This window comes from Pangasianodon hypophthalmus, chromosome 3 (genome assembly GCF_027358585.1).
Source record: "Pangasianodon hypophthalmus isolate fPanHyp1 chromosome 3, fPanHyp1.pri, whole genome shotgun sequence".
In the NCBI taxonomy this organism is placed as follows: Eukaryota; Metazoa; Chordata; class Actinopteri; order Siluriformes; family Pangasiidae; genus Pangasianodon; species Pangasianodon hypophthalmus.
The window spans coordinates 11,362,610-11,637,903 of record NC_069712.1 but is presented as its reverse complement, the minus strand read 5'-3'; the positions used below and the strand labels follow the sequence as shown (position 1 = coordinate 11,637,903).

The 275,294-nt window shown below is 38.0% G+C and overlaps 5 protein-coding genes across 10 annotated transcripts; 2 read left to right on the top strand and 3 right to left on the bottom strand.

Annotated features, from left to right (window-relative positions):
• Positions 1 to 18,163: 18,163 nt before the first annotated feature.
• Positions 18,164 to 58,621, bottom strand: hs3st1l1 (heparan sulfate (glucosamine) 3-O-sulfotransferase 1-like1). The gene is made up of 2 exons (XM_053232923.1): positions 57,399 to 58,621; positions 18,164 to 19,653 (listed from the first exon to the last, which is right to left on the bottom strand). Exon 2 carries the CDS (start codon positions 19,446 to 19,448, stop codon positions 18,519 to 18,521), a length of 930 nt encoding a protein of 309 aa, XP_053088898.1. The 5' UTR covers positions 19,449 to 19,653; positions 57,399 to 58,621; the 3' UTR covers positions 18,164 to 18,518.
• A 45,373-nt stretch (positions 58,622 to 103,994) lies between these two features.
• dntt (deoxynucleotidyltransferase, terminal) lies at positions 103,995 to 213,038 on the bottom strand. Of its 2 annotated transcripts, XM_026934595.3 has the most exons (12): positions 212,584 to 213,038; positions 206,927 to 207,101; positions 198,857 to 198,973; positions 188,134 to 188,304; positions 185,918 to 185,989; positions 185,351 to 185,474; positions 182,051 to 182,183; positions 157,438 to 157,540; positions 144,350 to 144,595; positions 142,058 to 142,141; positions 106,187 to 106,294; positions 103,995 to 105,907 (listed from the first exon to the last, which is right to left on the bottom strand). In XM_026934595.3, exons 1-11 carry the CDS (start codon positions 212,775 to 212,777, stop codon positions 106,208 to 106,210), a joined length of 1,506 nt encoding a protein of 501 aa, XP_026790396.1. In that variant the 5' UTR covers positions 212,778 to 213,038; the 3' UTR covers positions 103,995 to 105,907; positions 106,187 to 106,207. The 2 variants fall into 2 exon arrangements, with proteins under 2 accessions (XP_026790396.1, XP_026790388.1); XM_026934587.3 differs by having other exon boundaries at positions 103,995 to 106,294; positions 212,584 to 213,037.
• A 4,528-nt stretch (positions 213,039 to 217,566) lies between these two features.
• Positions 217,567 to 258,490, top strand: blnk (B cell linker). 5 transcript variants are annotated; one of them, XM_026943236.3, is made up of 25 exons: positions 217,567 to 217,760; positions 218,102 to 218,164; positions 226,603 to 226,649; positions 238,659 to 238,724; positions 239,135 to 239,191; positions 243,017 to 243,063; positions 243,238 to 243,278; positions 243,349 to 243,460; positions 244,189 to 244,289; positions 244,471 to 244,531; positions 244,943 to 244,981; positions 246,853 to 246,875; positions 247,003 to 247,025; positions 247,340 to 247,396; positions 251,965 to 251,995; positions 252,133 to 252,178; positions 252,525 to 252,600; positions 252,698 to 252,725; positions 252,832 to 252,862; positions 253,660 to 253,717; positions 253,818 to 253,846; positions 254,032 to 254,093; positions 254,386 to 254,469; positions 256,298 to 256,453; positions 256,696 to 258,489. In XM_026943236.3, exons 1-25 carry the CDS (start codon positions 217,692 to 217,694, stop codon positions 256,810 to 256,812), a joined length of 1,524 nt encoding a protein of 507 aa, XP_026799037.3. In that variant the 5' UTR covers positions 217,567 to 217,691; the 3' UTR covers positions 256,813 to 258,489. The 5 variants fall into 5 exon arrangements, with proteins under 5 accessions (XP_026799037.3, XP_026799045.3, XP_026799029.3 ...); XM_026943228.3 differs by having other exon boundaries at positions 217,568 to 217,760; positions 253,815 to 253,846; positions 256,696 to 258,488; XM_026943244.3 differs by lacking the exon at positions 239,135 to 239,191 and having other exon boundaries at positions 253,815 to 253,846; positions 256,696 to 258,490.
• Positions 258,491 to 258,971: 481 nt separating this feature from the next.
• Positions 258,972 to 267,683, bottom strand: LOC113537959 (zinc finger protein 518A). Its single transcript, XM_026932719.3, has 3 exons — positions 267,206 to 267,683; positions 261,557 to 263,923; positions 258,972 to 260,711 (listed from the first exon to the last, which is right to left on the bottom strand). Exons 2-3 carry the CDS (start codon positions 263,910 to 263,912, stop codon positions 259,900 to 259,902), a joined length of 3,168 nt encoding a protein of 1,055 aa, XP_026788520.3. The 5' UTR covers positions 263,913 to 263,923; positions 267,206 to 267,683; the 3' UTR covers positions 258,972 to 259,899.
• A 3,539-nt stretch (positions 267,684 to 271,222) lies between these two features.
• ccnj (cyclin J) lies at positions 271,223 to 274,880 on the top strand. Its single transcript, XM_026942945.3, has 6 exons — positions 271,223 to 271,887; positions 272,445 to 272,534; positions 272,631 to 272,841; positions 273,039 to 273,338; positions 273,509 to 273,668; positions 273,842 to 274,880. Exons 1-6 carry the CDS (start codon positions 271,870 to 271,872, stop codon positions 274,200 to 274,202), a joined length of 1,140 nt encoding a protein of 379 aa, XP_026798746.3. The 5' UTR covers positions 271,223 to 271,869; the 3' UTR covers positions 274,203 to 274,880.
• Positions 274,881 to 275,294: the final 414 nt, after the last annotated feature.

Below are 275,294 nucleotides of genomic sequence, written 5' to 3'. Positions count from 1 at the left end.
TGCAAACTGACAAAGAAAATGCTCAGAATGTCTGGATGTCCACAAGCTTTTGTTAAGCAGTGTGTCTTTGACCTATAATGTCATTTTTTAAATGTCGAGCTTATAATGTGACTGAGAATAGAGCAAGTTTTCTCATTACTCTCCAAACACTCCGTCTCTCAGCTGACTGGCTCTGTGAGAGCGCTGTAATGAAATTCCCAGTCTAATCAGAGTTTGGGGGCTCAGTGGGGACTTTAATTGGGGCAAAATTTTAACATGCAGCATTTCTGGCATAGCTTTTTTCAGAGTTTCAGGCCGAGAAACTTGCAGAGTAAAGCAGAAAACACTTCAAAGTCTGCCTACTTGTCTAGAAGAACTGAAAACACACACTCACACACATCCTGAAAAACTACCTAGGTTAATATCATAGAAACAAATGCGTGAATGTGCTAAAATATTAAAAAAGATTTAAAATATCAGACCAGACACTTTTATGGTAGGAAATATTAGGGTAAATGAAATTAGGGCAAAGCATTAAGACATTCAACACACATATAAATGATGTAAGTAAACATAACCCTCTTTAATAACCTTTAACACCAGTGGCACTAATGAAAAGCTGTATTTCTTTTCACTAAAGTTATTTATCAGCATTACTGCTGTAGCAGATTTGAAACATGATTCAGCCTTGAGGCATAATTGACCCTGAGGGCCATTACTGTGTTGTGTCTAGTGCAGTTTACTGCAGCTTTTGAGAGAGGAAATTGCTCTATGTTCCTGTGCATGAGCTTGTGTCTATCAAGCTACTTCAGTGATTTTGGAGAAGGAAAAACAAGATCCATAAAGCTTATCTACCATGGCCGTAACACCATAACTATACACATTCTGACAAAACCGGATCCTTAAGCCATAACAAGAGTGTCTCAGAGATAATGGGCATGGAAGTCAATAATATAAATAGTTCTACAGTATAGAGTGGTGTACTTTTAATGCTGATGTAGGCCTATTTTCTGGAACATAATAAGGATCCTGGCTACTGGCAAAAATGCTGACCAATCAATGATTAAACAGAATGTTTTGCTCGAAATACCCATTTTAGAGCTGTCAAATGAGTCCATACTCAAAGGCACACTCAGAGATAAATCCTAGCAAATGCACTGAGATTGCACAAGTGCCTTGTGATGGGCGTGAACATGAGTATAGAGCTGAAACCGGGCTCTTGCCCTCTGACAGTGCCACAGTATATGATATTGGTAAGGCACAATTTGCTCAGCTTCATCTCAGAAGTATATGAAATGGATTAGCTTGACTTAGATTGATCATTCTATGGTCATTCCTTCAGGTTTATTGCTGCAACGTATGGTTATTTCCTCAGTCAACTCACAAATCTATGCATCACCACATTATCATTAAGGATTACATTTCTTGTTTGTGCTAATTTAATTACAAAAAATCACTTAAAACAGCATTTAAGTTACTATCAAGTTTTTAATAGAAGTATCAGTTTCAGTTAATCAGACTAAGTCAGACTTTACGTCTGGTTGTTTTAGTTAGTTGGTAATAAGATGTTTTTCCAATAACTGTGGAAGTAGCGCTTTCTCTTATTTTTACCTGCAACTGAAGTCTAAAGGCATTTTTGACATGTATTGTTTTGGGCATTTGAAATAACAAGACAATATAAACACTATTATAATATGCAAATCCACCTCAATGAAAGGCAAAATAACTGGGAAGATAGGCTACGCCTCATCTCACTAGATTAGTTCTGCAGCCATGTGCACAGATGTAACAAATTTAGCATTTTTGTCACAGAAAGAGGAGTACAGAACACAACACATTGTCACCAACAGATTGTGACAGCATGTTATGTTATTTTATTCCTCTTCCTGGAATAAAGATCTATGTGATATCCGTGTGAAGTAAAAGTGATACAATCTGTAGAGTATGAACCATAAGGTAGTGAATATACTTGACAAGATATGATCAATAATCACCACTATATCATTACATTGAACATTGTTCTTTTTTCTTTGAGATCCTGATCCCCAAAATGTCTGTGCACAGGCCTGGGTATTAGTAATCAGTGTTATAGCTGTCACTGCTATACAACTGTTTTGAGTGACATGTCATGAGCAACACTTTATTTTGTAATAAGATGAACCTTTCTCAAACTCTGACAAATAAAACTGGCATAATAAATAATGGTATAACAATAATTTCAGTATGAGTTTCTATATTCTAGCATGGTAGACTCATACAGATATGTAAATGAAATGTTCCATTATGGGATGCATTATATTTATACCAGAGTACTGTTGAATACTCAAATCTGATAGGTCAGCAGCTCTGAGAGTAGTTTTGGCTGCAAAGCAAAGTACATGTTTATATTAATGTGCACATCCAAAACGAGTTATCATTTCTATAGTAACAACTTACACAGGAACTTGTATGTACACACATTAAAAATGTGTGTAATTGTTGATATGGTGAGGTTTTCTGTGAGGAGAGAGAAGAGAGTTTCTCTGCAGCATGACACTTTTTGTCTTATTAACTTCAAAATAGAAAATAACAAAAGATAAAGAAACATACCCAACAATAGGAACCTGTTTTGTGGATGTTCCACATCATTATGCATAACTATAAATGGATAAGTACTACATGTTGTTCTTTAATAAATAAAAATTGTAATTGTTGTCAAGTTGCTGTAGTATAAGGGGAATTAAACACTCAGGACATGCTGTTATTGGAAAATAATAAACTTTTGAATGTTAATTGTAGCTTCACTTTGCATCACGCCACATCACACCACCCGGTCGTTGATTACTTTCCCATAACAGCATGCTCCATCATGTTTTATTACTTACATATTGCAGAAGTACAACTTTGTCTAAAAACACTGTCCATGTCCTGATCTAAGAGCTGATGTATTACACTCATGTTGCTTCAGCACAGGTCTAGCTGCCTCATACGCTTTTCTTTTTGACCCAGCTAGTGTGTGGTGGTGACATCATATATCTCTGGTGCGTGCAGAAGTCAGACAGATGGAGGTGAGGGATCCCTTTTCCCTTTTCCACTCATGACAGCCAACCGACATTAGCCATGGGGGGTCTGACAGAATGGGGCCAAAGGGATGGTTGGGATGTGTGTGTGTGTAGTGATATACAGGGCAAGTAGTTGGAGTGACACAGGTCTGACAAAAATTGACAACAAGGGCAAGAAATACCTTGCCACACTACAGATAAATGATCAAGAAATAGATTTTGGCATATTGCAGTAAATCCTCAGCCCAATTAGAATATTCTAAGTGTCAATCACTGTCAAGATTTATGGTGTTTCCAATCCCAAAACAAGGGAGACATACTGTAGGTTTGGGAAACCTGTGAACTGCTATTGCTCTTAGTCTACAGTTACATACAGAAATAGTATGAAAGTATGAAAAAAAGAGCCAAAATGACTATATGATATGAACAACCATGCAGGTGGGCAGACTGGCTAAGCAAATTTGCCCGAAGGTGTGAATGAGTGTGTGAATGTGTGTGTGTGCTTTGTGCCCAGAGTTCCCAGGATAGGCTCCGGATCCACATCGACTCTGATCAGGATAACGCTTCTACTGAAGATGAATGAATGAATTTCATCTCTTTTTGGTGGACATGTTAAAAGCCCATCGTAATCTTATTTTTATGATATCTTTTCAAGCAAAAAAAAAAATGCATTGTCAACATCAATCCAGCAGCTTGCAAAAAGCTATCAACACTGGTTCATTCGTTTGTTCGTTCGTTCATTCACTCATTCATTCATTCATTCACCCACTCAGGCACTGATATTCAGCAACCACGTTATCCCTGTTAGAGTCTTTGTGCTTTAGATTACTTTTTACTAATGCCCACTTCTACAACTAGTGGTTGTAGAAGTGGGCAGGAGTGGGATTAAAAAAATTCCCACACAGACATCACTCCTTTATGCACGTTTCAAGGTCCTTTACTTTCCTATGTATGCCCATATGGCTGTTGTCTTCAATTCACCACAAGTTTTAAAAATATATCAAATCCTGAGACTCACCAATTGCAAAACATTTATTTTATGCTCTCACGAAAAATCTGCGCAAAGCTGACTATTTGGTTAGTGTCATGACCTTTTTGAATTATCTAACTATGGCCAAATCTTAACCTTCTGGTAAAGACAAGCCATCTCCCAGTATTTATGAATTGCCATTTATGCCATTTATGAAGGTAAAGCACACAAATAGTGACTCAAATAGTGACAGCAAATTCCAGAAATGAATTCACAAAATGCATGAATGTACATTCAGTCACAAACGGTCACAACACATTCCACAAATAAATGCAAAGTAATTCGTATCTGTAGCAAAACTCCTTCAGGCTATGTGCCTCAGTTGTACCGCATATTATAACACAGTATTAATGTATTTGTGTATTCCATTATATTTGGAAAATGTGTTTATGTTTTATTTTATGCATTTTCAAATATTTTTGCTAAAGATACAAATTACTTTGCATTTATTTGTGGAATGAGTCGTGACTATTTGTGACTGTATGTATATTTGTGCATTTTACTGTACATTTCTTTGTGGAACTTGCTGCAACTACTTGAGTTTGTAGGTGTATTTGTGCATTTATGCTTTTGTTTGTGAAAGACTTGGACACACTCAATCTTCACAAGACTCCCTGGACCAGTAGGCACAAAACCACCCAAAATATTCAACGATCCACCAACATATTTCACAGTGAGTACTGTGGCTTCACTTTTTATGCAGCCTCCTTTTTCCTTAAACATGCTGCTAAACAAAACATTTGGTTTTAGCCTCATCTGCTCACAACACGAGTCCAATTGTAGTTTTAATTAGGGTTAGCAAAGTTCAGGTGCTGCATTTTGTGGCTTGCTGTCAGGCTTCTTTCATGCAAACAGCTAGGTGATTAAGGATGCAGCATCCAATAGTAGATTTTTAAAAGTTCCCAACCCTTTCTGGAGATTGTGAGTCCGAATCCTGACGATGCCACAGCCATCCATTGCAGGAAGCCAAGGGAGCAAAACTGACTGTGCTCTCTGGGTGGGAAGGATAACATATTCTCTCACCCCTGTCAATCAGGACAAGACTAACCAGTCATGGGCATCTGTGACCTCAAGTATGTGGAAGAGGGTAGATAGATAGCACATTCCTCTGAATATGTCACACTGCCCTGTGATGCAGCATAAACAGCATTTCTTAAAAAAATGTGGTTGGCTTGCTTCACTTGTCTTGGAGGAAGAATGGACTAACCTTCACCCTTCCTTGCTGGTAGCTGTCGTATAATAAGGGAGAGCTGACTGGTGGGTGGCAACTGGCAGGTGACCAAATTGGGGGGAAATAGGGAAAAAATGTGAAACAGAACCTAAAAAGGTTGTTTTTTGTGTCCCTTGGTAGTGAGGGAGGCAGTATGTACATGCGTCCAGCTTCTGGAATTTTTTTTGTCCTAATTGTACCTAAGAGTATTTTAAAATAGTTATGTATTTTTCTCTAATTGTTTGAAGGAATCACTGTGTATAGTGTTTATTTCATACAATCATTTTCCCCCAATAATTCTGTAATATAATATAATATAATATAATATAATATAATATATAATGTTAGCATCCCATTTATCTTCAGAAACAATAGGAAATGCCTCTGGCAGAGTTTGAAAAATCTGAAAAAAAGGAGGTATGAAAGTAGAAGTCAAGCTTCATGAGCCTGTATGATGACTTACTTCTGAAGTGTTTTATATCCCCAATCTAGAAACCGTTTTGGGGCATACTACGATAAGGCAGAGCGCTGAGGTTAAGGCTATAACGGGCCAATTGAAACATCAGTCCTACTGAGTATCCGTCCCATCAGGCAGTAACATTTCAGAAAAGCTCTTATATTTCTATACATTTATCTTATGTACAGCCAAGGCTCTTTAAGCACTCAATAACTGAAGTGTTTTATTGAAGTCCGTTGGGTGGATAGGTGCTTTTCAATCCTTTTTCATTTATTCGACATCATCTGCCCTACTCATATGAAATTGCCTTGTCTGCTCTGGAAATAACAGCATTATGACCTTGTCCAATCTTCTTACCTAAAGACACATTTCTGTCATTGCGTTTTCATTTTGTCTGAAATAACATTGTCGTTGCTTCTCAAGCACCCTTCTTGTTGGAAATTCTCTCCTTTGCTATCCTGGTGTAATGGCATTAGCCAGTGTTATCTGTTACAATCAAGCACTGCCATTTTGATTTTTATGTGTTAATTTTGGAGATGCCAATAATGTGATTTTAAAACAGTTTTTTTTTTTTCTTTTTCTTCATTCGTGTAATTCACCCCACCTATCGAGATAAGATCAGCCCTATAGCCATAACTCTCTCTTACTCGTACAACACAATGACTAGACTCGTCAGGCCCTGTCAAAGATGTTTCAATTTGGGCCTCTTCCCTCTAGGGCCCAGCTGAATTAACACTTCAGAGGCAGAAGGATTCAATTCAGGCGTCCCCCAGAGCCCAAGCCTAAGGACTCCCTCTACACATGCTATCATAATGCACACTTCTATTTCTCTCTCTCTATCTTTGTCTCCCACACACACATCCTCAATCTCAATTTCTGTCCCGCTCTCCTCATCACCACACAATAAACCTGCCAATGAGTTGCATATTTAGCATAACAATTATGGTGTTATTGTTGTATTACAGGTTTGGTGTCAGAATGCAGAGAGTAGGATTTCTCATGTGTGGGTTGATAGACGGAGACATGAATGTACTCAGAATTTAGAAAAGAGGATATGCCACTGTGTGGATGACTGAAGGAACAATGAAGTAGTGTGTATCCTTGTATCTGATAAATCTTACAAGATATTTGACAATTAGAGTTGTATGGACACCTACTGCTAGTGGTATTATAGAGACTCTGCTGGATAATGCATATGTAAAGCATGAAAAATGCCTTCTACTGGGTCTTGTGGGGGAAAAAATGGGGATTCGTTTGAGCTAATGGGACCTCACAGGGTTAGTACAAAGACCATGCACTTTAAAAATACTAAGCCAATTTGAATCACTTCTGTAACACAGTGCATGGTGAATATATAACACGTTGGGCTCATTTAACCACACAATGTTGGGTTATTGTGTAGAATCCAACATTCATGTTACCAAAAACTGGTTTATGACCCAGCCACAGGTCATCTGTATTCGTGTATCCGGGCTGTTCCGCCTATTCATAGAAAAATTTCCATACCTGGAATGTATTTAGTTTAGTATGTATTTTTGCAAAGCTTACAGTTTAGTTTGTGACAAGGCCCGTGGTAAATAATTCATTTAATTTTAAACACTAAAACTAATCACAACATTTAATTCACATTTTTAAAAAAAAAAAATACATGCTTAAATAATTAAATACTTTTGTATATTGCAGCACTTAATAAATAAATATTTAATTATCATATAAACACTGCAAAATTAAAGCAGTGATAATGACAAACTTCTAAGCAAAATTTTTCTCAGTACAGAGTCTTGGTGACTGACTTCGACACTGTTGATCACATTCATCACCTCTACCTGATGAAAAATTCCCACCATTTGATCACTGTGTGTGACTCACATCTATAGGGTGAACATCATTGGAGGATGACATTGCGGGTAGGTGATATGTGCTGCTGCAAACCTTCCCCTCTCTTCAGAGATTGTTAGACTTTTCAGAATACACTATATAGCCAAAAGTTTGTGGACACCTGACAATCACACCCATATACAGGTCTTCTCCAAACTGTTGCCACAAAGTTTGAAGCACACAGTTGTCTAGAATGTCTTTGCATGCTGTAGGATTTCCCCTTTACTAAAACTAAGTGGCCCAAACCTTTTCCAGCATGATAGTGCCCATGTGCACCAAGCAATGTCCATGAAGACATGCTTTACCAGGTTAGTGTGGAAGAACTCAGGTGGCTTGCACAGAACCCTGACATCAACCCCACTGAACACCTTTGGGATGAACTGGAACGCTGACTGCACCCCAGGCCTCCTCGCCAGACATCAGTGCTTGACCTCACTAATGCTCTTGTGGCCGAATGAGCACAAATCCCCACAGGACACTCCAAAATCTAGTGGAAAGCCTTCCAAGAAGAGTGAAGGTTATTATAACAGCAAAGTGGGACTAAATCTGGAATATGACATTCAACAAGCACATTAGACATTAGAAAGTTTAAAGAGTTTATATTGTCAATTTAGACATACAAGTATATTTTAGAATGAAAGTGTTCTTCAAGACCTTGGTGTGACATTACAAAAGGCACAGACAGCAGTGAATGCAACTGACAACATGTAGTGCAAAAATTGAGGGAGACAAAGTGGCAGTGCACAATAGACAATACACAATACATACAACAAAGAGGACAGCACAATAAATACATGCAATGTGACAATACCATTAACAACACAAGACATTAAATACAACACACAACAATATGTTATAGTGGGTAGTGTGTTTTGACTAGAACTTAATCACCACTAGCAGCATAGAAGTCCCTGAGTTATAGAAATAAAGTGACAGTGCTGTAACTGAGAAGTAATATTCATTCCTATGCAGTAATGAGAGGAAACATGTTAAGGAGACAGGGTGGATGATGGATAAAGCGGCTAGTGCGTGATGGGGTTAGGTCCGTTAATTCTGGGGTAGGTTATTGGGAGGCATATATGGATTTGATTGATCAGGTGTCCACTGTCCTCCCTTGTTCTTTACTTGTAGATCGACAACAAGTAGTTCATTACTTGTAGATCGCATTTGACAGCTAACATTAGCTACATTTATCTTCTCAAACTCCTTAACAGCCTTATCAATGAGCTTTATGACGCTTGATCAGCGAGCTTGCATTTTAATTCCTAAAATTAGCCTGCTGTAGATACCTTTGGTAGTGAAAGACAAGGTTATCTAAAGTCTGATGCTAGTTAGCTAAGAATGAATACCAAACAAGTAAATTCAGATGAAGTTGCTAGCTAACAATGCATGACATAATCAACACACTTTGGCATAAGGAGTCAGAAAACAAGTATACTGACTAGCTAACCAGACTAATGTTAGCTAGCTGATGGTGTTAGCTCAATTTACCCTACATCGTATTTTCATTTCACCTCATGCTAGCTATCCACATATACAACTAATGCCACATGTTAAATCCATATACACAAAGGATCAAGTGAGAAATAATGTACTTAGCAGATTTTCCCTCCACCATGTGCTTTGCTCCTCGCTTGTCAGTTGAGAAATCTCAACGGTGTTGTGTGATGTTGCGGCAGCAAAACTGACCCAAATGCTAAATTAAACCAAATGCTGGGTTCTAATGGCAACCCAGATGTTATGTTGTGTTAACATCCCTAAATTTGGGTTAACATAATATGAATGATCTGCTCAAACAGGGTGTAAGTATCATGCAGTAAGTGAAGTGGGAGAATTGCTGATGATTGAAACATTTAAGAGGTGCAACAAAATAGAGTGATAATGTGTTATCATCACGAATCATCACAAATCTTGTCACAAAGCTTCTGTTAAGCATGATCTAATTTGCATTGTCTTGATCCATGCATGAGCATTAGGTCTGTAGTGTGCTTACATTTTTGGGTGAAGTGTATCTTTAATGGAAGTACAGAGAGAACTACACCTCTAGACCCTCTACTGCACCTCTGTGTGCATCTGCACCTCAAATCCCACACAACGCATAGCTCATCTTGCATTTAATACAACAACATGCAGCCTTGATCTCAGCTAATAGCACATAATTCAGCAATTAGAGATCAAACGCTAATGACTGAAATATTTAAGAATCCTACAGATAGGGCTTGTTTCCCCACAGATACAGAATAACCTGCTTCTTTTGTTTGTTTGCAACTGCAAAGTTTGTGAATTAAGCACAGATCTGAAGTTTTTTGACTGTTTTTTTTTTCAGCTCACTTCTGGGTTGAAATGAGATTTTCCTCCTTACACAACAAATGCACATGTTCTTTCATTGGCTTTTTCCCCCCCTTTGTTTTCCCAGTATATTAACATCTTATTTATAGCCAGTATGTTGGTATAAGGGCTACAGTAATATACAAATATAGCGTGTCTGAGAATTATCTTTACAACTTTGATACTAAATGAAAAATTTATTAACATAGAATTACCAATCAAGTAATTTAAAACATACAAAACCCCGAAACGTTAAAAAAAAACCCAAAACAAAGTTACAAACATTCAATAAGAGCACCATTAGCGATGCGCAACATATCCACATCAATTCTTTCAGTATCAGCTGTGATTCAATAAACCAATCAACACACTTTGCATTATCCTGTGGATTTGAGGAATGAAGGCGAGGTAAGGAATGAAAATCTTACAAAAATTAAGATGAGAAGACTTGGTATTCAGAAAAACGTAATGTGTTTCTCTGAAAAATGGGACAATCCCAGGATTTCTACACCTCGTGGTTGACTTTTTAAATTGGATAAAAGTTACAAAGATCCATTCGGAACACCCTGTATTTGTGTTTGTAAATGACTAAAAATCTTAAGAACTCAATTTATTAACTCAATTCCTTGAGTTTCAAGATCACTTGTTTAGAGTTGGCATTCCCATTTTGGATGCATTAAATATGGCATTCTCTTTTCACCTTAAAGCCCTTTCTTGCTTCTAAATTACTTGTAGAAAATAGAGACTTTAAAACACTTCTCTTTTGACACAATCACTTTCTGCCTACACTTCACACTTCTTTTTAATTATTTATATATCTAATTTCTGTCTGATATTTTCTCCATATGTTTTATTTGCGTTTAGTTATATAAAACACTTTGAATTGCCTTTGTGTATGAAATGTGCTATGCAAATACATAAACTTTATTGTGTAATTCACTAGTTCCTTGGTCATGTGCACACAAGAGCTATGATATATACGATATACTCAACTTTTCTTTATATCCTCCACTCAATCTCTGTTGTTCTCACTCTTTCTCTCAACGGAGTAAGACAGAGAGTCCCATTCTCCTCTCCCACCCATTGCACCCTGCTCCCTACCTCCCTCGCTGATAACAGCTTTAATCAAAGTGCTTCTCTTAGTGCTGGGAAAAGCCTGGGGGAGTGAGAGAGAGGAGAAAGAGAGAGAGAGAGAGATTTGGCTTGGCCTTCTACAGAGAACAGAGAGACCTGAGATATTCAAGTGAAGAGAGAATGAAGGTCAGAGAGGTTGGTGCTATGCAAAAGGGAATGAAAAGATGGATGAGGAGAGGTCTTGGACTGCTCATGTTTTCGAGTCATTTGTTTTAGAATTAGTTGGTGTTGGTTTGTTTCATTAACACAGCTGTAAAGTAACAGAAGCAGTGCATCATGGTCCACACTATAAGTAAAAAAACAAAACAAACAAAAAACTAATTGCATTTGAATAAACTGACACATTTCTGTCAAAGCAAATGACCATTAATTACAGCTATACAGTTCCATTACTGCACATTTCATTTCTATGAAAAATGACATGCAAATCATTCAAGCATCTGATATCTGTGAATAAATAAACAGATTCAAATGAGCTCCAACATCTGCTCAAAGACAACAATATCATCTCAGAATATTCGTGGGCTGGGCTATAAACATGGAGCACAGTGACCCAGCCCTAACACAAGGTCTTACTCTGTGTGTGTGCATGTGTGTGTGATAAGCGGGGTGTGGGGGCAATGTTACAGCTTCTATGCTAAGTTTGGATGCTTAATTCATAGTACAAACCTTAATTATGTCCACTGTGATACCCACGCACGCACACACACACACACACACACACCTCCAAGGTATCAAAGTATCATAACCTTGTTCTAACTCTAGTCAAAAATGTGAGGACTTTCAAGGTCGTTATCTACATTAAAGTGACGGTAATGAACTGTCACTCAAATGTCTTTGCATTGACGTGGCATGCTCACCTAGGGGCCGGTGGCTATCCTGCTTTAGAAACACTGAACAGGGACGACAGATAAGAGAAGCACAAAGACAACTGGGATGATGTATCCTGACTTACAAGCTGGTAATGGATGCACTGATATTACTATGGCATTAGAAAATAGTAATAAATTGAAATAAAAAGCTCTGAATACTGTAAGTATGAACAGGACAAGAAAGACCTGCAGCTATAGCATCCCATCACATTGGATTTCAATTAAAAAAATTTTCATTGTGTATCTCTACAGGGCTTTTTCCTTATCTGAAGTTTCAGCAAATCTTTGTGGGGAACAAAAGCCTCCTGTTTCAAACCCTTTTGTTTTGTCTTTCATTAAATATTACTTTGATGTTCAGTGACTGCATGAGACTTTACTGAAAGTTATTTTTCACAATCAGTGTGCAATTTGTGACTTAGGCCCTACCCATTTAGTCTTGCTCCACTCCACTAAGCAAGCAGTGAAAGGAACAATATTCATGCAGTCTTTGTTTCCTTTTAACTGACTTTTTAACAAGGTATTGTTGCCACAGCCCAGATAGCAGATGGAAAGCTGGGGAGGCTTTCAGTGTTTTATCACTGTGTTTGTGGGAAAAGCAGCAGACCACAGAGAGCAGTTCATTAAACCTGCTACTGTGTTCAGTGTATGTGGGGATAAGCCGAGAGAAAGAAACTGAGGCTGAGAGAGAGAGAGAGAGAGAGAGAGAGAGAGAGGAGTGTTTACGTGGGAGGGGGAGAGAAGAAAAGACAGGGAGAGAGACTCAGAGAACAGACACACACTGAAACAAAGGGAGTACAGGATGTACAGGAAGCTTGTGGGGGGATAAATATAATCAGAGCCCTAGAACAGATTTTACAGAGGGCTCATCGATTCTCTGCAAGAGGAATCACATACATTTCAGCCCCAAGTGTAGACAAATATTCCAGGCTGCCAGTGCACAAACAGAGAGAGGGGTGGGGTGCGGGGTGACAGGTTTCAGGATGAATCGAAGGCTTAACCCATGCCAGGGACAAGACATACACCACAAACAGCCTTTTGTTCTATAGTAGCTTAAATATTATACTCAAATCAACATTGCTAACTTTATATAAAGTTGGCTTTTGCCTCTTGATTAAAAAAAAACAACAACAATAAAACAAAACACTGAAGCACAGATCCAGTGACAAAAACAAAAACAATGAAACATTGTCAAACCCTGAGTCATAAGAAATGAAACATTTCATGATGTTCGCAAATGTTCTTTAATATTAAAAGTATGTTAACACTTTTGGAATTTGTGTAAGAAAATAATCCATGTTGGGTTGGTGGTAACAGTAACACTGCTGAGAGTCGGGCCACTTACTTGTCATTGCTCACATGCATGTCACGTGCAAATTATTTGCTAGGAATACTATAGTCAGTATGTTCTCTGACGTGCCTTATAATAGACATTATGACATGTACTTCATGATAACTGTAATAATGCTTGACAAAATAAGTGTTACATTATGAAACACTATGCTCATGCCTCATGAAAAGAAACATCCTAAAAATGACAGAAAATAGAATATATTGGGCTAATAAGAGGAAAAAGGCATTCAAGTATTTTCTGATAATGACACTGTAGGGGTCCAGATATAAGAATATAATGGACATTTGTAAGCCCATTAGAAAGAAATAGCTTCTGTGGCCATGATATAAAATATGACAGCTTCCGTAAAGTACACATCATGACATCTGTCACAAAACATATGCTAACTAGACACGTAGCAAAAATTAGCATGTGACAAGCTGTCATTACAATTACCAGGAACGGTAAATTATTGAACGCAAATTGTCAGGGAAACTCGTATGACTAGATGGGTTTAAAACATGGTTATGCCAATCCATGTTAGGGTCAAGTAATAGTCCTGAAATAATTTGACAAGTCTTACATTCTTTCAGATTATCAGAAATCAGACTGTATGACTTGTGTACAAAGCAAGCATACTTTGATTTATAGTTTTCAGTAATCACCAGAGGCAAAAATTAGCTACAATGCATGTAATAATATTTATGTGAGACGCTGTTGCTGTAACACTTCAGAAAATAGACCTGAAGCTGAACATAGAGCCAATCTCTGCTTTGCATCTGTCTCTGGTATGGAGTGGGATATTTATTAGAACAGACTTGGATTGATGATGAAAATCGCCACTGAAGCGAAGCATTTTAGATTCTGCTGTGGGTGGCAAGTAGCACTCCATCCATCATTCTGTTATGATTTTTTTCCCCAGTTTTGTTTTCTTTTTAACATAATGATTAAACTCATAGACTCATAGCTGAGAGTATACTTTTTATCCCTCGCTCTGATGGTTTTGCTACTTGGTCTATGCCACCTGATGTATTATCTGTCAGTGACAGTAGCAGGCAGTAAGTTGCTTATAGAAATCTAATAAAGCCAAAGCATATTTTGTATGCACACACATGTAATATGGTCATCTTTGAAGCAATAACGGCTGCGTCAACATCTTTCAGCACATGGGTACAATATTGTGATAGGTGATCATTCTTTGCATCTTTTCTTGTGAGTCATATGATATAGCTGACAAAACAGTGCTATTATATAAAAAGTTAAGTGTCTGGGTGTATTTCAGTGCATATGGTTTTTCCTTTAACTGGCCTAAATGGGCGTGCCCCACCCCAGCACTCACACATACACATCTCCCAGATCAAAAGCCTGGCCTCTGAGATACACACGGTTAAAAATAAATCAACAAATGAATAATTTATCTATACCAGTTTCACAGGCCCCTGAGTGGTCAGGATTGGGGCTACAAATAGTAAAAGAACTGTTTTGCTTGATCAAATCCTTCTTTCATAGTTTTGCACCAAGAACACTGCATGTCAAACAGTCTGTCCAACAGTGAACTAAATGCTATTCATTTATGAACAAATCATAAAATTGAAATACGCTACAGTTGGATGTGTGTAAATATTTGCTTTAGTTAGACATGTGTATGAGACTCTTGGAATTCTGACCAATCCCGCCCGCTCCTGAAGGAATTCTGACCAATCCCGCCCGCTCCTGAAGGAATTCTGACCAATCCCGTCCGCTCCTGAAGGAATTCTGACCAATTCCGCCTGTGCCTTAAGGAATCCTGAGCAATCCCAAGCACTCCTGAAGGAATTCTGACCAATCCCGCCTGCTCCTGAAGGAATTCTGACCAATCCCACCTACTACTGAAGGAATTCTGACCAACTCCACCTGTGCCTTAAGGAATTTTGACCAATCCCAAGCACTCCTGAAGGAATACTGACCAATCCAGCCCACTCCTGAAGGAATTCTGTCCAATCCTATCTTCTCTTGAAGGAATTCTGACCAATCCTGCCCACTCCTGAAGGAATTCTGACCAATCTCACCCACTCATGATTGAATTCTGGGGATGAGGGGGAACCAAAACAAAGAGACATGGCAAAACAAACAAGCACAGGTAATCGTCACTATGGGACCTGTGATATGAAGAGGCAATTCATGAGAGATTTTCTAGTTAACTTAGCTTTTCCCAAAATATAAACACATTATAAATTTATACCACATTATAAATTTATTCCACAGCAACCCAGACCAAAATAAGCTATTTACTAAAGATTAATGAGTGCAGTAAATGTGTCACACAGTGTCCAATATGCTCATGTGTTAATCGATGTGGTCTTTCTTTGTCCCAGAAGCTTGATATGTGACCTAGCCTGTGATGTTTTTTGGGTCCTGCGTGATCTTAGTCCCAACTCTGCTTCAAATGAAGCAGTTCACCATGTCAGGCAAGTAATTTTTTTCTTGTCCAGGGTGGTTATTTCTGCCTGTTACACTGAATAATCAAATGCCAAATCTACTATGTGTCACACTCAGCACAAGAAACCACTAAAGGCACATTAATAAGAGTGTGTGTGTATGCCTAAGAGTAGAGAGAGGAAAAACAAGATGGCAGTGTGACGACCAACCAAAGACTATATAAGGGTGGACGTCTAACAGCAATTCAGAAGTGAAGCCAACATGTCTCTGAGGCCCTCTAGTCGCTGGCTGCAGTACAATTTTAACCCCACCCATTCCCATGTTAGTGATAGAGGGCAATCTTTCATTTTAAGTTACAGCTCCACAAATTATTTTCAGAAATAGTGTTCTGGCATTTTTACAAGTTCAGTAACCCTGATAACTACCCCAATATTCTTCCTTATGATAAATGTGTTTTATAGGAGTTATTTGATGATAAATAAAAGGCCATGGTTAATGAGGTGACACTTTTGGACATGACAGTCAAGCCTCATGAACGAAACACACCTGAAGCTCTCGTTAGTTCTGTAATAAAGCCATGTCCTGTTCTGCTGTAAACAGTTCTAACAGACCCTCACTGGGGATTTCTTTGCAGTTTTTCTGGTATGTAGCTCATTTCGATGTCTTAGCTAGCTCGTTGTACTGGTAACTTGCAAACCAATGTGAGTGAACAAAGTGATGGCATAAACCAAGGCTTTGAGTGTGGAGGTCACCCTAAGGTTACACACTAACACTATCTAAATTTCATAATTTATTGACTGTATGACCTTAGATAACACCTGAAATATCTTGGTATGGTTAGCCAGTCACTACATTTTTTAAACAAACTGCATTGACAGAACGAGTGGAGCATAAAAAAGCACTTTTCCATTGAAACAATTGCTGCTCTCCAGATGAAAATCATGGACAGCAGGAATTGTTATCTCAAAAAATAGGTTGTGTTGAGTGCAAATGCTGACTGCTGTTTACCAGTATATTTTCAGTTAGTACCTTACATTAGCTATTTATACTTACATTACTTTGATTAAAATGGTGGATAATGTCAGCTACCTAACAAATGGTAGCTCAGTTAGTCATTACTCAAAGCTCTAAAATCTTCCTGACAATGCTAAAATCTATATAGCTGTGAAAATTGTACAACTACAATTTAGCATTTACATATTAATTAATAACGCTGTACTTGCCACTTGGAGTTAGCCAATGAACCACCTTTAGTTGCAATTCAGATAACAGCATGCATGCTCATGTACAAGTGTCGATCACTAATATGGATGGGTAAGAGGCAAACCCACTGCCTGTCTGGCCGTATCTACTGCACATGCTTTGGATTCAAGGTCTCTACTGCACAGTCACTGGCTCCAATTTCAACCCAAGTTGAATGGTGCCACATTGTCCACACATATACAGTCACTGGGCCAACACAGACCCTCTGTGTCCTTGCTAGAAATGTGTGTTATTTTCTAGGTGAGTGCTGACCACTGCAGAGGTCAAGAGATCACCATCACAGTATACATGGCCACCAGTGGATAAAGGCCTCTATAAAAGACAATGCACATGGTGAAGTACATAGTAGGGTAGAACTTTGCACTCAATTAAATGATGCATACTATAACAATTTAGTCCCATATAGCATAATGCTGGTAAATAATATATACATAAATATAACATAGTGATTAAATCTTCCTAGGATCCGAGACGTGAGACATAAGCTGCTGCAGCAAATGTCTTTCATGTGACAGCCTGCTCTCACAAGTTCACAAGCCCACAGAGCTAGAAATAGCTTGCACCATTTGTCGTATTTTTATTCACACCCTTTAATCATGATAGTTACATTTCATTAAAAGCCTTTTTCATTTATGACAGCAAGATATTTTTTAACCCATTCAGCATGACTGAAGAGCTGAAACTCACAGCAATTTCAAATCCTCAAGTATCAAAGTTTCTCTGATTTTGAGACAAAAAAATGACTGTTTCAGTGTGTCAGTCCTTCACATGTAAGGATGAACTTGGTGTTGTTAGTATATCATTTTTACTTACTGGTGCTCAGAAAGAACTGTTTGATATAGCAACAAGCTATCTTTGTTGCTTATCATGTGTGCAGCATGCACAGCTGTGCTGACTCTCATGATTCATATTTTGAGGCTGCAGGCGCTGACTTCCACGTCTCAGCCTATTAAGGGTTCCTCTTTCTCTAAAGCATTGCTCCAGGCTACCTGCTTTGCAGAATAATTTTCATCTCCTACCCCTGACACTTCTCAAAGCATACCATGTTTCTGTCTCTGTCTTACACCCACCAACCCCCCCACCCCACACACACACGAACACACACACACACACACACACACACACACACACACAAACACACTCATACCTACCTGCGGGTAAAGTAGGTAACTAAAGAAGCAAAATGAGAGAACACTGGATATCAGATTTCCAATTTTGGAAACAGAACCATTTATTATCAAGTACAAGAATATCAAATGAAGGAAAAAAAAAAAGGCCCATGAGTTCACAAAAATGTTTGCTTCAGTCTCCCTTCAGTAACTTGCTTATAGTATAGAGGATCAAAGCTCTGGGGTGCTCCCACTGTATATATTCATTTATAAATTATTTGTTCAATTATTTTATTAATGATTACAATTTTCTCATTGCAAAGTTATTCTGCAGTCACAATATGAGTTCAAAGGCATCCATCTGCACCCTTGCTCAACATTACTGATAATCAGCCAATAACTTTATTAGTTGGCAAGGAACCTTTACTACTGGCAAAGAACCTAGGACAGGCTCAGCTATTCCCCTGCACTAGCCCCAGTTAAAAGTGCGTCCAACCAGCTGGTAGAAATTGTGGTTGTGCTGGCGGAAGTAGGAGCGGAGCTGCTCCAGAACGGTGCTGTTCACAGGAGGGTGAGGTCGCCCTTTGGACTCATGCAGGCACCTTTCTCTGCCATCGCTGCGGATGCAGTAGAAGCCCTTAGTCTGGTTGAAGTAGAAGTTGGAGGCCACTATCCGTGGCTGCAGCTCCAGGAAATGCTCCACCTTCTGCAGCTCTGACAAGGGGTTATGAATCAGTGCATCCCCATCCACAATGTGGATCTGTTCCAGTGGGAAGTGCAGGAGCCAGTTCCTCATATACATGTCGTAGAGACTACGCTGAATGGCCTTGTACCGTGTGTTAAGAGCCCCGTTCCTGACCAGCATGTCCTCTATTGCATGCACAGGCTTGTGGTTCTCCAGCCGGTTGAAGTACACCTGAGTGTAATCGGAGATGACTCTCTCAACAGGGTCTCTCAAGATGAGCAGGAGCTTCATCGAGGAGTTCATGGCACGGATACGAGCTGGAGCTGAAGGTGAGGTGAAGTAGCCTGGAGTCTTTTCGATGGTGATCTGGTGAGGGTATGAATATGGCATAAGGTCACGGTACCACTCTAGGCCCTTGGCGTAGTTTTCATCCCAGTCAAAGAAGTGAACTTCAGTAGCTGCTGCTGCTACTTCAGGGTGAATGTCCAGCATCTCCAGAAGAGCACGTGTGCCACCTTTACGGACACCAATAATGATGCTGTGAGGAAGGTGCTTGCTGGTGCCAGGCGGGGGCACCAGGGAGGGGGTGACTGTCTCATTAGCCAGATATCCAGGGCCTGAGGTTGGCGCACTGGGCCACATCTGGATAAACTCTGGAGGGGCAGCATATGTCTGTAGGACCAGGAGGAACACAGATCCCAGCAAGGCAGCCATGGACAGGGAGACCAGCAGGGAGAAGGGCAGCCAACAGATGGGAATTGTAATTGGCGGCGTTGTAGCAGTGCACTGGGGAAAAGTCTCAGGGAGATCACAGAGCCAGGGCACAGTTAGACTGGCAGCATGGAGTGGCACTCATGGCAAGCCATCTTGGGTGGGCAGGAGAAAGAGGAGGATGGGTAACCTCTGGTCTGCAAGAAATCTGCCAAAGTAAGAAAAAAATGAAAGGAGACATTAGAGATACATTTTGATCTTGTAGACAAGGCCATCAGACCAGTGTTTTTAAGAGTTATCAGCAAGATAACAGAAGCACAGGTTCCATGGGAAGCATACAAAAGCCTTCCTTCATGCTTGTACTGAAAGAAAATATTTGGCTCAAATTTACTGGAGTAGTTACAATCAGTTCCTGATAGAAAATGCTAGTGACAAAACATGGCGTACTTCCAGAGCAACAAGGCCAAAGCACCCCAGATGATATTACCATGTTGTGATTTTCTCTCTGATCAATACACTTTGAGTATGTCCTGAAATACATCTATAAAACCAGTTTTAAATGAAAAGAAAAAAAAAACATGTAACCCTGTTCTCTAACCAGAGCAAACCATTTTTTTCTTGGTCAGTTAAAGAGGGTTTTTATTCACCACAGTTCAAAACAGGGCAGGATCAAAGCCTGAACTGTGGCCAAAAGAACAAAAAAAGGAAGACAGAAGAGTGGGAGAGAAAGCAAGCTCAAAGAAAATGCCTACTCACCGGTTTAACAATCTAGCATTTGCATGCAAATATATGGATTTACCACATCTGCTTTTTATGCTTCATCAAATCCCGGACTGTGAAAAATGCAACAGTTATTCTGTTTAGACTAAACAGTCAGCACCTCCAAGTCAAAATATTCCCCTAGTTAAAGGTCACTTTCATGGTATTTTTACTCCACACTCAAAGCTGATTAAACCTCATAGCTCCAGTGCACACTAATACCGAGCAGCTTTGTTCTCCCAGAGAAATGCCTTGATTTTGAACTTTGAACAAGAGCAGTAGGCTGCCTCAGCCATAGATGTACCAGATGTTCCGTTCTCACTTTCATCAGTTATTGCAGGCTGGATCATTACACCCCAACACAAATAAACTAACAATTAAGTTAATTATCTGTTCAATGGCACGCATAGCTCTTTTGAAGAGGGTAGACTCTTCACCGCCTTAAGCACGTCTTTCAGTGGTCCACTATAGACAACTGCCTCTGCTTGGGTTACACTTAGCTGTGTCTGAGGAGGAGGATTGGGAGAGATGTGTGAGGAGAAGAAGCCTGTGATGCTGGGGTGACGCACAGTGACATGGCTGCCTGCCTGTCAGTGATACAACAGCAAAGGAACTGCCAGTGCCAATACTAACAGCCAGAAGTGGGGACGAGTTTGCTGTCTAATTTAAAACTGTTCACCATGGCTCTGTACTCTTATCTGTGTCCAGATACTTATTTCAGGCTGCACCATTTGTCACTTTAGTAATGATACGGTAAGGGTGCTTGCAAAGGCACAGGAGCGAGTTGCGAATCAGGAGATTAATTGCAGGGTTAGTTTTGCAGATATCAGTGTGAAGTACAGCAAAACCACCGGTTAATATTCTCTCTTCTGAATCTATATTTATGTCACATCTGCTCCCAGAGAACATAATTAGTTAATCATTCTCTCCATAAAGGGACCAGGCCAGCAAATTAAAGATATTAAGCTTAATAAATCCTGGTATCTGCTACTACAGATGGTCTAACTGGTGTGTAATAGTGAGTAATGAATTAGCAAAGGTGTATGTGTTGAAAGTTCCTACACTGAGAAACGGGGAAAATAGCAGATTTTAATATTCTGTGGTGCCAGTGAAGAAAAAAAAAAGAAAAAAGAAATTTATTCATATGCAGTGGCACTTAGGTTGAGATAGAGATCAGGGATTCTCTTTTAATTTTCTTTCAATTCTTCATCAACGCACAAAAGATCATAATTAGGCTTTTACTTGTGACACTTTACTTTGACTTGTGCACGTCCTTTTAATTTTTTATTTTAAATAAAATGTAAACAGTACCAACATTTGTGATTAAAAATGAATTTTACAGGATAGGGCTGTAAAAACCTTTCAGAAATTGCATTTAATTATTGAAACCCTTAGTATTTAAATGTGTAATTCAAAAATACAAAACAAATATGATGAGGCATACTTGTATAATAAATTTTATTGTTTCATTTTTATTTATTTACCCAGAGCATTGTTTTCTCGTCACTGTTATTTAGCTAGATTTTAACATGTCTTAGGTGAACCAGGACTAATTGTGCAGGACTGTTGGTCCAGTTGGACCAGTTGGACTGTTGGGTCAGTTGGTCCAAATTCCAAAATCGCTTCCTATTCACTGTGTGTGTGTGCTCACTACATGGGGTATAACTTATGGTGTTGTAGAACCAATACAATAAAAGAGTGACTCCCGTAAGTGCCTGTTGGAAATGAATTATTAAGTACATGCAACATCACTTTTATGACACACACATTTATAGATAATTAAAACACTCATACATGATTAAAAATACAGTCCCCTCTGAAAGTATTGGAACAGCAAGGCCAATTCTTTTGTTTTTGCTAGACAGCGAAGACATTTGGGTTTGAGATCAAAAATGAGTATGAGATGATAGATCAGAATTGCAGCTTTTATTTCCTGATATTTACATCTAGGTGTTTTAAACAACATAGAACATGGCATGTTTGGTGGCAGATCACCCAAATTTAGGTGAGCAAAAGTATAGGAACAGATCATCTAAAAGTAAATTAAATAACACTTAATATTTGGTTGCATATCACTTGCTTGCAGTAACAGCATCAATCCAGTGACCCACTGACATCACCAAACTGTTGTCGTTTGTTTTGGGGGTTTATCCCTTCAGTCTCCTCTTCAGGAGGTGAAATGCATGCTCAGTTGGTTTAAGATCTGGTAATTGACTTGGCCAGTCTAAGAACCTTCCACTTTTTCCCCCTGATGAAGTCCTTTGTTGTGTTGGCAGTGTGTTTTGGGTCATTGTCTTGCTGCATGATGAAGTTCCTCCCAATTAGATTGGATGCATTCATAAATTGGCAGACAGAATGTTTCTGTAGACTGCCGAATTCATTCTGCTGCTACCATCATGAGTTACATCATCAATAAAGATTAGTGAACCTGTGCCAGATGACACTACCTCCACCATACTTGCCTGATCAGCTTGTGTGTTTTGGATCATGAGCAAATCCTTTCTTTCTCCACACTTTGCCCTTTCCATTAGTTTGGTAGAGGCTTGGTTTCAGAACGTTTGTGGCTCATCTCTGTATTTCTTTGTGAATTCCAATCTGACCTTCTGATTGTTACTGCTGATGAGTGGTTTGTATCTTGTGATATGGCCATCCCTGTGAAGGTCAAATATTACTGACTGTCATTGTTGTTTTTTTCTTCGTAGCTCTCTCAATGTTTCTGTCATCAGCTGCTGTTGTTATCCTCTCCCGACCAGGTTGATGTCTGGTTATTAGTACACCAGTGGTTTCTTTCTTTTTCAAGACATTCTAAATTGTACTGGCTGTGCCCAATGCTTGTGCAATGGCTGTGATTGATTTTTCCTCTTTCCTCAGCTTCATAATGGCTTGCTTTTCTCCCAAACACAGCTCTCTGGTCTTCATGTTGGTTTATCCTTTTTAACAACAAATACAGTCTTCACAGTCAAAACCCAGGGCTCAAACCAAGAGTAGACATTCAGAGCTTTTAATTGTTTACACAATCAGTCTAACAGAACACACCTGAGCAACAAGAAACACCTGTCAGTCACATGTTCCAATATTTTTGATCACTTGAAAAATGGGTGGGTTCAAACAAAAGGTGCCATCTTCTAAGTTGTTTAACACATCTAGCTGTAAATATCAGGAAATAAAAGCTGAAATTCTGATCTATTGTCTCATATTCATGTTTTGATCTCAAACCCAAATGTCTTCAATTTGCAAAAAAAAAAAAAAAAAAAAAAAAAGAATGGGCCTTGCTGTTCCAATGCTTTCAGAGGGGACTGCATATAAACAAAAATATTAATTCTGACACCCCTAATATACATCATGCCTAGTGTTTTATTTTGAAAGATGAAAATGAAATTTTAATAGTATCAAGCAGTCATATTGTAAATCATAATGTAGGCTACGAAAAAAAGATACAACAAGCATAAAGAAACTGATATTCACACTGTTTGAATTAAATAGCAAGACCCTTAGAGATTCCCACCTCTAGCAGAGAAGAGCCAAATTAGGCCTCATTTACAGACTGTTGGTGTAAAACATTAATTCAGTGAGTATTAATGTGAACTTGCCCTAACAGTCAACTTTAGAACAGAAGACTTTATTAGAATATTAATGTCTGCACTATAGTTTTGGGAACATTATTCAAAATGAACATAGAGGAGATATAATAATGCACCGCTGAACAATGTACAGAAAAGTAAACATGCGATCATAAATATCACACACTATAGAATACAATACAGAAATATCCCAAGCGCAGTCATGTTCTTTTGTTTCAGCCGAGAACTCCAGTAATGACCAACTAAAACAGGCCTCTGGGAGCTCACATCTCCCTGATCCTTCCCTGCTGCTCATCAGTTATGCTTATAACAGTGCACTCTCTCAGCCCTCTTTTCTTTCTGTTTCACCCCCCCCCACCAGTTTTCTCTAAATGATGGCTGTAGTTTATCTCACACTGTATGAAGAGGGAGAGAGGAACTAAAGCATCCTTCCCACCTACCGAGGCTGCTGTAAACTGTATTCTCATGGAGCCATGACCACAGATGGCTGAAAATCTACCGAACTCAACTCAGAACTCCACTCAGTAAACAAACGGTACATTGCGTAGTTAAGCTAGACAGCATGCACATCTTTAATCCTTTCTTCAACCTTACTTCCTCAATCATAACATTTTGTCCTCTGTACTTTCTGACATTTTCTTACATTGTCTCACCTCACCTCACCTCCGTTTTCTTGCTGTGGTTTTTCATTCCCTCTCTCTATACCTCTGTCCACCATTTCTGCTTGACATGTGCCCTTCACTCCAGAGAAATCTCATGCACATTTACTGGTTTGGCTGAATTCACCTTTTAAGTTGATTTTACTGGGGCACTCACAGTGCACTCACATGCTTAATACCATCATTTTCAAAATAACCCCACTCCTTAAGTCCTTATCATTCCTTAGTCCTTCAGCTTTCAGCATCTGCACAAACATCTTTTCTTGTAATACCTTCAGCTTTCACAAGCGTCATGGAAAAAATATCAAACCGTTTTTTTTTTTTCTCCCAATTTGTCTAGTAAACAGCATACTACAATATCTTACATCAGATTAAACATATATACATACACACACAATACATATATATATATATATATATATATATATATATATATATATATTTACTTTGACATCTTTCATTTTCCTACATCTGAGCATGTGCACAAACAGAAAGAAGAGCTGAGCCAAGTCAGTCATTATCACAGGCCTAATTTAACAGTACATCCACAAAATGGTAACAAAGAACAATAGCCCTATCCAGACAGGATTATATTCACTGTGTGACAGCTGTAATAAATTTTTTACACGTCTCCTCCGTGAAATAAAATCCTAGTTCAGACAGCACTAACCTGGATGTTGGTTCACACATGGTCATATGTTGATTTATATGCATTAGCAGGTTGAATATAGAGAATATTACTGGATTATTTACAATATTCATATTTACTTGTCAGCATCTAATGTTACATGATGAAGGTAGGAAATTTGTTCTACCTTTTCTACCTCAGGGGAAGAAGAAAAACACACACATGTGAATGGAATGTGAATGGAAATAAAATAATTACTACAGCTCCCCATTGAAATCTAATCCCCTCCAAATAGGACTCAATAGACTTTTTTTCAAAGCAGTAAAAAAAGACTGTATTTTAAAAATGCAGCAAAGTTTGAATTTTATGTCACATCCTTCTTCTTTTGTGTTTTTGTCACTTACAGCATATTTAAATATCTTGATCAAATTATTCTGATTTTTTTTCTACATGCAAACATACTCACTTGACCCTCACACACATCCGTGTCATGCCCTTCATTTCTGCATACACACACACACACACACACACACACACACACACACACCTTCATGATGCAGTGCACACTTAAACAGAACATGTAAGCCTCACTCCATATCGCTTCACTGCTCCCTCTAGCTGGTCACATCAAGTTCAAGCCCTTGACAAAAGCTTACAATGTGACCAATGAAGCTTCACCACCTACCCATCAGTGACAACACTCTTTCTCTCCCTCACTTTCTTTTTGCAGTTTCCCCACAACCTCCAGTATGCTCCTGAAAATAAAGCTCTTTCTAAAGCACTTGAATATTAATGCAGAGACACCCTTAGCGCTCGTCCTCAGAGTGTGTCTGTATCTAAATGTATTCTCTTTTTTCAAGTTACTTGTTTTCATCACAGTTACTCATTTTACTTCCATATTATTATATTATTATGTATCATTTGCATTTTGGTAGCTTTGTGAATAAAGTGTGTAGCCTCTCATCTCCGTAGTTCTCTGTGCTCTTCCCATCTCGCACTTGTTTCTATATCACCGTCAGCTCATTTAACAGTTTTAGGCTTGTGCAATATTGATTTTTTTCCTGCTCACGATTTACCATTTTAGAAAATCACAATAAACAGTTTAATCATGCAGCCTTAAGACAATTTAGGTTCAAGCAGAGTACAGGATGTCGTAATAATATTACCAGCCGTGTAGTCGGTAACTGCTTGCCGGCAGCACCAATCACTAAAAACTGAGCCGGATGACAGATTTTTAGGTGATTCTGCAGTAATGTGCAGTAAACAGGAAAAAAAAGTACATTTTTTTATGCAATCCTTTTACAAATCCGCTGTCTTATGTCCATGTAGCCAACATTTTTCACTCTTGATCTGCTGCTCAAAACATCCTTAGTGCTAACCGGGTCAAACCATTAAAATAGCATATTCAATCACGTTCTAAATAAAGTGTTTGATCTGACACATTGTTGTAGGTCTAGTTAATGTATTTTACGTTTTAGGTCAAAACTTTCATCTTTTTTTCCCTCTTGACCACTTTCGGATGAAATTTTTTGGTGACATCCCTAATAAATATAGTTAAATTATGCTAATTCTATACATATCCAATGTTAGCTAAGAAAAACATACACTGCTAGATTTTATTTCACAATAAAGAAGATTATATTAATACCTGGAAGTTCAAAGCATTTACACAGCTCATTACTGGGGTGTGATGGCTCAGTGGTTAAGACACTGGCCTTCTGTTTGGAAGGTCATAAGTTCAAATCCAAGTGCTGCCACTGCTGGGCCTTTGAGCACGGCCCTTAACTCTCAACTGCTCAGTTGTGTAAAATGAGATAAATGTAAGTCACCATAAATGTAAAACCAGATTCATATGTTGATTGGCTCATTTACTGTTTTATCAACATATTAGAATACTCTGATGTTAAATTCCAGAGCTCCTACACAAAATGATTAAAGGTTGGCAGTTCTGGTAATATAATCAGAGTAAATTCCACTGGATATCATGGCAATGTAGTATCATGTATAGACATTTAAATCCTTATATCACACAAGCCTAAACAGCTCTAAGCTTAGTTTGTATTGTGAGTCACTTGTATGTTGCCAAATGTAATGTAATGCAAATTAAATTTTATTTCATGCCATATGTAAAACACTTTCTCAGGCATTGCACATATGCTACAAAGTTGCAGAGCTACAGAGAGAAAGTTTCTCCTAATGTAGCAGGCTGAAACAACACTGAGATCCAAACTCAAGATGATTTATGTTTGCTGAGAGTGGCATGGTTAGAAATGGAGGGAAAATATTTCTGGAAGCAACCAAAGAAGTCATAAAGGGAGTCACAAAAATACCACTGTTCCCATACAGACCTGAACATCTGATTACGCTTTGCATGCATCTTCTTTACCTCAGGTAATTACGTTTTCCTACTTTAGGAAAAAGTGCAAGTAGGACTATAAAACACCACTTGAATTATATTCATCAACACTGCCAGAAAAAAGGTGTACATGAGTGTGTTTGATTATGTATAAGGGCTTATGAGGCAGGTGTGAAAACATTCTGTACTTAAACACTAGTTTTAATCACAGCTTATTCTCTTGGGAGGAAGTTTATAGCTGTAGCACCACCTGGTGGGTGTTGGCTTAACCTTTCTCATCCTAAACAGTTCTCCCCTTCTGATCACTGCACTAGGCAAAATCAGCAGCTCATCCATAATCCTCTTCATGCAATACCTCAGGTCCTTAAAGTTCATGTCACTACTGAGTAATCATAATAGAGACAGTGATGGGTTCCTGGAAAAACATGGAACCTGTAGGTGTGTGGAGCGTAGACTGCATTATAATGTTAATTACTGTGTGCTTCTAGTCCTGTGTGTTTGCACACTAATTAATGTTAGCCTTGACAAAAACTGTTAAAAAAACTTTAGACTTGATGCTGAGTGCTGTTTAATGGCTTCTGAACAAAACAGTATAGCTGTGGGAAAAAATGTTGAGCCAGGCAGAAGGCCGGCTCTTTGTTTTGGCTACAAAAAAGCATGGAACAGGTGGTGGCAATGAGAAAAAGATTGAAATTAAGCTATTTCTGGAGTGCGTAAGTAAAGAGATATCCTACACAATACCAAAATGACGTTTTTACAGCATTAGAGAGAGAAAGACACAAAATTATAATACAATTACAATACTGATATGCTTGTTTCTGACTGCTGCTACAGATTATTGAAACATTATGATGACAATTGCTACGGATCATTCTATAACTAAGGGCATACCCTGAAACAAAGTGCAAAAACAACTTCTAAACTAGGATAAATAGTTGTCCCTTAATGGTGGGGGTAATATGATAATTTAGATTATGCACAAGACTTAAAAGCCTAGTACAATCTGCAAATCAGTAAATGATAGAGTTCTGTCTGCACAATATATGATCATCATTATAATCACAACCTAGGAAACAAGCCAATTAGAAATCAGAGGAGTAGTCGGTGCTCCAGCGTGCCCAAGGGAGAAATGTTTAATGAAATATAGAGAACACTGAAACTTTTATCAAATCAATCATTTTAACATTCAAAATAATATCAAAGTATCTGGCACGAAACAAAACCCAATATAAATGTTGCCAGTCTGGGCTGTGGTTACCATGGACACCATCTGAAATGATTTGTTCCTTTCAGTGATTTGGCCAATCCCAAAATCAAAGAGGTTCTAAAAGAAGATTTTGACACTAAATGTTGCACTGCATGTGTGGGAGTAATAAAGCAAGGGAAAAGGTGTTTGGACACCTGTGATTGTATCTGCCCTGATTCACACCCGCTCTGCACGACATATTCATGCACCCTATTGTTCTCAGCAATGTTCAGGATCCAGTGACCCAGATATCAGCAAACAGGCACAACTGGCCACTGCTATTAGTTATTTAGAGGATGCATTAAATAAAAAATGCATGTGTGTGGGAGATTCAAAGCAGTTTCTTTATCTTTCAGAATATGATGCTGAATTTCTCAATGATGGAACACACACGCAACCCCTGTATTTCCCAAAATCATGGTCCACAAACACACATATAGACAGACACAGACAGACACAAACACAGATATATACACATACACAGCCACACATTAGGGCATGCTCATGGACACATGCACAAGGGGACACAAATTTTAGATTGTCATTATATACATATAAGACATTTGGTCTCAATGTAATAACTTGCAAATCAGCAAACACACCTTGTGGATGTGGAGTGACGAGCTGTTTGCAATTCATCACTGTCAGTGCCAATGCTAACTTGGCTAACAGCACCAATAAGAGTATTGAGGTGCTATTGATGTTAGGGAAGTGTGCATCGTAGATAATGAAGATTTCCAATAAGGTGTGTGTCCACTTATAAAATCTGGCTCAAAGATTTTGCAGAGCTCAACTTTATGCAAATGAATCATTCCACTGCACTGTCTGAAAGAACAGTTGCATGGTGATTGAAAAGACTTCTAAATTGCTTATATATACGTTAAACATCAACGCCCACTGTATTATTTGACTGTATTCATTATCTAATTCTCTGAAAAAAGAAACAGTTATGATTAGAAAGCATCCTAAGCACTTTTAATGTGGCTAAGGAGACCGAGTCAGTTGTTGAGGCACATTATGATTAACAGACTTAGACATGTCTACAGTTTATTATGTATTGTTAATGTAAGCTTTGATATAACATTAAATATAAATGCTAAACAGCAAACATCACATTAAATTATTTATCTCCTCACTTGATTTCCATAACAAAGCCCATAGTGATGCAGGGACGGTCTGCCTGGTGGTATGTGGTAAGGGACAAAATCTACATCTGAACATGTACTAACAGTCTATAAACTTCTTCATACCAGTTTTTCCATTTTCCAGAGCAAGTAATGTCATGTTGTACATGCTATTTGACTTTTTTTTTTTTTTTTTTTTTAATTTCATGCTGGAGGATTTATGGGTCGGGTTTATTTTTAACAGTGAAATAATGAAACCTTTTGTGATGTTACTTTTTAAATAAAATTAAATGAACTGTAAATCTCATATTAATGGATGTAATTCTTTGTGAACAGAGGCAGAAGTATAGCAGATACACAACCTAACTCACACCATGTGGCTCTTAAAGAATACGCACAATTAATTAGGAAGTGTTTCTAATTGAGATAAACATCAGGCCAGTTCCACACCTGGCACTGAAATGTGTCTAGCATATGAATTTTACAAGTTTCCTGTGGGATCAGGGTAAAAAAAAAAAAAACGGATGTGAACGGAAACATCTGTGTTTGCTTAGGTTTTACTGTCCTTTCACTTGGTGGACAAGCTGGCAACAGAATTAGATCTCTCTGTAGGATAAACACAGTCCTGATGTATGCAGCAGGCATATCATCCTTTAGAAAGAAATCTCAAAAGAGAATTCGGATGTTGTAGCTGCATTAAAATGAGCACACAAATCTTTTTGATTAGATTGTGTGCCGAGCACAGTAATCAGATCAAAGGGATCAGGCGCTAACGCAATGTTGTAGAAAGGGCTACATGGACCACGTTCAATTGGATCAGAGGCTGTATGATTGACAGTGACTTATAAAGAGCTCTACGTGTAGAAGAGAATAACAATAGTGAAAGCATACGGAAGCCTTGTGTATAGTGCTACAGTATACTAATACATTGATAAGAGCGTTAATGGTCAATGATCTGCTTTTTGGCGACAATGTTAGTCCAGTGTTACAAAGCCTTTTAACACAAACAGAGTTTGGAGAAGTGCTTCAATATCAATGTGGAAAACATGCAAAACCTGAACAAATCATGGTTCATTGCAACCAGATATTTTGCTTAGGCTGTTGTGGCTTCATTTGGAACATGGAGGTTTCCCTCAATGAAAATGCCCTAATTTGTAATGCTGAACTCCACACAGGTAAGTGATGAGATTTATTTTTTTTTTTGCACATCAATAGGCAATTACACAGCAGACTATGGTATTCATCTCTCTATCTATAATTAAAATAGACCTAGCGCATTGCTCCCTCTACCTATCCACCATCTTTCCCCTCTTAGGCACAGGTGCATTCATTATAAATGAATTCTTTCTCAACTGAAAAACAGCTCTTTTTGTGCTGTATGGATAGGGAGACATTAAATGTTTGATGGGATCTATCCGATCGTTTAGTGAGGTACTATAACACTGACTCTTTATTGCTGACTCAAGAACTCTCAGAGCAGCATAAACCACACAAGTGCAGGCTGGATTTGGGGTCTCTGTGCATAGGAAAATGAACTGAATACGAGTTGTGGATAGAAGAGATATATAGTGCACTATGGATTATAATTCATGCCTCATGAATTAAGTCAGCGCTTCATTAATGACATCAATTTATTAGGGTTTTTTTCACGTGTCTAAAAGTAGAAATCAAAATTCAACAAAATATTAGTTGAGGTTCAGCGAGACGTCAAGCTATGGCAGTATAATTTGCTCGAGAATGCAGACAAACAGGCTGCATTTGCATGCAACCATCTGTTAGACATACCGACTGTCAAGCAGTGCAATCGCTCCATTACTACAGCTGGAGACAAATCCCATACATTGCCAAAAACGTACTCCTGACAGAGAAAAAATACTGGACTCTAGCTGCTGTGAGCAGCTGAAAGTACCTTAGAACTAGAGTTGTTAAGCAGCTCATGAAACAAACATGGAAAGAAGTACCCTTTTTATAACGGAGTGTCTATCTGCACCAGGGTGAAAAGCGTACTGGAAACACAGCACTGTTCAGCCTTAAAAACTAAAAAAATAAAACCAGAAGTGTGCATACGTACGTAACAAAACTGACACTAAGCTAGCCAGCTACCTGAACACAGCATTACCCTAAGGAGTTAGCTTTGTTCATCCTTACCAGCAATAGTTAATTTACTAAGCGACTGAAGTCCACTAACTAGCTAGCTAAAGCTGCAGTTAGGCTGTTATATACTACACGGCTGTTACATAGGCTGTAATATATACAAAACATTAGGCTATTATATACTATAATTAAAACCAAGCAAGATAACCAACACTAGCTAGCATTGTGTAAACAAATAGCCAATGCTGCTAGCAAGCCTGAAAATATTAGATTAGTTAATGCATAATAAAATATCTCTTCAATCTAATTTATCTTCATGTCCAGGTACTATGCGAGCCAGGCCAGGACATATGACTGGGCTAAAATAGTTCAGACCATAGACTGCTCACACCCAGTCACACAGACATCCTGATTAATGTCTCTAATGATACAAAAATCTTTAGCAACCGTCTGCCAAAGTTTCTTCATTCAATCATTCATTCATTCATCTTCTGTAACTAAATTATCCTGGTCAGAGTCAAGATCATGATCAGAGCCTATCCCGGGAACACTAGGTGTGAGACAGGAATACATCCTGGGTGGGACATTAGTCTATCACAGCGCACCACATACACACTCATCTGCACTTTTATTCATACCTAGAGGCAATTTATCTTAGCAGTCCGCTAACCAGCATAGGTTTGGAAGGTGAGAGGAAAACAGGCAACCCAGAGAAAACCCATACAGACATGGAGAGAACATGTGAAAGTCCACACAGATAGTAACCCAAGTTCAGGATCAAGCCAGGGATATTTTTGGTTGATTTATTATTTAAACCGCAAGATAATGTTTCACATTTATTTTCATTTCATTACCCACATCAGTGTTTTCTTTTCGCCAAGTTGATCTTACAATTCTTCCTAGTAAATGCCATCTTCCAGGGTAAATCTCAAATGGCTTCCTATTCACCAGGTTTGTGCCTATATAGGCTATAACATAATGGAGCTGAATGCCCCATCTAGTGCCATTGTGTATAGTGTATAAAGACATTTAATATTTAGTCACAGTTTTTTGCACTGCTGTATTTTCATTAGAGTATTGGCAAATAGGCTGGGTTTGGGTATGTGGGCAGCCTTTAAGTGAAAGGTTGCTCATCTGTATGTTAACTAAAGAGTAAAGTGTCATGTTTAGGAGAGCATGAGTTCTGTCTTTTTTTTTCTTTTTTTTAAATTGCTGTTCTTGTGCTTACTTGCACGTTAGCATCGAATGGGAAAATTGTTCTTTTGGATTTCGAGTAGTATTGCACTAAATATACCACCTGATAGAACTTTGAGACTCCTACCTTCAGAGAGTTGTGTGATGGGAAAGTGACACGAGGATTCTGCCAAGATAAGAATAGCCCTGGGTTCAGATTTGTTGCTGAGCAGTGCCAAGTTTGTTAACAGGTGTTAGACCTCACAGTATACAGTTCAGTTTTCACCTGAGTGCAAATAGTTTCCTCTCACAGCTGATACAAGGATTTAATTAAAAGGTAAAATAAGATGATTTTAATCTCACTGAACCTGTCTGTTGTTATTAACACATCTGCTTCAACTGCAGTGAGCTGTAATCTTATAAAGCATGCCATGTGCATCTGTGTCTGTGTAGGACAGAAATATCCAGTGAGAGGTCAGATGCCAGCAGCACCTGTGTGATATCCAAAGCTGTTTACTTTGAAGCATCACACGCCAAGCAGAGAGAGAAATCAGAGCTAAACTTCCTGCACCAGGCCTGTAATCTCACTCCTGAGAGAGAAGCAGATCACACCCACGGCATTTATCTATAATGACGATCTACAACGTTCTAGTTCTCCATCCTGGCTGGAGTTGTGAAAGAGTGGAAGAATGAAGGAAGAGAGACAGAGAGAGGGATGCAAAGGAGAGACAGAAAGAAGAGTCAGAGCCTGAGAGAGAGAGAAAAGAGAGAGGGGGTGGATGGGGAGTCCAAGAGAGAGCGTCAAAGAGAGAGAGAGAGTGGAGAATGACTGGTTGCGTCTGCTTAACAGTCTGTTAGTGCATGTTGCTGCTGTTGCACATTTACATAAATGTCTGGAACGGCACAGTGATGCCAAAGTCACTCAAGACAGCAGCTTTTACACTCCAGATCTTGCCGCCTGCAGGTAAACCGGCTCAATGCCCAGTTTAGTACATCCAGTATTCTATGTAAAAGCTTAATGTCGTCTAGGCTGGGAATTGTGTGCTCTGCTTACATCAGTGTTATCAGACAGAAAATAACGAGGATTCTCAGTCTCAGGCTAATTATCCTCGGTTGCTAAAATTAGCTGAAAAGTTTGTCATATACATTCACCAACCACTTTATTAGGAACATCATACTAATACTGGGTAGGACCTCTAGGCTGCTCTCAGAACAGCCTCAATTCTTTGTTGCATGGATTTCACACAATTTTGAAAACATTCCTTTGAGATTCTGAACCATGTTGACATGATCATCACAAAATTGCTGCAGATTTGTTAGCTGCAGACTCATGCTGTGACTCTTCCATTCTACCACATCCCAAAGGTGTTCTACTGGATTCAGATATGGTGACTGGGGAATCGACTGAAAAACACTGAACTCACGGTCATGTTCATGGAACCAGTTAGAGATGACTTATCATGCTAGAAGTAGCTCTTATATAAGATGGGTAAACTGTTGCCAGAAAGGGGTGCACATGGTCAGCAACAATACTCAGATAGGCTCTGGCATTCAAACAAACAAGCTGGTATTAAGTGACAAAATGTGCTTCAAGAAAACATTCCCCACACTATTACATCACCCCCACCAGTCTGAACTGTCGGCACAATTCAGGCTGGATCCCTGTTGTTGACCAAACCCTACCATCTGCCTGTTGCAAAAGAAGATGGGATTCTTCTTCATTTATTTTTTCCAGTCTTCAACTGTCCAGTTTTGGGTGAGCCTGTGCTCACTGTAGACTCAGATTACTGTTCTCAGAAGGCTAAAAGGAGAGGAAACCTGATGTGATCTGCTGTTTTAAACCATTTGCCTCAAGCCTCGATGTGCTGTGCATTCTGAGATGCTTTTCTGCTCACCATGGTTGTAAAGATTGTTTTCTTGAGTTACTGTAGCTTTCCTGTCAGTCTGTACCAGTCTGAAAATTTTCCTCTGACCTCTCTCTTCAACTAGGTGATTGTTAGCATCAGCAGAACTGGATGGAACTGGCACTCATTGTGTGTGTTTCACACCATTCTGTGTAAACTGTTGTGTGAGAAAATCCCAGGAGATCAATAGTTTCTAAAATATTCAAACCAGGCCATCTGACACTAACAACCATGTCATGGTCGAGGTCACTGAGATCACATTTACTCCCATTCTCATGTCTGATGTGAACATTACCTGAAGCTGTATCTGCATGAGGCTATGCACTGTGCTGCTGCCACATGATTGGCTGACTGGAAATTGCATGAAAGTTCCTAATAAAGTGGCCAGTGAGTGTATGTTTCATTTCAGCAATTCAAACTGACAAATGCAGCTATTCAATTCAATGAAACAGCTTGATTGAGCATACATGAGTACTTCAAAATGTGCTGCACAGTTCTAGACATCATCCACAATCTATACAATATTTGATTTGGGGGATGATATTTTGTTAATGCCATTTGATGGTTCATTGCTTTTTTCTGCTTGTTCCAAGATGTATGTGGTAAATCAATTTTAGGATTCTATTAAATTAATAATACAGCAACAATATACAGTATAAAATTGTCCTCTGATGACAATGATCTGTGAATTAAATTAATTCAGTCTCATTTTGACTCCAGAAAAAAAAAAAAAAACTTAATCCAAGCATCACAGTGCAAGAATTGTAAATCCTATCACAGGTTTTAAAATCAAATCTTCTAGACACAACAAGAGCTTAGCTCCCTGTTCCTTTCATATATCACACTCGTTTCAGTATCTGCATGAATAAGTCATGCCATCTTTACCCCTTCCAGCAGTGCAAACCACATTCATGGCCCTGTAAAAGTGACTGAAGTTTTTATGGGAGATAAGAGCAATAGAGGTTGCCTTCCCAGTATAACACATTTTATTACCCATTGTTCTCCTCTGGACACTTTATGATGAACACACGCTGCAGTCGAATAGCTAATTAGAGAAGCAAAGGAGCCTGCATTGTTTGAATGACAGGCAATCTAAAAACAAAGATATATGCAAGCTTCTGTTTAGCCTATTCTTTAATTCCAGTGTCTAGGGGTCACTTTGGGACATGTTAGGTTTTAACATGCAGCTCTAAACATTGCAGCTGTGTTAAGAATGCTTTGAGTAAAAAGAAGCTGTATTTGATTTCAACTCTCGATCTGAAAATGTGTTCGACAAAGCTGCAGGAGGAGGACGAGGAGACGGAGCGGAAACCTGAGACACCGTATTGATCTGTGAGGGCTTTACCAATCATTTCCTGTCAGTCCAGCAATCGATCCTCTTAGTCTTGGGTTCAATCTTGACCGCTGAACCTCAAACAAAAGATACATAAATCAAACACCACAACCAGTACCTTGTGCTCCGAACACATCAAGATCAATGGTAAGGGGCAGAAGAGATATTATAAAAATAGAAATTTGTCTATTCCCTATGATAAATTCTGGTTCCTGTACTGTTTCTGTAGTTGTTTTAGAACCCGGAGATATTAGTTTTAAATGGTGAGCTTAATCTCGTTTATGCTGACAGATAATGTCACTTTACATTGTGAAAACTAGACATTATTGCTATTTATACTGTATATACCCGCCCCTGCTTTTATTCTCTGCACCCTCTCTCTCCTGCCCACTTCTTTTCCTAACAACCATATCATTATTTTGCATCTTTCCCTGCTCTGTCCTTCCTGTTTCCTCAGTGATGATACACATATAATTAAGCTTTCCTAGTGCATAATGCATCAGACAGCATAATGTAGCTAAACAAATACCACTTTTAACTTAAACCATTCTCAAACTGTTAAATCAGTAGAGTTCAAACTTCTTTTGAAACAAATTGTTTCCCTTAATTTGTTCTTTTCTTTTTCTTATCTTCCCATACGAGAATGGCCCAATCTTGTTTCTTGGTTAAGGCATTATTTCATTACAGCTCCTGCATCAGCCACAATTAGTGGTAGCCGTGCAGGCCAGAATGTTTGCACCTCTGAGAGGAGAGATGAGCCACAGAGGAAGATTACATTTCAAATTATTGTGCCTATATTATATTTTTGCAAGCAAAATTCTTCATTCCAGGCTTTCTAAAGGTCCTCCACATGCACTTCCACTCGTCTCTCCTTCTACCTCTTGGACTGAAAGGTGAGAGTGAAGATGTTTCCTCAGAGATCCATGAAATAGGATCTGCTTCTGGACAGTTAATTGGCTCCAATGTAAGAAGCCAATTCAGTTCAACTTTTAATTAACTATGCCGTTTGTAAAAGCCTCAACGATAATGGGATCCCAACTCTGGACAGTTGGTGTGTGTGTGTGTGTGTGTGTGTGTGTGTGTGTGAGAGAGAGAGAGAGAGAGAGAGAGAGATAGAAAGAGACAAAAAGGCTGACACAATTAATTACTCATTTCGCTTGATTGTATAATTTAGACTTTAAAATTAATTTAAATCCAAATACTGCAATCTTAGTAACTCTACTTTGGTAAATTAGCTGTGGCAATTACTTTAAGAGGCCAGACATCCTTGTGTGATTGTCAGAGAGAAGACAAATGTGGGGAGTGGAGGATTTGAATCAGGCATCTAGAGCATAGTGTACTGTTATACATGCATATACCAGTATCACCAACATGCTAGAACAGGACTTTCAAATTAATACTTATACTATAATCCATAGATCTTGTTCCAGTGATATTCCATATATGTTTGGGAAAAATATATGGTGAACCGTTCTGAATTATTTGGATTTCTGCATTGTTTTTGAAATTTTATCTGTCGTATTTTCTTGGTAATAAGGTGCTCCGGAGTTTAAGGGTGCCATCATGCTATCCTATCAAGGTGCTTCATTTACCTTGAATGTTTTAAGTAAAAAGAAAAATTAACTTTTTTGACAGATGTGAACACTCCACCTGTATACAAACAACTGAATTTTGGTCCTCACACCAAAATGACATGAAAGAGACTAAGCTCTTGTATAAGCACAGAAAGGTTTCAATATAATATAAAGATAATGTCATAAACAAACTAGGTCAATATATACACTGCTTTATTGCACAAGTATAATTAATATGTGACATTTTTATTTCCCATCTTCATATGGATAGCACAGCCTGGCCTCAAGACTCCAGGGTCACCAGCTCGATCCTGAGCTCGGGTTACCATCTGTACGGAGTTTTGCATGTTCTCTCATGTCAACATGGGTTTCCTCCGAGCTCTCTAGAGGAAGAAAAAAATCCTATGCACTGCAGCTTTAAAATATATATGAGCCTAGAAATATGCTCTTTATGTCAGCTTATTTTTCTTTTGCACTCATTCACAAAATGCAGCACTTTTAAACAACTAGTTTAAGGTTCATTATGAAACTCCAGGATTAAGCCCAGGATAAATAAGAGTAGGGAGCTGTGCTCAGTTCAGATCAGATGCTGGCATGCCTACCATATAAAATATTCTCTTAACTGTGACAGAGCCTAAAAAAGTCCACGGGACCTCATAAAAAAGTTGCTGATGTTGTTGAGACTGGAAAGGGAAAAATATTCTGTAAAAATCCTACAGGAAGGCTTTCTTAAGACCCGCATTTCCTTCATTCATAGCCAGATAGACGGTTTAAAAATGGAAAAAATTCCCCACCCTGGCTTGTGTCCGTAGGAGGGGGTGTTGTACAATTATTAGCACAAGGGCAGATGATACAAAGAACCCTAAAGAGACAGCTAAAGCTCTGTCTATACTCGTGAGTTCACTATAAGAATGTTGTCAATTGCAAGTTTTACAATGCATTACTTATGCAACTCTGTGAAACAATACTTGAACCAATGTTTGGAGAAAACACACTATCATCTAGTCTACCTGTATCAAACCTCTCAGCTGTGAAGCATGGTGGAGGGGGTATAATTCAGTGGGACAGTTTGGCTGCCTCAGGATTTGGGCAGCCTGCAATAATTAAGAGAACAAGAAATTTCAAGCTGTATCAGAACGCATCCAAAAATCAGGGGCAACAACAAAGTAACTCAAGAAACTCAACTTTTTCATTGTTTAAATATTTATTTTTGGTAAAATTCTGACTATTCTCAACTAAAACTGATCGGTCTAAAACAGGCAATTTAACTAAGCCGTCCAAGAGAAAGAGTGTAAAATGAAAGCACAAGAGTGATCTGTAGTGACATTTAAATGCAATAAGGGAGCTAACACTAATAATACGAGTACACATATTTCAATTACCTTGATAGTTTAATTCACTGTTTAATGTGTGTGTCTGTGTTTTCTAAACTACCTTCATTAATTATCAAAATAATGTCTTAGATCGCTTTGCATTTTATTGCTTTGCATTTTAATTACTTTTTAATTTAGCTATTAAAAAAAGAAGTACAAATAACATCAAATGATTCCCATCACAAATATTTATTCCCATCACAGATATAAATATTTAACCTAATAGCACATAGTCAAGTACGAAGGACAACTCAAAATGCTAGAACAATTTCATTTGCATACTTTAAAATGCTGACATTTATGCCATTTACTTTTTATCTTCTGGAAAATAGCCTTTTATGCTCTTACTCTCCCCTTCCCTGCTATTCATAGCCATGACCTTTTCATTATACAGCTATTAAATTCAAGCTTTTCCCCTAATCTTGTTTGTTGGTGTGGATGAGTGATTCCGTCTAAGGTGAAAATCAGGTGTACTTTTGAGACAGACCAGTATTTAGAGACCACAACCTCAACCTAATGAATCACATGCAATGACTTACATTTCATTTTTTCCCCATCTACTCTTCAGCTCAGCTTCTTAGTAAATTGGATTCATTTAACTAACTGCAACCCCCCACCCTGCAATGCTAAAGGCAAAGCAGGACTCTAGAAATAGTAAGACCAAAAACAACTCCTATAACAAGTTGTTAGTTATATACAAATGAACAGTTCTTATGTTGCTCTCTCAACAGTTATGAGTTCCAGGTCCATTACCCATTTCAGTTTTTTTTTTTTTTTTGGATCAAGAATCCAAAATGTCAGCAGCCTTTATTTTCTCCATTTCAAAAAATTCTATACACACCAGAGAGAATTCTGAAACACCCAAAATCAATTGTGTTGAAATCAAAGGTTGTGAGAAATTCAAGGTTAAAGGTGTTGATAAAAAAAGAAAACAGATTTCCCCCACTATTCATCATGACTTCCCATACTCCAACCTACATAATTTATTTCTCCCTTGTCTAGCAGAGATGATGTAGGCTGCTGCTGAAGCAAGAATTGCATTTAAGAATACAAAACACTCCAGCAAACTTATTTTTAAATTCTTGACAATCCTTGATAAATTTGGTAATGATAGTAGATTAGTCTTAGTCATGTGCAGGCTTGAGGCAGAAAAACACTGTAGCTCAGATGACTCATGCAGGTCTGCCAGGAGCAGCCTAGCTGTCTACAGCTCTGACCACAAACACACAGAGCCTGGGATTGCCTCAGCTTTGCCTAGTGCTCAGTGTGTTCTCATAGTAAGAGTGAATTGATTTCTGCACACTGATGCCTTTTTTCAACAAAGTGAAAAATCATTTCATATTAATGGGAACAGGAACAAGTGAAAGTCACACTACTGGCATAGTTCCACTAACAGATCTGTGAACAGATAACAGCATTAAATAGTATTAGCATTAGTAGTAATTGTACCAGTAATAGTATTAATACTAATACTACTACTAATAAAAATTAAACATACAGTACACAACCAAAGTGAGTACACCCCTTTGCAATATCACTTAAATGTCAAATGATTCAAAATTGTAATTGCATTACTTCTAAGTTGAACAGTAGGGCATTTGCTCTTATGTAAAATTAAAAAGTAACAGTTTAGATTTACTATATTAAAAATACAGGCCTCGCAGTAGGAATCTTTTTTTTTTTTTCCAATACACTGTACATCCACCTTTATTTTTGATGACAGACTTTATCCTCCTCCGCATGGAGATACCAGTGCTGTACAAATTTCTGGAGAGATGTTCTGCCATTCTTCAGAGACAATTTTTTTGGCTTCTCTTTGCTGGAGGGGTTGCGTTGCTCTACCTTTCTCTTTAAAATACCCCAAAGGTGTTCTGTTGCTTTCAAGTAAGGTGACATACTCAGCCAGGTCACTTTTTTCTTCTTTAGAAACTCCTGCATGATTTTGGCAATGTGCTTTGGATCGTTATCATGCTGGAATATTCCTCTTCTGCCAAGCTTCTGGAGACTGAGAGTCGTGTTGTCAGCCAGTATTTTGGTATATCCACAGGCATTCATGGTGCCATCTATAAATGTCTTCTCCCCAATCATCACACTCCCACCTCCGTGCTTCACTGTCGGGACTATACATTCTCTGTGGTAGTCCTGGCCAGGTTCACACCAAACATGCTGGACCCCAAGTGAGCTAACAAATTTATTTTGGTCCCACCTGACCAAAGAATGTGCTCCCAATATGCATCAGGCTTCTTTTCATGTTCTTTAGCAAAGTTTAATCTTGCAGTTTTGTGCAGAAGAACAAGCAAAGTTTTTTTTCTTAGACGCCATCCATAGAGGCTGACGTTATGCAATGTCCTTCGCGCTGTCTGAGCTGTCAGAGAAACTCCAATTTCCATTGATAACCCCTGTGCCAAGTCTGAAGTACTTGCCTGTCTGTTTTTCAGAGCTAGATTGTGCAAGTAGCGCACTGTCCGTGGCATCATTTTAGGAGGGTGGCCACTGCAGCTCTGATTAGTGGTTCTGTGGCTCTTTCTATACCTCCTGATTACTGCTGCAACTGTGTTTCGACTGATTTTTAGTTGGTCACCAATCTTCCTGTATCCTTTTCCATCTTTGTGAAGTCTCACAATCATATTTTTCAGTTCCTCTGGCAACTCTTTTTCATGTGGAGCCATGATGCAGACATGCTGATAGACACAGCCCAAAGATCCAAAATTGACAATGTTCTGGTGTTCACAGTTCATTTTATAACCATGTCCATGCAATTAGGCTAATTCCAAATCATAGCTGTACTCAATTTTGTTTCAGTGATCACAGGTTTCTAACTTGTGTGTCAGTGATCACAGGTGTATTCACTTTTGCTGCATTGAGTTTCTGCTTTGGGGCCTGTATTTTCAATCTAGTCTTTCTAAAGTATTTGTTTTTGATTGTTCATAAGAGAAAATACTCTACTTGTCAACTTGGAAATAATGCAATTGTTGAGAGGTGATACAATTTTGAATCATTTGACATGTAAGTGATATTGCACAGGGGTTTACTCACTTCTGTTGTATACTGCAAACCTTATGTATTGTATATAGCACCTTTCATATATATTGCAGCTCACAGTGCTTTTGCAAAGTAAAAAATTGAGAAAGAAAAAAAGATAATCAAAAATAAAAGAAGAAAGTAGAAAATGACACTAAATAAAAAAAAAAATATATATATATATATATATATATATATATATATATATATATATATAAATAAAATAAAAGAAGTGTGCAAATATATGGCAAATAACATCTAATGCCACCCCTTATTTCCTTATTTTCTCCTCAGTTCGGTCACTTGCCAATACCCACCCACCAGCCAGCTCTCCTCTATCAAAGGACATTAACCATACAGGTAGAGTGAAGGCTAACACATGCCTCCTATGAATTTTTCCAAACTGCTGCTCATTTGTCACAGAGCAGTGTAACACATAGAGGATAGCACTATGTACCCTCTTCCACATACATGAGCTCCTGACTGGCTAGTGTCGCTAGGATTCAAACTCACAATCTCGTGTCCACAGGACAAATGACATGATTTATTTATTTTTTTAAATCAGTGACCGATCATATGTCTTCATCTGCTTTGTCAATACGAGTTTCTTTTGTTCAACAAGAATTATAAACACTTGCATTTTTTTATGTAACAGTTTTATGCACAGTGAAACATGGATTATAAACACAATCTTTAAACCACGGATTGATAAATAAAGTAAGAAGTAGAAGTTTTTTTAAAGTAGCTCTTCTTAGTTTATCAAAAATGATCCAATATCAACCCCAAGGGAAGCAAACAGATATCTCCATGATATCCCTAGTCTCCTGACTGCAGACCAAAGCACACTGGAATTAAATTGCATTCAAGCCTCATATTTTCCCAGTAACTGTTCTGAAATGAAAAGCATGAGATTGGAAGTGAAACTGAACAGCTGTGTGAAGGACTTACAGTAAGCTACAGAATGAGCCATCTGTGGTCCTGGGTCACAGTGTACTAATGTGAGATGAGGTCAAGCAGTGCAGCATCCAGCCTGTACATCATCGAAGCCACACAAGCAGCTTATTTCACTTTTTCAGTCTCAGTGCAGTAGCTATATTGCTCAATTATGGAAAACATGTAGGTGAGGTTTGCGCAACTGCAAAGCTTAACTTGATTAAAACTCAAGGCAGCCTCTGAAGTTTCAAATAACTTCACATTAGAATCACACACACTTACAAAAGAGGTTCCTCAGATGTTCTATGGATGGTTACTGGTTAATAAAGGCATTCTATGTGGAATGTTTTTTTAAGAGCAGATGCTGAGTCTTGCCAACTTGACCTCTAATGGCATGCTGAAATAGAAAAATATTACCTGCTGTTTAAAGAGAAGCGATATGTGCAATATGGCGCACCAAATGTAAAAAATTAATACTCTTTTCTATGTCTTTAATTAATTAATTAATTAATGTCTTTTCTGACATTTTCTGAACACTTGAGACCATTCTGATACATTTAGACATTGATTCATATAAAATAACAGTTTTAAGTTTCAGTGTACATTTTAATTTTAATCTAAATGCTGAAAATATAAATCTAAATGTTAACTGTAAATATATCATTTAATAGTTTTGTCATTAATATTGCAATACTGGCTTTGGTAATATATATCTTGCAAAATACTGTAATAAGCAAATGAGCACATTGACAAAACATAATTTTTTATATATGATGTTCAGTGGTAATTGCACTGATCTCTGAGGTTCCAGACAAGTTTTGTGGGTGTTTTAACAAATAATGTTATTTGTGTGCTCCAAAAAATGCTATTAATTTTGGTCAAATGACTTCAGGTTAATCTAAACCATGATGTACCACAGGTTCACATATTTCATTATTATAATTGCAATGGATGTGCAGCAATAATAAGGATTTGTGCTCTTTTTAATCCATAACATGCAACCCTAGCTGAAAGCCAGTCAAATAAATTAAAATATTTAAGAGTATGGACTGGAAGAGTATGGATGAAACTTTAGTAGAATATACATATACACAGAGTTCATAAAATAATAAATCTGAAATATCGATTATGGTTACTATCTGAAAATACAGTTAGATGAGTACTTGAAGTACTTGAAGCATGTACAGCATTCAAACACCCCTGAAAAGCAAGCAGTACTGCTGGGAACATGTCACAGTGAGGCTTCTTCTCGAAGTAGAACCACCTCACTGAATGAGACCAGCTGGCAAACATCTGCATCCACTCTTCCTCCATCTCTACAGAACTGGCAAGCAGCTCTTATACCATGAAAACAAGCCTCATCAAACAGTCCAAGAGCTCCGGTTCAGCTGTAGGCTCTCTACACTCTACACTATAGCTAAGGGTTACTGCTAAACATGGCTCTAGCTGCTATTAGCAGGCTGCAATCTATCAGATTACACTAATCAACACCCAGACAGCACATGTCAATGCTTTTCCTTGGTCACACATTATAGAGACAGATGTGAAAGTGCTGTACTGCCATTATAACGAGCTCTGCTATGTATTGGAACATAGAATGTGACAACCTGTGAAACAAAGTGCTAAGATTTTAGTGCCAAGACATCTCCCAGCATAAAACAGGCCATTTTTCATTGCGTTTAATGATTGCCACATGAACTGCAGCTTAAGAAAAGCAAGAATCGTTTGATTTTGTAGGCTGTTTAGGCCTACTGGTTAAAGCTTGGTGCATTGCATTAAACAAAATCTTTTCTGGTTGTACACTGAAAAAAATGGTCATGTCTGAATTATGATACTGAGCTTTCTTTTCATATACATTTATGAAAGATGTAAATATTTTCTTAACTTCAATAGTTCATATCTGAAATATTTTCCACAGTCACAAAATTCATTCACACTAGCATTATTTATTTAACCTGCATCAGGCTAGATGGAAATTAAGGCTGGTGTGTGCAAACTTAAAAACTAGCTGTAAAAATGTTGCTTCAGTGTGAAACCAACTCTTGAGGGTTTTGTGCATTTTCAGCAATTCTGAGCAAAGGAGGAAAGTTGCAGACATCAAACACCTGCCAATCAGCACACTAGCACAAAAATCCAATCCACAGCCAGGCTGTTATACACTTATATCCTGCAAGAGCAGTCAGTGTGGGTCCTTAACTATTTAGCAACAATAAGCCTCAAATTAGTGATTAACCTTTGTAATCCTGTGAGCATTCGGAGAATAGTGTACCCGCCTTCCACGCCTCTGTGAAAGATATGCATTATCATTGCAGGAAAATTGAGGGACTTGCCGGCAAATGAGCAAGCATTATCGGTGCTAAGCAGCTGCTATCATAATGAAGACGCATCTCTGGAATTGAGAGAGCTTTTAAATAATGATTCGGAGAGTGGGACTTTTCCAGAATTGCATGTTTTAATCAAATCCGTCTGCGTCTGGGTACACATGCGTCGCAATCCACCTTTCGCCTATGATTGAACCTGTTATCTCGCAAAACAGAGCAACATCTGGTGATGAGCATAAGCCATTGTTTATGATGTGGCGTTATAGGATAATCGGACATTAAATGAGTCATTTCTGTGCATTTAACTCCGACTGGGGAGCTGATGGTTTAATTTGCTGGGCAATGAATTTTAAGTGTGTGTTGTTTAAAATTCTGCTAGTGCAGTTGAAGTCACCACAAATTAAACAGATAGGAAGGTTCTGTCTCCTTGTCAGTAATAATATAACAAGCCAACAGCCATTTCCAAACATTTTCAAATTCTTAACAAACCAAAGTTTGCTTGAAAACAGCACTATGTATACTAGTATATAGCACTACAGGGAGTGGGTCTTTGAATAAAATGTATGCTGCAGAACATATATCCTGGTCAGGTTCACAGTTGATCCAGAGTGTACTGTGGAAACTCTGAGCATGAGGTAGGAATACACCCTGGTTGGGACACCAGTCCATCTCAGAGCACCATTCACACTCTCACTCCCACCTAGCATCAATTTAGCATAGCCAATTCTCCTACTCCTAAGGTTTTTGGAGGTGGGAGGAAACCAGAGAACATGTGAAACTCCACACAGACAGTAACACAAGCTCAAAAATCAAACTAGGAACCCTGAAGCTGTGAGGGGCCAAGGCTACTTGCTACACAAGCAGTCTCTCTATACAAAACAATTTCACTTCATTTACATGTTTTCCTTGCCTTGCTTGAGCAGTCTACGTCAGATCCACCAGGGATCAGAAAGCATTGAATTGCTAAAACGATTGAAATGCATGACTCCAATTACCCTCTATTCAGGAGATCATTATCCTAGAGGTTCACATCCTCTCTTCCTCAATGACCTTGACTATTCAAAAACACACCATATTTTGCATAAAGCAATGCAAAATACTACGTGCATGTAGATCAATACTGTTTTATGACATTCATAAAGCTCACATTATAGGAGATACACAAGCAACAAATATTTTGCCACAACTTGGCTGTCCAAAAAGTACTGACTCTGGTTCATCACTATGAAGCTGCTTCCATTTAAGAAAGTCAAAATTCCATCGTGCCGACTGAGAATCAGTCCGCAAGTGAAAAACGTAGAGAGATGCCAACTCTTCCTGTGGCTGTACAATACAGAGGTTCGCCCACAACGTCTCCTCATCTCTCTCTGGTATGATAAAATTACAGAAGAAGGCAAATCTCTCAGAGGGCATGTTTGAGTCTGATGAGAATCCTTGACGTAAAAACAACCTGGACAGGCAACGGCACTGATTCAGTAACTTTCATTTCAGAAAATACAAAAACTCTAGTGCAGGTTGGTCTTGTTTTTTTTTTTTATTGTTGTTGTTTGTTTTTATGTGTATATTAATGTATATTGTATTATGTACATTGACACAATGAACTGTAATGTCTTATAATTCGGAGACGTAACTAACAAAGCATAATGAGTTATGTTGTTATAGGAAAATGATGCGGCTTAACACAAAATATAGTGTTAGTATTTTCTTATAACAGCATGTTCTGAGGTGTTTTATTGCCCTTATACCACATCAATTTGCCAATGCTAACATTTTAATTTTTTTAATAGAATGACTTTTTATTCATTTGAAGTTAAATGTTAATTTATGAAACATCTGTAAACAAGTCAGTTCCTGTTATCACTTATGTTATAGCAGTTATGAACAGTCGTTCCCTCACCAGCCTCTATTTCCCCTCTCTTTTGAAGTTAATAAGACAAAAAATAAATTGCAGAAAGCTTAAAGGAACAGCGTTACCTCTGTCTCTTACAAAGTGCTGACACTGGCATGCTAAATAAAGGTGTCCTTAAGCATATACTTCTTCATATGTGAAGCATCTACCATTTAAGTCCCTGTGTAAGTTGTTATTATAGAAAGAACGACATATTCATCCTTGAGCTCATTAATGTAAACCTTGCAGCTGGAACTACTGTCAGAGCTGCTGTTATAGAAAATTAATCAACACCTTCTGACTAATTAGATTCAAAAATTCAACAACACTATAGTATAATACAGTGTAATACAGTTGCATGCTACTTAGTTGCAAAGCTTAAAGGTGAGAAGCTCCTGGGATATTGTAGCTACTTCAACTGACACTACTGCACAACACTGATATCACAACTGTATATCTAGCAAACGTCGAATGTCTCATTCCTCCATGGTTTTCAGATTTTCAGCTGATGAATAGTACATGCGAGTGTCTCAGATTTGGCAATGATGCTCGTGCTCAGCATTGTAATATGTGTGAAGAGAACAAAAACTGTGAAAGACAGAATAGAGCTCTGTTGTGTAACTAGGAAAAAGTGTCCCTATTCAATGTGATCTCAGTTTTAAAATAATAAAAACAGAAAACAAAGACACAGACCTGCTCTGCAGCACTCATGCATTAGATTATATTTGGTATCAAATCTCAATAGGGTGCCTCAGAATATCTTCTCAGTCCTATCAGCTTCTCACAAAACAGTCATCTCAATCTCATGGTTTGACTCTAATTTATAAATTGTTCCAAATTTTGAGCTTGTGAAGTGAAAGCTACCAATCAGCATTTGAGACAGGTTGGTTTTTGCTTTTGCTGCTTTATTAGTATACAAAAGGCTTGATCGGCATTTAATGAAGGCTTTCACCAGTTGCTATGACACCATTTGATATGCACAATGTGTGCGCATAAAAGCAGTCCAGGGCCACTTCCTCATCACCTCGTCAAGGTGCCAGACAAATGACTGCCCTCATTATCTTAATATCTCCTTGGAGTTTAAAAAAAGAGTGTTTGTGAATAGTCTCATTGCAATAGAATACATTTGAATTAAAATAAGTTCATGAATTATTTCACAAAAAAAATCTATTCTGAGGCCCTTAGAACAGAATATGGCATATTACCATAAACATGAAACTAGACATCAGTGATGTTTCAGGGGTAAAAAAAAAAAAAGCAACCAACAGCCTTCAGATGAAAAGCTGGTAAAAAATGAATGACAGAAAGAAGAATACATACACCCAAAATTCTGCCCCAGAGGAATAAAAGACAAAAGAGACACACACGGAAAGGCCTGCATGGAGACACAGAGTGTGAAATAAGACAGCAATCATCCTTGATAGGCTCTTTGGCTGAAACTTAAAGGAAACAAAACCCATGAATAAATAACTTGCCATTCATTAAGCAGAATGATAAATTTGCTTCATAATTTTCTGAAATGATGGCATGTGCTACCTCAGAATCCGTAATTGGGGAGAAAAAAAGCTGCTTTGAAATCTCTCAGATTAAGTGTCAGAAGGCTCCTCATCACTACACCATCACCACTCTTCTCCCTGCTCCTCGCAAACTCCTCAACTATCCCATTATTGCAAAATGACAGCAAACTGAACAGAACAGCCCATCATCCTGTTGCATGCACACACTGAACCTGATCAGAATTTATGGCTTTGTAATGAGTCTTCTTCCTTCTGCCAAGGCAAAGATGGGTACTACAGGTTTACTGCAGGCACTGCACAGAGAGAAAATCAATAGGAACTTTTTTTTTTTAATCTGCTACACAGTTAACCGCATAAGGTCAACTTTACTCTAGGATTAGGGAGACAATGCTTGAATAATGTAGTTGAGCAGGAATGTGCAAAATGTCTTCCCCTGCACTGTAAGTTACAGTGACTTGTCTATTAGATCTAGTAGATTGGCTTGTGTGACAAAAAATGAGGCTCTGGATGCTAACTTTATACACTTCACAGCATTAAAGAAGTTGGGGGGAGGTGGAGTAGCTTCAAAACACTAACGCTGGCGATGCTAATAAATGAGATCTCAGGAGACTTACCGAATTAGCTACGGGTTCTCGGTTAGAGCTCTAAGCTATTAAGGGCGCTGATGTCTACGTCTGGGCGATTTGTGAGATTGACAGAATAGAGGCAAAGCACTGGGGCTAATCTACTTACTCTCCTTAAAGGGCTAATCAGAAATTTGGTCAGTTTGATCCCATCAATCCAAATCTGAATTAATTTAATAGAAAGAGCTCATCAGAAATCTCTACAGGCATGAACAGTTCCAAATCTAGGCCAGTCTTTGGAGAACAAAAAAATCTGCTTAACTTTGTATGTAAGTATACAGTATTCATTCATTTTCAGAGGATACTGGGCCTATCCTGGGAAGACTGGGTCTGAGGTGGGAACATACCTTGAATGTAAGGTCAGTGTATGTAGGTATATTCGGTGATGGCTAGTCACGATAGTGAATGAGAAGGCAAAAAAAGATTCTACTACCCATCAGTAACTTGCCATTACTACTATGAAACCATTCGGGTTGAGCCTTGTAACATACATACACACATACACACAGGCACACACTCACTGAAAGACAGGTAGGCAACACTATTCATTATTGCTATTTTTTCTTAAAATCAATTGTTTCAATTCTGTAATCATGCCATGTCTCTTCTGAATAGTAAGCAGAGTGAACAGAATAAGCTGTCCATGCTGTTAGTCAGCACTTTCGGTCAAACCACACTATTTACAGTTCTGCCATCCCTTTGTGTAATTTGTACTCTGATTGGACAATGTGTGCTTAGTCTATTTACTTCTAGTTTCTCCTCCAAAGCCACTGTGAAAAATCAGTGATTGAGAAAAATCTGCTTTATTCTTGATTATTACACCTGATATTTCGCATATTCTCAGTCACTGCTTATGGCATGTTATGGATTTGTCAGTGAAACAGGCTTAAACATATTACCCCCAATGCACATCAATTTGCTTGTCAATGACCACTGTGTAAATATTCAGTCTGGGCTAAGAAAAAAAAAAAAAAAAAAAAAAAAAAAAAAATCAGCCCCGGCTTCTGTTTCATTCCATTCTGTGTATTTTTACTTAGGATCGTTGGTGGTGCTATTGTTCTTGGTTATGTTTTTTCCCTTGAAACAGAGAGAAGGATTAGCCCTTCTAGCATATATACACCAGGCAGCCCTAGGTATAGTATAACGTAAAGGACTACACCCCTCATGCTGCACATGACCAGTTATTTGCCAGTCTCACTCTTCTGCAGATCTGAAGTTAAAGTGCAAAGATCAAATGAGGGCAACGTGATAATTGTAGCCTCAGGTAGTCTGAGTCACTCACTGTGAGGAAAAATTACTTCAGCTGGTGTAAACGCCTATGACACATGACCACTTTAATCAAAGATTAGATACACAGCATGACTCTTAACCAGAGACTCGGTTCTGTATGTCTATATGTCCTTTCCATATATGTGCATATATACTTTACTAACACAGATGATGTGTTAATATCCAGACCAAATCCCAAATCCAAAATATTAAAATAAATATTAATCAGTGTAGTAGATTATTTTCCCTCAAAGCTCTGCTACAGCTGGGATTATACAGGATGTTCACATATAGTAGCACTCAACACAGTACCTTTTACAAGGAAGTCCTTATAACAAACGTCAGCTCTCCAGCAGGATTTACCATAACTGGCAGCAAATTGTAGTCAAAGAGCACTGAATCCACATTACACATACAGTACCTGTCAAATCTGCCTCAGATAAGCATCTCTCTCAACCTACCAAGCTGACACATCACTGACTTATCAGACTTTAAGATCCCTCAGCACATTCAGTGCAGTTTGAGGTCTATTGCCTAATGAGATTCATTGTTTCAAGTAAGCATTAGTCCAATACCCTGGACTTAATTTACCAAAAGCAGTGATAAGGCAGAGGATAAAACAACATTTATTTGCTCGAACTCTCAAAAGTTTTGTCATTTTCAACAAAATGATCTTTTCAGGCCATACACTGTTTTATGAGCTAGTTTACTCATGCTCATTTTAGAACATTACAATTACAGTACTAATGTGACATTAATGCATTTACATAGGAATACTTTTCATTTTTGGCTCATGCAGAGTTTCAGTTCTTATCGGTCTACTTGCTACAGACGACCCCTAATTCTCATCACCAGCAGGAGAATATTAATTAACTGTAGATATTACGGGCCGGAGATTGAATCTGGCACACATTAGAGCTGAACGTGTCAGAGCTTTCATGATAGTTTCTCAACAGCCTGAGGGGAAAATCGTCTACTACCCCACCAAAACACACACTTAAAAAAAAGAATAAATTTACATGTTTAAAAATTCCTCCATGTTCTTTTTTCTTTCTTTAATAACATAAAATATTAATATAATAGCTTCCCCATGTTTTCTCTAATTGAAGGCTGATTCAAGTTACTTGACAAAAGATTGTGTAATGATGCACTATGAATACAAATCTTTGTCTTCTGCAGTGCAAAACACCCATGAAGGAATGTTTTCCTTCACATAAAGCACTGTCTCTCTAAGCCCAGTGATGATGACGACATCAAGCTGCTGATGTCAGAGCAAGTTTGTAAGGAGAGAAAAATGTTCTCTCATGGCTTTAACATGCACAAAATTATTTACTTTGTAGTTTCATTCCTATATTACAGCACATTGTCTGCCCTTGGAAACAAGTGGTAAACCATAAACTGTGGTTCCCTTCCACCTTTTTCCACAAAAAATTCTGAATTCCTGTACTTTCCCATTTTTGTAAATAGGTGCCTTTAAATTCCATACTTCTCCAGACATGTCAAGAACCCTGGGTATGTAGAAAATATTACACACTGTAGCTTTCCATGCATTTAAAAATGTCTTCCACATAGAATCATAATGTGGACTTGAATTACTTTAAAGTTCAGACTGTACTAAACTTACACAAGTACAACAAGCTCTATTTAGAAGAAACACTCTAAGTGAGTTTTTTTTTTTTCATTAGAAGTTAGATTTTAAAGGGGTTCTACTTAGAAGCTCTTGTGAAAGGGAAATCCTCTGTTTTGGAGTTTTACATCAAACATTTAAGGTATTCCCTGAGAGACAATCTCTCGAATTCTATAATTGTTTCATGCATCATTTTCTAAAATGAACACCCAGTGAAACATTTTGTTGGGGTTTGATTAACTATAATTACATCATCAGTTTCAGTTTGAAGCCAAAATTCTGCCACCATGTGGACCAAATAGTCCACTGGCAATGGATAGAGGGCAAACAGGACATTAGAGTTCATATAAACTCCCTCAGAGACCTGATCATTTTTTGAAATTGGGCACATATGAGACAGTTACACCAAAGACAGTGTTTTGTGGTTCAAAAAGAGTTTTCATACCATTTAGAATGGCCAAAACACACCCAACCATATCTAATGCATGTGCAGGATTTCAATTTTGGGCCAAAACTGTCTAATCAAAATTGAGCTCTGGACACCAGAGGAGTTCATCAAAGTGGTTCCACAGCAGTATGCGAGCCACTACCTGAGCCCAAGCCTAATCACAGGTTAATAAAGTAAAAGAGTGTGTTTCTGCTACAGCATAGTCAGCAGCCAGTCTTGTGATCTTAGAAAACTCCACTTCTTTATTCACCCAAATAATTTACTTCCACAAGGCTACACTGTCTCTCTGTCTGAATCAATTAAACCCTGCATGGGTCGACCAGTGATGTGTGTTTTCACTGCGAATAAAGAATAAACAAACAGAGATGACCAAATTAACATAAAGTAGTCGGCTAGTACCAGCCCAGAATAAACATTAATCAGTACTTCTTTTACTGCAAGACATCAAGACCTGGGCTCTCATTTATCCCACTTATTTAATAGTGTGTTTATACAAATATGTGCAAAATTAAGGTAAAATTTATTGAAAGGGACATTTGCTTAGATTCGTGCTTACATTTACTCACAGCTTTCATACATACCCAAAGCATGTAGCAGTTAAAAATAAAAGCAAGATCTCTTGTTTGTTTTATCATAGATCTGGACTTGAATTATCTATGAAATATATTACTACTTTTCAATGAAATGTAATTAGTGTAAAATACAAACACATTTGTGGTTACACTCAAACAAACAGAGTCGGCATGGAAAGGATTTTGCTTTGATGGAGGATGTTGTGTGTTGTGCCGCTTTTTTTAGGGACCAGACTGAGTTAACCACTCCCATGTACTAATACATTTTTTAATTAATATTTCAGTCATGAGTCACATTTGTGAGCCAGGTTGGAAAGGGAAACAAGGCTCACAAATAAACACCAAGGTCCAAATTCTTCCAACATAGTGTTTTGGCTACAGGCACATTTCTGACAGATACTGAGAATAAGGAGAATATTTTCCAACCATCATCAAGTAGACTGTGCATGCAGTGTTGGATGTCACAATTAGCTTGACCTATCCAATTCCCCTATAACAATGTGCAACAGACAGGACTTTCAAGCAATTGCTAGTTTTCCATACAGTAACAGATTGACTATGTTCTTGTTAAAGTTACCAGAAAAATGAATTCAACTTTATTAATCTCAATTTCATAAACGTTCAGCAAGCGCGCAACATGCATTTGCTAATATTCAATATTTAAAATGAAAAATGCACAAAAAAATAAAAACAGCATTGCTTAATACCTCACCACTTCAAAATCAAAATCAAAATCTATGCTTTAGTATAAATTTCTTTTGTTAGTGCCTTTTTCGTTGGCACTTACACAAATGTACGGGGATGCAGGGTAGCTCCAGGGTTCCAGGTTGGATCCTGAGCTCGGGTTACTGTCTGCGTGGAGTTTAAAATGTTCTCCTTGTGCCTGTGTGGGTTCTTCTGGTTCTCTGGTTTCCTACCACCTCCTAAAGCATTCCAGTAGGTGGACTGGCTATGCTAAATTGTCCCAAAATGTAAATGAGCGTGTGAATGTATGAATGTGTGTGTGTGTGTGTGTGTGTGTGTGTGTGTGTGTGTGTGTGGGCTAGACTCTGGAGCCACTGTGATGCTGACCAGAATAAAGTGCTAAAGCTTAATAACAACAAAACAAAATATTACAGTTCTTTTTTTTTTTAAGCTATCATTTGAAACTATGTCTATATATACAACATATGGTTAATTGTAGGAGTGTGTGTATTTAAATGAGCAGTGACATGCACACACAGGGCAGCTACAAATTTATGCTTCATTACTTATATTTGTGTGTTTATGCACAAGAAGCAAATTAGGTCTATGCAATGGTGATACATGGTTTTCTTTAAAAAAAAACTGACCTTTTTAACCTTTATGATTAATAAATATCACATATGTATAGAATTGATGAGAATTTCAGACTTCTTTTATATCACAACAGTTCTTCTTGTCCTTTATTCCCCATGATAAGCAAACCATAAAGGAAAAGAGAATACACTACCTGGGCTGTATCTCAAACGATGCTTTAGTTAAAACCATTTTTGTTGAAGCCTCAACTGAGAGAACTGAAAATTAATTTCCTGCCATAAAGAACCTTCTGTATGATTTAAACATTTACGGCAGGAAATAATTCTTTAGTTCATTGTGAAACCACCAAAAGTGGTTAAAGAATCATGCACCAAAGGGCTCTTTAAGGAACCCAAAAATAATTCTTCCATCCAATCGCTCTAAAGAACCTTTTCTGGCACCTTTATTTTTAAGAGTATATGAACAAACTCCCCACCAGAGTTATGGCTATAGTCAAGAGGATTTATTAAAACCAGTTTTATTGCTCCTGGTAGTAAAGTCTTAGCATTTCACTGAACACATGAGGTGGTTAGCGATATGTGCTATCACCATGCAAAACAAATTAATTAAAATAAATGACATGCTATAAACACAAAATACTCCTGTTTGGAAAACAGCCGTTAATGTTTTCTTTGATTCACAGCAAAATGAGTAAGTAAAAAATAAAAACACACCACCTACACACATCTTTCTAATTAAATGTGAATCACTAAGCCTATGGCAAAAAAGTTTCAACTCTGAACAGATCAGCTGCTCTGAAGTGGCCAGCTTAACTCGAGCTGGCATCAGGTCCTACACGACTACAGCAGCTCTGCATTGGCAAGCTACACTGAGGAGATGGATATACTGCTTCTTTTTCAAATAGCTAATCTTGAACTCTTTGTCCAAGTTAAATTCTTTTAGCTGATTTACACCTACAGCAAGCTAATCTACTTAGCTAGGACAAAAAGCTCTGACCTCACTGAAAGGAGCTCCAAATGGATATTGACGCGATGACAGATTGGCTTTAGTCACAGTAATGCATTGGCAAGCGCTAAAGGACTGGGTCAGCACAGGTGTGTGGATCCCTCGAGCCTCATGTAATCTGGCCTGCCTGGATCTATTCACCTACAATGCTAGAGACCTCAAGACAACATTGGCCAACTGTGGAGTCCAGGACTGTTTGCTGATTTCGTTTCCCGCCATACCTGATTTAACCATTGAGTTAGTGCCCAGACTGAGATGTGTTTTAACAGGGAAATCACAGATTTACTGGACTCTGGACCTTCAACACTTAAGTAGCTTAGACTCACTGAACCATAAGCCTGGATCCTTCCGTATCACCCACAGCACACAGCGCTGTTTCAATTACACGCTCATTAACTCGTGCACTGCTAATAAGGAGAATCAGGCAGGATGCCCCTCTAACAGAGCTTAACAGGCACTTGAAACCAAGGAAAGTCAAGAGTGTAGCATCAACAGGATGTGGGACCAAGTGCTCCAATCTAGGATTAGTGCTTTTTAGGCACAAGGACTAAAGAAAACATTCAATGATTAGTATTCAGTTCTAAGACATGGGTGTATTCCTACCTAGCAAACACAACACTACAAAAAAGCCAGCTTAAAAAAAGCAAAATAACAACCCTAAAATTACAATAGCCTACCTGTCTATTTACATTCTACTATAGATTGGGGGGGGGGGGGGGGGGGGGGGGAATTGACATCATAACCAGGGGTTAAATTGAGGGGGAGTGCACCTAGGTTTGGTTTTTGTGAACGATAAGCAGACCTGAGCTCCAGTATTTTAAAGATTGAAGTATAAATCAGAGAATGACACAAATGCAGGTCATGCAGATTTGCACTGTTTCATAAAGAGGCAACTGTGTACACACAGTATATCTGATCATTAAAGCAATTATATGTTTATTTTGCTAGTTTAAGGGTTTGGATCGTTGCCAGGAAAGGATCTGAATATCATTTTTGTTGCCAAAACAGACACATAAGGAATGCTGAAAACTGAAAAGCCTGTCTAATTACATGCCATTTTCTTACTATTAGGTTGGAATAGCAATAACAGATAAATAGAAGCACCATAAAATTAAACAGTACTGTTCCCTGTACACTGTGCATTGTTGACACCCATGGAAGCAGAACTTCCCCACCTCCTAAATCCCAGTTTTAGTCCTGATAGGAAGTATTGCAGCCTCTCGCCCATAAACCTATTAATACCAGACTCACTGATAGTGGAAATCCCACGCAATGCACTTTAACTGAAAGAATTTCGATAGCGCCCCGAGCACAGGTTTATTGCCTACAAATCCCTTTGGATTATCCGCGCAATCCCAGGGAAAGTTTGCCAATTCTATTACACGTTTGTCAATTCTAATCCGGAGTGAAACCATGTTGCCATTTAAGACGGACAATATAAACACCACTGACAGTTATACCCTCCAGAAAAAACACTAAAAACAAAATAAGCTGCACCTATTAATAATGCACTGTAATGTGAAGGTGTGATTTACTACATACAGGTTACAAACAAACAAACAAACAAACAAAAAAAGACAAACGCGAAACGCACAAACGCACCTCCTAACACCTCCAGAGACTCACACACGCACACACACTCATTACCTTGCATGCACTCGGCGCTGGGAGCCGGAATCATCGCTGCACCTTCAGCAGAGGCGTGTAGCAGGAGCGCCCTGAGTCCCGCTCTGAGAACCGCAGGAGAACACCGCGCGCGCTCTCAGCTCTGCTTCCCCCGGAATGTGAAGGAGAAGTGCGGCGGCGTCGGCATCTGTTTCTCTCAGTCTCATCACTTATTCAGACTGTGTGAATGAATGCACGCACGGGCGGGAGGAAACGGAGCGCTGTGGGGGTCTCTCTCCCCCTCTCTCTCTCTCTCTCTGTGCACCCCTCAGAGTGCTCGCTTGGACACGCTTCCCGCTGTGCAGTGCGCGGAAGTGTGCGCTGCTGTGCGCGCGCTGAACTGCGCGTCTGGCAGAGGGCGCGCGGAAACGGCGCGAGAGGAGGAGGCACGTCAGGTGATCAGATAACGCGGGAATCGTGCTCGAGGTAGGAGTGAGCATCAGACTGTCAGTGAGGTCCAGACCAAGTGAAAAGAAGGGAAATGGCACTTTTGCACGGTCATCACAAAACGGGTTGTGAAAAGCACTTAAAAAAAAGAAAGAGCCATTTAAACCCTGATTATTAATGGCACCAAATGATGGACAGATTGCTTCCAAGATCTTCTGTGGTATTAGAACTCAGAATGGAAAAAAAATTAGGGCCTGTTTACTACAGCTATAATGGAAGTGTTGGGTAGGCTCGGTTTATGACTCAGTGTAAATGCTATTATGAGCCTAATGTAAGGTAAAAAGAATGGGAAAAAAATTAATTGCAAATAATTTGATAACTTTTCCATTCTGATGTGAGTCACAGACCTAAAGGGCTATTTCTGTTTTGAAATAGTGCATCTCTCAATATTGTTTACATTCATCAGTACATAGATAGTAACTTGTCACTCAGGTTTCTCTAACTAATATTCCTATATTTATATAAGGTATTTATATGAGTCATATATAAAATAAGTCTTTTTCTTACCTTCATAGCTGTGGAAGTATGAAACAGGTATGTTACAGACTGTAAAATACTGGCACTGTGAGTGTAGTGAATGAAAAGGAAACACAGGAGCCGTATGAAGAAGAATGCTGGAGTGTTTCTGCAAGGAGTTCCCTCGGGCAGGGACTAAGAATACCATCGAGCTAAAACCCTATTGGAGGAGGTTATTACAACCTGAAAGAAAACACACAAGAAATGGATTTTTTTTTTTTGTTCGTACAAGTGATAATTTAAGTGCTGGGTGAACAGATAGGTCTTTAGTCTTCATTTGAAGCCAGCCAGTGACTCAGCTGTTTGGACAGCCGGTGGAAGTAGTAGAGCCATTTTTTCATCTTGTTAATCATACTAACACCTAACACCTCTATTCACAAGTGAAAATGTCCAAAAAAAAAAAAAACAGACACGAACATGACCAGCAGAAAACAAATAGGCCGATGTTGAGTTCCTGTCAGACCCCCGGCAAGAGACGACCAGGTTGCTAGTACTACCAGTAAACTGTCCTCCGAAGGACAAATCTGACACTGTACCATTTGTAAAAGCTTGGCTGAGACAGAGACATTATCTATCCACTTCCTGGAAGCTGGGAAGGCAGTTACAGAAGACAGAGGAGACAATTATGGTCAGTACTTTTTTAAAAGGTAAGACTGTCTTTATTTTCATAAACAGTTGCATGTCTTGTTTACCTTCCTTTAGTCTTATTATTTTAAGAAATTCTAATAGTAGAAATGAATTGCAAAAAAACAACCAACAAAAAGTCATACTTCAACATGACTGATACAAATGTAACTATAGTAACTATGCATTAGAAATAAAAGACCATATGCATAAATATATGAAAATAGCATCAGCATTGTATGCAATGGACAAGTATTCACTCATTCATCTTCATTAAGTGCTATCTTGGTCAGGGTTATGGTGGTATACACCCTGGATAGCACCTTTGCAGGGCACCATGCAAACACACATTCACACCTAGTTCACACTAATTCACCAGCAGCATGTCTTTGGTGGGTGAGAAGAAAGCACAGAACCAAGAGAGAACAAACAGTAACCCAAGCTCAGGCTCGACCCAGGGACCCCGGAGCGGTGAGGCAGCAGCGTTACCTGCTGAGCCACTGTGCCTTCCTGTACGAGCATGAAATACAGTAAAAGTTTGAAATACTGCCCCTTATATATGCATAACTGCTTTCTCCTGCACTGCAATACAATTACAGTTTATCTTTTATTTAAAGTTTCGCTTAGCATTGGAAACTGTTGAAAATGGTCTGTGTTTTTGCTAGAAAGTGTTTTCACTCTAAGATGATAACACAGTTTCAGTCGAAAATGGAAAACAGCACCTTTCTTCTTCGCCGCATCTGTGGTAAAATGGATTTGAAAGTGCAATCCAAGCCTATTTCGTTTTCACAGCCTTTCACCTGCTAGTCAGGGAATCAGGGTGGTGCGATGGCATTAGAGGAAAAGGTGGCTCTATGTGAAACATAGTGTACTCTTGAAAGAGCATATTGTAAGGTTATTTTTTTTGTTCTTTTGTGCTAGTATAGTGCAAAACACATACAAATATGAATATCTGAATGGTATGCCTACACCTCTTTAGTTCTATTGGCATCATTAGCGCTGCTTAGGGTCAGACTCTCTACGCTAGATGACATCATTTACATTCAAGAGCTGGACTGACCTAACACACATGGCCTGAGACCAAGCGTAAATAAGATGAAAGTGGTGAACATCTGTGGAGGTTTTTTGTCATGTTAAAAATATCACTAAATTTGAGAGAAAAAAATAGCACACAATGTAGCAGAAACAAATATGGTCACATTTTGGACATTGGGTGGCAAGACACACATTAAAATATATAGTTTTTCTCAAAATCTCTCAAAAAATTGGTACAAAGAAATACTTTTTTCTAATCAAATGGATGGCCAACTTCACAAATTTAATTAACTTCACTATTATTCTCATATTTTTCCATCGTGACATTGGCTAAATCACAGTGAAATATGAATAATGTCCTGTTTAATATGTATTGCCTGTTTCTTTGTAGCCTGTTCTTCTTGTGTATAAAGCTCCACTTATGTGATGCATGGAAAAATAATTATCATATTAGCATCATATTGGCTAGCTAGTTAGCCATTGAACACAGCAGTCAATGCTAGTAGTGTTTTGCACCTAAATGGAGCTACATCTCATTGATCAATAGTTCATCAGAAGAGGACATGAAGCTCATATATCACATTACACTGAATACACACATGCACGCACACACCCACACACATTCATCCGTATAGGTCAGCTTCTTATACTCTATTATATGGCACTGCCACTGGCTCACTAATAAAAATATATTCCCCTCAATCAATATCTAAATATCTCCTCAACTGTGACTACAGCTGTAAACTGGCTATGATACATCAAGAAGCCTATATTATTAAGAAAATCAATAGAGCCGGTCAGTTCTCTTTTTATGTTCATATTAACATCCACAGTGTATCATTTGTTTCTCATTACTGTAGTTTGTACTCTCAAATATATCATTTTCTTTCTTTCTTTCATTTGATGTCACACAATGCATGGAAACCAACATTCCATTGTGATTGTGCATTTATATATTTTACTTTAGCAATTACCGCATGTTTTTTAATAGATTTTTTTTTAAAAACTCAGGACAGAGCTCATGGGATATTACTGTCTCAAATCCTGTAATGTAGTTTATAATGCATAGCTAGCTCACATTGAAGGGGAAAAAAAGCACCAGACTGATTTAGTGGTTAAAAATCCATGCATTTTTTTTTTTTACAGAGTAAACATGACACTTCCAACTGCTGCAAAAAACAAAAATGGTGCAAATTTGTTTTGACTTTGGTTTAATTTGGTCAAATCTGCTAGCACAAGGACTGTGATATACTATATATCAAAGTTAGCACTGTAAGAGAATCTATAAATGGAAATATGTTGTCATTAAAGCCACTTGCACATACAATTAAAGACAAAATACACTGACAAACATTTCATGTTTGCTTTCTTTTATGCACACCTCATTTTCTATGGAATAAACTTTTTTTACAAATGTAACGTCTGTCAGCAACTATTCACCAACTATTCATCAGTACGCAATGTGACTAATAATAGAAAATATGTAGAAGAAAAAACTAAACAGTTATTCATGCTGCAGAGTATTATGCAGGGAGTAATCAGCATTAATTGTCCAATGATAAGTACAAAAAACTCTTCATCACTAAACCATAGGCTAATGCCTAACCCCAAGCCTTATATCCTTCTCTATAAAGACCCACACTTAAGGTACGTTCACATATAAGAGCGACTCGCAGCGACGAAGCGAAAAGAGACCATTCATTTTCACAGAGCTGATGAGCTCCAGTGACATGAGCAACAGCTACCGTTGGCGACTACATGTGGGCATGTTCAGTGATGCGACAAAGTTGAGAAAAGTTTAACTTTATGCAAATTTGGAGTGACTTGTTGCAGCTATTACCAATGGGCGTGAAGACAGTAGAGCACATGTGGTCCGTGGCTTTAAACGTGCTAAGGCTATATGCTAATCTAAGCTAACTGGCGCTTACACATTCACCGTATATAGATGGCATGGCCGAAATGGCAAAGAGCACACACTGCTTCTCCTTCATCTCATATGACATGATGCATGTATGCCCTGGTGAATTTTATATATGAATGCTCTCCCTCCATAATGTTTAATTTTAGCAGCAAGAAAGCTGGTTTGCTAGAAAAGTTGAATGCTATTTGCTGGCTTTGCAAGAAAAGTGGAACGCTAGTTGCGCTACCCACTGATAAATGTTACTATGGCAACCAATAGTAGGAACAGCTACTGGCAACTTCATAGTACGGCGACTGGCGACTTGCAGTGATAACATCGCTGTATGTGTGAGCATACCTTTATTAAGCAAGCATTTGCAAATCACCTAGCCATGGCTTTGCACTTTTGATTATGGAAACAGAATGTGATGTTAGATAAGTGGTTCTGTTTTGCCTCTTTCTCTTCCTGTCTCCCTCACTGTCTTTGGCTCAGTCTGTTTTCAAAGATATCTGTATTGAAAAGGAAAACCCATTGTGTGTGAGCGAGATGCTGGTAGCGATTGTCAGGCATAATCTCCGCCTTGCCAGGTGGACCCAGCAGGAGTAGATGTCTGACCCGAGTCGTGCCAATACTTCATTCTAACACTCTGTACTTTATGTTAACCATAGTGCTTTCTATTCCTGAAATTTCCACTCACAAAACCTGTTAGGTCCAGACTGACATTATTTGTAAGCCATTATTTAAAGAGTTACTAAAGTTTGGATTAAATCCATTTAACTCAAGGGACCATTTAAAGACCTCAATGATAAATATAATAACTTTGATAATGGTGGTTTGTGATATACACCACTGTAACAAAATTAACTGATCATGGTCTCGGTGGCTTTGCTTCACAAGCTCCACTTTGAGAACCACGGGTGTACTGTATCTCTGTGTTGTTGATGTTGATTCAAGAATGACTCATGATGTATGAACAGGACAAAAGGAACACAAGATATTTTAGTTATGTCTATTTCTGGGCTGACCATTATCTGTTTCTTCACAGCTTGCTTATTAAAATAGTTGACTATCTCTGATAAGCACTGATTAGCAATGAACATGATTGTGCTCTCTGGACCTATAATTGGATCAACAAGAAAGCTTCTGGATCAGGAGAGGCACTGTAGGGTTTATATGTTAATTGCTTTGTTAATCAGCTAGTCATTTTTTTTCATTTGAATTTCATTATAAAAGGCCAATGTATATATAACTTACATTACCCTGGCTGCATAAGTGTGCACACCTATTAACTAATACTTTGTTAAAGCACCTCTGCTTGTAATACAGCACTCAGTCTTCCAACTTAGCACATCTTGATTTGGCAATTTTATTCCACTCTTAATTGCAAAAATGTTCCAAAATCTATCAAATTGTGAGGGGATCACCTGTGCAGTCATTCCACAATACTTTTGGTAGGATTTAGATCTGGGCTCTGACTGGGCCTTTGCAAACCTTTGGTCTTCTTCTTCTGAAGCCATTCCTTTGTTGACTTGGATACTTGGATGCTGCCACCACCATGCTTCACCGTGAGTATGTCTTGTTTTTGCAATAAATACATGTTTTAAAATTATCCCTAAAAGGTTCTTTGGTCCCTTCAGACTATAACACATTTTGCCACATGGTTTGGGGAGATTTAAGCAGGCATGGATGTTATATATAATTTTAGCAAGGGTCTTCTTATATCCACCCTACCCCATAGCCCGAACATGAACAACATGAGAGATTGTTTTCACATGCAAGGAGTGCCCAGTACTTCCCAGATAATCCTACAGCTCCTTTAATTCTTCCATAGGTCTCTTGGCAACCTCCTTGATAATTCTTCTTTTCATCTTTTTATATCCACTGTAAAAAGGCCAAGAACCCCACTAAACAATTAAGTTAGCATTTATCATAGATCTTTTTGTAGGCAATAACTGTTCAGAGGCTCCACTTCAAATGTGAAGATGTATCATTAGCAGCAATATGAATAATGGTACTGCAAAGCCTACAGCCATTAAAATGTATATGAGTGTATTTGCTAAAATGTCTCCACATTCTTGCAGTCAGGTATTACACACACACACACACACACACACATACATTAGGTGTATAATAACTGCGGAACAGTCTGTTCAGCTAGAGCTTATAAATACATGTAGACAACCTTACCCTCTTGGCTGCCATAAAATGTGATTAGAATTGAGGGAATGCTTGTAATTCCTAAAATTCCAATTCTTTATTAGATTGTGAGCAGCAAATCTGCTTTAAAATATGTGTCCAATTAAAAGGCAATTAAAAATAGATGTGGCATATGACCATGGTGAACTTTTATCTCGAGGGTCTTCACAAATAACAGTTGGCGTTTAATGTTTATTTAATGGATTATATTTGGAGTTCAAAGTACCACAGAGAGATCTGCTCATGCTTCAGTTTCTCCCTGCTGCAGCAAACAGAAAGCTCTCAATATTGAAGAAGACAGATATTACCATTCCTTCAGGGTCAATGATCACAATGTAACTGTAATGGCCAAAAATTATGCACAGTGTTTTTACCAAAAACATGATGGTTACCAGTGACATGCTAGCATTGAACTATTTATGCAGTTGAGCTTGATTTACTTACCATCATATCAAGAATACCTGAGGTTTTCATAATAATTTCCATTGTAGGAATCACAGCCAAATTTGTAACCATGACCTTGTAGATTCATTCAATACACTAATTCAAGAATTTGTGTGTTGTGTTCAATTTCATTATGTGGGTGTTTTCTCCTGAAAGCAAGCCTTGCTTTTATACTGCAAATGTCCATATTGATTAGTAAGATTCCTCAAGTTCAGAGATCAGATGAATGTATTTATACACTTGACGTCCAAGTCAGTCACCATGACAACATGATGTCTAAGTTCTGGTATAAATGCTGAAACATTTCCTTTTTGGAAGCAAGAGTTGAAGAGTTGTGATCTTTTTCTCTGACTCCTTGGGTAGTAGCATAATCCCTAATTTTATTCTCTCCAACCTACCATTCTAGTGAACAATGCGCAATCATGACGCTGTTCAGAGATGACCTTGACATTATGAATCCTACTCTTATGAAAGCTTAAGTGACAGACCTGTGTAAATATAGTAAATGTATAGAAGAAATACATGTTTCATTTAGGTGATTAAAATGTGAGTAGTTCTATCAGACACACAGAATTGAGAGATGCAAGAGTTTATCACAGAAACTGGAAAAGCAATCAAAACCAAACTGTTAAGGCATGTTACCCAGGGCAGATCCAAAGAGCTAAATCTAAATCTTATCAAATTAAATTAAAATATATCAAGAAATAAGACTCAGTAACATCACAGACATGAATACTGGAGTAAGACATCACAAACACTCAGTGCATAGTTTATATAGGTGAGCCTTTAACAGGTTGCAGGTGAGTGTGATCTATCTGATGACCTTGACCATGAATAGGTTGATTGAGAGTCTTGGAATTGTAAGACATGTAGTTTGTTTGATCTGCTGTTTCAGTGGTTGCATATTTATACTCTTTTTGTTCAGATCAATCTTTTTTGTAACCCAGCAACATTAATCTGTCAGTTTTGTGGGTACACATAACCATTATATTTACTAGAGATGAACCGAACATAAGTACATTATTCAGAATGAACAGATAATGTCTTACAAATCCAGGCTTGCTAGAAATGGTCAGAGAGCATCTGGTTGAAACTAGAGGTGTGCATCAGGTCAGGGAGCAACATTTAGAGAACAAACTGAAATTAATTAGAAAATATTACAGGCAAGTAAATAAAAACAAGTGGGGTTATAAAATAAGTCCCATGCATATCTCTAGTTGAGTCAATGAGTTAAGTGATGTAGGTGACCATGCTGACAGTACATATTTAATTTATGTTCATGTTCACATTTAATTTAAGGTTCATATTTAATTTAAAAAAAAGAAAGAAACAAACAAACAAACAAAATCCCTTGCTGTTTAGGCCACGCCCCCTTCTGGATAACCATAACCCTAACCCTGTTTGTTGCATTAAACAGATACCAATATGACATTGCATTACATTTGCTGGCATGGCGCTAGTACGAGCTGTTAGAAACTGACAGTGATGAAAAGTTAAAGAACGATTAACACAAAATGTGTATGTGAAAAGATATCGCTAAAGGTCTAACTGAATATCAACATGTACGAGGTATGAGTGTCTAATAAAGTGGTCACAGTGTTTAAAACCCAGCAACACTACTCTGCCTAATACACTCAGAGCACCACAACACACTGGTAGGTGTTCAGCTATGGTCCTATGGTGGTCTCTTTCCATGGATATTGGGTCTGAGGAAATGGCTAATGAGTCAGCCTAACATACTGGCAACCAGATTAAATTCACGTCCAGATTAACTTGACAGTCTCCAAGTCCATGACAATTCTGTGACAGAGTAGAGAACACCTGAAATAGGCTTCTCCTCATGCATATTTGTGCAGCCTCCTGAAGAATAAGAGAGTGACAGGTTAGCTTCCAGCTCACTATGTCTGATTTTTTTTTAATCTTCATATTTTGTCAGAGCAGTTTTCTGGAGTGAGACACTCCTGAAAGTAAATTTTCCCCTCCAATGAAACATTTCTTCAGCCACCGACGAGTTACTTCATATAAGCATGTGGCAGACTGGTATAATGAAAAACACATTTCATTTACATGTCTGCTGGTTGTCATTTCCAGCCATGATTTTTACTTAGTTTTAGCAATTTTAATTTTGTCAGGAGCTATTTAAAGCAGGTGATGTGAGAAACACTGTATATAATTATATCATTTATTTATGCTTTGGCAGCATGAAGGGTTACAATATGCTACATACAAGAGCTGAACAGATTAACTGTCAATTGGACTTTTTTTATTCTTTTGTCATTTATGTTTGTCCATTAATAAACTAGATTAAATTAGTGACCCTTCAAAGCTTTTTTTTTTTCTTTTGTCAAAATGAAAAAAAAAAAGACATGGGTCGGGGAAGAAAAAGTATCGTGAGCTGCCGCAAGCCAAGTCAGAGCTTGGAGGCAATTTTTCCGGGTATTCGTCACACACCATCAGGGATCCGCTATGCATCATCATGCTCCAACTTGGGCAAAAATGAGTTGTGGCTACAGTGCCAACAGCAGCAAATTAGCATTTGCTAGCTAGTTAAGAGACACACTGGAGAGCACAAACAGGATAGGATTTGAAATTGCACAGATTAGATAACAAAATACACAGAAAACATACAAAAACACACCTAGATTGGATAATAAAAACACATCCAAAATGTGACCAGACATAAGGCTTTGTGTTTTAGCTAGCTCGATAATGTTAGCTGCTTAGCGATCTACAGACCATTTGGTGTACCAGAGCAGCTCAAGCACTGCAGAGAGCAAGAACAGGTACACAGAGGCTGTGCATAAGCATAGCACTAAGGGATAAGAGTAGAGTGAACCGTTTTTGCCTAAAAAAACAGAGCTTGTGTTTTCGCTATCTAGCTAACATTACCTGACTAGCTCATTTGATCCCTCAAGGCAAGCACAGTTCAGATTCAGTTTGATCCTGTGTAAACAGAGTGCTATGGGGTCAGAACATAGCTCTCAGCTCTTGCTGAAGGTGAGAGAGTTTGCTCTTTGAACTGGTACTGACTTGTGACTATATGCTCAGTAATGTTTTTCATTTTCATAATGCCTCTGTAATACTGAGGAGACAATGATTGCGAGCTGATAATTATATCCTCAGAGTTTGAGGATATAATTATCTCCTCAAGAATCCTTGTTTGACATCCCAAACTACATACTAACATATCAGTAGCCCAGTATTAGTAGCCTTAACCACTGAGCCACCACTGCCACAGGTTATAAGGCTACTAACCTCCAAATCCTCAAAACCCACATCCAGCAGTTTGAATTCATCAATTTATCAATGGAGATTGAGAATGCCAGTTTGATGAAGGCTGAGAATGATAAAAGAAAAAAAAATGTTGAGGGAACACTGTAAAACGTATTCCCGATGAAGCCTGTGTGAATTCCAGCTCGCTCTTCATGCAGCTTTCTTGTTTTCAGAGCCCTTAAGCTCTGGATGGGGGTCATTTTGTTCAGAAATGGCTTCTCTCTAGAGACTCATTTACCGCCTTCTCTCCCAGCTCAGCCTCAGAGAATTGTCCTCTTGAATGAAAGAAAGGGTATGCCCCTTCATTCGGTTGCTTCATTATTCTTTTTATCTCTTTCTGTTGCAGTTGCTGCATGAGCAAAGGTGCATTCAAACTGGAGTTTGATGGGAAACATTTATGAACACAAGCAACCGTATTATTCTTTATGAATTTATGATTCTTAAAGAAAATATGAGGGAGATTGAAAATCCAATGAATCCAGCATTCATCTAGTCCTGCTATAATCTGACTTTACAAAACATTTCTAAAATCAGTAAGTAGTCTTCCATCCTTCAAGCTGTTGTATGTGATAAGTTCTTGCTAACTTTTGCCAGCTAATGAAGGTCCCCACCCTCTCTCTTAAATCCCTCAACTCCTGCAAAATCTCCTGACCAAGCATCACTCTGCATTAACTGCATCCAGGACATCGAAACACAATTACCACAGCTACCATAAAAAAATGAACAATGTACAAAGTTGTAGAATTTGCATGATCAACTGGTTAGTTCAAAAGTCTGCACCCATAACTATGTTTTTGTTAGTTAATCACAGCAAAATACCAGTGGGTATGTGCTAGTTAGTCAGCTAACATAGTAGGCCTGTGAATAACACATTTCACTAGAACGACCCAAGCAATATATCTCCTTGAGCGCTATGTTAAGGCCTTGAAACTTGTGTGTAAACTAACTACTAACTTGAGTGCAGACAAACTATAATCACAGAAACAGCCAGAGAGAAGACAGTTTGATTCAATGTGCTGCCCTTACCAGAGTCAAATGAAATATCTCTGCAGTTTTCACACTTCTAAAGGAAATGTTTGACTGTGGTGTGACCCACCAGAGAAAACTATTCAAAAACCTACTCGTCACTGTGTACCTCAACAAAAAAGATGAAGAATGAAAACTGCTCTACTTACAAAACAATAGACAAATCAATTATCTGTATTTTATACAAATATTATAGGGCTATATAATGACAGTAATTAATAAATAACTGGCATACTCACTATATTGCCGCACTATTTACCTCAATATCTCTAACCCGACACTGCACCTCTCTTATTCAGAGATTTGAGCAGCAGTGTTCTGAAAACAATGGAGATTTCCTGACGTCAGAATGGCTGGGTGACGGGGATAATTACCTGTGAAGCAGAAGCAAAGCTAGCTTAGCCTCAGTTTCAAGTCCTTCAAGTCCGTCAGGTCTCTCCAGCATTGGAAAGTGACCCCAGTGCCTTCCCAGGTAACAAATGTATGCTGCATCAGATTAGAGCCAAATGTATTGTCCAATCCAGATCCAGCCAGGTGTCTGTGCACAATGGCCACTACCTAAACTGATCCATTTACATAGCTCTGTGGCAAACTGATTTATAACGAGCACAAGTTAACAAAGAATCTTGTTACATCTGGTCCTAAGCTGGAGCAAGTCCAAATGTTATTTTAATATCTGGCCTAAATGAGACACAGACCCAGTTCCTAAGCAGTTCAAACTCAATTCAGCTGGCACCCAGCCACATGCTGAATAAATATTTTAAAGTAATTTGTAAGTAATTTTTCAGGCAAACATAAAACCACATATAAAAATTTTTACAATAAAGGTTTATAATGTTGAATTAAGCTTTTAGTGCAGCCTTTATGAACAAACCACTCCTACTATTGTAGGACTCCACTCTTCAGGATTGTGGTCATTAGCTGAACCGCCACAAGCTTGACGGTAATGCTTATGAGCTCTGTGATCCCAGGTCTAATTTTAGTTTAAATCATCTAATGTCTTCACTGGTATATGCTTTGCATGGCACAGTGATGCAGCGGGTTATGTTTCCACCTCACTGCACCAGTGTCCTTGGTTCAATCCTGAGCTCAGGTTACTGTCTATGTGGAGTTGGCATGATCTACCCTCATGAGTGTCCAGTGTCTTCCCACTTCTCAAAAATATGCTGGTAGCAGGATTGGCAATGCTAAATTGCCCCTAAGCATGAATGTGTGTGGGACTGTGTGTGTGTGTGTGTGTGTGTGTGTGTGTGTGCATAGAGCCCTGCGATGGAATCCCATTTAGGATGTATTTCTGCTTTGTGCCCAGTGTTCCTGGGATTGGCTCGAGATCCACCTTGACTGTGACCAGGATAAACCGGTTACCGAAAATGAACGAATGAATGAATTTGTTAATTAATAAGCTTGCTCTAATTTTCTCTCTTTTTTCTAAAACAGTTTGCCGCATTGTTTCATAGATGCTGCCTTATGCATTTTAGTCATTAGCAGCTGCTTGACCCAAACTTCTGCACTGTGGATGCAACTGCTACTTAATTCATGACTGCCATGGTCATCTGGCCCAAACATGCTGGCAAGGCTCCTTATAGTTTTTCCTGATTCCTTTCTAGACACTTTCTTTGGGTTGTAAGTCACAGTTGGCTGTGGTGGAACCAAATCTGCACTGCTTCCATAAGATACATCATTAACTCTGACATAATCCTACCCTTATTTCCTGCTCCATCAAGCTAGCATCCATGTATGTACACTTGAGCCATCTCAAAATGTGTCACACATCTTTTCCTGTAATGTGTCAGCTTCTGCTCACACATGAGCATCCCAGAAATTCCTTGAAACAATCAACCTGAGGTTTCAAACTTGGCATTCGTAAACCGCCCCCTGCTTATGGCAGCTTTAAGTATTAGCATTTGAGAAAGTGGGTCAGGATCAAGAAATGTGGATAGAGTGTTAAGCTCCTTAAGTATGCTTCAAAATTGAAATTCATATGTGGAGAAGAGGCACAGCAGAAGTGAAAAAGCATGCCAAATATGCAAATATATGTAAATGCATTGAAGTTGAGTTCACACACTTGCTGCAGAAAGGGTAAACAAGGCCTTATGGGACTGTGTGCACTTAACTTTGGTTCTGAAGTGCAGGGTGTTGTCACTACTTTACCCTTTGGTGAATATTTGTTTGATAGCCTAACAATCAAGCATACAGAATTCTGTATAATAACAGCATTATTAAAATTTAGCTTGCTTTAATTAAGATTGTTTCCAGGACCCTTCTCTTCTTCCGATTTCTGCACTAATTGCCAATTAATTCTTGTACCTGTTTTCTGCTTTCAAGTAACACCCTAGTTAGTTGTGACTTACTGACAGTCTTGGCGTAATATCAAAGCAAGACCATAGTTTCCAGCTGTAATTGTTTACGCATTTTAAAAATATCCTTAATGTAACCTACAGTAAAGCTCTTATACCAAAGAAAATCAAAGAAAATCACATTTAAAGCAGTAAGGCACTGTATAACACGGGAATAAATGCAACTTAATGTTATTGCAATAAATGTAAAAAGAGTTCTTGCATTTTCAAACCTCTCCTCAAGACACACTAGATATTCCACGTATTTGTGAAATTTCACTATTAGCACATCTGATTCAATGTAATTAGACATCAGGTAGAAAAATAAGGTGGGCTAGTGGTGGCATTGGATGATAATTAGGACTATCAAGGGGCCTGAAGAAGAGGTTTGAAAATGGCTAAGCTAATACACTTACACATACACAGACATGACATTGGAGTTTTGTAATAGCAGCAATATTGTCAGCAAACAGTCACCAATAACAATAGCCACAAGCATGGATTTTTAATATGTCGAGACAGGGCAATGACAGACCCATAAATCTCTCTACATCTTAAACATCATTTACTTAGGGGACAGAAGGAAATGCAGCCAAATGCTTGCTCAGCATCAGGCCGTGTCATCTGGTACTAAAGTCAATGCTTCGACTGTGAGAAGTAAGAAGTCTTATAAGAAACAGTATTGTAAAGCAAAGCAGAAAAGATCAGCCTTTTTTTTTAGGAAACCAACTATCTCAAGGGTTAGCTATTAGAATTTTTCCTCTTTTAAGAGTTACTGATCCTAGACTATGGCAGCATACCAATTTCTAAAAGTTCGTACACATAATAAAAGCCATTTGTTATAATAAGCAAGGGGCAGTCTTCTAAGACGGGATAAAAAAGTCAGTGACATGCTGGGGATTTCTTCCCACTGATGTGCAACATTAACAGTAAATAACACTCCCACACAGAGCACAGATTGAAAATTATGACACTCTTTTATAAAACCTGATCAGGCCTTTTAGTAATCCACATCCTCTGTGATGAATGGTTAGGTAACATTTCCACTGACAGGCCAGTCCAGCTGAGAAGCATCTCACTAAAAATAGCTTGCAAAACTGGTATTCTTACGTCTTTGTAATTTACCCACAACTGCTTATGTTCATACTCAATGTGAATTTGATTTTCCTTTATTCTGAGGGAGATGCCCATCATTCTTTTTTGTTTTAGACAGAAAGGCAAACAATCGTGTGTTGAAGAGCATAGAATCAGAGGACAGGAGACAACACAAAAGCTTAATTTGTAATAACAAGGGTGCAAAGGAATTTAGCAGGAAGCTGCTAAGTAAGTATTCAAGTCTGTTCTTATTGAAATAGGATCTAATTCACTGAATAGCCTTAACAATATAGTGGGTGATAGGCATCTCGATGTGGACTGGTGGGTCAAAGTTATAGGTTAAATCAATTCTCAAATGTCCATGTGCTGCAGAAGTGTAAAAACAACATGGAAGGTGCTACCTAAACTTGTGATCTACTGACATACTATAGGTGCACACCAGAGACTGGAAGCCTCTCACTACCTATTCTCACAAGCCAGCCTTTTAGATTTTGCTAAAAAAAAAAAAAAAAAGAGGCCGTCTAAATGACTGCAAATTACCATCCACAGACATTTTTCATAACCCATTGCCAACCATGCAAGAATATTTTGTTTACTTGCCACTAACTGTTTCAAGCAAAAGTCCTGAATAAGTTTTAAAGCTGGGGGGCCATGAACTTTTTTCAGTCCTGTGACTATATCTTGCTCTGAAAAGCTCGAATTGTCACAACATAAAAATTTGTTTTCTCATTGGAAAGTGGTGTGCAGTAGTGCATATAGACTGAAGTGTGGATATTCAGTCAGATTGAACCTTAAGATCCTAAACCTTGTGGCCAGAAAATGTGAAAGATATCAGATGCCCCGTGGTCTGTGGGCAGTGCATCTAGAGCAGGCAGGCTGAGACTACTCATTATGCAACTCAGTTGACACAAATCAGTTTGTGTTTTGTAGAAGGCCTCATATTTCTGAGAAGAGACAGAGGAACTGCTTTTTATTTCTCTTCCCTAAATGTTACCTGCCTGTCGGTATTTGATCTGAACTGGTTGCAACAAAAATCGCTACAGTCTTATACCAATAACAACAATCTATCATCCCTTGCTGTTTTACAGTCATACACACACCTTGCAAACAGACACAGGATGTACAGGAGTAGCAGGAATCTGAAAATTCTGCACACCAACTTCCACAGTGCGTGGTCTTCAACTTTCAGCTTTCATTCTCCATATATATTTTTGGAGATATTCTTCTAATACAGTTGCCACTGGGCATTCTTGGGGACAAGGAAGGAATTTCAAATACAGATTTAAGACCCTTTGATACACTTTGGCAGGGCTTGCAGCTTGCTACTCTACTTCCTCCTTGGTTCCCTTCACCAGGATACAGTTCTGGGATGGTTTCTGACTTACCAACATTTCATTTTTATCAGGACCTTTTCTCATTTCTTTTGCAGGGACATCTACAAATTTGCAAGTCAACATGGCCAACTCCATCATCTACTCTAATGATTCTTCTTTGGCAACAAGAGAACAGACTACAAAAGCATGTTCCCATTCCACTCTGGCCTTTGATAACTTGGTGACCCTCAAATCAGTTGCTTCAAATGGGCTCACCGTAGAAAAGTGCTTTCCAACATCTATTCCCAATTATATTACATTCACTCTCTATTTTTTATTACCCCTAGGCTCCCATCTTCTACTATCACTATCCCCGTACCTGAGACATGGCACCCCTGCCACAGAGAAGTTCAGAATAGCATAATCATTATAAGGGAACCTTAGGCTGTTAGGTGCCTTAAGAGACAGTCAATTCAAAAGTTGAACTCTTTTTGTGTGGAAGGTGATTCAGCAATTTCAGCTCTGGAACCCTATTCTTATAAACCAGCCTTGTTCCTCCCGGTTGTCTCATCTAGTGCTAAGCCTTAGGGCATCTACTTTCTCCACTTCACCTCTTTTAATGCATACAGAGCATTCTAGAGCACACCTTTTCAAATATCTTTAACATATCCTTATCGGTTTTATTTATTTAACTCAAATATAGCTGTGCATACTGGTGACTTTGTTAATAGGTAATATCTTTCCCCTTCCATAAAAACACAGTTGTGTTTTGTGTAGTCCATTCTGAATATTTGATATAGCTCCTCGTTCCATATATCTAGTCTGGGTCCTGACTGAGTAGATAGTGGCCAAATTAGGAAATCCTGCAAGTTGCATGAACAGCTTTTTCGATCTGCATAAATAATGAGCCAGAAATGTGACAGAGCATATGCCTACATTTAAAAGTCCCAGACAGCAAGGCTAGTGCATACCAATTCAAGGGCTCGGTTGTTGCACTCAGCCTTTTGTCTGTCACTGTACAGATGAAATTCATGTTTAAAATGTAGAAGCAAGAGATGCTGCTACATCTCATATATCTTCAATATAGAAAACACCTAACTTGTCATTGTCATCACTTGTTTAGCAAGTCAGTTTTTTATATGGATCAGCCATTAAATACTGAAGTTACTTACCTGCCAGGCTTTGCTATTCCACACAGGTATCACAGAGCAAAAACCTGTAAAAGTCAGAACTTAAGTCTAGCTATATAATTGGGAAACTTAATGTTTGGATCCACCACACAGACCCCACATTTGAACCTAGCAGCATTCACAGCCTTGTGTTATTAAGATATATGAAAAAAATCAGAAGTTTTTGTCTTTTACTTCTTACATAGATATATTAAGATTATATTAAGCGACACCTAGCATTACCATCAGTAGCACAGCTGAGCTTATCATAACCAGCCATATAGCTGTACAAAGCAGATTGCTGCCACAAAGATGTACAACTCTTATACTAGTATATTGAATTAGAGTAAAACCAATTTCATGTCTACTTGTTTAATACTGAACAGAAAATTGAGTTGACAGCTTACGCTGAAGTGCAGTTTTGCATCAGAGCTCTTTTATTACAGAACTTCACAAAGAGGCACCTGGGCTCCCGAATGGCATCGTGTCGTTCTCGGAATGGGTGGCAAAGAATACTTACTCTCGTTATTATTCAGAGTAATGCTAGCCAGTCTCAGACCAGATTTCAGAACTGGGTATTGCTGCTCTCATTCAAGTTCATTCAGCTCTACTATTATGTGAACAGCAGCTTTAAAAGATTTGAAGTAATTAATTTCACATATAGATGAGCCTTAGCCTTTATAGGCTTCTCTAGGTCTGTGCTGGTTCAATTAAGAAGACAAAATACACAAAAGGCTTTGGGCACACACAGCTAGCTACCGTTCACAACCAACTTCTTAATTTTTTTCCCCCTGTGCATTCTGTACATCTGTCAGTATGCCAGCGTGATCTCTCTAGTGATGTGATTATTGCCTCATCCTCCTTAGTTGTTGAGAACATTATCTAAGCTAAGGGCCAGGGTGAACTACCTGAAACTTGTGACTCTGTTGATGGGGTTTATTTAGACCTTTGCTTGACAACAGATCGTCCTGCTCTAGTGGTTTGATTTGTTTATAAGTCCTGGTCTGTCAAAGCTATGGTCTGTTTCTTCTCAACGTTCTCCACATTGTAGGGACAGGATGCCAGTGATGGCCTCTCTGTTTGAATAGTCCTGGTCCAAACGTTCTGTGTCGGTTCTATCTGCGCTCATGACAAACAGCCTAGCTCACTGTAGGCTTCTCAGTTCTGTCCCTCTACAGAACTATGTAGAACCCTGAAACAGAGTTTCTTTATCAGAGAGGGTTCCAAGTCTAAGAACTCTCAACTATCCAAATAACCGTATTTTCACCAGATTGTGGGGATTGATCCTTACTTCCTTCTTTTCTTCCTTCCTCCTTCTTGCACCTGCCTACCTTCCCTCCTGCCTTCTTTCCTTTTCTTCCCTCTGCATTGCAGTTATTCCTGATCCTAAGTGAAATTTAAAGGTACTCAGGACCTTCAAACTCTGGTTAGTTGTATTTTCTGTTTTCACTTGCTATATCCACTCTTTGTACTGATTTACACACTACTGAGAATCATCCCTTTTTACGGCACTTCTTGCACTCTCTGGCTGGCCACAGCTTCCATGCATTCTGAAGAAGTTTCCCACATCTCCTGCAGCAATCTGCCTTCTTGAATTTGTATGCTGTGTGTATTTTCTGAGCGCACGCTTCTGGTTTATTTGATGCTATCTTCTGTTTGGGCAGTTTCTGTAACGATATTGTATCTATATTTGTTTTCTTTGTTTCAGCATTTTCAGGTCTTATCAGCAGTTGTTGTTTCAGTACACTTCGTCTGACCTGGGTTAGCGTTTTTTTGCTGGTGTCAGGTCTGGGTCCAGCTGTATCTTCTATGAGATCCTGATATCTCTAAAGCTTACAACTACACGATCTCTTATCATCTCTACCAGGAGGATGCTATATTTGTAGTGTTTGTGAACAAGAGCATTATAACCACAAGCTCTGTAGATCTCTTTGGTTATTGTGCAGACATAGATAAAGGATTGGTAATAAACTAACACTGGAGAGAAAAAAAATACACTTGACAAAAGCTGTGAAGATGCATTAACTTTAATTATCAAGACAACAGATTGGTTAGAATAACATTAGATTTAATCAAAATTTGGTTAAATGCCAAAAAGCAGCAATTTATGAAGTAAATTCAATTCAATTTTATTTTATTTGTATAGTGCTCTTAACAATGGAGGTTGTCATAAAGCAGCTTTACAGAAATTCAGGATATAAATTTTCAATTTATGTATGCCTAATGAGCAATCAAGAGGCAATGGTGGTAAGGAAACACTCCCTGAGATGAGATGAGGAAGAAACCTTGAGAGAAACCATAATCAAAGGGGAACCATCCTCATCTGGGTGGTAAATCATTTCAACCCATTAAAAGATAGCTAATTGAAAACCTGGAGGTCAACATACTTGTATAAACCTTTTCATTGCTTTGCTTGTTCAAAACACTGAATCTTTAATTGAAATATATATATATATATGTGCATGTATTTGGAATGGTTTATGTTAAATGCCTATTGAGTACATAATCATTAAGTGAAGATGACGCAAATAAAATGTAATTCTAAATTAGTGTGCTTTGCTACATCACACATTAGCCATTTTTAATCACCAAAAAGTAAAAAGTACACCCCGGTAAGTGTTCGTGTCAGGCTGGAAATTTATCTGGGCTTAAAATGGGAAAACCCACTGGTTATAGAATTTCTGTTCATGGACTGAGTAAGACTGTGCAACAAGTGGCAGTGTCTAACTCTGTAATTGTTGTGTTTTGATTATTCACAGTGTTAAAGAGCAGCTATATGAAGTCAAAATGAACTCAAATGAAGTCAGCCTATAAATTTGCCTATGTTTAGCTATTGCTGTCCTCTTAGTGGATGAGGTTTAGCTGTGGTGAGATAGAAATGTGCCATTCCATGATCAGAGAAACAAAATACATGCACTTACACAAAAAAAGATGTACTTCCTTGCAGACAAATTATTATCTTGTTAAAGCTTGGGCTCAACCAGATGGGCTTTAATCAGTGCTTAATTGCCTTGGATATTCCGTTAAACTGATGTATCCCCAAAGAAAACAGAAGATCATTTTCATACCATCATTTTTTCTCCTACCTTCCTTCTTTCTTGAGAAACTTTGATGTTTACCATACCCTAGAAAAAGTACTGTCCATGATAATGTTTTGATGCCACACAGCGGCAATCTCCATGCAGAGTGTGTAGTGACCTGATAGAGAGGAGATCTGAACAGCATCAGTCAGGTGTTGAAACAGAATGAGATCCATGAGAAAATAGAAGTAAAATCCCTCTTCTTTTCTGTTTCCTGTAAACTCTGGACAAGGATTGGCATTGCTTTTGCTTTTATATATATTCTGTTACACCCACATCTACATTGCCTATTGTTGTGTATGAAATTCCCAGGAGATCAGCAGTTTATGAAATACTCAAACCAGCCCATCTGGTACCGATATCCATGTCACAATCAAAGTCACAGACATCACACTTTTTCTTCATTCTTATGTTTGATTTGAGAATTAACTGAAGCTCTTTACCTGTATCTGCATGAGTTTTTGCTTTGTGCTGCTGCCACATGATTGGCTGATTGGAAAACTGCATAAATGAGCAGGTGTACAGGTGTTCCTGTTAAAGTGGACAGTAAGTGTATAGATACATATACATACAGTGGAGTCCAATAGTCTGAGTACACATTGAAAATCTGGGACTTTTTTTAATTTATTTAAAACCGGAAATAAACAGAAAGTTTTAGAATTTTGAACATCCTAAAACAAAAAAGGAAATGTGCAACATGGTGACTATTCAATATTCACAGATCACTATTTAAATGTAAGAAAATTTGTGATGTTTATATTCACTCCTTTGTACAAATGGTCAGATTTTCTATGAGTCTTATCCCTTCCTTTGAAGCACGTGTTCAGGAGACACTCGGATGGATTTGATCTAAAATGGATCGTACGGTTTTGCACAAACCTGTGGAGTCGAGTGCACACGGTCATTAAAGCAAAAAGGAGACATACAAAATACTAAGAAACTCTGAAATTTAAGCGTCTACTTTTCACTCAAGTTGTTGCTGATAATATCATTTAACGTCATGCAGTTTGGTCCAGCAGAAGCCTGTACAGATTTCCTGTGTTCATGGACTGTATAAGCTATTGGGAGTGTCTCACTCTGCAACTGGTCTGCTTTGAATTATTCAAATAATGTTAAAGAACAGATGCTGAAAAAATGAACTCACACAGCCTATGAATTTGCCTTTCTTTAGTTGCTGCTGCAGTGGTGCAGTGGGTAACAACACCTCACAGCTCGAGGGTCCCTCTTTCGATCCAGAGCTCGAGTTACTCTCTGTGTGGAGTTTCACATGTTCTCTCTGTGTCCATGTGGGTTTCCTGTTCTTTGGTTTCCTCTCACCTCTCAAAAACATGCTGGTACATGCTGGCTACTCTAAATTGCCCCTATGTTTAAATGAGTGTGTGAATGTGTGTGTGCATGCTGCCCTGAGATGGACTAGTTTCCCATCCATGCTTCCTGCCTTGTACCTAGTGTTACTGGATTCATCATGCTCCTGATCAGGATAAAGCACTTACTTAAAAATGAATGAATGAATGAATGAATGAATAGTTGCCATTGTCTTCTTCTTTCCTTACACTTGCAAAATCATAATAATTTGTATGATTCAATACATATTAAATGTTCTGAAGTTTAGAGTTATGGGTGGAGTTAGCAATTTAAATTAACTTTTTTTATGACCTCATTCATATGAAATTCAACAAAACCTAGCCACATCAGCCTTGTACAGTATATTCTACTTCGTATGATTTTTTTAAAGAGATTGTTTGTTCACACATGAACAGAGAATAATCCAAATCACTGACCCAGTTACAGAAAAAAATCACAAAACCACTCACATCATTCAGACATTGAGAAGAGGACTAATACAGATTTAAAAATTGTAGTTTGCAGAAAAATAGTTCAGGGTTTATTGTGTGGCAGAGGCTCAAAACTCTCCTACCACTGAGGTGTAAATATGTTTGGCAAGGTGCCCAAAATTTTGTTAGCTGGCAACTGAACTGGGACAAATTTTTCACCTGGCCTGCTTGCATGGCTTTTTTTTCCCTCTAAATTTCTGTACAGGCACCTGACCATAAGGCCACTCAGACCTCAGACTACATAGGATATAAGCAAAGGCACTGATGTTACATATCACATAGCTTCTGCTAGATTTTGATCATTAATTCAGACATCCTGTTTTTACTTGCTAGCCTAACCTTCTTCATCATAGTCCTGCTTGCTTCAGGCCTAGGCCAAAACCATCCAGAAAATGCCCTAGATTCTGAAAAGCATCCTTTATTAGCTTGTTCCAGCTTCCATTCATGCTGAACTATCACAAAAAAAGAAACGTTACACCACCCAAGGGCTTTACAGTAATTGGGAATGGATATGGCATGTGTGCAGACAGACTAATCAATGCCCATAGGAAGCTGCGTCAAATAGTGCTATTATCAGATAACCAAATCACATATCATCCCAGATGCTAACTGGAGGCTCTCTCTTAGATGATATCGTGTGGTGGCTTTCAATTGATTTATGGGACAAAAAATACACAAGTAAACTCTAGACAAAACCCTTCTTCTTGCAATATTACATTAATCCATTATTCTGCATTTTTACTCTAATGTGCAGTTATTTTGCTTCACTTTGTTGCATATGCATTTAACAGGCTTATGTTGGAGCCATTGGTGCGTGTATGACAGAATGTGAGGCAAGGAGACACATCAATGAGGCCAGAAGGCATCTTCCACCTGTCTCCTTCTGCACCACCACCTCCCACTCTCTCTACATATGTAGCAATGAACACCACACTGCAATCGTCCTCCATAAATCGGGAAATGATCCACATCCCCAGAGGAAGGCTTCCTTCACAGTCCATTTAGCCCATAGCAAATATAAATTACAGACAGATAAACTCCGGCTGTCTAGGCATTGGAGCTCTGTCTTTTGCTTTTTCCTTTCTGTCCTTCACTTCTTCCTCCCCTCCTGTTCTTTCTCACAGGGGCTGATTGTTCTCGGCTGTAATTGACTGTTATCTTGTCTGCGAAACTATTTCTGTTCAGCGCTGTTCTGGCCTGCAATTTGGTTTGTGAATAGAATAGATGACGGCGGAGAAACCTCCAGGCTGACTCCCTATGTACAGAGCGCAGTACTTACGTCTTTTCTGCAGGCTTAATCACCGTCTTTAGCTCTCCTCCTTCGTGACGTGACAATTAGCATGCCGTGCCTCCACAGTCTACCAGCAAGGGAAAAGAAAGATGTCACAACTTTTTGTTACCAGAGAGATCTGCAGTGCAGGCAGTACTCATTAACTTGATCGACTTTCTAACTACTGGATAAATGGTTTATTGCTACTGTCTACTGCTTTTAATAGATATGGCACTTCTAGGGGCCAAAGGGTCCAAAAAAGACACAGACTCTTATTACAGCTCATCACACTTTTCTCAATTTAAAAAAAAAATTGTATATATACATATATATATATATATATATATATATATATATATATATATATATATATATATATATATATATATTGCCCTGAAGTAATGCACTGATTAAAAAGTGTAGAGATAGAAGCCACTGTGGGAGGATTTTACTCTTTATTAGAAGTTCTCACTTGCATACATCTTGCCTCTAGGGCTTTTCAAAACATTTTGGAGAGAATCTCATGAAATCCATGAGTTTCTGATATCTGAGTTTGACTCAGAATCATGGCTAGATCTAGATTTGTAAGCCTGCACATACCTTGCCTGGTCTTCATTCACTATTAGTGTGTCTCAAGTGCTCCTCAACATACTAATTATAAACCTAAAGCCTGTTATCCAGCCCTTTTACAGGGAAGTAAAAAAAAAGGCTGCCTGTTGGTAGAGAGCCCAGTTAAATAGCATGCGTTTTGTTCTCAATTAGGCCATTTCACATGGCTTATTCAAATCCATCCTTAGTCCTCACAGTATACCCATCATCCATCTTATTTATTTATCCTGACTCTTATGGGTCTGAATTGAACATGCTAAAAAGAAGATGAAAACTAAAGCTCCTCATCCTTGCTTCCTATTAAATATGAATAGAGTCCTTTTTTCTCTTTCAGTACAGGGCAAAATGAAACCCTGGTATCATATCATGTCTTAATATCATCCTATTCCCAGAATTATATATCATACTGTTTGGGTTGTGGATTTGATCTATGCAGACTCACTCATCTGATAATGGATTTCATTTTATTCTTCATGACTATAGTAATTTCTTCAAGAAATCCCACTAAAATGCATAACCCCAAATCCTGTGAGTGACTTAGCCAACATTAGCAATTTATAGGCATAATGCTTTATTCCTGCCTTGACAATGTGCTATTGATTTTCAGCTGGTCAGCTCTGATTGTTGCTGTTAAACACATAGTTGATTATGTCACGTGGGTACTGCTAAGACTGATGGCATTTCTGAGCTGGGTGCTAAATGTAATTCATCACAGGTTTTTATAAAGAAACGGAACATCACAGTAGCTGTTCCAGTGGAAAAACAAGTTAGAGGGTACAAAGATTTATAGCAAGAACATGATGGCAGAAAATGTCACCCTGTCAGGAAAGCTGAAATGTGTAGCTCTTAAAAGTTGCACAGCTTAATGAAATCAAGAAATTGGGAGCATGAGGTTTCAGAATTGTGAGAAGCTGTTCCAGCTTTGTTTTACAGAGTACAAGATCTAAAATGTGTCTAAAAAAAATTCAGTGTAATGTTCATCTGCACTTGATTGGAAAAAAGTATAATAGGTAAATATAAATAATATATGTGTGTGTTAATAAATGTAACTGGTAGTCATTGTTGGGGAGTAGTGATACCACTACACTAGATTTTACCTGCATTTTATACAATATAGCTTATATAGCTCTAAGTAGCTGAGCAATTTTCAAAATAATGCACTATTTTTAAACTAGTGTAGTTTTTTTTTCACCAAGTAGCAATATAACACAACAAAATCATATAACCAGTTTTCTTGTATTCTTCTAATGATCAAATCATCACTATTAAACACCCATGGCCACTTTTATCAATGTTTATAAGCCTGATAATCTCACATAATAAAGCATACACATTTGTCTGTAACATATACAAACGGGTTAATGAAAATAGTCCTGACATCCTAAACTTTAAGCATCATTTTAAGGACGTGTACAAAATTGGCAGCTAGTCATCTGTTTAGTTGTTGTTGATTACCTAGCTGATTAAATGACAGGGATGCTCAGGAGTGATAGTATTAGGTGATGAGGATTTTCTGTTGAATTAATGTGATTATCATAAATAGCTAACTGTTTTGACAGAGCATGATAACTGACATCAGGTATGGTTTAGTCTAATAGTTAGCGTTAGTGAATATGAAATAATAAGTAACGATAACGATGATGATGATGATGATGTGTTATGATGATGAAGTTTTACAGTTAATGTTAATGGCTTCTTAATAAAAACGATTTACAAATAGAAAAGCTGTTTTCTCCTTTAAATTTTACTTTGTGCGTAAATTAGTTTGTAGCTTCAGTGCGGGCAGCTGCTTTTTCTTAGTAGCTTGTATTAGAGCTAGCTGCTTTAACAAAAAGGTAGTTTAACTGTATTTAGCTATTTAAATAGCTAAATAAATAGCTTGTAACTTGATAAGTTACCATCAGTCTGTAGCTTCCCCAACACTGATGGCAGAACATTCTTCTTATTGGTACCTCAACATAATAGTCATTTGGCATTTTGACAGACATTTAGAAAAATATCTGGATTGATTATTCATCAGTAACAAAGATTGTGAGGATGCCTGCCATATATAAATGTTAATTCACTGCTGGGAATCTGAATCTAAAGTCGATCCTCTGTGGAAAACATGGCTCTGTGACTGTTATGGGCTCTGTAATAAGAAGCAAAAAAATTTAGTAATGTTTGACAGTATTAACCAGTCAGGAGCAGCCCAGACCATACAAGGCTGAGCCATAAATCAACTGGAAGCAAAGTGCTAGCTCAGTGGAGTAAGAGATAAGCTGAGGAATACAGCTATTGATATACTTACTGACACTTGACCAAATGTTCCCTTTGCACTGTTGCCAACAGTGGACTCTACAAAACAGCCTCAGAAAGCAGCAGCAAAGAAAGCAACCAGAAAGCAAAAGCTAAAAGCCAACAGTGGGGCGTTTTAGCACTAGAGAGTCATGAGAGATTCGAAGGGTTTCAAAACTGATGCAGTAATTAAATGCTTGATATTTTGCGTAGTGAGTCCCAGGGTAAATTGCTTTGTACAACATTTTTCATAACTGACATTTATGTTTATTGCTGTATATACCGTGTATATATATATATATATATATATAACAAATATAGACTTTATCAGATGTGACCGCAAGAATGAGACATAATACCCATCACTGTAATGCTGTAATTTATTGCTACATACACTTTATATACATTCACTGAGCACTTTATTAGGAACACTATACTAATACTGGATAGGGCCTCCCGTTGCTCTCAAAACAGCTTCAATTCTTCATGGCATGGAGTCCACAAGATCTTGGAAACAATCCTTTGAGATTCTGGTCCATGTTGACATGATTGCATCACACAATTCCTGCAGATTTTTCAGGTGCACTTTTATGCTACGAATCTCCCGTTCTACCACGTCCCAAAGGTATTCTATTGGATTCAGATCTGATAACTGGGAAGGCCACTGAAGAACACTGAACTCACTATCATGTTCATGAAACCAGTTTGAGATGACTTTTGCTTTGTGACATGGTGCATTATCATGCTGGAAGTAACCTTTAGAAGATGGATAAATTGTGGCCATGAAGGGACATGAATGGTCAGCAACAATACTCAAATTGGCTGTAGCATTCAAGCGATGATTGATTGGTATTAACGGGCCCAAAGTGTGCCAAGAAAACATTCCCCACACCATTACACCACCTCCACCAGCCTGGACTGTTGACACAAGGCAGGTTGGGCCCATGAATTCATGCTGCTGGTGCCACATTCTGTCCCTACAATCTGTATGCCTCAGCAGAAATCAAGATTCATCAGACCAGGCTATGTTTTTTCAGTCTTCAACTATCCAGTTTTGGTGAGCCTGTGCCCACTGCAGCTTCAGGTTTCTGTTCTTGGGTGACAGAAGTGGAACCCAATGTGGTCTTCTGCTGTTGTAGCCCATCTGCCTTAAGGTTCGACATGTTGTGCATTCTGAGATGCTTTTCTGCTAACTACAATTGTACAGAGTGGTTATCTGAGTTACTGTAGCCTTTCTGTCAGCTCGAACCAGTCTGGCCATTCTCCGTTGGCCTCTCTCATCAACAAGGCATTTCTGTCCACGGAACCGCCGCTCACTGGATGTTTTTTCTTTATTGCACCACTCTGAGTAAACTCTAGAGACTGTTGTGTGTGAAAATGCCAGGAGATCAGCAGTTATAGAAATACTCAAACCAGCCCGTCTGGCACCAACAATCATGCCACAGTCAAAATCACTGAGGTCACGTTTTCCCCATTCTGATGGTTGATGTGAAGATTACCTGCAGCTGCTGGCTTATATCTGCATGATTTTATGCATTGCACTGCTGCCACACAATTGATAATTGCATGAATGAGTAAGTGTACAGGTGTTCCTAATAAAGTGCTCTGCGAGTGTATATTAAGGCAGGTTGTATTGTGACAGCTAGCTATTAGCATTCAGACAGTTTTTCTTGTAATGTTAGAGATCAGGAATAAAGCTGTTATAAGTCAGCCTTAGTTAATGTTTTTCCGCATTCCTTGGTTCCTTTGAGGGCACTAATTTACCATCAGTGACTGAAATCATTGTGTGTGATTCGAGGCAGACATCTTTTTCTTTTGTGGTTCTGTCTTGTACTTTTATTTCATAATTCAGTAAATTTAAGATTTTATACTCCACTACTTTGACTTGGAAGAATTTGACGTCATACTTCACCTTTTACTAGAGTATTTATTTAGAAGTTTTACTTTTGCTTGAATAAATAAGTCGGGTACTTTTACCGCCTTTGACTATATTCATGTGAATTATGTATCAGGAATGCATTATAAATGATCATGATTAGGAATAGATGAAGAAAAGTCAAAAAATATTTGCTGGAGATTAAACACTTTACCATCATGTCACTTTTTTAATCACTATTATATGACATAAAGCATGTCTCTCACTATAGAGTGATTTTCTGAGGGTTTTTTTATGCATCCTCAGTGAAGCATCCATATGTATTAATGTGCTATACTCTTCACACACATGTGCATGCACATGCATTGCTGAATAATTTACAATTGCTGAAGCTTTAATAATTTGTTCATGGTAGAGATTGAGTGATAGAGATCCTCTGGACAAGTTCAAGGGTCCAAGGGGGCATGTTGACTATACTCAAGAGACAGCAGTGGAATTCCAAATGAGGCTCATATGAAGGACAGGTCAATAAGATGGAGCTCCAGAAACCAGAATATTCCAGGCGCAACCAACAAAATGTATCATTAGCTCTGTTTCTGCGTATCCTTCGACTGGCCTGTGAGATGAGCCGCAGGAGTGAAACACTCTTAATTACGTCCCATTTCAGCTGGCGTATGAAGAAGTTGGTTCTGAGAAACCATTAAAGAGTCTTAATAACACCAGCAGAAAGAAAAACTTCAAATATTGCATGGAACTGACTTGAGGCACTTTTGAAAGCTTGTTTCCTACTGGTTCAAGACGGTGTTCGTCATTCAGAGCTGCATTTATGTCTAAGTGGGAGAAAAAGTGAAATCCTGGACCATGTGGAGGGATAGGAGAGGAGGAGAGAGGGAATCCAATGCTGATTATATACTGCCCTTTAGATGCTTTAAAGGATGTCAGGGGATTTCTGTACCTACAAAGCTTGCCTTGTCAGCAAGAAATCTCTGTACTTGGATGTTCTGATGACCGGGGCTTGCATTCATTAGAAACTAGCTAGCATGAATTGCTGATGTAAAGACAGCAGGGTTTAGATGATTAGCCCAGTAGATGCATACGCATGAATGAGCAAGTCTTTGCATTTCCTGCAGATTTATGTATGACAGAAGTTAACACATCTGTGAATCATACTCATTTCTCACGTATGAATACTTTTAAAATATATATATATATATATATATATATATATATATATATATATATATATATATATATATATGAATCATATGCAGCTTAGAAAGTGACACTTTCATCTTACAGCTTAATTTGTAACACCTAAAGAAGGACTCACATATGCTGAAAGTGCTAACACAATCTGCCATGACATAACCAATCATTTCATGGTCGTTAATGAAGCACTTGGTTCCTACAGTATAACAATCTGTGTAATGAGGTATAAAATTCTTAGGGGAAAGCAGAAACCTAATTAAAAGTTTTCACCAGGGTTTCAATGGCACCCCACTTCACTAGGGAAGAGCATTGTCTTTCAGTACTTAAAAAGACACCAGACAGTGGAATTGTTTATCCTCAGGGCCTGCTATAGGCATCAGAAACCTCTGTGTTTGATAGATGTTTGTTAATAAAGACACTTACCAGCTGGATCAATAGCATTTGAGTGACAACACTGAATTATTTACAGGCGATGAGGAGTGTTATGGCATGATGAAAAGAGATAGAGTGTGTGTGTGTGGCGGAGACATGTTTTTATATCTTGGTGGGGACCAAATGTCTCTATAAGGATTAGAATTTACAGTTTAGACCTTGTGAGCACAATGCCCCATGAGGAAAAAAAAAAGAGCTCAACTGTTTCGTTTTGGTTACTGAGTTTAAGGTTAATGTTAGATTCAGGTGGAACATAGCATTAATTAGCTGCATTAATATTTGTCAGTGGAAGGTCCTCACAAGAATAGTAAGACAAAGGTGTGTGTGGTTGAACACTATTTGAATACTCGTGTGAAAAAAAAATTAATAATCGTTATAAACACTAATAGTATCACTCACTCTGACTCAGATTTACATATGACAAGATATTCCCCAATTTCTGTGGATTGTCTTGTCATGTGTAGTATAGGATAGAGAAATAAAATGTCTTACCTCTTAGGCAAACCCTTATTCATTTATTCAATTTAAATACATTCACATGGGGCAGAGTTCATGTGTTGATTAACCATGGATGTATGTATGTATGTATGTATGTATGTATATTGCTAATTCCATGCCATAATACTACTCTCTATCAGTCGGATCATTAAGTACATTTGGGACATGCCGTTACAGGAAAATATTCAAAGCCAGGGTGGTGTGATGCAGCTCAACAGGAAATGTTAACACAATGATGTTTATTATTTTAAGTGTTTTTTAAGTGTTAAATGTTTTATTCCTTTTATACCGCAGCAATTTGCCAACAATTAAAAGTTTTATTTTATTAATAAATCATGTCATGCTTTTTAACCATTTAATGCTGGGAACTGTCCACAAGACAATTTAGTTCCTGTTATCACTCATGTAATAACAGCTATAAACAGTCGTTTCCTCACCAGCCTCTCTTTCTGTCTCAGTCTTGAAGTTAATGAAAAAAAGGCAGCTACAGAAAAATCGGAAACTGCAAAGTCCTCTGTCCTGAAGACTTTCCTGGAGGACATCTGATGGTTACAAAGAGCTGAAACTGGAGACTCCTTTCAGAAATGTTAAATAAACATCTTAAAAGGCTTCACCATTTCAATGATTATATGTTAAATAACACATTTTGTAATATGTATTTATTTATCTTCGTTTATTATTAGGGTTAGATTACATAGTGCATCCACCATGCAAGTCCCTCTGAATTAGCTATAGTTTAATAGCTATTAGTTACTACAGAAACAAAAATGTATTCGAATGAGCACATTAATATAAACCTGTGAATTGGATTATAGCTGGCACTACTGTCAGAGCTGTACTATTATTAAAAATCAATCAACACCTGGAAAATCAGATTTGACAATTCAACAGCACACACTCAGTTTTCATACACATGGCTAATTTTGTTTAACAATTTATATAGAGCCATAACCAATGAATTGAAATTTAATAACCATTATCAGAGCACTCTGTAGACATGAGAAAGATTTCCTTCTATCCCTCATTTCACATCCTCTATTCTTATGATTTTAGGAATATCCCAAACCTTTGTTCGGATATAATAAAGTGAGCTATCTGACCAGTGTGAATTTATTGGTGCTCCCATCTGTGCTGAGCATGCAGTTTTAGCCCTACTTGTACATTAATAATTCTCTCCCACAAAGATACAATTACTTTGGGGCTTTTTAATGACCCAAGACAGAAATTCAATTAAGATTAATTTGAGGAATTGGTTGAATAGCAATTTCGGCTCACTTCATGGCCACATGATGTCTCATAGGCAAGGAGCACAGAAGTACTCCATATTGGAGATGCTGCTTCAGCCAACTTTATTTTCCACTCTTTGATGATAATAGCTTTGGACCAGCTATATGGAGCTTCATTCCTGAGGGAAGGGTATCCATGGTTCAGTTCTTCTTCAGACTGCTAAATAATTAACATCATTTGGGTAACAAAAACTTGCATCGAGAAACATTTCACTTCCTATTCTGCAATGTATCCACAATTACCTGAGCCTACTGTACAGTGGCGGCTCGTCCACAGAGACAGGTGGAGCAGAGCCCCACCGTATATATCAGCCTGGTAATACTCATAACGTCCTCTTTCACAACTCCATACATCGTAAATTTCCTTGAACTACTAATTACTTGTTTAGAGTCACCAACAATTTTCAAAAAAATGTTGCTATTTGACAGATATAAGCAGATATTCCATTGATTTCCTTACCCTTCTAGATGTTGTGCAATTGTGAGGCAGGATGTAAACTGCCCCATTTAGTTGCATAGAGTTCATTTTAAGCCTAGTGGTCAAAAATGGGAACTGCAACAAGTGCTAATACTGTAGAGGCCCATTGGGGCAAAAATCAGCATGCTCAGGTGAAGAGAAGCAGAGAGCACCGTTAATGACAGGGTTGCCAAGGTCACCACATTTTAAAAATACTTAGCGGCCACAAAGATCTTGTTTTTATGGCAAATAATCAGAATTAAATCTAATACACTTCCACAAACAAAGGCAAAGTGCAGACAGTGTGTCCGTACAGAACCATTTCTATTTCTATGCAAAGATTGGGAGAGGGAAAGGGGGATAATGAAGTGGATAATGTCCATACATCAGAAATGTGTGTTTCAGATCTTTTGTATGTTTCTTGAGATGTTTGGTCTGGAAATTTTGCTGAAACCTGGCAACCCTGGTTAAAACCTCTCACACTGTGACAAAATGGCGATGGGAATCACACCTGTTGTATTGAGTACAATTGAACAAGGCTACCACTCTAAACGAGCTGCTACACTGCTGCCGCTGCTGTGCGAGCCTGACCTACAATCTGACAGAGAAAAGGAAATGGCAGTTGAGAAAAGATTAGCATGTTTTTCAATGGTTACCAAAGGAGAAGATTGAGCCATTGAACAAGACAATAGCGATCTTACAAAAAAAAAGGTGGTTAACCAAATAGCCAAACAAAGTTAGAAAGTTACACAAAGTAACTTGATGATGTTGAACTTGATGTTTGTCATTCATCATTTTAGATTAGCATTGAAATGATGATGGAGTCACCTTGACTGTCGTCACTAGCTATACTGCTACTGGCATTATGCACGTAATACCAGAGAACTGTACTGAATTGGAACTGCATTGAAAATCCACCAGGAATTTCATGCATTTCTTAAATTATGTTCTCTCGTTTAGCTTCTCTGACCTTTCCTTCACTGAGTGATAAAAATCTACAGATTTCTGATTATTATTAGCCGTTTTTTTGTTTTTTTTCCCAGATAATCTGCATTGCTGTCCAAAGACAGCAGCACAGAAATGAAGAAATTATCCACATGAAACTACAGAAAACTGCCCTTTAAATGTGCCTAATTTTCTCATCAAATCAAGATGTCATTATTTTCTAGAATTAAATTAAGAGAAGTTCTCATCATTTTCTCGATCCACTTGCTGCTGCTGTTGCCATAGTGCTGAAAATCTTCCATTTCCAATACTTCCTACCATCTGTGTATTACCTCCTATTCCTAACAGGAAGCATTTAGCTGAAAACATATTCTTGAATAAATTGTTGACATGATGAAGTATGGTTGTACATGCTAACATGATTCAAGACATGAGTTTTACTCAGAGCTCATTAAAAGATGAACATTTGGATGACTTATCTCAAACCTGTTCCACATTATGATTTAAACTGTAATTATCTAGCCAACAGATATTACATTTTAAGAATAATGCATCATCTGAACTTTTTCTTGCCATATGCATTGGCATTAAGAGGGCAGGATGGTATGGGTAGGTGCTGCCTAAATATTCTTGTCAGTACACAGAAACTAGTCATCATACAAATCCAATCTCTTCTGTTTTTCCCTTTAGAAACATGAGTTATTAGGGAGAACAGCTGTTAGGGGGAGTGTAAACTGCGCATTCATGAGAAGGGCAGGAAGATTTCATCATTCTCGCTTGTTCGTTGGTTTGTTGCACAAGAGGAGCATGATGAAAATTCAGTCACCTGACACTAAATGTATGCACAAATGCAGTATTTTCCTGTATAATCCCTTGCTGTATTTCATGTATCAACAATTTATTCACTCAAGACTGGGAATGTAATGAATATGATTACATTATTCAAAATGAAAAGATAATGTGTTCTAAACAAATACAAATAGTAGGTGCACTATTGTTCTTTTTTTAAATGTAATTATCTTTAAGAAAGCTTGCCAGAAACCTTCACAGGGCATTTGAGACAAGTCTAGTGGGATCCCATGAGGTTTGTTACTTTCATGTGGGCACCAGCGAGTGGTCAGATATGAAGCTTGCAGGACAAAGAAAGAGCACATTCATTAACATACATTTACAGTATTCAATCGTTTATCCTTAGTAACTGCCTGGTCAGGGTCACATTGGTTTAATTTAGGCTACTAGTTTTTTTATATTTTGGAAAACAGAACCAACTAAATTCAAAAATAATAAGTACAAGAAAGGGATTGAAAAACAGTCCCACACACATATCATAGGGTTCATATTTAATTTAAATTTAAATAAATAAAGCAATAAAACTGTCAGTTTAGGCCATGCCAACTTTTGGTTTAAATTCAAATACAAATATAGATATTTGGGTCACCTAACAGATACAGATTGTGTCATAACCCTAATCAAGACAGATGGAAACAAAATGTTTTGTCAATATTTGTGTCTCTGTGTTCATTCATTCATCTTCAGTAACTTCTGTATCCTGGTCAGGACACTGGAAGCGAGACAGGAATATAACTTGGATGAGATACCACTCCATTGTGGACACATTCACATATTCATTCATGCCTAGGGGAAATTTAGAGTAGCAAATCTGCCTACAGGCACATTTATGGGAGGTAGGAGGAAACCCACAAGGAGAACATGTGAAACTCTGCATAGACAGTAACCCAAGCTTAGGATCAAAATGGGGGCCCAGGAGCCGCGAGGCAGCAATGTTACATGCTGCACCACTGTGCTGCCATGTTAGTGTACATTTTTCCCATAAATGGAGACTTGATTACTGTGAGTCTTCCAGTTTCTCAAGCTGGTAGAAAATGAAATAAAACTACAAAGTTCTGCTGGCTCCCATTTTGACCTGTTTTTTTGTTTTTCACCGTGCAGTCAGACATCATCTACAGGCGTGCCAGTCTCTACAGATATCTCCATCTCTCTCTTGCTGTCAGGAGATTTTCAGGAAAGGTCATCTACCAGAGCAGAATGCATCATCTGTTGCTTAATACTGATGCCATGCCTTTAATGGCTAATTTATCACTGCGAGAACAGGCAGAGCGATGTTCAGCGATAAGCACTACGTTTCCCTGTGAATGCGACTCTCTGACAGGACACATTAGCCTGCTGTTCAAAAGTGATTCCTCAGGCTAGCAAGTTATCTCCTGCCCAGCCCAGTTCCCTCCATATGCTTCCTGCAGGTATCAAAGACAGCTATCAGAGGCTATGGGCCAGACAAATGCCCAGCTCCCAGCGCCATGTCTCAGAGGCCACAGCATGTGTTTGCCTTCCATTTCAGAGACGCTGGCTGTTGGTACCAAATATAAACTGACCCCTGGCTGTAACAGCCCAGTGTCTGGGATGTTGGGAAGTAATTTGTACGTGGCAATGAGCAGTCAGCAAAGTGACCCAGAGAGTAAATACTTACCTTTGGTCTGTTAATATGGTTGACTTAAGTTTATGAGCAGTGAGAAAGAGGTCTGTGTCTCTCTCATGTTCTCTTCTGTTGGCTTGCTTTTAAATCTTCACATCATGTTTCCAAGCAACCAAGAGTTATTGTATCAAAGGTGTTATAATCTGTCTCATCAAGGTACTGCACAGAGACGCAGTGTAAACAGCGGGGCCAAAGACAAATGTTTTCTTTGATTTTGTTTCTTGTTCTGGTTATCAGCTTGCAAAACACAATCAAAGAAGCAATTCTAAAAATGAACACAAATTAATTCTGTGTTACTCATCAAAGGAGCAAAGTAATTCCGAGTGGTGTAACAGTAGGGAAAAGCCCTACTGTTGGAAGCTCACGTGACGTATCCCTCAGATACCACAACCCATCTGTGGCTGGGTGCCAAGGGAGTAAAAACTGCTCATGCTCTCTGGTTGGGTGGGATAGCATACTCTTTCTCTCCTGTCAATCACAGCAACACTAGCCAATTGCCGACATCTGTGAGCTTACAGATGCGTTAGAGTGTAGATAGCACTTTCCTCCGATTATGTTACGCTGCCTGGTGATGCAGCATGAGCGGCAGTTTGAAATATTTCATTTGGCTGGCTTCACGTCTTGGTGTTAGCCTTCATCCTCAGTGGTTGATAGTTGTCATATGACAAGGGATAGCTAGCTGGTAGGTGTGAATAAGAAGGTGAGCAAAAAAAAAAGGAACAAAGTAACAAAATGATCCTTTGTTGAATTCTTTGGTTCAAAACAAGAGTGCTTTCAAAATATCTATTACTCTGTCAGAGTTGTGATATTTCACATGAGCATAGTGAGTCATAAAATAACTTACAAAATAATAAAGCAGATATACTTTATATATATTTTTATTATACAACAGTTAGTTCTGCACTGGGACATTAACTGCACTGGGATATTTCAGTGTTTGTGTCACTCTGCTTGTCCGTGTTCACTATGTACAATTTCAACCAGCAGTTAACTGAAACCGTTACTATAATAGAGTTAGCAACATCATCAGCAGATATAGCAGAAGACACATTTTTTAAATGAATATAACTGCTGTCTTGAAATATGAAAGCTCGTCAGATGAAGATGAAAAGTAAAAAGCGAAGCCAATTTCACCGGATGCACCTTTAATCACAGCCATGTTGATATTCAGTATAACCGTACACTTGCTTATGCAATATTCTTAATTAAATTAATATAGTAAAAGCCAAAGGAGGGCAAATTAAGTATCCAAAAAACTCTTAATGGTAAAATTGAGAAGTAAAAAAACATTTATGTAGTAAAAATATGCTTATTTCAGCTTGCATTCAAACAGATCTGGCCACTTTCAAATGTAGAGATGTTTAAATCCTTGATTTGCATCAGCCTAAATGAAGGATTTGTGCATTTTTGTCAATTAATACATGATACTTATCAGAAATACATGCTCATTTGGTTTCTTTGGTGTTTGTTTCTCAGATTCAGAAAGAGCTTTATTGCCAAGTGTGCTCACACACAAGGAATTTGACTTGGAAAGTAAAGCTTCCAAGTCATATAGTTTCATGTAACATCCATATAGTTTTTGACTTGGCTCCAGCTCATTGCACAACTACTCAACAATGTTAATACACAGTTATGTGCCGCTGCTAGAAGACAGCATTACAGCCATGATTAAATATTTGATTACATCCAATTAAGGCTTCCATCCACAATGGCACATAAATCTATATATATAACACTGGGACCTGGTTCTTAATTTACTTAATGGGGTCAACAGAGAAATCAACATGAAACTAATTAAGATTAATTTCACTACATCTATTAAAGCAGAGAAATGTAAATGTATAAAGAACAACCTCATGGCTTTAACCCTCTGAGCTGAAAAAAAAAATTCTTCTTTAAAATTCTTAAAAAAAAACACCATTATCCCAGGCTCAGGAAATCTCTTTTATAAAACCAAGCACACACAGACAGTATCAGATGGTTGAAATTGAACTTTGAAAAAATGGTTGTGCTTCTATTAAATAACACAGATGCCTTTAGTCCAGTGTGAGATTTCAGCTTTAATTTCCTTTGTGTTGACTTCAATACGGCTATATCTTATTTTGAGACATCGTCGCTGTCTGTCAGCAAACATTTATAACCTCGGGTGTACAAATTTATTGGAAATTTTGCTCTGAATACCACATTGTACTGAGAGAGTTTTGAATAGCTAGGGGCGTGCTGAGCTCCGTTCTGAACAGCGACAGCAGTGGCTCTCTCTTCTCCCTGTGCAAGCAATTAGACGAGTCAGAATCACTAAAGAGCAGGAGGTGAAATGAGAGGCAAGGGACAGAGCAACTCCAGTGTCCAGGAGCTGAGAGCAGCTAATGCTTCTGGGAGTTGGGGAGAAAGAGAGAGAGAGCGCACGCGCAAGAGAGAGAGGGAGAGCGAGGGAGAGAGAGAGAGAGAGAGAGAGAGAGACATAGGGATATGGATGGAGAGGAAAACAGAGACGGACAGAGAGAAGGGGATATAGACAGGGATATAGATGGAGAGAAAAAGAGGGATAGACAGAGGTGAGAGAAATGGAAATGTATGGGTGGTAGAGAGATAGAGATATAAGGATATAGATAAAGAGAGAGAGAGAATGATAGACAAAAGGAATAGGGAGAGAGAGATAGGAATAGAGAGAAAGGTATGGCTAGAAAGAGAAACAAAGAGGGCGGATAAAGGGATAAGGATATGGATAGAGAAAGAGAGACAGGGACAGAGAGAGGGGGTAGAGAAAGGGAAAGAGAGAGATATGGATGGAGAGGGGGGATAGAGTAATAGAGAGAGAGTAGGTAGAAAGGTATATAGAGAGAAAGAGAGACAGAGAGAGGGAATGAGAGAGGTATGGATAGAAAGAGAGAGAGGGTAGAGAGAGGGAAGGGAAAGACATATAGGGATAGGGATAGAGTGAAAGAGAAAGAGAGGGAGATATAGAAGGATATAGAGAGACAGAGAGACAGAAAGGGGATGATAGAGAGAAGGAGAGTTAGACAGAGACAGCGGGAGAGAGAAAGAAATAAGCAGGGGGATCGAGAGATAGGGATATGGAGAGAGAGGGATCAGAGATAGGGACGGAAAGAGAGAGAGAGAGAGTGAGAGAGAGAAATGAGAAGAGACCAGCATTCTTATGAGTTTCTCAGCAGGGACACGGTTATGAGGAAAAAATCATTTTCATTTTTCATCTCATTACGCCTTGGCGAAGTTTGCCTGTCCTAACGTCATGATCAATAGTCAGCTGTATAACGTCTGTTAGCTACTAGTCCTAATAACAAGACCTGAGCGTGGACGAAATCTCATTTTGTTTGGCTTTGAGGAATAACAAGGTTGTTAGTTGCAAAGGTTATATTGATTAATATCTGCTTTTCTCCCGTTCACAGTTTAATAATTCTCATTTCAGCCATAGAATCGATTCGTAAAGGAGGAAGAGTGGGGAAATCCTTTTCTCATCTTTTTTTTCACAATCACTAGCTTGATTACACTAGGGTTGATCAATACAGTCAAGATTGCACTTATCTGACCTTTCAAGAACTTTTCTTTCCTGGAATGTGTACACTGAAAAAAGGACTATGGTAAAGTTGTACATCTTCTTGATTAGTATGGTTTTAAGATAACAGCATCTGTCACGATGCCTCCAGCAAACGTACAGCTGAACTATCAGCTATCAAGCAAACAAGGAATGGCGTTCCGGCTAACTGAACTGCGGCAGTTAATGCATCCACGAAAGTGATGATGTCAAGCCACATGTGTTTGCTTGGGTTACAAACGGCTGTTTATATTGTAAACTTCTTCACACTCACACAACTATAGCCTCCCTCTGTGCTCCAGACACCAGTGGAGAGCCAGATGGTGTATGTTACACTTGTTTTCTTGTCACCGTGACTGTTATTTATACACCATGTCAGTCTGGCTCGAGTCCTCCCTGCCGAATGCTTCAATTTACAACAGCAGGAGGTTGGGTGGAAATAAGAGAGTAAGCCCAAGACAAAAAAAAAAAACACTCCAATTAGATTATCACCTCTGTGCCCTTGGGTAAGTCCATCTCTCGGACTCTCCATTATGGAGACGTGGGTGCTGCTAGAAAAAAAAAAGGTGGGAGAAATAGTTTTATCTTGATATCATTTCTATTACCTGACGTGAGAAGTCGATGGATCTTTGTAACATCTAGAGTAGCGATGGAGTTTTATTTTCCAGACAGCTCTTCTCCCAGCAGATATTAGTGAAGCCGCTATTGCATTGGCTCCCCCATTCTCCTTCGCAAGCCCAGCGAGGAGCCATTCACACCAAGATCAGTGTTGACAGCACTAATACAAGCTGCACTTACACTCTGAAACCTTCACATTCTTTGCTCTGGGGTGGAATAAAGAGGAACAACAGCTACCAGCTGATGTCTGCATAGCCTTGAGTCACAAATAAGAAATAATGGATGCTTATATCTGGAAAAATAGTAATATGTTTGATTATGAGCAATGAACAGAGATGGAGAGCGAGGTGTTATATAAGCACGGCTCTGAAGGTTATACGCGCATACTCGCATGTTCTCTCAGGAGGGTGATACAACCGTAGCCAACCATATAGTCTTGGCTGTGATCGTGGATTGGCTCGATTTCTCATTTCATGTGGAAAGCTGTTTTATGTCCCTGCGGGTAATGCCATCACTTCTCATCAAGCACTCTGTACTCCAACAATAAAGCCAGTAAGAAGAGGAACAGCACTTCTCCCACGCCAAAAACGTAGCCCATCTCAACACAAAGAGCTGTTGATTACCCACTGTGCAATATTAGCAGCACTCGTTAGCAGGTGCTGACTACACACTCGGCGCTGGCCAATGAAAGATGAGCATGTGGCAGCACTCGAAGGCATATGAAGCGCTGGTTATAGTGCAGTTCTGAGGATCAAGCATGCAAATAATGGAGAGAGGGAGAAAAAAGTAAGAAGCTCAGGGATATTTAAAGAATCTCACATATTAGCGCATGGTCCATTATATGAAAAGCAACTGAGCATGCATGTGGAACGTACTTTTATTCTGAAAGGCTTATCATAGCTCATGAAATGTCACCGTTTCCGCAAATCATCCGAATCACACTGGCCACTTCAGTGCTAATCACCCAGGATTTACAGAGGAGAAGCATCCTGACATTTTGTACATCAAGCAGATAATGAATGTTCACTTCAAGTGTTTTTTTAATCTCCTTTCATAATTTCAAGAACCATCCAAAGAAGCAGAAATCAGATTTTTTTTTTTTTAATATCGTATTTGCTGCTTTTTTGATTTTTTTGGAGGTCATTGTAGATAAGCCACACACAACATTATTACTAGCTCAGAAAATCATCTCTCTCCCTCTGTCTTTTTCAGTGTGTGTGGTGTGTGACAGCTTCCTGCTGATATTGCTGTAGCCTGGACTTCTGCACTCACACTTAAATATGCAGACACATACACTTTTCTATTCAGAAGTTTGAAAAGAATAAGTGAAGTCTGTCTGGAGTTTTTGCTCTAAAGAACTTTCTCTGAATTTATGAGCATGGAAGAGGGACATGATGAACAAAGGCCGCAATCACATTATATCAATGACTGAAATGATGCCAGATTGATTAGCTTATATTAGCTGCGATGTTTACAGTTGTTTTCAATTAGGTTTCAATTACATGAATCATGACAAATTTCAGACTAGCGTCATAGCCACTAATGATTACTGATTACACTGTGTAACAAATGGACATTGATTTTAATCGAAACACTGCGCATTCCTGTTCTATACTGCTGGATTCCTGGTTGTGCTGTTCAGAATAACAAGAAAGTTTGCAGGTAGACAGAGCGAAACTTTCTGAATACTTCCATTTGGAAACTTTTTTTTGGTTGACACATGAGGTAATTGTTAGCATAATATTATGGTCTATTGCCTAAGGTTTGAGTCATGCCCATGCAAGAAGTGTACAATTTGTAATTACTTTTCGAGGACATCTGGGGAAAGTGCATTCCTGAAAAAAAAAAAAAAAAAAAAAAAAAGATTTTCTTACACCTGCTCTATCTGAGCAACTCAAGAGAATCAGAAATGAGAAGTAGTTTAGGGATGTAAGGTATTAAGAGACAGATTTAGGGTCTATTCTCTCAAGGCCAGTGTTAACTTTAATTGTAGAAACTTTCCTGTTCGCCCTGACCTAGGATCAGTGTGTTTGGCGCTAACATAGAATGCATGCTCTTGAGGGAGTCGGCCCATTCATCTAGCTGTACAGTGGACCATCTGGTGAGGAGTGAGAGGGGGGAAGCAGAGCATACCTTAATGAATTTAAAAAGGATGCTACAGAAAAGGTTTGTCATTGAAAAAAGTAGGAGACTCTGTCATGCTGTCTGTATCTCTTCACTTTCTCACATAAAAAAATTCTAAATTTTGGAATGTAGAACTTAATCGGAGCTGTACAGGCATTCGGGTTTATCATGTACATTAGCATGTGTAGAATTACAGCAAACTGATTCAGTTTATAAAATTTGTCTGACATCCAGCAGTGCAAACATTCCAGGTTAACCCCTGGGATGCAACTAAACTGGAAGATATCTTTCATTTATTTATATGAGTACAAAAACCTTAATAACGCAAGATATGAGAATGGTAAGAATGTCACAACAGAATATAGCAAACTGAAGGAAACCTAAAATCTAAAACGTGAAAAGAATGGTCTTATTCACAAGTAGTATATCTCTGTAATTTGTTAGTCTAACGGTCTATAAGAATACACACTGTAAAATGAGGTGATGTCTATAAAAATTGTACTTTCAAGCTGGTCTTAAATCTTATAGTGACCTATAAAATCAGTGCATTAGACTCACACCTCTGAGTAAACCAAAGAGAAAGAGAGGACGTTGTGATTTTGCATATCTCCACTTTGCCAAGCAAATAAGACAGGGAAATGTCCTGTTCCTTCTCTGGCAAATACACAGTAGAGAACATTCACACACACATATACCCAAAAACAGAGGCTGCCATGTCATGTATAGGGTCATGACCTGGAACATTCACACACATACCCAGAATCAGAGGCTACCATGCCAAGTATAGGGCCATGAATTCGAAGATTCACACACGTAACAAAAGACAGGTACTGCTATTCCATCTGTAGGGCCAAAAAACCTTCAGAGGCTGCCATGCCACCTACAGGGCTAAGAACTTGAATGTTTACACACATATACCCCAAATCAGAGGCATGCCATAGCCATGATTCTCAAATTGGGATCTGTTAAGCATCACCAGGGGGGTCCACAATTGGTTAATTTTGTTACAATGGTGTAAACAACAACCCACCATTATCAAAGTTATTATGCCTATAAATAATCTCAATTTAATCACTGTTTTAATAACAATATGTTCTATAGGTGGAAAGAAAAAAACCTCTATAGCCATAAATTGACAAAATATTATTTTATACATTTAAATAATGGGCCTAATATTTGTATAGTATATGTATATATATATATATATATATACATATATATATATATATATATATATATATATATATATATATATATATATATATATATATGTATGTGTGTGTGTGTGTATATATATATATTACAGTTAAAGGGATCCTCGACTGTAATGAAGTTTGAGAATCCTTGATCTATATGGCCATGAACCTATATGCACATGCCACCTATATAACAAGGATCTTCACACACCACGCACTTACACACACACACCATAACCATTGTCATCATCATCGTCATCCACTACAGCCTCACAGGAGCACTCTGAGCAGGTAACGTAATGCCTATTTTATTTGGCAAATACTAATTTTATCTGAAAAGCCTAGCAAATCCTTGTCACTTTGTGTCCTTATCAACTGGTCATTACAAACTAATGTGAGTTGAATGAATTGATTCTCATTAAATGATCATTATCGCAGCAATATCATTTTGCCTAAATCTCAGAATACATCGATAGAAATCAAAGTGAGAATCAACAACCTAAGGCTGCCACGCCAATCAGGCTCCTTTAATTAAGTCATTTGGCAATAACATCACTCATTCAACACAGCCACTAAACGCTCAAGTCATCGGCAAACCTGTCTGACAAATTAATGACTACTTAACCGGAGAGAGACCTCTCCCTGTCATTCTCTCCGTGTGTGAGTGCCAAATGACGCCCTGTCACTCCTCATCTGAGTGCTTCGCTGTATCTGTTCTAATCTGTCTACTCTTCCTCTCCATCCTTGGCTTCCTCGCTTTTCCTCTGCACTGACTAAATCGGTTTATATGTCTCTTTCAGAGTGGCTGACAGTGACAGGATGCAAGTGGCAAAGAGAGGATACACAGTGCCCTTATTCTGTCATCCACTTCCGTTGCCTTTGACTGGTTGGACACACAGTGCAGCCAGTACAGCACAACTAATAAATCATGTCCAAGAGTACAATACAGAAAAGTTTGCTCTCACAATCATGATACGGGCTGCCTCCACATCGATCTCCACTTTGTTTTTGTTTTGTTTTTTCCCTATGCTGCGATATTTTAATACTTTTTTGTGGTTAGAGTTCTGTGCTAGTCAGGGGATTCCAAGCAAACCACTGCTGGGTCTTTAACCAAGAATTCCTAGCTCTTTAATGTGTCAGACTCACATTCCTCACTGTCAAAACTGCATAGCTCTTAGTTTCACTGCAGTTGCTGAATAATTCATAGTAGTTACTGAATAATGTGCTTCAAGGTGGATAACTGAATAATGAGTTTGTTAAACTGTTCAGCTAAATGCTTGGATTGTATTATGCTGCACTAAGATGTTTTGACCAAACACTTAATCACTTACTTTCAGTAACCGCTTTATCCTGGTCACAGTCATGGTGGATCCAGAATCTATCCCAGGAACACAGAGCATGAGGTGGGAATACATCCAGGATGGGACACTAGTCCATTGCAGGATGCCATACACACACACACACACACACACACATTCAATTTTTAGGTTTTTTTTTTTTTTTGGAAGGTAGGAGGAAACTGGAGAACCCGGAAGAAACCCATGTGGAAACAGGGAGAACAGAAACTCCACACAGACACTAACCTCAGCTCAGGATCAAACCAGGGACCCGAGTGTTACCACACTGCTTGACCAAATAGTCAGTCAAATTGATAATAAAAATGATATTCAGTTTTCAATTGTATGGTTCTTTCATCATTCCTTCATCTTCAGTAACTGCTTTATCAGTATCGTAGAGGATCTGGAGCCTATCCTGGGAACACTAAGCCCAAGGTGGGAACACATCCTGGATGGGACACTAATCCATCGCAAGGCAATAGGGACACACACGATCACACACTCATTCTCACCTAGGAGCAATTCAGAGTAGTCAACCTACCTATCAACATTTTGTGGGAGATAGGAGGAAGCTGGAGAACCCAGAGGAAATGATGCATTACACAACACCGCACTTTGGATCAAACCAGTGACCCTGGAGTTGTGAGGTGGCAACACAATTGTATAGTTGTTGCTCTCATTATTACTTACCAACAAAGGCTTTATATTACTCTATTGATGCAACTATGTATCACCTCTGTGTCCGCCACGACACAGGAAGTCAAAGTCTTCCCTTTTATTGCACACACTGAGGCTCAGAAACACTGATAGCATCAGTCCTCTCCATCACACTGTTAACCTCCAGACAGACAAATGAGCATGTAGCTAAATGACCTTCCCTTTCCCACTGCAGAGGCCCATTACAAGTGCTGAACAAAGCTCACTTTTAATGACACCAAGAGATCGTTCTCTGTCCCAAAGTGCACAGCTCGACATTATTCAGGCTGAGTGGAAGTCAGGCCGGATGCTTAAGATAGCATGGACTATGGCTGAAAACTAACAAACAACCAAGCTCTGTGTGAAAGAAAGAAAGAAAGAAAGAAAGAGAGAGAGAGGAAGAAAGAAAGAAACTACTGACACTGCCAGAATACTAAAAAATTTCAAATATGTGAGTCATGGGCTTTTTAAAAACAACTACAGGTTTTGATAATTATAGCTCTACAGAGAGTTTTATGCTAATTAAAATTATGCTAATTGTATGAAATTTTATATAAGATGCCATTTTAAAGCATACAGTTATATGCTTCAAATCCAAGTGTTGTAATTATTATCATGATTAATACATATAGTCCCAGTATTCAAATAAATATGAGGCAAGAAATAAGAAATAATATGAGGTTTAAACTTGCATAACTCTCCTAAGACTCTGAGATTAAGCTCAGCTCTTTGGGTCAATTTGATATCAGATAGACTTATTAGTGCTGGGTTTTTTTTTTTTTTTTTTTTTTTGTGCTTACAGGAAGTTACAGTTTTCTGTGGCTGATTGAATATGTGTCGGAAACATCCACAATCTGTTCTGTTTTTAATGGATTATGGATCACTGGTGTATTTTTAGACACAATACTTCAACCATCACTGCCTCAAAGCATAAGAATCAGCATGTTTCAGTGAATCTGCTAATTGGCCTTTTTATTAAAGCATTGGAGATCCAACAAAATGTACTCAGGTGGGAAAAAAAAGGGAAAAAAATCCTTTCTTTTTTTTGCATATGAATCTTTATAATTAACATGCAATCTTCAATGCCCCCAAGATTTATTTTCTAATGAAGTTGCCTTTTTTGTTTAAATCTCATTCATCAACATATTGGTCTATTTTTACTTTGTATAAAGGTTTCCTACATTACCCACAATGCCATTTGACTACCTGCTCATAGTTGTGCCAGTGGGACAGATGCAGCAGTGCTTTAGTTCTTTAGTCTGTACACTCTGCTCAAATAGACAAGGTTCCTACATTCCAAAAGAAGCTCTTGCTATTTTGTTTTTAGGAGCTAACAGCAAAATCTTTTCTTCTATTAAATGCCATTGTAACCGCGCAAGCAATATTCCCTTTGGTGTCAGCGCAGCACACAAGAGCTAACTTGTCACAGGATTAATGAACGTAAAGCACCAACCAATAAATTACTACCAGAAACACTAAACACATCGCAAATATTTCAATATAAACATATTTAATTATTCTTTTCTCAGAAGAATGGCAAAAACCACAAAGAACAACAATATAACAGGTTAACAATGTTAGTCACTGCCAATTCCCACCCGTTACATAGTTCTCCTAAACACACAACAGCTATTAGCTGGGCAGATTAAATGCTAGCATGTGCTTCCTCCAAAACACATGAAGCCAGCCACCACATCTTTTTGAAGTGCTGCAGCATCACAGGGCAGCTGAAGACACTTGGAGGAAGCCGGAGGAAGCTAACGTCCTCTTACACATGCATACAGTAAGCTCACTGCTGCCAATGCTTAGCTAATGTCACTCTGATTGACAGGGATAAGAGTAATGCCATTCCTCCCATCCAGAAAACACAGCCAATTTCGCTCTCCTGGACTCCCGGACACAGGTGGTTGTGGCATTGTTGGGATTCAAACTCATGAACTTATCTCCTGAGGACAGATTGTTGGAAAAGCTGAGTTTTACTTTTCTCTCGTGCCACTTAGCTTTGCCAATACTTTTCCAGTTCACATTTTTTTGGCTCCACTACTGACTCTTGGACAAATAGTGAATTCTGATATGAGACTTTGGAGTTCGATGTAAAGGAATTTAAAAGTAAAGCAACAGTAGCTAACCTAGTTTCAACACCAAATAGAGTATGGCTTTGTTTTGCACTGAGGCCTTTCTGGACAGACAAAGTGGGAAGACCCTGGGGTCGAGTCCTGGAAATGCCTGGACTGCTCTATTTAAGACTCTTTAAATAGGAACATCTGTGTTCTTAGTCATAAATACATATGGGCCCTTGTGTGTATCAAGAGGGCACCTTTTTGGATGGAACACAGTGGCCTCTCGCTGTGTGGTACAATTAAGAGGGACATTGAGTGCTAAGAGGAATGCACAGGGTCTATTAATACAAGCATATAAAGATACAGTGTGTCTGTTTTTATTATATGGGAGTTAATCAAATGTTAGCAGACAGAAAAAAGTGATCAAATCTGGGATGCCTAAAAGCCACTGCACTGTGTTCCACTCTGTTCGATATGATCCCTGAAATTTACTGTAAGCTGTCATGCTGCAGTTGTAAAGATATCCAGTCAGAAACGTTTAATATAGTCATATGACTCGCAGAGATATAAACACATTATGCAATTGCAAACATTCAAAGACAAAAGACCCATGTAAAAACTAGATTACTAACAGAATTGTGTTTATGATTGCAGTTTTGTGATATATTTTCCACATATTTATTCAAATTTTCAGAATGCAATAAACTTGTATACAAACTGTGCAAAATAACACCAAAATTGCATCAATGGCTACATGCTAAAGAACAATTTTATTGTGTAATAACAGCTCCATGTGAGTGCATGTGGCCTCTTCCTCTGAAATAAGCACAAGTAATTAAGCTATCCTAGGGACAAAACAACATTTTAAACCATTCAGATGCATAGCAGAGATGCAGTCAATATTATCATATTACTATATTACAAACCAGAAGGTACCTATCAGTAATGCAAAATAGAAAAGGAAATTGGTAATATTGCATGACTAAATCTCTTCATACTTGTAAAGAACATTATAAATGTATGTGATCTATTAAAAAAAAAGAGTGTAGGATTCCTCCAGAAGTGTTATTCTACAGTAATGAGGAACCTAGAATTCAGTAAATGATGCTCACTAAAGGTGGAATCCAATATCACTTATACTGCTGTTAAACTCTACCTGTGCTTGTTATCACCACATGTGGTCCTAGACAGTCTGGTCTCATCTGGTTTGATGTATAGACTGGTAATTACAGGAATTCATTTTCCTTTACTCTCTTTTATCCTCGGTCCTGTATAGCACAGACATGAATCACATATATTTGCACATTTTAGCGTTTCTAGCACACTCATACATAAAAATGTAATGTAATATAATGTAATTTATAACACAACATGAAACATACTGCAATATATTTAATTTAAATGTAGAAAAAAAAGGGAAAAAAAGCTTTCCTAATAGCAAAGTATTACAGTTTTTGCTTTTATGTGAAATAATTCATTGATGGCATTGAATCTGTGCAGTCTAGCAGTGTGCTATGAGGGGAGATTAGCTGCAGGAATGTGCGCACGGTTGATGAATTGGATGAGGTCTAAGCATTCCTCTGCCAAGGCTCAATATAGTCCAATCCCAAATGGATGAAGATGTCCTCTTCTGTCTTAGCCTGCAGGAAGGTATTCTAGAGATAATAGAGGGGGAAAAAAGCAAAATACCAGTCACATGAAGGATTTAACAATCGAATCGTAGGCCTGAAAAGCTACAAGAAATGTTAGAGGATGAAGACAGAGAGGAGCTGGCATTTTGTGTGAGTATTGGTTGTATTTGACCAATGAAATTTCTCTGAGGAACTGACAGAGACAAAGAGTCACAGTGATGATGTTTCTGTTCTTCATAAGGTCAGACAGGGTTGGGAACCTCTAACAGGATAACATACTGTACTGAAAATGTTATCTGAAAGGAAGTATGTGTAAAATGTAAGAGGCTGCCACTGTTGTGGATCAGGCAAGCCAAGTGCTTTGATTAGGCGTAACTACTTTTCCCTATTGCACTTCTGTCTTTGCAGCATTTATTGCAACACCCACTACCTCTATTATTGCATTTTCATAATTGTGTCATGAGAGTTGGCTCGAAGTTTTAGATAGTCTAATTAGACACACAGATATGAGCCACGATCATGATGAGACACATTTAGGTTGACTGGAAGATTTATGTATATTTCCCAGGATGATTTTACTTCAGGCTCATTTAAGGTGTTCAGAAATGATTTATTTGTCCCCGTAAGTGCTTTATCGCAGTGGATCTGGAACCAATCCCAGTAACACTAGGTGTAAGGTGGAAGAATTCACCCTGGATGTGATGCCATAGCAGTGCACACACTTCATGCACAGCTAGGGGGATTTTAGCATGGTCAGTCAACTTACCAACAAATTTTTGGAAGGTGGGAGGAAATCTGGAGAGGAAACCCACACAATCATGGGGAGAACATGTAAACAGTAATCCGAGCTTTGGATCGAACTGGGTACTCTGGAGCTGTGAGATGCCAATGCTACCCACTGCAACACTGCATAGAGATCCAGATATAGATATAGTGCTGCATAGACATCCAGATATAAACCAAAATAACCCAAAACAAAATCCAGAGAGAAGCTATAGTTTGCGTGATCATGTTAACAGTGAGGTCAACATTCAAAAAACCAAAGACACTCCAAGAACACAGTCATTGTGGATGTCATTACATTTGTGTCTTTGTGTCACAAAAAAAAGAGGAAAAGGGAGAGTAATATATTATAAATTAGTGGTTCTCAATGTGGGGTCCATGTTTTTTTTTATTTTGTTACACAAATCACAACCATTATTAATGTTATTGTATTTATTACTAGGTTCTTGTAGTTGATTGGTTGCTTGAATAACTCAAACATGTAGGCCTATAAATAATGTCAAGTTGGATCTAATGGGTTCTGTTGGTGGAGATTTCATCATTAAAAAGCTCTATGGCTCCAATAAATAGCTGGAGTATTATTGTACATAGTTAAATAATGAGCCTAATATTGTAATAGATGGATGGTAATAATAATGGGTCTGTGAAATTTATTTTACAGCTAAAAGGTCCCTGGCTGTAGTAATAATATATAGTAATAGAGAATATTCTCTGATGCTGTAATGCCATGTACAGACAGATATCAGTGGGCCTAAGGCAAGGCTGATGAGGCCAAGAGGAAACTATAAATCTGACATATCCTGCCTTGAAGTGTTAAGCTGGAAGTAGAATGTCAAAATGAGGAAAAGGATGAAGAAGGGAAGAGGAAAAAACAGGAAAGCTCATCTGTCGGTGAACAGACAACAGGAATGATAGGGTGGTGCAAGAGCTGGGAGAGGAACTGCTCCAGGCATTTGGCTTATATTGTCTAGTGAAGGGTTGTTTAAAATGCAAATCAGGTACAGAATGGTCAGAGAATCATGACTGTGCTGTGTGTGTGTGTGTGTGTGTGTTTACAATGGTTTGCGTGCGTGTGTTTCCAATGGTTTGTGTGCTGAATGAGCACAGGTAGAGGACACCTGGTCTCTGACTGAGTAAATATCACTCACTGGTTATTTGTACTTCATTATAAATCAAAAGATCACACACTGGGTAAATTATGCTTGTTAGTAAAGTCATCATGAACTCCATCTCATCCAACATTCACTCATTCCTCCTATTATCTAAACTGTTCATTATTTTGCTAGATCTTCTTTTTAATAGACTATCCTCCCTCCCTCCATCATTTTCTTTCTGTTTTTCGCCCTGAAAAAAAGGTTTGCTACAATCCAGAGTTTCAAACACATATATTCAGTGTATATTATATTATACACTGAACACACCATTGGAGAAGAAGATGATTACAGAAAAAGACTTCTAAAATATATTGTATACTGTATATACATGTAATTCCAGTAATAACTATAGAAATAGTGATATTAAAATTAACACGGTACACAGGAACGATAAAAATGGTGATGTTGCCCTGAAAACTGTGTGCACTTCAAGTTTTACTATCAAGATTCCTTCTGTGGCTGAAACTGTGGATCAATAGCTTGCGTTTAGTTTCAGTTTGTTTTGCATATACAGCTCCTCCAAAGATGCTGCTTGATTCAACTGCAAAAGTTAATCTAACTACCAGCCTAAATATTTCTGCCCTTCAACCATTTATACAAGTGGTACGGTGATGCATTAGGTCGCATTGCTGCCTTACAGCTCCAGGGTCCCCTGTTTGATCCTAAGCTGAGGTTACTGTCTCTGTGGAGTTTCTGTGTATGTTCTCCCTGTGTCCATGTGGGTTTCCAATATATATGTAATGGGATGTTTAAAACAGCTGAGCCGTTAGAATTTGCACCCAATATCTAGTCTTGCTGTACACACTATACGCATGTTATATAAGGTAGTCAGTGACCTTAAAATAACAAGGTTATTTTGTTTATGGGCTAACAAGCTCATTTTCATGCTAATTCAATAACAATATCATGCAAATTAATTACGTCCATTGGAAAACTACCTCAATAAATTAATCAACCTTTAATCACCTTAGATTCATCATGTAATTGTCTGTTTAAACTTTACTTACAATAAAGCCGGTTTGTGGGTTTACAGGGATTATTAGCAAACTGAAAGGGTAATGTGACTTATGAAATTATGTCAATATAATCAAGGAGGAGCAACCAAATAGAGTTTAAACAACACTAAGGGGACATATTTAAATGTGCATGACACCCATGCATACTGTACAGCCATTTATGTTTAGCATAAGATTTTAATGGCGATTGTACTTTTGACCACCACTATCTGCAGCATATATTATTGCTGTTAAGGGGGAAGTGAATTTGCTGTCAATAATAGATAACTAATCAACAGTCTCTCTTAAGAGCCAGAGTTGCGAGATGTTTTTGGGTGGTGTGAGAGCGTGGCACAAGACACAGAATCAGGAGTCTCAAGACAACAGCCTGGCAACCATGCAAAAATATTTGTGAAAATTGAAATGATAACATAAAAAGGAGAGATGTTATTTTCCATTCATCAAGATTTGATGAGATCTGGAAAGCATGTGTCAGGACTTGACAAACAAGACACAGAACACTCACAGTTGGGCAGAGTACTACTCGGTCCAACTAACAGGCAAACAGAGAGCAATTTTGGAACTGATTTAAGCAGCAGTCAAATTAGGCCTGATTGTGGACCAGAACTGAACTGGGCAGCTGAACTGAGACAAGCCCATTCCCTAAAATCCTCCAACAATCTGGCTAATACTGAGCTTTGGAAAAGCTTAGAATTAATTACTGGGCAAAATACAATGCTAAATCTACAGCACAAATACAAACAGACACATCTGTGTCCACACAGATCTGAATTAAGTTTATTTTACCCATTTTATTTTCTCTGACTGACAGACTGACTGACTGACTGACTGAATGAATGAATGATTGACTGACAGAATGGCAGACTGAATGACTGACTGACTGACTGAATGAATGAATGATTGTGTGACAGAATGGCAGACTGAATGACTGACTGACTGACTGACTGACTGACTGAATGACTGACAATGAATGATTGACTGACAGAATGGCAGACTGACTGACTGACTGACTGAATGACTGATTGACTGACTGACTGACTGAATGAATGAATGAATGAATGATTGACTGACAGAATGGCAGACTGAATGACTGACTGACTGAATGACTGATTGACTGACAGAATGGCAGACTGAATGACTGACTAAATGATTGACCAAATGACTGCCTGACTGACTGAATGACTAAATGACTGATTGAATGAATGACTGACTGAATGAATGACTGAATGACTGAGAGACTGACTGATTGAATGACTGACTGAATGACTGATGGAATGACGGACTGATTGATTAACTCCCCATGAAACAATCATGTGTGGGGATTCCTTGGAACCCACATCAATAATGGCAGTGTGACCGTTTAATGGAACTCTGCTACGGTGTTACATTTTTCCCACCAATATTCCAAAAAATCCCTCCTCATTCTCACCTCCTGTGCTTTAAGGTTGCTACAAAGATATGAACAACTTCTCAAATGTCCAATCAGTCTTCAGCCCATGAGTACAAGTAGTCAATCCTAGAGCATAAACTGGCTTTTGTCAGAAGTTTTGAAGTATTAATGTAATAAGTTATATAAAGTGATGCATGTACATATGGGTTTATGCGTGCCAGAGTTTGTAACTAGATTATCATCACTGTTATGCCACTAATAGTGACTTTTAGCACTTATCTAGCTAGTTTACTTGTTATCATGCATAAGCTTTGGAAGAACAAACAAATTCTACCAGCCTATCTGAGATTTCCTAAATGTGAGGTGTGTCTCTGATTTCATCCCACACACATGAAATAAGCTGTGCTGTCAGTAGGAAGTGAACAAATATACAAATTGCAAACTGAACAAATAAACAAATATTTCAGTTGCCTTTTATACTTAAAATAAATGTTACCTGTTAAGCTTGTTACGTTCACAGGACAATGTAACATTTCAGTATGTCTGAACATTTAGTCCTTCTTTCTGTTTTTCACTCTAGGCACTGTCTTTGTACTCTGATACTGTAGGTCTTGGTTTTCAGTACTCTCTTTGTTGTTCAGCTCTGCTTTAAGCTACTCTGCTGTTAGGACTCTGGGGCGGGTGCACTCGCTGCTATAAATCCTTCCTCATCACTAATTGATTCTGCTTCTGTTTCTGAACCAGGTATGTATTCCTTTGTGGTTTTGCTTTGACTGTTTCGAAGCTTCTCGGCGCTCTTTTCTTCCTTAGGCTCCCAATGCATTTGGATATTTTCTTCCCAAAGTCATGTTACTATTGCACTTACTTATTAAACTTGGTTGGGTTTCAGACCATCTTTGCTGAACATCCAATACAAATGATCTGTTATAGCATTTCATGTTGGTGCTTCATGGCCAGCCTACACTAAAATGTTATCCGTGGCATTCTCAGCACCTTCAGGTTCTTTCAAATTCTGTGCCATAGAAGTCTGGAGCAGCTATGACACCAAAGGGATGCCTAAAGTTAATTTGTTATAATGGTACCATCCAAAAGATGTGTTAAACACTCTTTATCAGTTAAATCTTCTAAAACCCATGAATGTTAAGATCTATATTCAAACCCATTTGAATATAGATCCAGGGACATACAGTACTTGCTAAAAAAAACTCTATATTTATTGATATTTAAATATATATCAATATTTTCTCTTCAAAACTAAGCCTATGAATAATACTTCATTGTAGACACACTGACCTTTTGAGAACTGCTGATGCACTCTGCTCAACTGGAAATTTTTATTATTTTTTATTATAAATGTTGCTTGGCCTTTGACTCTATCTGGTGATATTAATATGTACATAGCTAACACTTTGACCTTCTCATACTTTTATCAGTTATCTTCAAAGTAACCCTGTACTTAAAAAAATAGTTTGCGTTGGTCTTTTAGATGGTTGATTCTGACTACATGAATTAGTATTTGGGTTAATTATGTCATCTCATTATGTAGCATGGTAGCACAGAAGATAGCATTCAGTCTTGAGCTTGGGTTCCCAGATATATGGAGTGTCACAGGTTATCCCTGTGTTCACATGGTTTTCCTCCTGGTTCTACCAGTTTCCTCACAAAAACAGTAGGTGCACTGGCTACACTAAAGTGCCCGTAGGTGTGAATGAGTGTGCAAATGTGTGTGCATGGTGCTTTGCACTGGAGTTTGCAATGGATCCCTATCATCCAGGGTGATTCCCACATCGCACCCAACGTTTCTGAAATAGGTTCTGGACCACTGCAAACCCAACCAGGATAAAGCAGTTACTAAAGATGAATGAATGTTATTGTACTGCTGGATTCACAATGTTCCATTTAAAACAGGATGGCAAGATGTATTAAAAAGTGATCTCACTAGGCTTGAACCTATCATATCCAATATGCAAAGTATCAGAGAATTATGTTTGTGATGAACAAAATTACAAATGCTATATTTTGACAGGCTTCACTAATAAACAAATTGCTGAGAATATGAAGATGACAATTGAGACACTGTTACGGAAAATGTGTTTACCTGTATCAAATGCTATCAGCTAACTAGCCAGCTAGCTAGAACGTTGCATATAGTAAAGTAACAGTGCTGTCAGTAAGCACAAATTAATAACTGAACTTTTCTTATATGTCAACAATTCCTCTATTTTGTTGAACAAATGTCTCCTCTTCAGATGCAGTCTGATGTTCAGCACACAGGATTGATTGTGACCTATTGCATTTTTGTAATAGTACACTGGAGAGAGTGGGTGGGATTGTATGAACACATAATGGCATTTCCAATTTGCTCATTGTATTAGATCATTGTATTAATTATGAGCGTGTAGATATTCCTAGGCCATAAAGTAGTTTCTTGGCCATAAATCCATTAAACAATTTAGAAATCTACATAAAATTGGTTTAAATTACACATACCGGGGTGCTTTAACTTTTGCAGGTCTTCCTAAAAGATCATGTTACACTCAAGTAAATATTTTCTTGGCCACTTTTGCAGCTGTATGTACACCTGCCTTTTTCAGTTCTATTGTTCCAATGGACAGTACATTGGTCTTAGTTGTCACCATGGTGACTGATCTTTAGGCTCTACATTCTGTTTGTTTACAGGTGGATTACATTTTATCATAGTGGTGCTTTCAGTGACTCAGTTTGCTCACTTGCCCATACACTAGAGATTTCGTAGCTTTATGTTTGTTTGCAGACCAAATGCATTCCTTTTTGGCTGTATTATATCATTTATGACTGAATTTTGATTTTGTGTTTGTGCAAAGGCACTTTAAATTTTATTTCATATCTTCATCTTCAACATTATCCCCAAACTGAAGTCCTTGTGGGGGTGTGAATTTGAATTCTACCCCAGGACTTCCTTTTGAACAATAACCCATCAGCAGCACTGAATAAAGATAGACTGGAACACTGATCCACCTCATTACACCTCAGTATAATACCCAGAAATTCACAAACATCTGTGAGTTGACCATTAGATTTCCATCTACCTGGATCTCTGATCATCAACTTCAGAGTCTACTTTGTGACTCTGTGTTCTGGGTGATCCTACTTTGATGTCAGTCTGCCTCTACCGTTGCAAGATGAAGATGCATGAGAACTTTGGACTTTGTGCAAAGCGAGTCATAAGGTATTGTCCATGAACCTTGGAGAAGCTGACTCAACTGAGGCTACAGCTAGACCTTCGGCAGGAATCTCACTGATGTCCGTAAACACAGAGTCACAAGACTTCATCTGTGATCTCCAGAGAAGCAGACGTGGCATCACAATCTCCAGGGACGTGTGCAATGTGGAGTAAAAAAACAACCAAACAGACACTGGATTGTAAGTATAAAGCTTCTCTATGCACCTTCCTCAAGGTTGGCATGGTAGTTTTGCTAGAATTAATATGTTACATAGATCTACTCTTTTGCCGACTTCACACAGTAAGATCCAAACAGCTGCCTATACTCTCCATGTATTTCAATCCATATGTTATTACAAATATATGTACATATGTAAGAATCAAAGATTACAATTTAGTTTTAAAATGGCAAATAAAAAATTGTGCCATGTCATGGGTGTAGTAAAGGGGAAAAGTAAAGAACAAAGCCATGGAGAGGCCAAGTAAAGAATCTTTATTCATGCTCTCAATTTAGGTTTTAATTACGGTAATTGTCACAAATTAATAAGATTGTGCCCACGTTTTAGTTTATTTATGCTTTCCTCCAAAAATAACATGCCCACGCAGCCCCCTGGTAGGTTACCAGGAACAGCGTGCCTAACAATTAAGAGAATTTCATTACATAATTTAAGTACTGTTAAAAGCATTATTTAGAAATTTAGTTCAAATCAGCATACTGATGACAGTAATATCTTGTTAGAGTGCTCTTGCTCACAATAATACCGTGAGAGGCAGGTGCTCTCACTATGTCTCCATGACACATCCCAATGAAAAAGTATTCTTCAGTTAAAGAATCCAACAAAAACTTGTGAACTACACGTGCACTGTAGCCTAGCAGCAGATAACTGTTTGGGCACGCTGTCTTTAAAGGAGAGCACAAAATGTGGGCACAATTTTATTAATTCGAAACTAGAAAAAGCAAACTGAGAGCTTGAAATGGGTAAATTGACTATAGCCACATTTTCATGACCTCAATTTTGTTCTTGTAGCCACTTTAAACTAATTTTTGCTCACAATTTAGTGCATTTCCATACAACAAAACCCTTTTCATTGCCTCTTCAGAGCTCTGTATAAAGGTGTTGCTTTTCACAGTTTCCAAAAAAGATATGTAGTTGGCAAACATGTTAGTGGCTATAGGAAAGTATACTTCAGACTGCAGTTCATATTGGAGGACTAAGAGAGAGATCTGAGATATTCACCAAAGTCATTACACAAAATGGATGCCAGTAACAAAGCTCTTTGCCCTGACAGCCTCAAGAGAAGTGCAGAGTCAATGTGGCTATTTTCATTACTTTAGTTTGAATTGCTTATTATATGCTTACGAGTGTTAGCCTGCAAGCCACTGAGACAACCTGGCCCCAGATTTCAAAAATTATTGGCACTTTTAAGATACTTCGGGAAGTTCGGGCTACATGGAATCATTGGCTGCCTGAACATGCTCAGTGGAGGACATTAGCTGTTGCCAAATATGCAAACAGCCAAATACCTTAAATTTCAACAGGAGAGAGATTGACAAGGCCAACTCACCTTCAGTAGAAAATAGTACCAGTTTCATTTGCAGGGATATGGCAAGACTCAAACTGGAAGTCTCAGCCAAGTTACATTTTATTTTTTACCAGGGGCACAGTCTCTGATTTCTATTTAATTAAGTATCTTACACTGAACCAATTCATTCCTAGACATATAGTTAATTTTCTTTCGACTGTTTTATCCTTTCTTACTATAGAGCCACTTTAGCAATGGCTGCAGGTGAAGTGTTTGATTTCGAGTACTGAAAAGAGACTCAACAATGTAGTTATTTAAATTTCTCATTTCTCAGGAGTGAATGAGATTATTTTCTTTGTTTTATTTTTACTCTTTAAGGCCAAATCCTTGCTTCAGACATCAGAGAAAACAGAATGCTGGACAATATGTGTCTGAGTCAGAAAGATAATGAGTGAGATTGTATGTATGCCCATATGCCTAAATGTCTATAATTATACTGTATTAAATTAGAGACCGTTACCTCTTTCTATGAACATAAAGGTTTATACACTGTCATCTCTAGTAATAAATTAAAAACTTTAAATATTTTTTTGCCTAAATTAAGGATATCAGGCATCAATACAGGCACTAAAATGAGTCCTTCTTGTACATGGCTCATTGTAGGATACTATTTCTTGGAAATAGTACAAACACATTTCTCACAATTCACAACTGATTAAATTTGCACACTGCACTGTCACATGCACGCTTGAAGACCTTTTTCTTTTTCTAAACTTGACGTACACAAAGTATTGCATGCTCTGGCTATACTATAACATTTTTATTAACAGACCACTTAATAGCCATTATAAAACTACTGCTTACAGCATTTCCAATACTTGAAAAAACTTCTATTCTTTACTTTCAGCTTTAGGGCTAAAGAGTTACAACAAGAATTTCAACCACTTCTGGGGAGATTTCTGTGAATATTTTCATGACTTTGGATTTTCAGATGATGCCAGATGATTCCAGATGACGTCATTGTACTTTTCAACGCTACTGAGAAATCAGGCTCTGGCATACAAAATTTCAAAACTAATATAGAGAGTTTTCGTCTGGTGCTCATATATCACCAATCAAATAGATGCAAATAAAAAGGAAGACACCATCTGCACACTCAGACATTGTGACCTCACAGAACAAGCATTATAATGCTTTAAACACCATTTCCCAAGCTCTTTGCTTGCCCAGAAAAGGATTTATTAAGGATTACTTCTGAATTATCCTGTTCATCAGTGAACTTTGTACTACTCCAGGACTCTACATTAGGCAGATCAACCTTCCCACATTGAGTTTAGTTACACCTCACATCTAGCACACCTGATTCTCTAATACAGTTGATCAATCTCTTGGCAATATTAGTTAGAACAGTTTTAGCCAATTTGAACTAAACCAAACTCCTTTGTAAGAGGATTTGTGGTAGTACACTACACTTTCTCCCTGTTCTCTTAATCTCTATAATGGCCAAAAAAGTAATTACTCTATTTCAAAATATTATAGAAGAATCACATAAGTGGTACTCCCAAGCCATGATATTTTTAAATCACTTTTAATATGTAGAAAGAATTCACTGAGATCTGTTTAGCTTGCAGGATTAAAGGCTCGGGAAGACTGTGTGCAAATTAAACTGCAGTGTAAAATAAGAGCATTTCCCATGTTGGACGCAGTTACTTTAAAGATGATCATCATTCCATTTCAGTGCTTTACTTACTAATCAAATAAAGAAGAAACAAGGCACTTGTTTTACATAAAAATAATAGTGAATATAGACATGAAACATGAGAAATGAATATAAAGCCACTAGGAGTGTTTTATACAGAGTGTGACAGGGCTAATTAGGGAAATTAAGAAACGGATGAATACGGCTCAGCAGAGAAAGAGCTGAAGTTTACAATTACTTAAACACATTAAATGTGTTTAACATTTGAAATACAAGCTAACATATTTTCATTTACGTTTAGTTATTGGTAGACATTTTTATCCAGAGCAACCTAGAAAAGGTGTAAACTGCTGAGGGTGCAATGATATAAAAGTCAGATTTGTAAAGATGCATAACCTCAAAGACTAGCGAGTATACTGATGAGTATAATGATACAAGTGCTAGAGTTACCGAGTCAATAAAAAAAAGGAAACTTTCAAACCATATTCAAAACTAAAAATAGGTTTGCAGAGGTAGAAATGCCAGCACTGTCAGCATGGTCTGTGAATGGTCTCAACCTCAGGTACATCACTCAGCTATACTTATAAATCAGTTCACAACTGGTCTTAATTAGACATTTGTGCAGGAGAGATTTTTCTTAATATTTTCTTAACTGAAAAAATATAAAGAAACTTGTAGCCAAATTTAAACTGCCATAACCCTGTCCAGGCAGTCACTAAGGTTGCTGTAAGTGCATTGTGCAGTGCTGCACATTCATTATAAGCCTTTATATCTGACTGCTCTGGCTAATTTTTTGTATCCCGCGGGATCCCAGACCTGATGCATACCTCGAGGCATAACCAGATGCCATGTTAAACTTTCTGGCAAGCGTCTAAAAAAATTAACAGTCCACCTTCTATTTTTAGCCTTATTTGTATCTGTTTAGAACATATTATCTGTTCATTCTGAATAATGTTTTCATATTTGGTTACATCCCTACAAGGAAGTAATACAAAGTAAAATGAATACAGAAAGTATTGAAATGAAGTGCAGAGAATAATAATAAGATAAGAAATCAGAGAAGGCTTATCCTAGACCTCTGTGAAAGGAATGAAGACAACAGGACAATTAGGAATGGGAAGCGCAAATCACCAATGAGGAGCCAGGACACTGAAGCAGTGGGATCTTTCTTTTGATGCTGTGAAGTATAAATCTGCACAATCTAGTGGGTGACATCATGTAATTGGAGAAGCTGAAATTGTCATCTAGATTTATGCCATGATTTTTAGCTCCTGGATAAAGTGTGAGGGAGTAGCTGGTGATTGAGAGATCCATCATAGGGAAGTTCTTTGCTAATAGATAAACTTCTGTCACGCCAAGACTTCACTTCAGATGATGGGACTTCATCCAGGAAGAGACTATTTGTGACACTTAGGAGTTTGATAGAGAAAAAGAGAACTAAATTTCAGGGTCATCAGTGTAATTGTATTAAGAACAGTCATATGATATAGGATGTTAGAACAAGAGTGGACCAAGAACTGAACCTGTCCATACTTTGTGGTAGGACCAATCTTGTAAATTGACAAAAAATGTAAACTGAAAGTTAGAGCATAGTGCTTGAAGCCTACAGCATCAAAAGTACAGATAAGGATCAAATGTATCAAAGGCATCTGGCAGGTCAGGCAGGATGAAGTTCGCAGACTTTTCCCTGGGTTTGTGTAGTGTGTAGTGGGGCACTTGTGTTCAGCATTTATGTTGTAGGAACCAATAAAATGTACACTGACTTAAGCCAACTGTCTATCAGAGGGAGTCATGACATACTGTAATCATGGTATGTCAGCATCCTAGCTCCCACGTTTACAGGATTTGCCCTGCACATGGCTGCCATCATGGTTTTCTTAAGCAAGATGCCCAAATCCCTCAAAAGAGGCTTATCCTTGGCTCCCAAGTGGCAAATCCTGATGATGCCACAGTCATCTGTGGCCAGGAGCCAAGGGTGCAAAACTGGCTGTGATCTGTGGATGGAAGGGATGACATACTCTCTCACCCATCAATCACAGTGACACTAGTCAATCACAGGCATCTGTGTGCTCATGTATGTGGAAGATAGCGCTCTCCTTTGAGTGTATTACTCTGCCCGGTGATGCAGCATCAACAGCAGTCCAAAAACATGTGGTTGGCTGGCTTCATGTGTCTCGCAAAAAGGATGTGTTAGCCTTCTCCCTCCTCGGTTGGTAGCTGCCATGTGATAGGGGAGAGTTGGATAGTGGGTGAGAATTGGTTGGTTGGTGAACAAATTGGGGAGAAAATGTGGGAAAATCCAAAAAAAAAAAAAAAAAACTTAGTCAGTACAGTATTCTGACCTTAGAACTTTAGAATTGTGGTGCATAAGCTCTTTCACAACAATTTTGAATTCATAAAAACAGAAGTAGGGTGCACAGTGGTCATTGACTTGAGTGTGAAATTCGTTTCCTGCAGTATGGTATTAGGAAAATCACACATAATTGTTTTCCTGCAGCTTTAATTCTCTGACCTCAGCCCAGATACAAAAATGCTCAATTGTAAAAATGAGCATATGCAGTGGGCTTTTAAATAGCCACTTGAATAATTATTAAATATAATTTTTCAGACACTTTTGAGTAAACTCTCCTAATTGTTAAAGCATTTGATTTAGCCTTAACAATCAGTGTGTAATCAAAGTGGAATTGTGTGTAGGTTTGTTTGATTATGTAATTTAAGTACAAGAAGCAGGAAATGTTAATATGTGTGTATATGTGTATTTAAATGCCAGAAGTAAGAAGATAGTGTAGGTGCTCTATATTTACTATGGACTATATTTAATATGCTCGATGATGCGCTAATATTCAACACAGAGATGCTCATTTTTAGAATTTCTTTCTACAAAAGATTTGAACTCTCACATTTTCAGAAGATAGACACATAGACACAGGCTAGTCTTCCCAACCAACCCCAAATGTATGTTCTCCACTTCCTGGAACATAAATACCCTGTTGCTGTCATGTTATTATAAGTTTTTGAAAAGTTTCTTTTTTGTGTAAATGCAACATCTTAAAAACTGTTCAGAAACTAATAAGCTTTGTTACTCATGTCTCAAGGACAGACAACGGGCTGAATCGACAGCCAAAATACACATTCAGAACCGGCTCCAGCCACCAGACAGTCATGCAAGTCCATAACCTTCAATAGGATTGGTTCAATTCACTGCGCTCTTAGTGCACACAAGCACTAATATTTTTCATAGATATGTCCTTGGCTTTCTGCCAGAGGAGAAAAAGATGTGTCACTCATTCCACATTTAGGGCCATTTTTTCAGTTTCTTTTATAATGATTCATACAATAAATGAATATAATAAAAAAAAATCTATATAATACTTCTATTCAATAAATCACAGATTTATATGAGTTATGAGAACCTGATTCAAGTACAGCAACCAGTCAGAGCTGTTAAAGAAAAGAACCTGAAAAGATCCATTTCATGATCAGTTGTGAATTGCAAAACAAAAAAAAAAAGGAATGGCAGTGTGTGTGTGGCAGTTATACAAATCATAGTAGGGATACAGGAGCATGATAAAGAAACATAGATTGAAAATCTATGGCAAGACATGAAATTCCTGTTCACCAATGTCCTCCATCCAATCTGACACAGCTTGAGCAATTTTGTAGCCAAAAGTAGTTCAACTCGGGAGGGTGAATACTTATTTAACCATCAAATTTCTGTTTTTTGTTTCATTGAGTCATAATAAAAGAAATATTTTGCACCCTCAAATGTTACAAAAATGCTAAAAATCCCAACTAAGTTCATTACAATTCTCCCTTGTAACAACACAAAATGTAGAAGAGTTAAAGGGGGGGTGAATACTTATGCAAGGCACAGTATTGCAAAAGTTTTAGAGACTCATGCTTCAGTCGGAGTCAGCTGAACCTAAGATGCTTTTCATATGTGCTTCATTACTGTTGTTATTGGAATGAAGACTTTCCCCTTTTTTTCCTCCTTATAAAGGCAATGCTCTTAGACCTCAAGGCTATGTTAGGACAATGGAAGAAGCTTTGTTACTGAAAAACTTTCTGCAAAAGCCCTGGATGAGAGGTCTAAGAACCCTAGCACTGTTTGGAAGTCGTTACGAGCGCCATTATACAGCACTATACAGCTCTCACTAGCAGAATGGTAAAAAAGGCTTTCATCAAAGCTGCGGTGGTGTGCAAGTCTAGACTCTGAACTGAAAGCTGCTGGCTGCTGCCTTTCATACCGCAGACATAATGAAGAAAAAAAGACAGGAAAAACCTCCAATTAAAAAGATGCTGAAATGCCTAATGATAAAGCTCTAGTCTATTGAATGCCCTCTTGGTTCAGTCGCATAAAAAGAAATAATCAAAATGACTTGCCATGAAATGAAACTCCTCTGAATCGTATCTCCTCATTTGTGTGAGATGAAATGAGTTTGTGGTAAATCACTGAAATAAAGTAGTTATCCAAACGCTGACTTGTTTGTTCCTGATTATTTACTATGAAGTCATATTTATTTGTTTGGCCTTTTGACAAAAGGAAGGGAATATGGAGTGGATTACACACTAACACCCATGTGCACAGCTACTACGGGTCAAGCCTTCTTCAGCAATAAAGTGATATAATATTGCTACTGAAATTGTAGCACATATTGTTACTGCTGCTTTCTTTCTTATGGTTTTATTGCCAGGCAGGGAACCTGGATGTTGGGAGCAGGGAAGTGATAAATTGAATTGTCTTTTGATTGCTTTAAAGCTAATTTGTCTATATTGCTGGCAGACATGGAAAAGCTGATGAAGGCAGAAAGCAGGAGAAAGTCGATTAGACACTCAGTCTCTCTGTTCTCTCTGATTGAACAGCTTCCTACACATACACACACACACACACACACACACACACACACAGGAAAAAAGATACAGTTCCCTTACTAATCAATGCTATGATTACAGCCAGCATGGAAATAATAGTCACAGCTATAAAACCGGGCCAGTGCTTTGCTCCTTTCAGTCTATTTATAGTGTCTTACACCATGACCTTCTTACCCCCTCTCTAGATCATTTAAACACTCTGATCATAAATACATGGCAGTTCTGATCAAAAGAACAGAGGGTTTTGGATAAAACAACTTTGTTTTGTTTGAAATGTTATAAAAGGTCAAGGTTTGGATCAGGGCTGTGGTTTGAGTTTATACCTTTTCTTACAACTTTATTTGTATGAAATCATACAGAGTCCAACCTCATTTGCTTTGCGAGAAAACAGCTTCGGCGAGATTAGAAGAATTGTAGATGGCAGATCACACAGTGAAAATCACAGAGTAAAAATTTCACACAGTATTACTACCTCTCTTTGATGGATGTGCACTGCTTCGACTGGCACTTCTCATCCGTCAGATTTTATTCTAGTCAGCAGAAAATGTAGATTGATAACTTTTGACAAGTGGATTTATCGTTCCTACGCTTAAGTTAAAACATCTCAAGAAACACGGCTCCGTTAGGAAATTGAAATTGAAACAATCTCTTGCAGGGTTCTAAATAGAACCTCTACAGTTTTTTTCTTTTTCTTTTTCTAAAATAGTACTGCAAAGTGCTAGTTCAGGCATGGTGGCACAGTGGGTTGCACTGTGGGTTGCACCCAGGTTCAATCCTGAGATGGTGTTACTGTCAGTGTGGAGTTTCTGTCCTTGTTCTCCCTATGTTTCCAGTTTCTGGTTTCCTCCCATGCCCAAAAAACTCCTAGGTATAACCCCTAGGTTTATTACCTCTAGGTGTAAATGTAAATGTTCATGGTGTGCTGTGATGGAAAGGCATCCTGGTATACTCCCTCGGTGACTCAGTCTCCAGCTTGATGCAGTTATTGCAACCAAATATTAGGTTTTATTTACTTCAAGGCTATCTGTTCCAATACTTGTGCTCAAAGGTGCCATGTTCTAAGTTATTTAACACGTCTAGATGTAAATATCCGGAAATGAAAGCTGAAATTCTGATCTGCTGTCTCATATTCATTTTTTTTTTTAATCTCAAATCCAAATGTCTTCAGTTTATACCAAAAACATTTTCTCGTCCCAATCACCATGCACGTAAATACAATATGACAAGCACACATGCCCCGCCCTATTTTTTCTGTCTGCTCTCCATTATTCCTCTTTCTCTCTCACAGAAACATCAGTACTCAGTATTCCCTTTTCTTTCTTCTTTTTGGCAATATAAGTGGTCTGCAACTTTGCAAACGTACGATTAGGAGGTAAATGAATGGTATTAAATTCTGTTGAAATATATACTGAATATATATTTCTATAAATATACACTTCCTCATCAGGTCTCTGCACAGTAATGGAGAAGGATGAACTTGCAACATTAATAAATCTAGTGGGGTGTTTGTAGCCAAATAATGAAATGCTGCTTTGCTTCACATGACCGGTAGTGATGCATTGTTACTGCCATGCCAAATAATCAGCCGTGCTTTATGTGACAGACTCATTAGCTCTTTGGTTATGTGTATTTTTAATTCATGATGTGAAAATATGCTATTATTCACTGCACACTGTGAACCAGCACTTTAATTCATTCATCTTCAGTAAGCGCTTTATCCTCGTCAGGTTTGTCTCGTATTCATCTTTTGCTCTCAAACCCTTGTAGGGAACGGGACATGGCTGAGAACTCTTCAAAGTGCTAGGTGATGCTATAGTGTGTATGAGTGTGTATTTTCACCTTTTTAATTAAAACAAATAAGTGTCCGTCACATACACCATAGCTGTTTTTTGTGTAGCAGCAAAGCAGCATTTTATTAATTCTTTTTAAACACTCTGGCTTTCATTAATTTTGGCCCTCACTTAGCCATCACTTCTTCTCACATACTTCTCTATTATTATGTTATTGTGTATTGAGCTTGTTGAACTCCTAATGAATTGAATATCAGGTATAGATCTCTTAATCCTACATTTACAATGTTGGAGGCCACTTATGCGGCTGTTAAAAAGGGTGAAAAGAAAGTACTGATTAGTACCGATATTTGTGTAAGAGGGAAGGAGAAATAAAGGAGACAAGTGTGAATACATATGTGGCTGAGAGGAAGAATGTTTGTGGTGCATTGTTTTCATGGTGAAACTGTATATGGCATAAAACACACCTGTTATAGGAAAATATTCATCAATGCAGTGGTGGTGTGTTTTTTGACCATCTATAGTCCTATTTAACGCTGTTAAACGTCCGCAAGACAAGTTAGTTACTGTTATCACTTACATTATAGCAGCTATTAACAGTCATTCCCTCACCAGCATCATTGGTTTCTTAGTTAATAAGACAAAAAATGAGAAACCAGAAAGTGTAATGTACTTTGCGGAGAAGAATTCTCGTGGTGGAAAACCTACTGATCATTACAAACCTCTAACGAATACATGTTTTCTTTATGTGTACAAACTCTCATAGAAGTCCCCATGAATGATTTAAAGATACCGCATTAATATATGAGCACATTAATTATAACTTGAATTACAGCTTGCACTACTGTCAGAGCTGCTGTTATAGAAAATTCATCAACACTGTCTTACCAATCATATTCAAGAATTCAACAGGGCTGTGGTATAAGGAGTGTATAATAAATAAACTCCATATAAATTAAAACTTATGAATAAAAAATACACATAACTAATGAAGAGTCTGTCACATAAACCATGGCTGATTATTTGGCATGGCAGTAACTATGCATCACTACCAGCCATGTGAAGCAAAGCAGCATTTCATTATTTCTTTTAGAACACCCTGCCGGATTTCATTAACGATGGCCCTCAGTTAGCATGTTCAGCCTTCTCTGTTATTGTGCAGAGACCAGGCTTTTCTTAAGAGAGATAGGAGTCCCTTGCTCAATGTGTGCGGAAAGCACAGGCCTCTTATGATAACAGCAAATTAAGTTTCTCTTGCTCTGCTGAAGCCTGTAAATAATTAATTGGTTTGTTTCCAAAGTAGCTGGTTTTGCATGACAAATTCTCCCAACTGCCCCAGATGTGGGCATTGAGTGGTACTGCCTTCACTGTTTCAACCCTGAGCAATGCAATATATTCTGGCTGCACAGATTTGGGTTTTATTATGCACTGAGCTAAACTATTGCCAAGTGTGAGAAACAGAGGAAGTTGGAATACTAAAGGTGTGGAGAAAGAAAATGGGGATGAGAGGACAGAAACCGTGCGTTCACCTTAGAGACAGATGGGAGAAGAAAAATTGGGGCTGGCATGGTGGAAAGGAGGGGGGAAGTGGAAGGTAATGATTATACTAATATCTGTAAGACAGGACTGGTAGATAAATGTGTGACAGGCTATTATGAGAGCCAGACTATGTGTGTATGTGTGTATGTGTGCATGTGGGACAGCAGGCAGCAGGAGACGCTGAGTGAGGGAGACGCACAGCAAGAAAGGAAGAAGCAACAGGGCGGGAAAGACAGTGAATATGGTAATGACAGTAGTAATATCCTCTACAAAAGACTGGCTAGCCGATAAACATGTGTGACAAGTAATTATGAGAGAAAGAGCGCATGGGCAAAGGACGGGAGAGTGAAAAAATGAGAGCGAGAGCAAGAGAGAGAGAGAAAGAGACATGGAAAGAGATAATGAGGAAAGTAATGATAATAGTAATATCTCCAGTAAGAGAGTGTCGAGTTGATAAGTGTATGTGAGTCGCAGTAATGAGAGTGAGAGAGAGCAAAAGCTCTAATTAAGCTATGCAGTTCAATGTCTGCTCCAAAACTAATTCCACAGTCATGCCTCTGTCCACTCCAATAAAAACCCAGAAAGAGATCTACAGAATTTGACATAGCCAGCATTACACTGCAAATCTGAACAAACATTCACTGTAAACCAGATATTCCCGAAACATGCAAGGACAGGTGAATACTCAACAGTTGCTAATGTGTTCTTTTTTTGGATAATTTTAATATATTAAACACATAAATAACTGGTTCAGATAAATATTTAAGCAGCAAAATCCAAAGTTTATTGAAAGCTTGGTACAAAATCATAATCTTGTATTCACAATAGATTTACAATGTCGGCATTAAATTGCACTGTGCTATGACAAAAGGGGCTACACAACACGTCTTGTTTACTTTTGTGCTTCAGAGACCCCCTAAATATGAGTCATTTCCTGACCTGGGACAAACACATAGAGAGACTGACGTGAATTAATCATGGCCTTTAGTGAAACGGGATCTCCAGCCGTGTCTCAGTCCTGTCACCGCAATCACTGTGCACATTAATACAACATGACAAGTGCAACAGCCCAAATTCAACCCTCAGCCATTCTCCCTCAGCATTTTTCTTCTCCTTTATTCCTTCTTCCAGTACTCCCTTTTTGTCCATTTTTATTTTTTATTTTCTTTTTTTGTCATGATAACCACTCAGAGATTGCTAGTGTAGAATTAGGAGGTACGAAGGCCAGGCATTATAACCAGTTTGAGTGACAAAAAGAAGTGCTAGCTGCTATAAATATTGCAATTCCTTTTTTGTCACTTCAGACCCTTTCACAGTTATTCAGGCTTTTCCTCTTCTCTTGTGTTTGTGTAAGTGTGTGTGGTGTGTGAGTAATGTATTAATTATGACTACGACTATTCATGCAGCAATCCTGTATACTAGCAATATATTAAACTCCTATTAAATGTTTATTTCAATTAAATGTTTACTTCTCATTTATATCATAGCATTACTCTTAGTCTCTATTTTATTGTTGCTCGCTTTAATGTTGCTTTAATGTTATATAGTATTACATTTGACACCAAAGAAATAATAAAGCACTATCTGCTTCTTCAGTCCATATTTTCTAGTCCCAAAAGGGAGCACGTTAATGGGTTCTTTAAGTAGTGTTTTAGGCTTCCTGAAGGGGTTCATCTAAGAAGCCTTTTTGAAGGGTTCTACATAAAAGACCAGAAGAACAAACAGGGTTCTAGATATACCTATTGTTCTAAGAGTACAGGACGTTCTGACCTACATGGGAACAGGTACCCAAGCTCAAAAATGCAATTACAAAGACAGTGGGAAAAGACCATCAAATCCATTCCAAAGTACAACGAGTGACGGGGATATTCAATTAAAAGATAAATCCGAAAGGAATAAAAAAATTTAATCGAATGAATCAAATAAAATGATATGATTTACCATTTGAGAGATCAGATTTATGTTTCATGCCCCTCAGTCCTTCAAGACAAAGGAACAAAAACAGCATGTATCTACAAAGCCTTTCATAGCAGAGACAGAGCTGCTCATTTTACGCATGCAAGAAATAGAGATTTCATACCCACGCATTATTTCACACCCACATACTACCAACCCGTGTCATACCAGTTTAACGCTCCATCCGTCACGCACTGCTCATGCACCATCAAATTTAACATTCTCTCCTCTACTTCTTACACTCCTATTACACCTTCCTTAATTGTTTTGCTGACCTCCATGGAATAAATCCCTACAAAATGACTGGGGCTTGAAATGAAAGTCCAATTTCTCTCTTTATAATTCCATTTTGGAGAAAATGTGAATTGGATATGGGGAGTCATTTGTCAGGGCTTGGCATTTTGTGTGTGTGTGTGTGTGTCTGTGTGTGTTTGCGTGTTGTAATATTCAGTCAATAGCATAGCTCATAAACCTAGAAAACTATTAGCACCATACAGTTTCAGGTTACAATCCAAAAACTGCACGAGCAGATGGAGAGGACATTGAATTTTACTGGCTTGTTTCAAATATCTAGGAATATAATATTAAAGATTTAGCTTCAAAAGTAAGAATTAAATCAGAATTTTTCTATCAATCCAATTTCTCTCTATACAAAGCTGTCGATATGAAGACAGATTATAATGGGGAAATAATTTACACAAATGCTTTTGATGTATATTGCTAATAAGGCAACATGATACCTACGTAAGCTCTTATGTAAGCCTGCCTAGAAATTTCAAAACTTATTCAAACAGCTAACACCTGAGTCAAGTGACACTTTCTGAGCTAAGTGCCAAGTTCAGGAGACACTATACTGGAAGTTCTCACCTTCATTTTTCCAATTAAGCTCACTTGGCAGGCTGTGTCACACCATTTCCACCATTAATTCCCAGAAATACACTGAGCTACTACGTCAGTTATGACATTCTAATCTAAGGCAGCCCAGAAAGTGTCATAACACTACATAATGTCTAAACAAATGTCATTCAACTCATGTTATATCTGCCTGATATCAACATTGTCTAACAGTCTTTATGACATTATGCCAAGTAATCTTTATTGGATGTATTTAGAGTTGGCAACTTAAATGATATATATACACATCAAAATATGCATCAATATTTTTACCCCGAATGCAGGTGGTTTAAACACCAACCACATGATTAAGCTGATTTTATGGGCTGCCAGTTCCGATTATTAAAATTACCTGCATTTGATCACCCTGTGCCCCTCCCTTTAAGCCCAAAATTGCAAATGAAAAAGCAGATTGCTTTTTTTCTTTGCTGTTAAATTCAATATGATGAACCATAAAAACAAGACACAACTGAAAAAAAAAAAAAACAATAAAAAGAAAGACTAATATGATGATATATAATTGAGAGGATGGCAAGCATTCAAATAAACATCTAATAGTCCTGGTTATTATTATTATTATTATTATTATTATTATTGTTTTCACTGCAACCTTTGTTTAATTTAACAATATGGCTTCCACCCTCATTATTTCACAGCTTATAAAATAGCACTTGATCCAGCACATCCTTTTTTTTTCTTACAAAAAAATAGGCCTAGGCAGGGGTGAAAATGCTATTGTTGAGAGTTGCAACAAGTGACTATATTTTATACTAGATAATATTTATTTTATTTAATATTTATTTATTTATTTTTTATATTGTATGCCAATAGTTAAATGTACATGCAATTTAATGTAGCCCCGAGATGCTTAATCATGGCCACATTAACTTGTGTGCACAATTAACAGGGGGCACACGATAAATCATGTTCATGAAAACATAATGTGTGCACACGGTGTAGGCTATTTTACCCTGCGTTTAATTAGTAATTCTGAGTGGCCAAATTATTAAAATAACACCAAGTATTTATTTGGTTACAGCTCACACTAAATTCAGGGTAATTCATAATTTTACCTATATAAAATCCAGTATTTGAGATAAGCAATGTCTCCTCTGTTTGAAAAAATAAGTCTCCTCTATTTGAAAAAGAAACATTTTTCTTGGCCTCAAATGGTATTAATATTTTTTCAGTGCGTTTACAGCCCAAAACATGAATTTCAGGGTGACATACTGTGGTTACATCAAACTGTCAGACACTGGAGCTGGACTTAATACTGCTCCTCTCTCGAGCCAATATCACAGCAGAAAAATCGACTTAAGTTCAAGGACAGAATGGCGTATAACTGAGACATGCCTTTGCTTTTGGCAAGCTCCACCCATGCACTCAGCTCCTGCACATCTATCCAAATAGCACGTAAGACTGCAGGCACATCTGAGGTCTGAATACTGATGCGGGCATTTTTGGTATTAAGTCCTCAGTATGTACGTGTAACTCAACTCTGAATACCATGAATTATGTCGCTTTATGTCAGAAGTCATGAAGGGTTGTTTAGCTGCAATGTAGCTTTATAAGCAATGCTCTTTAGGAAAATATTTCACATTCATTTTTTTTACATGGTATATATGGCATTGCTGAGATGTATGCTTGAAAGACAATCACTCTACTTTCTTTTTACCTTCTCTTCTTTCCATTACAAGAACGTGTTCTTGTAGTGGAAAAAAATCATCTGCTTACATAACAACTTCACAGCCAGCTAGGAATATTCTATTCACGTGTTCACATTCACTCAAATAAGCATTAAAAAACCTGCACTTTAATGTCTCCTAAAGCGATCTGTTTAGGACATGGCCCTCTTAGATAGTACAGTTCTGAAGATCAATCATGTTCTGTCTCTAGGCTGGCCACACACTGAGATCCCATCTCCATGCCTCAATACTACGATTAGCACAACGGGAAAGTGGATGGCACACCACATAATGTCTGACAATGATCCCTGGCCTTCTTCCACTTTACAGGATGATCTGAAGACAGAAGCAGAATAGCAGCACACCTCCTGCTGAGGAACATTACCATACACTCACTCAAGACTGCTCTGAAAAATCGAGCCATTTTGCAGACATATTGTGTGTAATACATTATTTTATCAGTAGGCTGGAGTGGAACAGGCCTGCCGCCTTCAGTCAAAATATATCAACACTATGTGCTGGCTTTGACTACTCATCTTGAAGACTAATAGACAGTACAAGAAAAGTGGGCAAAAATCCCAAATGCCCAATGTTCATTAGTTTTTGTAAAGCTTTTGGCAAAAGAAAAAGTTTGCGTTATGGAAAATCTGGCTCACTACTGCATCTTTTTGACATGTTTGTAGAGCAAGTTGGTTCACTGACAAAAAAATTACACACTGTGTTGGTTGAATCCTGCAGTGAGAGATAAAAATCTTCTAAATAAAAAAAAAATTAAAGAATCTCAAGCTACCAATGTGATTGATGTGCTAAACAGGAACATGAAACTATGAAGTGTTTCATAAAACTATGAAGTAATTAAGTTTTTGATTTTAATAATGACCACACTTACGCATTTACACACGTATACAAAGCTATTCAGATTATGAACCTAGTATTTACAGAAGGTACTTCCAGAAGACACATGACAGCTTGTTCTTTAAAGAAAGGGAGTGTGCTATCATGAATAATATCATGGCTGTTTGTTTTTTTATGGTGGGGTGCGTGTGATTGGGGCTGTGATTAGGTACCAGGCACAAGCCAAAGAGCCAAAGAGCCAAAGACAAGTGTCATAGATCATCACAGCTACAATGTTGTTCACGATAACACATGACCTGCAGTGTTCTATTGCTTTCATACAGTGGTTTACAAAGGAAGGACAACGCTAAAGCAAAGAATCTTTAAAAATTGTTACAAATCTCTATTTTTAACATCAGCCAGTTCTTCCTCCACAAATTAGTTTCAGCTTAACAGCTAATATAGTTACTGTGTTTAGTAGAAAAAGACTAACTGAGATTATATTCTTTAAACAATACATTACTTTACTTACAGGTAATTATTGTTCCAACCTCTGTGGAATAAAGCAGTATTGCGTTTGTCCTGCCATCTAGAAGCAAGGATAATAAAATGTATGGAGAAAGTATTTATGAAAACATTTTTTTTAATATGGTTAAATTATAATATTATGGATAAAACTGCCATGGGCTGTAGTTTGCCCATCCCTGATCCAAATTCTCAACTATTATAGCTACTCAGCAGTCACAGTTACAGCTTAAGCTACTCTTTTTATAATAATAATAATAATAATAATAATAATAATAATAATAATAATCACACTCCACACTCCAATTATGACCATTAACATTTTCTAACATTTTAAAGAATGGAGAAACAGAGAAATTATTTAGTACATAAGCAAAAAAAAAAAAAAAAAAAAAGATATTTGATTTGACACTTCAAATGAACCTTATTGCAGCTTTTTAAAAATGATGGGTGACTAATGTTTATTCATGGCTAAATTATTATAGACTAGAGATTCAAGATGACAATCATTTCACTGGCATGTGTCACAGTCATGCACAAACATCTGTTGCCATTTTGGAGCAGATTTTGGCTTTATTAGTTAATGGATATTAAGCAATTCAACAAGGTTAATTAAAAATTATTTAAAGCAGAAAGAACATTTAATTGTTTTTTTTTTAAATCAATCAGAACCATGTTCAGTGCTTGTTCCCATTAATTAGATTGTGTAGATGCTGAATAAATTAGATTTGCAATGCGTGGCAATGAGTGTGAGTGAGACTCTTTGTCAATATTTCTGCATGTACATCGAGAGAGAGAGAGAGAGAGAGAGCGAGAGAGCGAGAGAGAGGGGATTCATTTCAATAGGCATGTTCTTGGTGTATGGCTGAGATGAATACATGAGTTTCACATGCATTCAGTCTCCTCCGTTTTTGACAATCGAATTCTCATTCTCATTCAGCTTCAAGTAAATTTAAATCGTGTTTTTCCTGATGTTTTTTCCACCCACACAGCCTCCCTGATTTACAGAAAAAATTCTCTTTTATCATATGCCCAACTGACAGAACTCAGTAGGTTTGAATACTCAAAGGCTTTCTTCTTTGTACAATCTCTATGAACAAACTCAACCATTTATCAGAAGAACTTCACTCTAAAAGCCAAGCATGTGTCAGAGAGGCTGACCTTGACTGCTAAAGCCTTGACCAAAGAGGCCATGCAGTCCTCTGTGGCTGGTGTAGCACCATCTTTTATCTCCACTGCGTTCTCTGAGAAAGCTTCAGTAATCATTCACTAGTACAAAAAGGATCTGCAATCTCCTCTACCATGACCTGGGCACCAGAAGTGCAACACGCACGTATACACACTCATCATGCACTCAAAATCAAGCAGTGAGTCAAAGCTCCAGAGGGAGAAGAGGCGAAGAGGCGAAGATGGCAAGACATTTCTCTGTAACACATACGTCAACAGGACCTAATTAAGGATGATGATACATGTATACTCTCCAGCACTTTATTGTGTAACTGGCATACAGAATGCACGGTGTGTGTGTATGCATGCATGTATTTGTCTGTGAATATGATGCTCTGTAGATGCAAAGTGAGACTAAATTAAACCATTTTGCCCCTCCTTTTTTCTCCTTATGGTAGACCCACCTCATCATGGTCCACACCAGAACACACACACACACACACACACACACACACCAGCTGGGAGTTTTCAAAAGCGTTACTCCCAAAAGCCCAACGCAATTGCCCTGTTATTGTCCACTCATCCACTGCTCACTGCTCAGAGGTGTGTGTGTGTGTGTGTGTGTGTGTGTGTGAGTGTGTGTGTGTGAGAGAGAGAGTGTCTAACAAAGAAGGACATGCACCAGGATTTATTAGAAAGAAGGTGTGCATGCACAAAGTTTATACCTTGTTGGCATGCCAGAAAAGGCTTGCTTCTCACCTCCTCCAATGAATCTGTATGCAAAGGTGTACATGCCAGTGTGTATGTGTCTATCTTTGAGGATGGAGGGTGCTTAAAAAGGTGACAACCGCAGGTGTCTAAATATCTCAGATTGATGACTGTGTCTATTTATAGCCACTGTCTAGAGCTCTGCTTGCCTGATCCAAGTCTGATAGCAAAAAGGCCCTATTTCAGTGGAGCCAACATATGATCTTACAAATTCTCTCTGAACTCTATAAGGCTAAAAGCTAAAAGCATGAGGTTTTGGATCTTGTATGTTGTGGCACTGTTGCTGTTTAAATAAACTTCCAGATCAGTAATGCTATTGGACTATCTGAAATACTGCATAACAACAGGAAATTCCTTGTCATGTCTCAGACAAATGTCTTAATTAATAGTGAAATGTTATACAAAATCAGATTTTCCTTAAATTCACATCATACATCTTCAGTAATCACCTTATCCTGGTCAGGGTCGCAGTGGATCCAGAGTCTATGCCTGGAACACTGCTAGTCCATCACAGGGCACCACACACACACACACACACACACACACATATACATTTGACTTACTATTCTTGTGAGCAGCAGTGGTTTGTGACCATAAAATTTGGTCGTGCAGGACAACATTAATAACGACAGAGCCTCAAACAAAATTAAGTCGAGAGTCTATCATACTTGATTTATGCTATAGGCTACTGTCCAGTGAATTTCTAGAGTAACTCTGTAATAAGCAGTTGAGTGTCAACAACATACAGTCAACCAGCATACAGTCTAGCAGCTCATTTTGATCTGTTTTAGATGTACAGTACATTTGTTCGATTGTATTTGCTACAGCTTTGATGCTTCCCGTGTGTGAGGCAAATGCAATAGAGCTGATATCATAAACTATGGTATCATAAACCAAAATTTCCAGCCTACCTACACCTCAAAATCAACACAAAAGACTTGAAACTAGCCCAAAAAATTCCAGTATTGGAAAAGTGTGTCAGTCTTTGCATGGCAAGCAACGTTACTGTGATGCAACACTTTTCAGTTGTACAGGCATTATCCACTCCATAATCCCCTTTCCTTCTTCCAATCTCTGCAGTACATATCTTACAATAGAAATTGATCTGTACATCACTGATACACTGTCTACACTTTATTAGATTTAATTCCAATGATTGGCTATAAAACAAGATCTTGGTGGCTGCAGAGTATTTTTTAAACTTGCCCTAGCTGGGAACCCTATACTGCTCCTACCCCAAGCAGTGTCATTCTTCCCATTTTTAACTCTAAGGAAGATGGTGCAACTTCAAATAAGATGAGCAATTTAATGGAATATTGTCTTATATATTGTATGTCAAATAGCAACATTTTTAAATGTGAAGACCTTCCACTATCATAGAAATTCAGATAATTAATGCTATTTCTACACCTGAATCTAATATTAACCTTGACCTCAGTAACCAAAATAAACCCATTTGGCTCTTTTTTTCTTTAATAAAAGCTGGACTGTTTGAAACTTTCCCATTTGGTCCCAACCAAGATACACTATATGGCCAGAAGTATGTAGACACCTGACCATCACACCCATATGTGGGCCTTCCCCAAACCTCCCACAAAGTTTAAAGCACAAAATTGTATAGGAAATCTTTGAAGAATTCCCCTTTACTGGAACCAAGCGGCCCAAACCTGTTGCAGTATTACAATCCCCTGTGTACAAAGTAAGGTCCATGAAGACACTGTTTGCCAAGATTGGTGTAGAAGAACTCCAGCACAACCCCACTGAACACCTTTGGGATGAACTAGATGTTGACTGTGCACCAGGCCTCCTCACCTGACTTCAGTGCCAAACCTCTTGCGCCTTTGTGGCTCAATGGGCAAATCCCCACAGCCATGCTTCAAAATCTAGTAGAAAGTCTTCCCAGAAGAGTGGTAGTTATCATAACAGAAAAATGTGATTGTTCAGGTGTCCACATATAGTGTATAAAAACATGTCCACACACTCACACATTCACACCTAGGGACAATTTACAGGAGCCATTCCACCTAACGACAAATCCAGAAAACCCAGAGGAAACCGACACAAACACGGGGAGAGCATGCACAACTCACAGAGAGTACCTCGTTCTGGGGAACTGGGGATGCTGGAAAATCATATACACTGGAAATACAATAAATACAGTGTACTGTATATGAATAAACTAAGTTTTACTTCTCCATGGTTGTGACACCATAACCATTACACAACTGCATATGATGGCCCAGAATAGCATATTCTATTCATTTAAAGAGCACTGATTTTACACAGTTTTACAGTTCCTGTAGTGTAGAGTTACTGCACTGGCCTGTAAGATCAGTTCATAGCAAAGATAGGAGTACAATATTAAGGCAAAATGACCATATTTGTTGTTTTGACACAGAAAAATACTATATCATAATAGCAGTATATTATCAGCATACTTTGATTATTAAGATTTGGACTTTTGGATTTGGACATCAATCAAACTTGCATATAAACAATATTTTAGCAGAATGCACACATTTGCCATAAAAGCCCAGTTGCGCAGAACATATAACAAATCCCACACACAGTGAATTTGGTGAAATTTATATTTATCTTATATACTTACACTACATTCCTGGAACACACTGGTGTTAATGACCATAAATAACCATATGCTGTGAGGTGCCATTATTTGCATATGTTTGCATATGTTACAGTGCTAATGTTTTAAAAATGTGTCAGCACTTCTTTAGGTGCTTCTTAGGATAACGAGTCATCAAGATGTCATCCACTTTCCTGATTATGTATTCAAACATGTGCCCTCTGGATAATTTTCTGGGAATTGTACTTGAAGTTTAATCTCAGTCAACTGCCATCTACATCTTCTGCAATTTTAATTCTGGCTTGTGTTCACACTTAAGCACTTTCCAATGAATTATCCGTGAACTAGTTCCTATAATACATATGTGAAATGAGTCATTTTACTGTTGTTGGCTCTCTAGAAAAAATGCTTTCTGCACAGCCTTCCAAAATGCTCACATATTAAACATGATGACATGAGCTAAGCCGCTACGTTACATTGCCATAGGCTAAATGGAAATAAGGCTGCTTCTTGATTAACAATATTCTCCTTTAAAAAAAAAAGTTAGATGATTTTTCATTTTAGTTTAAATAAATGTTACTGTAGAGTGATAAAGACCTAAGAGACATTAAGTGAAGCAAGCTGCATTCTGAAAAATGTGGTTATGGAGCTGGTGAGCTGTTTCATTATCTGCTGTTCTCTCAGATTCAGGATGTGACTCTGGATGGATCACAGTACATTTGGCAGTGTTTCGATAGCAGAGTTTTCACTACAGATGACCATGTTGCTTGCAGGAACATAGTGTGTCATAGCACACACAGAACAGTTAGCAAGAACAGAGCCAGAGGTCATTAATGTTAATAAGTCTTAAAGGCACAGCAATAGATAGAGTTTGTTTCATGCTAATTAATAGAGTGGCACTGCGAAATAGAAAATGTACCACACAAACATGTATAATGAAGCTTGGGAAAAGTACTGAAAGACTATAACAAACAGCAAACTTAAAATCGCAGAAAAAAACTTTAAAGCCTGTGAACCAAGACTCTCTTTATTTAAAATGATTTATATCCCAGTTTAAGGGCTGCAGTGTGTTGTCAATTTCGTGATGATGGTTAGAGTGACTCTGAGTGAATTAAACAAATTTGTGAAAACCAATTAAGGTTATTTTCGCTTGTGCAAAAATATGGCCATAATTAAATTTCTTACCTGCAGTGAAAACATTGTTTGTCCTGCTCCGGTGACAGACACCAGTCTGGACTTCATTGTCCTTTAGTGGGAGAATATTTTTTGGCACAGCATCTTTTTTCACTGTTGCGGTCTTGCTAAGATGGCAAAATTTCCAACAGGTTTTGTTTTTAGGCAATTTGGTAAGAAAAATGCTGAGCAAAGCACTGACACCTTAGACAGAAACCCCTACCTCATGCTATGTCGCTACTGAAGCTATAGATTCATAAATATAGAAAGATTTTTTTTTTAAATTAGCAAATAAAGAAAACCATTAATGACATAAAGAAAGAGAAAATTAATAAGTGATTATAATTTAAAAAAAGAAAAGGATAACTAATGAATGATCAAAAAATCAATTCTTTAATATGTCTGTATGATTATCTGAATGTTTTTCTGTTCTTAGTCTGAGAGAAACTGCAAATCCTGGACACTTTACCATATGAGGAACGAGTATAAAGGTCATTACATCCCAATGCCAAAACAATTAAAGTCTGATTAATGTACTTTTCAAACAAGATTCATACTTATTATTTTGCATTTTCATGGACAAAATGCCTGAGAATTAATTTTTTCAAAAGTGCCTGAAATAAATGTTTTCCCCCTTTTTATTATAATTTCACAGAAGCGTTAAAGCTGCAACATGCTGTGTGTAAGTGCTCATTCTTGTGTTTCTACCTTTTTAATTCAACCCTTTATAAAGAAGAGTCCCATTTTAGTCAAGCATTATTCTCACTGAGCTATCTGGGCTAAAAGACTCTCTGGGGAAAATACAGACCTGTTTCTTTTGAGAGAGATCTGTGGGAAGAAGACTTCTGGCTTAATCTCCTAGCAAAAGGAGCAAGCTAGCATTTATTAAAATAGCTGGATTGCTGTATGCAATAAAACACTAGTTCTTACACGCCATTACAGGCATAAACACCAAGCCAGTTCTACTGTGATATATCCACAAAAGTTTATCCAATTATCATAAAAGTTCTGTGCAGGTATAAGCTGCTGTTTATGTTATGTAAAGCTGCTGACAGTCATGGTTAATAGAATAGATGAAGGAAATAAAGCTGTAGAAATAAATCCTGTCTGCAGGTTTGTCCACTGTAAGTCAGTGGACCTGGCTGTAGCTTTGAGTATTCAGTAAGTGATATGAGCTCTTTGGACAATTAGAGTGGGTCTCATGTAGATGAGGGGATATTAATTATGCCGTGTTATATGACAGATACAGCTACAACCCCTATGCCAGGACATCCGGCTTCAGAGTCGGCACACTACTGGGTTATTAATCATACTCTTAGATCTGGCTTTGAGTAATTACCCTACCAGAAAGAATATACTCTCACACACACAGACACACACACACAAACATACACATGCACACAAACAGCATTAATATATTGAATAACCAAATTCCTATGCAGCACATACAGAACAGTGAACAATAATAATGAAGGAAATGCCATATTCACAATGCTAAATTTTGACAAATGTCTTTAAAAAACGCACCCACATCCAATGACCGCTAAAGTAGTGAGGGGACTATTTTAGGAGGTGTTAGCAGGGTCACACAAACCTCCTGTTTGGGGAGGGAGCAGAATTGTCTGAAGCTGATGAAATCTTCCAATGTCCTCATTCATCAAAGCCCAGACCACATATTAATTATCCTCCACCTTCAGCCCTACAGTAGAGGACACGGTTACCCACACACACATACATACACACACTCATCCACCCACATTTGGCCAAGCAAACATACACTTTTGCTTTCACATTTACATTGCTTAGAGAATGATAGATGGTGTAAGTGTCAAGCCCATACAAAACATTGATTTACATCTGAATTTGTTATTCCTACAAAGACATAAAATTGCCTCAAGCCAGAGGTCCCTATCCAATGACTTTCAAAGTCGCATAAGAGTCAAAAAAAAAAAAAAAAAAAAAAAAAAAAACCCTGCAAACTTGCACACTGGACTCACAGGAGCACATTTCAACAACACTCTGAGATCTGTGTGAATCTGTAAGATGACATGGCACTCTGAAGCCAGCCATTAAGAACTACCATGCTACAGACTCCTATTAGTCAATAATTACCACGCTCTAAAAGCTGTTACATCTTCTGTAGAGGTGCTGGGGTTATTTGCGCAAGTGCTAGCTTGTAATTGGTGTAATTTAAGCATGTTCAGCCATGTTCTTAACTGGAACACTCAATAACATTCATCTTCAAGAAAGAACATGGCTGCCAACACTCAGGATGACCTTGTCAAGACTTCAGCCATGTGATAATTATGCAACCTCATCAGGCTACGCCCTTTCTCAGTATATATCCATTAGACAGGAACAAGACATAGTTCATTCCATCACCAGAGGGTCAATTAGAGCACTTCACAAAGATAAAAGCGCCATTAACTTGGCTGTGTCAGCTATACTTTCTTCCGCTTAATTAAGTGTTCATGGCAGCCAATGTCACGCCATTGGCATTGGTCTTAGGCAGTGGAATAAAAGGACGGCTGTATGCGTGCAAGCGGCACAGAGAAAGAGATATCTAATTGATCTTCATTAACTTGAACATTTAATAGCACACTGTCCACTGATTTCTTCTTCTCTATCTCTTACCATGATAAAGACTGACCTTCACTCAAGACATTATACTGAGGACTGTATCAGTGTGACAGTGTGTGTACATCTGTAACCTCCCGAGTTCCTTTCCAGTCTCTGTCTCTGAATAAACATTGTCAGTGCCATCTTCTCCTCTTCCAAGCATCAGTGCTCCCAAAGTCATTGTGCCTCTCTGACTTTAAATGAACTCTCCAAATGTCATTTCGTCCTCCATATCTGCCAGAATGCTGACCCTTTTTTCACCTTGTAGATCGAGAGAGACAGGTCATCTTCCTTTCTGTCACTCCAGTGGCATGTTTGAAAACCCGACATCGCTGGCTGCTTGACTTCACGTCAACCACACAATGCAAATGAGTCCATGGGGCAGGACCTGAAGTCACGAGTGGCAAAAGTATACGCACTGACTCAGCACTGACTCCATCATCTGGCATCCCAACATCTTACATGTGAATCAGATTCATATCTGTATACGTCATATATCATTCCACTTGGTCTGTGGTTTTAAATATGTGGTCACATAACTGTTTTATTATTATTTGAGGTCTAGCAATAGGAAGTAAAGATAACTGGACTTGGGCTTATACTCTTGAGAAAGTTTCACTCCCAAACTTATATTCTACTAGTAGGATATTAGAAGACCTGAAGGTCTTAGTAGAACTGATAAAGCCTGTCAGATGAGAGAGGAAACATGTTAGTTTAGTAAGCCATAAGCAACCAATATCTCAGGTGTATTCAAACTGTGGGGCACAGGGGAACTTCTAGAAGAAGGGGTTTGCATGGGTTTCTTCTGGGTTCTCCTGTTTCCTCCCATCTCCCACAAATATGGGGACTGGTGACTCTGAATTGTCCTAAGTGTGAATGAGTGTGTGAATGTGAGTGTATAGTGCCCTGCAATGGACTGGCATCCCATCCATGGTGCATTCTCACCTCAGTGTTCCTGGGATAAGCTTCGAATCCACCATGACCCTGACCAGGATAAAGCAGTTACTGAATATGAATGAAGAACTGATGAATAATAGAGAACCATGTGAAGGTTATCAGCAGACCATGTGCATGAGTTATTTATCTATAAACAGATATGTGAGCATACAACAGTTACTGTCATGAGATTTTTGCTAGCAGGTATTGGGAATTGAGGAAAAAATTAAACTTTTAATAAGACTGTACTTATTATATCTAGACATTCAAAGTGACCTGCATGACTGAAAACCTCACACACATTATTTTTGTTACAGTTAACACTGACATGTATAAATGAGAACTCACAAAAAGAGATAGACAGAAAATAGAAGTAAACAAGGACATCTGAATGAGACCCAGAAGGCAGTATACAGTATTCTATCATTATAGTCTACTTTTATCATTCATCTTGAATCATAAATCGACTCATCTGAGCTGCCAGCATATGTGACAGATATGACAGCAGACATTATATGATTTGCAGGCCCATTGGAGGAAAGCTCCCAAGGTGTCAGTCCTGATTGGCTGTCAGCATGGTTGAGGCTGTGCTGTCACAGCAAGCCATTGGGACACGACATTGATGGATTACTTTGTTACAGAAAAAACAGTGTGGCAGTCATTATATGTTAATGTTGGTCACTATCAGGCTAAATTCCTACCAGTCTTGGCAGGAAGTGAAATTTGATGAGAACAGTTGTTTAGGGGAAAAGTGTGTATAAAGGGGAAAAGTGTGTATAAAGGCTTTGCATGTGTCCTGTCGTATTTTTATTTGAGCTGAACTGGTAAAGGATGTCAAGTAAGCAAATTGCTCAATTAAAAAAGGCATTAGAAACATTTTCTGCACAATCGTGTATGTAATATGCAGATGTCTTCCATTAGTGTGTGTATGCCACATGAGTGTCTTTTGCGTGACTGAGTGAGTGCATTTACATGAGCTTACCGACAGCTCCACATTATCTACATTACTGTAATGAGTGAAGTTTTAGCTGAGTGTACTCAGCGAGGTAATTGATTTTGTTTAAAAAGAAAAATTGCAAAACGTTAATGCATCTCCTTTATCAATTAGCAATCTTAAGAAGAGCAAAAAAAGCCTAGATGCTCAGTGAAAGCCTGACACCTTTTGTGCTGCTATTATTTCAATAAAACACAACTCATGAAACGTCAGCACATCATGAGAGCGAGAGCAGTGTGTTGCATTCATGCTGAGTTTCCACAGAAAAGTAGAGAGCACTATAACGCAACTAAGTTCACGGTTGCATCACAGTCGTTTCTCCTTTCCTACAGCACATCTGAGAGGCTCAGTAAGAAATTTCTTTTTACAGTTATAAAGAGAAAATAGAAGAGACCCAGGCTGATTCAATGACATCTTTCCTCTCACAGACCAGAACAGAGATTTGTCATCTTTGTGATATAACTTTGCATTAAATATATGGCTTAAATGCCTTAGATGTGTGCCACATGTGGTGAATACACAAACACTCACGTGCACACACAAATAGAATGTAGTGAGTGGTCCTAAACATAGGATTATTGTAGTGTTTTCTGTGCTATGTGCTTTTATATATTTGCTTGTGGAGGCAAATTTTGGGTTCTAGACGTAGAAAAGAGTGAGTGTATGTTATGTGTATGACATACCGTAGTTTTGTCAAAGAGGGCATGATTGTCCAGTAGCATGTTTCGCTCCAGCCGGGCAAATCTCCTCAGGTCCCTTTCAAACAGCTGCAGAGACACAGCCTCACGTAAGACATATGTTATGTATAATTAACATAATGTATAATACACAAATATGCTTTTACAAGTAAATCACACATTAGATGCAGAGCTAACTTTAGACAAATTAGATCTACATTCTAATACATGGTAGCTTCCACATTAGACAGAAGCTAACAAACTAATCTTGTCTATTATTTTCCTCATCATCAATTACACAAAAAAGTAAACTTTTCAAATTTAAAATCTAGTACCTCAGTCACGATTAGTTCCAATCTGCACTTTCTATCTAAATGCAAGTTGAATTAAATGCACCATTTGACATTAATCTCTTTAGAAAGCCTTATCATGGTCAGCAGACCTATTTAAATTCCTCTCTATTAATCTCTTCTAATCACTAATGCTTTCTGCATTATGCTAATTTCCTAAAGGTCATGGCCAGTTTAGCACTGTTTATCAACAAAAAACTGTAAGTGGAGACCGCATGACACCGCAGAGCTCACAAATGAACAAAGCAATGTAATAAAGCAAAGAATGGTGGAACAAATGAGCAATTTTATCAGGCAACAACAATAAAAAATAGAATTAATGGATAAACAAAATAACACACTTTAATCTTGTATAATATGACACAAGATGAACTGAATATATGCAGCATAGTGACAATCTAAATCAAGCTTTTCAGCAGCATATCAAAAATATGTCGGTTTTTCCTCTCCTTCCTTTCACTCTCACCACGCAAAGATAGCAGAGAAGCAAGGTTCAGCACCTGTGGTCAATTTGATCATCTCGCAGCAGACCATGGCTTAATTGTGATTATAATACTGATTATATAATAATCCCATAGTTTTTTTTTAAAAAAAGAGAAATGCTTTCATGTCAAAATGAAATTTAATTTAATTTAAATATCTTATTAAATGTATTCATTTTAAATTAAATGTATTCTGAAATTAAATGTATATCTTATTTTGTCTGGCTCCTGGGTTTGCCCTATGTTCAATAGATTACGAGTTCAAATACCAAAGATGCCACAGCTATTCATAGCCGAGAGCCAAGAGAGCAAACCTGGCCAAGCTCTCTGGGTGGGAGAGATGGCATACCCTCTGTCCCCTCAATCTGACACTAGCCAATCATGGGTGTCTGTGAGCTCATGTATGCAGAAGAGGGTAGATAGCAGATTCCTCTGAGTATGTTATGCTGCCCTGTGACTTAGCATAAGCAGCAGTTTGGAAAAAAGATGAAGTTGGTTGGCTTCACGTATATTGGAGAAAGTTAGCCTCCCGCGTCTTAGCCTTCCCTGTTGGTAGCTGGCTTATGATAGGGGAGGAGCTGGGTCCTGGGTGGGAATTGGCAAGTGACCAAATTAGTGAGAAAAATTGGGGGATATCCCCATAGCACAAATTCTTTAAAAGATTCTACTCACCAGTACCATGGGAGTTTTTTTATTCCTTTTTTGTGTAACAGCACTTCCCATAAGTACTCTGCCAAGCCAGAGAGACTGATGGACTATCTAAATAAGAATAGCATTATTTCTGGCCACACTCCCAAACTAATTTCATTGGCACTGACTTGAAAAGAATTTAAACATCCTTACTCAGCATTCACGCTAGCAAATCTGCCTGTGTGCAAATGTGTGTCTAATGCCTGCTTCAGTTCTGCCTTGTTTTTACAGAAACTTTATGTCTAGCTAGCTGCCCTACCTTTCTCCTGTGCTGCCTTTTTTTCTTTTGGCATTTAGCCTAATGACAGCATAATCACCCATTGCAGACTCTGACAATGTAATTAGCCTGGCTACAAAAGCACAACAAGAGAGTAAGAATTAAAAGTTAAAGTAAGTCCACAAACAGATTTATTGAAAAATAGTTTAAACCACATTTCGATTATATCAGTGTTAAGAACTCATAATACCACATAAACTGAACGTGCCAATGTTTTATGTTAGCAGCATAAATTAACTAAATCCCAGTCAAGCCCTTAGGCATTGTGGGATACATCTTTAGGAAGAGGTCAGAGAATGAAGATATCTTTTTTAGCAATTGCCACCCAGAATGTTATGACAATGAGTATATCAGTTTCTAGAAGCACCTGTAATCAACTCCAGATTCCATGCTTCAAATAAAAAAATAAAAAGAAAACTTTAAAAGCATTCTTTGAGCAAGGAGGATGTGGAGGTTTGGCATTGTATGGCGCATAGCCCGCAGATCTTTCGTCCCTTACCGTGGAGCCACTCCAGCCCAGCAGGGCAAAGGCATAGCGCTCAGCCGGAGGTGCCACCAGATCCACCCGCACTGCCTTCCAGTCTCTCCCACATCTCTGCTCTGCCTGCTGACCAGCCACCTGCTCCTTCTTCAACTTCACGATAAGGAAGCACTTCTGGAAATGGTCCATGGTTTCGAACCGACGACATGGCAAGCTGGAAAGGTCAAAGGTTGACTCCTGGAAGTCTGAGTAAAGGAGAATTCCCTGAAAAGTGAGACACGATATGTTCTGTGCAGTAACTATCACTGGGAAATGTTTGTATTCATAAAAGTTCTAACATATTATTAGTAACCTATACTAATTCACAGAAGCCTTGGGTCAGTAGGAGGTCAGCTGATAAAAGAAATATGTACTTATCAGAAGGTTATGAGTTCAAATCTCTGCACCACCAAGATGCCACTGTTGGGCCCTAAAGGCCCTTAACCCTCTTCTGCATAGACTGTGTATGGTCTGTCCAGTACTCCAAGGGCACTGTGTTATATCTGAGCATACACTCTGTTCTCAGCTTCCTAACAAGCTAGGGTATGCAAAGAAAGTCATTTTTCTACATTGTACAGTACGCATGACAATTAATGCTGCCTGTATGTTTATCCCTTTTATGCAGTGCACATTTATGGATAGTCAATGTAAGGATGTTTTTAAGGAAAATATAACAAATCAATCACCTCAAAATCACTTCAGAACACTACTGTAATTTAACGTACAGTAAATCTTTATCCTGATTTTTTTTTTTTTGCTCTCCTGACTATTTGTCATTCTCAATGTAGCATGTCTCTGTTATGTATTTACACACATTCTACACTAAATCCCACGTTAAATAAAAAAATGTATGTTTTTTCTCATGGCAATGAGCACTAGCTTTTTGAAGCTTTTTTTTTTTTTTTGAAGATTTTTTACCACTGAAATCAGCTACAACAGTCCTAAACTGTGTAAATTTTGTATATGCCAAGTATAAAGTTATATTTTGTTTAAAAAAAATTACCATAAATTTTGTTTAGCCACGTTAAATACGACGTTAAAATGTTTAGTTATAAACACACTGGAAGATTTTTTTTATTATTTCAGGTATTATGCTTTATCATTTTTACACATGAACAATCCATCTACTTTTTAATATAGTAAGTTATATTTAGAAAATGTTAAAATTCATAAGACATGCAATTTTAAGTAAAATCTGGATATGTTTTTAAATAATTTATGCATTAATTAATAGGGTTATTGTCATTATTCATATATACCAGTGTGCTACAAGACTTTTCTTTTTTCCCCCAGGTTCCACCCCAGAGCAGTTAAGGGTTAAGGGCTGTGTTCAGGGCACTCAGATTGATAATGTAACTTCTAGTAAGTAGTTCAGTAGCCTGGAACATTAATCATGCTATTGCTCCTTTTTTTTTTTTTTTTTTTTTTTTTTTTGGTGATTTGGTATTTAGTTATTTTCAGTATATGGCTGTATAAGAAAAATGTAAAGGGTTTAATGACTCAATAGCCACAGCTCTTCACATATACATCAAAATCTTGGAATTATAGCACTAACAGTGAATTCCCGGTATTTCATTAAAGACCAGAGACTGCTAAAGGGCACATTTTCTCTGTATACAATCGCTGCTAAATTGTAACTCTAAATGTGGTGACAACAGCAGGATGCCATTCTCAATCTGTGCTAAATGGTTCCACTCCATAGGAAATGAAATCAATTCCAGACTTTACCACAGAGCACATGCAGGCAAGCAGGAAGCGGAATAGGTAGAGAGGAAGACAGAGAGAAAACAAAAAAGCAGGGGAGGGGTGATGTGGCTCGAAAAGCAAAAAGATGACTTTAAACCTGAAGAAAAAAACAGGTGAGTAAATGCATGAAGAAAAAAAAAAGGATAAAATTACACACAAAAAAAAAATTAATTGGGGTTGAGGTTAATACTGGGAAGAAATACAGAAGGAGACAATGAGAGATGAAGAGACAGAAGACAGGAGGGGGGAGAGAGTAAAAGAGAGATGGTCAGGACTGGCTGAGGATGGAAGCTGTAAATTGATTTCCTCTGGGCCTGTGCCCGGTCTGATTATTCAGTTCCTGATGGGAACAGCACTAAGGCGATTAAGATTACAAATTGTCAGTTTAATTCCAGTGCCTGCAATAATTGTTGAGTTACTACAACCCTCTTGCAGCCTATAAATCTTCAGCACTCTTACTAAAGAGCATTAATTGCCAGAGGAGCAACAGTTCTTTTGATATCACTCTCACACACACACATACGCACTCATATTTTCTCTTTTTCTGCTGGTCAGAGCTCAGTCACCTGGTCTCTTTCTTACGTATACATACATTGTAATGCACAAATGCTCTCTCTTTAAAATACACACACACACCCATGCAGTGTCGCTACTGGTCAAGAGTGACATTCATTCAACATAATTTCTGGCCCACTGTGCCAGAAACAGTCTCTCACTCTTCCTTCATCTAAAAGGTCCTCTCCATCCTGCAGCATAAGATAAAGTGACCACACACTCGGCCAATGAAGTAGGGGGTGATTGAGACTAAGGAGAAGAGGACATTTACAACAAGGGTGGGGATGAAAGTCTCCACTCATTTCTGCCCTCCTTCTCTACTTCAGTGCCCTTCTGCCCTTTCACACTCACACATGTAATGAGCCTCTGGGCGCAACTGAACATCAGCAGAAGTGAAGATGAAATTGCTGCTCTGAGGTGAGGAGCTGATTTCGTATGTAATTACATGGAGCATTTCACTTCCCATCAATACAAAGCCATGAAAGAAGCCAAACTCTAATCAACTAAAGCTAAAGCTGGCTGCTTCCCCATCCACCCACCACCAGCTCTGAATCCCAAAGCTGAGATATTCGAGATTATTTTTTCACAAATATTACTGTCAGCTTGATTAGTTTCAACAAGTCCCAGGCTTCATGACTTCGGCAATGATTTTTAGGTTCGGTAAAACTTTCTAGAAATTGAGATGAGCCAATCTAATTAGCTGCATTCACCTTGTACAAAGGAGGAAGTCAGTAAATCCCACTTTCTCACACGTCTATGGTGTTAGATTTACAGGAAGTTAATTACCAGCTTCATTTGAAACTTGGAAATGATTCCAGGAAATCTAGCACTGATTGGGTGCTCTATGTTCATGCAGGCACAAAGCTTAGTGGTATAATTCTGGCATATTGATAAGTTAGTTGGGTGTAAACCTAAATTTTCTTCTTTTCAACCAGTTGCTATTTTCATAGTGTTCGTTTCTATTTTATCAGAAACGAACACTCTTGCACTAGCATAGGTGTAGCAGTGCAATAGTGGATATGGCAGCATGGAGGTAGTTTTAAAATCCCAAAGAAAATCTATATTTGAAGTCTTAAAAGCAGGCTAGCAAGGTTAAAACATTAAAATAAGCCAGAATAAAGAATTAGAGAAGAAAAAATAAAACATGCATTTATAATCAAGTCCTTGCTTACAGCCAGTTTTATGAATGTACACTATTTGTGTCACCCCATAATATGTACTTAAACTTCAACATAAATATGTATTTGGTTAGTAGCCTAACTAGTAACTGAATACTGATTGACTGAGCTGCTCATGCTACCTCACAAGACAGATAAACACACTCAGAGGAAGGTGCTATCTGCCCTCTTCCACATACGTGATCTCAGAGACACCCATGATTGGCCTTTTTCACTCTGATTGACAGATGAATGAGAATAATGCCATCACTCCCACCCAGGCCAATTTTGCTCTCTTTGACTGTCAGTCACGGATAGCTGTGGAATGGTCAGGATTGAAACTCCTGACGATTTGATGAATGTTTTTATGTTGTGCCACTTGGGTGAAAGCCCCTGAATGAATTATTTTGGTGGCTACTAAAATGTAAATCAGGCAATTGACACAGGATATAGGCTGGAGGAATATTCACTGAACATAGTACATATAATCGAGTCAATAGAATGTCTAACAAAACTGTTTAAATACAAGACTTTCAGAATCTGTGCACTTTCTCTTTGCACTTAATGTATACTCATTTCTATGCACCAGTTTCAAGTGGGAACACAAACTATTGAGTAAACAATTTATTCTCTGGCAGGCTAAAATATCAGTCCAATTGCCTCTTTCTGTGAAAGTAGTTTGCTCTTGGATAAGTTTACTCACAAAATGTACCGTACTCTCTAGCTTCGATTGATGTCTGGCTTGTGAAATTGGAAAGTTTAGACACTTTTCTGAGCCTCATCCAAATTCTGGGTTGTTAAACACTATGTTTAGCTCATTCATATTCTTCACCCTGGCCATCCATATAGATTTCTGCTTTCGTCAAGTTTGTTATGATCATTATTTTCTTTCTTGGTTTCATTATGATGTCTTGCTTATGTTCAAACAGCATTAGAAAACTGTGTTGTCTTCTTTTTGCATGTTTTCTACTCTGCTTTTTTATATATCTATTGACTTCATGTATGGATTCTCTCAACATCATTTTGTGTGCTAATTTGATCATAATTTTTCCTTGTAATGCTGTGGAAGTTTATAACTTATCATTCGGAATCCCTATTGTTGTCACCAGCTTTGCATGATTCTCTATGAACTTTATGAAACCTTGAGGCATCAGTGATTTGAACAGTGATTGGTTCCTCTCAGTGCTTTCCAGGGACTGGTACAGCCTCGACCAAAATTGTCAATCTTACATGCCAGACTGCAGCACCTGCGGCTCTCCAAACGAGTGACGTGTAACCATTCGGCCAACATCACTAGGGAGTTGCCACTCTTACAAATGCTATCAGAAAGGTCAGTTTTTCCAGCATTTGATTCCATATTTCACTCTCTTTTAACCTTTATGTTCTGTCTGGTCTCCCTGAGACCCTAGAGCCTGTTTAACAGCTAAAAAAACATACTTAACATTTTTTATTCAGTTTGATTCTTCATGACTTTTCCTTATTTTGTACTGATACTGTGTTCCAGACACCACCTACAAAAATTTATACATAACTTCTGTTTGGGGTCTCAGAAACCCCAGCTTTTAAAATATGACTGAATGTAATAGATTTTCCTGTGCATTTAGTTTCTGTCTGGTGTTGAGAGTAAAGTGGACTCTCTCTCACACAGACACACAAACATACAAACACCAAACACACTATATGTTGTTTGGTTTCTCACGGGAAAGTGGGAGTTGCCACCCCTCCAATATGCCCACCCTTGGGACGTGTAGTTGTAATTTGCAGAATAGAGTGGTGTAGCAAGCATAGAAAAAGGGGAAGACAGAGCCTTGTGAATCATTTCTCTTTCTCTTGTACTGCTTGTGCTCTCTCTGCTGTGAAAATGACAAGCAAAAAGAAATTTTCTACTGCTGAGGTTCTGGAAATGTGCCTTTGTAGCAGTGAAAGTGATCAGGAAAATGATCAATCTAAAAATGATGACAATGTAGAGGATCCTGATTATGACAGATCCTCCTCTGAGAGTGATTTTATTTATTTATTTATTTTTTTTAGGTTGACCCTTCTAAAGTATCTCTAACCCATCAAGAGCCTGTTGCTCAGTTATGCAGATCAGATACCTTCTCAAAAAAAATTGATGAATGAAAATTGTCATGGTCTGTATTTCCACCTGAGAGATGGCACAGACTTAGTGTAAAGAATACAATCAAAATGCTTCCAGGCCCTACCAGATATGCTGCCAGCTGTGTTACAGACCTCAGATCAGCTTTTGAGTTATACATCACACCTCCAATAGAAAACATCCTTCTTTAGAAGCCAAATATAGAGGAGAGGCAGGTGTATGGAGGAAATATATAGACGTGACGCTCCTGCAAGCCTACATTGGGCTGCTAATTCTGGCAGGAGTATAGAGGTCCAATGGTAAAGCAACAGCAAGCCTTCAGAATGCTTATACTGGTAGGGCAATATTTCCAACTGGGTGGTGTGTTTTTTTAACATCATTGATTTAAGCATTTACAATGCTTTTGTCATTTGGTGTGAAATCAACAGTGATTGCAACAGTGGCAAATTGAATCAGAGAAGAATTTTTTGGAACAGCTGGGTCAGGCCCTCATGAAGCCTCAAATACAGAGGGGAAAGTATCTTCCAACCAGCTATGACCATTGTCAGGGAGATCCATAGTCAGGCTGACCCCCCTGATACTCAGCTATGACCATTGTCAGGGAGATCCATAGTCAGGCTGACCCCTGACCCGCTGATACTTCGACAGCAGCAGCAGCAGCACTAGCAGCAGCTCTAACGTAGAAGGTGCCAGAACTGCATGGGAAGAAACGATTCAAAAACCCATGTAATGTGTGTAAAATGCCAAAAATATACCTGTAAGGCACACACACAAACCCTTTGCACTTCTTGTACAAAGTAAAGCCTTACTTGAGTGTTACCTCCATCCCTCCAATCTGGGCTAGAAACCAGCGGTCAGTCAGGCTGGGAATCGTGATGTTTTGTAAATTTATACATAGTTTGTCTCAGAGTCTTATGGGTCTAAGGGGCCTTGTGTGTGTGTGTGTGTGTGTAAAGGGGGCTTGTTATACATTGGAAAAATGTGCAATTTTACATAGTTAGTTTGCCTGTTGGACAAGTATTTGGACTGCTCAGTAGTCTATTTAGTTTTTTTTTTCTCAATTTTATACATTAGTACTCTTTGGGGTCAAATTGGCCCCATTGATATTTCCCTGTTTGCCCGAATAATAATTCTTTACAGTAATTTATATCATTCTTCACCTTTTTGAAATTGCAAGCCTAGTTTTTTGTTGGAAGAGAGTGTGAAAATACTTTTTTTTCATGTACTGAGTTTTGAAATCTTTGGTATAGAATGATATAAAAAATATTGGTAAATTGGTAAATTTTGAACTCAATGCTATTTGTTACACATGTAACATTGGGGTCTCTGGGATATTGGGCAGTGAAGGCAACAAAACGCAAGGGTTAAGTGAGCCACACGCAGCTGCCACATTCTGACCATCAGGCCCAGAGGACAACAGCCATGCAGGGAACTATTGATTCTGATGGGCCAAAATTACCAAGCACAAGAGGATAAGAGAGTCTAGATAGTGCCATGGATGTGCGAGGTTTATATATATAAACTTACAAAAATACCAAACTCATGCAGAGTATATTTAACAGGCACAGTGCACAGTAACACTTTTATCTTAAAGGACTGTAGGGCATACTATTTGTGAAGGTAATTCATTTTATGTCATATCCAACAGACTGGTAATTGCAAACGTTTTCCCCCGGCATGCGAAAAGGGGTAAGTCAGGTTGGAGAGGGATGTGTTCTTTTGACCCCACAGTTATAATAGAGCAAATGATTGCCTTTTCTGTGCTAGCAGTGGACCAATTTTCTGATCCACAGGTAGTATATTAACACATATATAACCTCAGATTTCCTGTAGCCCATCAGCAAACACACAAAAGTATCTTGTCTACTTGCCCTGAACTGCTTTATACAAAACTCTTTAACAACTATAAAGGACAGGATGCCATGTAAAATGCATAGCCACTGTAATTCATAACATGTTAATTCATAATACAATTTCCCAATTTACCCCCTTTTACAGTGCCTTGCAAGTATACACACCCCTTGAACTTTTACACATTTTGTAGTGTTACAAGCAATGGAATTATTTGGGATGTGTTATATGTCCATAGTATTGGTTGTTTCTGTGATGAATTCCATCCTTACCTGATCACTGATCTTTGGTGTATATCTTCCTCTAGGCAGAGTCACAGTTGTGCCATATTCTTTCCATGTTTTTATAATGGATTTAATTTTCAAAGTTTCACATAGTTCTTATAACCAAACTCTGATTTATATTTTCCAGAACTTTGTCTCTGACTTTTTCTGATAGCTCTTTGTTATTCATGATACTGGTTGTTTAGGTATGTTCCCTAGCAATCTCTGGATTCTTCCAGAATCAGATGTATTTATATATCGAGATCACGTGACACTTTAATTGCACATAGGTGGACTCCAACCAACTAAATATATCACTTTTAATGCAAACTTTTTGCATCAGAAATAAAAATCTGGGGTTGCACTCCAGCAAGGGTGAATACTTATGCAATCACAATTTTTTTTTTTTATTTGTAAATAATTATGCTAACTATATTGAGTTCCCCATTCATCAATATTATGAGCAATTTTGTGCCATTTCTTGATATGCAATCCAAATTATTCCATTGCAGTTCCAAGTTATAACATTACAAAATATCAAAAAGTTCAAGGGGGTGAATACTTATGCAAGGCACTGTAATTTTTGTAATCTCTAATTTACATGAAACATGTCCTAATTTATGCATTAAATTTAAGCATTCAGGAGGCTATGAAAGATCTGAGGAAAGAAGTAAACAGAACAGGGGAAATACTTTTCAGTGAAGCTGAGTTAGAGATTTTCTCTGAGGCTGCTACAAATAAAGACAGTTATTGAGATGGGCTCTGTTTCTTATAAAGCTGTTTACGGCTATAATCAGGTAGAAAGTTGAACCATTTTCCACCCTTATCAGCAGGTAGGTATATGAATTCTTTTTATAGCTAACTTTTTATTCATTTTAGAACTAAAATAGGTCTGATTTAACTGAAATCAGACATGATGTAAGTGAGCCAAGTTTCCATTTAGACACTGGACTACCAAAAAGAATAATATTGCATCTGGTGTGTTTTTATGTCATTGCAATTTGTGTACACTCATTTTATGATCAGATTTGAACATTCTGATAGATAAGGGGCATTGTCAAAGGGTTTTGAAGTTCATGCATTCATCTTCATTAAGTGTTTTCTCCCAGTCAGCATTGTGCTGGCTCTAGAGCCTATCCCCAAAACACTGAGCCTGAGACTAGTATTGGTTCCTTTTCATTTGAATGGATTTAATGGTCCACGAGTATGGGTCTTGTGTGTTGTTTATTTCCTGAGGGTGTAATTTGAGCTAATTACTTGAGTTGTGAATGTCACGTGACTCACCCTGTTAGAAATGCTGAAATATATAACATTCTAACAACAGTGACAAGCTGAAGCCACATCTTTAATCACGGTTGCTTCCACGCTTGTGTGTAAGCTATAATGTAAACAGAGCATTTTATTCCAAAACAATCAATATCTGCAAAAAGAATTACTGTAATATAAGCACACACAGACTGAAATGTCTGTTGGAAGAAAGTGCCTGATTAGAAAATGCTGCTAATTTTGAATGGGGACTATGCGTATTCCCAAGCCAGTGTAGCCAGTTACAGCCGATGAGCCATTCCCACCCTACACCCACACACCAGTTACAGGTTACATTGTGCCCTGACATTGTAGAGTTTGGAAGATCAACTTCACTACAACACAATAGTTTAAATAAACTGTTCAGAGCCTTAACTACCTCACCTCACAGTCTAAATAACTAACTGAAATTCTGAGCAGCACAAAAGCAAGTAGCAAGCAGGTTCACCATGTATCCTGATTCTAGGCCAGAACCTCTTCTCATCTGTCTCTGTGTTAGTGACTGGCTGCCCTTTCCACTGGCCCACACTTATGCTTTTATATCCAGCTGCCGGGGGAAAAAAATGAAAGACGATGAAGCCCATCTTTACAAGGTCAGGTGTTTTTTTTCTCTTTGGATATATTTTTACCTCCTCTCAGGCTAAAAGAATGAGAGCCAGGCATGTGATACTGAGCCTCAGCAATGCTGTGAGCACCACAGGGGCCCAGATCAGCTATGACAAGGTTACACGACGTACGACGACCTCCACTACCTCCACTTAATCAGCAGCTCCCTACCAGACTCGCCTGCCCCTGGGAGACCTGCAGAGGCAAACTTCATGTTTTCTCAGCCAAACGCACCCACATCCCTGCAGGTAACAGCAACTCTTGAGCAAAGTATAGTTTCTGCCAAGGAAAGTTAACAGGGCTAATTACCAGCAGGGACTACAGGTAGAGGAGGCGAGAGTGAGCACGACAGAGTGAGAGAGAGAGAGAAATTGCACACGAGAGAGAAAGAGAGAGTCATAGAGTACAAGGAAGGAAGGAATGAGAAGGGGGTGGGCGCTGGGTTATTTTTAAACTCTGCAATTTTTAAACTCTGAGATGACAGAGAGAGGGGGCCAGTAGGCAACAGCATCACCAGCACAGCTTCTGCCACTGACTGCATTTTATCAAACGCCTCCCACTCATTATCCCCTCATCTACTACTCTCTTCTCAGAGGATCCAGTTGCTGACAAGTCTTTCTCTCCATCATTCTCTCACTCCCAGTCACCCTGTCTTGCTCCCTAGCTAGCTGCTGCTCCATCTTTCTCACCTGTCTTTCTCTGTTGTTTCTGCTCCGTTCGTATTCTTTCACACCCTCTCTGTATGTTTCCCATACAGAGCCATCCTTCCATCTGCTATTTAGAGCTGAGAGTTTCTATGCATACTCCAAAGACAAAGACCCTCCACTGACACTTTTATGATCTCTTTCCTCTGATCTCTTTCCACTGCTTGCTTTCAAGCTCCCACAAAGTGTCTAATAAAGCTATCCACATTATATATATATATATATATATATATATATATATATATATATATATATATAATAAAATTGCTGATGGAACAATTCCTGGTATGTACTGAGAACAAGGATGTGAAGCCTGAGAATTGTGAACATTGCTCTACTCACTTGTGCCAAGTCCCTTGCCTTAATATCATATGTGCTGACCAAAGAATGAAGTGATAATTCCTACAGAACACCTTATCCAAGTCTCCTCCTGTCCCACTGCGTCTCTTCTGCAGAGTCTTCAGAATTCAAGAATTCAAAGTTGCTGTAGAGGAGTGTTTGTCAGATCTGTTTCGGCAGCCATTTCTTTACAACTGTCACCAAATTCCCTAATCAGTCTATTTAACTAGCTTCATTAGTTGATAATATATTCAGCTATGGTTTTTGTCTATTCCCTGGGCTTTGCCAGAAATATCCATCTATCAATCTGTCCATTATTCATCCATCAATCTTTCAACTATCTGACCATCTGTCCATCAATCTATCAAATATTGTCACTGCGATCCACAAATTCAGAGTGCATAAGTAGCTATAAAACCTGCCAATCATTATAGACTGAAATAGATAGATAGATAGATAGATAGACAGAAGACACAATAAAGTAGGCTATTTATCATAAAATACTGCTTATATAACATGATGTGTAATAAACATTTAAACTTAATCACGCCCACACAAACTCCACTGAAAAAGTAGCTTCCTCCTTATTTCCAATCAGGAAAGGCTACAAGGATTTTAGAAAAATGCTTCTTTTAAACATGCTGTTAGGCAAGCAGCTTGTGTATTAGCTCTCTCTTCCCTTGCTGATTCAATCCAGGCTAAAGAAATCACTGTGGTGATTGGGAAATTCATATTCAGTAATGAAAGAACACAGGATTCAAAAACACATCTAGGGCTACAGAGAGCTATGTGATCGTGACAGCTAAAGCAGCTAACAGCAGAAAGGGAAAATCCCTGCGCTTCGAACACACCACCCCGAACCACACCAGTGAAAGCTTGGCCATAGAGCTAATGTTTAATTAGCTATGTTTAATTCTGTTACCTTCTTATGCACAGCTTTTGTTTCATTATATGCTGCTAAGAGTCTGACTCGATCATGCAAACAGTATTGAAAATTTTCAATTATTGTACTTTTATAACGTTGAAGATTTCCGTCAGCTGAAAATGGAAACCTAAGGCACATATTCAGGCAATGCTTAAAATGTGTCATCTCAAGACACCACCACATCAAAAGCATATCGAATTCGAATGTTGTGCATTGTTACACTCCTAATAGAGCCTGCCAACCATTACATGCTGAGATAGATAGATAGATAGATAGATAGATGAGAGTGAACAGGGGCTTGGCAGCCTGTTAAATGTTTACTTGTATGTTTATTTATTGCAATTCTGCAATTTTCATTCAGTTTTCATCATTTTCTATTTAACACCCATAACAGATGGATGGATGGGTAGATGGATGGATGAATTCGGTTTGAGGGAGATAAACCAAAAAATTTGCCACAGAAGCTGAACTGTTTTGCAGAAACAAATTCTGCTATGAGGAACTCTGCCAAATTCCTGAGAGGAGAAGTGCAAATTCCTATGGTACTGTAGAGAGTGAGATATTTTTTGTGTCTTAGGAGGCTAAAGTGTTGATTTGTTCTTTTTCCTGTTCCAAGTTTCTGAAGTGGGAGTGGAACCCCTGGATATAACTCCTTAGAAACCAATTTGTTTGAAGCCTTCAACCATTTATATAAGCAATAAAGGAAAGAATCTTTTATTATTCAGAAGGAAAGCTCAAATTCATTCTTGCCAGCTTCACAAACATTTTTTTTAGTTCACTCTCACAAAGAAAGGGTAAATAAATTAATAAAATAATGGAACAGATGGGTTGTTTTACTCATTAATCAAAGAGTCGCTTTACACTTGGAATGCTGTTCTCTCAGTGTAATGTACTTTTATTCACACCCAAAATAATTGGCTAAACAAATAAGCGACAAAAAGAAAACACATGGAAAGCTTCAAGTATGGTTACTATCTTAGCGCTGATCCTTTAAACTGGCACATATGAGTAAGACATGTTGGCTTTTAAATGGATGGGAATAGCTGTGAGATTTGTTAAATATCATACACTTCTAGAAAATAGAGAGTTATTTGAGGGAAGAGTGAAGCTGGACTTAATAATGCTCCTTGCTCAAGACAATATGCTGCAAGACAAAAGTTCAGAATAACGCAGAACTGAGACACACCACTGTGTGTAGCAAACTATACACTGTGTCTGTAACTTTTGAATAGCCGTTTATTCTGTTGTTACATCTGAGGTCTGAATACAGATGTATGTACAGTTATTTGGGTATTAACTCCTCACTATGGTGCAAAACTCAACTCTGAATATGATCCTATAATGTATAAGTCCGTATGCAATATGGTAAGCTTTTACTAATGACACCAGGATGCAAGAATAAAATCAAGGTGTCCTTTTCAAAGAACAGAAGTCCCATTTAAAGAACAGTGAAAGTGCACTCAAATGTTAATGCTGATGAAGTGGAGTTTGAGGTTAAAAGCCAAACTGTTATAGTACCTGACTCCTGAGTCGGTCAATCACAGCAGGTAGAAGTCCATCCTCTTTACCAGGCCCAGGTACAGTCAGGAGAAAATCTACATCATGCCCAAATTCTTTTCCCCTGTGTATGTAAACACACACACACACACAAACATGTCCGCTTTATACAAGGATACACTGGACTTTTTTCAATAACTACCATATTATATCAAGTGGATATTCACTGTATGTATAACACCTTTCAAACAGGCTATTTGTGATGCATCATTAAGCCTTGCACTTGCTCTTCACATCAACTCAGCTGCCAGGTTCTCATTTCCTTTCCCACTGTCACTGTTTTAGGATTATGTTAATGCTGAAAGTTACACTGGGCCACTTTAGGTACGACTCAGAACAACAGACATTAAAGTGGTTACTTTAAAAAATGCCTTTGATTAGGTTCTTTAACCACAGGTGGAACGTCTTAATCAAAATTTCACACCACACCATGTAAAAAATGCACAGCCTTCTATGTGCAGCCTTTAAAGTGTTGACTTTAAGCCTTGAGAACTGCGTGAAAATAAGTCTTTAAACATCTCTATGCTTTCTGTTGTGAGAAAAGAACTCAAGTGTGAAAACACCAGAACCAGTAGTGGATATGGATAAGCTGCTTCTCAGAATTCTAACCTTGCATTTTTTTTTTTTTGGCTCTATTTACTGTCACAATCCATTCAGAGAAGTTCAGTGTAAATTAAAAGGCATAGTTTGCCATAACATCTTGTCTTTCATCACACTATAAAAGTATTCTCTTTTCCTTACAAGCTTTTGTGAGTTAAATATTTGTTTAAACTTTTCTGGGTATAATTCAGAAGTTAAACCTGTCCAACCTTGTGAACAAGCGAAATGTGTGTTTTGCAGTGTGCTGGCTGAATTTTCTGGTCAGGTCTCAGCAGAGCCATTTCTTGCTATAAGTAGTACAGGCAGCTGCTGGGCCATAAGGGAGTCATGTGTGTATGAAGTCTTATTGTATTTTTTATTTCTTCAACAAAATAAGTCCATGGTTCTGGTAGTTGCAAGGCACCCCTTGTGGCCTGAAAAGAACAAAGAATACAACTTGAAAGGTTCCCAAGTTAGAGGTGTATCTTGGGAAGATCATGATATTATGATCAGTAGATCCTCTATCCATCTAGAGCTGAAAAATGAAAAACACAGATTCGAACTGAACATTAGCTAACTAATTGGATTGAGTCTTTATGTTTGTTTCATTGCAGGTTTACTAAACCTTTTAGTTCAAATGAAGACGCTAGGGGCTATCTAGATGTTATTTTGAATAAACGTTGTTAGACTAACTCAAAGTAAGTTCATATAGCTAGCTTTTACAGTAGCTTAATGGTTGGTTGTGTTATAGACTACATTTAAAGGCCTTTTTATTTCATTGAGCATTGCTATGTTCTTATGTTAGCTAGTTATTTTCAATGCTTGGGAAAATTTTATTGCAAGCAATAGTCAACTTGAATTTTTTTACATTGCAAAAGTCTTGTTGACTATTGTCATACGCTCCCCTGTTGATCTGACTCCATGCTACCTTTATTGGCAGTTGTGGCCTAATGGTTAGAGGCTCGGACTTGTAACCCGAAGGTGAACCTGAAGGTTGTGGGTTAGAGTCTCAGGTCCGGCAGGGATTGTAGGTGGGGGGAGTGAATGACCACCCCACCCTCAGTACCACGACTGAGGTGAGACCCTTGAGCAAGGCACCGAACCCCCAACTGCTCCCCGGGCGCCACAGCAAAAAAGGCTGCCCACTGCTCCGGGTGTGTGTTCACGGTGTGTGTGTGTGTGTGTGTTCACTACTGTGTGTGTGCCCTTGGATGGGTTAAATGCAGAGCACAAATTCCGAGTATGGGTCACCATACTTGGCCACAAGTCACTTCACTTCACAGGTCCCCATCACCTGAGTACTATCCTACCTCTAGGGGTCACTTAACTGATCCCCATCACTTCCTCATTCAGAGACAATAAATCCAATTTATTACCAATTAATCTTTGTGAAGTCTTTCCTACTTTACCATCTGCGATACTGACCTGTTTGTTTTTTCATGTTGGACAGCCTGGTAATCTGAATCTCAGACTGTTTATCATGTTTGCTGGTTGCCTTTGGATTTGTTCATCAGTGGTTCTGACTTTTTGGTTTTGGCCTGGCCTGTTTTCTGACTACAATTCTGTGCTGTTCACTAAACTCTGCACTTGAACTATACACTCTCGTAGTGTGATCCAAATATCATGGGATATAGCTGATTTCACCCTAATTATTTCTAAATCATATTAACAAATATGAAAAATCATAGCTGGGGCAAAAGTACTAACAGTGCTATAAACCAGGGGTTCTCATACATTTTGCTACCCGGGATTCCTTTAACTGTAAAACAATTCCACTGACCTCAGTTAATGAGGATTGCAATAAACTAATATATATAAACATTCAGAGCTGTTAACTGTTGAAACAATCAGGCTAACAGAGCTCACCTGGGAAAGAAGAAACACCTGTCAGTCATACATTCCAATATTTTGATCATTTGAACAATGGGAGGGTTCAAACAAAAGGCACCATCTTCAAGTTATTTAACACATCTAGATGTAAATATCCGAAAATGAAAGCTGAAATTCTGATCTATCATCTCATATTCATCTTTTAGAGTAACCATAGTAACTTTTTTTTTTAAATCGTGGACCCCCTGCCGATGCTTAACATACTCCAATTTCAGAACTATGTGCACTAAGTAATTATGTAAGTAATTGACTAATTATGACTACTAATTGCAATTGTAAATAAACTGCAAATCTCAAGCTGTGTTTTAAAAGTCTGCCCATGTTTGTCAGATAAAATCTGGACTCTTTACTACTTATTTCTTTCCTTCAGTACCTCCCACTTGCTAGAACATTCATAATCATGTGCTAATTTCTTCAAACCCAAGCAGAGATCAGAAAACATTTAAGTAGATCATAGAAAAAATATTTTATATACAGAAGCACTACATTTCTTGATGATTTTTTCTAACCAAAGTTAATGACAATAAACTCTGATTATAGTGGGTAAGGGGCCTTCAAGTCGCCTTTGGGTTTGGGCCACTAAAATGGCCCTGGGCCCACGAGTGTAAAAGAATGAAAGAGATAAACGGTGGACTCTGGAGACCTGCATGATGACGCTCCTAACGCTGAATGTTTGTGGTGAAATCCAATGATCTTTGTAGCTCAGAGCGCAGTGAATGTGCTGGAATAATGATCTGTAGGATGAACAGAAGCACAGGCATGAGTTTCACAGTTAATAAGCTGAAAAATGAGAGTAAATGGGTGCTGTGTCTCACATGTCTTGCTGATGTACTTGAATTCACCAGCCCGTGACAGGCTAAAGGCAAGAGTGAAAAAGTGAGAGGAAAAAAGAAAAGAAAAAGGTGAAAGTAGAGAGAAAGCTCAAGGGGTCAGCTTAGCGTGGATAACTTGTTGGAGTGTGACATTCATACAGAGATGAGAAGGTTCACAGTCAGCATACAGAAGAAACAGATCCATCTACACTTCGACATTAGGTTTCATAACGCATAAAATCATACATATGTATACATACAGTATTAAATTTGTGGATTGCTGTACATAATGCACAGACCTATGCTAGAGATGGCTCATTTCTCTGAAACAAGTTTGCCATCACTACCTGCAGTGTACTTACATTTTTTCAGAGGCTGATTTGAATATCTGAGTGCATCATCCTGTAGATATAATTTTTTCAATGCCTTGGTGTAAGCCTGTGTAATCAGCTAGCCTTCTAATATAGGATATATGAAATACCACTGAAGAAAAGTTCTAAGCTTCCAAAAGAGTATAGTACAAGTACAAATCTGGAGTAATTGTAACTAGAAAGTTAGTTTTTTTTTATTATTGCCTGTGTAAAAAACTTAGCTTGTGGTGGGCTCAAGCAGTACAGAGCTTGGAAGCTGAAAGTATTTTAATATGAATTTTATATATTTGAATTATGTAGAAATATAGAAAAAAAAAAAACATAATTCTTTTGTCAGCTTCCAAGGTCAGAAAAACAATGGACACTGTTATTGAGAAATGTATTTGAATATAAAATCCCATTCTGTAATTCTTATATGATGGTCAAAATACTATAAAATACTATACCGTTTTCTTTTCCATGATATGATCCTGGTTGCTTTTAGAGCGTGCACTCACACCAAAGCACCTTCTGTTTGTAAACAGTTTGTGAACAGCACAGCAGTGCTAACAAACGCCTGAATGAATCGTCAGGGAGGAAATTGAGATCCTGGAACGTATCAACTGACTTGTTTCTATTCAGCGTGTTGCAAAAACCATGCCTATTTCTGCTCAGTGTTTAAAAAGTGTTTCAATGATTTCACAATTTCACTAATGTGTTTTTCATAAGACAATGCTGCTCTAGTCAGGGAGTTTTAACACGATCTTACTAACACACAAGAGTGACATATAACTACAGGTTAACATCCCAGGTATAATAATACTTTAGAAATAAAATTGACATTTAATTGAAGAATTCTTCACTATTTAATCCAAAGAACCAGTGCGGTTTCTGAAGGACCTAGCATTATTATTAGTGTATAATCTACCAGAACGCTCACATCTCTAGGTGCGGCAATCCTGATTTTGTGTCTCTCCCACAATATGTGTTTCCATATTTAGAAAAGTATTGTATTTATTACCAATATTCTTACTGTTAATATTATAAGTATTATTTTGGTATAATATTATAGAAAAATTATACCAATATTATTTACAATATTTTGTAAGTCATTAAAATATAGTTATACTTACACTTATATTTAATATTATGAATCACACTACATTTTTATGTATTTTGCCCATCCCTGGTTGAGGCTCTTTAATTCCTGGGTTCATGCAATTCCAGAATTTAGAGGGCATTATATCAAAATAACATGATTTGGGGAGAGCAGATTTTTCCACACAGCCTTTTGAAGTATTTAATGCTGACTTGCCTTCTGTTTGAGCAGTGCTACATCAAACTTGCCGCAATTCTGCCAGAGCCTAGAAAATAAAGCTAGAAATAGAGGTGTAACACACACACACACACACACACAACTACAGGGCTTGAAAGAGTACTAGTGATGTCATTATCAGACTGCTGCAGACATCTTTAACCAACATGTGAGAACTGTCTGTTTCCTTCTATTTATATGTCTGGTTGCTGTGTTCATCTAATGGTAATGTCATTACCCTTTCTGCTCATCACAAGCTTCTTGTTGCTATATCACATCTGTGTCTTTCATCTCTGTGATAGCCTTTTGCCTAACGTCATCTGCAGATTATTTATCCACACATAAGACGATTATCTGAGTCAGTCATGTGTTATGTGTCATAAATACTACGTATATCATGATCCCATTTTAAATAGTAATTTAAAGACATGAATACAACTCCAAAAGTATTGTCACCTTCAGCATAAACATCAATATACAGATTTTATATTGTATATATATTTTAATCTTAAACATATTGGAGCACTGCATTAACAATCTTTTAGATTTTGTAAAGAAACTCTTCCATGCAGAACATTCCAAGCTCCTATATATTCATAGATTTGTGAATGTGAATGTTCCTCTTTAAGATTTTCAGATAGGCTCAAGTCCAGAGACTGAGATGGCCATTGCAAAACAATGATTTTTTGTCTCCCTGTTGCAATTTCCTTCTTTCTTTGAATGTCTTTTTAAACTATCAATCTACAGCAAAGTCTTATTTTCCTGGAAAAGGCAAAAGTGTTTTTGGTCTAAAACATTCCAGACTATAGTAATATTCACAATGCCATCAATCTTCACAATTGTCCCTAGACCGCCAGCCACAAAACAGCCCCAAACATCAATGATTCACCACCATATTTTACAGTAGGTATGGGAGCTTTTCTTGTATGCAATGTCCAGTTTTAATAGTTAGACTGTGCTCTGATTTGAGCATTAAAGAGGAGACAAAATTCCAATTGTAATTCCAAAAACACTGCGTTTTGTGGGGTGGCCAGACCCCAGCGTGTGTGTGTGTCACATGTAGTCCCTGTATCCATGGTCATGTCAGTGGATTAGCTAAGATAAATCGCCCCTAGGTGTGAATAAGTATGTGAATGTGTATCAACTGGTCTATCAAATGGTGCCCTTTGATAGACTGGCATCACATTTAGGGAGTATTCCCACCTTGCACCCAGTGTTCCCAGTATAGGCTCTGGATACACCACAACCCTGACCAGGATAAAGCACTTAATGAAAGCAAGTTTGTATGCTACTCGTATGTATGCATGCTACTTTTTTCAAAGCTATTGGTAGTTAGATACACATATTATATATACATACTGTATCTATGCTACATTTGTATAATCCTATGTCCTGAAGAGTCACAAAAACAAATGTGTCAACAGCTATATGACTATATGTTCTCATGGTGATGAAGGTCAAAGGGATTTTGCATGTGTGCAACCTCATATTTGTACTCTAGGGAAAAAGTTCAAAGGCAACAATAAACTGCCTGGAGACTGTGAGTAATAAATCTGTTTATATTCATTGTAGATATTCACATATATTGTATATATTGTACATATACACATAAAAGAGTTGTCACTATGAAAATGTTTTGCCAAGTGGAAAATTGAATATTATGTGTGTTGTTTATTTGATCATTTCGCCCATTCTCTTTAAAGGTGACAATAATTCCGGAGTTACTTGTAGATGTTTAAAGTTGGTGGACTGTTGTCCCAACTATACTGCCTTTTTCAGTTCAAGTTCAGCATGTACTTTTAGTCTCTCTAAGAACCTACCCTGGGGAAAGTCTAGTCTTCAGTCCCTGACTCTTTGCACTTTTCTTTCCTCTTACCTGCGTTTTACCTTTTATTTTTATGTTTAATGTATGAGGCGTGTGTCCTGAGACAGAGCTGCTTGAAAGCTCCTTTCTCAGTGCTGGAGTATCAAAACTCTCTTCTTTTCCAATTAACTGTGCCATGATGCAATGGCAGGATCAAACACATGATCCCCAACCTGAGACAAACGTGCTGAGAATCCCTTGCTCAGAGTTTCGCTGTGCTGGCAAAACTCACTGAAGTGCTCACCATGTCTGCCCTTAACAACAACCAGGGGAAAGGAAATCTCTTTGCCTTTAATAACCAAGATGGCTGCAAAATACATTTGGTCTTAATAGCAACCAGGGGGAAAACAATGCCATATTTTTATACCACAGCAGTGTTGAATTCTCAAGTATGTAACAGCATGGCTCTGACAATAGTTTGATTATAACAGAAATATTAGTTTTATATTAGGTTTATATTAGTGCGCTCATTATAATGCGTTATTATTCTTATAGTAACAGCTCATTCACAGGGCCTTTTCTGTAAGTATATGTTTATATGTTTTAGTATATGGAGTCTCCAGTGTCTGAGCTTTGTAGCAGTGAGTAAATTCTCTGCCACTAGAGAGTCTTCAGGACAGAGGAGCTTTCGTGTTCTGGTTTCTCAGTATCATGACAAGCTGCCTTTTTTTTGTATTAAACACAAGAGAGAGAAAAAGAGAGGCTGGTGTGAGGAGGAGTGTTTATGGCTGTTATACCGTACATGATAATAGGAACTAACTAATCTTGTGGACATTCCATAACTATAATATAGTAACAGTTAAAAAGAACATCATTCATTAATAAATAAAAAATTGTCATTGGCCATATTTTTACAGGAAAACTATTCACTTTGTTGTGGTAACAGTATCCCATCATCCCCTTGTGGTTTTATTTTCTTATAACAGCATGACCTGAAATGTTTTATTCCTTATTTATATTTCATTTGCATGTTTGTACATCACTGTCTTATGAACTCTAAATGGACACACTGTAACATTCCATAAGTATTAATAGTATTAGATAATGTTGCTTTTTATTAATGTGCTGATTGAATTCTTGCCTCTTTAAGCTCGAATTTAATCATAACAGAAGCTGTGTGCATCTACAAATATCAGCTCTAATCAGCAGAAAGATTTAAATGACATCATCTACCACCCTGCCTCTCAACCCCTGATCTGCCTCCTCTGTGATTGCATACACTGGACGATGCAACGTCAGTATTTCAAATAAAGCCTTTAGCATAAATGCCCAAAAAATAGCAGGGTGAAGATTAGGATTTTTCAAAAGCCAAAGGCAAATACACAAGGAAGCCTGACTCACTTTGTTGTCAGTTTCAAGACTGGCATCTGTTGGCTTTCATATGCAGTGCACATGAGGGGGGGAGTGTAAATAATGCAGCATTTCCTGTACCTTGCATATGAAATATACATACATATTTACAAGCCCGTGACAAGGTAAAAATCCAGATGAATAATAAAGACCCTGCGTGGAATTTCACAAACAACACCCAAGGATACTGAGATTGTTGTTCCTTGTAATCCTTCACTTAGTTAATCTTTTTTTGTCACCTACAGCAGTGGACTTTCCACGGTTTACTACAATGACAAGTCGATATTACACCTATATCAGTAGCACACAAATCTTTGTTCATTGACTAATTATTTGTACTTTGTGTATTGTACCAAAGAAGATATGTGGCATTATTTAGAACAGCAAGTGAATTAGTCACTAATTGTGAATTGTGTGCTTAATCAGTGGAAGCAAAAATTACAACACTTGGTTACACCACCCATTGCCTTAATATCACCATCAGTCCTGTCAGGAAAGGATGCCACCAGTGTTTATTCCAAATAATCTCAGATATATTCTATGGGATCTGCAACTAATTTTTGTTCAGGAATCTCATAATACAATACTGTGAGGGGATGTGCAATTTAGATATATTTATACCGCCGTGCTGTCTTACACTCGATACTGATTGTTCAGATGATGTTGATTAATTTTCTATAACAGCACAGCTCTGACAGCAGCTTATATTGCAAGGCTGAAAGGATTATTTTAAAGCGCTTGTTCTAATATATTATTGCTTCTACAGTATAGTACCATATTACACAGGGACTTTCAGGAAAGAGTCTCCAGTGCCAGCACTTTCTAACAGTCTGAGAAGAAGCTGTACGTTTTCTAACACAGGAAAGTCTTCAGGAAGGAGGGTTTTGCATTTTCTTGGTAACAGGACAAGCTGCATTTTTTTTCTGTCTTATTAACTTCGAGAGAGAGAGAGAGAGAGAGAGAGAGAGAGGCTGGTGAGGTAACGACAGTTTATGTATGCTGTAACATAAGTAATAAGAGGAACTAGCTTGTTTTTTGGGCAATCCACAACATTAAACATAACTATAAACTGATCAAATATATGAAGTGTCATACTTCAATAAACAAAAATTGATTAGTTGAGAAATTGCTGTGATGTAGGAGAAATATACTTTAGGATATGGTGTTATTAGAAAATAATCAACTTTGGAGTGGTAAAGTCTTGATTAATGTTGTTGATTATTTCTGTATAACAGTACAACCCATCACATTTTATAACCCAGTTGACAGTATGTTTAATTTGGGGTTTGATGATGTTGACTATTGAGATATAAAGCACCAGGCATTTAAAGAGGTGTGATGGTCAAAAGCAATACTAAACGCTATCGTTATGTTCTATATCCTTACAATCTCATGCAATCAAAGGCAAACTTTTAAGCAACTGGCAAATGGATCATTAAAGGCCCATTTGTCCATGTTATGACAGCAGTAATAGATGAAGATGTAGACTTAGCAATGTAGTAAGTCATCCAGAAAGAGATATTAAGAAATGTCATCCAAAGACAAGGAAATAAAGCGCCTGTAGGCATGACTAATTACTGTACAGTTAAAACTTCTGCTGAGTTACAAAAACACCCTCCGTTCGTCCTGTCAGTTTCACACAGGCGCTGGATGAATAATATGGCTGACAAGGTTTTTTCCAAAGCTTCCGCATGAAGGGTTAGGTAGGAGGGGTTTTTTTGTCATGGAATTAAATGTCCAGATTTTTTTTAGATGCCTGGCGACCCTTTCAGACTATTCTGACAATGGAGGCAGTTTGATAGCTATTTTTAATCCTCTTCATGCTTGTCTGCAAGCCGCTCTGGCACAGATGTTCCTTCAATAAGAGTAATGTCAGTATTGTCAACAGAGGCTCAGCACACTCTCCTGACTGACACACACACACACACACACAGACATATGGTGAGATTACAGAAATGCAGAGCTTATTGCACAAGTAAACACTTCAGAGTGGGATGGTTAGAAGCTTACGTAGCCTATGACATCTGTATATCCAAATAGCGTGTGCTGAAATCTGCCAAGGCAGGAATATTTACTAGTTTTACAAGGTACAAAGTGAGCAAGTTCTACACATTTTTTTAAAGTAGCTCCAATTCCCAGTGGCTTATCCTTTCGAAGACTGTACCTTTGCAGATTAAAGCCTTCAGCAACATCCCTTGCATCTTTCTTGACATGTCTCATACACACAGAAGAAATGATGCTGCATCTATGGTGCCTTGTAAGTGGTAATTTGCAAATTGTAATAATGTCATTTGCCACCTCAAGACGTTCAACATGGATGTCACCCCAAAAAGCATGTCTTTTGTTTGCTCTGTCAGAGCATGTAAAGCTCATAAAAAGCTACTTTATCCACACTTTTACAGTTACAGGCCTAACAGGCTACTGGTAATATGAACCTCAAACATTCATGCAACATTTTGGACTGAAATTGCAGTACAGCAACAACTGCAGACAATTGCGGGTAGCTTAGCAACAAGCTAGCCAGCAGACAATAGCAAGTAGCATTAGCAAAAAACTAGCCATCTAACGCTAATGATAGCTCTAACGTTGATGACTACCTTCTCAAAACAGCGATTAATATGGTCAGTGTCTGTATATTAACTGATCTAAAGGCAATGCTGCCATAAACTATAATTTATAAGTAGAGTAAAAATACTTTACACTGTTCACAGATTGGTTCTAAAATGTAGTCAGTTAAATTGTGTAGTCCAAAACAGTGGGCAGTGGAATTGCATGATCTTAAACAGTCCACTGTGAAATACCATGATTTCTGTGTTAAAATAGTAGACAGTGGAACTGTGTAGTACTAAATAGTGGAAAGCAAAATTTCATGGCCATAAAAAGTAGTCATTATTATTGGGTGGCCCGAAACAGTGGATACTGTAATTATATAGTCCTAAAAAGTGAACATTGTGATTCTGTGGTCCTAAAACTGTGGACGGTGTAATTGGGAGGTCCTAAAAAGAGAACATTGTAATTGGGTGGTCTTAATGAGCGGGCTAGTACTAAAGTTGAAGTTAAAGATCTATAACTTTAGTTTAAATCCAAAGCTTTAAAAGACTGACAGCTGGACCATTGTTGGACAGTGTAATTAAGTGGCCCTAAAGAGAGGACCGTGTAACTGAGTGTTCCTAAAGAAAGCACAGTGTAATTGGGTGGTCCTAAAGAGAGGACAGTGTAATTGGGTGGTCCTAAAGAGAGGACATTGTAATTGGGTGGTCCTAAAGAGAGGACAGTGTAATTGGGTGGTCCTAAAGAGAGGACAGTGTAATTGTATGGTCCTAAAGAGAGTAGAGTATAATTTGGTGGTCTTAAAGAGAGGACAGTATAAATGGTTGGTCCTAAACAAGTGTAATTGGGTGGTCCTAAAGAGAGGACAGTGTAATTGAGTGGTCCTAAAGAGAGGACAGTGTAATTGGGTGGTCCTAAAGAGAGGACAGTGTAATTGGGTGGTCCTAAAGAGAGGACAGTGTAATTGGGTGGTCCTAAAAAGAGGACAGTGTAGTTGGGTGGTCCTAAAGAGAGGACAGTTTAATTGAGTGGTCCTAAAGAGAGGACAGTGTAATTGGGTGGTCCTAAAGAGAGGACAGTGTAATTGGGTGGTCCTAAAGAGAGGACAGTGTAATTGAGTGGTCCTAAAAAGAGGACAGTGTAGTTGGGTGGTCCTAAAGAGAGGACAGTGTAATTGGGTGGTCCTAAAGAGAGGACAGTGTAATTGAGTGGTCCTAAAAAGAGGACAGTGTAAATGGTTGGTCCTAAACAGAGGACAGTGTAAATGGTTGGTCCTAAACAGAGGACAGTGTAGTTGGGTGGTCCTAAAGAGAGGACAGTGTAGTTGGGTGGTCCTAAAGAGAGGACAGTGTAATTGGGTGGGCCATTCAATTGTCTGTAGTAGTAGCTTAAAAAGTAAAAGACTGACAAATGGGCCATTATGGACAGTGGAATTGCTTGGTCCTAAATAGTGAACAGGGGAATTGGGTGCAGCACAATATAACCTTTAATCAGTAGGCTTAAGTGCACTAAAAATGTTGACATGAATCTAGGAAGTCCTAATGATCAAATGGTCTGTTTAAAAACAGTGGGCAGTGGTAGCTCAGTGTTTAAGATGTTGGACTATTGATCAGAAGGTTGAGAGTTAAAAAAATCCCAGCACTGTCAAGCTGCTACTGCTGGGCGCTTGAGCAAGGCCCTTAACCCTCAACTGCTCAGTTGTATAAAGGAGATAATGTAGGTCACTCTGGTTAAGGGTGTCTGCCAAATGCCATAAATGTAAATGTAAAAAAATAACTTGTAGTTTAAGCTAGTGAAAATCCTTTTGATTCAAATTTTTTGATTGTAGCAACATACTGTATATCAATTTTATTAGCCCTGTCTTACCTAGTGTTGTGTTTGGAAGTCACTTACTGGACTCTGTCAAGTACCACATTCTCCTGAACTTATATACTTTTGCTACAAAAACCTTTTCCATGTGTACGTAAATGTCACTGTGTTCAGTATTTCCAAATGCTAAACACAATACAAGACAAGCAAGCCTACTACTTTCAATGCTCAACGGGCAAGCAAAACTGCAGTATGAAGTGTATGAAGTGTGATACAGGGCCATCAAGGGATGCTGCACCTCACCTTTACACTCTGATAATGGAATGTCAGAAACCTCTCAGCAGCATTGATAGCTGTCCCCACACCACTAGTGCCACCAGAATGCACAAAAAGACAGCATGGAAGACTGGAAGAACTCAGGTAACAATGAAAACATGGCTGTGTGTTATGAAGTTTGATCAGCTCAGTTTAGCATTACAGAAGCAACAGAGATAGAGGAACAACTACATGTCAGATACTAACACTGCTTCCTCTGACTGGCTTATAGATTATAGAGTCATGCACTTCCCCAATGTATTAACCTAACTATTTGGTCCCAACTACAGCGCATACTTTCTGTACTGTAAATAAAATATCTCCTTGCATCCTGTTAGTTCGCTATGGTAGCTGTCCCAAATAAATCCCTTGTTTCAGGTAATTCATCACCGCCTAATTTTCCAGGTACACATGGCCAGACAAATGCTAGATAAGGAATTTAGTAAGGACTCAGACTAAATTCTGGACTTTATACTCTTCTACATCTGAATCATTGCCAAAGGCAACAGAAACAGACCACAAACCAGTCCCTCAGGATGCAGTTGCAGTTTATAGCATTAGGAACACTGCCATATTCATAAGACACACTTTTATACTTACACCCTAGGCTATTCAGTTACTTTTCCCACTTGGCATGGAGAGCATTAAAACGTGACGTATCTTGAAGTGTGACATGATCGGGGTGTGTCAGCGAAGCTCCTGGGAGTCTGTGGTTAGTCACTGGGCTGAGACAGCAGATAAAATAAAGCCAGTCAAGTGGCTCTATTCCCTGAACCATTTACACTAGAGCCAAGGGGAAGGTAACTGCAGGATCTTCGAGAACCTGTGTCTGCATAAACAACAGAAGGCTTGTCTCTCCCACAGAGGAGCAAGTTATTCTGTCCTACAAGACAGCTTGCTGCTGAATAATTTACTACATAGTACAGCAGTTAAAGCTAAACTTCTTTTAAAGTTAAGCCACCAGAACATTAAACAGCTCAGACCCCACAAGAGACACCGACCAGAGGAATAGCAGAGAAATAAAGAAAGAAAGAAGGTATTTGTGCAAAAAAAAAAAAACTACTGAGTAAAAAGTATAATAACATGCAGCAGTGAAGCATGACAAAAGCATGACAAATAGTCTGTGAGGGGAAGCTAGACACTTTCTTGTTGTGACTTGTAACTTCAACACTTCCCCATTTGTACTTGGACAATAAAAAAGCAGCCTAGGGCTCATGACGAAACATCATTTTACATGGAGGAAATTTGGTATCTCTGCCCACCAGCTAGTAGAGTAACTCAACCAGCTCATTTAACAGGGAGACAGACTGAGGTAGCTTAGAGGTGATACATGTGCATACTCATTCAAGTTTATAGGAAGTCAAGCAAGCAAAACAAATGCAACATTCAAAAGAAAAATTATAGTTTAAAAATAGCTTGATGCAGTTTTTAAACCAAGCAGGCAGCTTATATAAAAATAAGGGATATCTGATGAGTGGGATGAGAGTTTAAAAAGAGAATAATGCCTTAAAGGACACTATGCTTCTAAATAAGCTATAAATAAAATAAAGGCTCTAAATAAAATAAAATAAAATGATGCAAATAAAACTGTTGCACTCTGGAACCGGGGGCAGATTTATTTATTTATTCACAAACTGTGTATTCAGTTGAATTCATAAAGAACTTAAAAAAAAAACTTAAATAAAAATGCATTATGCCTGAGGATGACCTTTAAACGTCAAATTATCTACATGCTTTCTTTCTAAGCATGGAACAAATTCTACATTATATTTCAGTGTTTAGTTTGAGTTTATATTGCATTCTCAATCTGTTGCATTGTACAGAGTTTTAAAAACACCTTCAAATACAAATGTGCCTTTTCAAAATAACATGTAGGGCATTTTAAAGGTTTGCTAGAAATTATACTGTTAATGGAAAATCAAATGTCAATCATATTAGCAACACCCACTGCGCATGGCCTCATTTACATTTACATTTATGTCATTTGGCAGATGCCCTTATCCAAAGCGAATTACAGAAGTGCTTTAAAGTCTCTATCAATAAATACATCTTGATACTGCTTCTCTAGGTCACAAGAGTACTAAGTGTAAGAGTACTAAGTGTAAAAACTCTGTTATGGAGGTAATGTCATATAAAAACACATAATTTGTGCTAATTTAAGTACTCCATGAAGAGGTAGGTCTTTAGTCATCGCTCAAAGACTGCCAGTTACTCAGCTGTTCGGACATCTAGGGGAAGTTCATTGCGCTGCCTACGTGCCAGAACAGAGAAAAGCATTGATGGGTGCCTTCCTTGTAAGCTGAGAGATGGTGGGACCAGTCGAGCAATAGAGGATCCTCCTGATGAGACTTTTCATGAGACAGTTATTTCAGTATCACTTATTGGGAAAAGTCAATTTGAAAAGACACACACTGTGTATGTGAATGACGTTTGCTGTGCAGTATTAATGATGAATCATGGAGAGCATTTATTAACCCAAACTAAATTAGAGTGGGCCTTAAGTCTGGGTTTTGACCTTTCTTTTTTTAAAAAAAAAAAAAAATCTCAGACTTTCTCAAGACTATTTTCAGATTTTCCTCCTAATTTGTAAAGGTCATTTTTAAAGGATATGCATTAGTACCTTAGTGTCTTGAATCCTGCTTTGAGATTGTTTGATGTTGTTGTTCAAAGTACTAAATACAGCAGTTATTTTGCACCATTAGCAGCTTATTAGTGTCATATCCATACCGGAATCGGCATAACGCTACAATCCCTGAAAAAAATCACCGCCTACAGAGATGGCCTCCATGGACTACAACACCCAACACACACAAACTCTGTCACGTCCTCCGTCGCTATCATACTAATCACACACACCTGGACTCAATCATCAACACTTCTATATATACACTCAAACCCACAGTTCTCTGTGAAATATCTGTATAGTGTATTCTTGCCTGATGTTACCAAGCTTTATATTCTGTGTGGTGTTATTCTGATTTTTGAACTAGACCCTGACCCTGTTTTGTGACCATGATCTTGCTTAATATTTAGGATTTGTTTGCCAGTTTTTAAATAAAGCATTCTAAACTGCAACTGCCACCATCTCTGACAGCTGACAATTAGTTCACATATTCGTACCTTATATTGGAGGTGTTACCTGCTTTTCATGAATAACTACTGTTTCTGGAAATTAATATAAAGTGTTACTACTACTTTTTAATTGCTTGAGAAACACTGAATTTAAATCTAACTGAGTATCTGTCAACACACCACTTGATTCATTTTGGTCATGTCCAAAATTATTAAATCATTAAATCTCATTATCTATTTTTTTTTTTTATTTGGCATTCCTCACACCTCCCAGAAACATGTGATATGTGAACTGGCAATGCTAAATTGCTCCTAGCTGTGAATGTGCGTGCATGTTGCCCTGCAATGGACTGTAATCCCAGCACACATCGAGTGGTCCCAGGATAGGCTCCAGACTCACCAAGACTCTGACCAGGATAGACTACTGGTTACTGAAAACGAATGAATAATTAACAGTACTTTAAAATCTCCACAGTAAAATTTTATTGAACACATACAATTCAGAGCAGTCATCATCTCTTTATTTGCTATATGGCCAAAGATATGTGGACATCTGTCCATCACACCCATATGTGGGCCTTCCTCAGTCTGTTGTTAGAATTGTCTATAATGGTTTTGTACACTATAGTATTTAGATTTCTCTTCACTGGAACTAAGAGGCCCAAACCTGTTCCAGCATGGCAATGCCCCTGTACGCAAAGTGAGGTCCATGACGACATGGTTCGACAAGTTTGGCGTGGAGGAACTTGAGTGACCTGCACAGAGTCCTGACCTCAACCACACTGAATACCTTTGGAATGAATTTGAATGCTGACTGTAACCAAGGTCTTCTTGTCTGACGTCAGTGCCCAACCTCACTCATGCTCTTGTGCCTGAATGAGCACAAATCACCTCAGCAACATTTCAAAATCTTGTGCAAAGCCTTCCCAGAAGAGTGGAGGGTGTTATAGCAGCGAAGAGGGGGCTAACTCCACATTAATGCTCAGGGTTTTAAATAGGATCTTCAACAAGCACATGTCGGTGTGATGGTCAGGTGTCCACATACTTTTGCCCATACAGTGTACGTCTTGTGTTGAGGCAATGGATTGTGAGCCCAATTTTAGTGTTACAATTATTTTAATAAATAATTTTTAATTTGCCTCTAAAAAAAAGTAGTCATTACATAGAAGCAAGTGACACTACATCATAAGGTAAGAATATGAGAATACTAACTAAAGCACTGTTTTCTATAATGCTGTATTTGCTACTTATACACATTTATTAGCTATGATTTAATCTCAAATATGTGACCCGCCCCCCCCCCCCCCCATACTAAAGTTTTGCCAATGCATTTTATATTTTTCATTTTCTGTTGATCTGAAAATTAAGGCCTTTACATTTATTCATACCAGAGCTAGAACCCTGTAAGTGGTGTAGTCAGTGAAACCACTATTGATCACAATGCCGATGTGATTAGATTTAAAATCCCAGCTTAGATTTAAAATCCTGCCATGTAGTGTTGAGCTTAAGGCTTATTAGATCACTCCGCTTCTGAGCAGCCAGTTCATCCATCCATCCATTTTCAGTATCGCTTATCCTACACAGGGTCACGGGGAGCCTATCCCAGGGGACTTGGGTCATGGTACACCCTGGATGGGGTGCCAATACATCACAGGGCACAATCACACACACACACACTATAGACAATTTAGAGACACCAATCAGCCTAAAATACGTCTTTAGACTGGGGAGGAAAGCCCCGAAGCACAGGGATAACATGCAAACTCCACACACACACACAAGGCGGAGGCAGGAATCAAACCCCTAACCCTGGAGGTGCAATGCAAATGTGATAACCACTAAGCCACTGTGCCCCCCTCAACCAGGTCATTATAAACTAAATTCGCTGGCACCTAGAATGTTAGATGATTCCTTATGGTCTTGAATAAACATAATCATGTGTACATAGAATAATCAGGGACACAATGGGACACCATACTCTTATTCTTAGCCTGGATTAAGACCACACAGGACCCTGGGCCTAAGTTAACACCAAGGGCACCTCTAATCCATCTTGGTTCCCTATCTTATTTAAAAAGTCTAAATTTCAGGCACACACATACACGTGGGTAGATATAAAAATATAGGCTACAGGACACCAACCAAGTTAGGATGTTTGCTTGAATTTAGGGATACTGCAGTGATTGCGAGCTGTATTTGCTGGCACTGTTCACTATCTCACCAAAAGTTTTGAAATGCTACTAATCACGCTTCCACTTTTGTAACCCAGAACTGTGAAAACAGGTCTACTAAACACGAATATGAATTCAGAGCAACACTGTTTACAATATTTACATTTACAGCATCACAGGCGTCAGTTAAAAAGTGCATTTAAAGCAGGGCCACATCAGCATTTCTAACTATTCGACCACTTAACATCAATCACCTAGGCTCTGAAACTACAGTAAGTAACTACAAAAAGGTATAACAAACTATTCAGCTGTATGTACTGTATAACATTGTTTTGCACAGTAACTGCGCTGTGATGTTCATAAAAATTCTAGAAAGTCGTCATTTCATATTTCACCTCCCATCAAATGATTGAGACCGCATGTTCTGCTATTACTAACAAAGTTTTATTTAATTTTATTTTATTTTAGAGAAAAACTGGTTGACAATAGTCCATGCACCAAATGATTAAAACAACAAATTCGTGCCATCTTCCAATCAAAATTACACTTCTCACATTACACATTACACTTCTCATCTGAATTGTACAGAGTACACAGTGATTTTATTTACTATATTTCCTCATCCCTCTTAAATGGCAGTGGCCACTGCCAAAATCTGTGTATCTAAGTCATTTTTAGACGAGGGGCTGACTTGCATCAGATGCAGCAGGTAGGTGTTGATTTTAACCCAGGTTTCAGCGCTGTGAGATGAAACAGTGTGGTACAGTGGCATGTGCAGAACACGGGTGGTTGCTGAAGGTGTAAATCTGCTGTGAATGCTAGATAGTGTGAAAATGTTCAGTAGTAGTGTGCTACGGGCCATTTCAATATTTTATTATTTTATTTTATTTTTTTACAGTTCACATGGGCTGAATGAAACTAGGGGCCTTGAGTTTGACACATGTGCTTTAGAGCATCTTACCATTAGATGCTTCTTCCTGGCCTTACAAGAGGTGAAATCTTTGGTAATTCATATCTCTAACCATGACATATTCCAGGGACATGTGTGTCAGGTGGCTCAGTCTCTCCTATCCAATAGCAGACTGCATGCAATTTTTTCTATTAAAGGAAAAGCGCTCTCCTGATGTGAGGTTGTCTAACCACATTTGGAAAAATATTTCACAGATTCAAAAATCTTGCTATGTGCAGAAAGCAGATCAATATCAGTAGGTATATACTACATATGTAGTTCTTTGTTTGTATTCCCGCTTTCTCGCCCTATAACTAGGCTACTTGTCAGTCATGCTGAGCTTACACAAATGACTGCCAACCAGGGGCCCCCTCTGAGCTCAGTCCCTAGGGCTTCATCCCCACCTAACCTGGGTCTGCTCTCAATTATTAATGCACATTAGTACAGAAGTTTCTAAGGTTATGGTTTGAAAAGTTTGAAAAGTTGTGGTTAAAGGCTACTTGGATATATTATAGAACTTTGACAATCCTAATAGAATATCACACTTTCCTTCTAATTCCTTTTTAGACTATTTTATCAACTGAGAAACTGGGGAACAAATATTTAACAACTAAAGATCACACACTAACAACTAGGGATCAACACATTAGCTGACATGTTACTGAACCAAACTGAACACACCAAACTCACACACAAACATGCTTTTCTGTTTCTAGGAGATGAAAAGAGAAAAACATATTTAGAGTTGCCAAAGCTTGCAGCTGTTGTTGTCTGCACCTCTGTCTTCTTGTTTTCCTGTATATTTTAGAAAGATATGTACATGTTTTTGCATAAATGCTCTGCCTAAGGACTTTTGTATGTAGTCACCTTTACCATTTATCTCTTTTAAACTGAGCAACAAATTTAGCAAATTAATCATCCGGTGTAAAAACTATGCCAAATCAAAATACGCAGACCAATGATCTGCTGTGGCGCCCCCTAACGGGAACAGCCGAAAGAGGAACACCAATTAGATAAGCTCCATCAGGAGCTAATTCAAACCAAATTAAGCACTTATAGTATACAGAGCACTTTACTAGGAACAGCTGTACACCTACCCATTAATGCAACTATCTAAGCAGCTAATCATGTGGCAGCAGTGTAATGCATAAAATCATGCAGATATGGGCCAGCAACTTTGAGTAATGTTCACATCAATCATCAGAATGGTGCAATAAAGAAAATCATCCAGTGAGTGGAAGTCCTGCAGATGGAAACACGTTGTTGATGAGGGAACGGAGAATGGTCAGACTGGTTCGAGCTGACAGAAAGGCTACAGTAACTCAGATAACCACTCTGTACAATTGTGGTGAGCAGAAAAGCATCTCAGAATGTACAACATGTCGAACCTTGAGGCAGATGGGCTACAACAGCAGAAGACCACGTCAGGTTCCATTTCTGTCAGCCAAGAACAGAAAGCTTTCCAGCTTAAGACTGGAAAAACGTAGCCTGGTCTGATGACTCTCGACACACAGAAGGTAGGGTCAGAGTTTGGCACCAGCAGCATGAATTCATGGGCCCAACCTGCCTTGTGTCAACAGTCTAGACTGGTGGAGGTGGTGTAATGGTGTGGGGAATGTTTTCTTGGCACACTTTGGGCCCGTTAACACCAATCAATCATCACTTGAATGCTACAGCCAATTTGAGTGTTGTTGCTGACCATGTGCATCCCTTCATGGCCACAATTTATCCATATTCTAATGGCTACTTCCAGCATGATAATGCACCATGTCACAAAGCAAAAGTCATCTCAAACTGGTTTCATGAACATGACAGTGAGTTCAGTGTTCTTCAGTGGCCTTCCAAGTCACCGGATCTGAATCCAGTAGAACACCTTTGGGACATGATAGAACTGGAGATTCTCAGCATGAACGTGCACCTGAAAAATCTGCAGGAAATGTGTGATGCAATCATGTCAACATGGACCAGAATCTCAAAGGAATGTTTAAAACATCTTGTGGAATCCATGCCACGAAGATTTGAGGCTGTTTTGAGAGCAAAGGGAGGTATTAGTATAGTGTTCCTAATAAAGTGTTCAGAGGATGTATGTCAGATTTGGTCTCAATCAGTTTATAATTTATTAGCATACACAAAAATGACATCTACGTCCTGTACCTATTTCCTACTTCTATTCTGATTGACAGGATCCAATCAGATTTAAGCTGTTGACTGGAACACACTAGGCTACATCCAGTGTTCAGGGGAAAAAGATAAGTACCAGTTTGATATATTCTGACTCATGCTGACTGGCCAAAAGTAGGTTGGGTTTCTGTGCACCTCATACACTCCTCAATTTTCTGTTCCAGCTACCCACTCCATCCACTGATATTTTCAAATATCAGGGCTGACCAGCACAGACATAGTCTGGTTGCCATGCACAGTAATTTCAGGTTAACAGAGGTTTAGCATAACAAAGTAGAAACTATTTGATATTGTATGTATACAGTGTCAGCAATATCATCTGTATCAATCATGGATATCAATCCATGATTTACTGAATCATTCTCTTTACTGCAGTTTAAGTTTATTATTTTAAAATCCTTTCCATAAATTGGCAAGTTATTTGATGTTAGCTAGCTGACTAGCATCAGCTACCACCGAAGATCGCAGTGGAGTGACATTGCTTTACTCAGTTAACCCTTTCACGCAGTACACTGATGTTCACTGCAAGTCTGTTATAAGATTAGTCAGGACACTGTTAGGTTTCTGTGTGTAGAGTATCATGGCTCTGTGTTTAGTTCACACCTCTGCACTGGAGTTCAGGGGAAACGGCCATCACCAGTCATTCAGATAAAGAAGAAAAAACTTTCTTTTAAACTTTGCTTTCAAGGATATATTAAAAAGCATGTTTGCACAAAGAAGATGGCAGATGCTGTTACGTGTGTGTCAAGGTAGCTTTTTCTCCTTAATGTATGAAAAACCATATTTTCTCTAGTTTTGATTTTGTAATATTTCATGCTTGAGTAGTTCTCTTTACTACTTTAACTTGAATCATTTCTCAGAAATATATCTTTACTTTTTCTCAAGCAGAAGCCATCTGAAATCCACCTAAGACAAATGATCTCCAATAAAGCTAGATTTAATCTAATCCAACTGTGTGTGAGCTGAAAGCTGTTAAAATGGAGTATGTATAACAAACTCCAAGGCTCTGTATGCCTCACCAGACCAACACTACATCTTGCCTGAATAATAACACCTAAAAGTTTCCTAAATAATTAAGGGCTTTTTATAAACAAACGCTACACACCAGTCATCACACAGCAACAAACGCTACACACCAGTCATCATAAAGCAACGAAATCTACACACCAGTCATCATAAAGCAACAAAATCTACACACCAGTCATCATAAAGCAACAAACGCTACACACCAGTCAACATAAAGCAACAAACGCTACACACCAGTCATATCACAGCAACAAACGCTACACACCAGTCAACATAAAGCAACAAACGCTACACACCACTCATAACACAGCAACAAACGCTACACACCAGTCAACATAAAGCAACAAACGCTACACACCACTCATAACACAGCAACAAACGCTACACACCGGTCAACATAAAGCAACAAACGCTACACACCACTCATAACACAGCAACAAACGTTACACACCAGTCATCACACAGCAACAAACGCTACACACCACTCATAACACAGCAACAAACGTTACACACCAGTCATCACACAGCAACAAACACTACACACCAGTCATCACACAGCAACAAACGTTACATACCAGTCATCACACAGCAACACACACTACACACCAGTCATCACACAGCAACAAACAATACACACCAGTCATCACACAGCAATAAATGCTACACACCAGTCATCACACAGCAACAAACAATACACACCAGTCATCACACAGCAACAAACACTACACACCAGTCATCATAAAGCAACAAACGCTACACACCAGCCATCACATATCACTGAACTTCCATATGCTCTCACACTGCCATTTCCTAGTACGTCCATGAACATGTTCCCAGTATTTCTAGTCATGTTGATTGTGTGATTTCTGTATGGTTTAGTGAGTTTAACCTATTCAATATTCTCTATGCAGTATTCCTCAAGTTAACATTCATTTGGGTTCTGTGTTTAAGATAGTCCTTGTCCAACACTTTCTGGTTTAAAGACTATGGGCCGTATTCAGAACTGGCAACTTATTCCAGCAACATAAGTTCAAAAGTTATGCCAATGTTTCAGCAGAAATGGTTCTCTGCATTCAGACTGGGCTTACCAGGGTTGCTAGATTTTTCTTGTGTAGAGATCTAGGAGTTTTCAATTGTGTCTAGATTACTGTTTTTAAAAACATGCACAAGTCCAAAAATTAGGGGATAGAAAATACAGACAGAAAGTAGATTTTTTTCTTTTTCTGACAATTGCAATATGATGTAGCCTAATGAGATAATAAAAACACAGTTCACACTAATAGATAATATATGTATGGGGAGAATGTAAAGATTTAAATAAGCATCTAATAGCAGTCTAATATATTGTGAATATATTAAGGCTGACTGTTAGGATCACGATAGGGAAAGGATCCTTGTCGTGATAAATTACATTAATCATGCAATCACCGCAAATTCCTCGATTTTACTAAATGAATTCCACCCACATGAATTGGCTGCAAGCCTATAAAGTACTTGATATAGCACATCCTAATTTTTGTATAATGAACCAGAAATAACCTAATATTTTGTACCAACAGTGGAAGAAAGCATGAAGCTTAGACAGGAATGAACACACAGACGTGAACCAGTCATGAACAATTCATTTGTATTTGTTATTTCGTGTGCTCTCATAATCGTGTGTATAACTTAATGTGACAATGAGACCCAAAACTAAGGTTATGAAATCATAATGTGTTGGGAGAATGTACATTTGTCATTCTTTCATTATGCTATTTAGAGTCTTAAAATGATAACATTCATACGATTAATTAATTCATAATGTCATATAGGTGTTTAATATTGCCCCTGAATGCCATTCCTAAACTTGTACACAAATGTGTTTTCACTGAATGTGTTTAGAATGTAAGGCAGTGCCAGTGTACGTAGTGCTACTCTGATACTGTATCCAAAAAATGGACCCAAGTTCAAGGTCAGAATAACACATAACCTAGACACATCTCTGTTTTCAGAAACTCCACCCCATCAGTGCAAGTCAGATGTAACTATAGAGTAGTTCAGAGAGGTTTGAACACCAATGTGACTGATTTCAGTATTAAATCCTCACTGTGTGCACACAACTCAAGTCTGAACACAGCCCTAAGCTTTCTACTTCTATGATCTCACTGTTTTGTTCATGCTCACCTCTCATAATCAGGCTTTTTTGTTCAAATATTTTGTTTAAAAATTGTTAAAGCATTTCTTATTTGTCCCGAGCTCTTTGTTCCAGTAGGTTTTAACAGTGCATAGTAGAAGTCCATTACTGAAGAGGCAACTGCTAAGGTAAATTATGTAAAATAATTTGATGTGTTGTTTAACTTACCTGCGGAAGCCTCCAGTCAGAGTGATAGTGACATCCGGACTGAAACAGCCAGCGATCTCCTCTATAATATGACGCACAGCCTCAGCCTCAGCTTTGCTTACTGGCTTTGAGATGTCTTCATAATACTTGAATCCTGGGAACAAAAAAAATTAATTAAGCAATTAAGTAACAACAGTACTTGTTAACTGTACAATTAAATCAGCATCCCAAAACAGCGGGCAATGGGGGTTATGTGCATTTCTCTTTTACTATGAATGGCTGAGGAAAAACGTATTGTGCACTGAACCAAAAAAAGAGAGCTCTCATGGGAATGGAACATACAACATACTGTAATGTAGTGCATGAACATCAACAGAATCAAACTGTGGAAAATGATTCTGAGCAGAACTTAAGCCGTGTTAAACACGATTGTTTACACGATGTTGCTTCATTTCCTTTAGAGATTGATATAACCGTAATTGAGCTGTTTAACTCCTCAAACATTTTCAATTATTTTAATTATGTATCTCCTATTAGCACTACAGTCATTTTTAAACCTGTATATGGCAGCATCATAGACAAAAGTTTAGTCTATTGTAGTTTATGGGTGAGGTCCAGTAATTTTCATTTCCTCCAGCTGGTACTTAAGTGCTTTTATTTTTTTTTCAGTGGCTGAAAATGTCTCAGGGCTGTTAACCTCTATTACAGCCAAGAACAGTTAATCCCAGCTATCATCTGTACCCACTTATGCCTCCTTTAATGCACTCTCTCTGTATACCCACTTCTGTAGTCCTAAATCCACTCTGCACATAACGAGCAGCAGCTTCGCTATATCATGCATTCATTTTAATGCAAGACAAATGTTTGAATTAATTTCAGTTGAAATGCCACTAAATATTTTTTCATCAATATGCAGTTCTTTATTAATATTATACACTGTGCTCTGCTCATTTGTCCCTCAAAATTTATTGAATGTCACATTTACCTGAATTATTGACATTCAGTCTATCATGCTGCAGGTATAAAGCTGTACTGGTATGACTTTAGCTACAGATGTCTCATCCTATTTGAGTATGGAGTACATTTCATTTCCATCACAAATTCTGCATGCTCACACAGCCTAAAAATGCAATGGAGAAATTCTGATCTATTCAAGCAAACAAGCAATATATTGTGCTGTGCAGCGCACCTGAGGCACGCCGTATATTTCCCAGAAAGTTCCTCAACTCAATCTGCATAATTGTTTAGGAACAAGCTTGTTTATAGGCCAGCAGGTTGCAAATGAGTGTGCGCATGTGTGTCTGTGTGTGTGGGTGGGTGTGTTTGTGTGTGTAAAAAAAAAAACTACCCCAGCTGCCTAGTTAAAATCAGTTGTGTAGTGGCAGTAAAAACCTGAGCCTCATTAAACTTTCACCTCACAACAGATTTTCATAACAATCAGCAATTAACAACACAACCCTCCATTAGAAATCCAAATTAGAATGCAGTGTTGAAACTTTCCACCTGTTTGTAACAGGTCAGGCAATTTAACATTTTTATAACTGCAATAACACGATCAGATCATAACTCTGAAATGCATCATAACAGAAGCGAGCCTGGCCTTTGGGCAGCTGGCCTTTTTAGCTGCCTGACTGATGACAGAGTGTTCTCATTGTGTTTCTGCAGGAGAGCTGCAAAGCCTTGGCATTTTGCTCCTCTCTCTCTCTCTCTCTCTCTCTCTCTATCTCATCTACCCACAGCCATCTGTATCTGTGAGAACCCCATGTGGCGCCAGGTCTGTGTGTGGAACATGTCTACAGCCAGCCAATGGCCTGTCAGTGAAGCTTCTTAATACAGAGGATTGTACACATCTCTCCAAGAGAAGAGTGAAATGTCTCAGAGAAGAAAAAAAAAGCATATATTGCTGCAGACGAGAGCTGCAAAGGAAATGAAGTCACACAGTACAGCTTTGGGCAACTTAACGAAGCGGGAACAAACACAACAGCCTGCAGAGAATCAGAGAGACATGGCAGAGCCAGTATTAACACAGTGACAGCCAAATGATGAATGGCACTTTGATAGAGACATTCATCACACGTCTGACATGGTTTCAAGACTCACTTTTGCTAGAGTAATTTGGCATTATTTCAAAATTGATAAAACAACAAATAACAGGTAAACAGTGCAAAACTTGCAAAATATTGCCTCACTCATAGCTACATGAAGCTATGCAATAAATGAATGTTTTGATTAGATCTTATGTAAGAATTCCACAAATTTCCTCTCTCTGTGTGCATGTTATCACAGTGAGTGTTGCTTTCACTTGTTCTTAATTCTCCATGTGCCTTTATTTTGATTTTGGTTCAGTCATGTCATCGGTCTCTTACTCATTGTGCTCACCTGTTTGGTGTTTGTCTACACATTCCCTGGTGTGTCTCTGTCTCATAGTGAAGTATTGTCAATTAATGAGCCTTGTTTTCCATGTTCTAGTTTTTCTGCTTTTGATCCGTATGTGTGTATTTTATTTACATTTTCGATATGCCTATAACTACTTTATCTGCTGGTACTCTGACCCCCCATTTAGGCCTTAATAAAGCTCACACCGATCTCCTGCACTCCTCTTACTTTGTATTTTTCAACTGAATTTAGTTGTTTTCCCTATCGCAAAGCAGCGAGTAAGCCAAGACACATGAAGCCACTGAATCATTTTGTAGCACTAACTCTTCCCTGTACAGTCCCCTCCAAAAGTACTGGAACAGCAAGGCCGATTCTTTTGTTTTTGCTATACACTGAAGACTGGGTTTGGCATCAAAAGATAAATACGAGTTGTTCCAATATTTTGGAAGGGGACTGTACATGATTTCACACACACTTATTAGGCAGCCAATTCCACCCAGAAAGGAGCATCATTTATTGTCTCTTGACCCCAATGGCTATGGCATTTTTGCCGATCAACCTCCAATCCCTAAAAAATTGGCTGATGGCTTTTGACCAAGGGGCAGTCCTAATATCCATTAATTACATGAAATAAAATCTAAAAATGATTCTAAAAGTATGGCAGGTGAGTAGAGGTAGAAAGCAGCAGTATGTCAAAGCCTCATTACAGTTGCAGGAAAATGTTTACATCCACTGTTTACGTTTTTAAATAGAAAAAAAGTGAATGTTCCTTTAGGTCAAAATTTATCTTTGAAAACACAGAATTACAAAATGACAAAAATTAAACACCCATCCAAAAAAATTGGGAAACAAATAAATTAAACATAAATATCTCCAGACCTGATATCCTAGCGTTTACTATTCGACCATTTTTGTTACATGTGATAATAACTGTAAATGTGCTACCTGCTATTTGCATCTTGTTTAAGTGGATGCTGGAGTCAGAGACGATCTGCTCCAGGTTACGCAGGCCTTTGCGATACCACTTCTCTGCTGTCTTGGGTCCAACTCCAAACACACTGGTGAAAATCTATTATAAACACAAATATAATTATTCATACAGTCCAAGCAATGCATGGCATTTCTGTAATTTTATAAGAATGCTGCTGCTTAACTAACATCCACTGCATAGCGACTGCACAGCTTCAGTGCTTTATTATTTGATGGTGTCAGGTTTCATGCACTCACACACAAAGATATTTGACATACAGATCAATTTCATTAAATGTATTATTTATAGAGATTACTGTAGCATGCAGTAGACTTACTGATGAACTGAGTGCCATGAAAATCAATCCTTGTCTTTCTTATTACATAGGCAATAAGAAGTTGAAAATCTTCAACTTCAATTTCTGTTTTGAACTGTATAGCATGAGCAACTGCCTCAATCTCCTGCCCCCTTCAAAACATCAATAAGTACAGTCTTTCTTTTCTCTCCAAAGAAAATATTACCTTTACTTCTCAGCAACTAACCTTCAAAGTTTGATATCTCTCATCTGTTAATATTTCTTCAACTTTTGAAGATGATCCACATTCAAAGATATCCTGCAAAAAAAAATAGGAATTACAAAAAAAAAAAAAAAACCTTATAGTTAACTATAATTATAAGACTTTAAAATAAAAATGTGTACTTTAGTATTTTTCATGCATTGTAAAAGGAGAGCCGGTGACAGAATGTGAATTGTTCCCTCTGAACGCATACAAAACACTTTTCATAAATACAGTGGGGTCCAAAAGTCTGCGAGCACTAGTGAAAATGCTTCTATTTTACAGTCTTTTCTAATATAATACAACAATTTTCATTACAAATTATATTATTGACAACAATTTGAGGGAAAAGTAGAATCCTTGAAGTATTTACATGAATTTCAGAGTTTCTTAGTATTTGCTATGTCCCCTTTTTGCTTTAATGACAGTGTGCACTCGAGCTGGCATGGACTCCACAAGTTTGTGCAAAACCTTATGATCCATTTTAAATCAAATCCATCAGAGTGTCATCTGAACACATGCTTCAGTAGAGGAGATTAGTGATGAGGAAAATCTGACCTTTTGTAAAAAGTTAAGAAAAACAGTTAACATGGTCGATATCACACATTTGCTTACATTTAAAAAGGGACCTAAAAATAGTGCAGAATCTTGAATATTAAATTTTCAAGATATTGAACATTTACTTTCTTTGTTTTAAATATTTCAAAATTCTAAAACCTTCTGTTTATTTCCAATTTCAAATGAAAAAAATGCCAGATTTTCAATGTGGTCTCAGACTTTTGGAGGCCACTGTACACGTAGTATGTAAACATCTGCAAACATACATACATTTTCTGACCTTGTCTCAGGTTGAGTTGAGTTAGTTCCCTACAAGTTTAAACCATTTCCATGCTATTGCTATTGAAGAAATTTTGTGAATTCCCAAACAAAGTATTAACGGGTATCTGAGGTTCAGAGCTCTGCAGAGTCAGGAGCTGAGAAAATGTTATTCTGCTGACCCCAGATCTGATCAGTGAATTGATCCTTTTTTACTCCAGCTGGAAGCCCTAAGCCAGAGTAGGAGTGAATCAATACAGACAAAAAGAGTCAGGAATGGAGAGAGTGCTCAAGACCTGTTTGTTAGGTTATTGATATTCATATTGATCCAGTAGTGTTTATATTGCCAAGATAAACTGAAAAATAGAAATAAAATTTTCAGCACCCACATTTAATATTGGGAGTTCCATATTTGTGGATTAGTAGTGAAACAGTTGACCTAGCCAGCTGTGTTTTGAACTGTATATTGTAGCATACAGAATTTAATATCTTAAACTGAAATGTAGATTTGAACTTTTTTCCAATTTCTAAAGAAAATACAGTACTGGGCTTAAATCTTGAGAAATGTATAAATGCTATATATTGAAATGAGTAAGAATGAAGTTTTTTCTGCCTCTTTTATACGGTCAGCATGTTGGTCACAGCATTAACGTGTCTCAATAATTGATGATGATATGGCAGACTCATTATCATTCTCTGATGTTCAGCTACGAGTCTGTGATTTTATTATTATTTCAATGATAATATAATGGTGGAAATCACAGTCAGTATCAAGTATCTACTTATCTACTACCGTTGTGATAGTTATTATTTGTAATTTAAGTATTAAAGTAATAATTAAATGGGTTTCAAATTATACCAGTCCCTCAAGTGTGTAGGTTTTCTCTTCTAATCTAATGCTACAAAAGTTAAAAAATAAAAAATAATAAATTCAAATAAAAAATTGCAGTAATACATTATTACTTCAATTTAATCAAATTAGGGAATGCGTTGATGATAATAATAATAATAATAATAATAATAATAATAATAATAATAATAATAATAATAATTTTTATAAACCTTTAAAATAACAGAATAATTATATGAATATAATAACTATGCATGCAGTATATTAGTAGAATTTTTATACTGCCTGTGTAGTTATTATATTCATAGAATTATTATGTGCTGCAATCCTAAGGGCGTTAGTGATTTTTTTTTTAACCATTGAAAGAAGTCTCTGAATGAAAATGTTTGAGAACCCCTGATCTAAGGTGCCATAAATACCCAAAACATATATGTTCATTTAATTGCTTGATGGTTTTTCAATTTGTTTCATGTTCGCCTATGAGAAGATGGGCTACAAACATGTAGGTCACTGGAAAAGACCTGTAATCCCCCACCTGTATAACAGCCATGGTGTCCGGTCCCAGGCAGGGAAGTCCCTCAATGTCTTTGATGCTGCGTACTGGAGCAGGAAGACTCTTCAGCACAGACGCAGCTCTCCGGAAGCCCAGACACGGACCTATACTCTCAATGAACTCATAGTTCTCTGCCAGTACGTCCAGAGCATCCTATAGCATGACATGAATAGCTTTAATGATCTCATAATAGCTTTAACAGCTTCTGTTTTTGCACAAATAAGCTCGAATATGGTTGGTCAGAAGGTGTTGATTAATTTTCTATAACGGCACCTCTCCGACTGGCTGGAATTCAAATCACAGGTTTATACAAATACATGTTCTAATTTTCTAACCTTAATTCATTATCATTTCTACAGTAATAACTCATTCACAGGGACTTGTATGGCAGACACTCCACATAATCTGTGTAATAGTAAAGGTTAATAGTAAATGGTAAATTTTCAAATTTTTAAATAGCAAATTTTAAAAAGCTTTCTGTAAGGGGTGGTTTATTTAACATTTCCACAGAAGGAGTCTCTCTGTACGTTTTCTGACACAGGAAAGTCTCTGTGCTTTCCAGTGTCTCTGTAACATCACAAGCTGAGATGTTTATAGCTGCTATACATAAGTGATAACAGGAAGCAACTTGTTTCATGGACGTTACACGATATATGTTATATGTAACTATAAACTGTTAAAAAGTTCTATGTAACTATATGTAACTATAAACTGTTAAAAAACATGATGTCTTGTTCATTAACAAATGAAAATTTTTTAGCATTAGCAAATTGCTGTGATATAAGAATAAAAGACTTCAGGATGTGCTGTTATTGGAAAATAACAATAACAATAAGTTTATGAATACAGAAGTATGCAGAAAGGGAAAAAAATATGTGAATAAGAGGGTAAACAATACAAAGGAGGGATGAGAGAGCAGAGAGAGATGTGTGTCAGTTACGTGTGTATTTCTTAAGCACTGATCTGTGGTTACAAGCAGACAGGGATCAAAGCACAGACTGGGTCACACTCATTTCATCTCCCTGTCTACCCTTCTCATCTCCCCCCCTCTCTCTCTCTCTCTCTCTCTCTCTCACACACGCTACCTCAATCCACTCTACCAGGGCATCTTCTGGATGACCGCACAGTGACATGCGGCTTTGTGACTACTGGAGAGGAACCTGTCATTTTCCACTCGTTCATAAGACTCTCCCTAAGGTGACAGAAAAACACACACCAACACTAAAGCACACACATGCATTCTCAGATACACACTCACCTTTTCTTACTCTCTTGCGCAAATCTGGGTTAGGGTTAGGGTTTAGTTGTTTGGGTTGCTCAGAATTTTGCATTATCGCACTGTTTGGGATGTGCTGTTATTGGAAAATAATCAGCTTTTGGGTGATATCTACTGAGGGGCTATGAGTTCAAACCTGCAAAAACACACTGAAACACCTTGACACTTTACTCTTCACTCAGTGTAATCACCTCGACAGGCGATGGAGCTGATTACACAGAAATGCAAAGCAGGTGACAGGGAAGTGACGGGAAAGTGAAGTTGAGGTGGCAAGGATGTTGCTGGCAGCATTATTCACTCTTTGCTCAGAAATAAAACATGGTAGCCTAATTAGATATCCAGTAAGACAGCAATGTGTTTGGATTATTTGGAAGTAGCTCGCTATGTTTGGATAGGAAGAAGTTGCTGACAGCAACTGACAGAATGGCTGTGAATTGAAATGACATAAGCAGTGTATTTGTAAGATCGGGTGGTGTGAGTGGCAGAAGGGCTTAGGGATTATACTTTTCCTACATTTTCAGCTCAAACTTCAGTTCGGATTGTCCTATAATGCTATATGATAGATCAAGGATGTCAGACTCCAGTTTTGGAGGGCCAAACACATTTAGAACTGCCAAGATGTTAAATCAATTCTGACATCTCACAGTGTCAGAAATGTCTCTACTCTATGCTCTAAGATTTGAGTAAGCAGACGTATGAGTGACTGATGGGAATGCTTACAGGTAACCATAAAATGTAAATGAGAGACAAGTTGACAGCCTTTAGATACACACCAAGGATAAGGAGCTTGAAACCGGATTCTCTTGTTAAACTGGGCCATTTGAAATATTTCATTATTATAATTATTGTATGTATATACAATATATATAATTATTGTATGTAACTTCAAATGTATTACTTAAAGATTGAATCATTTTTAAATAAAAGAGATTGCAAACATGACAGCACTTCAGGAATGGAAAACAGTATGTTTTTGGAGAAATCTTTTTATATCTTAGATATACAGTATATTAGTGGTGTTGCTTCTTTTTTTAAACTAAAATAAATGCTACTATCTGTAGCTGTATTTGTTGATTATATAGAATTATTGTAACAATAAAATGTTAACCACGAAATGTGTACTCATATTTGATAACTTGTAATCGTCAATGTTGTAGATGTATGGAACCGGTATAGTGCACAAGGTGACACGGAGGCCTGAAAGTGATCTTTATGACCTTACATAGGCATCAGTATCCTAGGCCTGAATGTGATCTATATGACCTTACATAGGCATCAGTATCCTAGGCCTGAATGTGATCTATATGACCTTACATAGGCATCAGTATCCTAGGCCTGAATGTGATCTATATGACCTTACATAGGCATTGGTATCCTGCTAAGTGGGGAGAGCAGGAACAAGCTGTAAATTACGTGTGAAAGGCTGCCTTAAACACTAACATAAGCATATATGGGAATGTTGGGTCTTGTGAAAAACTGGATGTGGAAGTTTTTGTTCATGTAAATATATATAAGAATGGCCCTCTGAAGAGTTAGGGAGCTTTTCTCTGCAGAGAACCGCACGGCTTTATTTTTTTGAAAGAATAAAGTCTATGGCCTCGAATCTCTGCTCTCCGGAGTGATCTTTGATCTTCATTACTGGCTACAACAATTGCTCCAAATATCTGTATCAGAGTCTGTATTTGGATTTAAACCCAAAGTGGGCATGACCTAAACTGACAAGGTTTTTCTTTCTTCCTTCCTTCCTTCCTCTGTTCCTTTCCCTACCACTATGCCCCTAGAAACAATAGAAAACACTGGGGGAAGGAAAAACTGTGGTAGAAATGCCAGCACTGTCTGTAGGGTCTGTGATTTCTGGCTCTGACAGTTCCTCAAACTCAGCAACATCACTTCAGTTCATTTCAGTCTCAACTCCTTTTTTATTTTTGTTTGCGCCTGCCTGTGCTATTTTCTGATGAATGTAGTTGGTGTTTTCCCAAAGCTTAAGTCTGTATCTCCAAATGAAAATTTTCTAAATGAAAATGACTTGTTTGGAGAAACAATGTCATTTTAATACAAAAATATTTTTTTCCTTCAGTAATATTTATACAATGGGATTGCTTCACTGTTTCACTGTTTACATTTACCTTCATTTACCAAATAAATTTCAACCATACATCTTTATCAAATGTCTTTAAGGCAATGAAAAATATATAAATTCAGTCTAGTGTGTCCACTGGTGGTTGACTGGTAGTGCATATAAAAGATGAAGTCACAGGAAGTCAAACAATGTATTTCCTTTAAGACGTGCATATTCATGTTCATGAGATCGACATTATAGCATTAGCGTCTGTCATGTTTTGTGTCTTACATCCAGTATAAAGTGGTTTAAATCAAATCTGAAGCCATCGTGGACACCGGGGGAAGATGGGGTGACAGTTATCAGCTGTTTATTTTAAGAACAGAAGATAATAGAAGATAGATTTTTCATTTAAAAAGCTGTGGGAACAAGTATTTAACTGGGAACATGTATTTAATTCTGCTAGAGCAGTCTCTAATGAGCATATCTAATGCACCCAGAAGCCACAGTAACAGGGCAAAGAAGGACACAAGCCATACACACTCAATAGACATGCCTTACACACACACACACACACACACATCATAGATTCTCTTTTTCTAGGATAAACAGTCACCTTCAAACACAATCTGTCTATACACACACACGCACACACACACACACACACACACACACACACAGACTCTCCCCCCGTGGTGGTTAATGAGTGTATGAGCCTGATAATGGTGAGGATAAGAGAGCGAAGGCCTGCTGTGCTGGGAACCACAGGGGTCTGTAGGGACATGACTAAGTGGATACCAGCTTAGGGCTGATTATACTTCTACAAGTGTATATCTGTGAGCACATCAGGGTATCATGAGTGGACATTCGCATAAGATGAAGTGTTCATAATTGTACTGAATGTCAGGGTGTCAACTAGGAGGCTCTGTCTCATGAACCACCAGCATGTACAGCCACTATAGATAGAGAATAAAGCAATGAAGATTTCTGCTCGTCACTGTAGGAATAATAAACAGGAGACAACATTCGCATAACTTTGTTTCGTAAAGAAAAAGAAAGTAAAGTGTGCAATCCTGCAGAATTACACTGGCTGCTATAAAAAGCCACAACCATTATAAAGCCTCACACTTTATATTCACAATGAACGCAATATCATGACTGTAGTGTTCCGTAAATAAATCCACTATACAATAATGTGATCATATTGCCATTTATGACGCAAACATTAAACCCAGGGGAAAATCTGAGATTGAGCTGTAATTTATACTAGCTGTTCAGTAAGATAAAGTTTTATAGTGGAGAAATTTTATTAAAGACTCCATCCTGAGAAACTATCAGAGTGAATATGTCTAAAGTGAGTATTTTACAACGTGTTTTTCATCTGTTGCTGTCTGTTATATTAACGGACTACACTTTAGAAAGGGGTTGGGGAGCACAAGCATGTCTACAGAAGCACTGGAAGTGATGAGGGAAATTTTAATTCTTTACAACTGAGAAGTTTCTATGAATGTTCTACCCATGTCAGTGTGGGTTTCCTCCGGGTTCTCTGGTTTCCTCCCAACTCCCAAAAACATGCCAGTCGGTGGATTGGCTAGGTGCGAATCAGTGAGTGAGTGTGTGAGTATGCATGGTGCCCTGTGATGGACTGGCGTCCCATCCAGAGTGTGTCCTCGCCTCACGCCCAGCCTTCACAGGATAGGCTTCAGATCCACTACAGCTCTATGACCAGGATAATCACTTACTGAAAGTGAGTGAGTGTTTACACTTGTAGCACAAAGATGCAGCACTTGTTATTTTTAAAATTAATTTAAATAGAATTTATAACAAATGCAATGAAAAGTGTCCTATAGTGATATTCTGATCATGACAGGGTAGTGAAGGTTTTCACTGAAAAGAGCTGGAAATCCCTTTTCTTTTCTTTTTTTTTTTTGCTACAACAGGGTACACTAATGTTCAATATTTACGTACTAAATATAATTTCTATGGCAAAAAATAACAATAATAATTAAATAATAACCGAACAAACATAGAATACTCTCCGGGTTTTAAATGAAATTTAAAAGCTTAATCCTTACAGTTTTTTTGTTTTGTTTTGTTTTTGTTTTTTTTGTTAATGTAGACACCTGATTGCACAAATAATTCCGATGAGTGTATGCGGTGTGTTTGTGTCCTTAGATCGACACGTGACGCGTTACGTCGTGACGTTGCTTTTGTATATCGACCTATCAGAACCTGGCGCTGTCGTGACGCTGCAGTGCCGCACGACCAATCGCTTTTCTGCGGAGGAGGGGCTTCATGCTACGCGGAAGAGAGGAGAGAGAGACTAAATTAGGATTTGTTAGGGATTGGCAACTGTTACGGATGTTTTGTAAATAAATGATTTAGAGTAGAGTGTTTTGGCTTTAATTCTTTTCTTTAGTTGCCGTAGTAACTATGAGTGTGACTTGTACATTGTGTGAAACATTATAAGAGTGCATATGTTTTCCATCCATCCACCCATTCTCTGTACCACTTATCCTACATAGGGTTGTGGTGGAGCCTGGAGCCTGTCCCAGGGGACAAGGGGGGAGACACTCTGGATGGGGTGCCAACCCATTGCAGGGCAAAATCACACACACAATCTGGAAATGCCAGTCAATGAAATGCCTATAATACACGTCTTTGGACAGGGGAAGGAAACCAGAATACCCAGAGGAAGCCCCCAAAGCAGGGGAACAACATGCAAGCTACACACACACACGAACACACACACACAGTGGAGGTGGGATTCAAACCCCCAAGCCTGGTGGTGCAAGGCAAACATGCTAACCACTAAGCCCCCCCTGGCCCCCCTGGCCCCCCTGGCCCCCCTGCATATGTTTTAATTCAATAAAATTCAAGGTCTCTATCAAATTTTATTTGTAATATTTTGTAGTTAATTTTTGATTAACTCATGATGTGTAATATCAATAAATTACACATATAAAACAGTAAACAAATTTTGCAAGTTACTTTAGGTACTTCAAAAGGTCTATTGAATTGTGACCTAAATACAGATTTGTTAACAAGGTTTTTAGCTTGATACATAAAGTCTGTGTTTAACTATACAAATACTAAAAAAAAAACCATACACTTACTTTTATCTAAATATCTAGCCATTAAAAAGTGTTTTCATTATATGACAATCATGCATATGAGCAGCTACATGAATTGTCATTTATAAACACTTAATTTTCAAGTTACTTCTGGTCACAGTAATTAATGATCCAACAGTACTGTATACACACGTTAGAAACTACATGAAGTGTCATATAAAGTCATTTGTTAACATCAATTTCTAAATAACTAATGATTTGCTCATCTATTAATGACGTTTTAATGAAAGTTATTATCGAGTTTTTTTAATATCTTTTCTATCTCTCACCTTTCACGGCTGTAAAATGACTGGAATCTTTAAGAAACCTGCCAGCCCAACATGTTCATTCAAAATGTAGCCGAGATCTCAGAATGGTAACAGTGTGTTGCCTTGAGTGTCTTTTTCCTATTCAGGTTTTCCCTGAAAGCCTGTCACAGCAGCGGAATAAAACCGCCGTTTGTTTAGGGCTCAGTTGAGATGAATGCTCTCAAGGTTTGTTGGCTGGGAAGCTAAATGGGCTCAGCTAGTCCGGTGTCCTCTATAAAACAGGACCATTGAAAAGCATCCTTCCTCCGGCGAGCCCAGCATGAGTAAGCCTGAAAGTGCATTTGCAGAGTGTGTTTGAGCTCGACCATAACAGGAAGAGTCAGGTTATGTAATCCTTCATTTTTAATGTTTCCCTTGTAACACTTTACAAGGTCAGCAAGGGAGATTTTTCTGCTAAAATACCGTTAACAAGATGCCTGTTTATTTTTAGTGAAAAGAAAAATGCAACATTATATTCAATGGGGAATAAAGGCTCTGTGTACACTGGCTGATTAAAATAGGGGGAAAGGGAACTGTAACACACAGGTGAACAAAATGGCTTGCAAAAATATAATGTAGAGTGGGTCTCATGAAACCCAGTGTCTTGAGAGTGAATAGAAAATAAATGAAACTGGGCAAAGTTTACACACAAATGAGCTATACTGTCTGGATGTGGCTCTGTGTTTGGAGGCATTTTATGTGTGTGTATATATATATAAATGTCTTGGTTCAGTCAGAATGTATCCACAGTTATAGGAACTTCTGACAGATTTGACCTTGTGGGGACGTTTGGCTTAAAAAAAATACTGCAGCTTTTATAAAAAAAAAAAATTAAGAGAGCCAAACAGTTTTCTTTTCGTTACTGAGGTTAAGGTTAGGGTTAATTAGCTGCATTACTAATTATGCCAATGGAAGGTCCTCACAAGGATAGTAAGACAAACATTTGTGTGTGTGTGTGTGTGTGTGTGTGTGTGTGTGTGTGTGTGTGTGTGTAAACCTGCTGTGATTAAGTGCTGAGGTGTGAGAGAGCTCAGCCCACAGGATTGTTAAGGGATCGATCCATCCGTGTTGCTGCTCAATCAAGTGCACAGCACCATCACAGGGCTGCAGTCTAAGCAGCGAGCGCACCAGCACAGCCCTGATGATTAAGGGCAACTACATGGAAGCTCATTACCTATTGCCAGCTCATTAATGCTCAAAAACCAAGCACCAAACCTGAGCAGTGAACTGTTCAGCTCTGCAGCTTGATACTCACATACATAAACACCCACATGCAGACTGCATGTCTAAGAGCTGCTTATAGAACATGTCAGTGTTCTCATGTGTGAAGAAAGATGTAGAAAATCCCAAGGTCTGTGGATAAAAGGGAAGTGGATAAGGAAAAAACATAAGATGAATAAATCAACAACAGGGAGGGGAGCATGTGTTGATTGGCAGCTCACTGGGGAAGAGCAATGGAATTGTGTTTGTGGGTGACATCAACTCTCACCTCCAGCTTTCTGCACCCATGGCCTCAAATGCCCTTCTGAGCACGTCCTTCTCTGCCTGGTCTTTGTCTTTCATTTCTGTCTCTATCCAGTCTCTTGTGTGCCTAGTTCCCATACTCCCTGTCCTGGTTTTTACCATCTCTCTCTCTCTCTCTCTCTCTCTCTGCTCGTTTTCTTTACAATGTTTTCTGTTCTCTCCCCTCTCTTTTCGCTGCCTGTCTCTTCACCTCTCCACATTCTTGGTCTTCATGTTCTCTTTCCAGTTTTAGACAAATGCACTACTCTGCACTCAGAGACACGGCGAGCACGAAATCTTCATCCACTCATGCAAGACAAGGTCACAGACATTTCTTTCTCACAAAAAAAAGATGATTCTTATCTAGGATCTAGTTTTTTGCTCTTATCAGGTTGAATAAATTCTCATGAATCAGTTTGCTTTGCAAGGGTGTTTGCTCTGCAGGCAACTGAGCAGTGCGGGTTATGCATTTTCATTAATACCTGATGATGTTTGCTGAGCAGGTACAGATCAGATAAGCGCAGGGGTGAAACGGCATAATCCTCATGCTGAAAGTTTTAAATCATACACCCATGTGATTGTAAAAAGTTCAGACCTATTATGGTTTGTCTGTGATACTCTAATTGACCTTAGCAACACAGGCAGCCGGTATAAATGAGCTAGCAGGGGTAAGCCTCCCTGCCTTTCAAAAAATACAGCAATATAACATTAGATATAATAGCATGAAGAAGTGAGGCTGGGGCTGATTTCTTTCTAGCCCAGACTGTAGACTCATGCAGGGTCTCAGTAGCAGGCATGTCAGGTGATTACACAGAGTGAAACACCTAGATTTTGATTGACATTTTTCAGCCTGCTTTGCTGGCACATCCATAATATGTCATTAGCAGTGACTGAGAAGGCACAGGTGAAATACAGTAGCACAATGAAGTAATGAACATGAATAAGGTAGATTATTTAGTCTATCATTTTCTTGTCCCCAAAATGGCTTTGGACGATAAAGCAGTGGTTCCCAACCTGGGGTCAGAGTTCACAGGAGGGTCGCGGGAGCTGATATGATTTGAGGTCAAATAAAGATGCATAAAATGTTCCACTAATAGTTTTATATAAAATTATTTTTGTATATTTTTAAAAAATCATTGTCCCCTTGTCCCCAAAATGGCTTTGGACGATAACTTAAAGCAGTGGTTCCCAACCTGGGGTCAGAGTTCACAGGAGGGTCGCGGGAGCTGATATGATTTGAGGTCAAATAAAGATGCATAAAATGTTCCACTAATAGTTTTATATAAAATTATTTTTGTATATTTTTAAAAAATCATGTGCCCACAATAAGGCAGTCAAAAAACAATTATCTCTTATATAAAATATTATTAACCATTCTCTTTTACACTGGCCAATTGCGTTCACATTCCAAGCTGGAAGGACTGTCATTGGCTGTTGTCGGTTCAGATAATGTGCGTCTCAGCACAATATCAAAACCAAATGGAAAAATGACAGAGAAACGAAAATCCGGTGATTCTTCATCAGATGTGAAGAAAAAGTTTAGACACTATGACAAAACCTACTTAAATTTTGGTTTTATTGAAGGTCAAGACAAGTCCCGCCCAGAATGTGTGTTCTGTGGTGAAAAATTGGCAAACGACAGCATGAAACCAAGCAAATTGAAAAGACACCAGGAAACGAAGCATCCAGAGACAATCAGTAAAGATCAGGAATTCTTCGAGAGAAAAAAGAGATGGATGTGTCAAAAAGACCGACAGACATCAGAAAGGTATTCGAAAGAGCAGGTAATGATTATACTGTATACGTGAGTAGCATTAAAATATATATATATATATATATATATATATATATATATATATATATATATATATATATAAAGTACAAACTACAAAAAAGGACAGATGACAGAACTGCAAGTTTCTTTTATACAAACGATTTACAGCTTTTACCATGTTTGGTATTTTAGTGCCTTTAAAGTGTGTATGTAATAATGTGCACCACTCCATTCTTATTATTCCATCAATGAGACCTTGTGATATAATGCATTGCTCAACCCTAATAAGTTTCATTGTCAAGATATTCATAGATATTAGATTTCAGCCTCCCATCTAATATCACAACCAGCCATCACTGTCTAGTAGACAGAGTGCACTGCATAAGGTTTGTTTTTGATTAAGCTCATTCATTATATTTAAAATATAATAATATTCCAGTTTAAGTTCCATTTTCAGCAGAACATTTCTCCATTTTATCCAGAACATACAGTGTGAGATTGCGAAAGTGTGAATATAAATGTGAGCATTCACTTTCAAATGCCATATTTTATATTTTAAAAGTGGGTCAGGGTTGAAAATAACCATGTTGTGATCGACAAGCTGAAGAAACCCTTTCTTCACCATGTGTAGTGTGTGTGTGTGTGTGAGTGTGTGTGTTTGTGTGCACTTACAGTGAAGATCTTGTTACGATTGTTCAGTGTGGTCCGTCTTTGGCATGCGTACTGAGAGACATTAAGCCAAGGACTGTCTGGTGGACCCGCTTCTGGCTTCGGCTGCACAGATGGCTTCTGCACGCAACGAGAAACACAGAGCGAGAGACAGAGAGAAAGAATGAATGTGTGTATACATGAGAGAAAAAGCTTTAATACCAATCTTCACCAGCCATATCACATCATTTTGCTTTACATTTAAATTAATTAATCTAAGCACACATAGATAACTCAAGACAATAGACCAGCGTGAATTAAATCTCAGCTTGTCCTTTTCATACTGCTTTTATTGCATCCTGTTGAAGTCAGAGCATGATTTTTTTTTTTTTGTCTAGAGTATACATGAGATATTGCAGGCATCAGGACAACACGTTAATGGCTTCTTCTCATCACAGAGTTAAGATAGCAATGCAATTACTTTCTGCAGCCTGCTTTACAAAGAAATCAGGAAGCCCTAATTTCATTGGCTTCCTGTAAATTGGCTTTTAATTTCAGCACAGAAATCATTTCCCCATTTATAAGGTTTTAAAGTGATTATGTATGTGACATTAGTGTTCTCAGGAACTGATATGAAATGTCTATGAAAATTGCCTGTACAAAGCTCTTGACACATTGTGACTTTTCCAACATTAAGTGCTAATGCAAACATTATCAAGCTTTTATACCAATCATTAAAGAAGCATTTAGTCAGTTATTAGAGTGGAAAAATTAGCATATATATTTTTGTCTCCTACAGCAGCAGTGGGAAAAGCATTCTATTCTCTGCCTTCGGCGTCTCCTAATAAAAAATCATCATAACACAAATAGTCTCCCTACTAAAGGCTATAATTAAATGTATAAAAAACACAGTGCTCATCAGAGATTAGAAAGATTATAGGGAACAGAATTTTTCAGTGAATATAATAAAAAAAAACACGAACAAAATCACTCTAAATTGTTCCATAGTGAAACGTGCCTAACTGTTTAATAACGTTATTTTCCATTCCAGTGTGACTTCAAGAAAGTATAAAACCTAAACAGTTTAGCAATAGACCTAAATTCCTTTCCAGAATTCTTCACATAGCCACCAAAGCTGTTTTTTTTTTGTTTGTTTTTAAGATCTGGCGATGGCAACAAATTCTGCAGGCAACACAATCACACTGCAATGTGGAAGGATGCAGCATCATATTCAAAGACAACATCCTTCTTCTTTATGCAGAAGACTGCAAAGGTGAACATTCAACTAAAGTTAGCACTAAGAGGGAGGTTGACAGTCAAATGACTGTATGTAAACAAAGTTATTAACCATTCTTTTATTTCATTCTAACCGGTTTCCAGCTAAAGAGGGTGGCATGGAACAGCGTGGAGCATGAATGTAAAAATATTGTTTTGTTTTTTTCCGAATGAGCCAAATTGGAAAAACTAAATCATTTCTAATCCCTGATGCTCATGTTTGTCATGCCAAACCTTGCTCTTACTCAGTGAAAACAGCCACTCTGTAACTATCAAGCATCATAAAATGGGTTTAGTTCCAATACATCAAGCTCTATTCAGGCTGTGTCCCAGATGCTAGAATTCCGGTCTAGTTATTTTTCTCTTACTAGCAGATCAATCCATTCTAACAAGATGTCTTTAGGATTTTTATTCACAATCACACACCAAGAGACAATACGGAAATGCCAGTCAGCCTACAAGAAACCAGAGTACCTGGAGGGAACCCCTGAAGCACAGGGAGAATATGCATGCACAACAGAGGTGGGATTTGAAGCCTGTGTAAGCTATGTTCCAATTATTAAAATTAAAATTATTTTTCCTGTACGACATTGACGAATTAATCCACATTCATCAACATCTTGTATTTAGTCAAAATGGGTTCATGCGAAAGGTGACGAAAGGTCTTTTGGCATGACTGACAGCTTATAAGCTACCATTTTGACTGGACAAAAAAGGAAACTTGTAACAATGGGAAAAAGAGGGGATGGGATGATATTAGTAACGTATCACAACTGTAACATCATCCCACCCCCTCTTTTTCCCATTGTGATAAATCATATTATTCAATAACTATGGATAATTATGTAGTTACTAGAGTGCCAAGGGGATTTCAAGATACATAAGAGGAATTTCAGATAAATACAATTGAACAGTTAAAGTTATTATGAGATATGATCCAGCATTATCTGATAAAGAAATTTGCTGATGGGTTTTGGGACTATAAGGGGTTTAATAAATGTTGTGTGCTGTATACATGCTCAGTTCTACTAGCGCCAGACCCAATCCCCCTGCTAAAAGAATCTGACATACTCACTTTACTTTTTTCAGATAAGGCTGCATCATATCTTATGAGAGCACCAGTTACATGGTAATTTATCTGAAATTCCTCTTACGTATCTTGAAATCCCCCATAACACTGGACTTTAATAGATTTATTTAGAAAGTGAAAAATCACATTTCCTGCCATAAATCTTTTATCACATTATCCATGCACTCTGTGCCCTCAAAGATTGAAGGTTCTACCTATAAGTGCTGTGACATGATTTATTTTGTAAATGGTTAACTAAATACTTGGGATGATTCATTTTAGCCCATTTTATTAAATTTTTCCTTAATGGTGTTAGGTCAATGTATTGTATTCTCATAAATCACTTAAAATCTACAGAGAGCACAATAATTATCAAACCCAAACAGAATGCTTACTAGGTCTTAAACTCCAAACCCTCCAGTGTTTTTTCTGTTCTCTGCATCTGTAGTGTATATGTGATTACTATAAACAAGGATACTTTCATGTTTTTCTAAATGAAAAGAAAAAAGAACAATCACTAAACCTAATTTATAATGGAAGTCTATGGTTGATTGTTGAATACATGTTTAAAATATAAAGCAGATTGAAAACTACAACCATTTACACTCTAATAGTAGAAGTTTTAACACGAGACAGATATAAGAGAATGCAGTTCTTATGTAGTTTTATTAAACTTTGGAACAATGCAGTAACTACAGTATGTTGGTGATACATAGCCACACATTATTTTGAAATACTGACATGATGAATTATGCAGATTTAGAGCTTGTTCTGCAAAAATACATTATGCATAAGTGTTTGCGCCAACAGCTGCCCATTATAAGTGACTTGCATGTAAACAAGTTTTCCATTATTTCCTCAGTACAGGGAAACCTGTCATTATTATTATTATTATTATTATTATTATTATTATTTGTGGTAATCATTAATACATTACAGTAAAGATGGAATATTCCTTTAAAGTTGCATATTGTAGGGTTCACTTTCATTCATGGACGTATCAGATACAATACTTGTGCATATGTGCTGACTCCAGCTAAACTGACATACACTGCTGGTATGCATAATTGCAGCTCAGTCACTTATACCTTGCTGTCATAAAATTTTAAAGCATATGAGATATAATTCATACCCTCGCATTTGTGTACAGGTGTGTGGGTGTGTGTGGCTCCAGCACCAAATGCAGGTTAGGAGAACATGTGCCAAGGATAATGATCTACACACACACAAGTGAGCTGTGTCCATTCAGGTTAATGAGATCACAGCCCACAGACTGACGGGGTTATGGGGTCGCATCCCTTCTGAGTCTGACCTTGCCTTCTTCTGTCTCTCTCAGACCATGATTGATCGGAGCTAAGGAAGGCACACAAGGTAGGCCTGCAGGTCTCCCTACATCCAGGTCTCTGCCCATACCACAGAGACAGCCTTCATAAAAAGACAGCTTGTACTTCCCGATGAGAAGAGCGGAGGAGGTAAATGAACACTGTGGCATTTTGCAGAGCAGGCTAAGCGCCTGGGGAAAAGTCAGCTGTGTTCACACACGCAATTTTATTTAATGTCTTTTTTTATCCATTCGTATTTATGCCTTAGTGTACTGTGCTTTTCTTCTTAAAGTAAGAACACATTATGGAAAAGTAAAAGCTGTGAATGCCACTCTGTATAGCTTGTGGGAATTTAACTTCCTTGAATATCTTATAAGAGCAGGAAGGATTATCAGTGGCTTACTGAACATTTCAAGAGTTAAGTGCTACAAAAGTGATGTTTTTTATGCTCCAAAGAGCAGTGCCTCTTAAAATTCCTCAGAATTTTGATTTAAAAAAAAATTTAAATCCTTTTACTTTACTCTCCAACCCTATAATTGTTGGCAAATATCAAAATATTAGTTCATTAATTAGCAGGTTCTTTTTGGGGTTTTTTTTGTTTTTGTTTTTTTTTTAACTTTTGACACTTTTTTAAACTTTTTAACTCTTTGTAAAACAATTTGAGCTTCATGTTGTAAATGTATTATGTAAAAAACATAATTTATCACTAGGGTAGAACCCATGAGAGTATACAGTATCATGTGTACTTTCTTATATCTTTCACACTGGAAGGTGAATTCAGGTACTCATTTAAGGTACAATCATGGTCCTTACAGCCTTACCTTAAAATTGTGAAGATTTATTACAGATATAGCATATTACACCAGTGACAAGCAAAAGGACACGCTTAGAAAAAAGGATTCCTCAAGAGTTCTTGGATGTTTAACAGTTATAGCTGTCTAAAAGGCTTCTACTTGGAACTGTTTCTAAAAAGGAAACCCTCTGATCACCTTAATCCTATATTAAACATTTTCTATCCTGATGGGAGTGCTCTCTTCCAGAATGACTCCACCACCATCCACAGCACACAAGGGCTCAGCGATTGATTTAATAAATATTTTTAAAAATGGTATAAATTGTGTGTGATATGTCCTCTACAGTCACCAGCTCTCAACCAAATTGGAGCAAAGGGTTAGATGACGCTCTCCACCACCATCATCGTCAAAACACCATTTACGGGAATATCTCAAATAATATGGAAGAATGGTGTTCATCCCTCCAGTACAGCTCCGGAAACTTACAGAATTTGACATTCAACTGTACACAGAGCTTTAAAGGATTCCAGACGAACCAAAGAACCCTTTTAACATAGTTAATTTTATAGGGAGTGGAATCCCTGTGGGTCATTTAATCCAAATAAATTTGATATTTAATTGTATGACAAATTTCTTTAGTTGCCAATTAAACCAATCAAAAGCTAATGTTAATTATACACAGAATAAATTAATCTTTATTTAATAATGAAATTACAAACAACTTCTAAAATGCTTAATTGCTTCAAGTTATCATGATTACCTAGCACATGAGCTATATTACAGTCTTTCCTATCACAAGGCTTATTATACACAGTAACTTTATTTTAAATAATCATCTAAATGTTTATTTAAATACATGTGTACTAGACACTGGCTCCACTCACGTGCTGAGACGTGCATAACATGTGCTCCATTAAAGTTGTGAAGTTTTTTCCTATTTGTTTGTTTGAGATTATTGAGTGGAGTATTGTATTTGGTGCTTCCTGGTAGGTTGCTGTTAAACTCAACATTGTCTATGTACCAGGGGGTCTACCTGAACAAACAGACTGCACTGGACTGACAACACTGATGCCCTGTACAGGAAAGGCCAAAGCAGACTCTTCTTTCTAAGAAGGCCCAGGTCTTTCAATGTGTGCAGCAGGCTCCTGCGGCTCTTCTAGCAGTCTATTGTGTGTTATCTTTATGCTGTGGCCTGCTGAGGGAGCAACAACACTGCAGGGGATACCAAATGCCTCAGGAAGGACAGAAGCATCACAGCACTGTCTAAACTCACTGGAGGCAGTGACAGAAAAAGATGATGATAGCAGCTTTGGGGAGCGTTCTGAACAATTCTGCACATCTCCTCCATAATGTGATATCCAGGAGCACCTTTTGCCAAGGGCTTGAAGAAGCACTATTGGGGATCATTTCTGCCTAGTGCTATACACATTGCCTCTTCCCAGCAAATGACTCTGCCTTCTGTTTCTCTGAATGGACAAGAGAACCGAATGTCCATATAAAACAATCTTTGCTTGATTTTTTTAATGCTTAAATTCATGATTGACTCAGGGTCCCCAGTTCAATCCTGAGTTCAGGTTAGTGTCTGAGTAGAGTTTTGCAAGTTCTCCTGTCTGTGTGAATTTCCACCAGGTTATCCTCTCACTTCTCAAAAACATGCCGTTAGGTGGATTGGCTCTGCTTAATTTCCCCTAGATGTGGATGAGTGTGTGAATCTGTGTGTGCATGGTGTGCATGGCATCCCATCCAGGGTGTATTCCTGCTTCACACCCAGTGTGATAGGATAGGCTCCAGATCCACGACAACCCTGACCACAATATAGTGGTTACTGAAGATGAATGAATGAATAATGTTTGTTTCCACAAATATCCTTCACATTAATCCCATAACCTCACACATGATGAATGTGAATGTTTAATGTTATGTTCCTGCACTTTGTCTTGCTTGTGCACTGATGTCTTTGCTTTGTAGCCTAGGCTACATTGTCTTGCTCTACCTCTTGCATACCTGTTTGGAAAGTATAAAATGGAGAGTTTGGAATACTTTGGAAGGTATAAAAGCCTATGCCCTTTAGGGTGCGAGATAGTAATTCTTTTGTTGTACGAGTTGCCTTTTTTGGGTAGCTTAGAGTTCTTAGCTTCCTAAAATTGCTCTACTTGGAACCCGCTTTGATAGGGAAACATTTTATTGTACAGTTGTACACAGAAACTTTAAGGATTCCCTTTCTAAATACCTTTGTGTATCAAGTGTATCAAATATAAACAATATCTATCAAAGGCAGTATGATGGTTTCTCCTGCTTCCTCTAACCTATGTGATTGTGTGTGCATGATGTGCTGCGATGATCTGGTGTCCCATCCAGGGAGTATTCCTACCTCACACCCAGTGTTCCCAGAACAGGCTCCATCATGACCCTGCCGAGGATCAAGCCCTTACATCATGATGATGATGATGATGATAATCTATCATTCTTAATAAAACCCATTATCTTTATGTCAACTAAAGGTATTTTGGACTATAAGGTTAAAAATAGCATAAAGACAAGGGCCATGTCCCCAGTTATGACTCTTTGGAGATCCAGAGGAGATCCAGGCTTTTCTGGCCGAGCTCATATTCTGTCTGCTGAGAGCAGAAGTGAGATTGATTACTCTCCGGAATTGGGTGGCATATTTCTTTATTTTTGTGCAGATCATTGAAGTTCCTTCCACAGTGGTCCAAGAGCAGAGGAATGTGTTTAATAAATATCTTTAGCATCAGTTAGTGAGGTGCTACGAGACCAGGCACTGCACTGATGGGTCTATTTGGCACAATATTGCACATCACTCTACAGCTGTCAGGCAGCAGGGATGAGGCGAAGTGATGTTACAGCCAACACAGGAAATGCATCCCTTTATTTCCCAAAGCCCAGATAAACCCGTTTTCTGACACAGTATCTGACAGTATGACTGAACCATTCAGGTAATTCAGGTCTCTCTAAGTTCTCCAGGTCTAAGTGGTGAGCAGGAGTGAAGAGCACTGGAGAAAAAGGGCCATTTCTCTACACAGCCTTAGCAAAATTATTGTTAATGAATAATGCAATGTAGTCTAATTGTTAGCTATGAGCATTGTATGCAAATTGATCATCCAAAGTGATTTAATCTTATATCAAGGAGGCAGCACTGAGAATATTCATCTGTTCAATTATTTATGCTCATGCTTCTGTCCTTTTGAGAGAATGGATGATTATGAATTTCATGATTATCATGCTGAATATGTACAAAGGACCCTCTTATTTTTTCCTTTTTTATAAGCTCTATTATTTATTTATTGCTTTGGCAATGTTATTGTTATAGTGCCGGAACCAGATGTTTAATGTACCTTCAGTACAACCCTTTAGACTTATAGCACCACCCAGTGTTTATCTATGAAAGTACACTATAGCACCACCATCGTGTCCACCATGTGGTCTCCAGACCTTTTTTATAACCCTCCTTTATAAACTTCTGCAACATCTTATCATACTTAGCCAGTTCCTGTGGCCTTTAACTGACCTGACAGATCCCTGTGCTTCTTCCTCAACAGCTCTCCAGATGAACTCACCTTCTTGATACCCTCTATATCTCTTTTATACACACATACACACACAGAGGTATACTCACTTGTATGCGATGTTGTGCCTCCACTGGAATGGGCCTGCCAGCTCTCATGCTCTGTGTAAACCAGGCGATGTCCACCACATTTATTTTGCCCAGGTCTGTAATGTCCTGTTCCTGTAGCCATGGCCAGAGCTCGTGTGCTGGATTGTCCTCTGCTACAATATGAGTCACTTTACTACTGCAAAGATCAGATGAAGACATCTTGTCACTCATATGAAAATTAAATGGTGAATACTGAGACCTAATGTATATCATATTCAGAACTGGGGACTTAAATTGGTAGCTTAATTTCTAAACATACGTTAATATTTACTTCGGGAAAGTTGTCGTATTCAGAAACCGATTATGCTCTTATGTTGATTTTCCATATTGATTATTAAAATCTTCTCTGCATAGTTCATACTGTACATTTGAGCTTGGCAGATTTTTCAGATTAGTAGAGGTGTGTGTGACTGTGTTTCTCAATATTGTCTTTAGTTGTTAGCCTACTGCCTTTAAACACAAGTACTTTCCTTTCCACAGGGAAAATTTACTAAAGAAGGAAACAGCATTTTTTCTGGGCTGCCAAATGCAACATGATGTAATGTAAGAGTAAACAAATTTAAAAGTGAAAAAGACTAATATTATGATGTATCAAAGAGAAAAAGGCAACCATTCAAATAAACATCTAATAGAGAATATTGGCATTATATTTTTGCATATACTGTATACTGTATAAAGTCCGAGTTGTAATCATTATATTAATCACTGAAATTATGGTTTCATTTAACAATATGGCTTCCACTTGCACTTGATCAAGGTCATGTTATTTTCATTTTATTCGTTTATATGGCTGACTGTAGAACACTAAAGTGGAGGGTTTCCTGGTCAGAGAGTATTCCAAGTAGAGCCCCTTTAGAAAGCTAAGAAGCCTTAATCAAAGAGTAAGATCTTATTGAGGTGCCGTAAATGACAGCAAATAATAAAACCTCAGAACCACAGTAGTCTGACAGAGGTTTGTAAACCTGTGTACTAGGAAGGACCTACACTTTCATTCTCATCTCTTTAATCCACTCCTTCATCTTTAACCTGGAGGTTAACCTCTCTCTTCTAGCCTTTGGCCATCTCTTGGCCAAACTGTGGCTCTAACTGCTGTTGTGGCACACTGATGAAGAGGAGCAATTTCCATTACTGAAAACAGGAGCTTTGTTTGGATGTCTCTCTCTATCTCTCTCTCTCTCTCTCTCACACACACACACACACACACACACACGCACACACACACACACCTACATAAACACACATAAACATCCATCACAGCCAACCTGTGTGCCAGCATCCCATGCTGTTGTTGCTTTGTTTAATTGCAGTGCCAGTGTGAGCAGTCACCCATGCATAATTACCCCGAGTGTATGGCTCCCAGAGAGATACAATAGTGGTGCAGTCACAGACCCAGACTCACAATTAGAGAGAAGAGAGAAACAAAAAAAAAAGTGTGTGTGTGTGTGTTTGTGTGTGCGTGCATGTGTAGGAGATAAAGGGTAATCTGTTGAATCATATTTGAGCCTAATCCTCCATGCAGAAGGTCCTCACACTTTTCTCTCATATTGTACAAAATAACCCAGAATAAATGTGAAAAAGTCTGGGCCTACAAGCAAGGTTTTCTCAATTAATGCAAAGCCAAATCCTTAAAGGAATACTCAAGCAAATCTCTGCACACTGCGTGTGATTACTACACAACAAATTCCATGTTTCCATGTACTGAGAAAAGAACAGAAAACCAATTTAAATAGAAGTCTATGGGCAGTCAAAAATGTTTATGCAAAATGTATTCATGTATTCATAATAATTTTATAATTCGTATAAAATGTATTCACAAATTAAGCTTAAAGTGCAAGTTGGATAAAACTCCAAAATTCACTTTGGTGAGACTTTGTTGCATGTCTGTCTCTCTGTTTAGTTTTTTTTAGAAATAAGTGAATCAGATGCAAGTTCCTTAATCATCTAACATTATATCCTGCCAAATAAGTAAAACATCATATGATATGACCTTGTCTGTCACATTCATCTGGGTTCATAGCGTAAACAACCTAGCATAAATTCCCCCTCTGATGTTCATTTAATTGTCATCTGGACATGAGAGTTTTATCACACATGTAAAAAAGTTATTACAGATCTCACCCAGTGAAATTAATCCAATACAGATAGGGCTATAGTCAAGCTATCAAGACTCAGAGGTGTAAATTCAGGCAGTAAAGCACTCAGCACCAACAGGTGTGTGAAAAGGTGTGGAAAAAGTCAATACACTTTGAGTACCATCAACTTATCATCCCTGTGCCTGTGGGAATTGTGTTCCCCTGTGTGCTGTATTACAAACAATCCTCTGGTTAGCATTATAGTATACAAGATATCCAAGAACTAATACATTAGTTACAGAAACAATGAGAAATCACTAGCATTTAATTATTATTATTTATACATTTTTTTCTTTCAAATGCCTTGTATTTAAAAATTCTTACTCAATAATATATTATGATTTCACATTTAGTGAATGGTTAGAACTACAGAGAAGCATATTAACAAGTTAACAAATGAATATGTCTATTTTGAAGACATTTCACAAAACAGAAAATAGAGTGATTATCTTTGAAGAGCAAAGAGAATCTGTTTTTGTCTAAACATTATGTTCTGTATACATATTGCTAATAATATTTCTGCTTAAATGTGAAGTGTATAAAAGTCCTGCTCCTGTTGGAATACTGCGTGTGTATCTAAAGTGTGCACCAATAGCAAATTAAACATTCTTCTGTGAGCGGAACAGAGGAAAATAGAGGGTCATTTCATGTGCCTCAAAAAAGGCTGTAATCATATAGCACTGTGCTTTCACCAATCTCACGTCAGTGCACAACAACTTATAATTCAGCAATTATTCTTGCCATTTTAGAGCCTAATGGACAGAATAGACCAGTGGAGTTTGAGAGAGGTTATGCAGCCTTCCAGAAACTTTGAAACCAAGTCTTAAAGAAAGGTTCATTTTGTACCTTCAAAGTCAATCAAACCACAGGAGTGAAGCTAAGTCTCAGCTGAGAGTATGAACTGAATCAAAAGTTCAGTCCTGCAGCCAGGCTGTCAGCTCACTGACATTTCCATATCAAATCCGATCATGGAGTAGAGTTCATGAAACATAAATGAAATCTCTCCCTTCATCTCTCCGTCTTTTTCTTCCAGTTTCTCCATCACTCTCTGATTTCTAACCTTTCACTTTCATCTTCATTTAACTGCACGGCAGAGGCATTTACTAGTTACTGTGTGTGTATGTGTGTGTGTGAGAGAGAGAAAGAGTGAGAAAATACAGAGATGGAGGACTGAAATAGAGATAGGAGGCTTCCTGGATTACATGAAGCCTGATTGTGGTGCATGCAGCAAAGACATCCTGCTGCAGAGTTATGCAATCTATAACTAGCACGGGGACTAATTTAACACTCAAACTAAAGAATGTTGACAGAACAAGGTCAGAAAGATTTTAACTGAAAAATCTGGTTATGTCACAAACGTGCAGTCATTAATAAGTATATGTATAGTGTAGCAATCATTTTTCAGAGACTTCTTTAGAATAAACTCCAAACAAGTATGTACAAGAATGCTTTTTATCTCATTTAGGCCAAGGCGTGTATTAGTATAGCATATGGATAGCATATAAAGGTGTAAAATTTGAGTTAAGTGCATAGTGAGAGAGTTGTCCACATCTGTATTCAAACCTAATTACAGACCCAAGTGCTATTTAGAACTTACAGGAGAGTTACAGTACATATATGGGGCACAGCTTTCCTAAAACGGAGGTGTGTCTCAGTTTCACGTTTTTGACCTTGAACCTGCGGACGTTTTTCTTGAGTGATGTCAGCTCAAGCAAGGATCACTATGAAGTCCATTGTCACTGTTTGACTATAAATGCACTCAAAAAACTAGGAAATGCCATGAAATTATATCAGAGGAGATGCATCTTGCATTTTGCAATCAGAGACATTGCCTATCTCAAATATGCAAATTTTTATTAATTAAATTATGAATTAACTTGAAGTGAGTGACATATGAGTGCTTGGTCAGCTTATCTTTCAAGCCATCACCATGTTTTATTTAGAGGAGCAAATTACAGAAGCAAATATGTCTCATCGAAATTAAATTTTTGGAGGCTTAAAGAAAAGCACTTGTGTTTAAAGTCTACTATTGAAAAACTCCACCTCGGAGTGCAAGTGATTTGCTTAATCTGAATGCCATAAATATTAAATATTTTTGATAGGAAAGAAATACGCATAAATATTGACGTCGCCAACACTGATATAAATAAATAAGTCGCCAACTCTGAATACAGCCCTTAGCATACTTCACCTATACTATCATACATATATATAATGCTTTACTTTAAAATATTGTACTAAAGTATGTTTTATTTTTAAGAGCAGACAGACAAGACTAAAGATAGAGATAAATGTTTGTTCTAGGTCCAAACCTGTCAGTATTACATGCTTCTTAAAAAAAGTCCTCAGAAGACCACAAACCAGTGACCACATCCACGTATGTTTACTGCAGCCTTTTTAGGCAACACATTTTCACTTTCAGTAGTCTTCATCATCTGTTGTTTCTAATGTTTATCTTTAACACAGTACATGGATGGCACATGTAAGTATTGTTCTGTATCATCAATGGGATTTAAACTAGGCCTATGTATTATTAATCCATCACTAATGTGTACTTCTCACCACCTTGTAAAATGTCAGTTTGCATCTCTTTCAGTCTGTTTCCTGCTGTTAGCTTCAGACAATAGCTCATTGGGTGCTGAGAAACAGTATGATGCAGGAGTTCAAGCTGCATTTCTGGGAATGGTGCCATCCCTCAGCTGTGCATGGCACACTACACCACAGCCAGCCACCGGCTGCGGTTATGCCAGCCTGCCCAAAACAACACCCACTGGTGCCCACAGCCAGCTGCACACTCCTGGCGCAGATCTCCAACTGGCAGGAGTAGGCAAGTATCAGCTTTACCCAGGCACACAAACTACTGTTATAGATTCCCATTACTATCCAAAGACAAGCAAAAACACACATACACAGCTTTGACATGACAAGGACCTTGAAGCCGTGCCCATATTTTGGGACATTTTATGACCTTGAGGGGTAAAGCTCTGTTTTAACAGGCTGTTTAATGCACAAACAGCAGCTGAAAAAAAAAAGACTGAAATTAGACATTGTACCCAGTTACAATCGACGTGCAAATGTTCAGCTTTACAGAGTTCACAAGTGTCATTTTGTGAAGCAGGAAAAGCTTGATTGTGGCAGTCAATTGTCCCCATCTGACAGAACCCGATAGAGTTTCATCTTCTCTGTCATTATCCTGTCATCATTCTGGTGTTCTTAGAAATCAGGCAAGATACCTTCACATTATCATGATGATTTGCATACAAATTGACGCATATCAGATTGACAGCCTGTATAACATTATGTAAAAGGAATTCTCAGACTAGTGTGCCTTGAAAAGGCAATCAAATGTGGCATTCAGATATGTAACAAATCAACATTTCTTTAATTCAGTGGCTAAAACCGTAACCAGGCCTTCAGTGACTTGGTCAGTCAGTCATCAACAGTGTTTCAATTTTCATAAATACATCTGTTTTGCAACTGACATACCTTAAGATGTTGTCCACACAGAAGCCCTTTGACCTGGCCAAACTTGTCAGGAAGTTTCTCCTGCTGTTACCCATTCTTCTCTCCACCAGGTACACAGTCACCTCTCTAAACTTCATTTCCTTTTGAGGCTGAGCACAGGTCAATTCAGGTTGCCGACGTTTCCTCAAAAGAGTGGAGAGGGTTGTCTGAAACATTCTTTTACACTTTAAATATAATTAGTTGTACAGTAGGAATTTCAGAAATGTGACAGCAGTGTTATGGTTATGCTTTGTCGAATGGCACAGCTGGAGTTAAGCTTTGTCGAATGGCACAGCCGGAGAAGGTTCTTCTTTGGCAATGGTGATGGTATCGGTGTCTTACTTTTTTTTTTTTTTTGTGAGAGAGAGAGAGAGAGAGCTGGCAGTTGGAGTTGTGGAGTGTGTGTTTGTGACTTGGCAGAGAGATGAGTAACAGGTGTTTTTGATTTGCTACCCATAATAAAACTAAACTACCAGGGCTGAATAATTGAGTTGAATAGAGGCCAGAAGATAGTGATGAGAAAATATAAGAAGATGTAAACAATATTGAAATTATTATATAAACAGAATTATTATTTAAATGATGAGTGACCCTGCCATGGACACTAGTGATTGTAACAACAGAAAGAAGATCAAAAGACTGTCAATTTTTTTTTCATCACATGGCCGTTAAGGACTCATTAAAAAGATTCTGGGTACGGCTCAGACCAGGATAAAGTGGTAACTGAAGATGAATAACTGAATGAATAAATAAAAATGTATTATTGTAAATGTCTAAATTGCAATACACATTGTCTTGCATAAGTATTCACCCCCCTTGAGCCTTTCCACATTTTGTAGTGTTACAACCTGGACTTGAATTGGACTTTTGGGATTGGGATTGGGATTTTTACCATCTGATTTACACAATATGTCTAACATTTGAACGTGAAAAATATTTCTAGACAAGGGTTAATTGAACAAAATAGCAAACATTTGTTGGGTGTATAAGTATTCATCCCCCAGGACAATTCTTGGTAGAATCACCTTTGGCTGCAATTTCAGCTGCACGACTTCTGGGATTTGTCTCTATTAGCGTTGCACATCTGTATCCTGATATTTTTACCCATTCTTCTTGGCCTAATTGCTCAAGCTTTGTCAGATTGAATGGAGATGTTGGTGAACTGCAAGACTGCCACAGATTCTCAATTAGATTGAGGTCTGGGCTTCTTATGCGAGGCATTTTTAAGCAACTTGGTAAAGACAATACAAGGAATAAAGATAAATACACAATAAATACATTTATAATAAAAAATGTAAAAATAAATAATAAGAAATATTCTTTATAAGTTCATATGTGCATGTGCATTCATAGAGGAACTATGGACTGCACAAAAACTGAAACAGTAAATCTGACCTGTTAACAACGGAACAATGTATTTATAAACACTGCAAGACTATCTGAGGTAAAGGTTGTAGTGTTCATTTTTTTTTTTTTCTATATTTCTCCAGGGGGTCTAGGATAACTCATTACCATTATGGACCCTCACAGATGTCCGGTGTTGTCCAGAAGCTTCCCCCCACACGCCACCCATATGCAGCCCGGCAGCCCATGCTGTTCCTGCTAGTCGTACATCTGCTTGAACCAGCAAATGAGCATATCAGTTAAGATGGAGCCCTTCATTAGCTACTCAATAACCACAAAGCAGCATATGTGGGGAGGGTCAGCTAGGGCTTTTTTTGCACTGTACATTCCACTGCTTTACATGTCTTCACATTCCTGCTCTTTCTGTTTTGTTTCCCTCTTGTTTGTTTTAATGATGGTTTGCTTTTTTGACTGGAACCTTTTCCCTCTTCTTCTTTCTCTTCCTTTTAATGTTTATCAGACATTAAGTAGCAGTTTGACTACTGCTTTCCATGTGGCCACAAAACATGCTTGGGTTTGTCTTTGAAATGTAAGAAAGAGATTCCTCATATTTTAAGCAAATAGACTGATCTCCATTTTGCATTCATTCAGACCAATGTTGCACAACTTGACTCTTAGAGAAAGTCTGGCACAGTTTGATCATTTTCCCTGCTCAATCACACCTGATTCCACTCACCAGCTGAACTAGCAGGATAAGCAGGAAAATTGTCAAAATGTGTTACAACCCGCTTCTCTGGGATTCATATTTAAACAGATGCTTCTAATCATGTCTAGTATCTGAATTCCTACTTTTCAGATGACTATATTGGGTGTCAGTAAAGTTCTAGTGTAGTCAGAATTCTCAGTGAACAAACGACTGGATATATTCACAAGTTTACTATATTATTAGTAATAGCGCACTATAAATCCACTCTAGACCCGTGCAGAATACTCTATAGTCATGCAAAAGTACCACAGTGTATAGCAATTTCAGTCAGCTCGGCATTTAATTAGCAAAATGCCAAAGGACATTGGAGCAGCCAACTTTATATATAAATGCAAGTTAAAAATGTTATTTCACAATCACTAAATCCAACCAGCAGTTGTTAGTGGTGAACAGGAGCTCAACCAAAGAGCATCCTTGTAGTGTGCCCAAACAATCCCAACTGGCTCTTCTTGATTCGGCAGAGTGGCCTCTCTACTTCAAGGCTCTCCCGGATTATCATGCTCCTCACAGAGAGTGAGCTCAACAACCCTGCACAGGAACCTCATTTCTGATGCCTGTACTCACAAGCTTGCAACAGCTTGTGACCATAGGTGAAGACAGAGTGACTGCTAGAGTGTGAGAGCTTCACCATTACAGTACAGCAACTGTAACATTTCCTTGTATTGTATGTCTAATTTTTGTTTTTGGCTGCAAAATAGCTGACTTCTAACATTAACATATTGATCAGTGCAAGTACACTTCTGTAAAATGAGCGCTCAAGCAGAAAAAGAATGTACAGAAAAATGCAAAATGATACTGCAAAATGCAAAACTGGTGCAGTGTGTTACTTCGTGTGTGTGTGGGGGGGGGGGGTACACATGTGTGTTAAACATTTATGCCTAGATTCTTATTAGCTTGGTGCTGGGATGTTAACTTGTGCCACAATGTTGCTTTTGTTCAATTGTTTGTCTGCTTCTTTCCAACCCCTCATGTGTGCACTGTTTTGGCTTTGATCCAAAATTAAACCCAGTCTGGCTGATAAATGGCCTGCCCCTGTACACCTGCAGCACAGAAGAAAGAATTCACTATCACACAAGCACATAACCCAGGGTGAACCTCTCTCTTCAAAACCAGAACAAATAAAAATGTTTAATATGCCAGTGTTTGAAATGCAATTCTGTAGCCTATTCATTATGAACAGAGGTGGGAAGTACAAAACCTTTGTTACTGAACTGAAGTTAAATAATCAAGTAGCTCTACTTTTTTTCACTCAAGACTTTTGACTTTTACTCACTGCATTTCAAAAGGAAACGTCTCTATTTAAAAGAAACGGGTTACCTTTTTTTGCATCAGACAGCATCAAGCAATTGATTAAGCACCAGACTGCTAACAAATCTAAATTCTAACAGATGTGACAACAACAACAGATGGTTAAATGAGCCCTTGACATGAGTATTTACAAATTTCTATCTTTTATCTGCAATTGGCTGTTTGTACAGCTACACACACATGCACTGTCTACCAACAAAAAAGGAGGCAAAGTGACAGGAAGTGCAATGTGTAAAGCAGCTTTGTGATGAAGGAAGTCTGTATGGTGATGATGTCCATGAAGTACAGCAACATAAAATAATTAAACCAGTGTCAAGCCAGCTGTAGTTAAAAAAGCAATTAGATCGCGGAACATTCAGGTAGTCAGATAGACTCTTGCCGAGTGTGGGGCCAGTCAAGTAAACACAAGACATGGCATTCAAGAATTCTAAAAATAAAACACAGAGGAAAATGATCTGAAATTTATTGCTATAAATATCTGCCATTAGCTAGATTTTGCATTTATATAGCTAGTTTGCATTATGAAAGCCAGCTACTGGCATGTTAGTTTGTATTGTCAGAGCTATTAGCATGCTAGCTAACATTTGAGAGATTAGCCAAGAATTAGCATTATGATATATACCTGCTATAAGCCAAGTTTAGTTCATATTTGCATATTTCTCAGTTTTGTTAGGTGAAATCTGCATTAATACACAATGTTTTACTAAATAACAGCTTTACAAGGCTAATTTGTACCTTTCTACTTTACCCTGAGAAAAAAATGAAACTGCACTTAAGTTAAGTGCACTTAAGTATTTGCAGTCGTATTCAAATTAGGAAGCTGTGTACTTGTACCACCTCGTTACTGAATGCTGAACTTTATATATTGATTTTTTTATTGCATCTCAACCCCAAAATGTGCCTGAAAGTATCAGGATTCTTTGTTCATTTGTGGGTTTGTTTTAATAGATTCAGTTGAGAATGATAATCCAAAACATCGACTGTAACATCAGCCCTGTTAGACTTATGAAATTCAGTTCACATTTGCATTTTATTTGATTGTTGGTCTGTCAGTGAAGTCTAGAAGTCGAAAAAAAACTCAAGCAAACAAAGCAACATCAATTCAGCACTTGAACTGTGGTCTACAGGTCCTGATCTAAAGTGAAAGCACAAATATAGACCTACTTGGAAGTCAGACGAGGTTTATTTTAGCCCTGCAGATCTTGTGCTCTACCTGTATTCTAACCTTTGTTCTGCATTAAAAAGTGAAATAAATGTTTTGAAAGTGAAATGTTCACCACCATGCTGCGTTTTTCACTTCCTTTTCTAACGCTGTACAAGCCACACTTTAAAAAGGTGACCTTCTGCTAATTCACACCTTAAAAGTGCATGCTTAATTTCAGAGGACTTTATTTACTCCAGGAAAGCCAAAGAGTGTTATTATTGACCTATTTATGACCTATTTATGACAGTTCACCAGAATAGTAAGGGTGCAAGCTGACAGCTGTTTCGAGTGAGAGAGATAGCCAGTGAGACTGTCAGGGAGTGACTGTCTTGTCACAGTGACAAGAGGAACTTCCCACACTTCCCACATTATGTGAAGTCCAGTTGCGATGTAGTTACAGTAAACACCTCAGATCGATGAGCTGCTGTCAGATAGCTCTCAGTTTGATGTGGAATAGTTGAAGCTGAAATGAGTCTGCCAACCAGGGAACAGTTTGAAGAGTGGAGCTCAGCACAGGTAGCCAGCTTCTTGTCTCAGGTAAGTGTGTAGAAAAGCTCTCTGGCACAGCAGGAAGACATTTCTGCTGTTACTGTGTAAAATTATCTTCAAAAGAATAACAGAAGTGAAGATGATAATTACTTGTTAGCACAAGGGAGATGCTGACAGTATACCATGTTTAGCTTATTAAGTGTAAAGTTCATCAAGTGTATGTGTAATATGAACAATAATATAAAAGGCATTGATCTATAAAGTCTTAGTCATGTAAAAGGACACTTCATACCAACAGTTTATATAGAAATACACACAAACACACCAAAATGTAGCAGTTCATACATACACAATGCTTGCAAGTATAATATTGTGCATACTACTCACAGAACAAGATGCGAGACTGTGCTGTGACAGTGCAGAGAATGAAGATTGATGGCCGGTGGTTTCTGGTAGGTGCCACATACAGTAGAAGTTATTTCTAGTGACAAGTAGTAATTACTAATATTGTTTGGATTACTTATATGAAATTATTTTTAGACGATTAGCTGTATTGTCTACAGCATCTGTAATATCAGTGAAACTAAACATAGGTTAAAGAAAAAAACAAAAAAAAAGCTATGTATGTACGTACTGTACTTATAGAAATATCTTACATTCTCATTTTTATTTATTATTTTTATGATCTATTTTTGCTTAAATGGTACAAGTTTTAGTAGAGTATGATATCATGATTTTTTTTTACACCAGAATTCAGTACGGTTTTACCACTGGATGAGATGAACTACCACGTTGTTTGGCAAAAATAAGATTCGCTAAATTCTCAAAGCGTACTCATCATTCCCTAAGTTTCACTGCTGTGGAATTTTCTGTCCCAGCAGTAAAGTCGTTTTAAATTCAAGGCTTGTGCTTCTATCAAGTATTTCTAGTTCTTGGAACTTGATGTTCTAACCCATTCCTTTTTCTCAAAAATCTAAACCATACTCCTAGTCCTTTCAGATTAATATATAAACCATACCACGATGCAGGGTGTATGCCATTTGTGAGAATTAGCTCTGAAAGGACATAGAGTATGTAGAGTAAATTATATAACATCACAGATATGTTCTTAAGGAGCACAGTCATTGTGTTGTGAATGTACAATACATGTATTGTGAATGTACAATTTTCTAATTGATCCACTTCTCAAGCCCCATTATGTTCAAGAGCTTAGGCTCATTTCACGATTACAGAGGTAAAGTAACAGAGCCAGTGTACTTCCTTTCATAGGAAATGAGCAAATTGTGTTTTTTTTAATGATAATGTAAGCATCCTGTCACATGGTTTTACTCAACAAGGGGTATTCAGTGTGATTCAGTCAAAATGCTCAGTCACTTACTTTCAGCTGAAACTGCAGCATTTGCATCCATAAAGTGAAACTAGGAACTGTTAGGTAAGTCATAGTTTCGGTCAGCTAGATTCCTTTCACCACAAATTGAAGTGTTAACTATTGATGGGGTTGAACAATATAAATTTGTGAGTTGGATGGTGATTTAACAAATGAATTATGTTATTAAAAACAGGCATGGTGCAGATTTTAGTGGTGCTGCATTACAATTCTAGGGTCTCTGGTTTCATCCTGGACAAGGGTTACTTCCCATTTTCTCTCACATATCAGGTTTCCAGTTTCCTCCCAGTTCCCAGAAACATGATGGTAGATTTCTATACTAAATTGCCCCTAGTTGTGAAAGAGTGTGTGAATGTGTGTGTGCATGGTGCCCTGCAATGGACTGGCATCCTATCAAGGGTGTGTTGTGCCCAGTGTTCCCAGGCTCAGGATCCTCCACAACTGTGACCAGGGTAAAGCCAATATTGAAGACAACTATAACCTTGACTTATAAACTAGTAAACTAGTAAACCTTGACTTTTTATAAACTTATAAACTAGCCAAATTAATACAGTCAGGTTCATGGCTCAGCTTTTAAATTGAATTTTACTCCTTAACTTATGTATTGATTATTAGGTAGTAAAAGATCATGTATTAACGGAGTTTAGAAATGATTACTTAATGATTACATGATAAACATTTTTCAATCAAAACTACATGTGAGACAAAAAGTGGCAATTTTCTCACTGTATGTTTATCAGTTCACCTACTGTACCTGAACTTCTGTAGCTACTGATCAGAATCTTATGACCTCAATGTATTCTTGCCATCTCCTTCCTGCACATCTTGACCTATTTATATAGACTCGACCTATCTATTTGTGGTTTACTCTTAAACTGTTAATTTATTAAGATGAAGTCCTACCATATTTTCCTTTCATATTTTCCTTTCATATTTTCATCTTTCTGTTGCTGCAAAGTGTGCTATGAGCCATTGGTCCAACTTGTTTCTTGTCTGTTTAATTAAGAGCTCTTGTTATTATATATTCGAAATACATACATCTTTGCTGAAAGATGTGTTTTCCCAAAAAGCATGGCAAAGCCAAGAATAGATCATCAGTGCAAATTCCAGGAAGCAAAACGTGTTCATTATCCAACAACAGCAACTGCAGCAACAAAAAGAACAACTCCAACAGCAGTAGGCCATCAGGTCATCCCTCACTCTACAACCTTGTTGATCATGTACTATACCCCTATGCTGGTCTACCTGCTTTGATTTAAATGAGCTGTGGAGGAATCCACAGAGGAGCTGTCTAGACCTAGCTATACTCATATTAACAGGATTTTTTTTTTCTATCCTGCATGGACTATTGAGGTTTACACAAAGTCACTGTCTCAAATAACAGAAATGAACAATACGCCTTTTAATGACTTGGTCAGACCATTTGGAAATTGCAAACTTTCCAGTTTTACCAGTGATTTATCAGGAGGTTTATCAAAATCATGCTCCATTTGCACACCACAAAGGTGTTCCTGGTCAATAGCTGCTGAGAGGGACTTATAAGTGAACACAGTGGTTGACCCAGACCTCCTTTCTATGGCATCCTGATTCATCTCAGTCGTGTTCCATGCACATCCATGTGGACAACTCTGAGGTGGGAAATACGGGTTTGCTTTCCCAGCAATTAGGAGAATCATTCAAAATCCACTTAGTTGACAGCAGAGAGGAATTATGACACTGCCAGTGAGTATTTGGGTTGTTGGCAAACAGGGTGTCCTAGCTAGCCCTGAAGGAGTGGCATCTCCTGGTCAAAAAACAGTGTTCTATCTTTTGACTGTGTATGCAAAACAGCCCAATCTCACATGGAAGTTACATATCCTCTTTTTTGCCTAGTCATATATATCCTTTTTTTCATCTACTGTAACTTTACTATATTTTAGAGATCTGCTACAAATAACACTAAAAAAACCACTAAGGCAGATTCATTGTCTTGAATATGTGAGAGGAAACTGACACTTGACCTATCAGTCTGCCAACCTGCTTCTTTGTTTCCATCAATATAAATATCTATGATGCACACGCCAACAACCCTCAAGCCACTGACAAGCTTGTTGAGAGGATTTCCAGCAGCTCTGCGAGGGGAAAGTAAACAACCTGGGCACAATGCCAGCTCCTTTCTTCATCTTGTCACAGGTTAAAGCTCCCCACCAACTCCCAGATCAGAATCCCTTACTACGCCACAATAGTCAGCATCATATTTCTTGTTGGACTAAGTCTCTTAATGGTCACGAAGCTCCTACAACTCCTACAACAAGAGAATAGACTCTAAAAGTCTATTCCAAATGGATAAAGCACTCAGGTATGGCTCAAGCCTGTTAGCCTTCATGGAATTGTTGCTGAAGCAGAAGCTCAAACAATTCCTCCCAACCTGGAGAATGAGAATGAAATTGACTGGAATAAATGTTCCAATCTTCCTGTCCAAGATCTCCTTCTGGTGCTCTAGTCTTAGACACTTCTAGTGTGTCCTTGATTTCTAGTGTGACAATCCCCTGAACTCACATTGTTGATGGATTTCTAGTATACAGAGCGAGGGCATTCCTAAACTCTCATAGAGTATGGGACGGTCTTCAGTTCTTGGGTGAACTGAGAGACCTATAGTCCAAATAGTGCCTGCTAAAAACATTTTTGGTGTGGGATAATGAGTCCAGACACCTAGTTACCTGATCATTCTATTATTTGTTCTTTCTGTCTAATTAAAGTTATGGCTACAATGGTATCATTTTCTTTGCAAATGTTCTTTGATGCAGTAGGAAGTCTTTCTGTAAGCAGAAGTAGTGGCTTTGTAATTCTCATTTTCATCCTCACAAAGGTTAGGTTTTATTGTATTGTGTTGTATTTACCATTTTTATGTAGTTACCTCTAGTTTTTATGTAGTTTTATATTGCTATAAAATATGTGCTGCAGAAGAACACGAAAATATTCAAGACGGTTTCCATTGCATTCTTTCAGTTATCGTGGCCTCGGTTTCATCATTGCAAAAAAAAAAAAAAAAAAAAAAAAAAAACAGTTAGCATGCACATTGTGTATTGTGTATTGTAAATCAATAAGGGTAATAAAAGCCTAAACAGACTTCTTTTAATATGTCAGTGATTAAGCCTTGTATAAAATGGTTCAGATTTCTCAGACAGACACTCTGTCTGCATTCTGTCTGGGTCTGTCTACATTCCCATCAGTTCTGAATTTTTATTAAGACTTTCCCTTAATTCTGTCAGTGTGTGTTTGTATGGATTTAGTCACATATTGCGTTTGTGTGTTAGCATTAGTTATAGTTAAAGCCAGGGCCTGAGCAAAATACAGTGCAGAATCAGAACTTTGAAGGAATGAAGGCATGTATCAGTCAAGAGAAGCAAAGCATCCCTGCTAATAATCTCCATGCTGTACATGCTGTCATGCTCAGTAGGTACCAAGGGTATGCAATGAATTACTTTGCATATTCAAGCACTGCTCATGCATTTAACCATCTGCTCCTATTCTAGGGTGCCTAGGAAATTAGTCAGTAGATTATAATAACATTGCCTGGGACTAGGTGAGCACAGACGAAAAGTGAATCCTTACTGAGCTGCTCTTTTGGAGCTCAGCCATTGATGAGTACTAAATGAAACATGAGATATTCTCACAGCTTTGGTAAACTACTCTTATGCTCATGCTGCCATGATAAACATATGGTGCTGAGGTGAAGCAAGACTCAACCACAAATACCACGCACAGAGGATCCACAGCAAAATAGAAAAACAGATGAGAAATATTTGTGATGTTATTTACACTGTTCTCAACAGGAGCCCTCCTGTTTTCCCACTCCTACTGTGCAGCTCTGTGTTTCTTTATAAAGGAGTGTAAGGTCAAAGTCAACTCTCATGGTCCGTCTTTCGCTCTGACATCTTAGACTAGTTTCTGACAGTGTTAGTGTGAGTTCTTCCAGCTGACAGCATGGAGGATGTTCTAGTGCCCTGTTTATGAGGGAGCTCTGCTTTTTAATATGCAGCTGGTCTTCCAGGCCATCGGGGTGCCTTGTGTCTCACTCCAGCTCCTAAAGAAGTCTACATAAATAATTCACTCATCCAGTATCTGAAGAGGCACTCAGCTGAAATAGATTTGATATTTTATTCTGTGTCAAAAGGCTAAGCTTGGGATCAAATGCAAACAATGCATCTGAGCATTCTGGCTCTGGCATACACTAGTCTTCGTTATCACAAGACGCTCAAAATAATATTCTGAGGCTTCACGTAATATCTGTGGCTTCGCATTGAAAATGCACAATTCGATTTCAGGGATTACTTTGACAGGTTCTGTCAAATCCTATAAGGATTGAAAAGTTTGTGCAAATAGTACAGTTTTCCTTTAGACTGTTTCTTCAGTCACACTGCTGCAGCCTTTTGCTATAATTTATACAGACAACAGAGTCATACTGAAGGAGAATGAGAGGATAATCCTTATTTCCAATATTTCCTGTTTGTGTTGCTTACATATTGATCATTGATAAGACCGTGTAAATAACACAAAATGGTTTATTGGTTACTCCAAAATACTGTGCTTTTCTTTGCTGTGCTTTACGTAGAGTACAGAAGCCATATAAACATGTTTTTCAGTAAGAAGATGAAGTTCTGGGAAAGTTCCTTGAGTAATAATACCAGTTTATAAATGTGTTCATTGCAAACTGACTAAAGGATTGTGGTGCATGTAGCTGGAATGGGCTTACTTAAAACCACAGTAGGTACCTTTTTCAGGATCTGGGGATTTAGAGACCTCTCTGGCAGGTATGATATTGCAAACATCATGCATTATTATGTGCAAATGAATACAATGGTTGCAGTACCTGATATCAAATCAGTGTTGATTATTGTGGGTGATGTTGTGTTTTGTTCGATTTCTCATGATAAACATGTAAGAAAGTGTAAGACAGTTGTTACAGGCTCACCAGGCTCCCAGCCCTATCCTTAAATTTGTGTAACTACTGCACCATATGGCCAAAAGTTTGTGGACACCTGACCATCACACCTATATGTGGGTCATGCCCAAAATGGTGCCACAAATTTGGAAGGACACAATTGTATAGGATGTCTTTGTATGCCGTAGCATTGCAATTTCCCAACACTGTCACTAATAGAGGCTAGACTTTCTTTATTGTCATTTCTTTACTCCATTTGCTTCCAATTTGATAATTTGCTCATTCCTAATCACTAGCTAGCTTTCTCCTAACAGCAACAGCTACCAACTTGGGAGGGTGAGGGTTAACACATGCTTCCTCCAAAACATGTAAAGTGTGTCTTTTTTGAACTGCTGCATATGCTGTGTCATAGTTGAGCTAAACATTCACAGGAAAGCACTAACTTCCGCATTCATGAACTCACAGATGCTCACAGATGCCCATGATCGAATAGGAGAGATTAATGCCATCCCTCTGACCCAGAGAACAGGAACAATAATCTCTCTTAGACTCCTGGCCATGGATGACTGTGGCACCATCAGGATTCTGTCCTACCGGGATTCGAACTCTTGAGTGTTTTTCTGTTGTGACACTCGGGAACCCTTGAGTCTTAAAACTGTGACTCGTATCCATTCAAATGTATGTTTTTTGGAATAATTTTCCCTACCAGATCAATAACACCACTTTATTTACTAAAAAAATCATTCCACACTGCTTTAAACTGATTAAATCATTGATTACTTAGAGTCCTTATCTAAAAAGCTAATCCCTGCTACTGTCACTGTCCACACGATCACCTCAGTAGGCACTAATTCCAGAAACAGACCCAGTCTTTCTCTCTGGCCTGTCACATATTTCTATTCTTTCTGATGTTCTACTTATCTTTTTTACCTACAGTATAGATGTGTCTGCTTGTGTGGGCATGTGTCTCCTTTCATCTTAATAAATCTCATGAAAATGTGTTACTTAGATAGTATTCTAAGATCAATTACAGGAACAAGGGACAGAGTAATGTAATTTTGTGTAACACACTGAAACATAACGCTGCATATTCCACTTATGGCTCCATTACTTACAGACTTAGATATCGTTAAAATGTAATTCCGACTATAAACTGATACTCATGCAGCTTCTAAGCATTATAGTCATGCATTTGAGGTTGGTTGGAATTTATGCAGCACAGTAGCTCACTAGGCACAGGGCTTGACTCAGTGTCAGTGATAATGTTGTTAAATCAAGAGAAGCTCTAGGAGATGGAGATATTTCCCTTGCTTCTAAAATGTATTAAAAGTACTGAAGGTATCTTTTTTCCTTAAATTTGAGGTTACATGAGGACCCGAGATCAAACACTGGGGTAATAAAATAAAATTTTAGTTCTCTAGGAAGTTGCTCTTTACTAAGTGAAGCCACTTCCTTCTTTACTAAAGAAGCCACTTCCTCTTGTAAAGCACATGTGCATGGTCTGAAACAGTTTTCAAACAAGGCTATATCTCCATCTAGTGCTAATAGTGAGTAATATACCTAAGCTGAATGGAAAATACAAAGTACACAGATTACAAAGAATACAAAGTACAAGAAATTCCCTGTTCTGCATTTTTAACTATGCTATGTCTATGTCAAGGTAAAAGACTGATAACATTAATCACAAAAGAAGAAAAATCATGTATGTAAAGGAAAAATCCACATGTTAATATTTATAATTAACATTTGATCTTCCATGGTGGAAAAGATTTATTATATGATTCAATTCTGACCCAATTGAGTTGACGTTTTTGGTTTACACTTTTTTATCTACATGTCGGTCTTGTTTCATACCTTACCCACAATGCCATTCTAATGGCACCAGTGTGATCTAGCTCTTGCTTCATGTCTACCTTAAAAGAACGTCACAGCAGCCCTGTAGTCCCTTAGTCTGTCCAGCTCTCTCACCTCATCATCTGTACACTCTGCTCAAACAGATCAGGGTCTAGAGCTTCAAGTTGCATGCTAATACCCCCGTTAGCACCATCACGCTTGTCGTCTCATAGATTGCTAACTAGCTGAGCTGAGTCTCTGCTGTAACTCAGCACAACTGTGTTGTATAGCTGAATTGCATTCTGGAACTTTTAGTCTGATGTATACTGTCTCCCCAGTTTCTACACTGGATTTCACATTAATATGACATTAAATGTCACTGGAAATGCTGAGTGAGAAGCTCTTGCTCTTTAGTTTTTAGGGGTTAACAGCAAAGCCTGATTATTATCCAATATGTTTAAGATCATTGAAATTGTTTCTTTTATTAAACCTCATTGTAATTGCACTAGCAATATCTCCTTGTCACATTAGAGCAGCAGACAACTATTAACTTCTCATGGCAATAACAAAAATAAAGCCAACAAATTAGCACCAGAATCACTAAGCCCATCACAAATATTTCAAATCAAACATATTTAATGTAATAGTTTCATTTAAATGCACGGAAAGCAATGGGTAAGAAGAACTGGACTAATGCAGGATTGGACTGGCATGATTAATAAAACTCTTTTGCCTTTTCCCCACAGAATCTCTCTGACAACGATCTGAGCAAGTTCAGCCTCATCCACCGACCGTAAGATCTGGTTTCATTTTCTCTTTTCTGCTACACATTAACATGTTAACCTTCACAAAAACTGACTTCCTTATAGAACAAATATGTTCAGACACTTTCACTCTGTCTGGTTCACAAAGACATCCTTCCACATTTATAACCCTGAACCATCATCTTTTATATAATTTACCACAAGCACTGTTAGCTCAGCAGTTATCATCAGGGTCAGCCAAGTCATATTACACTTTTTTACACACAATGTTTTTTTTTCAAAAAGCCTTGAACAATTGGCAAAAATCTATGATCAGAGGAATCACTGTGGTCTTTACGGCATCCCAGGTTGCATGTCGGTGTGCTGAAATTATGTGGCACACCAACATGAAATCGGTTAGGACAAGGAAGCTTCTCTACTTCCCAATTAATCATATTAACTGTCAATATAGAAAGCTTTGCCTTTTGCACTAGGTCAGGTCCTCTAGCCTAGAGAGCTTATTTTGAGGGCATAACTAGAGAATACTAAAGAAAGAGACTATATTTATTTGTTTATTAGATTTTTTAAACAGCTAGCTTCAGCTAACTTCTGCAAAAGTACACCTTTAAGGTCGCTGTGCTATGAAATGAATGCGAAAGGGCAAGTTTATTAGTATTAATGTTACATGTCTTCAGTATACTTTCTGTTCTTTAAATGGCATTATCTCTTTTTTTGGTTTTGTTTTGTTTTTGTTTCCATCTTGGAATATTGATCATATGCTAGTGAGAAGGTCTGTTCACAGAAAGTGAGCATTTCCTCCACTAAGATTAAACAGAGAAAGGAATGAGGATAGATCAAGTGTTTTACGCATGACTGGTTAAAGGGAAGCTAAAGTAAAAGTTAAATAGAGGATTATGTCATTCTAAAGACTGTCCTGTGCTCATCCCAGGACTGTTATTTACATTATGCTCATACCAAACATCTTTTTTAACATATGTAGTACTGTTTGTCTTTTCTCTATATGTCTGTAGTCTATACTGTATTTTGTATGATTTATGATCCCACACAGGGGTGGAACTACCGCGGTGCAGATGGTGCGCTTGTGGCCCAGATGGGCCCGGGTGCTGACGTCTAATCCCTTACTCCAAACTGTGGAAGTGTTTATAATGTTATAATCCAACAGTTAAATTACTCGATTTAATCATAGCTCATCCCAACCACCTTTTAGATGTAGACAATGAAAGACAAATACATTGACCTAATGCATTACAACTTTACATTCAACTGAAACTTTTTCCTTTTGAAATATAACATTAATTTATGCTAATGTTGTGGGATCTGAAATATAATATAATCCATGGTTTTCCTATTTTTTTAGTAATCTTGGATGTTTGGGAAATGCGCTTTTATAATATGTGTGATGAGTTGGGACACAGGTGCATGTACTCAGCGTGAGCTTTATTGTGTGCAATCCAAGGATTGTAGTTATAGTTCAATGCAGGGGTCAATGCACATGTCAGAAATGGATAATCCATATTCAAACTATAGCACAAGGCACTAGTTGGAAAACCAGAAGACAACACACAAGAAATAACACTCGACTAAAGTGGAACATGGAACAAGTGAACACAATCGAGTAAAACACCAATGACAGGAAAGTGGTGAGGACAGGAGTTAAACAGAAACAAAAGCACATGGCAATGTAAATGAAATACATGAGGAGAACGCAAAACAAAAGGATACAAGCACAGCACTTGTCGCACTTGTAAATGCACTGCGTGCTGAGTGGAGGAATTTGTGACACCATTATACAATAGGATATGTCTAATTACAAAAGGTAATTTAGAAGTCGATAACAGTCGCCTGTGTTTTGTTTGCCGTGATTTGTTTCTAACAGCCTATTTAGAAAAGAGTAAGAATGCATTTCCGTTATAAATATAAAAGTGGAGCCCAAAAGTAATGAGAGAGGAAAAAGAAAATACTAGACAGGGCAAAGCTCCCATGATTAGATAAGATTGTATCTAATCTGTCTAATTGCTCCATTTGGTAACTCTGGCTGTTAAGTGGTAAACCAACATAAATAGATTATCAATAAAAAGGCTAATGATTTGACACTATTTAGTAAACTAACAGCTGCAATTTCTGAGATATTGTTCTGTCTTGTTGATACGCCATTAATTGGTTAGAAAAGTCACTCGTGTCTTGTTCAGAACTAGTAGTATAGCACATCATTTTTGTATGCTAACTAAATAAGGTAGCTAGATTGATATTGATATTTATTAATATTGGGTTCTTTGAGATAGGCTCGTTTCAGCAGAAATGAATTGATGGTAGTTATTTTAGTTAGTTTAAGCTATGTGCTATCTACAGTCACAGTGCTTCAGTGCCAGAATAGTACAGCCAGGATAAATGCCGTTATTTTTGTGTGAATGAATTGCTTGTTTTCTGCTTTGTTATGATTGTTTTGGATGTTAAGCAAGTGTAGAAAATAATGGCTATAACAGAGCTAATAGATTACTGAAAGTTTACAAAATATTAAAGCTATGGGTGTATGCACATGCAAACAGTATATGTGGAAAGGTAATATGCATAAGGCCCAAATGTAAAGCTTGCACACAGGTTTATTTGAGACAAAGTTCTGCCACTAATCCCACTATCCAGTGACCCCCAGCAGAGGATGAGTTCGCTTTTGAGTCTGGTTCCTCTCAAGGTTTCCCCCTCATGTCATTTCAGGGAGTTTTTTCCTTGAAAATGTCACATCTGGCTTGCTCATTTGACATCTAAATCAACATCTGAATTTTTTTAAGCTGCTTTGTAAAAAAAAATCTATTGTCAAAAGTGCAATACAAACTGGCTACAAATTGTCTTTATAAGTAATGTAAGAAACTATAATTACTTATATATCTTAAATCTTAAATAATAATATTTAACTTAATGAAGTTCTTTATGCAAAGTTGTTTATATGTATTAACTCAGGCTAACATTGCCATCTTTTTGACCTTCTTCTTCTTTCCCTTCTTAAGTAAAAAGTACTTCCTCTACCTAAACCATGAGACCTATTGTGTAAACTCAGTCATCATGCTCTTAAAATAAGCAACCACTTAGTTTCAGTAACTGATCTCACTCATGTACAGAGCCCCTGACCAATATTTTTGTTGTTTGCATCTTTTTAGGATGCGATGTGGTACTTTTATATAGGTTTACTTGCTGTCACTGAGTTATCAGCTTATTTTCATATTTTGTGCACTACAAAATATGTGTGTGTTCTTATGTTCTTGTGTTCTTACTCCACATAACAAAACAAAAAACCGTCTGTCTGGTTTACAATTTGTGATAAACAGACATTTTATTCTTGTGAATCCGTTCTGAACTATGTCTACAGGTTTTGTAAAGTTTCCCTGTTTCATTATCATGCCAGTTCAGTACAAGGTAATAATACTTCAGAAAATTTGACAGCAAATGCAACAAGAACAATATTGCCAGCATGAGTATTGATCAAAATCAAAGGCTGTCTGTGTGCAGAATATGAACAATTGTACAGATGGTGCATGGGTGTGTTGCAACGATCAGCACTGTGGCCATGTCTAAAATGTCTATTAATTATTTAGAAAATGAAGGATTGTGGTGGGTGACATGGCGCCGCAGCAGGTAACGTTGCTGTCTCACAGCTGCACGGCTGAGTTCCTCTGCATGTTCTACCCCCGTGTTTGTGTGTGTTTCTGCCACCCCCCAAAAACATGCCAGTAGGTGGATTGGCTACACTAAATTGGCCCTAGGTGTAAATGAGTGTTGTAATGAGTGGTGTAAATGAATGTTCATGTATTTCGGATAAAAGTAGATCATATTACAGAAGTGAGTTCACACAAGATTTGAGTCACACATGTTGCGATGGCTTCTCCGAAAAGAATAAACAGTGAATCATTCAGCTGTGCCTGTGTCTGACAATCCGTATTTGTCTGCGAGTCAAAGCAGCTGTAGTAAAATACAGCCTCTCTCTGTCTCTCTCTCTCTCTCTCTCTCCCCCATTTACCTCTCACCATCTTCTCGTGCCTTGTTCTCTCTCTGAAATATAAAATATGAAATATGAAAGTGTGTGTACACGGGGACCTGTGATGGACTGGTATCCTATCCAGGGTGTATGCCCGCCTTACACCCAGTGTTTCTAGGACAGTTTCTGGATCCACCACGACCCTGACAAGGAAAGGGTTTTACTGAAAGTAAGTGAGAATGATTGTGTAACCATACTAACCTGATAAGAGTCTTTACACCCAACAGGAAGAACAGCAACATGCAGGCTGACCATTTGTTTAAATTTGTATTATTATCTATGCACCTAATGACTTTCAGATGTCTCTCCTCCATCATTTTATATAGAAATAAAATATTATTAAATAAAAAGTACATTATTAAGTCCAACATCGATTTAATTATCAATATATTTGATGTTCATGTTTATATCATGTAAATGATATGTTCAGGGAACAGGGGCCAGTGACCAAACTGTTCTTTTGAATCTGTGCATCATACCTTCATTACATAAGGTTTAACTATAAAAAAAATCACCAATAGTAAAAGTTTAAGAAGGCTATGGAACAGAAATAACATGGAGCACAACAGTGACTTTTTTAAAATACAACAATTATATGGAAAAACTCAATTCATTTTAACATTTGATCTTGAGACACAGAGTAAGGGATCAGTGGAGATTTTATTGGCTCTATTATCATAATAAAGCGTGCACGCAAAGTCATAAGATTGATATATTGAATATTTCTGGTATCTTCATGACAGAGTTCGCTTACAGATTTCATATCGGTTGTTCGTGTTATAGAAACTATCTGCTGCCTGATAGAGCTTATATAATGATAGTGTAATGAACATGGAGACTTGGGTAGGAGTGCGCACCTTCTTATTTCGGATGGTAACTCAGCTCATGATTTAACATATGCAAGGTGTTTTATATATAGTGATTTCTGGAAGAGATGCAAAGTATTAAAGGGGAAACATTCAGAAGCAGGTCAGAGATGAATATAGACAGAATGACGTGGACTCCTACACCAACCCTGACACAGGTTTCCACTCAACACAGTTTCCAATCATACACTACATGATACAAGACTCAGACATTAGTCTGCAGTATATACTTAAAACAGTGTATGTAATAATAGCAATGGTTTTTTTTGTTGGGAAATTCTTACTTTGTGTTTTAGTTTTTAGCAGCAGAGCTGAATTCTCATGTGTCGCTGCATATTAATTATGTCTGAATGAAAAAAAAAACAAATTGAAAAATTGAAATGGCAGGGCTTTCTTTTTTTAATAAATGAATGGCTACATATGACAGGACGATTGAAGACCAACAACGAAAAACACCTTTTTTTTACACCTTACAATTACAATCCAACTTTTTTTTTGTTTGTTTGTGTGTTATTATACCCGCATAATACAGCATAAAGAGAACATTTTTCACTCTTTTCAGCAGTACAAAAGTAAGAGACAGGACTAAAGGTATAAAAATGGGTACAGTCGTTTATTAATGTTGTGTGTAAAGATGTTTGAAATCATCCTTGGAGAGCAGAGATAAACCTGAAGCACCAACGCAAGGTCATAAGAGAGCAAATTTAAACAAGGAAGCTATTGATATCCTAACAGCACTGATACTACTGTCGGTTATGTACATAAATACTTTTGTTAGAGAAATATTGTTTTAATGATTTGGATGGATTTCTGTGAGCTTGTGCTTCACTTACAGTATAGACGTGCGTAAAAACACAGCAGGATGGATGGAATGATGGATGGATGGATGGATACAGTGCATCCTGAAGCTTGTGTGGATTTAAATGCAGTGTAAAAGCAAGGCACGATTAAAACACTTCATAAAAGCTTTAAGTGTGTACTGAGTATATGCATAAGAAGCAGTGATGTATTTGTGTTTGGATATATACCTGCACTTTTACTTCCTGCCCAGGCTTTAGCAGTTAGAAGGCGTTTTCAGAGGCGTGTATGGAGTGCATTAGAGAACTGTTCTGTGCCATTGTGCTCTGTACCACAAAGATATAATCTATAATTAGTATGCATTCTTTCCCTGAGCATTATTGTTCCCTAGTTTGCATGCACGACTGGTTAGTGCCTACAGACAAGCTACATGCACACTGATCATCTATCAGCTAACAACTGTGAGCGCAATCGTGCGTTTGAATTAAATCCAGGATCTCATTTAACTTCTTGTGCTCCGAAATACTCGGCTAAACCTTACACAAGTAAGTTTATCTCTTCTGGAACATTTCTTTGAAAATAAAATGACTGTTACTATTAATAAAACACATGTTTGTCTTACTATATCTTTTATTGAGGTGTAAAAGGGAAAAAAAGTAGATCACATTGTGGCACACACACACACACACACTATTCTGTATTGTTATATAACATGTTTTGTTCATTCCTGGCCTTACCAATACCAGTAATACAAGTTTCCATCTGTCCATGCCTCACAATAATCAGACAAAAAGCATGTCTAGATGGTTGTAACTTTAATCTCATGATCTTTACCTGATAACAAAAATAGCTTTCAAATAATTATGCATTAAGCCATGTTCTAAGAACAACTGAAAGGAAGGAACAGCAGTACAAACAATGCGAATAAATAAAATAATTTAGGGCAACACATTGGTGCAACTGGCAGTACTGCCATCTCACCGTTCCAGGGCAGTTCCATCCTGAACTTGGGTTACTGTCTGTGTGCAGCTTCTGTGTGTGTTCTCTCCATGACCACATGGATTTCCTCCTGGTTCTCTGGTTTTCTCCTGCCTCCCAAAACCCTGTCGAGGGTATTCGCACCTCATGCCCAGTGTTCCCAGGTAGCCTCCGAAACCACCGCAACATCGTACTGACCAGAATACAGTGATTCCTGAAAATGGGCGTATAAACAGTGAATAGATTTTAGATCCCTTTAAAATTAATGAACTTACTACAAAAAATACTTTATATTTGTGCATTTGTGTATATTTGTGCATTTTATGCTTGTATATACAACACTGGTAGCCTTCATCCAGTGGAGGCTTTTGTAAAAAGCAAATCTGGAAAAAATGAAGCAAGTCATACACTGATGTTAGGAGTATTGTTGTTAAATATACTTCATTCTGATGCTGTTGTCTTTCTACACTCCTGAGTCCTGGCAAAAAAAGGTTAGAATGTAGGGGTTTTTTAATCACTTAGGACTCTAATGCCCTAAATGCCTTTATGTTCCTCAGCTGTACTGATATAATGCCCTGTTCTGTCTGCCAGAAGTGTTTCAGATGTAATTGTGTGAAACACTTCAGTTTCATTTACCAAAGACAGACGTAACAGCTGCTATATTCGTGTTACGCTACACTCAACCTGTATGATCTCTCTGACTTTCTCACTGACATGAAACAAGTCGCACTCACGCATATCCCTTTGTCTGAAACTAAAATACAAATGAGGGAATAGAGTTATACCTTCTGAGACAGTAGTAGCTTTAGTATTTTTTATTATTATTATAACCTTTTTTACATTTTTTGATGTGTTTGACACATGCATGAAAACTCCCTAATTTGGCACATGCATCAGAAGTAGTGGACATCTGGTCCTGGTGAAAGATTGGATCCAGCCCTGGGGCTTGTAAGTGCTCCCACCCATCCTTTTAAATACCCCTCCTTGGGGATTCATCAGATTCAAACCAAATTTGGTCAGCAGGATGTCAAGATGTCCATGATGCTAACTTGCTGAATTTGTGATATCTCAGTGCTGTCATGGCACGGCGATCAACATGTCATTCAGTGCAAACGGGAAGAGTGGTAGTACATCACGCAATGTGACTCAAACTTCACATTTACGATCAGTGATGGGTACAGACACATACATATGACAATAGTGATTCATTGTCATAGTACCATTAGCTGTCAACAGGAATTAAACTTTCTAATACTTCTCCTAGAAGAATCATCAGAATCCAATCCATTTTGGTCAGAATGACATCAAGCAATCCTTGATGCTAAATTGCAATGAAATATGTAATATCTTAAACAGTGTTGCAATGGTCAAGGTATCAATTAATTTATCACGTCATGCAATCAGTAAGTGTGGCATAATTCCAAATTATATCATGCAGTGTGGTTAAAACTTCACATGTATGTTAAATGATCGGGCACAGTCACATAGACATGTCTATGGTCATTTATTGTCAAAGCATTACTAAAGGCAACAGAAAGTGAGGCTTATAAACAAGTCTTTTTAGTACTTCTCTTACAAGGTTCATCAGAGTCGTAGCACACATGGTCAGAATGATATCAACATACCCAGTATATTAAATAGGGAAGTTAACTTTGACATGTGGAACAGGGTGAGGCAATAAATGTCATCCCATGCAAACAGAAAGTGTGGCATAATTCCACTGTAGATCTGCAATGTGACCCAAAGTTGACATATTCAATGAACATGCTGATGGTGCCTTATTGTCATAGTGCCACCAGCTAGCAACAGGAAGTGTGGCTTATACACTAAACCTTTTAATAGTCCTCCTAGAAGGTTACTCAGACTCGTACCAGATTTGGTCAATATGATGTCAAGATGTCCATGATGCAATATTGCAAAGGCAATGTTGATCTATTGAATGATGTTCCCATGGCAAGGCGATAAATTAAATTAATTAAATTAATTGTGATTAACTTAAATTGTGATGATGCTCAAACAAAAAGTGTGGTATAATTCCACTGTAGGTCATGTGATTTAGCTCAAATTTCACATGTACAATGGGGTGAAAATACCTCTATACTGCATTCGTTTCTAATTTAATACAAGAAGATTCATTACAAATTAATGACAACAATTTGAGTGAAAAGTAGAATCTTTGAAATATTTACATGAATTTCAGTTTCTTAGTATTTGGTGTGTCCCCGTTTTGCTTTAATGACAGTGTGCACTCGAGCTGGCACGGACTCCACAAGTTTGTGCAAAAACTTATGATCCATTTTAGATCAACTCCATGGGAATGTCATCTGAACACATGCTTCAGTAGAAGGGATTAGTGATGAGGAAAATCTGACCTTTTATATAAAGCAGTTAACATGGTCAATATCACAAATTATATTTAATTAGGGACCTAGAAATAGTGCAGAATCTTGAATATTAAATATCCTAAATATTGAACATTTACTTTCTTTGCTTTAAATATTTAAAAATACTAAAACATTCTGTTTATTTTCAATTTTAAATGAAAAAAAAAGATGACAGATTTTCAATGCTGTCTCAGACTTTTAGACCCCACTGTATGTCCAGTGATGTGGCATAATAACATCCAGTGCTGGCTCATGAAACACAGCTGCACTCTTGGTGCTTGGGCCCACCAATCTCTGCTTGCAGCTATACTTCATTAATGTTTCTATTGTAACAACTGTTTTAGAGGGACTTGTATGGTGTCCATTCCAAATAATATTACATAGTAAACAGATTGAAAAATTTTTAATCAAGAAAAACATGTAACTGTTGATATGACGAAGCTTTTCAGCTACAGTCAGAGGCAAAGCTGTTTCCTTAGATTTTCTGATTTTCTGATAGAATTTCTGATAGATTTTTTGGGAAAGTCTAAGGAGGGTGTGATCTGGTTTCTGTTTTTTTTTTTTTTTTTTTTTTGCATTTTTCACTTCAAGAGAAAATGAGGTAACAACTGTTTACTCCTGTAGTCACCACAGGAACCAAGCTGTTTCACAGAAGTTCCACAACATCTGATAAAAAAAGTATATGTCATTCTTTAGTAAATTAGCAATCATTGGCAAATTGCTATGGTATAAGAGAACTAAAACACTTTGAGGTATGCTGTTATAGGAAAATATTCACCTTTGAGGTGGTAGCAGTAACTCCACTCTGCATTGGGCTGCGTGACACTACCCCGATTTCTTACTTAATCCTAGCTTTGTGCTAGCATTGTAACAGAACACCTATCTTCGAAACTGTCAGTATAACTTGATATCTTGAACACCTTTTCTTTCTCGCCTGAAGAAGCCATAGCGCATACCTTCACAATGTGGTGGACGTCGTTTACAGCTATTTAGGGGAGGTCTTGCAAACAACGTATGTACAGAGCTATTGTTAACAAATCAGTGTTGTTTGCTAACCAGAAATGAAATTGCCAATAAAGGTGAATGTGGAAGTGTTGTACGGACAGAGCCTATTGTCCTTTAGCAGCCACAGCTGAGTTGTTTCTTTTTTATTTGTTAGGGATGAAATTTGTATTTTGATAGCATTCAGACGAAGAAGCCCATTTATGTTGGAAAAAGGTGATCATCCATGAAACCATGCAGGACAGAAATGGGACAGGCTCCATTTTAAATCAGGAAAACAGTGTGTTAAACCTGTGTCTGTGTTAAGAGGCACTTGTGCGTGCTCACTGATGGACCGAAATGGGTTCGAAAATCCCATTGCCCTCCAGGCGCATTTATGTGAGTCGTATATATGTCTATATATGATATAATCATGGTCATCATTCTAATTTTATTATAAAAGCAACTCGCAGTCTATTTATATTTTTAATAAAATATAAGAGTAGTAAAATGTAAAAAAGAAAGAAGGAAGGAAGGAAGGAAGGAAGGAAAAAGAAAATAAAGAAGGAAAAAAGCAAAAAAAAGACTAAAAGATAGAAAGAAAGCCCCACTACATTAGTCAGATGTCTAACTCGTGGCTTTTTGCCAAGTCCCTCATAGCGTTAGTTTAGAGAACACACACATCCTCATTCTCTCACACAGCATGGAGAAACTGAGCAAGATCACTGTTCCGGCTAGTGAGAAACTCCGGTAAGAAAGATGGTTTTTTGATTTGTTTTTTGTTTTGTTTTGTTTTGTTTTTTGTCTTATTCTCATACATTGTTCACTGTTAGTTTAAGGGGAAAAAACATTCTTTATATTAGGTTAGCTAAAAGTTAAAACTAAATCTGTGAAGGTCATCGTAGCCTAGGTGCAGGTAAACTGTAACTTGTTTTTGTGTTTAATTTATTTCCTGGTATTACACATTGGGAACTTGGAACACCTTTAGTTTATTGAAATTTACATTCATTTATTCAACTTGAAATATTCTAAATGATCGTTTGTTGATTCAGAGCTAAGAGCTACCGATTGGTGTGTAAGTAAAGCCAGCACTGCTAAAAGGATTTAAGAGATTTCTCCACACCTGTAACTCACTTTGAGAGTTGAAGTGTTGAAGTTTGATTGGCCATGTGTTTGTGCGATTTGGCTCTTGGTGAAAGATTTCACTTTCCGAAAACAGTGGTGTCAAAACAAATTCTCTCTCAGCGAGTGTGTTGTAAGCTCCTATGGTTTAAACACATTCTTTTGAAATGCAGTTGAATGTCTGTTTTGAGGAATCTTTCTTTATTACTTTATATTTCAGTTAGTGAGTGTGTGAGTATGCGGGATGGGAGATGGCAGACTAAGCAAAACTATAATTTCATTAATTATACGTCTCAATTCGCTCACTCTCTCATCTCCACTACCACTCCCATACATACACACTCATAAACACTCAGGGTAACAAACTGATGTTCACAAATAACACTTTCAGACAGCCATGAGTCAATGTGCTCTGCTTTTAACACCCACGTAATGTGAAAAGAGTGTGCTTTGCATTTTAAAAATTGCCTAATCTAAAGCTTGTAAGTAGGTGTGTGGAAAGTGTAGAAGTATATGAGGTGCATGAGCCTTTTTTTTAAACATTGTTCCAAGTGTGGTTTATATACCTTTCTTGTGTCCATCACATTGAAACTGTGAAATGAATTATATTGATATAATTCTTTTTACTTTTTACTTTAACATTCACTCACTAAAACAGAATTAATATGAATTTCACCACGTTATGCCCAAAGAGAAATACTCTACTATTCCAAATAATATGAGATGGTATACCTGCTTCATATTACTACATGCTTTGTCCCCCTCGTGCTGCAGATAGACTTTTCTATCTTACACTATAGTCCAGACATTTGTGCTGTGTATACGCGTTAGATATGCAAACGACGACTCAGTTTAATCTAACTGTTTTCATTTGTGTTCCAGGCAAATCCAAAAAATAGTTCAGGACATCAAAAAGAACGACGATAGCATTTTCAATCGATTAAAACGGTAAGTTCGCAATTGCTCTACAACAAACATAACACATTTCCTTTTTATATTTAGATATTTTTAGATTTAAATCCATATCCATGTTTAATATAAAGCTGTTTTACATGCTGTATTTGAGGAGATGAAACAGTGTGAAACCATTTGTTGGTTAATGAAAGCAATTGAAAAACAAATTTAATAGCTTTTACAAAGTGCTATAAAAATAGAGGGAAACATCTGTAGTGAGATCTGTATCAGTTCCTCTATCAGCCTGGTCCCAACAGGAACCATGGTTGCATGAACAGAAACGTAACGTAGCATTCAGCTGTGGTCTATTAGTAGTAGGGGAACATTTTTGCTAAAACTGAACTAGGAAGGAATGAGAAAAAGTAATGATATGATGTAGTGTTGTTTTTGGTCATTTCTTTCAGGTTCCAAACTGAACAAACGGCCAATATTCTCAAAACTGGCAGAAATACAATAGACAGGTATGACGAAGTCCAAGTGTTGCACTTTCAGCTGTACTACTGACTGTTTGTAATTAAGCATGTCTGTAGTTTTCATTAGTTATATTCTATACACTGCCAGGTTCATAGATTTGCTTACGCTGATATTATGTACGTGGCTCTACTTTCAGAAAACAGAAATATATTTTACCAAAACATTGTAGAAATGTTTTTATTTGGCCAGTTTAACAAATGTAGCACTAAATGCAGTCAGTCTGCCGAAAGAGCTAAAACTAGCTATAATCTAAAATCTCACTAGCTATGTGATTTCCTCGTGCCTTGAATCTCTCAATGTGAGACATGCAATATGAAAGTGACATAAGCATAATCAGTTCAGTTTGTAATCAGAAACAGACCGTCAAAATGTCGGAGATGCTCCTGTGCCACCACGTCATCATCAAAACATAGAAGAGTGCTTAGATACTGTGTACCGATAAAGTTTTAAAATGTTTATAAAAATGAAATTTAGCCAACAGAATAGACCCGACTGAATTAATCGGTGATTATTTCCCCACTGATGTAAGCGCAGACACTGATCAGTCAAGTGAAGAGACGATGATGAGGCTCATGTTTAAATGGTGATGAGACATAGACTGATGTGGATGTTTTTTTTTTTTTTTTTTTTTTCATTTTTACTTTTGGAGGTAACCAAACTTTAGGCATTGTTTTTTTTCAGTCCAAATTTTGTCTTAAATGTTTATTTTATGACTTCTGCATTACTGAGTCAGTACAAAAACGTTTCATATTTCCAAACATTACTTTTCTAACAAAAAATCTAATGTTACTGAAATATGTTTGTATGTCAGTAAAGAAAGCAACATATTATGCAACAGACCACTTTTCAGACAAAAAAACATAATGAAGGCTGGGTTTTGCCTTCATTGGATGTACCTGAGGCTGTCTCACCAAATATTGACTTTATATAGTCTATTATTGTTTACCGCCCTTCACAGACTTTTTACAGGCTTAGGTCAGTCTCAAGTGCTGTATATGCAAAAGAGATACAGTTCTATTAAAAAAAACTGTATATGTAATAGAAAATCTCCAAATTTGATCATGTGAAGGGTTTTCCGAGGCTGCCACATGCTTTATTTCTGCCCCAGTCACATGTCCTTGTTGGTTTTGTTGGTCTGCTAGGAGAAGTGCTGAACTATGCACTATGGGCGGGTTAGTCGGCACAACTTCTTTATTCTTCCATGAGAAAGGATGAAGTCTTTGTGGAAATGAATACAACATTCACTTATAACTCATCCAAACACTGCTTATTAACTATTAGAAATATTTTATAAGAAAAATGTCAGATCTGCTGTTGTAAGGGAATTACATCAGTCATATTTTCACTGTGATTGCCGTGTGTTTGCTACAAATTTGCTACACTTCTCTTTTTGTTGCTTTGCTGTGTATTAGAACGGGAAATGGCAGACAGTTAAGGGAACTCCTACTCATTTAAACCTTGCTTTTTAATGTAATGTTCTGCGCAACTGCTGTGAGTGTACGAACCAAACATGCTTTATTCAAGTACACCAATGTCCCAATTGATCTAACTTATAGGCACCTTCCAGAACATACCATCATGTTTGGGAGTTTAGAAGTGGCATGCAGGTTGTGTCTTCGTTAAAGGAAACCAGACACATACTGTGCTCCTCATCAGTGCAAGGAGATCCTGCCTGAATCAAATTCCACTGATGTCAAAGTATTTTTCTACCGGTTTTAACAACGAAAACCACATCTTGAAGGAAAACTCCACCCTGAAACACACGAAATGTGTTTACACCAATCAGTCATAACATTAAAACCACCTGGTAGGTTCCCCTTGTGCTGCCAAAACAGCTCTGACCCCTTGAGGCATGGACTTTTAGCTGTTAGACGTCTGAAGGTGTGCTGTGGTATCTGGCACCAAGACGTTAGCAGCAGATCCTGTAAGTCCTGTAAGTTGCAAGGTGTGGCCTCTATGGATTGGACTTTTTTGTCCAGCACATCCCACAGATGCTCGATTGGATTCAGATCTAGGGAATTTGGAGGCCGAGTCAACACCTTGAACTCTTTGTCATGTTCCTGAAACCATTACTGAACAGTTTTTGCAGTGTGGTAGGGTGCATTATCCAGCTGAAAGAGGCCACTGCCATTAGGGAATACCGTTGCCATGAAGGGGTGTACTTGGTGTGCAACAATGCTTAGGAAGGTGGTACATGTCAAAGAAACATCTACATGAACGCCAGGACCCAAGGTTTAGGCCACACCGACTTCAGGTTAAAATCTCAATACAGATACAGATATGGTGGTATTAGTGCTTTGGAATCTGATTTGGAATGAGAGAGCTGGATAGACTAAAGGATTAAAGTGCTGCTGCATCGCTTTCATTAGTTAGAGATGAAATGAGGGCTAAATCCCACTTGCACCACTATTAGCGGGTTGCCAAACAGCATTGTGTGTAAAGTAGGTAACATTAACAAGTGGCGTAATGCAAAAATCCAAGCAACGGGGGAGCTTTGTGGGACAGGGAGGGGGAATAATGGGGAGAAACTGTATCACCTAAAAATGTCATTGATATGCATGTTGTCTGCCATTTTATCCATTTCAGTGATGGCACTTAGGAATGTGAAGCTGCAATGATCCAGCATGGGATGTGAACAGAAATTAAAGCGAGATAGCTGGCTAACATCTAGCACAGTATCTTTTCAAAATGGTCGCAACATTAAATTAGAACCTCTGTGACCTAAAACACAACCTGTATCAGCTGAGCATTATAAAGATGGAATTTATGGTAGGGCTGTGATTTGGAGTTGGAGCTTGTATTCAAGGTATAAACACACAAGAACCAGGTGTAAAGAGTGCAAAACCAGGAGCTCTGAGGAATGGAAAAAAGAATTAAGGTCTGATTAGTCATCTTTTACCCTTTTCCCTACAACCAACTGTGTTTATGTTTGGGGAAGGCTTAAGAATAGCTTCTACATGCAATGCTCATAGTCAGCTGTTAAACATAATGGCACAAGCAGGTTTCTCATGGTAGTGATTAGACTAAATGAGGCTTTATTGATCCATACGACAGCAATTTGGCTTTTGGCTGTCTAACAATGTCTGAACTGGAATCACATACAGCTTTACATGAAGAGCAGCACCATCTACCCAAGAGCACAATGGCAGACTGGTCATATATAACATTCAGGCAATAGCAAGTCCGCAGTTTATAACCCAGTCACCATTCAGGGGAAACATAATTTCAACATGTTTCTTCTACAGACAGGTAACATCCAGAGGGGGTTAGATCCAATAATCATGCTGCACATAGTCACATAATGACCAAGAAATTGGAGGCAATTGTACAAGTGCAAACACTGTTTCTTAATGATGTTTCCATTTTTCAATGTGAATAAGAGTCAACAAATTAAAGAATGGTTTCATGGGCATTTGGAAGAAAAAAAACTCAAAGGCTGCAAAATCACTTATTCTAAACATTATTAAACCTATATAAGAAATTCTGAAGCAAAGTAGATTTCCATCTCTTTCTACCCCCAAACAGAGAAAGCTATTTTTCTTGCCAAATATATTTTCTTGGCCAACTACACAGAATTCAGGAATTACCAGCACTCACACAAGGTCTGAAAAAAGTTGTTCTGATGATAAAGGGAGTCCAATTCCTTTTTAGGTGTTTGATATAATAGTGGCATATTAAATGTGTTAAAGTTAATAGTGTTCAATTTATTTCCTTTCGAAATTCATTTCCAAAAATGAAATTGTGGCTTACAAGTTCATGCATGAAGAGACATGAAGCTTTAATGCGCTCTGCTTGGCTGTTTTCTGTTTCAGACTAAAAAACAAAGGACCTCCAAAAGTACCTGCAAGAGACTACCCTGGTAAGTCCCTTTTACCTTTTTATTAAAGTTGATGAATTGTGATTATGTATGCTCCCAGAATGCTAAAACGGCCAAGCAAAAATATACTAATCACTATGAATTAACTGCTAATCTAAAGTCCACTGAAGGAAAAGGATGATGAGCTCTTTACATGGTCCTTTTATCTTTTTTCAGGTGATAACCAGGACACTGAGGAATCATCCGATTCAGAATTTGTGAGTATCCCTTCCCTTTTTTTCCGCATCTCTGCTATACAGATGATGCTTGACTAATTCCTTATTGCAGGACAATGACCTGTATGAAGAACCACAGGGTGATTACAGCTATGAGCCTCCCCCTTGTGAGAGAGTCTTCACTCCTCCCCGAGTGATCAAATACACTGGAGGAGATTACCTGGGTACGTTTCATCTTTTTATCATTATGATCCCAAACTACATGATGACAGTTTGCCTGTGTCTTTAACAAAATATCTGTGTAAGAGAACATGCAAATGAAATATCAATTCAAGTCATTAAACCATTACACCAGAAGTTACATCAGTTCATTTTGTATTAAAGTTAGTCTCTCATCAAGACATACCAAGTAATTACATTTTTTGTTATGTTGTTAATTTAATAAGTAGGTATGGCAGATGTTTTTTTTCAGTATATATGGACTGTATAAATTGTATTTAATGTACTTTGGGATGTGGGTGGAAACTGGACAACTTGGAATTAACCAACATTATGAAATTTCACACAAACAGTAACCCAATCTCAGGATCAAAAAAGGCATCCTGATAGCAGTACGCAGTTAATGGAACAATATACATGGACAAAAGTGTACTTTTTGGGTGAATATTAATCTGGCTAATATTCTGGTTAATTTTAAATTTACAAATCTGATGCTAAATACAGTGCATGTACCATGACCACAGCTCATACAGACAGGATACACTTGTTCCTCTTGTGGAAGCCTGGGTTGCTGTATTCCAACATGTACATGGATATTCAGTCAGCGGTTTGACATCAGAACATCATCATACAAACGCTGCCGTATCACAAACTGCCCCAACATCTGCATGTAGTCAGTGAAATCTAATAAAAACTTGAACTTCCTGTTTCTTCTGTCGATTCTTTTTAACAGACACACGTCCTGGTCCACAAACACAGACTAAACCGAAGAAGCCCTTCTTACCAACCAAACCTCGAATTCCAGAGAAGCCTAAACAAGCAGAAAAGTATGATGTAAGTAAAGATATTGCTGTTCACTTCGTTGTTCATACACTGTCAAACTACACTTGATCCTGAAATGGTCATCCCCTTTAATTGTGCCACAGCAGATTTTTTTTGTATGTATCTTAAATACAATTCTGAATATTAACTTGTCCTGGAAACTATGCCTAATTCCTTATTTGTTTCTTTGCAGGAGGACTATATTGATCCTGAGGATGACACAGACGATAACTATATTGACCCTTCTGAGAAAGGTCCTGCAAATAAGATTAAAAAAACTAAAATGTTACATCTAAGCCAGCAGAAGCAATCAAAGTACACTTTCGTACAGTAATCTTTAAAAATACAGAACATTTAAGTTCCAGACACAACTATTGTTAGAGAATTCCCTCTAAACCATGGGAATGGGAGTGAATACTGAGTATTTTCCACTTCCTTCACATAATAACAAATGATTTATTTCCCCACTGCACGGGATTAGACTGTGCTGGACATTGGTGCTGGACATGCGCTCTGTTTGGTGCAATTCACTGCTGTGGATTCACTGATTTAATAGCCAGGTTACTTATAATGGCTCAGCATTCTGCCTAGAATTATATTATGCTGAAGTTTCTCAAATCTTTCAACTTCAATAAACATTGTTGGGATTTTTTTTTTTCCTATAGATCACCAAGGAATGCAATCAGGACGCTCATACAGTCCAGGTATGCTATTATTTATAATCCAGTAACTTGTAAAAATCTAAAGAATCTAAATATAATTTATTGTTCAGTAGTTTTTGACCAGCTCTGTGTTTGTGCATCATTTGATCATACACAAGAAAGCTAACAAAATGTTTATGTAGCATCTGATGTTGTTCTTCTCTCAAGAAGTGTCAGTTTCAGTAAAACAAGTGATAATGGAGCTAAAAATTGGATTAAACCAACCAAAATACCTAACCAAAACATTAACTCTGTTGAAATCAACTGTTTGGTACATTGTTAAGACGCAAGACTGCACTACTGTGCTTAGCACTGGCAACCGACCTGTTAGATGACATTAGATTACAGTAGCCGGTTCAATCAGGTTATAAACTGTTGTGAAGGTCAATAACACACTCCAAGTTGTAGTTACAACTGTGTCATAATCAGCATAAAGAGAATCATAAACCAGCATGACCTCAGAGGATTTACCAAAAACCACTGCTAATCATTATGAATAGGAAGACCAGATGATTGCTAAACCATTATCGTACAAAGTCTTGCGAAAAGATAAGTTGAACATCAACTCAAGTCAAGTCAAGTGGAGTTTATTGTCATTTCAACAATACAGCCAGCTACAGCCAGTTAGTACATAGTGAAACAAAAGAATGTTTCTCCAGGACCAAGGTGCTACACAAGATAAACACAGAACTACAAGGGACTACATAAATTTACATAAAGTCAATTTGTGCGAGACTGAGGAGGATAGTGGGGATAAAACCGTGTCCAGCAGAGCTGCTCATTTGGGTGCCAGTGGAACTGATTTACTTGCGTTTATTGATGATGTATCAGCAGAAATGTGGATTCTGAAATTCTCATGAGCAAATTATATGTTGTTATCCAACCAAATGCCTCAACATTCATTAGAACAAAAACACACTGGAGAAATAAAAATGGCCAAAAGCACATAGCAACATTGTGGAGTTTTTTATGGAGTAACTAGTGGGTGTTCTTAAGGGCTAAAGACTGCAGACCTCAGACATTTATAGACTGCATAGGATTTTCAACCAAGTACTAAAATGTACAACAAGGAATATTTTAATTCTTCTAATTACATTCGGCACAGTGAAATGGAGGCACTATATATAACTCCATCAAATATAGTCATTACTGCCCTTAAAAATTAAAGTGGACAAATTAAAACAATAAAAATTGTGATATCGTTTAAACTCATTTGAGGTTAAACAGCAGGTTGCCTTAGGTATGTCGAACACTTTTGTCTGGCACTTAAACTGTCAACAATGCAAACAATTAACAATTTTCTGTTGATTTTATGCCACTTTTCTAATATCAGTATAATTAGTATAATAGTAATAGAATGCACATAATTGTATGAATATATAAATACCAATTACGGAAATAATAAGACAAAGAGGTTACTGAGCAATACAAGGGTTACTGAACAATAAACAATAAATGATGTACTATATCAATATATGTACTATGGCAAAAAAAAAAAAAAAAAAAAAAAAACACCTTGTCATTTACAAGCTTTAGGTTTTAGTGATATTCTACTAAATATGGCTGTTACATGACTAACACAGTTACTAATAGTTCATAAATCAAAGCCGTTGAGCAAGAATACTGATTCAACTATAATGGTGCAATGATCTGATTATATTGATCAACTACATATGTGTTTACTGGCATATTCTTCTTGATGATACAGTACACGGTAACATAAGCTTGTGAAACTAGAAGAAATGTTACCCACAATCAGCTCAAACGATTGCAGTCAGAAGATTTTGTAATATTTATGACAGGGCTAAGTTACAGAAAGGAAGGTTATTTTATGAGTACAGCACCAGACTAATGTTTTTCCCTATTGTTTTCAGATGTCTATGAGATTCCTGACCAGGTGAGGTTTAAATATTGTGTCTTATCTGCTCCATTTAAGCAGAGATCAACTTTAAATAATGATTTTAAATTCCCATTTACTGATTTACTAAATGATATATATAACTTTGGCTTTTCTTTGTTTAAAGGATAATTCTCCATCCATCAGCAGGTGAGTCTATGACTGCCTTTGAGCTACACACTATTGTGCTGGGAGAGAAATGAAACCGGATAGCCATTTTCATTGAGAGCTGAGAAATTTATATTTCTCCATTTTGAGAATTTTGACTTTCATTTCCACATGTTATTTTTGGTGTCCTTCTCAGTCCACACTTCTGACAAAATTCGTTTGTTCCATGTCGTAGCACCTGTTAAAACTAGCACTTTTTATACAAGAAAAATATGCAGGAAATAAGTAACTTCATCAATATTTTTGTGTACTATTTTTCCAAAATATCTGTAACGGTTCCTCTTTCTGGTCCGCAGGTGCAGCCCAAAGCTACACCCCCCTGCACTACAGCTGCCCCCTAAACCAAGTCCCAGGTATTACACTGTTAATAGCAGGGAACATATCTGACTTGTGTGTCCACACAATGTGAGTTATATCATCTTGTTTGAATTAGTTTTTGACTTTATAGAGAAGTAACAAAATGTATTATATATTTTAAAGCAGCAAAGTACATGTGTAATTTATTACAAATAAGATCATGTTTTCACTAGTGATTACTAGTAGACATGGTGAAGGTTTTCAGATATGGTGAACTGTGTGTAATCACATCTGTGAAATGAGATTACTTTGTTACAGAGGCAGTGAAAACACCGGTAAACATGTCTTAAATAAGAGTGGCAAATCTGGCCTCCTGTACGCCTCTTTCAGACCAGTTTTAAAACCATTGTTGTCCTCAATAGTGTGTTTTCCGTCCTTACTTACTTTCAGGTGTAGGCAGAAAAATCCTGACCTAAGAATTTTACTGTCCTGTGCTGGGACAAACATGATGCTGCTGACTAACACTGAGCAACTATGAAGCCACAATCTGGCTAAATGAATTATAGTTGGTCAAACATTAACCAGCCATCATGTTCCTGCATGCACAGTACAGGAAAATTGGTACTAGAGTTTGAGCAGTAGGTACTGTTGAAGCCAGATTCATTCATTTATTCATCTTCAGTAACTGCTTTATCTTGGTCAGGGTCGCAGTGGAGCCTACGTATCTTGAAAAAGACTGGGTGTGAGGTGGGAATACACCTCAAATGGGAAAGCAGTCCATCACAGGGCTCCATGCACACACACACACACACAGACAGACACACATTTACAAACGCATTCACATCTAGGGGCAATTTAGCTTAGTCAAGCAACCTAGCAGTTTTTGGGTGGAAACTGGGGAGCCCAGAGGAACCCATGCAAAACTCTGAAATCAGATGCATTGTAGAAACAGGAGTTAGGTAAATGTGACCACGGAAATCTGCTCGCTCTTGTTGTCGAGGCGTCCCCAGAAGCATGCATGGTGATTAAATTCATTTATACAGGAATCTTCCAAAATGAAATGAGCCATAAAAATACAGCTCTGGCAAGCTACAGGTAAAACATCTGATGAAACTTATGTAAACGTGTGGCCAGTGGCTGAGGAGGCACACTGTATTACATGAATGCAGTAATGTCCTTTTTTAAAGTATATACCTCATGCACAGGTACTGTCTATCAGCTCACCTTATACCAGTGAATCACCCCATGAACTACATCCTAATATCTAACATCATAGTATGTACTATATCCTAATATACTGTATATTCTATGAAATGCTTTGATTGTGAATAAGAATATTTTGACATATAGGGAGATAAGTGACCAGTTCCCTTGTATTTAATACTTACTGGCCATTTTAGCAAGTCTTGACCTAAATGCACCTGTATTAATCACCATTTTAGGTGTAATATGACCTAATCAACACTAGATATTTTAAATGGTGGACTATTCTCATTCCCTATATTCCACAATAGTTACATGTAATAGTGTGTGTGTGTGTGTGTGTGTGTGTGTGTGTGTGTGTGTGTGTGTGTGTGTGTGTGTGTGTGGTGCTGGTAATAATGTATCAGGTAGTGTTGCTGGAGCAACAGTTCCACCAAAAATATCCATCCAGCAGTCGCCATATGTTCAGAAACTGACTGATAAAGAGGTAGAGGATGATAAACGCAGACTGTGCATGAAAAAAAGATGAGTTAAAGTCTCTAGAAGTGTACACCTTCAATGTGCACCAGTGAAGCAGGTCTATCTAATGGCCAATCAGCTTAAAAACCCCAGCATTACTGTTGCATCTAATACACTCCTAGCAGCACAGTACACACTGCCATATCCATTTCACTGCTGTTCAGGGAATACTAAAAGAAAAGATATACTAACAGAAAACACAAATAATATCTGATCTGATGTGTTTTTATAGATAGCTGACAAATTGTACATAAAAGCTAGACTTCAGTCATTAACTGTATATCTATAAAGTGACCTATATGGTAGGTTTTTACCTAAAAAAAATGACCAATGTGAGAAAATTAACAAAAAGGAACCTTAGAAACTGACCAGAAAAAACTGTTTACACGCTGACTGTTTAAACTGAAATGCAATTTTGCTGTTTGTTCTATTCACTAACAAAGATGGAGGTTAAACATTGGAGTGCAGACAGCCACCAGAGGGTGACAGAGACATTTTAATTAAACTTGTTATGTCTACTATATAACTGTGCTATGTTGGGGACATTTGCTTATGAAGTTTTATTTACCAAGTGTAAGTCTGTAGATTCCTTCCTGTCCTGGACTGAATGTATGTTTAGTTGCTTCATGTGTGGTTTGGTGTCTGGTCTTTTAGGACTAAAAGTTTCTGTTAGAATTATTGCTGGGCTTGAAATACACCAGAACACAGCATTTTCCTGGAGATCCTTCAGAGATACTCTGACTACTGGTATTGGGACAACATACAGTATATAGAATAAGATTTGTTGATTGTTTACTATGTTTATCCACTATGGTTGTTGATCTGGCGTTCTTTTTGGACTAGTTGTGGTTAAAAAAAAAAAAAACAGTTTGGTTAACCTGGCCTTAGAACAGAATGGGGGAAACAGGTAATCCCATTGCACAGCCATGAGTTCAAACATAGTAATGCTCTCTTGCCTAGTGTGTCATCATGTGATAAAAATGTCCTTGCAGTGTTTGTCTTACCCAAATTTGGTCTGCGTCAAAACAGTAACAAGGTCCAACAGGAAGTCTAGACCAACAACGGAGGAGGAAGAACTGATTAAACAGAATATTGTTACCCTGTATGAGTCAGGAATAGCTCAGGATCATCAGTAAATATGTAAATAATAATGTATGTCAAACCCAGGAACACACCCAGATAGAAAATCTTACACCCAAAAAAGGCAACACAAAATACAAGCCAAGTAATATAACAGTTCAGAGAAGTGAATGCACATATTTGTACACTGGCAAAACAAAACAAGCACTTCATGTACCATCACAGGAGGCCTCAGGTCAGGGCTTAGCTCTTTACCTGCTCCTGAAGAACAACTGCTCAACTGGTCCACAGTGTACACATTCTGGACAAATAAGACAACTGGTTTGAAATAGGAGTAAAATAGGTGATCTATATTAAACAGGAACAAGCATCTCCAAACAGAGGGAGGTCTGCAACGCCACCAGTCAACTATATTCAACTCTACAATTATTGGCACCCTTCATAAACTTTAGCAAAAATGAATATAAATAAGGAATAGAACAATGCAGGACATGCTGTTATAGGAAAGTAATCAGTGATGTTCCCGTTACCTACCCGAGGTGTTGTATTCCTCTTATACAACAGCAAGTCGCTAGTAATTCAGATTTTTTTTGTATTTATTAATGAACGTCATATAATTTTGTTCAATGTCCATCCAACAAATTAGTTCCTGTTATTACTTAACATAACTCCCTGTCTTTCCCTCACCAGCCTCTTTTTCTCTCTCGTGAGGCTAATAAAACAAGCTTGTCATGTTACAAAGAAATCGCAAAGCCTTCTGTCCTGAAAACACCACTGTGCCAGAAAACTTACTGACATTTAAGCACTGACCCCTGAGACGCTTTCCTGAAATGTTAAATAAATGTCTCTTCATGGAAAGCTTCAGCATGTCAATAATTGTATGTTTTTCTCTATTAAATAACAACATATTTATTATTAGGTTTAGATTATTTGGAGCATCCAGCATACAAGTCCCTGTGAATGAGCTGTTACTATAGAAACAAGAACGTATTAAACTGAGCACATTAATATAAACCTGTGATTTGCCTTGCAGCCAGAACTGCTGTCTGAGCTGCTGTTATGGAAAATTAATCATCAGAATTCAACAGTGCTGTGGTATAAAAATGAATAATGTAATAAGAGATGAGCTTTGAACTTAAACATATCTTTGTACTGTATTGTGTAGTCTTAAAATGATACTATATAAGTTTTCTGGCATTATAATGTTAAAGACATCTGAAGAAGACTCTCTGCAGAAAGGACTCTTGTTTAACGTTAAGTGTCTGAAATAAATAGGGTGGGTGTTTTACCAGAATCTAACTGCCTTCCAGTGTATAGAAACCAGACATAAAAATCCATTCCCTTCTATATCTACTTAAGCTAAGACATGGAGCCTAATTAGTTACTAATCTCCAATTAGTCTCACCACTTCATTCATGTGACAGTGAACAAATTTAAACCACTTCATCCTTCCACCTTCAGATTTGTACATTTTCATGAAATCAGATTCAGTCTAATATGACCATTTGGTGATTGTCATAACTGTTGGTTTAAATATGGGGCCAGAAAGATGATCAGTCCTCATGATTAAATAACAAATCCAGTCGCCAAGACTATGTAAGATTACTTCTAGAATTACGTTCGAAGATTTTACTAGAAAATAAACACCTATATCATAATTTTCCAAGCAATGTGTCTTATCTATATCAACCAAAACACAAACATAGAGAAGGTAAAACTGTCACAATGTATGGCTGCAAGAGAACTGAAAATGCATTCATTACGATTTTAAGGTAAATCAATAATACTTTGTATAATACTTTCATATTTTTTATATTTGCAGAATTAACATTAAGAAGCAGGTTATCTGTCCAGTAAGTATTACTGATTGTTTACTAAGGAAAAGAAGGCTAAAATACAAGAAGAACAGAAATCTTTGCTATGTGTGTAAATATTAAATACATGACGCACACCAGTGATCACAGTGATGTTGTGTTATGTGATTTTACAGGAGCCAGAGGATGAGGATGACTATGAAATTTGTATCGACGATGACAGTGAGTACCCAACAATATATATATATATATATATATATATATATATATATATATATATATATATATATAAATATATATAGATAGATAGATAGATAGATATAAATATACATTGGAAATGTGTCTTAATTACCAATATTTTAGATCGTCTTATTAAAAAGCATATAACTACGAGTAGAACATCGTATATAGCTATTAATGAATTAATATTTGGACTCCAAGTTTCATCTGTCATTACTGTCTCTAGCCATTTTTAAAATAAACAAATATAATAATTTATACGTCTCTCAAACAGACTACTGATATCATGGCCTTAATGTCTCCCTAACACCAAGCTTTTCTCTCTCAGGTTTGACAGAAGAGCAGGAGAAGAAGACTGTAGAAAACAGATGGCCATCTATCCCTGTCCCTCTGCCAAGAGATGTGTAAGTTACAACAACATTATGTCTGTACAATTAGAGGGAATAATGTTACACATATGCAACACAAAACTGTATCTAAAAATGTGTCCATGTTTATTAGGAAGAATCCAAAACCACTAGTTTTCCAGGTATGTAAATCTGAAATCTGAAATCAGGCATGTTGGTTTAGTTGTTTTTTTAACCATTATATGTGTAATGTTATTACATTTTGTAATTATATTTCTCGATTTTCAGAAGCCAAGCATTCCATCTAGAGACCACGAAGGTAAAAATAACTATGATCATGGAAATATCTCTGAATATTGCTCTCATTCATACTCTGGCAGTAGTGTAGATAATCCTATAGTCATGTGTTTTCTAGTTTAATGAGCAGTAATATTATAACGACAATCCAAACAGCATATTGTATTTCACTTCTAGACTTTTTGATATTTGGCTAGGCTTGCATCATAATCATCATCATAATATACTATTATGTGGTATATTATAAAGAAAAAAAACCAGTAGCAAATAGTGCATTACGGGAATAATAATAATAATAATAATAATAAAGGAGTGGTTGTCACTTTTAGAGGTCTTTGCTATACTTGTTGCTCTGTTGTTATATTGCAAAAACAAAACTGAAAAAAAAAAAAAAACACGCCCCCAACCAACACCAGACCTTCTGTTGAAACTGCATATTTCATGAGTTGCTTAAAAAAAGAAAAGGGCATGGGGTTGCTGAGCAGCCCTGCTATGGTTAAGGGTTCATCCAGTTTCTGGCCCAGAAAAAAATTAAAGAAATGCCCTAAACAAGAAAAACTAGCCCAATAAAAACAAGTTAGAAAGCATGGAAATATGATGAATCATATTTTTCTAAGGAATCCTTGAAATGATAGGATTATTACAGGTCCAGAAACACTTTGAAACATTACAAACTGGACCTTCAAAAGAAGAGGATGATGTGTATGCAAAGTAGAGTAAAATTTCTGAGAGTAAATCTTGTAATGCCCTTTTGCTCCAAGTGAAAACGCGGAGTTCATTGACCTCGACCTTGACATTGTTATATGTGATGCTCTACAGCTCGGGATCCAGCTCTCGCTGTGGTCTCTCCACCCACTACAGGATTTCATCTTGTAAAGTGAGTGACCACAGACCAAGAACTTTTGTCAAATCCAGCAAATATTCACTACATGTAGTAACTGATTGCAATCCTTTTTCATTTATGATGACTTCAGCAGGTCTCTGCCGCGTGACAACCTCTGCCAGAGTAAGTGGTTCTAAAATAGATTTTGTCACACCCAAACACCCCCACCACCTCCGCACACACACACGCGCGCGCACACACACACACACACACACACACACACACACGCACACGCACACTCACTCTCTCTCTGTTCCAGTTTTTTCGATTGGTTCTCTTGGTAATTTGTCCGTTATGTGTTTGTGCAGAATCTCCACCAGGGAGAGGAAGCTTATCTCAGGAGGACAGTGCCACTAGGCAGCAAGAGGAGGTGAAAAACATGTCTGCATGAACTTCTTCCTAATGACAGCCTACAATATTAACCCTTCCTTTAATTGGTTCATCTATCACTTTGCTCATTATAGTGTTTCCAGAGAAGTTCACCTTGCTTTGGATGTGGTGTTTTTAAAGTCACATGGTATAGAAATGATGCGCTATAGCTAAACTAATTATTAAGTAGGAAAGCAGAAATGCAAGTTTACACTAAGCTACTGTACCTGCGTTTGCTGTAATTCTGACTAAGAAACCCACATCACCTAGTAACTGTTCCTCTTCACTCACAGGAGGCTGGTGTGTATAAGAAGCCCTGGTACGCCAGTACCTGTGACCGTAAAACAGCAGAGGACGCACTCATCCGATCAGCCAAGGTATGCTGTCTATCACACACATTGCCAATATGTGACGCTCTATGTTAACTTGTGTTAATTACCTACTGATCACTTTTTAGCACCTTTTTTCAGCACTTTTATTTTATGGTAATATGTTACATCTATGTTAAATATAGATTGTGTGAAATATAGATTCATATTAGTTATTAGCAAAAATAACATGTATTTTTAGCAACTGTCATGGAATATTGTCATCATTTCTTTCTTTTTCTTTTATTTCATATTATTCGTGGTCTTTAGAGTCAAACACATTAAGGCTAATGTTTTTCTTTACTCATATAAAGAATGAAACTTCAGCTGTTTCAAGTTACACCAATACAACAATTGTTTGCTATACAATTTTCTAATTTATGTATGGAATAATTCACAATCAGGCTGTGCTGTTATAGGAAAATAATCCACAATGGGGTGGTGCGATGCAGCATGAGTTATTGAGACCATCCTGAAGTTAATTATTTTCCAACAACAGCACATCCTGAAGTGTTTTGGTCCTTTCATACCACACCGATTTGTAAACGATTACAATTTTTAATGTATTAATTAACACAACTTTGTGCTTTTTAACCATTTATAGGAATAAATGGCTATAAACAGTCGTTCCCTGACCAGCATCTCTTTTTTTCTCCCTCTTTAAGTTAATAGTTTGGTGGAAAACATACAGTTAGCAAATGCTGACACTGGAGACTCCTTCCATAAATGTTAAATAGACATCTCCTAACACAAAGCTTTCCCATAGCAATGATTAAATGTATTTTTGTTAAATACCAGCACATTTTTTAATCAGTTTATTATTAGACTTAGACTATGTGGCGCGTCCACCATACAAGTCTCTGCGAATGAGTTGCTGCAAAAGAAACGACAACATATTATAGACACACACATTAATATAAACCTGTCATCTGATTTACAGCTAGCACTACTGTCAGAGCCATGCTGTTATAGATAATTAATCCACAACCTTCAAATCAATGAAGGCAGCTCTGTGCTGTAGAACATCTTATTTAAAAATGAAAATGGGATACAAGTCTATTAAATATGCACCAATGTGCTTATTACAAAAAAAAAAGCCATTTTCAACTAATGGATTTCATGCACTGATCAAAAATATTGTCTTTTCAGTGCAAGTATTTTAAAAGTATGACATACTTAATTTGGTTTATTGACAAAATGTTAATAAAAGTCAAAACGATTCAAGATATTAAGAAAATCCCTATGCCACTGGCTTTAAGATCTATGAACCAGTGTATGAAATTATGTGTATTTCTGTTCAAAAATGATTTCGCTCATGAGGCATTTTAAGAAAATAGCTGATAATGTCAGCAACCAGCAGAATACCAGGAAACAATTCATCTTTCAGCATGACATTGTCATCTAAGGAAATGACTATACATGGACTACATGGCATTGTTTTTAAAAATAAGCTTTCCAACCATACATGATTTAATTCCTATTTGAAAACAATGAATCTGAAAGATATGAGCATGTCTGAGTAGGTAATGGAGTTGTGATTAAAGCATAAAGGATCAATAACTAACCGCTTCTTTGTACGTGTTGTGGAAGTATGAAAGTTAGAGACAGAAAATGTCCAAAAAATCTTAAAATTCACAACTGGAAGCAAACTTGACATTTTTGCTGTTATATGTTGGACAAATCTCTTTTTTTTTTTAAATGATCTAAAAATAGATCATTTTAACTACAACAGGACATAAGGGTTAAAAAGTATATTAAGCATGTTACATCACATACAGTGTGACAAGCAGTGAAGACGTCCTTTCATTCTGCTTTGGTGTCGTCTGTTGTTCATCAGGATGGTTCTTACCTGGTGAGGAAGAGCTCAGGAGTGGACGCCCTGCAGCCCTACACTTTAGTTGTATTCTACAATGGACGGGTTTACAACATCCCAGTGCGCTATATTCCCAGCACCAAACAGTACGCCCTGGGCAAGCAGAAGAACAGAGAAGAGGTAAAGAAAAACATTTTTTTTTACATTTTCTCAATTTCAGAATTTATGAAAGGTTGTAATCGTAATCATGTAATCATGGTGTGACCAATTTCAAATGCCCACAATACAGCTTCTTTTTAGTTCATTTCCTCATGTTTTGGTGGCTTTTTGTGCTTCTTAACGAAGAATCGTAAAAGTTCTTTTGTTTTGCTTCCATTATTTTCAGCATTTACTGAAATCTCTCCTTGCCTCCTCTCTTTTAGCGATTCAAAACTGTCTCTGAAATCATCGAGAACCACCAAAAGAACACACTCGTGTTGGTGGACATGCAAAGCAACACAAAAGACAGCACTAGTCTGAAGCATGCTGTAAAGCCGTGACTCAATTCCACTGAGGTTCCTGCACTGTCATGATTCTCCAGAACTACCAGGAACAAACAGTTTGGTGAAAAACTGAAGACTGGTGAAGGAAAGAATGTGTCATTTTGCTGGCATGCTACAGGCTGTGAGGATAATTTAATAGTGATCAAAAAGTAAAGTGTTGCTCATACTGACAACTGGGCTGTATAAGTGTGTAAAGTATTCGTAAATAAGCTGTATTTAATGCACTTATATTGTATACTATATTTTGCTTTATCTCAAGACAAGACAATTTGGTAAAATATTTTGAACCATTTGAAACATTTAATTATAATCAGTTTTAGTAATGATACTCAGGATGAAAGTGGAAGCTGAATTACCTTATTTCAATTGTACACATACACTGCCTGGCCAAAAAAAAGGTCTAAATAAGCAAATACTTAAGAGCCTATGATTGGATCATTACTGTAGTGATTAATATGTTTCAGATGGTAACAATTCTTTTAACCTTAACTGATGCAGTGTGTAGCTTCTCATTTCTTAAACAAACATAGTAGATTACGTATCCCGTGGTCGTGGAAAAGATGTTACTGAGGGATAAATTGTTGGCCTGCATCAAGCAAAGAAAACCACTAAGGAGATTGCTGAAATCACTGGAACTGGGTTATGAACTGTCCAGTGCATTATTAAAGCCTGGAAGGATAGTAGTGAACCGTCAACTTTACAGCAGAAATGTAGTCGGAAAAAAATCTTGAATGATCGTGATCGGAGATGTTTAAAACGCTTGGTGATGTCACATCGTAAAAAAATCGACAGGAGATCTCACAGCTATGTTTAATAGTGAAAGTAAAAGCATTTCCACACCCACAATGTGATGAGAACTTACAGGATATGGACTAAACAGCTGTGTGGCCACAAGAAAGCCATTTGTCAGTGAGACTAATCTGAAAAAATGACTTCAATTTGCTAGGGAGCATAAAGACTGGAATGTGGAGCAATGGAAAAAGGTCAGATTTACCCTATTCCAAAGCAATGGGTGTATCAGGGTAAGAAGGGAAATGCATAGCGCCTACTGTACAAGCCTCTGGAGGCAGTGTTATGATGTGGGGTTGCATCAGCTGGTCAGGTCTAGGCTCAGCCTCATTGTGTGGCAATAAAATGAAGTCAGCTGAGCACCTGAACGTACTGAATGACCAGGTTATGCCGTTAATGGCCTTTTTCTTCCCTGACGGCACAGGCATATTCCAGGATGAAAATGCTAAGATTCAGGATGAAAATGAAAGAGTTGTTCAGGGAGCATGAGGAATCATTTTCACACATGAATTGGCCACCACAGAGTCCTGACCTTAACCCCATTGAAAGTCTTTGGGATGTGCTGGAGAAGACTTTACGGAGTGGTTAGACTCTCCTGTCCTCAATACAAGATCTCAGCCAAAAATGAATGCATAAGTTGCATAAGGTTGTTGAAACAATGCCAGGATGAATGCAACAAAATATTAGATTGTGCGACTTTTTTTTTTTTTTTTTTTGGCCAGGCAGTGTATTTTGAACCATTTGAAACATTTAATTACAATCGGTGTTAGTAATGAGACTCAGGATGAAAGTGGAAGCTGAATTACCTTATTTCAATTGTACATGTATATATATTTGAAGTTCTGGCCATTCCAAGTTAAAAACATTTCTCACATTTCTGGTTTGTAAACATACATTGGTACTCAAACCAAACAGCGTTTCAGTGTCATACTTCTTTAACTCATACGTGAAACAGCATGATGTCTCCACACAGCACAAAACACAGGACATAACAGAGTCATAAGGGAAGGCACTTGTTTATGTACTACATGATTTAGGAATATTTTTCATGTGTTTTTACATTTTTACAAGCATTTTACCAGTGTTTTTACATTTAGAAAAAAAAAAAAAAAGTTTGCGTTTCTAGTCAGATAAAAGAGGTATGGATGCAAGTGAAACCTGTCTTGGGCTGGACAGTGGAATGCAAGCTGAAGTGATCACATTAATATAAATAATTAGGTGCTACAATAAATAACCACTCCATCACAAACTATCCAGACAGTCAATTAATAATCTAAGCAACCAAATTTATCTGTCTTTGCAACATTTTTTAGAGATGAATAAATACAACATAATGGTTTAACATGTACAGATCTATACAGATAACTCTCACTTTTTGAATAGGAACATACAAACGAAGTTGAAATGGACTTCAGTCAATGATAACACTGAATTCTGAATTCAGCTGAACCACCATAGCATGGGGGGGGGAACAGACAACACCTTTGGTATACAAGACAATGATAACATTATAGAGAAATGCTGTAGTCGATAAATATCACAATTCCACAAAACCTTTATAACTGATTTGTCAAATCTGATTGTGTTCTCATAGCAAAAATGTACACCTGGTAAGGTTAGATAACAAATAGCAAATGCCTCAAATGCAGTTGTTTTCATCTAAGTGAATAAATAATTCTGGCTTTGCAAAGACTCATTTAAAAAAAAAAAAAAAAAAAAAAAAAAGCTCAACGGCAAAGACATGAGCTCAGCTTAAAACCAGTAAGCAATTATTACATATTAAATTAATGCAAAAAAAATAAAGATGGATTTTTGTCAAATAATTCATTAATATATTTATCAGCAGATTCAACAAAAAAATCAACATCTTCAGTTAGATGAACGTAATTAAAGCTATAAATAAAGTAATCCAACAGATAGTGCTGTTTTTAGATCAGTTAAATAAATTCTACAGCAATGCTATTTTATTTTGGTCAGACCACATTATAAACAAGTGCTTTTGAAATCTTTATATAAATAATGCATATTGCTTTTACAATAACGTACACTGACACCAAAGTAAAAAGAACAAATAAATAATTCTGACCTACTGTCCCTGAGATGGTTTATCAACCTAACACTACTAAGAGTGACATGCTGATAAAGCTCAAAAATCCAGAAATACACATTACATGACCTGTTTTGCGAACCCTGAGCTGTATAAACCTCGTTCCAGCCTATTCAAAATCTTCTAAAACAATCAATGCACCAAAAAAAATGGCTTCCATGAAGCAATGCTTATGAAATCACACAAGCTCAATAGAAGGATTGTTGCTCTGAGCCATTACCCTGCCCTTCACTGTTGAATAACTTGTTCCAGTCGCGTGTAGCCTCCATAATATGCCTCTGACCATGACCTACCCACACCTCCTGGTTCTTAAAGTGGCGACCACAAAACCAGCACCTGAAGCCTGACTGAAGCTGGGTAGCATTAGAGCTTAGATTTGCCACCTTAAACTTATTCCCACCTAACCTCTTCAGCTTCAGATTGAGGATGAACCTTTCTTTAACTGTCCCTTGAGGCCGCACTCTTCTGTAGAGAGACGACTGCAAGTTGTCTGCACATATATTACGGAATGTGTCACAGTTAAGCTCTGAAAGGGCTTTTAGAGTTCCCTGAGAAAGGACGACCCTTTGCACAGCCCCTTTGTGCCTGTGAACTGATCTCATAATGTTTGCCACTTCGGGAATATCCGTGTCCGGGTGATTGAGGACTACAACAGGCTGGTTTAGACGTGGTACTTTTACAGGCTGTGAGGAGCGAACAGGAAAGAGCCGTAGAGTCCTTTCTATTTCTGGAGCAGGCGGTTCCCAGTAAGGGATAGATGCTGATGACTTGCTTTCTTGGGAATTTCGAACAAGCCGTCTTTTAGGTTTTGAGATGCGTCCCTGAGAGTCTTTTGTGGTTGGTTCTCGCTGTCTCCTACTGCCGATAGTAGGTTCAGTCATTAGTGGTAGCTGTGAAGTGGCCTTGTCATTAGTCACTGCTGCTACTGGTATGGCTTTGGGTGAGTGCATACCCACTTGCTGGGTAGCCATGCTACCTGGTTCAGACTGAGAGGTAATACCTGCGAAGATATCGACAGTGACCTGCTGAAAAATGTGACATTAAAGGGCACACGAGGAACTAGTTGCAAATATAGTATTTCAGAAATAAATTTTCATGTACATTTGTAATGTAACAAAAATGTAAAAGATACTGAAGAGGTTAAACATGACGCCAAAAACTGTCCTCCAAAATTGTGTCAAATCTGAGAAAGAATTTGGTTTTTGTTCGGTTCTCTACTTTTTTTTCATAGCTTTAGAGGACTGTGCTGGTCTTATGATATTCAAATGGTCCACTGTCCTGCTTGGCTCTCCACACTTTTTGAAATGCCGATTTTCACATAAAACACATCTGATCTGTCTCATTTAAACAATAGCAACATCTAAGATGTGTGAAGGCACATCTAACCAGAAAATAGCCTGAAATATGTCAGGAAAAAAGAAAAAAAAAAAAAAAAAACACAGATAGCCTAACGCAGATGTCAAGGATCCCAGCAAAGTACTTCAGCAGACAGAACCAAGTCCTTGAAGAATTACTGTCTCAAAACTAAAAATAAATGTAGTTTGTAGTTCTACAACCATGAACTGGCAGAGCTTCTATAGCAGATTCTCTGCTGCGGCTTATAAAATGTGTGAATATTGTGTGTGAAAATGGTCTTCTTTCTGATCTAATGTTTTTAGCCATGTTGCTAGTCTCTGGTCCAATGAGCTGAAGACAGCTCATATTCAATAAAATATTCACACATTTTATTTACACTCTGGACTGATTAGCGAACTGACGACATGGATTCATAGGGCAATGGTCAGAAATACATGACTCAAAAAAACATCTGAGCAGAACACTTATGTTATAAATATTAATGCTTACCTCTGTACGTAACTTCAGAATCATCAAGCAAATGGCTTACTGTGGTAACGGGGAGCTCTTCGAGTGTCTGATACAGGTCTGGATTACGGCAAGAGTCTTCGAGCGATAGCAGTGGTAAATAAGGTTCCTCTACAGTTTCCATTGTACAGTTCTGATCTGGCGGGACATGAGCATATCTAGGGTCTATGTTGTTTGTGTTCTCATCTCCACTGTATTGGAAAAACAGGCTTCCATGTTCACTTGGGGAAATAAACAGAGAGTCAGTAGTATTCTTGTGAGGGGAAGCTACGTTTGGATCAATAATATTCGATTCTATCATGGCTACTCCGTTTTGATTTGTGGGAGAGTTTAAAACTTTCTCCATTTTCTGTTCATTCCTGTAATCCAGAGGCAATTGTATTATAGTTGCTTCTTCCACTGACTTTTTATCCACATTCTTCATGTATGTATCAGGGCTTCTGTCTTTCTCAGACATCAAGGTTATGAGCTGGGAGTTTATTCCCTCTTCCATGCTGCCAAAATCAGATGAAATACTGGAAGACATATCTTCAACACTCATATCATCTTGACTTGTGGAAGGCTCAGAATTAATTTCTTGATAATCTCTTGCTGCTCTTTCCTGATTTTCTGTGTGTTTTGGTTTGTCACTTATCTCCTGCATATTTGTTTGCAGGGTTTGGATATCTGCCTCTCTGACAGAATGTTCTTCCCCTGGCACATCTGTATTTTCTCCATTGAGGTCAATTGTGTCATTAGAGTTAAACATTTCCTCAGGAGATGCTGGTTTTTCATTCTTAGTCTGACTTACTACATTAAAAACCTCCTCTATTCCTGAGAGAGTGAGTTGTGCAGGTGCATCAGGACTGTCACTGAACGCACATAGGTCATTGCTACAGTCATTTTCAGTGTTATCAACCTGAGATGCATCTCCTATTGTATCTTGGTCTTCTTCTTCTTCTTCTTCACCAAGTCCTTGTTTTTTGGGCTGGTGTGAAGTTGAGGTAGAATCGTAGCCGTTGATTGTGGAATCTGCAGTGGTAATATTGCCTGATTCACTGCACATTTGATCACTGGGCCTCTCAATATGAGGGTCTAATTGTATATCATTTCTTTCTTCCTGGTTTAATCTTGCAGGTTCTTCTCCTGTGTCTGAAGAAACCTCTGGCTTGGCTGAAGGTATGACTTTAAGAACAAGATGCTTTTTTCCATCCACCATCTTGAAACCAACAACCTTTGTAGTGCAATCAGGTGGAACTGAGATATTGTTCTTTTCCATGAGACCAGAAAGTTCGTTCCCAGAATTCAGTACAGGAAGTGATGTGACACTTCGCTTCATCTTTGGCTCAGAGAGGAAGGGTCCGGGACAGGACAGAGATGAGAGATCTGGTTCACCTTTTAGAGTCGCTGGCCATTTTCTTCCACAGTTAACTGTCCTTTCCAGAAACTGCTTAGTCTCCTCTAAGGTCCGCGTTGGATGTAGTAGTTCACCGTTTTCATCAAGCAAACCTGCAGCTGAGAAAGGCAGAAATTTTGCAGATGTCCACTGGATTTCTGAATTTGGAGTCAGGAATTTGATGTCTGAAGCAGTTTGTTTGGGTTTTTTTGGGGCAACATCTCTATTTTTCCACCAATTCTTTCTGCTCCACCCACGATGGCAGGCAGTAGTCATGTGCTTTAGTAGCTCATCTTTCTGGGGTTCACCTGCAGCATCAGCCAAAAGATTCCTATTCAGTTCACCATTCATGGGCTTAACACCTGACATTTCACTACTGTCTATAGCTGGTACAGTGTTGTGTGGACAAGAGTTATGTAGAAAATGTGTGAGCTCCTTTGTAGAAAACTTGCACTTTTCACATTGATATTGATTGTTGTGTGTTTGACAATGCTTTGTGAGTTGGGAGGGTGTTTCCAAACCTTTGTCACTGCACATCTCAGATGTGAGCCTAGAGTGTTTGTGTTTCAGGTAATGCTGCTGCATGGTAGTAAAGTCAGAACCAACAAAACTGCACATGTCGCAAGGAAAAGGCGGTGGGTGTCCTTTTCCTCCATGAAAGCTTTTAAAGTGTTTTAACAAACCATCTGGACTAAATCTTGTGCCATCCTTGCAATCAGAGCAAGTAAATGTGAGCTTGCTGCTAGCGTTGTCCACTATTTGGTGATCCTTTTGTTCGTTTTGTGATGACTCCTTGGTCAATTCTTCATCGACCGTCTGTTCTTCAGTTGTACTATTCACAGTGTGAGACAAAGCTGAGGATTTCCTGAGTCGGAGGCGTCTACGCCAGTTGCCTCTGTCATTGTCACCGGCTTGATCCTCATTATGGCTGCTTGGGTTTGTCTGTTCCACTTCCATGTTCATATCATAGACTCCTGTAACATAAAAATGCAGTTATCATTTTCATTGCAATGGCAGCTTGAAGGATCCTGATTCAAACTCACAACCTTCCGATCAGTAGCGCAAAGCCACTGAGCCACCACCACCATTCTTGCTAGTGTCACGTTCACACGATATCAATTACAATGCAGTTATCAATGCGTACTGGGATATTTTTTTTTTGCATCTTTAACACCCTGCTGTCTCCCACCACCATTTATATACTAAATTTCTAGTGTCTTTCTAGTCTGCCCTTAATTACCACTCAGAAATGTTCTAGCTTACTCATATCTATAGTTTAAATTCTGATACACAATCTGATACATAACAGTTTACGTGTAATTTGCACAGGGACTGTCCTTTCTCTCAGGCCGCTTCTACTATGTCCATAACCTGTATACAGTAATCCCTGTTTTGTTGAAGGTACGGCATTTAATTCAACCGTATACACTCACCATCCACTTTAATAAGAACACCTGTACACCTGCTCATTTATGCAGTTATCCAATCAGCCACTCATGCAGATGCAGGTCAAGAGCTTCAGTTAATGTTCACATCAAACATCAGAATGGGGAAAAGGTGTGATCTCTGTGACTTTAACCATGGTAATGGTTGTTGGATCAGTATTTCAGAAACTGCTGATCTCCTGGGATTTTCACACACAACAGTCTCCAGAGTTTACACAGAATGGTGCGAAAAACAAAAAACATCCTGTGTGTGGAGGGTCTGCAAGCTGAAACACCTAGTTGATGAGAGAGATCAGAGGAGAATGACCAGACTGGTCTAAGCTGACATGAAGTCTACAGTAACTCACACTCTTTACAATTGTGGTGAGCAGAAAAACTTCTCTCAACACACAACACAGCAAACCTGTAGATGGATGGGTTACAACAGCAAAAGACCACATCAGGTTCCACTCCTGTCAGCCCAGAACAAGAATCTGAGGCTATCAAGGGCACAGACTCACCAAAACTGGACAGTTGAATCTTCAACCTGTATGCATTTTAAGCATTGTCTGCTGCCACATAATTGGCTCACTGGATAACTGTATAAATGAGCAGTTGTACAGGTGTTCCTATTAAAGTGGATGGTGAGTGTTTGTGTAAAAGAATGGCTTGACAATAAGACCTGACCTAACTTGAGAATACTGTTGACAGCCGAACAATAAACTGTAAGATCCTAGCTGGCCAAAGGGACTTGGAAATCCCCAAAAATAAAGTGGTGAAAAACAGCAGCTGTGTTAAAAAGTTCTAGAAAACTTTATTCAATGAATAAAACATGACGAGAGTTAGGTGATGTTATAGGCTGTTATTGGTAAATAATGAGTTAATTATTTTCTAATAACAGTACGTTCTGAAGTATTTTATTCCTCTTATACAACAGCAATATGCCAATGATTAGAATTTTTTATTTTATAATCAAAACACATCATATTTTTATTAAATTTAACTATTAACAGTTAATGTGGAGCATCTGTGAAACTAGTTCCTGTTATCACTTACAGCTAGAAAGAGCTCCCTAATTCCCACCCACAAGCTAACTCATCCCTATCACTTGACATCTGCAAACCAGAGAGGGTGGGGCAAGCATATACTTCCTCCGAAACACGTGAAACACATTGTCAGGATTCGAACTCGCAATCTCCTGACAATAGGGCAAACATTCCACAGTGCTTTAGTATAAATAGTATTATTACTTTGGCATGAGGTATAAAGTGTAAATGTCACCATTTTAAAGTGACAAAGCTGTAATAATAACGCTTCATGTGTACAAAATGCAGTATATATTTTATCGTGCGTTGTTATATAATGCTGAAAATCTAATATCTCCTGACCACAATTACCACCATGTTATTACTCACTGGAAGGCATATGTGCAATCTGTACTGATGCTCATTATAGGCTGTTTTATCAACATAACTGTGCTTGCAATGCGTAGAGACTTGAATCAGAGGCTACAACATCTTAATTACAAAGCAAAGGTCACATAAATTAACACTTGGTCACGGGATAAACTGTAAGTATGCACCTATCTAATATTGAGTAACGGGACTGAGGCCGGATCGGTATTGGATTGAAGGTACAGGCAGAACACATTAGGTCCAAGGTGCCTTTATTTAATCATTTTTGAGCTTATTGAGGTTTGGATTAAACCCATTTAATTGGCCAGTCAAACAGGCAAATAACTATATGAATTCAATAATCAGTATAATATTATTGCCACGTTTGCCTCGCACCTCCAGGGTCGGGGGGTTCGATTCCCGCCTCTGCCTGTCTGCGTGGCGTTTGCATGATCTCCCTGGTACTGCAGTTTCCTCCTCCAGTCCAAAGACATGCGTTGTAGGCTGATTGCCATCTCTAAATTGTCCGTAGTGTGTGAATGGGTGTGTGAGTGTGTGTGCAATGGTGCCATGCGTCTAGGGTGTCCCCCGAGTCCCCTGGAATAGGCTCCAGGCTCCCTGCAACCCTGTGTAGGATAAACGGTATAGAAAATGGATGGATGGACCCATTTTGAGCACCACTAGCCTTAGAGCCTTAAACCAGGGGCTACAACATCTTAATTACAAAGCAAATAGTGTATAAATGAAGATAACCTCTAGCTATGACCTTGAGAAAGTGAGAAAGTGGGAGTAGAGCAAGAGGAGTAAATGCAGAGCAAGAGGCGTCTCTGTATTAAGATGCACCTGTAGAAAGTGTCAAAGCCTCGTGGTTTGCAGATATTTTCTAGGTTTGCAGCTCCTGAACTGAACAAAACACACATCTGTTTTTAAAAAAAACGATTTAACAGTTTATAGCGTTGTACAGCAGAATCCAGAAACATTAAAACGCCTGGCTTTGTTTATCACCATTAGGGAAAGTTAGTTCCTAGAGCTACAGTAGTTACCAACAACACAGCTATTAACTGAGCTTTGTTTGCACCTGTGGCGGACAAGCAAAACATATTCCCCGTCAATGCAGCAGTTAGTCTGTAAAAAAAAAAAAAAAAAAAAAAAAAAAAAGAAACTTTTTTGAAATGAGGTTTGTGTTGAAACTCCATATGAAGTAAATACCTGTTATTTAAAGTCCTGGGTGGAAATTAGCACGCAAACCGCTCAGAGTTTAGCTACTCATACTCTCCCTCCCTCCCTCCCTCAGTCACTCACACTGACTCTCTCGACCCAATTTCCACTTCAAGAACAACTTCATAGACAGATAAATAGATAGATATATGAGTTAGTTGTGAGTTTTCTGCAAATACACAAGCAAAGCGTGCAAAACCTCTGGCTCAAACGGACTTACGTGGTGTCGCGCGTCCTCATATTGTAACCCGGTTCGTCAGCAGCGGGCGGCGGCCATGACACTCAGTCAGTCACAGCCTCACAGCGCGTCTCCCCCCCGAGCTCCCAGCTCCGAGCTCCCAGCCAGCCAAGCCGATCAACACCGATTACCGGCGTGTGCCACTTCACTGGAAAACAAGTATCCGGGTTGTTTTTTTCCCCCTCTTTCGGAGAATTGGTGTGTATGTGTTGCATGGGCAGTTCGCAATATTTGTTTGCAGCCCTGCAATACAAACGGTGGCCTCAGCTTACTAGGACAGACATGTGCTTCCTCTTCAGCGATTCTATCAACAGTTTATAACAGTCATATTAACTCAGTGGACGTCACCCAAATACTACAGCGACAAACAGCCCGCCTTCAAAGGCAGAAGATCATGTTACTCTGTTTAAGCAAGTTCAGGTTGAACGCATTCAGCCAGACTTACACCTTCAGAGAACCCAAAACAACTTCACTTTCTTGCTGTATGTAGCCCAAGGCCTATCATTTGGCTCACTTGCTCACTTTCACGTCGTCATGTGCATGCCTCATGGCATTTTCCTGCATTTCCTGCACAGCATTATGCTTCCTTTCTCTCCTATTTTGTATTATTTGTTATATATATAAAAAAATATGTTATGTATAGAACTTTAAAGCTGTGTGTTAATATTAATATTACTTTTTAATTATGTAACAGTGTTGCATAGTGAAACTTTACAGATGAGTTTGTGCAGAACTGTAACTGTAAGACAATATACACTCACAGGCCACTTTATTAGGAACACCTGTTTCTTTCATGCAATTATGCAATCAGGTAGTCACGTGGTAGAAGTCCAATACATACAGGTCAAGAGCTTCATGTTCACATCAAACACAAGTGTCCAGTTTCAGTGAGTCTGTGCCCACTGTCGCCTCAGCTTCTTCTTAAATTCTTGGCAGGCAGGTGTCACAGGTGATGTGACACAGGTGATGTGCTGTTCTCCTGTTTTAGTCTATGTATTGTGTGTTCTGAGATGCTTTTCTGCTCACCACGGTTGTAAAGAGTGGTTATTTCAGTTACCATAGCTTTTCTGTTAGCTCGAACCAATCTGGCCATTCTGATCTGACCTCTCTCATCAAGAAGGCTTTTCCGCCTGCAGAACTGCCAACTCACTGGGCGTTTTTTTTTGTTGCACCATTCTGTGTAAAGAGAGACTGTTGTGCATGAAACTGTCAGGAGATCAGCAGTTTCTGAAATACTCAAACCAGCACATCTGGCACCATGCCACAGTCAAAGTCACTGAGATCACATTTTTCCCCCCATCTGGTATTTGATGTGAGCATAAGGCTCTTGAACTATACCTGCATGATTTTACATGATACTGGCTAACTGGACAAATTGCATGAATGAGCATGTGTACAGGCATTTCTAATAAAGTGGCCAGTGAGTACACACTGTTATGGTACAGTTAATCTGCACAAACTCACCTGTGTAATAGTTTATGTGTTACATAAAAGAAATATTATGAATAACATAACCCTTTTGAGTTTTCAGCAGCTTGATTTCCTGTTGTAAAAAACATGATTTCACAAAAAAATTCCATTTACCACAAATATTAGTTGATCACTCAAGAAGTGCTCTTCCTCTTCAAAGCAGCTTGTGACTACAGTCACAGCTACAGGTCAGATGTCCTAAAGCTGGCGATGTGCTGTTAGCGTGAGTGGTTTTCTCTCTCTTTTCCATGTACTGTTCACTGTTGTGCCTGCTACATTAGCTGGCTTCTGCTAACATGCAAAACAGAAGACCGGAGTCAGATTTTACACAATTCATCCTTCATCGTGGCCCCAAAATGGCTGTCAAGACAATGATTTTCACTGCCAGCTATTGCAGCGCATCACAGCATGGTAGATGGCATCTCTGCTGTGGCTCATAAACTTATTACAACCTTTCTAAAAAGGGCATGGCACCTCCATCCACTATGCTCCAAAATCTAGGACAGGATCCATCCCTTGTGCTAGAGCCCCCCTATGAGCCTATGTAAGATGCCAAACTGAAATGTGCCTCTGAAAACTAAGCTCACTTTGAATGTGTTCATCACCAAGTGACTCTAGACTGACCTTGTGGTTAAACCTGGGGTTCCTGCCTAACGTCATATTACCCAATTTTGCAATCCAATTGATTGACCTTGCAGCATTCAATGAAGGGGACCCTGCAGAGTGTTCTTTGCTGTGCCCAGTGCATGCCTTACGGTGCTGCTTAGAACAAGACATCTGATCCTCAGTTATGGAGGAACCACACAAGGGGCTTCCATGTTTATATAACCGGTGGTGAATGTCACCATGGCCTATAGGCATGCTGGACACACAGCCTCATTATGATATGTCACTTTACGAATGTATTCCTAAGGTATTTTGGTTCCTTACAACATTGTAGCATATGTCAACCAGGTGAGACTCACTGCCCCGGCGTCTGAGAAGGGACAGATAGAATGCTAGTTATATACCTGTGGTTCTGTGAACTCCAGATAACAGTCGGAGTTCCTTGTCGTTTGGAACCAGTGTCAACCTGGCGAGAACTAAGCGAGAATTTTCCAGGGAAAGATGGCTGTATGACACCCATATTACATTATAAATACTGTACTTTGAAGGTCTCATCAGGTCTGTGCACAGACACAAGAAGGTATGTAGGAGATTCTCACTGCCACTAACTTATGTAACTAGAAACTGTCTTTGTCAGAGATGTTGATTTATTCTCTTACTGTCATTGACATGATGCCAGCTCTGTAGCTAGAGCCAGTTCAGGGAACCAGCAGATATTTTTAAGAAGCAACCCATGTTTTCATCCATTTAAAGGTCAAGCCATTATGTATCAAATGAGAGAAAAACATCTACTATGGGGGATTTTAACTCTGACTGAAAACATATTTTACCCGTCAAGGTAAAATCTTCTACACAGCTACACAACACAAAGATATTATCATGGACAGTGATTATTTGCATTTTGCATTTAGCTGCTTATTCTGAGTGTGTAGCTGCTCAAAGAAAGTACCACTGATTCACAGTTGAAATATTTTTCACAAATGTAATCATTTTAACGATAGTCATGACAATAATTTAAGTTGAACATTAGGACATACATTCAAATCCCTAATATCACCTGTGCAAAACAGTTCTACATGGGTACAACGGGCACCAGAACTGGCACTTGCATCTTGTTTATAGGTCTTAACTGACTGTCACGATTCACTGATACTGGGATTGTCCAAACAACAGAAGCCATTTTGATTTTAACAAATTTCAGTGTTTTATACAAACTTAAAACAGTCAGTAAGTAGAAAACTTACTCACTTCCAAAGCACTAACAGTGGCGACTCCTTCCATAAATGTTAAATAAACCCCTCCCCCCTATATAACAATGTTTTCTTAATCTATTTATTATTAGGCCTAGATTATTTTATTTTATCATTGTGTGAATGAGGTGTTGCTCTAATAAGATATTAGAACAAGCACATTAATATAAACTTATCTGAATATTCTGAGCCTGGTTCCTCTCAAGGTTTCTTCCTCATATTGTCTTAGGGAGTTTTTCCTTGCTACCGTCACCTCTGGTTTGCTCATTAGGGATAAATTCACATATTTACAATATTTTTTTTTAATCCATTTATTTCTGTAAAACTGCTTTGTGACAATGTCCATTGTTAAAAGTGCTGTACAAATAAAATTGAACTGAATTGAATTACGGCTGGCACTAGTGTCAGAACTGCTGTTATGGAAAATTAATCAACACCTACTGATTCTACAGCATTGTGATGTAATTTTATTATTTTTTAAATATCAGATATTTAAAAATTTAAGACTTCAGCATTTTCAGATAAGAGGGAATCACAAACATTTTTCATAGTTCTTATAACTGGATAAATTTGAAAAGATAAAGTGTCAGTGCTACTGAAGGCTGTTTAGCAGCAATTCAGTGGTCTGTCTGTTCTTTTTAGTAAACTAAGCCAACTGATCTGACTCACTAAAAGGATTCATTGACGTCAGAGGAAACCAAAAAAATAACCAAAGGGGAAAAACATGATGCAAGATTGTTTCGTGAGGGGTTCATGTCGCCTTCCCTGCCCTAGTACACCAGATTCTATCCCCTTCCTACCACAGCTCAGGTTTCAGGTTAGCATGTGGTCGTAGAGCTTGTGAACATGTTCACATGGAAGAGTTCAGCAGAGTAATCAAGGGCCTCTACTAGAGCTCCAGCACACTGTCGACATGTTTTTTTTTTTTTTCATTTCCTATACAGTAAATATGAGTTGGTAATAAACCTAAGCGAAATATGCAGGATATTAACTTTTGTATAAGGTATTATTACATACAGCACGCAGGCTTTGCTAACATTTCATCAAGCCTCGACTGGATTACAAGTCTGGCTCCTCGGTTGCTGACTCCGTGACGTCAGTGCAAGCCTGCTCCTGATTGGTTGAGCACTGAAGTTTGGCGATTGTAAGGAGGAATCCAATTGGCCGAAGTTGGCAAAGGTTTCTGTGTGGCATGTTGCTGTTGCTTATAACTTAGATGTTTCATCGTAAACATAAACATAAACACCGCTTTCGGCGTTGAATTATTTTTTTCCTCCATTTCGATATGCGGGATAGTTTGCTATTTGGTAGTGTGTATCCATGTTTCATTGTGTAGGGGTAAGTAGTTGAGTGCTAGATAGAGTTAGGGAACACACGGGGTTAAATGGTTTTTTTTTTTTTTTTAAAGTCATGTTTGGGAATGCTTTTAAAAATCATGCGGAATTTCACATGGTGTTTAGGTTCCCATTTTCCCCCTGATAAAACAGCCTGAGTATTTTGCTTGAAGGCTATGGTGAGCATGTTAGTTGGCTGTTTGAGGAGTGCTAAAGCAGCCAGGATGCTCACTTGCCTAAACTTCTCATTGTGAGCTTAGCTGAGTTTAGCAGTCACTTGTTAAACGCGTGTAAATTAGCAGCTCTTGATTGAGAGAACTATTGGCCACAGACTGAACCAATGGCTGATAATCAGCGTGTCCCACACGACCTGTTCCTCTCATTACTCCTCAGCACAGAGTGGATATTGAATGGGAGTGACCTTTGCAATTAGAGGAGTTGGGAGTTGCACGTTTGCAGTAGTTTGCACTGGAGCGGTTTATTGCAAGCTCTGTTTTCTTGCTGAAAGTAAGTTGACCTGCATAGACTGCATCATTAACTCAGATCTCTCTGATCCAAAAGCATCCTGACACTTTTCACCCAATGGAGCTGGAGGGCCAGTGGTGGAAAGGCCAACTGGCTGGAGATATTTACCATGCTCTGCGCTACAAGGTCTATCTCCTTTCTTCTAACTTTGCTCTCTAATCCTAGTGCAACTGTTCTGCAACTGTTGATGGTAACCATGAATGTTCATGTCTCTTGTTTAAGGAGCTGAGGTTGCCTGTTTACAAAGGTCAGTCCCCACAACTGAACCTTAGGCGCTACTTTGCAGACCTCATAGCCATAGTGAGCAACCGGTTCAGGCTGTGTCCTGCAGCTAGACACCTGGCTGTGTATCTGCTGGACCTCTTCATGGACCGCTATGACATCTCTGTGCAGCAGCTCCACATGGTGGCTCTTTCGTGCCTACTTTTGGCTAGTAAGTTGCTTTGTAGTGATTATATTGCATATATTGCACATATTTCCAGGTACAGAATAGAGGGAGGCTTACAAACTGTGCATAGCAACAGCAGGTCTACATTGAATTGTATCCAAAATGCAACTATATAGTAGGTGCACCTTACAAAAAGGCAAATGCATGTATGCAAGTTGATCTTGGAAACCCTTTTGGCACAGGTAAATTTGAAGAGAGAGAGGACAGAGTACCTAAGCTGGAAACCCTCAACAGCCTCACTTGTATGAGCTCCATGAACCTGGTGTTGACCAAACAGGGCCTATTGCACATGGAGCTGCTGCTCCTTGAGACCTTCCACTGGAACCTCTACTTACCCACAGCTGCCCACTTTATCGAGTATTACCTGTCAATTGCTGTCAGTGAAACAGATCTACATGATGGCTGGCCAATGGCTTGCTTAGAGAAGACAATGTTGTATATGAACAAGTATGCAGATTACTTTCTGGAAGTCTCTTTGCAAGGTAAAGATTCACTTAAATTGATTTGGATTCACTTCGTAACTATTTTGAAGACTGTTTTCAGAATAAGACATATGCCTGTTTACTCATAACACATAGCAGCTCTTGGACACACTAAAAGTTTTTCGTATTGCTCTTTTCTTAAAAAAAAAAAAATGCATTTCTATTCCTAGACCATGCATTTCTGCGATTTGCGCCGTCATTAGTAGCTGCTGCCTGTGTGGCTTCATCTCGAGTAATCCTGCATTTGGCTCCGACCTGGCCGCCTCGTCTACAGCGCCTGTCCGCCTACGCCTGGGAGCAGTTACTGCCCTGCGTGGAGAGACTGCTTCTGTGAGTGACTACTTAGTGTACCTAAGCACATTCTTATCTGTTACTCAGAGATAAGCCTTTTGATACAAGATATCATTAATGCAACATATATTATATCCAACAATATCCCTGCTGGCCCCATTGCAATAACATATTCCACTTGTGCTGACTGTAAACCTTTATTTTCTTCATAGTGCTCATGATAGTGATGTAAAGGAAGCCAACAAGCAGAAGTGCCAGCTACAGCAGCCTGGTGCACAGCCAGGGCAGGCTGTGTTCCCAGCACAAAGCCAGAGTGCCACAGTAGCCCAGTACGTCCACAGACCGGCCTTGCAATATGGCCAGCAGAGCTGCCCACCTGTGCTGGTCTCGGCCCACGCCTCAAGTGCCTACCTGTGCCATAGTAGTTCACTGCAGGTGTCTAGTGGCCCGTCACATGGGCAAGCACAGCCACAGACTATCTCTGTACCTCTGGATGCTAAGATGAAGATGCCGAACAGGTCGTACCAGGTGAACTCCATTTACTCATGCACAGCACCGTGCTTCAACAGGTGATGGCAGCTGGACACCGGCTACAAACTGAGCGGTTAATTATATAAAAGACATTTACTTGAGTATAAAGCAATCTATGAAAATGATGGTAATGCCAACCTTCGCATCTCAAGCTGGATAATTCAAGCTCCTGAATCCTGTTTTAATAATTAAAAAAAAAAAAAAACACTGAAGTAATGGACATTGTGTTAAATACTGTAATAACTGAACAACGAAGTGCAAAGTGAGCAAGATGTGCAATCCTGTGAGACTTATTTCATTCAAATTCCTTCCATGTGAAGTGTTTGTTTTCATTTGTTTGTGGTTTTTTTTTTTTTTTTTTTTTTTTTTTTTGCACTGAGAACAGTATTTTTTATATTCTTGCTGCTTGAGAAGATGGTGTGATTTTTATCAGCACCAGCAAGCTTATGCCAGTGATAACCAGGTTACCTCAGAAACGTTGAATGTAGGCTGTTACCCTGTGATGTTACAAATGCACTTTGGTACCAAACATTTTTAAAATAAATAAAAAAAAATATGTTGTACTATTGTTGTACAACATATTTTCTGTTGCATACTGCTTTATTGATCTGATCCTGTTTTTGAGCACCACAATAACATACAATATTCTAATTATGGTGTACAATTTTATTACAAGTATTCCAAAGACATGGCATTAATGCCTTACAGCTGCATGGTGCTTGGGTCAATCCTGAGCTTGAGTTACTGTCTGTGTGCTGCATGTTCTCTCTGGGTTCTCTGGTTTCCTCCCACCTCTCAAAAACATGCTGGTTTCAGGTTAACATGTGTCTGGCTATGCGCCCAGTGTTCCTGGGATACACTCCAGATCCGCTGCTACCCTTTGTATCTAAATTCAACATTGGTTCAAACTATAGCCAACACTTAAATCAATACACACTAAAGGCTTTTGGTTTTAGCAATTACAACAATAGCAAAAACACTGCATTCAAAATCCCTTACTTCATATGTGACACGTAAGTAAGACTTTTAAGGCTTTCTGAATTTTGTTGCTTATCTGAGGTCACCAAATCTTTGATGCTATCTATGATTTTTCTTTAACACTTCCCCCTTATGAAAGAGTTCTTCCTGTCTCAA

Coding starts and splice junctions, on each gene's coding strand:
- dntt (XM_026934595.3), bottom strand. CDS start 212,777: ATGTTTCAGACAACCCTCTCCACTCTTTTGAGGAAACGTCGGCAACCT. Junction 207,102..212,583: donor TGTGTGGACAACATCTTAAG/GTATGTCAGTTG, acceptor TGATCTTTGCAG/TAGTAAAGTGACTCATATTG. Junction 142,142..144,349: donor TGGGCTGGAGTGGCTCCACG/GTAAGGGACGAA, acceptor GTGTCTCTGCAG/CTGTTTGAAAGGGACCTGAG.
- ccnj (XM_026942945.3), top strand. Junction 272,535..272,630: donor ACCATGCTCTGCGCTACAAG/GTCTATCTCCTT, acceptor CTCTTGTTTAAG/GAGCTGAGGTTGCCTGTTTA. Junction 273,339..273,508: donor TCTGGAAGTCTCTTTGCAAG/GTAAAGATTCAC, acceptor TTCTATTCCTAG/ACCATGCATTTCTGCGATTT.
- hs3st1l1 (XM_053232923.1), bottom strand. CDS start 19,448: ATGGCTGCCTTGCTGGGATCTGTGTTCCTCCTGGTCCTACAGACATAT.
- LOC113537959 (XM_026932719.3), bottom strand. CDS start 263,912: ATGAACATGGAAGTGGAACAGACAAACCCAAGCAGCCATAATGAGGAT. Junction 260,712..261,556: donor TTCTGAAGTTACGTACAGAG/GTAAGCATTAAT, acceptor ATATCTTCGCAG/GTATTACCTCTCAGTCTGAA.
- blnk (XM_026943228.3), top strand. CDS start 217,692: ATGAGTCTGCCAACCAGGGAACAGTTTGAAGAGTGGAGCTCAGCACAG. Junction 243,279..243,348: donor AATCATCCGATTCAGAATTT/GTGAGTATCCCT, acceptor TCCTTATTGCAG/GACAATGACCTGTATGAAGA. Junction 252,179..252,524: donor AATTTGTATCGACGATGACA/GTGAGTACCCAA, acceptor TTTCTCTCTCAG/GTTTGACAGAAGAGCAGGAG.